General features: G+C 46.2%; 1 protein-coding gene and 1 long non-coding RNA gene across 6 annotated transcripts; one reads left to right on the top strand and one right to left on the bottom strand.

The window, feature by feature from the left end:
* Positions 1–7,034: 7,034 nt before the first annotated feature.
* LOC118143726 (uncharacterized) lies at positions 7,035–28,805 on the bottom strand. The gene is made up of 3 exons (XR_004728103.3): positions 27,618–28,805; positions 20,079–20,277; positions 7,035–19,573 (listed from the first exon to the last, which is right to left on the bottom strand). It is a non-coding gene; the product is annotated as an uncharacterized LOC118143726 (long non-coding RNA).
* On the top strand, positions 28,731–230,827 carry UBE3C (ubiquitin protein ligase E3C). 5 transcript variants are annotated; one of them, XM_078343340.1, is made up of 27 exons: positions 28,731–28,849; positions 64,560–64,684; positions 66,105–66,146; positions 97,871–97,970; positions 132,772–132,825; positions 137,211–137,285; positions 138,504–138,650; positions 143,583–143,698; positions 144,820–144,977; positions 147,378–147,531; positions 147,960–148,180; positions 149,403–149,554; positions 152,685–152,872; positions 163,812–163,898; positions 169,478–169,635; positions 169,783–170,015; positions 182,424–182,528; positions 186,510–186,597; positions 188,734–188,831; positions 191,302–191,434; positions 197,081–197,328; positions 209,754–209,966; positions 215,556–215,744; positions 215,846–215,912; positions 218,705–218,835; positions 227,048–227,223; positions 229,072–230,827. In XM_078343340.1, exons 4-26 carry the CDS (start codon positions 97,878–97,880, stop codon positions 227,213–227,215), a joined length of 3,276 nt encoding a protein of 1,091 aa, XP_078199466.1. In that variant the 5' UTR covers positions 28,731–28,849; positions 64,560–64,684; positions 66,105–66,146; positions 97,871–97,877; the 3' UTR covers positions 227,216–227,223; positions 229,072–230,827. The 5 variants fall into 5 exon arrangements, with proteins under 5 accessions (XP_078199466.1, XP_078199465.1, XP_035110153.1 ...); XM_078343339.1 differs by lacking the exon at positions 227,048–227,223; XM_035254262.3 differs by lacking the exons at positions 64,560–64,684; positions 227,048–227,223.
* The last annotated feature ends 19,793 nt before the right edge of the window (positions 230,828–250,620 follow it).

The following is a 250,620-nucleotide window of genomic DNA, read 5'->3' as shown; positions in this document are numbered from 1 at the left end:
AGGTCCATGGCTTTGCCTGTCTTGTTCCTTCTCCGGGGGCAGCCCCTGGGGGTCTCTGCAGTGAGCACGCATCTCGGGCTGCTGACTGCTGAGATCCTGGAGGGAGGCAGCTCCTGAATGTTGTCCCGTGGTCACTGCTTTTCACCCTTTCCAAATGCAGGCTTTTACTAGGCACAGAAAGTCACAGAAAGCAGGGCAGGCCCTGGCATTCCCTCAGAGGGAAGCGCTTGGAGGGGGAACTACCCAGGGCCACAGAGCTGGGGCGACAGAGCCAAGATGAGGGCTCACGTGTGTCTGACTCCAAAGCCAAGGTCCGTAGCAGTGGCGTCTGAATCTCCTGCACAGAGAGGGGCCCAGCCCAGCGACGGCCAACATCGACTGGCAGCTTACAACAACCCAAGCCTGTTTGAAATGGTGGCAGCGCCTGATCTCATTGCAGGTACAGTCAGCATTATGATTATTACCCCGACTTTTCAGATATGCAAACTGAGAAGGGGAACTTGCCCAAGGCAACAGAGTTGGCAAGTGGCAAAGCCGGGGCTCAGACCCTGGCAGTCAGGGACCCTGCTATGCTAGGCGTCCGGAGTGTGACCCCAACCAGGCAGCACCCCTGACACAGGCTGGAAAATGACAACGTGGGTGGCAGGCAAGGCCTCAGTGCTCAGTGCCTACAGGTGTCCGGGGGTGCTGGTTGGGGCAGTGGGAACTGTGCCAGGCCCCACTGGCCAGGGCGGGGCTTCCAGTGGCCTCGTTGCTGGGCTCCAGGCCTGGCCAGGGCTGAGCCTTCAGCCTAACACCCTCCCCATGGATTAACCAAACACCAGGCCCTCGTTGAGGAGGCCCTGGGTACATCTCAAGGCCCCTTTCTGTCCATCTGCATGGGGATTCTCAAGTCCTCCTCCGTCCTTGTGGAATCCGGATGAGGATGGCAGGTTTGCCATGGAAAGCCACAGCTGCCTCAATGAGTGCCTGAAAGAGCCGAGTCTGGGCTTGCAGGGTGGTGGAGACCCCTCGGTGGGACCCTGGCCCAGGACATGGGGTGGGAGGAAGGAGTGAGCTGGCTGTGGAGATCAAGAGAAAAGCAGGGATGCCCAGAGCCCCAGGCTGGAGGAAAAATTGGAGAGGAGCTGGGACTTGGGGAGCACTGCTGAGCAGGGCAGGATCTGAGGCCAGTTGTGTTGGGGGCTGGATAACTTTTCTCCTTCCACCCCAAAGCCCTGCCCATCTACAAGAGTCAGGCAGTGCTAGGTTCTGAAACAGCTGAGGAGCAAATGGGAACACTTCTGGGGTGCTGGACAGACACCCAGGGCTCTGGGCGGTTGACTGACTCAGGCTGTGCAAGGGGGGCACCTGCGGGTCCCTCTAAGAATGGCGGGGCTGTGTTTACTCTGCAGCAGCTGGAAGAAAGCGTGGGGCAGCACAGTTGTGGCCAGATGAGGGGACAGCACTGGGACCTCACAGGTGCATGTGATGTAGCCATCTCCATCTTTCCAACTACTAGACAATGTTGTGTAAATAACACTAATTTCCCAAGAGCTTTCTCCGTATTACTCTAATTGCTTTTTCCTTGACAAATTTTGTAAATTGCAATTTTACAAAAAAAAAAAAAAACAACCCGCAAATATTTCTAAATGAGAAGTATCTCAGTGGGAATAGAGCTTTCAGGAGGGTTTGTAATCCTTCCATCTGGGTTATATAGTACCCTGCTATTGACACTACTTTTTGATTAATACTGTGTATAACATTCCTTAATGCATCCACAGAATTAATTATGCAGAAACATTCAGGCACACAGACATTATATTGATGAAATGACGTTTTATTGACAAAATGACAGTTTAATACTGAGCCTCCTAAGCTGTAGATCTAATCGATCGCCTTGGTTCTGATAGTGAGGTAAATCTGTCCTGTCTCCTCTGTACTTCTGGAGATCAATCTGGGGCATGTGAGCCACCAACAGTATATTTCTGTACAATATTCTGATTTTTTAAAAAAATTTTATATTTGAGACAGGGTCTCGCTCTGTCACCCAGGCTGAAGTGCAATGGCAGGATCTTGGCTCACTTCAACCTCTGCCTCCCGGGTTCAAGTGATTCTCCTGTCTCAGCCTCCTGTGTAGCTGGGATTACAGGCATGTGCCACATTCCTGGCTAATTTTGTATTTTTAGTAGAGACGGGGTTTATCCATGTTGGTCAGGCTGGTCTTGAACTCCTGACCTCAGGTGATCTGCCCACCTCAGCCTCCCAAAGTGCTGGGATTACAGGCATGAGCGATCATACCCAGCCATCCTTGGCCCATTTTTAATGTGTTTTAAAATTATTATAAGGGTTCTTCACATATGCTGGATACAAGTCCCTTATCAGATATATGATTTGGATTGTCTCCCACGGAAAGGATTGTCTTTTTACTTTTTTAAATTTATTTTTATTGTGTCACTTATGCTTTTACTGTCATATCTAAGAAGGCTTTACCTAGCCCTGGTCATGGAGACTTGCTCCTATGTTTTCTCCTAAGAATGGTATAGTTTTGGCTATACATTTTGGCTATACACTTAGGTCTATGATCCACTTAAAGTTAATTTGTGTGGTGTGAGAAAGGGGTCCAGCTTCATTCTTTTGCATGTGCATATCCAGTTGTCACAGCACCATTTGTTGAAAAGACTGTGCTATTCCCATTGAATTGTCTTGATATCCTAATTGAACATCAATTGACCATACATGTGAGGGCTTGTTCTTAGACTCTCAGCTCTATCCCATTGATCCGTATAGCCATCCTTAGGCCCGTACCACACTGTCTTGATCACTATAGCTTTGTAATATGTTTTAAAACTAGGAAGTGTAAGTCCTCACACTATGTCCTTCTTTTCTAAGATTGTGTGGCCACTGGCAATTTTCCATACTCTTTTGACCAGCTTCATACAGTCTACTCCACCCCTTCCCTGAAATTCCTCTCATTAGGATCTTAGAGACCACCATGTTGCTAAATCCAGTGGCCAGTTCTCAATGTGCATATTACCAAAACTCTTTGCAGCAGCTGACATCGTCGATGAATTCATCTTTCTGGAAATGCTCTTTTTATTTGGGATCCAGGGTATCCCCTTTCTGGGCTTTCTCTATTCTTCACTCACTGCTCCTTAGCAGTCTTCTTTCCTGGCTCCTCCCCATTTTCCCAAGCTCAGAGCTTTGGAATATATCCAGTCTCCATCCTCAAGTCTCTTTTCTTCCCTCCTGGAGGCCTTCACCAAGTGTCATGGCTTTGGATATCTTCTACTTAGTGATAACACCTAGCTTTATATCTGCCCTGGAGTTCTCCTTTGGACTGTGACTCGTGTGTCTAACTGACACTGACCTCTCCAGATAGGTACCCCATGGGCATTTCAAACTCAGAATGCCCAAAAACCCAGGCCTCATCCTCCCCTCTCATCAAGACACGCCCTTTCTCTTCCTCAGAGAATGGCAGCTCCATCCTTCCCATCACTCAGGCTGAATCCTTGGCGTTACTCTTGACACCACCCCTTCTTACCTGCTCTTATCCAATGTGTCCAAGGATTCTCTCAGCTCTATTTTCCCACTAGATCTGGAATCCAGCAAGGGCAGCAATAGCACTCACCTCCCTGGTCCAAGCCCCTCCTTCCTTACTGGAGCAGAGTAAAGCCATCCTGCCCCCCGATCCCGGTGCAGCCTCTCATCTGGGGCACAGAGAGGCAGTCACAGCCTTTCCTGCTCAAAGCCATCCAGGGAGCAGAAGCCAGAGCCCCATAGAGGATCCCCCCCCAACCTCCAGGGCACAGAGGACCTGCCTCTCCTCTCTTCCATTCCTGAGCACCTCGTCCTCAGCCCTCATGCACATGCTACCCTCTACAGTGCTTGGCTCCAGAATATTCCAGGCATGCCCACTTCAGGACCTGTGCACCTGCTGCTCCCTCTGCTTGGAAGCAGCTTCGCCCAGTTCCCTGGAAGGCTTGGTCCCCCTCCTTCAGAACTCATCAGATTTCACCCTCTCTATGCAGCTCATCTGAACACATAATCCACCCCCACTACGCAGCACTGGCTGTCATTACTACCCTGCTTCACTTCTGAGCCCTCAACCCGATATGACATACTCAAGTTTACCTTGTTTCTTTTAAAGTCATTTATTTATTTATCTATTTATTTTTGAGACAGGGTCTCACTCTCTTTTTTTTTTTTGAGACAGAGTTTTGCTCTTGTTACCCAGGCTGGAGTGCAATGGCGCGACTCGGCTCACCGCAACCTCCGCCTCCTGGGTTCAGGCAATTCTCCTGCCTCAGCCTCCTGAGTAGCTGGGATTACAGGCGTGCACCACCATGCCCAGCTAATTTTTTGTATCTTTAGTAGAGACGGGGTTTCACCATGTTGACCAGGATGGTCTCGATCTCTTGACCTCGTGATCCACCCGCCTCGGCCTCCCAAAGTGCTGGGATTATAGGCTTGAGCCACCGAGCCCGGCCGGTCTCATTCTCTTATCCAAGCTGTAGTGCAGTGGTGCAATCATGGCTCACTGCAGTCTCAACCTCCCGGGCTCAATCAATCCTCCTGCCTCAGCCCCATGAGTAGCTGGGACTACAGGTGCACACCACCAGGCCAGGCAAATTTTTAAAAATTTTCTGTAGAGAGCGAGTCTGCTATGCTGCCTGGCTAGTCTTGAAGTCCTGGCCTCAAGGACTCTCTCAAAGTGCTGGGATTATAGGCATGAGTCACCACACCCGGTCATCTTCTTTTTTAAAAAAATTTATTTATTTTACTTTAAGTGCATACTATATCTGGCATTTCTCCCCACGTTATCCCTCCCCACCCTCCTCTCCCTCCCCACCCCCCACTGTCTTTCCCCTCCCTCCCCGCAACTGCCCCCAGTGTGCGATGCTCCTCTCCCTGGTCCGTATGTTCTTCTTTGTCTTGTTTTTGTCCATTCCTTGGAATGTGTGCTCCCTGAGATCAAGAATCGGATCTGCATTGTTCTCTGCTGTGGTCCTCGGCATCTGGAAGAGTGCCTGGGGTGTGGTAAAGGCAAAAAAAAAGGTTTGATAAATGTATAAATGTTTCATTTGAATAAATGAATGTGTCAGCACAGTGACGACCTCTTCCCCCATCCCAAGGTGTCCATCTCATTTGAACCTGTGACTGTGTTAGGTTACATGGCAGAGGGGATTTAGGATGGAATTGAAAGTGCTGCTTGGTTCACCTTCAATAGGGAGGGAGGGTGTCCTGCATCATCAAGGTGGTCCCAGTAACATCACAGAGGGGAAGAGGGAGGCAGTTCGGCTGTTGACAGGTGGGACCACGGTGCATGGGCACCTCTCAAGCTGCAGAAGGCAGGAAGTGGGTTCTTCTTCTCTGCAGTCCCTGAAAGACCACAGCCCACGACGTGCTGATGTAACCCTGGGAGACCATGCAGGACTTCTAACCCGTGGAACCGGAGGAGACGACATTCACAATATTGAAGCCACTGAGTCTGTGGCGATTTGTGACAGAGGCATGGGGCATCCATGCGGGGACAACGGAAGCGAGTCCTTAATTCTGCTGCTTCCCTGTGGTCTTGCAGGCTTCCGCCCCAGAAACGTGTGGCCGGCCAGTGAAACATGCTAGCGGGTCCCTTTCTACTCGCCCAGACGTCTGTGGATTATTATTTTTAAGGACAGGCAAATTATGACTATGAAATCTTTTCACCACCAGGTGTGGTGGCTCACGCCTGTAATCCCAGCACTTTGGGAGGCCGAAGTGAGTGGGTCACCTGAAGTCACACGTTCAAGACCAGCCTGGCCAACATGGTGAAACACTGTCTCTACTAAAATTACAAAAATTAGCTGGGCATGGTGGCAGGTATCTGTAATCCCACCTACTCGGGAGGCTGAGGTAGAAGAATTGCTTGAACTCAGGAGGCAGAGCTTGCAATTAGCCAAGATGGCGCCACTATACTCCAGCCTGGGTAACAGAGACTCCAACTCCAAAAAACTTTTTTCTAAATAAAAAGATTTAAAAACAAAGTGAAGCTACATCCACCTGAGTGCTGGTCTCCAGGATGTTCTTCTCATGACCATGACATATGTGTGTATGTAGTCCACCACACCTGACACACGGGTATTGAGGCCACCATGCATGACACACATGTGTATAGAGCCTACTGTGCATGACATGTGTGTATTGACCCACCATGAATGACACGTGTGTTTTGAGTCCACCATGCATGACACATGTGTGTATTGACCCACTGTGAATGACACATGTATATTGACCCACTGTGAATGACATGCGTGTGTATTGAGTCCACAGTGCATGACACAATGTGTATATAGTCTACCATGCATGACACGCATGTGTATTAAGTCCACCATGCATGACGTGGGTGTGTATTGACCCACCGTGCATGACACACATGTGTATTGAGTCCACCGTGCATGACATGCGTGTGTATTGAATCCACCATGCAGGCCTCCTAAGGCCCTTCTGGGCTTGCTTGCCTTGATACATGTGACCTTGTGACTTTCTAGCCCCAGTTCACCCTTGACCCAACACAGTGTCTCAACCCAGCTTCATCACCCGTCTCTGGTGCTTCCAAAAATCTGTTTCCCCTCAGAGAATCAAGTTTTATTACCATTGAGGAAAAATTTTTTAAAGGTGCCATGAACTCTGGAGGTGGTTCTGGAGCGGGTTGGAGAGCACCTGAGTCAGTGCTGCTGAGATGGCCTCCTCCAGGTCTTCTGCACAGCTGGACGTCTGCATTTAAGAGTCAGCTAAGCGGAGCACAGTGGCTCACACCTGTCATCCTAGCACTTTGGGAGGCTGAGGCAGGCAGATCACCTGCACTTAGGAGTTCGAGACCAGCCTGGGCAACATGGTGAAACGCATGCCTATAATTCCAGCTACTCAGGAGGCCGAGGCACAGGAATTGCTTGAACTCGGGTGGCAGAGGTTGCAGTGAACCGAGATCACTTTACTGCACTCCAGCCTGGGCGACAGAGCGAGACTCCATGTAAAACAAAAAACAAAAACAACAAAAGAATGTCAGCAAATAAGGGTCACACTCCCCACGCGAGTGTGCTCAGCCAGCCAGGACCAAGTGCCCAGACAGCCTTGAAACAACAGAAATCTGTTCTCACCATCTGGAGCTGCGAGTCAGAGATCCAGCTGTGGGTCGGGCCGCCCCCTCCAGAGGATCTTGGGGACAGTCCCTCCTCCCCTCCCAGCTCCCAGGGCCTCTTGGAATTCCTGATGTTTCTTGATGGCAGCTGCCTGGCTCCAATTTCTACCTTTGGTGTCACAGACATTCCACCCACCGTGTCTGTGCTGCCAGACCATCTTCTCAGAAGGACAGAGTCGCATGGAACTGGGGACCCATCCTTCTCCAGCACAGCCTCATCGCCTGCTAACCAGGCCTGCAGAACCCTGTCCCCAAGTAAAGTCTCATTCTGAGACTCTGGAGCAGGGACTTCACCTGTCTCTTGGGGGACACAATTCAACCACAGCACCACCTCTGAGACTTACATGTGCTGAACACGCAAACCTCGCACACAGGAGGCAGGAGCCGCTTGAGGCAGCTCACGGCAAATGCCAGACTCTGTGGCTCAGACCTGGCACAGCCTCGGCAACGGGAGCTCTTGTGGGCTGCATGGGGACAGGGACAGGTGGCATCTGGGAGATGGGAAATCCTTCCCGGGATGGAGACCATGACAGATGCGTGGAAGGGGCTGTGAGCCGGTGTGCACTGGGCTGAACATGCACTGCCGGGCCGGGCCAGGAGCTCCAGTGTTGCATGTTGGCTGCTAGAACAGGGGCCCGAGGCCTGCCCCCTACCCTCAGAGCACAGCTTCCCTGTTCAGCCAAGGCCGCCTTACCTGAGCCCTCGCCCTGCCTGCTCCATGCCTCCTTCTGCAAGGCCCCCTTGAGAGCACATCAGGAAAACTTGCAGGCATCTGACTCAAGGTTGCTGCGAGGGAAGCCGCCCTTCCATGGGTGCCTGGTCCAAGGGCACATGTGCTGTTAGGCTGTCGAGGAACAGCCCATTTGGTGACTGACCAGGAGCCTCCAGCTGTTTTTCTACCTTTAAATTCCATGGAGATGGCCGGGTGCAGCGGCTCACGTACATTGAGAGGCTGAGCTGGGAGGATCACCTGAGGTCAGGAGTTTGAGACCAGCCTGGACAACACAATGAAACCCCTATCTAACACAATACAAAAGTTAGCTGGGCGTGGTAGTGCGTCTGTAATCCCAGGTACTCAGGAGGCTGAAGCAGGTGAACTGCTTGAACCCGGGAGGTGGAGGTTGCGGTGAGCCGAGACTGCGCCACTGCACTCCAGCCTGGGTGACAGAGTGAGACTCCGTCTCAAAATAAACAAACAAATTCCATGGACAGGGTTGATGGGGGCCGTAGGACATGGAGGTGTAAGATCATCGGGTCGAGATTGAAAACCAGCCAGAAACACATTCCCAGATGTGAGTTTACGTTGTCACTCTTTGTACTTTGGCCATTGATGTGAGCAGTTATGACTGCAGTGTGGAGCAGTAGCTGGTGAAGGACCCCACGAGGCGCGGCGTGGCCTCTGAAGCTGCGTGACAGATCTCGGGATGCCGGCACGGTTAGAAGGTCACCATGGCAGGCACATGCTTTACTCTGGCCCATTAGTCCTCGTCTGCATCTGCAAATGCGGGAGGCAGCTGCCTGGGAAGATCAGCTGCTTGTAAATGTTGCATCCGTGCAAGCGTCTGACTCCTGGACGGACCCGGCACTGGAGCTCTGAGTGTGATTAGCATAATGTAGTGAGGGAGAATATTGACGTTTTGTGTATCTGTAGCCTGATAATGCTGTATGAAAAGGGATATCTACGATGCTAATGGAAATGTAATTGATGTAAAACTGCAATTCCTACAATGAACTCAGAAGGCAAAGAGCTTACTTGTAAAACAGATAAGCTGAGAGGGAGCATCAGGAATCCCGGGACATTAATCCTGACTGTATTTCTGGTGCCAAGCGCTAATAAGTAAGTGATTGTTTTAATTCACACAGGTATCACGATATTTATTGTATGCTCCAGATCAAGTTTGCCTGAGGATGGATAAATCAGTAAGTGTCTCATCACTTTATTCCTTCTCCCTCAGCAGTGTCTGTGGCACAAGCACGCCCGCTGTTATGGATGAGACAAGCAGAGGCAGGTGGCTGCAGGAGCCCAGGAGCGGGCGTTCCAGATGCATAAATAACACGCAGAGACGCGATGCTTTCCACAGCCCGGCCGAGCCCAGGCAGCCAGAGCTGTCAGCCAGAGGCGTTGGTGCTGTGTGTGAATGGATATTGTGGGACGTGATGTTGAGACTGCGGTCGAACATCTAAATTTTGCTCTCAAACTCTATGTGTTTCTTGGGCTGAGGGCAAGTGTTTGGACTTTGGAGAAACCTAGGACACTGATGGCCACGCTTGGGCAGGCGAGCACTGCAGGCTCCCACACCCTGGCTGTTGACTGGGGCCCTGGCCTCGCCCTCCCATGCTCTGCTGGAGTCCCAGCCGGCTGACCCTGTGGCTCCGCAGACCACACTGGCTTCTGGCTGGACCCTGATAACGAAGGTAAAAGATGGGAGATGGGAAGAAGGGTGATGCCAGGCATTTTGAGTCTCGGTGACTCAGTGGGTGTCCCTGGCAGCTGAGTGGTGGGCTCCCCTGTGGCCCCAGCTGCTCTAGAGTCTGAGACTGAGTACTATAGAAAATTGTCACACAATGGTGTGGATTTGGGCATCCAAACACATCAAACATAGAAATGGTGGCTCACACTTGGAATCCCAGCACTTTGCAAGGCTGAGGTGGGCAGATCACTTGAGACCAGGAGTTCGAGACCAGCCTGGCCAATATGGTGAAACCCCGTCTCTACTAAAAATACAAAAATTAGCCAGATGTGGTGGCGGGCGCCTGTGATCCCAGCTACTCAGGCGGCTGAGTCAGGAGAATCACTTGAGCTTGGGAGGTGGAAGTTGCAGTGAGCCGAGATTGTGCCACTGGACTCCAGCCTGGCCGACTGAGTGAGACTCCATTTCCAAAAAAAAAAAAAAAAAAAAGATTCTTACAGGACATCTGTTGTCTACACAGTGTCAAGGTGACCGCAGTTCGGTGGCGCGTGACTGCACGCACAGTGCCTTCTGCTCTCCTGACTGGAACCTGACTCTAGGCCTCGTCCTAGGTCAGGAGCTCCTGAGGTGCCCTCCATTGCAGGGCTGTTTGGTAGAACCCAGGGTAGCTTCTCAGAAGAACGCGTTTCAGTGAATAATGCAAAATACTTAGGCTTAAGAAGGAGAACGCGGACACTGAAATATACTCCTCGGAACATTCGAACAAACGTGTGAAAGAGCTCTGTCAATGCACAAAATGACCAGGTCTCTCGGAGGAAGGAAGGACGTGCGTACAACGTTCGAATACCTCTGTAAAAATGCGAGGCATATGGAGATGTCTGCACCGTGTGAGAGTAGAAATATCTGTGCTTCTGCTGGTGACAGAGCCACAAGGCTAATACAACCTGAGGCGCTTTGCAGCTCAGGTTCATCACTAAAGGGCGGGTCAGATTTTAGTCGGAAGTTAGTGAAAATAAAGATATAATTATTTCTCACTCAAGTTCATGGACTTCTGCGTTTTATGCACAGACCTCTTGGGGGTCTCTAAAATCTAGATCTTATCTTGCTGGAGATAATTTAAATGTTCCTTGGATTTTCAGGCTGAGATCTACACTGTTCTTCTCATGTCAGCTGGGTTTTCTTTTTTTTCTTTGAGATGGAGTCTCACTCTTGTTGCCCAGGCTGGAGTACAATGGTGCGATCTTGCCTCACCACAACCTCCGCCTCCTGGGTTCAATTGATTCTCCTGCCTCAGCCTCCTGAGTAGCTGGGACTACAGGCATGTGCCACCACGCCCGGCTAATTTGTATATTTAGCAGAGACAGGGTTTCACCATGTTGGTCAGGCTGGTCTCGAACTCCGGACCTTGAGTGATTGGCTGGCCTCGGCCTCCCAAAATGCTGGGATTACAGGCATGAGCCACGGCCCCCAGCCTCAGCTGGGTTTTAAGTGATCATTGCTCTGTCTCCCGACCACACAACCGCCTTCCCTGTGGTGTCTAACCCCTTGCGGAGTTAAAGTTCTTGGTCTTTGAGACTGAATGTTCTCAGCTGAATATTCACAGAAGAGCTGAATATTCTCTTCTGTGCTCAAGAGAAGTCTGCATTTTCCCAAGACAGCCCTTAGGAGGTGAAGGCCCTGGTGGAACTTCCAAAGCCCTTCAGGCCTGTCCTCCCCAGGACGCTGTCAGTCAGTGCGGGCTGGTCCTCCCAAAGCAGAACTCCACTTTTAATATTTTAGGGAAATTGTAGAATAATATATTTCCTCCCAGGAGACAGCTTCCTGGCCCTGAAAGCAGCATTAGTCAGCCGTGGTGCAGGCAGCTTTCTCTCCTAATGGAGCCCTGTGCACGCATCTCAGGCCCCGCCCGAGTTCTGAATTAGGTCGCAGAGGTGGACATTGGCTCGCAGTGGCTGCCGAGCTCAGACCCAGCGCGATGGTGATGGGTGTCTGCCCACAGCTCCCCTCGGTCACCAGAACCACAGAACCAGGGGGCACAGCAGGCCAACTGCTGATGGAAAAGAGAAAGAAGACCCGCAAAAGCAGTCGTGCAATGAACCTGTCTTCTTTTCCCTTGAATTAAATGGATGGGTCAGGTGAAAATTCTCCATGTGACTTGTGAATATGGACGCTGCGCTGATGGCGTGACCCATGGGGTCATGGAGTCCGCTGCATAGTGAGTGGCTGCACACGGTGTGTCACTACTTTCCCAGGACTGCCAGAACCAAGGAGCACAAACCCCGAGGCCTGAACGACGGGAATGTCAGCTCACGGCTCACAGACTGGACAGCCGAGGTCGAGCCCCGGGCAGGGCTGGATCTTTCTGTGGCCGAGGGGGAGTCTGTCCCAGGCCACGCTCCAGCTTCTGGAGGTTGCTGGCAATCTCTGGTGGTCCCGGCTCCTGGAAGCATCACCCCACCTCTTCCTGCGTGCCCACCCCTCGCTGTGCCCGTGTGCCGTCTCTCTCTGTGTCTGAATCTCCCTCATTCATGAGGGCACAGGCACACTGGATTAGGGGCCTAGTGACCTCATCCCACCTTGATGACATCTGCAAAGACCCCATTTCCCCATGAGGTCACCTTCACAGGCACTGGGGTTAGGCTCTGATGTGTGAATTTTAGGGGATGTAATTCCACCCATAACACACATGATCTCTTTGGAAAGTGGAAGCTTCTCAACGCAGGAGCAGGGTCTCCAAGGCCTTCTTGCCTCTCAGACACAGGGTCAAATTTAGGAAGTTCCAGCTGAGCCAGATTCTCCAGCACATTTCCTGCCTGACACTCCATGTGCAGGTGGGTTGGCCCAGGCCTGGAATGGCCGACGCCAATGGAAATCAATGCTTTCTCTGTGAAATGCTCACACCGCTCCTTCTCTCCTGGTCTTAGAAACCCCCTTCCATCGTGGCCTTGGTGGCGAGCTGTAAACCAGCGGTGCTGGCGCGGATGCCTGTCAGACAGGGCCCTTTATCACCACACTCAGCTGATTAATACCCATCAGCGGGGGTTCAGACGTGCTGCAGCGCTGCCTGGGAGTCACAGAGGTGTCTGTGTACGCAGGAAGTGGCAACAAAGGACTCCCCGTCTCCCTCTCTGCTGGGCAGACCTTGAGGTGGCCCTTGGGTGGAGAGCGGAGGTGCTTCAGGCAGAGGGCATTCCTCGTAGCCTCGGTGCCTCAGTATCCGCCTCTCACCAGCAGGCGTGGGCAGAGCCCTGCCCAGGTGGAGGGCTGGCAAGGCAGAAGGGACACGGGGACCTGGGGACCTGCCTCCAGGCTTTCCACAGGCACGACTGCAGCGTGACTCCAGGCATGTGGTTCACTCTGATGTGTTGCCAACAGTTTTTGTTTTTTGCCTAAATTAATCAGTTTCTTTTTTTGTAGTCAAGAACCTCAACTAACTGGATTTAGTAGTAGAATTTTAAGTAAATGAGTGCAGGAATGCTGGCCATGGATGGCCGAAGAGGCACAGATGACCCTCGGTGGTCTGTCCTGTGAGGCACCTGTCGAAAGCCAGGGCGGGGCACCAGCAACCTGGAGGCCTGGCCACCTTGTTAGATGAGGCGGGGCTTGCCATGGCTGGCCTTGGGAAGGAGGTGGCCGCTGCCTCAGCGCCCTGCACACCCTCTGCTGTTTCTTTGATGCTGCCTGTCTGCTGCAGTCAATGTTTAAGCTCCGTGACTTAAGTATTTATTCAGTGCACGCCTTACACTGAGCCAAGACGAGGAGCCCTTGGCCTGAGGTGCTGCTAAAAACAGCTATGCTGAATGTCCTTATAAAGGTATTTTTGGCCAGGCACAGTAGCTTATGCCTGTAATTCCAGCATTTGGGGAGGCTGAGGTGGGAGGACTGCTTGAGGCCAGGAGTTACAGACCAGGCTGGGCCACATGGTGAGACCAGGGGAAAAAAACATAGCCAGATGTGGTGGCGAACACTTGTGATGCCAGCTACCTGGAAGGCTGAGGTGGGTGGGAGAATTTTCTGAGCCCAGTAAGCTGTAGTCACAACACTGCACTGCAGCCTGGGCGACAGAATGAGACTCCATCTCAAAAAAGAGAAAAAAAAATATATAATGTCTTTATATATGTGTGTGTATATATATAAAGATCTGTTTCCAAGGATATTACAGAGAACTTCTGGAGGCAGAGGATATTCATTTAAAGTTTTTATAGATAATACCAAATTGCCCACCAAAGAGACTGAGCTTGTTTCTCCACCTCCTTACCCCAAACTTTATCATGTTTTCCAGTCTGGTAGGTGAGAAATAGTATTTCAAGTTAGTCTTTCTTGTTTTGTTTTTTCTTTTTTTAAGACAGAGTCTCGCTCTGTTGCCCAGGGTAGAGTGTGGTGGCACGATCTCGGCTCACGGCAACCTGTTTCCCAGGCTCAAGTGATCCTCCTGTTTCAGCCTCCTGAGTAGCTGCGATTACAGGCATGCACCCCCAGATCCGGTTAACTTTTGGGTTTTTGTTGTTGTTGAGACAGAGTCTTGCTCTGTTGCCCAGGCTGGAGTACAGTGGCGCAATCTCAGCTCACCACAACCTCCGCTTCCTGGGTTCAGGCATTCTCCTGCCTCAGCCTCCTGAGTAGCTGGGATTACAGGCACCAGCCTCCCGAGTAGCTGGGATTACAGGCACCAGCCACCATGCCCAGCTAATTTTTGTATTTTTAGTAGAGAAAGGGTTTCTCCATGTTGGCCAGGATGGTCTCCAACTCCTGACCTCAAGTGATCCACATGCCTCAGCCTCCCGAGCTGGGATTACCAGGTGTGAACCACCAAGCCCGGCCTAAATGTAGTCTTAACTTGCATTTATCTTTTCCTATGAGTGATGATGGGGGTGTTTTCGTAGGCATCAAATCATTTGTGTTTCTTTTCCTAAGAATCACCTCTCACTTTCTGTCCTGTGACCATGTTTTTCTTTTGGATGTCTGGTCTTTTTCATGCTGAGCTGGAGGAGCTCTTTGTAAATTGACGAGATTAGTTCTCAGTGTATTGTATGTGTTATAAATATTTATTCTCAGTTTGTCTCTATAATGGTTTGATTTATGCATTTTTCTTTCAAAAAAACAGTGACATTTTTATTTAGTCAAATTTATCAATATTTTCCTTTATGGTTTCTGGGTTTCATGATGCCTTAGAGATGCGGTTCCCACCATGAGATTGTTAAAAGCACTCGGTTTACTCCGCGCCTGAGTGTGGAGCCGCACACGCAGAACAGCCTCCTGCTTCGTGACTGGTGGCCACTCCCTGTGGCTCTCCCCACGACCCGCGCCCAGGCCACACCAGCTCTGGAACATTCTGAACACCGCCGCTGTTTGATTGCTGCTGTGTTTTCTTTAAAGACAATGAAGATTTTTAGAGTGGGGAATGGACATGGTCAGATTCACATCTAGCAAAAGCTGGAAGATGATTCCGGAAGACACCGGGCAATCCGGCCATGAGGTTCCAGAGACGGTGGTCTCTAGGGGAGCAGCAGGGGCAAAAGGACCAGGATGAATTTTTCTCTTTTTTCTAGGAAAGGCATTTTTAAGGATGTAGAACTTATTTTCTGATAGAAAGTAAACAAAATATTTGAGTACTGTCCCTACCTACAATTCAGTGGAGATCTGAACACCCCTCGCACCCCCAGTTCACGCCGCATCGCTGAGGATGTGCTGCGGACTCTCCTGGGTTCCTTCACGGTGTGCACACACACGGCTCTGCTTCTGTGCACGCACAGGTTAGCACGTGTACATAGTTATTGAGTACGGGTTAGTAAATACGCATGCATCTTAATTGCAATAAAAATTAAATGCCTCATTTCCCCCTTCAAATCCACTCCTTCACAGTTGATGATGATAAGTTGATGTAAAATATATGCCATTTGTGACATCACGTAAATAGTAACTGTCTGTAAGTAACATAAACTAACAAACGTGCCTGGCTATGCGAGCTGCAGAAGGCCGGGTCCCCGTCCCACCTTTTCTCTTCATTTACTTCTGCCAACATATTTCGTTCCAGTTCTCGCCTCCCCGCGATGGAAGAGGAGGATGTTAACGCGCTGCCCTTCTTCCTGCTTTTCTTCGCTGGTCTCCCCCAGTCTGTATTTGTTCTCATTTGCACACTCCCAAGTTCTGTGCTTGCGTTCTGTTTTGTAATTATCGTCCAGTCTTCCACACTTGGTGGTTCTGTGGCTGGAAAATGCAGTAAAAGGCATTTGCCTTATTGGAGAACTAGTCAAAGCCACAATGAGACCCCACTTCACACCTGCCAGGATGGCGGTCATCAAAATCGTGGCTAAGAACAAGTGCTGGAAAGACATGGGAAAATCGGACCCTCATACACTGCTGGCGGGAATGTAAGACGGTGCCGCCACTTTGGACACAGTCTGGCAATTTCTCAAAAAGTTAAACATAGGCCAGGCTGGTGGCTCATGCCTGTAATCCTAGAACACTGGGAGGCCAAGGCAGAAGGATCACTTGAGCCCAGGAGTTTAAGACAAAGTGTGGGCAACATAAAGAGACTAACTCTACAAAAAAGTTATTTATTTATTTATTTATTTTTATTAGAAAAAGAAAGAGACATTAGACCTCCCCCTCTCCACAGGAGGACAAACAAGAGGCCATGTGAGCACATGCAGAAATGGTGGCTGCCTACCAGCCAAGATGAGAGGCCTCAGGATGAAACCTGCCATAGATGGGCTGACTTAAACAGTGAAAGTTTTTTTTTTTTTTTTGGAAAGAAGAAAAGAAAGAGAAAAGGAGTGAAGGAGAGGAAGAAAGAGGAAGAAAAAGAGGGAGAGAGGATGGGAACATTGCTTTATTCTAAAAATGGGTATTAATAATGGCCGATCAATATTTTGTGTATTTAAAATGGAGAGCTCTATAGATATTTATTAAGTTTACTTGTTCCGCATCTGAGTTCAAGTCCTGATTGTCCTCATCAATTTTCTGTCTCGTTGAGTCTAAATCTCTTTATGGGTCTTTAGGATCGTTAACTCTTATTGTTGCATTGATTCTTTTAATTTTTAAATTTTCTAAAAATTTAAAAATTAGCCCGACGTGGTGGTGCACACCTGTAGTCCTAGCTAACTAGTTAGGCTAGTCCTAGCTAGATGTGAGGACCTCTTGAGTCCAGGACGTTGAGGTTGCATCAAGCCATTATTGTGCCACCGCACTCCAGCCTGGGTAATAGAGTGAGACCTTGTCTTAAAAAATGTTGTTGTTTTAATTAAAAAAAAAAAAAGGTAAACGGGGCCAGCCATGGTGGTTCACTCCTATAATCCCAGCATTTTGTGAGGCCAAGGTGGGTGGATCACTTGAGGTCAGGAGTTTGAAACCAGTGTGGCCAACATAGCAAAACCCCATCTCTACTAAAAATACAAAAATTAGCCGGGCCTGGTTGTGCATACCTGTAGTCCCAGCTATCAGGAGGCCGAGGCACGAGAATAGCTTGAACCTGGGAGGTGGAGGTTGTAGTGAGCTGAGATTGTGTCACTGCACTGCAGCCTGGGTGACAGAATGAAAAAAGTTGCACATAAAGTTGCCATATGGGCTACTCCTAGGTATATACCCAGGAAGAATGAAAACACGTTCACCCAAAATCTTGTTCACGAATGTTCACGGAAGCATAGTTTTTGCTATAGCCAAAAAGTGGAGACGACCCAAATATCCAGGAACTGAGGAACTGGATGAAGAAAACGTGAAATGTCCATGCAGTAGAATGTTATTCAGCAATGAAAAGGAGTGAAGTGTTGACACACCCTACGACGTAGATAAGCCTTGAAAACTTTCTGCCAAGCACAGGCAGCCAGTCGCTAAAGACCACCTATTACATGATTCCATTTACATGAAACGTTCCTAGCTGGCGAATCCTCAGAGGCAATGAATAGATGAGTGGTTGCCTGGGACTGGAGGGGGGAGACGTATCAGGGAGAAATGGAGGATGACTGCAGCGGGCAGAGGGTTTCTTTCTTTTTGGTGTGATACAAAAGTTCTCAAACTGCTCGTGGTGATGGTTGGCCAACTCTGAATATACTAAAAACCACTGAATCCTACAGTCTCAATTGATGGTGTGTGAATTACATCTCAATAAAATTGTTTAAAAATCCACTTGTGATTTTATGATGATGTGATTCCCTTTGGAGCCAGACGGTATGACTGGACCTATAAAAAGAAACATAATCCTTGGCTTCCAAAGCTCTGCCGCTCAAAGTGGACTCTTCCAGGCAGAAGGTCTAGGTGACTGTCTCTTAATTAATTTTTTCCAGCTTTGCACTTACTGTCGAATAGACTTGTGCTTTGCTTTGCTTATATTTTTGTTTTTATAATTTTACTATGATGTGTGTGTGTGTGTACATTCTCCTTGTAAAATTTAAAATATTACTGAAAGGTCTAAAGTCACTTCGATCACTCCGTCTTCTCCCAACCCCAACTTCCTCCCACCACACCTGTGCATACTCCAGACCTTCACATTTGAATTTCCCTAAATCTTCACATATCCATAAAAGTGTATATTTTGCACCTGCGTATGTGTGTGTTTAGCATAAGTAGTGCCCCCATCATGCTACAATGTGTCCTGCTGCTTTTCAGCTGCTCAGTTTTCCGTCATGTGTCAACGCCGTAGTTCCTCCAGTCACCCACTGTGGTAGATCTGTAGGTGCCCCCGAGTCCTGTATTTCACTTTGCTGGAGTACCAACTTGAGTAATTTTTTCAGGTCTTGTGTGGCATATGGATATCCGTTTTTTGACCTCGCAGGTGGCTAATTGTTCATGTGCTCTGGAATTCTAGGTTCAGCAACTTTTCCCTCTGAGTTTTGGACACTTCACTTCATTGTATTATCACATATTATTGCCAAAAAGAAATCTGAGGAGCCTTGTTGCGGTAGAGCTGCCTTCTCTCCTCCCAGAAGCTCTTAGGATTTTATTTATATTCTACAATTTCATCAGAGTGTGTCTTGGTGTGAGACCGTGTTTTAAATTCATTCTGCTGCTATTCTCTAGGTCTTTGTCATCCAATAATATGACTTTCTTCTGCTCAGAGAATTGTCTTCTATGATTTCTTCCCTGTTTTATTTCTTTGAAATTCTCTTTCCTTCTGTAGTTACTTTTCTGTAACTCCTATTAGATAGATGTCAAATCTCTGTGGCGTTTTCTGTTTTGTTTGGTTTTTGGGTTGGAGTCTTGCTCTGTCACCCAGGCTGGAGTGCAGTGGTGCAGTCGTGGCTCATTGCAACCTCCGCCTCCCGGGTTCAAGCAATTCTCCTGCCTCAGCCTCCCGAGTAGACTAGCTGAGACTACAGGTGTGTGCCACCACGTCTGGCTAATTTTTGTACTTTTAGTAGAGATGAGGTTTCACTATATTGGACATGCTGGTCTCAAACTCCTGACCTGAGGTATTCTGCCTGCCTTGACCTCCCAAAGCGCTGGGGTGACACGTGGGAGCCACCGTGCCCCACCCTCTGTTTCTTGGTGTTTCTCTGATAGTTTCCATCTCTTTGTTGCTTTGCTCTATGTGAAGGGAAGATTCCTTCCCATTTATCCTTCATTGTATCAGTGTAAGCTTTTCATCTCAGCAGTTCTATGCTTCTTCCTGAACATAGTTTTGATTTCTCCTTTTCTTAAGAACTTACTCTTCTTTTATGAAGCCAGCCACTCTGCTGAACGTGTGTGAGGATGCTAAGACTTTTTCAGAAGTTCAATTCTACCCTCTCGGTTATCAGCCATTCTGCTGTTTCCTCTTAGGTCCTCTTTTACATACTGGGTTTTCAGGAACGCCTGGTGGGTTGTGTGTTCCATGTGTTTATGAGACAGGGGCCGTGTGGGTCAGTGTCGGTCTCTGGAGCTGAGTTTGGTTTAGTTCTAGCGTTTCGTTCAAGAAAAGGACTTAGTTCTAGCAAAGCCTGGCTTTCTGTCTCTTCAGATGTCCTTCGACTTATCTCAGATGTCCTCAGCCTCAGCCTCAGCTCTGCACAGAACTTCCCTTCCCCAGGCCCTGCAACAGAGGATGCAAAGGTTTCTAGGAGTGGGACTGTTGTGTGGTGTAAACATACTCCATAAAACCCCAATGAAGAGATGGGTCTAAACTCCAGGTCAGAGGAGCTGCCCCCAGATATTTCACTTCACTTCCAGATAAAAGAGCTACTATCATGAAATCCCAAGGAATGCACGCTGGCCAGGGCTGGCTCTGTGCCAGGTGTCCATGTGCATTACTCAGTGAGGGGCACAGACACCACAGTTGCCACCCTGTTGTGCAGGTGGGAGGTAGGTACCCTCATCGTTCCCAGCGCAGAGCACGGTAGGCGGCTGCATGGAGAGACTGGGGGTCTGAGGCTTCGGGGAGCCGCAGACGGGGCTCGGGGCTCGAACTCCAGGCCTGAGCTCCAGTCTCTAGAGTGGACGGCTGTGGAGCTGCTTCCCTTCCACATGCAGGGGGAGGCCCGCTGTGCCCATCCTGAAGGGGCACAGGCAGAAATGGAAACTCGGGGCTGCTCTCTTACCAGTCGTGTGACCGCAGACACGTGGCAGAACCTCTCCACAGCCCGCTTCTTCAGCAAGACGATGGTAATGTCCTGGAATACGGAGCAGCTGCTGGGTGCTTGTGAGAATTCAGCCGGGGGTGGTGTATGCAGCAGCTGCTACATACGTGTTCATTAACCGATGGTCTCACTGGAGGCATAAGACCAGGGGCCTGTGAAACTATCACAGAAAAAAGCAAGAAAATATCACATTTTGCTAAAGATACTCTATCCCATGCTATATTAAAAATGAAACAGCTCTTGGTTAAATGAACTCTGATTCCCTATAGGCTCTCTGGACACCAAGGTGGCTGGCACATTACATGGCGGTTGACTGGCCGGGCACAGTGGTTCATGCCTGAAATCCCAGCACGTTGGGAGGCTGAGGCGGGCAGATCACCTTAGGTCAGGAGTTCAACCTACCAACCTGGCAAAACCCTGTCTTTACTAAAAATACAAAAATTAGCCAGGCATGGTGGACACTCCAATCTGGGTGCCAGAGTGAGACTCCGTCTCAAAAAAAAAAAAAAAAAACAAAGGCAGGGGCAGTTGGCCAAGAGATCCACTGGCGTGTGGACGAAGAGCCCTCGGCCATCCGGGGTCCATTTACTTCCCATGGTGGTTCACGCCTGGGCACAGGTGAATGATCTGCCCTCGCAAGGGACCCGACCCCACTCCCTGCCTCTGCTGGAATGCAGGGGACTCCTGGGGAGGAGCGTAGAAACTCCTGGGTGGTCTCTGCTTCCTCCAGAGCGACTTCCTGAAAGTTACCCTCCCTCTGTTCTGCGCCTGGCGCTCCTCCAACCCCTTTCTGGAAACTTCTTCCTTTCTTCATTGGAGCCCTGGCCTGTCTAGCTGGAGCCTCCAGTTGACACCCGTGTGGTTTTACATGAAACAAAGGAGCTGTGGAAAGAACAGAGTGCCGGCGCCTCCCCTCACGCCTCTCAACGTGTGTCTACCCTCCCGTGTTCATGCCTCCTGCCCTTCTGGGAGAACCTGTCCGATTGTCCCAGTTGTCAGCAGGGACTTGGTTTAGGTTGAAATGATGGCCTTGTACTTGGACAAGGTACTAAAGCCATTCTTCACGTACTATAAACAATCCCACAAAGGTTGTTTCTGAATAAATGGGAGGATCTTTGTGCACTGAGTAACACAGACTGGTCCTGTCCGAGGATGCCTCGAACAGGGTTCAGGCCCTGCTCTCTTGTCCCTCAGTCTCCGAAGGCCTCCTCTTGGAAATGCCGTCGAGATGCCCTGACAAGAAGGCCAGCTGGGGTGCCCATCCCCTCTGTGGTCCTGCTCAGCTCTGCTGGGGTTCCTGACCCTCCTCCTCCCTGTGGTCTGGCTCAGTTCTGCTGGGCTTACAGGGGAAGAGTGCTCTACAGAATCAGCAGAGAGGACTCACTTCCCGCCAGGGAGCACTCGCTTCCTGCCAGGGGGCACTCACTTCCCACCAGGGGGCACTCACTTCCCGCCAGGGGGCACTCACTTCCCGCCAGGGGGGCACTCACTTCCCGCCAGGGGGCATTCACTTCCCACCAGGGGGCACTCGCTTCCCACCAGGGGGCACTCACTTCCCGCCAGGGGGGCACTCACTTCCCGCCAGGGGGCATTCACTTCCCACCAGGGGGCACTCGCTTCCCACCAGGGGGCACTCACTTCCCACCAGGGGGCACTCACTTCCCGCCAGGGGCACTCGCTTCCCGCCAGGGAGCACTCTGGCAGTCCCTTACCCCTGGTAAGGCACTTCCCACTTGAGTTGCTGGAGTGGTTGTGGGGTAACTTGAGCCTTAGATCCAAGGTTGTTTACCTCCTCAGGGACACCGGTAGCTTTCCTGAACAATGGCACCCCTCCAGAGTTATCCTGGACCCAAGACTAGTTCCAGAACAATCAACTCTAAGTTGTTTAAGAAGGCTGTGTACATTAAAACAGCCATAAATCATGGTAATGAATCCCGCAGCATGGAGAGAAATCCATTACACATCTGATACAGGGGGCTATTGCTTCAGGACTTGATGCACGCGCCTTTGGGGGCATAAAATGTGGTATTAACAAACTGCCCATGAACAGAAAACATTGCACTTTCGGGGGTGGAGGGGAGAGAACCCACTCGACATGGAAATGCTTTATTATTATAAAACTTCTTGAGGCCAACAGGTCAGCAAGGAGGATTTATAAACACATCACTTCGCCTGTTGGAAGGATTTCAGCATAATTAGCTGCGCCCCTTCAGCAAGGTGAAGTGCATCCCGAGTCTCGGCAGAGCCATAAAAAAGCAGGAAGTGGCACTGGCGTGTGCACATGAATTCGCAGCATCTGAAAATGCTCCCTACTTTTCAGACTAAATGGGTCTGCCTTTGAGACGGGCAGGGATGGCAGGGAACGTCCTGAGCCTTACCAAAAAGCACAGGCGCTCTGAGCAGAAGTATCGGCGCCAGGCCCGTGCCTGCCAGGCAGCCCAAGGTCAGCTGTCTTCTGAAATCCTTGCAGTTGGAAGTGAAAATGCTGATGCATTTCGGCACAGTCCTCATTTGATTTCCATTTGCAAATGAACAGGGATGATTTCTTCCACTTACCCTTGGTGATTAACTGTTGGCCATGAACATCACACAAACAAATGAGTTTGCCCCAGTTTTCAACTTCATAAATTGGACGCTTCAGAAAAGCCACATCTCAGGTTTCTGGGTCAAGTGTGAACAAGCCCAGGGTAAGTCTACAAGTCCTTAACCTTGTGTTGGGTCTGGCGTGTTCCCATCTTGAGCCTCTTGCTTTCCATTCTCAGTCCTGCTTTGGGTTCTTTCCAGTGGGTGGTCACCAGGGACAATCACCTAGTGACCTTCACGAAGGGCACTGTGACGTGTGGGTTAGGACACGGTGGGGCTATTTGGCACTGCTCCTTCCAGGATCGAGACGCCCACAGGATCGTTCCAGAGGGTCAACTCAGTTTGGTGATTTGGGAATTCTGGTTCCCCACTAACCCTGGAAGTTTTCAGAGCAGTGTCCCCATGGTGGTCCCTGGGTGGACGCCTTCTCCTTGAGGTGCCTGTGGGGAGGGCGTGGGGCAGATGTGGAGCTGCTCCTTGACACTCCCTGTGAGCTTCCTCAGCACGGAGGAGATATCCCAGGCCCACCTGGGCCACAGCCAGGGAGGCAGCTACTGAGACACTAAAGGGCCTGTGTCTGTGAAGGAGGAACAAAATCCACATCTGCAAGAGAAAACTTCCGGGTCCACACGTTTCTCTTACTAAATGAATGTGACCACAGAAAGTCTATTCACAGTATTTGGGCTGGAACAAGCATTCCATCATCGCCTGGGTCCCCCAGTGGGGAAAGGAGCTAACTTAGGACAGAAATGTGATGGATGCAAGGTCGTCAGAAGAAGAAAGGATATGTGTCCCCACCCAAATCTCATCTTGAATTGTAGCTCCCATAATCCCCTCGTGTCATGGGAGGGACCCTGTGGGAGGTAATTGAATCGCAGGGAGGGTTTTTTCTGTGCTGTTCTCAAGATAGTGAATAAGTCTCATGACGAGATCTCATGTTTTTTTTTTTCTTTACTTGTTATCCAGTAAGAGATCTGATGGTTTTATAAAGGCTGTTCCTCTGCACACGTTCTCTTGCCTGTCACCATGTAAGACGTGCCTTTGTTCCTCCTTCACCTTCCGCCATCACTGTGAGGCCTCCCAGCTATGTGGAACTGGGGGTTCATTAAACCTCTTTTTCACTATAAATTAACCAGTCTCGGGTATTTCTTCATAGCAGGATGAAGACAGTCTCATACAGGAAGTCATTTAGCAATGGCAATTCTAAGACCTAGAGTTTTTACAGAAGAGGACAGTTTTATTCCTGAGTGTCTCCTGGTTTTCCCCCTTTCTCTCTGGTGGCTCCTGCTCCCCACTATCCTGAAAACCCAGCAGGCCCTCCCTCAGTCTGCATGCCCCACCCATCACCCACATGCACAGAACCTTCCCCTGAATAGTTTCTGAACCTGTTGCTCTCTGTCCCTCCCTGGTCTCAGCCCTCATCCACACCTGCCTGCCTGAGCTTTTACAATAGTCTGCGGGTCTCCCTGCACTTATTAAACGTGGATTTTTCTCAAGGTTCAGGCCTTGGTCTCTTCACATTCTAAGATCTTCCTGTGCAACTAATGTAGTTTCATGGTTCTGACTCCCAAATCTACATCTGTACCCATAACTTCTTTTTAGAGCTCTGGATGAAAATGTTCAGCTACCTATTTGATGTCTCCACATGGATGTCTCACAGGCCGCTCGAATTCAGCATGTCCCCAATGGGGTGCCTCCTTACTCCTGTTCCTCCTCTGGTGTGGTGTCGGGGTGCCATCCTCCAGCCGGCTAAGAGGCCAGATACCCCGGAGTCACACTGGTGTTCTCCCTCACAGTCAACCTCCTCACCCAACTCACCAGCGGGATTCGTGGAGTCCTCCATCCCAATGGCTCCTGAATCTATTTCTCTTCCCCCTACCATGGTCTCTGGCTTCCTCAATAACTTCTAAGCTTTGGCAATTTCTTTCTGGGGTCCCAGTATTGAGTTTAGCTTTCTCCAACCCATTTCCCAAACTTTTCAACAACAACAACAAAGTCTTCTGATAGTTTCCTGTGCACGTGCAGTCAAATCTGACACTTACAACGTGGGAGACAAAGTTCTGCGTGATTTGGCAACAGCAGAATGGACCAATAAATCACGATGTTGTAATTCAGTGAAACATCGTACAACGAAGAGAGCGAACCAGCCATGGCTAAACACAACAATGTGGACAGAGGTTGCAAACATACTTCGAAACATTTCCCTTAAAAATGGATTGTGTCAGGCTGGGCGCGGTGGCTCACGCCTATAATCCCAGCACTTTGGGAGGCCAAGGCAGGTGGATGACCTGAGGTCAGGGGTTTGAGACCAGCCTGGCCAGCATGGCGAAACCCTGTCTCTACTAAAACATAAAAATTAACCAGGTGTGGTGGGTGCCTGTAATCCCAGCTACTCAGGAGGCTGAAGCAGGAGAATCGCTTGAACCTGGGAGGCGGAGGTTGCAGTGAGCCGAGATTGTACCACTGCACTCCAGCCTGGGCAACAAAATCAAGACATCATCTTTAAAAAAAAGGTTGTGTCTACTGAAGCCTAGCAAATAAAAAAATAACAAAAATATATGAAAAACACAAAGGAAGAAGAAAAAAGTAGGAAAAAAGAGAATATGAAAAAAATAAAAAAGAAGAAATGGATTGTAGACTGAGCAATATGATGAGATTCCATGTCTGTGAAAATTTCTTTTAAAATTAGCCAGACACGGTGGTGTGTGCCTATAGTCCCAGCTACTCGGGAGGCTGAGGCAAGAGGATCGCTTGAGCTCAAGAGGTTGGGGCTGCAGTGAACCAAGATCATGCCACTGAACTCCAGCCTGAGTGACAGTGCGAGACCCTGTCTATCCCCTGCAAAAAAAGAAAAAAAAATTGTGTTTGATAGGGGAAGAGGCCATGCAGAGGTGGGAATGCAGTTTTATAAGAAATCTCTCTACCTTCTGCTGCATAAGAAATCTCTCTACCTTCTGCTGCATAAGAAATCTCTCTACCTTCTGCTGCATAAGAAATCTCTCTACCTTCTGCTGCATTTTGCTTCGAACCTATTTCCTCACTGCCGGCGTGCAGTGGTGCAATCTTGGCTCACTGCAATCTCCCCCTCTGGGTCCAAGAGGTTCTCTTGCCTCAGCTTCCCAAGTAGCTCAGATTACTGGCACCCACCATCACGCCTGGCTAACTTTTGTATTTTTAGTAGAAACTAAAAGTCTCTTTAGTAGGGATTCACCATGTTGGCCAGGCTTGTCTTGAACTCCTGACCTCAAGCGATCCTCCCACTTTAGCCTCCCAAAGTGCTGGGATTACAGGTGTGAGACACACGCCTGGTCCTACCCCCTCTAATATCTTTTTTTTTTTTTTTTTACAGTTTCCTCTATTCTTTTTGTCTCTTTATTCTTTCTTTTTATCTCTGTCTTCATATTAGAGGGTTTCATCAAATGTCTTGTGATCCTTAGCTATCCGTTCGCATTTGAGAATGAGTTACTAAAAAACTCTTGAAAGCTTCATGTGTCTGGTAGATTAAGAGAGCCACAAGTTCTTTCTTCAGCTCTTGGCCTCAAGCGATCTGCCCGCCTCAGCCTCCCAGAGTGCTGGGATTACAGGCATGGGCCACTGCGCCCATTCTGCCACGAATTTTTCCTACTTGTCTTATTGAGAGGTGGACCCGCTCTCCCTTCCCTTGAACTTGGGCTCACCTTAGTGACTTCCTTGACCAATGGAATATAGTAAAAGTGACTTCCAAGGCTTCCAAGGCTAGATCACAGAAAGTCTTGTGGCTTCTGCCCAGGCTTCTTGGCATTCTGGCTCATAGAGATCAGCTACAACGCTGTAAGGAAGCCCGAGTGGTGCCCTGGAGGGGCCCATGCAGAGAGGCACCCATGCTACTGGTCGACTTCCTGGATTGTACTGCCAGCCTGCAGCCAGGTGACGGAGCCATTCTGGAGGCAGATCCTCCAGCCCCAGCCAAACCACTCCAGATGACATTGTGTGAAGGGAAAACGAGCTGTCCTCACTGAGACCTGCCCAAATTCTCAATTTCTATGGAAAGTAAGTGATTGCTGTTTTAAACCACTACATTTTGAGGTGGCTCGTGACACAGAAAAATGCAATCATCCATCTCCTGCCTGGGTGCCAGGGGGAAGATGGCAAAGCACGTTGCCACCTCTGGCCTGAGACTCATCTGCTCTTCCCACCTCCCCCTGCACTCGGTGTCCTCACATAAGAAGCCCCTTTAGTTCAGTTTCTCCAGAGATCTCCAGTTGCCTGCAGAGGGCATCGCAGGTCTCACATCGATGCATCCAAATTTCCAAACCAGCCTGTGTTTGAGGTACAGGTGACAAGCACATGAGGAGTTGTTCAACATTGTCCTCCCTCAGAGACATGCAGGTGACAACCACCACGAGGCATCACGGCACATCTGTCAGAACAGCCAGAATCAAAACCAGTAACACAAATGCTGGCAAGCATGCTGAGAAACCGGTCCACTTGCACATTGCTTATGAGCTGTAGGGACAGCTGCTGCGGACTATAGGTTGGCAGTTCTTTTTAAAACTAGAAGTGGACTTACCATGTGACCCAGCTGCTGCGCTCCTGAGAAAGGAAAACTGGTAGAAACTTGTGCATGAATGTTAATAGCAGCTATATTTGTTAAAGCCCCTAACTGGAAACTACCCACAAGTCCTTCAATGGATGAACAGCTAAACAAATAGTGGGTCATCCCTACAAGGGAACGGTAGCCAACAACGAAAAGTAACGAGCTATTGATATGTTCAACATGGGTGACCCTCAAAGAAATCGGGTGGCATGAAAAAGCAAATCTCAAAGGGACACAGACTGCATTCAGTGTTAACGTAAACAATTATCGGGTTAGTGGTTGCCAAGCACAAGGGATGGGGCAGCGAGGGTGGGTATCTGGGGAGCACAGGGGACTCTTACCATGATAGTCCAGTTGAATACCTGATTGTGGTGGTTCCATGGAGTTACATGTGTTGTAAAGTCTTAGAGCTACACACATGCACACACACACAAGTACATGTCTAGGTGATGAAATCTGAAAAAGATCCGTGGATCGTACCAGTTTCCTGATTTTGATATTATACTATAACTGGGTAAAAATTTAACACGGGGGGAGGCTGAGTGGAGAGCGTGTGGAAACTTTCTATACATTCATTCACAACTTCTTGTGAATCTGTAATTATCACAAAAGTAAAAGCTATAGCCAGGTGCGGTGGCTCACACCTGTAATCCCAGCACTTTGGGAGGCTGTGGTGGGCGGACCACTTGCATCCAGGAATTTGAGACCAGCCTGGACAGCAATAGTGAGGTCCCATCTCTTAAAAAAAAAGTAAAAGTTATTTAAGAAATAGTCTTGGCTTATGGACAATGATAAATAAATAGTAACTTTGAAGAAACACGTGGACAACCCTCCTCGTAAAATCAGTCTCTCCTGTGAATCTTTATGCTCCTCACCCAACACTCTCCAGTTCCCTGGAAAGAGCCGTGCCCCTAATCCTCCGCGTCAGAGGTGGCTGCGTCTCCCCAGCAGCTGATTCCTTTCCCTTCTTTAGTAATAGAACCTCTGATTCTTAGCTAGGTGTTTTCCCACCCAGAATAAAGGTGACCTTTCAGCCTCTCTGGGACCTACGTGGGTTCGTAAGGAGGGCTATCTGCAGTCTCTGGGACAGACACTTGATGGGAGGGAACGTGTCCTTTGCCTCTTTCCTTTTTCTGGAAGGGAGGCGATGGCTGGGGCTCAAGCATCCTCTTGAATCAAGGAGGTAGGAGCCGCTGTTATTCTGAATTTTCCATCCTCAGTAAATTCCACACTTCACTTACGCACCATCTCAGGCCTCTAAACATGACCAGCCTCAGCCCAGAACTCTTCTCTCTTGACACGGTTTGGCTGTGTCCCACCCAAATGTCAACATAAATCGGATCTCCCGGAATTCCCACGTGTTGTGGGAGGGGCCCAGCGGGAGTTAACTGAATTACCGGGCTGGTCTTTCCCATGCGATTCTCATGGTAGTGAATAATCTCACGAGATCTGGTGGGCTTATCAGGGGTTTCCAGTTTGGCTTCCTCTCATTTTCTCTTGCTGCTGCCGCGTAAGAAGTGTCTTTTGCCTCCCGCCGTGATTCTGAGGCCTCCCTCCCCAGCCATGTGGAACAGTAAGTCCAATTAAACCTCTTTTTCTTCCCAGCCTCAAACACGTCTCTATCAGCAGCATGAAAACAGACTAACACATCTCTTCCATCTTTCCGCTCAGATAACGCCTCTTCGCTTTTAAGGTCTTAGATTCTGCTTCCCCCAGTAAGCCTTCCCTGAGCTGAAACTCAGATGAGTCATAAGCCCCTGTTGGGGTGACTTCCCTTTTTTTAAAGTTTTTGTTTTTTTTTTTTTTTTTTTTTTTTTTTGAGACGGAGTTTCGTTCTTGTTACCCAGGCTGGAGTGCAATGGCGCAATCTCGGCTCACCACAACCTCCACCTCCTGGGTTCAGGCAATTCTCCTGCCTCAGCCTCCTGAGTAGCTGGGACTACAGGTGCGCGCCCAGCTAATTTTTTTTTTTTTTTTTGTATTTTTAGTAGAGACGGGGTTTCACCATGTTGGCCAGGATGGTCTCGATCTCTTGACCTCGTGATCCACCCGCCTCGGCCTCCCAAACTGCTGGGATTACAGGCTTGAGCCACCGCGCCCGGCCCTCTTTTTTCTTTTATTGTGGTAAAATCCACATCACAGCATTTATCATCCTAATCATTTGTAAGCGTACAATTCAGTGGTGGTAGATGCACTTGACACGCTAGGTAGCCGTCCCCACTAGCTACACCGCAGACTTTTTCATCACCTCCGCACAAACTCTGCATCCATTAAAGCATGACTTTCCCTGCCCCTAAACCAAGCCCCTGGTCATCTCCATTTATGAATCTGCCAATTCCAGATAGGATTTTTTTTTTCTTTTTTTGAGACATAGTCTGGCTCTATCACTCAGGCTGGAGCGCAGTGATGCAATCACAACTCACTGCAGACTCGACTTCCCAGGCTCCAGCAACCTTCCTGCCTCAGCCTCCAGATCAGCTGGGAATACAGACGCAGGCCTCCTCTCCCAGCTAATTTTTTTGTATTTTTTGTAGAGATGAGGTTTTGCTGTGTTGTTCAGGCTAGTCTCAAACTCCTGAGCTCAGGTGATCCACCCGCCTCAGCCTCCCGAAGTGCTGGGATTACAGGCGCGAGCCACCACGCCCGGCCGGTGACTTCCCTTTTTATGGGAATTTCCCTACACTGAGAACTTCCAGCTCTCTGAAAACAGACAGAATTACAGGGAGGACCCCAGGAGCCATGTCTGCCTGTCATGGCTCAGGAGGGATGGATGGACCTTGACCCAGCCTGGGCCACGCAGACTCTGCTCTGAGAGCTTGGCTTTGTGACCCAGCCCCCTCACTGGGTCAGGCCTGTGAGCCTCGACTAACTGGGGTGCTGTGGATGGCCACGCTGTGCTACACAACCCGAGGGCCAGGAAAAGCTTGTCTGCAGAGAGAAGAGAGTGAAGCCGACCCAGAGGCAGAACAGAAACGATCTGTGAAGAGCGGGTGTTTCCACTCCCTGGTTCCATCTCACCAAGATGGGTCTCTGGATGTCTCCTTGGTTCACTCAAACAACACTGTCACCTTATTGTCATGGTACTGTGTGCTACCCTGCTTTTTCTCTCCTCCACACCCAAATTGGGGTCAAGTACACATAGCATAATATTTACCATCTTACTGGTTGCTAAGGTCCGGTTTGGAGGCGTTGGGTACATTCACATTGCTGTGCCATGCCCACTCCTGTGCATCCACAGAACGCTCATCGTCTTGCAAAGCTGGCATTCTACTACCCTGCTTAAATAAAACGCTGGCTTCAGGTGGTTTCCATGACTTGCAGATAAGAGTCCTAATGTAGGCCGGGCGCGGTGGCTCATGCCTGTAATCCAAGCACTTTGGGAAGCCAAGGCAGGTGGATCACGAGGTCAAGAGATCGAGACCATCCTGGTCAACATGGTGAAACCCCGACTTTAGTAAAAATACAAAAAAATAGCTGGGCATGGTGGCACGTGCCTGTAATCCCAGCTACTCAGGAGGCTGAGGCAGGAGAATTGCCTGAACCCAGGAGGCGGAGGTTGCGGTGAGCCGAGATCGCGCAGCCTGGGTAACAAGAGTGAAACTCCGTCTCAAAAAAAAAAAAAAAAAAGTTCTAAGGTGTGTGGGATTCTGCAAGATGTGTTGAAGCCATGAAGGTCATGAAGAGTTCCGCAGTGTTTCTGAGAGAAGCTGTGGGTGAAAGGCGGGTTTGGATGGGACTGAGGTGGCTTGAAAGTCAGACTAAGTTAGCATGTTACTTCCTTAATGATAAAACGGTGCGGAGTGTTTCTGAACAGGGGCAGCAAGTGTAAAACTGTGTCTTGGAAAGTCGGACTCAGCACTTATACTCAGTAGTACAGATTAAAGAGGAATATCTAAAAATGTTTTAATTGATATGTAATAATTGTACATGTCAATTAATGTATGGGGTACAGACTGATTTTTTTTTTTTTGAGATGGAATCTTGCTTTGTCACCCAGTCTGGAGGCAGTGGTGTGATCTCCGCTTACTGTAACCTCCACCTCCCAGGTTCAAGTGACTGCTGTGCCTCAGCCTCCCAAGTAGCTGGAATTACAGGTGTGCACCACCACATCCAGCTAATCTTTGTATTTTTAGTAGAGATGGGGTTTTGCCATGTTGGCAAGGCTGGTCTTTAACTCCTGGACTCAAGTGATCCCCCCACATTGGGCCCCCGAAGTGCTGGGATTACAGGTGTGAGCCACCATGCCCAGTCTATTTTGATATATGTATACAATGTGTAATTATAAAATCACAGTAATTAGCATGTCCATCACCTCAAACCTTTATCATTTTTTTTATGTTGGGAGCATTCAAAATCATCTCTTCTAGCTATTTGAAAATAGACAATGAATTATTGTTAGCCATGATCACCCACAGTGCTATAGGGCACTGTGCCTTAGTCTTCCTCTCTAGCTGTAACTTTCTATCCATTAACCTAGCCCCCCTGTTCTTTCTATTTCTGTGAAGAATGCCACTGGGGATTCATGGGGATTGCATTGAATCAGAAGATTGTTTTGGGTAATACAGTCACTTAAAAAATATCAATTCTTTCAATTCGTAAACATGGAAGATCCTTCTCTTTTTTTTTTTTTTTGTATCTCCTTCAATTCTTTTCACCAATGTTTTACAGTTTTTGTTATAGAAATCTTTCCTCTCCTTGGTTAAATTTATTTCTAGGTTGGTTTCTTTCTCTCTTTTTTTTGTAGCTATTGTAAATGGGATTGCTTTCTTGAGTTCTTTTCAGCTAATTCATTATTTGCGTACAGAAGCACTACTGATTTTGTATGTTGATTTTGTGTCCTACAACTTTACTGAATTCATTTATCAGTTCTAAGAGTTTATTAGTGGAGTCTTTAGGATTTTCTGTATGGAAGATCATATCATCTGCAAACAGGGACAATCTGGCTTTCTCTTTTCCAATTTAGATGCCTTTTATTTCTTTCTCTTGCCTCATTGCTCTGACTAGTATTTCCAGTACAATGTTGAATAAAAGTGGTGAAAGCAGACATCCTCGTCTTGTTTCAGTTCAGGGATAGAAGGATCTCGGTTTTTCCCTGTTCGGTATTATGTTAGTTGTGGGTTTTGTTATTTATGGCCTTTCCTGTCTTTAGGTCCTTTCGTTTATACCTGCCGTGTTGATTTATCATAAAGGAACACTGAATTTTATCAAATGCTTTTTCTGCGTCTACGCAGGGGACCAAAGCCATCTAGTCCTAGGGTTTTTGTTGTTGCTGTCGTTGTGAGACTTTTCAATACTGACGCAATCATGATACTCACTATTTATCTGTTCAGGCTTTCTATTTCTTCCTGGTTCAATCTAGGTAGGTTACATGTGTCCAGGAGTTTATCCATCTCCTCTAGGATTTCCCATTTGTTGGCATACAGTTATTTATAATAGTCTCTAATAATTCTTTGCGTTTGTGTAATACCCTCTTTTTTTGATTCTGATTTTCTTTGAGTCTTCTCTTTTTTCTTAGTTCGTCTAGCTAATAGCTTGTCAACTTTGTTTACCTTTTCAAAAAACCAACTTTTCACTTCATTGATATTTGGTATGTTTTGTTTAGTTCTATTCTGATTTTTTTTTTTTTTTTTTTTTGAAACAGAGTCTCACTCTGTCACCCAGGCTTGAGTGCAATGGCGCTGTCTCAGCTCACTGCAGCTCCACCCCAGTCTCCCAAGTAGCTGGGATTACAGACATCCACTACCATGTCTGGCTAATTTTTGTGTTTTTAGTAGAGATGGGGTTTCTCTGTGTTGCCCAGGCTGGTCTTGAACTCCTGACCTTCAGATGATCCACCCACCTTGGCCTCCCAAAGTGCTGGGATTACAGGTGTGAGCCACTGTGTCTGGACTATTCTCATCTTAATTGTTTCTTTCCTTCTACTAATTTGGGGCTTCATTTGTTCTTGTTTTTCTAGTTCCTTAAGGTGAATTAATTACTAGTTTGTTGATTTGAAACCTTTCTCCATTTTTGATGTAAACACTTATTGCTGCAAACTTCGCTCTTAGTATTGCTTTTTCTGTCTCCCGTAGGTCTTGGCGTGCTGCATATTTATCTTGGTTGTTTGAAGAAACTTTTTCATTTTCTTCTTAATTTCATTGCAGATTCATTGGTCATTGAGGAGCAGGTTAATTTCCATCTGTTTGTATCATTTCCAAAATTCCTTTTGTTATTGATGTCTAGTGGTTTTCCATTGTAGTCCGAAGATACACTTGATATCAATTTGATTTTTAAAAATTTGTTGAGACTTGTTTCGTGGCCTATCGTGTAATCTATGCTGGAGAATGTTCCATGTGCTGATTAGAAGAATGTGTATTCTGCAGCTACTGGATGAAACGTTCTGTAAATGTCTGTTAGATCCAGTTGATCTAAATCAGTTTAACTCTCATGCTTCTTTGTTGAGTTTCTGTGTACGCAGTCTGACCAGCGGTGATGTAGGGTGTTAGAGTCCCCAGCTATTATTATATTGGGGTCTGTTTCTTCCTTCAGCTCTAATAATATTTCCTTTATATATCCGGGTGTGCTGGTATTAGATGTAAATATGTATTTGTGATTGTTATATCCTTTTACTGAATTAATCCCTTTATCATTGCGTAATGGCCTTTCTTGTCTCTTCTTACATTTTTTACTTAAAGACTATTTTATCCAACATAAGTGTAGCGATTCATGCTAGCTTTTAGTTTTTGTTTGCATGGAATAAATGTTTTCGCCCTTTCGCCTTCAGTCCATGTGTGTCCTTAAGGTGAAATGAGTTTCTGGTGGGCAGCTGTAGTTGAATCTTATTTTTCTATCCATTCACCTAATCTACATCGTTTACTTGGGAGATTTAAACTGTTTATATTTAAAGTTCTTATTGATAGACGGGGACTTACTCCTGTCATTTTAATGGTTTTTCTGGTTGTTTTGTATACCTTCGCTTCCTTTTTTCCTCTTTCGGTGTTTATCTTTGTGATTTGATGATTTTCTACAGTGATGTTATTTGATTCCTTTCTCTTGCTCACGTGTGTATCTGCTTTACTTGTGAGTTTTATATTTTTGCGTATTTTCATGATGGTAGATATTGTCCTTTTGTTTCCCGATGTAGGACTCTCTTAAGCATTTACTGTAGGATCAGTCTAGTGGTGATGAACTCCCTCAGCTTTTGCTTATCTGGGGGAGACTTTCTCTTTCATTTTTGAAAGATAAGATTTGTTAGGTATAGTATTTGTAACGGACAATTTCAATGATCGTCATTAAAACTGACATATCTATCATCCATCCATCTATCCATCTATCTATCTATCTATCTGTCTATCTATCTTTATTTGTTTATTTATTTATTGAGACAGAGTCTCACTCTGTTGCCCTAGCTGGAGTGCAGTGGCCCAATCTCAGCTCACTGCAACCTCTGCTTCCCAGGTTCAAGCAATTCTCTGGCCTCAGCTTCCCTGGTAGCTGGGACTACAGGCACATGCCACCACCCCCAGCTAATTTCTTGTATTTTTAGTAGAGAGGGGGTTTCACCATGTTGGCCAGGGTGGTCTTAAATTCCTGACTTCAGGTCATCTGCCCTCTTCAGCCTCCAAAAATTACAGGCATGAGCCGCTGCACCCAGCCTGTCAATATATCTTAACAATGTATACGCAGCGCTTTGAATAAATCATCCCATTCTCACCTGGCCTGTAAGGTTGCTATGGAGAAATCCACTGTTAGTCTGATGGAGATTTCCTCAAATTTGACATAATGCTTTTGTCCTTGCATCATCTTTTCTCTCTTTGTCTTTGACTTTTGACAGTTTGACAATAATGAGCCTTGGAGAAGGTATTTTTGGGTTGAACCTGTATGGAAAACTTTGAGTTTCCTTTATTTGGATGTCCATATCTCTCCTATGATTTGGGAGATTTTCAGTTATTATTTAATTTGTTTTTCCTATCACTTCTCCTGTGGAACTCCCATAATGGAAACACTTTTTCACTTAATGGTGTCCTGTATGTCCCACAGGGTTTTTCTCATTTTTTTTCTTATTTAACTGTATTATTTCAAAAGCTTTGTCTTGAAGTTCAGAAATTATTTCTTCTTGATCTGGTCTATTGTTAAAACCCTCAGTTGTATTTTTTCTTTCAGTGCCAGTATTTCTGTTTCATTCTTTTTTATGATAACTTTTTGTTAAATTTCTCATTCAGATTATGAATTGCTTTCCTGCTTTTGTTGAATTATCTATGTTCTCTTAAATCTCATTGAGTTTCCTTAAGATAATTGCTTTGAATTCCTTTTCAGGCATTTTACAGATTTCTTTTTATTTGAGGTCAGTTACTTCAGTTACTGGAGAAATAATGTGTTTCTTTAAAGATATTCTGTGTTTGTTTGTTTTTTGCTTTTTCAGGTTTCTTGTGTCCCTACGTTGATATATGCACATCATCTGGCAGAACAGTCACTCCTTCCAATTTTATGAAGTAGTTTTTGTAGGGAAAGAATTTTCCTGTAGCTGTGTCCAGTGGTGTCAGTTGGGTAAGGTACTTTGCCTTTGGTTCCAGGTAGCCACGGCAGTATCGTTTTCATTTGATTTCTTCAACCATAGTCAGTATCAGGTGTCTGTGAGTGCCTTGGTGGCCTAGACTGCAGTTGTTTGTGAAAGCTTTAGCATGGCTGAGTTGGGAGCAGAAATGCTGGGCAGGCCAGTCCTCAGGCCCTGCAGTGGGTGTGTGCAGGTGTCTGGTGATTCCACCTCTGGAGGGGGCAGAGTCACTGGTGGGAGCAGCAGTGGGCTCCAGTCAAGCAGTTCCAGGGAGCAGGCACATCAGCTTTAACTGTCCTGGGGGCAATCTGTGTTGGACTGTCTGTGCCTTGGAATGCAAAATGGTGCGTGGGCTCAGGTGCCAGAGTCATGGCTGCACTGCTGGGTCCAGCTGGTATGGTAATGCTGCAGTATTCTGTGTAGATGTGGGGGACTGTAAGTGGGGTCCCAGAGATGTGGTAATCCAGGGGCTATTGGGACTCATGGCAAGGTGCACTCAGGTGGTGTCTCTGCTCTCACAGTGATGACATGCTGTGGTGTCCCAGGGGTCAGGGACCCCGTCTGAATATCCTACAGAGGAATATTAAAAGAAAGGAGATGAGATCATTAATTCAACAAGTATTTATTGAGCTCCTGCTATATAGTGAGCCCTGAAAATACAACAAAGAATATAATAGACAAAGTGATTGCCATGAGGGAGATCTGTGGGGATCGCTCCCGTGTGAGGCCCCTAGGAAATGGGCCTCACCATACAGTGAGCTTGAGCCCGGACACAGATCCCCGGTTGGGGGAGTCGAGCTGAGGGAAAGCAGGAACCGAGAGAGGGACTATGTTATTCAAAATAATTAACAGACATTACTTTATGGATATGAGGACTTGGGAGGCATTGTGTCCACTTTCGGTTCCTTATGGTTTATTGCTTCATTGTGTTCATTTTGGATGCTTGCTACATTTGTTGTAGAATATTAACTTCAGTATTTACAATCGTTACTGGGCGTAACTTATTTACTGGGTGTAACTTACTTACCTTGTGACTTAAGTATTTACACTTGTTAAGTATTTACTGGGCGTAACTTACTTAGTGGGCATAACTTACTTACCTTGTGACTTAAGTATTTTGATCTGATGTAAACAACATTAAGCAGAAAATTATATAATAGAACGTATTGCAAAAATAAAATTGCTGCATGGGCATAGTGCATGTAGTCCTCCAGACCTCGCTCTTTTTCTTTCTCCTTTCTTTCCACACATGCTCTCTTCCAGGTTTGGGACCCTCTCGCTGGACAAGATTCCCGGGCTCGCGTTCAGGTCACAACATTGCCATCATTAAATTGACATTCTGGAAAGACACATAATTTACAGGTCAGGCTGGACATGGTAGTTCACACCTATAATTTCAGCATTTTGGAGGCTAAGGCAGGCAGATCACCTGCCTGAGGTCAGGAGTTTGACCCTAGCCTGGCCAGCATGGTAAAACCACATACATTTCTACTGAAAATACAAAAATTAGCCAGGTGAGGTGACACATGCCTGCAGTTAATTCCAGCTACTCGAGAGGCTTGAATCCAAGAGGATCACTTGAACCCAAGAAGCAGAGGTTGCAATGAGTCAGGATTGTGCCAGTGCACTCCAGCCTGGATGACAGAGTGAGAGTCCATCTCTAAAACAAATAAATTTTTAAAAGTTTTAATAAAAGAAGAAAACAGTTAGGGCCAGGAACAGTGGTATTTGTGCCTGGGATTCACACCTATAATCCCAGCACTTTGGGAGACTGAGGCAGGCAGATTTCTTAAGCTCAGGAGTTCAAGACCAGCCTGGACAACATAGCAAAATCCTGCCTTTACCAAAAAAAAAAAAAATTAGCTGGGTGTGCTGGCATGAACCTGTAGTCCCAGCAACTCAGAAGGCTGAGATGGGAGGATTGCTTGAGCCTAGGAGGCAGAGGTTGCAGTGAGCTGAGACCGTGCCACTGCATTCCAACCTGGGTGACAGAGTAAGACTGTCTAAAAAAAAAAAAAAAAAAGGAAAAGACATGTAATGTACAAGTCAACAAATGCACAAGATAATTTCAGATAGCAAAAATCATTTTTAAAGCAACGAAATGAGATGTCGTCTTAGTCTGTTTTGTGCTGCTGTGAAGGAATGCCTAAGTCTGGGTAATTTACGACTAGAGGAGGTTTCTTTGGCTCCTGGTTCCGCAGGCTGCACAGGAAGCATGGGTGCTAACATCTGGTCAGCTTCTCATAAGAGTTTTGTGTTGCATCAAAACGTGGCAGAGAAATTCCAGTGGGAAGCAGTCATGTGCAGAGTGGAGCCAAATCTAAGGGATGTCCGGGCTTACAACCCACCTTCACAAGAACTAATCCATCCCCTCAAGAACCAGCCCAGTTTCTTGACAGCAAGGACTCAGTCACTACCATGAGAACAGCAGCAACCATTCATGAAGGATCCACCCCATGACCCAACGTCTCCCACTAGGCCCCACCTCCCAACACCACCACACCAGGGATGAATTTCAGCATGAGATCTGGTGGAGATAGACAAACCACATCCAAACTAAGGGAGACCTGTGGGGATCGCTCCTGTGTGAGGCCTGTAGGACATGGGCCTCACCAAATGGTGCGCTTGAGCCCGGACACAGATCCCGGGTTGGGGGAGTTGAGCTGAGGGAAAGCAGGAACCAAGAGAGGGACTATGTTATTCTAAATAATTAACAGACATTACTTTATGGATATGAGGACTTAGGAGGCATTGTGTCCACTTTTGGCTCCTTATGGTTTATTGCTTGATTGTGTTCATTTTGGACCCTTGTTACCTTCATTGTAAAATATTAACTTAAGTATTTACACTTGGTAACTTACCGTAACTTACTGGGTGTAACTGTAACTTACTTACCATGGCTTACAGGGCATGACTCTAACTTACTTACCTTGACCTATTGGGCGTAACCTACTTACTGGAAGTAACCTATTTACTGGGCTTAACTTACTTACTGGGCGTAACTTAGTGGGCGTAACTTGCTTACTGTAACTTAAGTACGTTGATCTGGTGTAAACAACTTTAACTTCAGAAAAGTATATAATGAAACATTGCAAAAATAAAATTGCTGCATGAGCATAGCGCATGTAGCCCTCCAGACCTCGCCTTTTCTATCTCCTTTTTTCCGGCGCATGCTCTCTTCCAGGTTTGGGACCCTCTCGCTGGATGAGATTCCTGGGCTCGCGTTCAGTTCACAACACCAAACCATGGCAGATGGTGCCTGGTGAGGGTCTGTTTTAGGTGGGTGACCAAGCAAGGCTGGAATTATGGTGGGGAATGGAATTGGTAAACAGAAAACATTTCAGCCAAGAAAGTGTGATTCATTCCAGTTAAACCCATTATGGTTCATCGACTTGCCTTACGGCTTAATGGTGTTGGGCATTAAACCGGCTTATAGTCCAGTAGACAGAGACAGATTGAGTAGGAGGCGGGGGTTTGGCAGTGCTGTAGTGCAGGCGGCATTACAGATGGCCGAATGAGAAAGCTAGTGGAATCAACGTCTGAAGGAGAATCCATGTCGGAGGGAGTTGATTCGCTCTGTTTGAACTTGGTGGTTTTGGTGTATTCATGGGATAGCCAAGTGGAAATGTCCAGCAGGTCCCAAGCTCAAGCCTGGAAACCTGAGATCCAGGAGCATCCTCAGCTCCTTCTCCCTGTCCCTCCTCACCCACATGGTCACCCAGTGCTGTGGCATCCCCCTCTTCTCAAGCCAACTTGTATCTGAACCTCCATCCCATTGCCACAGCCCAGAAACCGGACTGGGAGCCACACTGCTGCCTTCTCTGACGTCTCTGGGGCTGTGAGGCGCACAGTAGGTACTTTATAAATGTTGGCTTTGCATGCAAGGAAATCAGTAAAGTATGAAAAGAGGGGAGTGTCAAGGTGCCGAGGTAGGAGTTGGAAGCATTTTTTTATTTATTTTTAACTTTGTTATTAAGAAAGCAAAAGAGACAAGATGGCAGAAGAAGGAAGCTCCTGCCCCTCCTAAAGCTGAAGCCAGAGCGAAGACTCTAAAGGCCAAGAAGGCAGCATTGAGAGGTGTCCACAGCCACAAAAACCAGAAGATCCGCACGTCACCCACCTTCCGGCGGCCCAAGACACTGCGACTCCGGAGGCAGCCCAAATATCCAGGAAGGGCACCCCAGGAGAAACGAGCTTGACCACAATGCTGTCATCGAGTGTCCGCTGACCACTGAGTCTGCCATGAAGAAAGCAGAAGACAGCAGCACACTGGTGTCCGCTGTGGATGTTGGAAGCCAACAAGAGCAGCTCAAACCGGCTGTGAGGAAGCTCTGTGACACTGATGTGGCCCAGGGCAGCCCCCTGATTCGGCCTGATGGAGACGAGAAGGCACATGTTCCACTGGCTCCTGATTACGGTTCTTTGGATGCTGCCAACAGAATTGGGATCATCTACACTGAGTCCAGCTGGCTAATTCTAAACATATGTATATCTTTTCACCATAAAAAAAAAAAGCAAGCAAAAGAATAAAAGAATGGCTACTCCCTTGGTAGAGCAGCCAGCATTTTTATTTTTATTTTTCTAGGCTGGTAAAGAGAGGAAGCCAATGGGTTACCAAATGCCAGCACAGCAGGGGCATCTTAGCACCTAGGGTCCCTAAGGCCACGGCGTTCTGCTGTCTACGGAGAGGTATGGAGAACGTGGTGAGGATAAAGGGCGGCTGGGGGCTGTAAGGAGAGGAGTGCAGCAGGTCCCGAGCAGCCCACAGCCATGTTCTGCGGCCGTGTTCGGGTTGAGGTTTGGACCCCGGTCTCCTCTCCAGCCTCACCACCCTCCTCATTATTTAACAATAATCTGCTGACCCTTAAATCACTAAGCAATTAACGTGGTGTCAGGGAAAGTCATCGCTGAGTGAGTGAGCTGCGGCAGGGGAGGCGACTGAGGCTCAGAGACTGAAAGTCACTTGTCCGAGGTCACACGGTGAGTTAGGAATGGCGGGTGACAGGCTGGGGTGGGTAATCACATCGTCATGCTTCAGAATTTGTAACGGTCGGTTTGACAGCTCTGGGGGTGTCTAAGCACTTGCAGTGCTAGCCCATCCCAGGGTGAACCCCCTCCTTCCCTCCCTGTACCCCCTTCAGATAAGATTTACTGAAGTCAAGTGAACCTTGGTTCAACCTTGTTCGTAGGTTCTAAGTGGTCGTTTCATTTAAGACATTTAACTAAAAGCCCTTTCCATAGAACCAGCTCCTGCAGGCATGCTGCCAGCAATTAATGAAAGATGATAAAATAATAAAAGAAGTAATACATTAACTATATTATCCTTGCACATTTGGGCAGTCCTTTTCATTATATCCTCTTTATGGACGCTCTCCAGCAGCATTTGAAGAGCTCCTTTATTGCTGTTCTGTGACTGTTCGGGTACCCAGACATTAACAGGCTCCTTAAATGCTAATGCTCTGCTGGCTCCCCGTCCCTGCTGGGTGGGTTGGATGCAAACCCTCGGTGGGGGCATTACGTCTGTACCTTCCCCTCTCTGCTTGGAGAGGGAGCTGGAAGAGAACTTGGAATGACAGATTTCATTTTTGGACTCTCAGCCTCTGAAAGAAATTGGTTTGTTAATTAAGAGAAATGATACAATTGGCCTCTGTGTGTAATTTGCTTAAAGAACAATTTGATCTAGGAGCTGAGCGTCCCCGTGGGGACTTCCGATTTCCAGGTCGCGGTCTGTCATGGGCATGACTGAGATCTTTCCTGCCCTGAGCAGCAAAGCCCCTGGGAGCCTGCGTGTCCACCCCTCTCTTCCATCTAATCGGCCCTCCCCACCTTCCACCCCAGCTTTGACCAGATTCCCCAGCACCAGCGGCTGAAATTATAGTCTTGTATGTTGCACCTGAGGCCTAAGCGCTTCCTTATTAAAGGAAGTCTGATTTTGGAGGAGGGGAAGTGTGCCTGGCTAAACACCATCCTGCCAAAGACTCAGCTGCGGAGGCCACGTCTCACCGTTCTGACCGGTGGGATGGGAGGTGAGGTATGGGCACGATGCCAAAGACTCAGCTGCGGAGGCCACGTCTCACCGTTCTGACCGGTGGGATGGGAGGTGAGGTATGGGCACGATGCCAAAGACAGCTGCGGAGGCCACGTCTCACCGTTCTGACCGGTGGGATGGGAGGTGAGGTATGGGCACGATGCCAAAGACTCAGCTGCGGAGGCCACGTCTCACCGTTCTGATCGGTGGGATGGGAGGTGAGGTATGGGCACGATGCCAAAGACAGCTGCGGAGGCCACGTCTCACCGTTCTGACCGGTGGGATGGGAGGTGAGGTATGGGCACGATGCCAAAGACTCAGCTGCGGAGGCCACGTCTCACCGTTCTGACCGGTGGGATGGGAGGTGAGGTATGGGCACGATGCCAAAGACTCAGCTGCGGAGGCCACGTCTCACCGTTCTGACCGGTGGGATGGGAGGTGAGGTATGGGCACGATGCCAAAGACTCAGCTGCGGAGGCCACGTCTCACCGTTCTGACCGGTGGGATGGGAGGTGAGGTATGGGCACGATGCCAAAGACAGCTGCGGAGGCCACGTCTCACCGTTCTGACCGGTGGGATGGGAGGTGAGGTATGGGCACGATGCCAAAGACAGCTGCGGAGGCCACGTCTCACCGTTCTGACCAGTGGGATGGGAGGTGAGGTATGGGCACGATGCCAAAGACTCAGCTGCGGAGGCCACGTCTCACCGTTCTGACCGGTGGGATGGGAGGTGAGGTATGGGCGTGATGCCAAAGACTCAGCTGCGGAGGCCACGTCTCACCGTTCTGACCGGTGGGATGGGAGGTGAGGTATGGGCACGATGCCAAAGACTCAGCTGCGGAGGCCACGTCTCACCGTTCTGACCGGTGGGATGGGAGGTGAGATATGGGCACGATGCCAAAGACTCAGCTGCGGAGGCCACGTCTCACCGTTCTGACCGGTGGGATGGGAGGTGAGGTATGGGCACGATGCCAAAGACTCAGCTGCGGAGGCCACGTCTCACCGTTCTGACCGGTGGGATGGGAGGTGAGGTATGGGCACGATGCCAAAGACTTAGCTGCGGAGGCCACGTCTCACCGTTCTGACCGGTGGGATGGGAGGTGAGGTATGGGCACAATGCCAAAGACTCAGCTGCGGAGGCCACGTCTCACCGTTCTGACCGGTGGGATGGGAGGTGAGGTATGGGCGTGATGCCAAAGACTCAGCTGCGGAGGCCACGTCTCACCATTCTGACCGGTGGGATGGGAGGTGAGGTATGGGCATGATGTCTGGGACAGTTCGGGTGACCATGTAACAGCTGTGACCAATGGGACGTGAATAGAAAGAAGTAGAGGTGCGATGTCTGGGACGCTTCTGCTCACCTGACACAGGAAGCACTCCTTCCTCCCCTTCCTTCCCTTCCCTTCTTTTCCCTGTCTGGAACCAGGACCCATGGAACTCCTGGATAGGCAGCCTGTATCTTTTTTTTGAGACAGAGTCTCACTCTGTTGCCCAGTCTGGAGTGCAGTGGCACAATCCCAGTTTACTGCAGCCTCCATCTCCCATGCTCAAGCAATCCTCTCATCTCAGCCTCCCGAGTAGCTGGGACTACAGGCTCGCACCAACATGCCTGGCTAAATTTAAAAATTTTTTGTGGAGATGGGAGCTTGCTATGTTGCCTAGGCTGGTCTTGAACTCCTGGGCTCAGGCAGTCTTCCTGCCTCAGCCTCCCAAAGTGCTGCGGTTACAGCTGTGAGCCACCAAGCCCAGCCAGCCTGCTCCTTGGAACCACCAAGTGATATCCATGAGGGTGGAAGCTCCTTCACCAGAGGATGGGGCAGAGACACAGGGCCTCAGTTCCCGGCTGCATTTTTGAGCTGCTGCACCTGCCATGGGTCACCAATAACGGACCTTCCTGTAACGTGATGCAAAGGAGCTGCAGGTGTTGAAGCCACTGTCGGAAAAGCTTTCTATTACTTTCAAGGAGTTGGATTCCTCATGGATACAGGATCTCCTGAGCGAGCATGGGCTGGACCAGTGCAGTCACCCCTCTGTAAGCCTGCAGAGGACCGAGTATTGACCATGGTCCACTCTGTCCAGAGCCCGCCTCCTCTGCACTTCTGCTGGCTACACTTGACTCTCATGCCTCCTCAACTCATGTCCTGTCCCCCTCGTGCTAAACTGTTCGGGCAATGACTCTGACCTCTGCACCCCTGGCCTTGACCGGCACGGGGACTCTTTCTCCTTCTCATTCCTGTGTTCCCACCGCGGCCGTGGCTTCCAGTCCTGACTGTTGATAAGGCGGTCCCAGCCCTCACTTCTGCCTGCAGCAGACGATGGGTCATCAGAGGCAGAGCCTGTGACCTGAGTGAACCAAGGGTAAGACAGCAGTCCCAGACAGCAGCGGTGCGTGTTCTGATGCCCGCAGTGGGGCCACCTAACACGGAGCACACTCGGCAATTGTCCTGTGCCTCCCTTCCTTCTCCAAATCCGCAACACAGGAACTTGACCTGCTTTTTTCTGAGCTAAGCAAAGGAAATGAGTGAGCCTGAAAAAAAGAATACCTTGGGAAGAAGAGAGGGTGTTGGACTCACACAGCGGGACTCACTGGCGGTCTCACAGGAGTGCTGTAAGAATAGGAGAGTCCCTAGGAACCCCTATGCACGATTTATTAATTATTTATTTATTTATTTTTGAGACAGAGTCTTGCTCTGTCACCAGGGTGGAGTGCAGTTGTGCGATCCTAGCTCACTGCAATGTGCCTCCCTGGTTCAAGTGATTCTCCTGCCTCAGCCTCCCAAGTAGCTGGGATTACAGGCACACGCCACCACACCCAACTAATTTATGTATCTTTAGTACAGATGGGGTTTCATCATGTTGGCCAGGGTGGTCTTGATCTCCTGACCTCGTGATCTGCCCACCCCAGCCTCCCAAAGTACTGGGATTACAGGCGTGAGCCACCGCGCCCAGCCTATTTTATTATTTTATTGAGAGACAGGGTCTTACCCGGTCGTCCAGTCTGGAATGTAGTGTAAAAATGGCTCACTGAAGCCTTGAACTCCTGGACTCAAGTGATCTTCCTGCCTCAGTCTCCCAAGTAGCTGGGACTACAGGCATGCATCACCATCCCTGGCTAATTTTTAAAATTTCTGTAGAGATGGGTTCTCACTACATTGCCCAGGCAGGTCTGGAACTCCTGGGCTCAAGCAATCCTCCCACCACAGCCTCCCAAACTCTGGGATTACACTGCACCTGGCCTCCCACCCGTTTTGGGATTGTCTTTTGTCATTGTATTTTTGAGTTATTTTTGGGGGGGGTGGGGAGGAGATGGAGTCTCACTCTGTCTCCCAGGCTGGAGTACAGTGGCGTGATCTTGGCTCACTGCAACCTCTGCCACCCGGGATCAAGTGATTCTCCTGCCTCAGCCTCCCAAGTAGCTGGAATTACAGGTGCACGCCACCATGCCTGGCTAATTTTTTGTATCTTTAGTAGAAATGTGGTTTCACCATCTTGGCCAAGCTGGTCTTGAACTTCTGACCTCATGATCCACCTGCCTCGGCCTCCCAAAATGCTTACAGGCGTGAGCCACTGCACCTGGCCATTTTCCAGCTATTTTTTTTTTAATGTTATTTTATTTTACTTTTTTATTGCATCTTAGGTTTTGGGATACATGTGAAGAACATGCAAGATTATTGCATAGGTACACACATGGCAGCGTGATTTGCTGCCTTCCTCCCCATCACCTATATCTGGCATTTCTCCCCATGCTATCTCTCTCCAACTCCCCACCCCCCACTGTCCCTTCCCTATTTCTTCCCAACAGACCCCAGTGTGTGATGCTCCCCTCCCTGTGTCCATGTGTTCTCATTGTTCAACACCTGCCTATGAGTGAGAACATGTGGTGTTTGATTTTCTGTTCTTGTGTCAGTTTGCTGAGAATGATGGTTTCCAGGTTCATCCATGTCCCTACAAAGGACACAAACTCATCGTTTTTGATGACTGCATAATATTCCATGGTATATATGTGCCACATTTTCCCTGTCCAGTCTATCATCGATGGGCATTTGGGTTGGTTCCAGGTCTTTGCTACTGTAAACTGTGCTGCAATGAACATTCATGTGCATATGTCCTTATAGTAGAATGATTTATAATCCTTTGGATATATACCCAGTAATGGGATTGCTGGGTCAAATGGAATTTCTATGTCTAGGTTCTTGAGAAATCGCCACACTGTCTTCCACAATGGTTGAACTAATTTACACTCCCACCAGCAGTGTAAAAGTGTTCCTATTTCTCCACATCCTCTCCAGCATCTGTTGTCTCCAGATTTTTTAATGATTGCCATTCTAACTGGCATGAGATGGTATCTCAGTGTAGTTTTGATTTGCATCTCTCTGATGACCAGTGATGATGAGCATTTTTTCATGTTTGTTGGCCTCATGTATGTCTTCTTTTGTAAAGTGTCTGTTCATATCCTTTGCCCACTTTTGAATGGGCTTGTTTGTTTTTTTCTTGTAAATCTGCTTTAGTTCTTTGTAGATTCTGGATATCAGCCCTTTGTCAGATGGGTAGATTGCAAAAATTTTTTCCCATTCTGTTGGTTGCCGATTCACTCTAATGACTGTTTCTTTCACTGTGCAAACGATAAAGGGGAAATCACCACCGACTCCACAGAAATTCAAACCATCATCAGAGATTATTACAAACAACTCTATGCACATAAACCAGTAAACCTGGAAGAAATGGATAAATTCCTGGACACTTGCCTCCTACCAAGCCTAAACCAGGAAGAAGTCGAAACCCTGAACAGACCAATAACAAGATCTGAAGTTGAGGCAGCAATTAAGAGCCTACCACACACAAAAAGCCCAGGTCCAGATGGGTTCACAGCTGAATTCTACCAGACATACAAAGAGGAGCTGGTACCATGCCTTCCGAAACTATTCCAAATAATCCAAAAAGAGTGAGTCCTTCCCAAAGCATTTTATGAGACCAACATCATCCTGATACCAAAACCCAGCAGAGACTCAGCAAGAAAAGAAAACTTCAGGCCAATATCCATGATGAACACAGAAGCAAAAATCTTCAATAAAATACTGGCAAACTGATTGCAACAGTGCATCAAAAAGCTTATCCATCATGATCAAGTAGGATTCACCCCAGGGATGCAAGGCTGGTTCAACATATGCAAGTCTATAAACGTAATTCACCACATAAACAGAACCAAAGACAAAAACCACATGATTATCTCAATTGATGCAGAGAAGGCCTTTGACAAAATTCAACAGCATTTTATGCTAAAAACCCTCAATAAACTAGGTATTGACAGAATGTATCTCAAAATAATAAAAGCTATTTACGACAAACCAACAGCCAATATCATACTTAATGGGCAAAAACTGGAAGCATTCCCTTTGAAATCTGGCACTAGACAAGGATGCCCTCTCTCACCACTCCTATTCAATATAGTACTGGAAGCTCTAGCCAGAGCAATCAGGCAAGAAAAAGAAATAAAGGGTATTCACATAGGAAAGGAGGAAGTCAAATTGTCTCTATTTGCAGACAACATGATAGTATACCTAGAAGACCCCATTATCTCAGCCCAAAATCTCCTGAAACTGATAAGCAACTTCAGCAAAGTCTCAGGACATAAAACCAATGTGCAAAAATCACAAGCATTCCTCTACACCAATAACAGACTTAAAGAAAGCCAAATCAAGAACGAACTGCCATTCACAATTGCTATAAAGAAAATAAAATACCTAGGAATACAACTAACAAGGAACGTAAGGGACCTCTTCAAGGAAAACTACAAACCACTGCTCAACGAAATAAGAGAGGACACATACAGATGGAGAAACATTCCATGTTCATGGTTAGGAAGAATCAGTATCATGAAAATGGCCATACTGCCCAAAGAAATTTACAGATTGAACGCTATCCCCATCAAGCTACCAATGACCTTCCCGGAACTGGAAAAGACCACTTTAAACTTCATATGGAACCAAAAGAGAACCCGCATAGCCAAGTCAATTCTAAGCAAAAAGAACAAAGTGGGAGGCATCACACTACTGGACTTCAAACTATACTGCAAGGCTACAGTAATCAAAACAGCATGATACTGGTACCAAAACAGAGATGTAGACCAATGGAACAGAACCAAGGCCTGGGAGGCAACACCACACATCTACAACCATCTGATCTTTGACAAACCTACCAAAAAAAAGCAATGGGGAAAGGAGTCCCTGTTTAATAAATGGTGTTGGGAAAACTGGCTCGCCAGGTGTAGAAAGCAGAAACTGGACCCCTTCCTGACACCTTACACTAAAACTAACTCCAGATGGATTAAAGACTTAAACATAAGACCTAACACCATTTTCCAGCTATTTTATCAAGAACCCACTGCTTCCCTCCACTGAACTGCAGGTCCCTTTCCCTGGGTGCGCGTCATTGGGATCCTGGAAGCTCAATCCCATCACCAGTGCTGTTGGGGTCCGGCACGTCTGCCTGGGGACTACCAACCTGCGGGAGTCCCTGAGACCGCCAACATAGATGTCTCATTCAACCTGAGGGAGAGAGTGCGCGGAAGTGAAAGAAAAAAGAAAAGCGGAGTCTGGAGGGCTGGCTTAGGCTATGTCCAAGCAGCAATTTTATTTTTGCAATATGTTTCATTATATACTTTTCTGAAGTTAATGTTGTTTACGCCAGATCAACGTACTTAAGTTACAGTAAGCAAGTTACGCCCACTAAGTTACGCCCAGTAAGTTAAGCCCAGCAAGTCAGTTACCTCAGTAAGTACTTAACAATTGTAAGTAAGTTACAGTTACGCCCAGTAAGTTATGGTAAGTTACAGTTACACCCAGTAAGTTATGGTAAGTTACCAAGTGTAAATACTTAATATTTTACAATGAAGGTAACAAGGGTCCAAAATGAACACAATCAAGCAATAAACCATAAGGAGCCAAAAGTGGACACATTGCCTCCCAAGTCCTCATATCCATAAAGTAATGTCTGGTAATTATTTAGAATAACATAGTCCCTCTCTCGGTTCCTGCTTTCCCTCAGCTCGACTCCCCCAACCAGGGATCTGTGTCTGGGCTCAAGCTCACCGTATGGTGAGGCCCATTTCCTAGGAGCCTCACACGGGAGCGACCCCCACAGATCCCTCACAATGCGGTTCCAGTATCACAGTTTCCGGGCAAAAGCCCAGCTGGTTTCGCTCCTGCCCTTGGGAGGGAGATGAGAGCGCACCGCCCCCGCCCCGGCCCTCTTCAGGGTTGTCCTTCCTCCCGGTAGAACCAGAGCAGGAGACGCTGGGGAGGGAGAGGCGCAGTGCACGCTGAGGTCGGGACTCCAGGTCGGAGCCGCGTCAGGCAAGCTCGGGAGCTCGGGGCAGGGGCGGGAAGCCAGCCCAGGAGCTGGAGAGGGCAGGGGGCACCCCAAATCCGAAGCTATCCCCTCCTTCCTTCCTCCCGCGGCTGTCCCGACGCAGCTGCCCATCTGCGGGGTCTCCAGGCTCTGCCCCCTCGTGTGGCCTGGCGGGGCGCTCGGGCTTCCTCCTCCAAGGCCCGGGGCGGCTTCCCCTCCCCGCAGGGCGACCTCACCTCGGCCGGCCGGACAGCGAGGACTTGGCCCTGACTCCGTGAACAGCCCGAGCGCCAGAGGCAGGGGTTCTCGACAGCGGCCTGGAGCCCCTGAGAACAGCCCGCTTTGCAGGGGGCTTTGAAGGCTGCGGAGATCTCATCTTCAAAGCTCTTGGCCATAAGGTGTTTAAAATTCCTGACCCCTGCGGAGAGAACCGACTGGAGAATGGAGCGGGGCAAACACCCAAACATTGGCAATGAGAAAAGGTCCAAACTTACAGAAGCTTCAGCTCTACCGAGCAGTGAGATTGATTTGCTCGCCACTGAAAAAAAAAAAACTGGGCCTGTATTTCCCATATCCATATTTTGTGAGTGTTTTTTCTTAGTATCTTTAAAAATTCTTTTTCATTGTGAGCTTGGAAGAAAACCCTCATAACCTTTCAATGTTGAGATTTCCTATTATTCACTGTGGGAATCAAACAGCTTTGCCAGATTGGAACCGAAATGTCAATTAATTGTCAATTCTTCACATCGAGTAATTGATTAATTGGCACAACGTTCATCTCTAAATCAGTGGTAATAAATTCCTTGGTTTTTAAGCTTGACCTTCAGAGTGCTAACGCGCTTCAGATTGCTGCTTCCCGCGGGAGATGACTGATGAAGCTGCACTCCTCTTCGTTCCTGTCGCTCCTAAACTTTCTGCCTAATTGCGAGTCGCAGGAGTGCCTGGAAGCCGGCCTTGCCCGGACGCCAGGGGAAACCGGGCCACTGCCCCAGCTGCAGTGACTTTCGGCTGACGATTTTTTTTTTCCTGCAAACCTAATCACTTTACCATCACACAGAGTTAATTTAATGGGTGTCCTATTTATCACAAAATTTATGGCTGAACACTGGGAAAGTGTTCTTTTCCCCTTTGTTCATTGGCCAGGCAGAACACGGAGTGAGTGGCGACTGTTTCCTGCCGTTTCTGACGCCTGGTTTCCTAGTGCTGCGCGGTCCCATTTCCGGAGCCCGTGTTCTCCTGGAGCGGTGGCTGCGTTTCCTTAGGTACATGCCGTCAGCCTGACCCCAGAGGGCTTAACGGGGTAACATTTTTATAGGGAAGCTTTGGAAATCACTCTGGTATTCCCTCCTAAACAGGCTTGGCTGGGAACAGTAGCTCACACCTGTAAACCCAGCACTTTGGGAGGCTGAGGTGGGTGGATCATTTGAGCTGAGGAGTTCGAGACAAGCCTGGACAACGTGGCAAAATCCCGTCTCTACTAAAATACAAAAATTATCCAGGCGTGGTGGCATGTGCCTGTAATCCCAGCCACTCGGGAGGCTGAGGCAGGAGAATCGCTTGAACCAGGGAGGCGGAGGTTGCAGTGAGCTGAGATCTCAACACTGCACTCCAGCCTGGGCGACAGAGGGAGACTCTGTCTCAAAAATAAAAAACGATTTTAAAAAATAAACATAGTCTTGTTCAGGAATACGCCTGCTTTTGGTAAAAAATAAATAAGGTAGGCTTGGATGTTTGCTTTTGCAGGACGGGCTCGGGGAAAACTGAGGCGAATCTGCTCCCATGCCTTCAGCCTCTACTGCACCCTCCCGTCCCGGGCCCTCTGTCTTTCCTGATGAGGTATCACATAGCTAAACTGTGCACAGTGCCAGGTCAGGGCTGCTTGTGAATCAGCAAGTCCTCTTGAAGTCCCACAGGTGTCGCCCTGATGCACAGGAGCCTCTGATGGGCAGCCCTGGCCCCTTGCCCACTGCTGTGGCCTCTCGTGTCACACTGCTCCACGGGCACCGTCCACAGGCTGCCTTGGGACTGGAACAGGAGCCCCTCCAGGCAGGAGCAGTTCCATTGTCAGCTTACACCCACCAGGGCTAACCATGAAGAAGCTGCATCATTCAACCAGACTCAGTCATTTAGAATTTCTCTATTTGATTCCTTTTCAATTAGTTGACATAAGCTGGGAACAGTGACTCACGGCTATAATCCCAGCACCTTGGGAGGCTGAGGCAGGAGAATTGCTTCACTCAGGAGTTCAAGACCAGCCTGGACAACACGGCAAAACCCCCATCTCTATTACAAAATACAAAATATTAGCTGGGGCCAGACGCAGTGGCTCATGCCTGTAATCCCAACACTTTGGGAGGCTGAGGTGAGTGGATCACCTGAGGTCAGGAGTCCAAGACCAGCCTGGCCAACATGGTAAAAATCCATCCCTACTAAAATACAAAAAAATTAGCCAGGCAGCCGGGTACGGTGGCTCACGCCTGTAATCCCAGCACTTTGGGAGGCCGAGGCGGGTGGATCATGAGGTCAAGAGATCGAGACCATCCTGGTCAACAAGGTGAAACCCCGTCTCTTCTAAAAATATAAAAATTAGCTGGGCATGGTGGTGTGCGCCTGTAATCCCAGCTACTCAGGAGGCTGAGGCAGGAGAATTGTTTGAACTCAGAAGGCAGAGGTTGCAATGAGCCGAGATCATGCCATTCATTGCACTCCAGCCTGGGTAACAAGAGCGAAACTCCGTCTCAAAAAAACAAAAAAAAAATTAGCCAGGCATGGTGGCTTGTGCCTGTAGTCTCAGCTACTCAGGAGGCTGAGGCAGGAGAATCACTTGAGCCTGGGAGGCAGAGGTTGCAGTGAGCCGAGACTGTGCCACTGTACTCCAGCCTGGGCAACAAAGCTAGACGTCATCTAAAAACACAAAACAAATTAGGTATGGTGGTGCATGCCTATAGTCCCAGCTACTCTGGAGGCTGAGGTGGGAGGATCACCTGAGCCAGGGAGGTCGAGGCTGCAGTGAGCCATAATTGCACCACTGCACTTCAGCCTGGATAATAGAGTGAGACCCTGTCTAAAAAAACAAATTATTTGACATATTTCGATGAACTTTGAATAAGTGTCAAGATAAGCGTAAACACATCAGTAGGTCCACCTGCCTTGCTAACACAAAGCAATGGCCGAGTAACACTTGTGAAGGTGCCCATCATCTAGAAACCCCAGCGGTCTCCTAGGAGCCTGGTGCACTGTCAACGTTAATGAGATCTGTTTCCACTGAGGGAGAGCTCTGCTCTGCTCTGCTCTATGAGCAGCCGCCACCCTTGCCAAGCAGACACTTACACCGTCCGATCTAAAGCTGACAGACAGAGCTAGAACCACCTTCCTCCTGCTGCATCTGGGCAGTCTCAGGAGGTTGTTGAGTGAACATTGTCCGACGTCCAAATACCCAGGTTCTCACCACCCGAGTGCTGGTCACTGTCTGTTTCTGAAAAGTCACACTCACCTCCTGAGCGTGTCCCATTAGCAAAATGAGGACAATGTAGCTTACCTCAGAGGGCTGTTTTTGAAAATTAGATAGTATATGCAGACATGTTGATAAAATGTTGTATTATGAACGTGTTAGGTAGAGTTGCACTATTATGATGTTTCTGGGAGTTCTGGTGGAATTCATGGCTTTATTTTCCGAGAACCTGCAAGTGTGGGGCTGGAAGGCCTGGAGCGCCTGAAACTACCTTGCAGCTCCCTAGAGGGTCAGCTTGGTGGAATGGGCTTGGCCAGGTCACTGCATGATGAGGGTCACCGCCAGGCCCCTAAGGCACTGCTTCCCAGGCCTTATGACTTGTGTGTGGAGTCCAGCCCTCCCTGAATTCGATTCCAGGGGTCCAGGCAGAGAATGTGAAGAGGGAAGTGGGCTGGCTCCAAGAGAGTGGGGTGGGAGGGAGAGAGAGTACGTCTGCCCCTTGTGCCTGCAGAAAGATGATCTTCAGTGTCCATGTCACCTCTGTGGCACCTGTCGCAGGCATCCCATGGGAGGTGGCTGGAGGCAGAGCCTGAACTCCCAACACACTGGCCCTCTGACCTGTAAGAGACGCCAACAGGACCCCAAGTGCAAAGTTCGAATCATGAGTGGATCTTGACATACTAAAAAGTCAACCTTAAATCACATGTAGGGGGCAATTGGGAAAATGTGAGTGTGGGTAGTGACACACTGTGTGATGTTGTTGAACTGCCTGTTGTCTTTGCCGGGACAGTGTGATTGAAGGGATGCAGGACAATGTCCTTGTTTTAGGAGACACCTGCTGGCCAAGGGTTACAGGTGAACAGTCTTGGTGTTGGGCATTGAGTTTCAAATGGTTCAGCAGAAGAAAAAGGGCAGACACACAGCCATACCTACAAATACATGCGTCTGTACCACCACACCTGAACCTACACGTATGTACAAATCCACATACCCATACCTACACATAACAAACCCACTGATATGATTGGATCTGTGTCCCTCCCCAAAAGTCATGTCAAACTGTAATCCCTGATGTTGGAGGAGGGGCCAGTTGGGAGGTGACTGGATCGTGGGAGCAGATTTCTCCCTTGCTGCTGTCTCGATAATGAGTGAGCACTCATGAGATCTGGTTAAGAGTGTGTAGTGCCTCTTCCTTTCCTCTCTCCCTTCTTCTCTTGCCAGGGAAGATATGCCTCCTTCCCCTTCCACCATGATTGTAAATTTCCTGAGGCCTCTCCAGCTGTGCTTCCTGTACAGCCTGTGGAACTGTGAGTCAATTACACCTCTTTTCTTTATAAATTGCCCGGTCTCAGGTAGTTCTTTATAGCAATGCTAGAATGGACTGATACAGAAAATTGGTGCCAGGAAGTGGGCATTGCTATAAAGATACCTGAAAATGTGGAAGTGACCTTGGAACTGGGTACGGGCAGAGGTTGGAACAGTTTGGAGGACTTAGAAGAAGGAAGCTGAGGGAAAGTTTGGGACTTCTTAGAGACTTAAATGCTGACAGTAATATGGAGAATGAAGTCCAAGCTGAGGTCTCAGATGGAGATGGGGAACTTACTAGGAACTAAAGTAAAGGTCACTCCTGCTATGCTTTAGCAAAGAGTCTGGAGGCATTGTGTCCTGCTTGAGCAATCTGTGGAACTTTGAAATTGAGAGTGATGATTTAGAGTATCGGGCAAAATAAATTTCTAAGTAGCCGGCTGGGCACGGTGGCTCACTCCTGTAATCCCAGCACTTTGGGAGTCCAGGGCGGGTGGATCACCTGAGGTCAGGAGCTTATAACCAGGTCAACATGGTAAAACCCCATATCTACTAAAAATACAAAAATTAGCCAGGTGTGGTGGTAGGCACCTGTAATCCCAACTATCTGGGAGACAGAAGCACAAGAATCGCTTGAACCTGGGAGGTGGAGGTTGTAGTGAGCCGAGATTGCACCATTGCACTCCAGCCTGGGTGACAAAGAAAGAAAGAAAAGAAAAGAAATTTCTAAGCAGCAAAGCATTTAAGATGTGGCCTGTCTCCTTCTAACAGCATATGGTCATATCTATGAGCAATATGACCTGAAACTAAAATTTACGTATATTTGTTTATTTTTTGACTCAGAGTTTCATTCTGTCTCCCAGGCTGGAGTGCAGTGGTGCAACCTCAGCTCACTGAAGCCTCTGCCTCCTGGGTTCAAACAATTCTCCTGTCTCAGCCTCCCAAGTAGCTGGGACTATAGGTGTGTGTCACCACACCCGGCTGATTTTCGTATTTGTAGTAGAGACAGGGTTTTGCCATGTTAGCGAAGTTGGTCTCAAACTCCTGACCTCAAGTGATCCACTGGCCTTGGCCTCTCAAAGTGCTGGGATTACAGGTATGAGCCACTACTCCCTCCCTGGAACTTATATTTAAAAGGGAAGCAGAGCTTGACAATTTAGAAAATTTTCAGCCTGACCATGTGGTAGAAAGGAAAAGCCCATTTTCTGGGGAAGAATTCAAGCCAGTTACATAAATTTGCATAATTACAGGGAAGTCAAATGTTAATAGCCAAGACAATAGGGAAAATTCCCTGAAGGCATTTCAGAGACCTCAGCAGCCCCTCCCATCACAGGCTTGGAGTCCTAGGAGGGGAGAATATTTTTGCAGGCCAGGCCCAGAGCCCCACTGCTCTGCTCAACCTTGGAACACTGCTTCCTGTGTCCCAGCCACTCCAGTTCCCCGAGGGGCTAAAAGAACTCCACATATGTCTCAGGATAATGCTCAGAGGGTGCAAGCCACAACGCACAGTGGCTTCCACATGGTGTTAAGCCAGTCGGTTTCCAGAGGACAAGAGTTAAGGCTTGGGAGCCCCTGCCTAGGTTTCATAGGCTGTATGGAAAGCCCTGGATGTCCAAGCAGAAGTCTGCTGCAGGGGTAGAGCCCTCATGGAGAACCTCTACTAGGGCAGTGTGGAAGTGAGGGAATGTATTCTCTTCCTGGGTCCACAACGGGGCATAGTTTCAAAAGCAGGAACTTCCCAGCACCATACCCCCACCCCTCCATCTGGGGTCTTAAAGGTCTTTTTTTAAACTTTGGCGCATGCGGGAAAAATCAAAGATCAATCACTCCATTGGAAGTTTAAAGGAACTCCTTTCATAGGCCCAGAAAACTTAAAGGGGGACGGAATTCCTCCCAGGTTAAAAGTCCCCTTCTTCCACACCTCTTTGTACTCCATGTCTGGATCCCCTTCCATGAACTTCATGGAAGCTGCTCTTTCTCTTTTCTGTTTCTTTCACCTTTTTCTTTCTCTCTGTCTAAATAAATCACTTTCTGCAAAACTCTTTGGGGCCCAATATTTACTTGCAAGCAGACTGTACCTGGCAGGGTCCTCCTTCCTATTCTTGGGTGAGTGAGAGAACAAGGTCCTGGAAGAACATCCTCTTGGGGGAGCTGAGACTCCCCCGCTCCCTGAAATTCATTCACAGAAGAGAAACATGGGGTTGGAGCTCCTATACAGAGTCTCCACTGAGGCACTGCTCAATGGAGCTGTGAGAAGAGGACCACCATCCTACAGACTCCAGAGTGGTAGATCCACTGACAGCTTGTACCATGTACCTGGGCGCTCAACACCAGCTTGTGAGAGCAGCCGTGGGGGCTGTACCCTGCAGAGCCAGAGAGGCAGAGTTGCCCAAGGCCTTGGAAGCTCACCCTTTGAGTCAATGTTGCCTGGATGTGAGACATGGAGGCAAAGGACATTTTTTAGAGCTTTGAAATTTAATGACTGCCCTGCTGGTTTTTGGACTTTCATTGGGCCTACAGCCCCTTTGTTTTGAGCAATTCCTCCCTCTTGGAATGGGAGTATTTAGCCAGTGCCTATACCTCCACTGTTTCTTGGAACTAACTGGTTTTGATTTCACAGGATTGTCGGTAGAAGGAACTTGCCTTGTCTCAGACGAAACTTTGGACTTCTGAGTTAATGCTGGAATGAGTTAAGACTTTGGAGGATGATTGGGAAGGCATGATTGTATTTTGAAATGTGAGAGGGACATGAGATTTGGGAGAGGCCAGTGGCAGAATGATATGGTCTGGATCTGTGTCTCTACCCGAATCTCATGTTGAATCATAATCCGCAATGTTAGAGGTGGGGCCTGGTGGAAGGTGACTGGATCATGGGGATGGATTTCCCCCTTGCTCTTCTCATGAAAGTGAGTGAGTTCTCATGAGATCTGGTTGTTTAAAAGTGTATAGCAGATAAAGTAAAATTAAAAAAAAAGAAAAGTGTGTAGCACTGGCCAGGTGTGTTGGCTCATGCCTGTAATCCCAGCACTTTGGGAAGCCAACGCAGGTGGATAATCTGAGGTCAAGAGTTCGAGACTAGCCTGGCCAACATGGTTAAATCTTGTCTCTACTAAAAATACACAAATTAGCAGGATAGGGTGGCAAGTGCCTGTAATCTCAGCTACTCAGGAGGCTAAGGCATGAGAATTGCTTGAAACCAGGAGGTGGAGGTTGCAGCAAACCAAGATCTTGCCCTGTACTCCAGCCTGGGCAGCAGAGCAAAACTCCACCTCAAAAAACAAACAAAAAGCAGTGTGTAGCACCTCCCACTTTCCTCTCTTCCTCCTGCACTGGCCATGTAAGATGTGCATGCTTCCCCTTCACAGTCCACTGTGATTGTAAGTTTCCTGAGGCCTTCCTGCCATGTGTCCTGTGCAGCCTGCAGAACTGTGAGTCAATTAAACCTTTTTCTTTGTAAATTGCCCAGTCTCAGGTAGGTTTTTTTTTTGAGACAGAGTTTTGCTCTTGTTGCTCAGGCTGGAGTACAATGGCACAATCTTGGCTCACTGCAACCTCCACCTCCCAGGTTCAAGCAACTCCCGTGCCTCAGCCTCCTGAGTAGCTGGGATTACAGGCACGCACCACCACACTCAACTAATTTTGTATTTTTAGTAGAGACGGTTTCATTATGTTGTTCAAGCTGGCCTCAAACTCCTGACCCCAGGTGATCTGTCCACCTTGGCATCCCAAAGTGCTGGGATTATGAGTGTGAGCCACTGTGCCTGGCCTCAGGTGGTTCTTTACAGCAATGCGAGAGTGGACTAAATACCCCCACCCCTATATACAAACATGTCCACACACACACCCCTACATACATACACAGCACACAACCATACCTATGAATATGCATGCCCCCACACACCTACATATATACATACGTGTCCACACACACCCCTACATACATACACGGCACACAAGCATACCTACATATATGCACGCCCACACACACCTACATCTATACATACGTGTTCACACCCCTACATACATGCATGGCACACAACCATACCTATGTATATGTACACCCACACACACCTACATACATATGTGTCCACACCCCTACATACATGCATGGCACACAACCATACCTACGAATATGCACGCCCACACACCTACATATATACATACGTGTTCACACACCCCTACATACATACATGGCACACAACCATACCTATGAATATGCACGCCCACACACACCTACATATATACATACGTGTCCACACACACACCCCTACATACATACACGGCACACAACCATACCTATGAATATGCACACCCACACACCTATATATATACATACGTGTCCACATACACACCCCTACATACACGGCACACAACCATACCTACAGATATGCATGCCCTCACACACCTACATATATACATATGTGTCCACACACACCCCTACATACATACACAGCACACAACCATACCTATGTATATGCAGGCCCACACACCTATATATATACATACGTGTCCACACACACACCTACATACATACACGGCACACAACCATGCCTACATATATGCACGCCCACACACACCTACATATATACATACGTGTCCACACACACCCCTACATACATACACGGCACACAACCATACCTACGAATATGCATGCCCACACACACCTACATATATACATACGTGTCCACACACACACCCCTACATACACGGCACACAACCATACCTACGAATATGCACGCCCACACACACCTACATATATACATACGTGTCCACACACACCCCTACATACATACACGGCACACAACCATACCTACGAATATGCACGCCCACACAAACCTACATATATACATACGTGTCCACACACACCCCTACATACATACACGGCACACAACCATACCTATGTATATGCACGCCCACATGCCTATATATATACATACATGTCCACACACACACCTACATACACGGCACACAACCATGCCTACATGTATGCACGCCCACACACACCTACATATATACATACGTGTCCACACACACCCCTACATACATACACGGCACACAACCATACCTACAGATATGCATGCCCACACACACCTACATATATACACACGTGTTCACACACACACCCCTACATACATACACAGCACACAACCATACCTATGTATATGCACGCCCACACAAACCTACATATATACATATGTGTCCACACACACACCCCTACATACATACATGGCATACAACCATACCTACGAACATGCACGCCCACACACACCTACATATATACATATGTGTCCACACACACACCCCTACATACATACACAGCACACAACCATACCTATGTATATGCATGCCCACACACACCTACATATATACATACGTGTCCACACACACCCCTACATACATACACAGCACACAACCATACCTATGTATATGCACTCCCACACACACCTACATATATACATATGTGTCCACACAAACCCCTACATACATACACGGCACACAACCATGCCTACATATATGCACGCCCACACACACCTACATATATGCACAGCACACACCCACAGCCATATATACACATCCACATGTGCACATCTACATATATACACACATGCCCACAGCTCCATACAGCCACACACCCGCAGCCACACCTACATATGTACACACATCCCCTGTATGCCTCTCTCTATACCCTGCCCCCAGGACTACATACATTTAGCTACATACGACTAGATAGAGGAGAGCCAATGTGGCATCACGTTAACGAGCAGTGGATTCAGGGGCAGCATGTATGGATGATCATTGTACTGTTCTTTAAATTTGCTAGAGATCTGAACATTTTGAAAATAAAAACGAGGTGAATAAAACCCTGTCCGGATATAAGCAAAACACATTTGCGGGTTGCATTTCACCTGCTGCTTACCTAGAGTCAGTTTTGGAACTGGAAGATTCTTTGAAGTTTGATTGAAGCTTTCTTTTTGAGTCTTTCCAGTTGCCTTGACTTTTTAAAAAATATGTATTTGAAAATCAGTAGAGAAATAGTATTTTCTCTAGCTCTTTGCTTTCTTTTTTGTTTGTGGAAGAAAAACTCTGCTTTGACAAAAAGTATCCATATGAAATAGAAATCGATTTTGATGACATGAGTAGAGAATACGGGGGAGAGGCCAACACCTAGTGAGCGAACAGCCTCCTCTGTGGGGAATTTTGGGTGACACGTGGAGAAATGTTACACTCTGCACAAACCAAGTTAGATTGTTTTCAGAAGTCGAGCTTCCACGTAGCATGGGGCTTTTCTCATGTGCTCTCTGCTGTCTCAGCTGGAGTGGCAGAAATACCTAAACACAGAGGAACCTGCATGTGCGCCCCTCACTCTGGCCGGTCACAGGGCATGCTATTGACGGCGAGCACTGCTGGGTCTCCCGAAACTACAAGGCGGTGCTCTCGGTGGGTGTGACGTCGGAGGGCAGCCGGCACCTTCCTGTGTTCTTGCTTTGCATTTTCCTTCATTTCTCTCAGCCGACTTCGCTTTTGTAGCTTCTGCTTAGCAAACCTGGTAATCATGAGGTTGTGATTAATCACTGAATACAGCACTCTGGCAAACAAGACGCTGAAAGGCTGATTTTTCTGGGACGACGAAAGACCATGTGGCATTCAGAAATCTAATTACACACAGGACGGTCACAGATTTTCCTGGCTGAAGATCTGCTAAATTTTTCTGCTCAGGCCACCCACAAGAGGTCTGGCTTGAATGTGCTTCAAAGCTAACGTGAGAACGTTCTAGTCCCGGAGTGACGTGAACAATCCCATGGCTTCCGCCCGACTTCTTTCCATTCGCTGTACCCCCAGAAGGGCTGCCCAGTGAGTCCCCAGTGGCAGGATCTGGTGCCAGGTGGAGAGTGCCACGCTCAAGCTATAGCCTCGCTCACATACAACTGGTCCGTAACTGCTGGTCACGCTGCCGCATAGGGATGGCCAGGGTTTGCTCTGGCTGGCTGATCAGTGGCCCTGGGAAATCTGGGGTAGACAAGTGCAAGCGGTCTGTCCTCCCATGGGAAATTGGAGTCGCGCCCTCGGAGGCCACTTCTGGACTGAAACCACTGTCCTTGGATTTGGTAGGGGAATTTCCACGCGGGCCATGGAAAGGAGCAACAGGGAAGACCGCCTCTGTTTGAAAGGGAGCAGGTCGCAAATCAGTACTGGGGGGAGTGAGGAAGAGGGGAGCAAAGGTCAGAGGCGGGAATGAGGGAAAGATCGGGGAGGCTACGGCCTGCGGATAGGACGGGAAGCATTTAAAACAAAATCCCGCTTTTTACACCTGCAAATATAAAGCTGTCAATTTTCATTAAGCATGAAGCAAATGAAATCTAGATGGTGCCAAATAATTAACGACTTTTAATGACCCTAATAAATTTGGATTTCATCAAAACCATGTTGCTGATCATTGGCACCGGCTAGCTACAGGAATGGGGAGCTGGGAGGGGCCTCGCACCTGTGTAAAACTGGACGCGGCTGACATCTCTCCCAGGTACATCAATTATCATTAAAGAGTAATAAGAATGCCAAGATGGACTGTTTTAGCACTCGGGACGCAGGCCCTTGCATTTAAAATTAAATCCATTAATTGTAACTACTCTACTTTTGTGATCTGCAGGCGGTGCCCAACCTAATTCACTGCTTTGGCAATCACGCGGGTCTTTGTTCATTAAGGATCTTGATTTATTTCTCGAAGGGAAGTCCGCACGTGTGTGCCCAAAATCACACTGATAAAGGGTCATTCGATCATTTTCTTCCAGACAGTTTTAGAAACTGACCGTGAAATAAGTCTCTGGGAGCTGGAGCGGGTTGACTTGCGGAAGGTGTGGGAACAGGGCTTCCAGTGCTCTAGGCAGCCGGGCTCGGGAAAGCCCTAGGAAAGGGCAGCGCTCCCTCTTCCCTGTGTGGCAACAACTTATTTTAAAATAAAAGTTTCTTTTTTTTGAGACGGAGTTTCACTCTTGTTTACCCAGGCTGGAGTGCAATGGCGCGATCTCGGCTCACCGCAACCTCCGCCTCCTGGGCTCAGGCAATTCTCCTGCCTCAGCCTCCTGAGTAGCTGGGATTACAGGCACGCGCCACCATGCCCAGCTAATTTTTTTTGTATTTTTAGTAAAGACGGGGTTTCACCATGTTGACCAGGATGGTCTCAATCTCTTGACCTCGTGATCCACCCGCCTCGGCCTCCCAAAGTGCTGGGATTACAGGCTTGAGCCACCGCGCCCAGCAAAATAAAAGTTTCTTAATGGCACTTGATATTTTTTCTGGCTGTTCCAGGTGGCAGCCTCTTAGATTCATCAGTTTCCATGCTGGCGGGGGCTGGAGGGAGAGAGGAGGAGCTAGCCTCCGATGCCTGCAGGACCCTGGCTGGAGGAGGAGAAGGATTTGAGTAACAGCCCCCAAGGCTGCGCTAGCCCAGAGGCACCTGGGGCAGTCTCGAGGCACCTGTGCTCCCGTGTGGCAGTGGAGACTTGCCCAGGGAGCCTGCCTGGCTGACCAACCCTGCCTCACCCTCCCCCAGGACCACATGGTCAGGGGCGCCTGGCCTGGGCCCCAGACATCACTCTGAGGACTCAGTGCCAACCTCGCAGCCAGCAGGGGCAGGACCAGCCGACTGGGTTTTGGGGACATGGGTGGCCTGGAGAACAATATCTCAGGGGATGCAGGCTGAGACAGGACAGGGGCTGTGCAAGGTGAGACACCCCAGGTAAGGGCGGGGACAGCCTGGGAAGAGCTGCCTCCAGGCTGACACTGTGCTTTCGGGTGGGATCAGTGGACAGCAGCAGAAAGCAGACACAGAGATTCATACAGCTGGACAGGGCAGCTCTATCACCCGTGACCAAGAGAGCGAGCCACCTGCTCTCTGCATTGGGTGTGCTGCCCCCTGATTTTGCCAACTGTGGGCTCACGTGAGTGTTCTCAGGTGAGTGCAGTGAAGGTAGGCGAAGCTGAACACGCTGTTCCGTAGGGTGGGCGTGGTAAATGCAGCTTTGACTTTCCACATTTTAACCTACCGGGGGCTTCCTGGGACCTCGCCTCGGTTGAGGAGCATCTGTAGTTGCCATCTCTTGTCCAGGGTTTTAGGCATCCTAAGGAAGCTTCTGTAAATGGCATATGAGCAGATAATTCTCAGTTCTAGCTCCTGCAGTCCCTCAAAAACATTCTTTTCTTTCCTTCTCTATTTTTGTATTATTTCATCCACTCAAGCACCTATGTGCTCCTACTTCGATCTGGCAGTCTCTAAAGTATTTTAAATAAAAGATATGTGGGCTGGGTGTGGTGGTCCCACCTGGAATCCCAGCACTTTGGGAGGCTGAGGCAGGTGGATCACTCGAGGTCAGGAGTTGGGGGTTGCAGTGAGCCAAGATTGCACCACTGCAACTCCAGCCTGAGCAACAGAGAAAGACTCCATCTCTAAGTACATAAAATAAATAAATAAAAGATATGCTTGTGATAGGCAGAAAATTCCCATGAAGGATGCCACATCCGAACCCCTGCACTCTGGGACTGCATTACCTTAAACAGTAAAAGGGACCTTGCAGATATTATGAAGTCAAGGATTTTGCCAGGGGAGATGATCCTGGGTTACGTGGCGGACCCAATGCCAACCCAGGGTGCCTATGATGGGGAAGCAGGAGGGTCAGCAGAGAAGGTGACTGAAGACAGAGCAGTGGTTGGCCTGCAGTGGTTGCTGGAAGGGGCCACAAGCCAGGGAATGCCGGGCAGGGCAAGAACAGCGCCTCCCTCGATGTCTGCAGAAGGACCTAGCCCTGTGATGCCCAGGGAACCTGCCAGGCCCGCTCAGGCTCAGGTGTGGCTTCAGCCCAGGGAGGCCCATGAGGACTTCTGAGCTCCAGAGCTGTAGAGCATTCGTGTTCTGTTAAGCAATTGAACGGTTGGTCACGTATCACCACAGCCCCAGGGAGCTCACCCATGTAGAGGTTCACCTCCTTCCACTGAATGTGCACTCCAATTAGCAGAATTAGCTGAATGTGTCCAAGTACCCTGAATGTGCACTCCGATTAGCAGTTACAAGCAAGTCATAAAAAGAAGCAGAAGGAGAAAGGGCAGAAGAGGAAGCAGAGGAAGGGAAGAAAGATGGCCCGTGTGGTGGCTCCGCTCACAATGCCAGCACTTTGGGAGGCTGAGGGGGGGATTCCTTGAGGCCAGGAGTTTGAGACCAGCCTGGGCTACTATAGATACTGAGACCCCATCTCTACAAAAAATAATTTAAAAATATTAGCCAGGTGTGGTGGTACCTGTCTGTAGCACCCGGTTCTCAGGAGGCTGAGGTGGGAGGACTGCGTGAGCCCAAGAGGCTAAGACTGCAGTGAGCTATGATGGTGCCACTTCACTCCAGCACCCTGGGTTACACAGCAAGACCCCTCAAAAAGAGCTCCTAAGTTGTTTACCAATAAGTTACATTAAAGTAACATACACTATTGATTGGCTGTACATTGTTCTTTGTGTCACAAACTCCAGGAGCATGAAGACCACGGGCAATGTTGCTGGTCAGTATCAAAATGCCTTTAAACACTTGCCCCCAGGCGTGGGTCCCTGACTGCTCTGAGCCATTTTTCTTTTCCGCTCAGCTATTTTCAGCCAGTAAGTGGATCTCCCACCAGCCCTGTAGGAGGGGATGAGGGGAACCGCCTGCGCAAGATGATGACGGAGAGAGAAGGCTGGCATGCTGACCCCGTCTCACCTGTCCTCACAGGTGGGCTGTCCTCATTAGCTCCTGGGCGTGACCACACCAGCCATGGGAGGGGTTAGTTTATAGTTTAACTTGAAAGCAAGGATGATATAGTCCCTCCCTAAAACTGCTCCCCTTCTTGTGCGGGACTGAAACTGCCTTTGTGAGACTAATGAAAGGCTGCTGGGAGGAGCCTGGGCTCTGCTAACGTGCAGGTGTGCTACACAACAACTTTCTGTAATCTCCTAACACTCGAGTCATGTGGCCAGAGGTCACAAGATTTGTGACTTCCTCAATTGCTCCTAGAGAGAACATCACTCTCCTAAGACCTAAGCTTGGTCCTTTGAGATGTTTTGCAGACTTTTGCATGCTGGCGATGGACTGACCCTGCCCAGACCCGTGACTCATTAACTCAGCTGTGGCCCCACCCAGAGGTGGGCTCAGTGACAAGGACCATTTCCATGCTCCGATGATTTCATCCCAACCAGTCAGCAGCACCCACTCCCTAGCCCTTCTGCCCACCAGATGGCCCATAAAAATTCTAGCCTCTGTGGCCAGGCTCATGCCTGTAATCCCAGCACTTTGGGAGGCTGAGGTGGGAGGATTGCTTGAGCCCAGTAGTTTAAGACCAGCCCTGGTAACATAGCAAGACCATATCTCTTAAAAAAAAAACACCTGGGTCTGGTGGCATGCACCTGTAATCTCAGCTACTCAGGAGGCTGAGGCAGGAGAATCACTTGAACCGGGGAGGTGGAGCTTGCAGTGAGCCGAGATTATTACACTGCACTCCCAACCTGGGTGACGGTCTAAAAAAAAAAAAAAAAAAATCCAGCCTCTGAGTTGTTAGTAAGGATAAGCTCCTTTCCTCCTGCTTGGCACTCCTTCTCTGCTGCTGTAACACTGTCTCAGTGAATTGGTACATGAGGATCTGCAAAGCCTCCCCTGCTGGCCGCCTCTTGGGTTTGTCAAGCCCCCTCATGGCAGCCTCATGGCCATCTGGTGTCAGCACATTCTGAAGAAGCCCCTCCCTGTCTGGCCTCTGTGGGTTGTTTGTCTGTTTGTTTTTTGAGACAGAGTCTTGCTCCATTGCCCAGCTGGTGTGCAGTGGTGCGATCTCAGCTCACTGAAACCTCCACCTCCCAGGTTCAAGCAATTCTCCTGTCTCAGCCTCCCAAGTACCTGGGACTACGGGCACCTGCCGCCATGCCTGGCTAATTTTTGTGTTTTTAGTAGAGATGGGGTTTCACCTTGTTGGTCAGGCTAGCCTCTAACTCCTGACCTCAGGTGATCCACCCACCTAGGCCTCCCAAAGTGCTGGGGTTACAGGCGTGAGCCGCCGTGCCCGACCTATTTTATTGAAAGAAGTGTTGCCTGATTCTAGAATAGCAAAAAAAGCCAATTAAGATCTTCACACTAACTCTGTTGTAATCTTGTCTTTTCACAGGGTTATTCAATTCTTACCCTAGGACTCGAGAGCAACGAACAAGTGAGTCTGAGATTGCCTAGTCGGTTAGTACCCGATCACTTAATCCAAACGATCACAGTGTAGGTGGGCGCCCTCCGTGTGGGTTCCATCATTCTAGACTTTCCACTGTTTTCATTTGAACCCGCCTTTGCAGGGTACTCAGTGTCCTCAGCCGCATCCTCCAATGCTGGTACTTTCAAGTCCAAGAGAGTGAACATTAAATCTTGAAAGTTATTTCAGCCTGTTGTTTGAAGGCTCTGACATCCCTGGGCTGCACCAGCTGCGGGCCAGGGTGCTGGCAGATGCAGGAGATGCTGTGGTGGGCACAGGGAGGGCAGCCGTCACCTGGGGCTTGTTTATGGGCTGCGACACGCCGCTGGTTCTGAGCAGGAAAGCACCACCCGTCTCCGGCTGCTCTACTGCTCAGGACTGTGTGAAAAGCCTCTCAAAGCCATGCTGCTTCGTGGCAGAAGGCTACTCGCATTGCTGTAAGGTGGGTCTGAACAAAGCCCTCGCCGCGTGGGAGAAGCGGGTGGAACTTCCTGGGGCAGCGGCAGCCCCACGGCCTGGAAGCGGCGCACAGGAGGGTAGGGAGCCGGCCATTTGCAGAGCAGAAAACGGCGTGCAATGCTTGTTTTGGTTTATGAATTTCCTCTCCGGGAGCAGGGAACCCTGCTGGGGCCTCTGCCTGGGACTGTGAACGGCGCTGGCCCCTACGAAGATTAGCTTGTCTCGATTTCATTTCGTCTCACAGGCTGAGTATATTTTATGGGTTTTTGTGAAAGGCGTGATTTATGCTTTGAGACTCCTGGAAAAGCTCCTGGCTTTTAAAAATAATCTCTGAAAATGAATTTCTTCTGGGGGTCAGTGACATTGCCTTGTGGCCCAGGAGGGCTCAGGCCTCAACAGCATCACGGTTTGGGTATTTCCCTCTGCCGTCAAAATTCACTGCTTCTTTCAAAATTCGCTTAAAAGAATCAGCTACATCAAATACGTTCGCCTACTTCTCTCTCCCATGCCTGTGGCCCATCCCCCACCCCCGCCCCACCCCCTGCCCAGCACTTACCTGCTTCTCCTCCTAGCAGGCCAGCCATTTGTCGATTGAATTTTCAGGGAGTGTACAAACATCACTCAGGTGGAAGCAGGGGCAGGGCTGTGCTTTGGAACTGAGACCCCTGCTGCTGGCCCCTGGTGACCCGCCACGCGCTCCCTACTCAGGGCTTCTGAGGATGTCTTGGGAGGGGCTGTGCTGTGCTTTGGAACTGAGACCCCTGCTGCTGGCCCCTGGTGACCCACCACGCGCTCCCTACTCAGGGCTTCTGAGGATGTCTTGGGAGAGGCTGGGCTGTGTTTCACTTTGTTCTGCTTCTCATTGAAATGACTCTTCCCCGCTAGCAGTCGCTTAAAAAGATTAAAGATCAATTCACCTCTGGCCAGCCACAGTCTGGGAGGGAAAAGCAAAATCAGTGAGGAGGCCAGCAAGGTGGCTCACCCCTGTAATCCCAGCACTTTGGGAGGCCAAGGTGGGCGGAGAGATTGAGACCAGCCTGGCCAACATGATAAAACCCTGTCTCTATTAAAAATACAAAAATTAGCCGGGCATGATGGCACACCTGGGAAGGCTGGGGCAGGAGAATGGCTTAAACCCGTGAGAAGGAGGTTGCAGTGAGCCGAGGTTGTGCCACTGTATTCCAGCCTGGGCGACAGGGCAAGACTCCCTCTCATGAAAAGGGAACTCGGTGACGTAATAAGAAAGGAGGAGGGCAGGCAGAAGAGCCCTGTGAGCTCTGGCCGCAGGCAGGTGGCGGGTGCTGGGAGGCCCTGTGTGACCCTCCCCGGTCCTGAGGGGAATTGGAGGTAGGGCGGGAAGGAAGGGCTGGGCACTGTGATGAGATGCCTGATGGGAGGCTGCAGGCACGGTGGCCACCAATCTGCTCTTCGGCCTCCTCTCCAATTACTCTCCACATTCCCTCAGGTCCCTTGAGTTTAAAAGTTAATTTTATTGCAATTTTAAGACAGGGTCTCCCTCTGTCGCCCAGGCTGGAGTGCAGTGGCACAATTACAGCTCCCTCCAGCCTCGACCTCCTGGGCTCAGATGATCCTTCCACCTCAGCCTCCTTCATGGGACCACTGGCACTCACCACCACACCAGAGTAATTATTGTATTTTTAGTAGAAACAGCGTTTTGCTATGTTGCCCAGGTTGGTCTCGAACTCCTGGGCTCAAGTGATCTGCCTGCCTCAGCCTCTCAAAGTGCTGGGATTACAGGCATGAGCCACCTCGCCTGACCTAAGAAAATTTTTAAACTTATTTTTATTTTTAATAATGGTGAAATAAACATAACGTAAAATTGACCGTTTTCACGTCTCTAAGTGTCAGGGGCATTAAGCTCATTCATATTGTGCTTTTCTCATTCTCCCCAGCTATGACAAAGCTCTGTCCCCATTCAGCACAGACTCCCACCCCTTCCCCTCAGCCCTTGGCAGCCACCATTCTACATTCTCTGTTAAATTCTTCTTTTTAAAAAAACAAAAAAACAGAGTTTTGCTCTATCGCCCAGGCTGGAGTACAGTGGTACGATCTTGGCTCGCTAAAACCTCCCATCCCAGGTTCAAGCAATTTTTCTGCCCCAGCCTCCTGAGAAACTGGGATTGCAGGTGCCACCACACTGGGCTAATTTTTGTATTTTTATTTAAGACAAGGTTTTGCCATGTTGGCCAGGCAGGTCTCGAACTCCTGACCTCAAGTAATCCACCTGCCTCGGCCTTTCAAAGTGCTGGGATTACAGGAGCCTCTGCGCCCGGCCTGTATTAATTTTACATATATCTTTTTTTCCTTTTTTAACTCCCCATCACCTTCCTGGCAGCAGTTCAGATATTTCACATAAGTAGAATTACACAGTATTGGTCCTTGTGTGACTGGCTCAGTCCTTTTCTGACTTGACGGCATAATTGAAACTGCCCTCACAGGGTTAACCAGAATCGCATGCTGGGTTCTGGGTGGCAACAGAGGTGTCATGAAGCGTTCATCAGGCTGCACCGGGGCTCACTTCGTTGGTGCTGAAATCCCGTAGCCCACGCCCCGGACCACCTGCAGCCGCAGTATTCCCACATAGAGGATGGCAGACGTTGGCGTGATGAGGCCTTTGTTTAAGAATTGCCAAGTTGTTCCTCAGCTCCTGGATTCCAGCAGATGAGCGGACGCCGACCAGTGTGAAGACCCCACGGAGGAACGGAGCCCGCCTGAGAACCCCACAGAGGAACCAAGGAGTCCGCCCGAGAACCCCACAGAGGAACCGAGGAGTCCGCCCGAGAACCCCGCAGAGGAGCGGAGTCCGCCTGAGAATGCAGGTTCTTCCTGTCCCCGTCCTGTGACTTCTCCCCACGCTCCTCCTCCCATCTGGTCTGGTCCCACCTCGGACCACTCCAACCCCCTGAAATCCCTACTGGCCCCCTAAACTCGCCAGGGGCGGATTTGAGGAGTTCTCCCTTCTGCTTGTTCGAAGGCCTTGGGATTAAAACTCCATTGGCTGCAACTCTGGGGGTGGGTGTCTGAGTACTCACTGGCCGTGCCCCGGGCTGGGGGCCAATTACAGTCGCAGAGTGTCCTCAGGGCTCATCCATCATTGCCAGCTGTGTCGGGAGTCCCTTCCTCAGATTGAATAATATTCCAAACTTCTTTGACTTTTTCAACCCACAATTTGTTGGGGTTTTTTTGAGTCTTGCTCTGCAGCCCAGGCTGGAGTGCAGTGGCGCTATGTTGGCTCACGGCAACCTGGGCCTTCTGGGTTCAAGTGATTCTCCTGCCTCACCCCCATCCCAAGTAGCTGGGATTACAAGCATCTGCTATGATGCCTGGCTAATTTCTGTATTTTTAGTTGAGACAAGGTTTTGCCATGTTGGCTAGGCTGGTCTGAAACTCCTGAGCGCAGGTGATCTGCCCACCTTGTCCTCCCAAAGTGCTGGGATTACAGGCCTGAGCCACCACGACCAGCCTCATAATTTGTTCACTTGCTTTTGATTGGAAGAAGACAGGTGAAGCTCTTCTCAGATTGTGAGTCAGGCCAGGCACAGTGGCTCACACCTATAATCCCAGCACTTTGGGAGGCCGAGGCAGGTGCATCACGAGTTCAAGACCAACCTGGCCAAGATGGTGAAACCCCGTCTCTACTAAAAGTACAAAAATTAGCCAGGCGTGGTGGTAGGCGCCTGTAATCCCAGCTACTTGGGAGGCTGAGGCAGGAGAACTGCCTGAACCCGGGAGGTGGAGGCTACAGTGAGCCGAGATCGTGCCACTGCACTCCAGCCTGGACGACAGAGCAAGACTCTGTCTCAAAAAAAAACAAAAAACAAAAACAAAAAAACACAGGTTGTGAGTCAAATCTTGCCCCATGCTGCTTAAACCCTCCTGTGGCTTCCTTGTGAAGGTAGGATAGGCCCAAGCCCCAGCCCATCTTCCTGGCTGCCTCTCTCTAGGCAGCCCCAGGCGGGTGCTGGGATCCCGGCTCTTCACCCGGTGCCTTGAAGGGGCCGAGGCTGCTTTGCCGCTGGCCGTCCCGCCTGGCTGTTCCTGGGCCCTAAATACTTTCTTCAAACTCTCGTCATTTGGGTCTTATGGAAGAAAAGAGGGAAACTGTAAAACAGTTGAAATTTACGTTGAGTCAAATAAGCGTGACCATGGCCTGAGGGAGGCTCTCAGGAGCTCCTGAGAACACGTGGGCGAGGTGGTCGGGCTACAGCTGGGTTTTATGTTTTAGGGAGACATAGGCCATCCATCGGTGCATGTGAGATGTGCATTGGTTCAGTCCGGAAAGGCGGGACAGCCGGTAGTGGTGGGTGGGGGCTCCGGGTCACAGGTCATAGATGGATTCAAAGATTTTCTGATTGGTGATCAGTTGACAGAGTTAAGTCTTATCTAAAGACCTGAATGACTAGAAAGGAATGTCTGGGTGAAGATAAGGGGTTGATAAGGTTTTGGCTGTGTCCCCGTTCAAATGTCAGCTTCAATTGTGTCTCCCAGAACTCCCACCTGTTGTGGGAGGGACCTGGGGAGGTAATTGAATCGTGGCACCTGGCCTTTCCTGTGCTGTTCCTGTGATGGAGAATAAGTTTCAAGAGACCTGCTGCGTTTCTCAGGATTTTCCCTTTTGCTTCTTCCTCATTCTCTCTTGCTGCTGCCATGTAAGAAGCACCTTTCACCCTCCGCCATGAGTAAGGTCTCCCCAGCCATGTGGAACTGTAAATCCAATTAAACCTCCTTTTCTTTTCTTTTTTTATTTTTATTTTTATGAGATGGAGTCTCCCACCGTCATCTGGGCTGGAGTGCAGTGGCACAATCTCAGCTAATTGCAACCTCCACCTTCCGGGTTTAAGCAATTCTCCTGCCTCAGCCTCCCAAGTAGCTGGAATTATAGACATGTACCACCAGGCCCATCTAATTTTTTTTTGTTTAATAGAGACAAGGTTTTACCATGTTGGCCAGGCTGGTCTTGAACTCCTGACCTCAAGTGATCTACCCGCCTCAGCCTCCCAAAGTACTGGGATTACAGGCTTGAGCCACCGTGCCTGCCTGCCTTTTTTTTTTTTTTTTTCTTAGAGTCAGGATTTTGCTGTGTCATCCAGGCTGTGATGTGAAACCACCTTTGCAAAATTATGACAGTAGGAGAAGCCTGCCACAGCTGACTCCATCTTGCATCTAAGCTCTAAGCTGTCTTCACTCATTCCTGGGTATAGGCCAAGCTGGCCTTGGGAGGAATTAGTTATAGTTTAACTGGAAAGTGAGGATAATAACACCCCTCCCTAAAGCTAAATCCCTCCTTGCCCAGGGACCCAAAACTGCATTTGTAAGACTAAGGAAAGCCGGTGAGATTAGGGTTGTGGAAGGGACCTGAATTCTGCCAAAATGTACATATACTTTCTATAATCTCTTCCTGTTCGAGTCATGTGGCCAGAGGTGACAGGATCTGTGACATGCTGAAGTGCTCCTAGAGATAACATCACTCTTATAGAACCTAAGATTGGCTTTTTGAGATTTTTTTTTTTAGATTTTTGGCAATGGACTGATCCCATCCAGACTCGTGACTCAGTCCGTCCTGGGGCCCCCCAAGGGGACTTGCATGAAGAGTGTTTTCCACACACCTATGATTTCATCCACAACCAATCCGCAGCACCACTCCCTAGGCCCCTGCCCACCAAATTGTCCCTAAAACCCTCAGCTTTGAGTTCTTGGGGAGACCGAGTTGAGAAGTAACTCTGTCTCCCCCATGGGCAGCCTCCCAACAATTCTTTCTTACTGCAATGCTGTGGTCCGGTGAGTTGGTTTGGTTTATGCAGCAGGTGGGAAGAACCCGTCAGACAAGGACAACGGTCTTCTCTTCCTCTGGAGGGAAGCTGGTGCTACGTGAATAAGGACCTAGTTTTTCTAGTCTGCAGTTTGGGAGGGCATGGTGCAGGTGCACTGGAGACCCACTGTTACCCTCGCACCTGAGGGTGGATGGGCCCCGGAGCAGAAGGTGGAGAGTGAAGGGTTGAGCAGGGAGGGTCAAGAGGCGAACACCCCAGTGTACCAAATGCCTCTTCTCACCACTTAGGAAGGAATTTGGGAAGCGGAACCAGAGGCTGTGGGCGTGAATGAAGTCTCGCTTGCCTCCCTACATTTCGGGAACTTTCCCATGTGCATGAGTCCTCTGGCTTTATCAGTGAGCAGGAGGAGCTGCAGAGAGGCAGGGCAGGAGAGGGGTTCGCACTGGACCGAGAGGCCCGGGACTGCAGCGGACCAGGGACCCTTTGTGCCGTGCTGTCTTGTGTGAGTCCCGCTGAACAAGTGAAGTCTGGCGTTCCTCCTCCTAATCAAAGCGCCTGGCTCTCTGCCCCGTCAATGCACTACTCAGTGTTTCTCCAGACCCCTGCTGACTCCATCAGGGAGGCACTGTGTCCCAAGGTACCCTGACTTTTGTATCGTTTGAGTAGAGATGGGGTTTTACCATGCCCAGCATGGGGGGTCACCGAAAACTCACACACTGTCTGCTCTTCAGCACTGAGGCTGAAGAATAGACTCGGAGCCAGTGAGTGCGGCATGGGGGTCACCGAAAACTCACACACCAGGCAGGCCAGGAGCGGCGGGCTGGACTGGAAAACTGCTGCTATGTGTAAAAAGCAGTTTATACGGCATTTCCCCACCTCCAGCCCCTGTTCAGCCTGTGTTCCAAGGAGTGGGCCAGGGTTCGGAGGTCCCGCAGAGGTGAAGAGAACCTCCTGGTTGGACACCCCCAGATTCCTTCGCTCAGGACTCTGAACACACACCCTTTGTAGGCCACGGCGTGGTTCTCGGGCTGTGTGCAAGTCACCGCTGTCAGGGCGTCCGCGTCAGCTAGCCTGTAATGCTTGGCAGCCACGACCTTGACTGTCAGCAATGACAATGTGTATTGTCTAGATTTGGTTTCTGGAGTAAGTTCAGTCATTCAGAAAGGGCAAGTTAGTTGTCACTCAGGGAACTTACAAGTGGTTTGTTAGAGAAGGATATCGTGACTCCCGAACTCTCCTGAGAACTCCTGAGGGGTGGTTTGCCCTAGAGGAAGCAAGTGTGGGCGGAAAATAGACAGTTTGGAAGGCTGAGGTTGCAGTGAGCTGAGATCGTGCCATTGCACTCTGGTGTGGGTGACAAGAGCAAAACTCTGTCTCAAAAAAAACACAAAAATTAGCAAGGTGTGGTAGTGCGTGCCTGCAATCCCAGCTACCCGGGAAGCTAAGGCAGGAGAAATGCTTAAACTGGGAGGTGGTGGTTGCAGTGAGCTGAAATCGTGCCATTGCACTCCAGCCTAGGCAATAAGAGCAAAACTCCATCTCAAAAAAATATATATAAATACAAAAATTAGTGAGATGATAGTGCAGCTGTCTGGGAAGCTAAGTCAGGAGAAACGCTTCAACCGGGACGTGGAGGTTGCAGTGAGCCGAAATCGTGCCATTGCACTCCAGCCTGGGCAACAACAACGAAACTCCATCTTAAAAAAAAAAACTGGAAAGGAGAGAACCGTTCTAGTTACCCTGCTCACGTGGCCATCACAGCCTTCCTTGGATCTTGCCAACGTGAGGAAAATAAAAGTGGCTCCCACGTGTGGAGCACCTACTGTACCTTAGGCAAGCGCTTTCTGTGTATTAACTCGGGTTGCACCACAACCCTGTAAGTCATGAGTCCTGGACAATTAAAGTGATTCAAATATGAGTTTTGTTAGCCGTGTACCCAGTGTTACACAGCTAATGTACCACAGGTGCGATTCAAATCTAAGTCTGTGTGGCTCCCAGGTCAGTCCCTTAAGTAGAAATACCACCCTCACTTAGCAATACAATTTTAGGGTTATCGAAAGACCTCTAACTGAAGGTATGGTCTGAGATCAAGGGTGCAACTCCCTCCCTTAGAAAGTTTGGGGGAAAAAGCACATTCTAAATAATATATATTAGCAAGATATCATCTATCCTACTAGATTTTTAATTAAAAAAATCTTAACTAAAACTATAATTTGATTAAAACTATGATTTTAGATAGTTAAAAGCATTTTTAAAATACCAAAACTTAGTTTCTTTATTTTTTATTTTTTTATTTTTTGAGATGGAGTCTCGCTCTGTCTCCCAGGCTGGAGTGTAGTGGTGCAATCTTGGCTCACTGCAACCTCAGCCGCCCGAGTAGCCGGGATTACAGGTGTGAGCCACCACACCTGGCCCTACAGTTTCAAGATGACGGGATGACAGGATTTCTACCTTACCCTCTGTCTGAAGCAAAATTAGAAGGCAAAGTCACAGAAACAGAAGTCTTGCTTGTGGTAAGACAAGACGCCTGGAAGCCTGAACCACAGTGTCGAAGAACAGCAGCCGACAGTGGACCTGAAAATGATGCCCCAGAGGGGAGGATGGTCTGGAGCCGCCTGTGATTCCTCCACATGACCCGTGTGAAAGGAAAGTAAAACCTCGAGACCAAACTCGCCACGCCCAAGGGAATGGGGTCACGCAATGCCTGCCTTCCATTTCCAAACAGCTGTAATTCCCATGCCTATATGATCTCATGTCAAACCTACTGAGTGTGAGACGAATGTGTGACTGGCTTTCCCCCAACTAAGTTCTTTTTTTTTTTTTTTTTTGAGATGGAGTCTCGCTCTGTTTCCCAGGCTGGAGTGCAATGGTGCGATCTTAGCTCATTGCAACCTCTGCCTCCTGGGTTCAAACGATCCTCCTGCCTCAGCCTCCCAAGTAGCTGGGATCATAGGCGTGTGCCACCATGCTAATTTTTTTTGTGTTTTAGTAGATATGGGGTCTTGCCATGTTGGCCAGTCTGGTCTGGAACTCCTGACCTCAAGTGATCGGCCCACTTCAGCCTCCCAAAGTGCTGGGATGACAGGCATGAGCCCCTGTGCCCAGCCCGCTCCATTCTTTACACAGGTGAAGTGTAGATTTGCTGAGCGCTAATCAGAGCCTCTTGAGAATGTGTCCACTCACCTGTTTTCCTACCTCCTTTGCTTCCCTTTTCTCCTTTCTCTTGAAATACTGAAGTCCTCAAACCCCTCTTTGGAAAAAGCACAGGACACAGATTCCATGGCGGCTTGTGTTTCTTTCTCCTGGGCACGTGCTGAACCTCAGCAAAGTGAATCTCTAAACCAACTGGAATCTGCCTCTGTCACTTTTCCTTTTGTTTTTAATCGGCCAGTTTAAGGGCTTCATTGGTCACCGTTTGCTTTACATCCATTAAGGACAGGGGAAGAAGCACAGCTGCTGGACCCCTCGCAGGGTCGGGCCAGGCAGGAGGGTGAACGGCTGTGGTTCAACGTCTGGATAGGGACTAGTTAGACGCCCAGTTCCTAGCCCCTAGGGTTAGGCCATCACTCTTTCCCCTTCGTTTAGGGTTTAGAGTTTTACTTTATAAAAACAGAACTGGAGAGATTCCAGTTTGGGAACCAGGCCTATGGGAGGAAGGATATTGAAGCAGGATGTTTCCTGACCTCTTTGCAGGCGGGAACTGAAGTGTATGGGCACCAGCAGGGGCGAACTCCACTCACTTGCTGCTCCACCCCTCGTGGGAGGGGGACACAGGTGAGCATGTGCAGGAGTCAGGGTGAGCGCTTTTGGGTGCTGGCAAGAGCAATCTCCATACCTGCCCCACAGCAGCATCTAAAGGAGGGTGCCTGCAACCCCTGAAGCCCCAGAGGAACTGTTACAGTGCACTTTTAGCTTTGCCATCTGTGGCTTAAGTACTGACACTCAGCACACGGCCAACGTGACAGCCTTTTGCAGCCACACTTGTAGCACATGAGTTCTTGTCTGACGCCCAGGAGGAATGAGGTTGCATGAATGAATTGAAGGTGGTCAATGCAGGAGATTTTGCTGCTGATGAAAGTGGCTCTCAGCAGTAAGAGGAGCTGAAAAGGGGATGAAGTGGGAAGGTAATTTCTCCGAAGCTACGCCCTCAAGCTGTTCCTCTGAAGTCAAGTCACTTCTCTCTGATGTCCAACCATAGTCTGTAACGTCCAGCTGTTTCTCCTCTCCCTGCCAGCTGAACCTGGGGTTTTTATGAGCACAGGACTGGGGGCAAGGCAGGCCATGGGTGGTTTTGGAAAACGCAGCATTTGAGCCAGAAAACAGGGATGTCTGTTCTCACTTTGGGCCACAGTACCAGTGTTTAAGTGCTTTCCTGCCCCCTGTCCTTATCAATATTTGATGAGTTAAGTATTGGGTGTGATAATGGAATGGTAGTTATGGTTTACCAGAAACCCAGTCCTTACCTTTTATCCTGAAATGTTTATGGGTGAAATGGTACAATGTGTGGTGCTGACTTCAAAATAAGCTGGGTGGGAAAAGGGTGCAGGTGCAGGGAGAAGGTGGCTGTAGAGGAGACGAGCTGAGGGGTACACTGGGGGCTGCTTGGCTGTGAGAATTTATTAGGCCCATCTCTCTACTTCTGTAGATGTTTAGAATTTTATCCAATAAGATACTTTAAAAAATTAAAAGTGATGGCCCCGTATGGTGGCTCATCCTGTAATCCCAGTACTTTCGGAGGCTGAGGCAGGCAGATTGCTTGAACCCAGGAGTTTGAGACCAGCCTGGGCAACATGGTGAAACCCCGCCTCTACAAAAAATACAAAAATTACCCAGGCATGCGACCACATGCCTGTAGTTCAAGCTACTCAAGAGGCTGAGGTGGGAATATCAATAGAGCCTGGGTGGTTGAGGCTGAAGTGAGCTGAGATTGCGCCACCGCACTCCAGCCTGAGTGACAGAGTGAGATCCTGGAAAAAAAAAAATTAAATGATGTCACCTGGGTAGAACAAAACAGTAACCCCCAGAGCAATCGTGGAGGTGAGGGACCTGGGGAAGCGGAATCCAGGCTGGAACCTTCGACAGAGAGGCCTTACCCAGTGTTACCTGAGGAGGAGTGGACATCGCCGGGGGCAGGGCTGGCCCAGGACCTGTGCAGCAGCAGGGAATTCCACAAAGGAAGGAAGATATTCTGTAAGGGAGGGAGGAGGGGGCAGGACACGGCAAACAGATGGCCAACATGGCCCCACGTGGGTGTGCTTTGCTCAACGTCCTCCTCATCTTGAAAAGGAAGGAAAAGGGCTCTTTTCGAAACATGACTGAAATAATTTTAGGACAATAACAAGGCATCATGATATTAATATAAAGAAAGAGAACTGGAAATTGTATCCACCTGGGTAATTTTCTATCCTCTCTGAGATCAAATTTTCTAATTTGTAAAATGAGGGGGTTGGACAAGGTCCATGGCTATCAATCTTCCTCCTACTTCATACTGAGCTATTTACTATCTGTATGTCAGTGTTTGCACCTCAAAAATACATAAAATATCTTAAAGTAATCATATTTCCTCAGGAAACATATAATCAAAAACCTACTTAGCAAATTTAATTTGAAAGATGGTGAGGCAGGAGAATCACTTGAGGCTGGGAGTTTGAGGCCTTCCTGGGCAACATAGTGAGATCCCTCTGTACAAAAAAAATTTAAAAATTAGCTGGGCATAGTGATACATGCCTGTAGTCCCAGGTACTTGGGAGGGTAGGGCTGGAGGATTGCTTGAGCCCAGGAATCCAAGGCTGCAGTGACCTATTGTCATGCTACTGAGTTCCAACCTGAGCGAGAGAGTGAGACACTGTCCTCACCCACATCTCATGTTGAATTGTAGGAAGGACCTGGTGGGAGGTGGTTGATACATGGGGCAGCTTCTCCCATGTTGTTTTTGTGGCAGTGAGTAAGTTCTCAGGAGATCCGATGGTTTTATAAGGGGCTTCCCCCTTCACTCGGCTCTCATTCTTCTCCCTCCTGCCGACGTGTGAAGAAGGACATGTTTGCTTCCCCTTCCACCATGATAGGTAAGTGTCCTGAGGCCTCTCCAGCCATGCTGAACTGTGAGTCAATTAAACCTCTTTTCTTTATAAACTACCCAGTCTCTGATATGTCCTTGTAGCAGGGTGAGAACAGACTAATACAATGAGCCACAGATGGAGGAGGGAGGCTTGTGTCTAGGGTGGTATTTGACACCTGTGTGTGCGTTCATGGCTCTGCGTTCAGTTTATTACCGTTCTCTGTTTTCCATGCAGAAGTGACTGTAAAACCCAGACTTCAGGATATCACTAGGTTGTCATTAAAAATGTTTAAGTTTAAATCTCTGTTTAAAAAATTATTCTACAATTTTTTAAATGACCAAGTCAGGGCTTATGATGTAGAACAGACTGTGAATCCCATCACAATTTTCCATTTCACGGGGAAACCTCCGTGTGTGTGGAGCCTCACGCTGCACTTCGCTGCCCATTGGGCTTGTGATTTTCCTTTGAAAATGTCAGGGGTGGAGAAGAAATAAGAAATGAAATCAACCTTTGTTTGTTCATCCTTACAAGATCTGAAGTTTTCTTTTCTGGTGGCTATGATTTTGCCACAACAGAGAAGAAGTTTTGCCTTAAAAATGTAGGTTTCTTCAACTCCTAGGTATATGTCCAAAAGAATTGAAAGCCGGGACTCAATCAAATACTTGTATACCAATACTTTTTTTCTTTTTTAAGAGACCGGGTCTTGCTTGTTGTCCAGGCTGGAGGGCAGCGGCATGATCATAGCTCACTACAGCCTCAAACTCCTGGGCTCAAGGGATCCTCTTACCTCAGCCTCCTGAGTAGCTGGAACTACAGGCATGCCCCACCATGCCTGACTAATTTTTGTTTTTTAGAGACAGGATTTTACTTTTTGCCCAGGTTGGTCATGAACTGCTGGCCTGAAACCATCCTCCCACCTCAGCCTCAAGAGCCATTAGAATTATAGGCGTGAACACCTGGCCTGTACGATATCAATACTCGTATAGCAGCGTTATTCACAGCCGCCAAAAGGGAAAGCAGCCCAGGTGTCCATCAACAGATAAATGGATGAACAAACTGCAGTCTGTGTCGGGGTCCGGCACGTCTGCCGGGGGACTACCGACCTGCAGGAGTCCCCAAGACCACCAACGTAGATGTCTCGTTCAACCTGAGGGAGAGAGTGCGCGGAAGTGAAAGAAAATAGAAAAGCGGAGTCTGGAGGGCTGACTTAGGCTATGTCCAAGAAGCAGCTTTATTTTTGCAATGTTTCATTATATACTTTTCTGAAGTCAAAGTTGTTTACACCAGATCAACGTACTTAAGTTACAGTAAGCAAGTTACGCCCACTAAGTTATGCCCAGTAAGTAAGTTAATCCCATTAAGTAGGTTACACCCAGTAAGTAGGTTACTTTCAGTAAGTAGGTTACGCCCAATAGGTCAAGGTAAGTAAGTTACAGTCACGCCCTGTAAGACATGGTAAGTAAGTTACTGTTACACCCAGTAAGTTACGGTAAGTAAGTTACCAAGTGTAAATACTTATGTTAATATTTTACAATGAAGGTAACAAGGGTCCAAAATGAACACAATCAAGCAATAAACCATAAGGAGCCGAAAGTGGACACATTGACTCCCAAGTCCTCATATTCATAAAGTAATGTCTGTTAACTATTTAGAATAACATAGTCCCTCTCTCAGTTCCTGCTTTCCCTCAGCTCGACTCCCCCAACCAGGGATCTGTGTCCGGGCTCAAGCTCACCGTATGGCAAGGCCCATTTCCCAGGGGCCTCACACGGGAGCGATCCCCACAGATTCCCTCAGGTCTGTCCATAGAATCTAATGTGATTGAGTCTTACAAAGGAAGGAAATGACGACACAGCTCACAACACGATGAGCCTTGGAAACATGCTACGTGAAATAAGCCAGACACAGGGAGCACGTGCTCCAGGATCCCACTTTCATAAGGCGCCTTCATAGTCAAATTCCAGGGCTTGGGACAGAGGGAACGGGGAGTGTTTCACAGGGACAGAATATCAGTTTGGGAAGATGGGAAAGTTCTGGAAATGGATGGTGGTAATTGTTGCACAGCAGTGTGAATGTCCTTAATGTCACCGAACTGTATGTTTAAAAATGGCTACATGAGGCCAGTTATGGTGGCCGACACCTAGAATCCTAGCGTTTTTGGGAGGCCAAGGCAGAAGGATTGCTTGAGCCCAGGAGTTTAAGACCAGCCTTGGCAACATAGTGAGACCTTATCTAGAATAAATTTAAAAATTAGCCAAGTGTGGTGGCATGCCCCTGTAGTCCGAGCTGCTCGGGAGGCTGAGGCAGGAGGATCACTTGAGCATGAGAGATCAAGGCTGCAGTGAGCTATGATCATGTTACTGTACTCCGGCCTGAACAACAGAGCGAGACCCTGTCTCAACAAACAAAAAAAGGTTAAATGATTGATATTATGTTATGTATATTTTACCACAATAACAAAGTCACACAGAAAAATTTTAGGTTTACACTTTGGGTGGCCGAGTTGGGTGTGTCATATGAGCCCAGGAGTTTGAGACTGGCCTAGTCAACATGGCAATACCCTGTCTATACTAAACATACAAAAATTAGCTGGGTGATGGCTGCGTGTAGTCCCAGCTACTCGAGACACTGAGGCGGGAATCGCTTGACCTGGGGAGGCGGAAGTTGCAGGGATCTGAGATGGTGCCACTGATCTCCAGCCTGGGTGGCAAAGCAAGATTATCTCAAAAAATAAAAAATTAGGGTTAGCTCATTCTTGTTAAAAAGTGGTGACTCTGATGGGTGAAACTGCACAGCGTCACTATTTTCTGTTCGGCGGGTAACGGACACACCAAATGCAAAGAACATACAAAGGGCCCATGATGAGTGCTGCCGGATTTTACGTGCGGTCCGCTTCGGTCAGCCCGCTCCCCCTCAGCACTTCGCTTTGATTCAGTAGCTCTGCATCGTGGAGTCTCACATCTTTGCGAATTATACGCAATGCTTGGCTTTCTGGGGCACAGGCATTTCTGTGTTTTTTTTTTTTCCTTGAGACAGAGTCTCTTTGTCGTCCAGGCTGGAGTGCAGTGGCCCAATCTCGGCCCACTGCAACCTCCATTTCCCTGGTTCAAGTGATTCTCCTGCCTCAGCCTCCTGAGCAGCTGGGATTACAGGCGCACGCCACTACACACAGCTAATTTTTGTATTTTCAGTAGAGACAGGATTTCACCATGTTGGCCAAGATGGTCTCAATCTCTTGACCTCGTGATCCGCCTGCCTCGGCCTCCCGAAGTGCTGAGATTATAGGCGTGAGCCACTGTGCCGGGCCCGGGGCCCAGGTTTGACACGATTCCCTGTGTGGATTGCGCTCTCTAGTCCATCCCGTTAACACTGTGACAGTCTTCTATATTGTGGATGGCCAATAGCGACGAACAGAGTGAACTACTGCACGGTGAATGTCCCAGCTTTCTTCAAGGACCCACCAGGAGAACACAGCAGTGATTTCCAAAGGCGTGTGGGCATGAGTTTTTTATTTTATTTTATTATTTATTTATGTTTTGAGATGGAGTTTTGCTCTTGTCGCCCAGGCTAGAGTGCAGTGGTGTGATCTCACCTCACTACAACCTCCGCCTCCCAGGTTCAAGCTATTCTCCTGCCTCAGCCTCGAGAGTAGCTGGGATTACAGGTGTGCGCCACCACGCCCAGCTAATTTTTTGTATTTTTAGTAGAGATGGGGTTTCACCATGTTGGCCAGGCTGGTCTCAAACCCCTGACCTCAGGTGATCCGCCCGTCTCAGCCTCCCAAGCTGCTGGGATTACAGGCGTGACTCACTGCACTTGGCCTGCATGAGTATTTTAAGCAACAACCACACAACTGTGATTTTGAAGCAGTGATGTGTTCCTCCCACTCCTAGTCATCCTGCCCCAAGCTAAGGATGTGTGAGCTACGATACACTCAGGGAAGCAGCAGGGCATAATTACTAACTGCTGGTCTGCAGACCTGCTGCAAGCCTGGGCCTGGTAACGTCACCAGCTAAGACAGCTTGGGTGAGTCACTCAGCCTTTCCGGGCTGGCTTTGGTTTTGTTACCTGTAGGATATCCATGACAATGACACTTCCTCACTGTGCTATCTCTCAGGGATTCCTGGAGGGCTCAATGAGCTAAAGCAGGCACTGGTTTGTAAACTAATTTTTTTTTTCTTGAGACGGAGTTTTGCTCTTGTTACCCAGGCTGGAGTGCAATGGTGTGATCTCGGCTCACCGCAACCTCCACCTCCTGGGTTCAGGCAATTCTCCTGCCTCAGCCTCCACCTGGAGGCCTCCTCCAGGATTACAGGCACGCGCCACCACGCCCAGCTAAATTTTTGTATTTTTAGTAGAGACAGGGTTTCACCATGTTGACCAGGACGGTCTCGATCTGTTGACCTCATGATCCACCCGCCTCAGCCTCCCAAAGTGCTGGGATTACAGGCTTGAGCCACCGCGCCCGGCCCCATAAACTAATTTTTTTTTGGAGATGGGGTCTCACTATGTTGCCCAGACTGATCTCGAACTCCCGGCCTCAAGCGATCCTCCCACTGTGCCTCCCAAAGTGCTGGGATTACAGGCATGAGCCACTGTGCCTGGCCTTGGTTTATAAGCCGTAAAATAAACATCATCTTTGGCTTTTAATGGAGAATCGCTGGGATGTCCAATCGACCCCTTTAGGCCTTATTTTCATGTTGGACTCAAATTTTCTCAAGGTCTTACCCAGTTCCAACACTTGGGCTGGGTTGATTATGGACAGCTTCATGGAGGAATCAGCACTTCAGCCCCTTTGAGTCTCACAACAGACTGCACTTAGCCATTTAAAAACTAAAGAAAAGACTGAAACAGAAGGAAGAAACGCTCACCAAAGGCACAGAGCCAGCTGCAGGCGAGCAGAGCACTTAACTCCAGAGAAGCTGCCCATGGGTGGGGAGCACACAGTCACTGTGAGAGGGCCACCTGCATCAGCCAAGCCAGCACGCCGAGTCACATCAGTACTGTTAATTTGAATGTTAATGGTTTGGTAGTTTGGTTTATTTTAATTTGTGAATTATTTTACTTCTATGGCTGCATGATGGCCTAAAGCATCAGAAGCTTATAAAGAGTTTTACATTTCTACATGTTTAAGTAAAATTGTACTCAGAATAACTTAAGTCAACACGGAGGGTACATGAGAAATGTTTCTGTTTGGAAAACTCTGCCTCTACCTTGAAAGCTCTCTCTCTCTCTTTCCCTCCCCCCACAAAGAGGCTCTCCTATTTTTACATACTGCCCTGGCCTTCTCGCCGCCGCAGCCACCTCCCGCCGCTTCTGCCTTATCAGCACTCCCCAGCTCCCCTCCCGCCGCTTCTGCCTCATCAGCACTCCCCAGTTTCCCGCCGCCCGCCTGGTTTCTGCCTCATCAGCTCTCCCCGGCTTCCCGCCGCCCGGCTTCCCGCCTAGCGGTTCAAACTGGCCAACAGTTGCCCACCACCTAGCCCCCAACTTTTCCACTCCTCCAGCCCTTCTACCCTTATAAGACAACCCTGCCCCTCTGGGCGGGGCGGCCATTTTTCCTTTTCGTCCCGGCTGGCACACCCGGAGGCTCTTTCCTCTCAATAAAGCCTGAACTTAAGAACTTTCTTCTTGCCTGCGGTCCGGTTTTTTCCGAACGAGCTCAGTCCTCCCGCAGAGGGTAGGTCGCACAGTTTCCTTTAGATGTAATCTACTGGACTGTGCAATCGTGTTCCCCCAAATTCCTTTTCTCCCTGCTTAATCGTGCAGTTGCAGAAGGGATTGAGCCATCCTCAACTGCCAGAACCACCCTGATTTCTTTAATTCCCCCTGTCTGCCACTGATTGGTTAAGTTCTAGCCCGTCAGCACATGGCATTCCCCTAGCCAATTGGACTGACTCCAAATGAGCACATGACCCGATGGGGAGAGCAGACATGCCAGTGGAGGCTGTGGGGCTCTCTCTAAAGATAGTTCCACTTCTGGAGTTCTTTGAAGAGCTACTTAGGGCTGCCACTTTCTCCCTTTCTGGTATATGTCCATGCAACCTGGAACCGCTGCTGCTGTGTTTTGCAGATGTGTAGAAGACCAGTGCTAGGAGGAGGCAGGGCAGTAGCACAGGAAAGCACATTCTTACCTGTCTGGGCAACTGAGTCATACCCCTCCCGAAGCCCACTCATCTCCCGGACATTCTAGTGTGTGAGTTTATAAGTCCCCGTTTAGTTTAAACTGTTGTAAGAGATAGCCCCACAACTTCATGCCATAAAACAATTACAATATTTTTTATTTATATTTATTCATTTATTTACTTTAAACAAGGTCTTACTCTGTTGCCCAGGCTGGAGGATAGTGGCGCAATCTCGGTGCACTGTAACCTCTGCTTCCCAGGTTCAAGCGATGCTTGTGCCTCATCCTCCTGAGTAGCCGGGACCACAGACATGTGCCAGCTACGCGCCTGGCTAATCTTCATATTTTTAGTAGAGACAGGGTTTCGTCATGTTGGCCAGGCTGGTCTCAAACTTCTGGACTGAAGTGATCTGCCTGTCTCAGCCTCCCAAAGTGCTGGGATTACAGGTGTGAGCCACCACCCCCATCCAACAATGTTTACTTTGCCATTAATCTGTAATCTGGGCGGGGCTCGTCAGGGCCAGTTTGTCTCTGCTCTGTCGGCTGAAGCTGGAGCTCCTGAAAAGTGGCCTGGATCACTGAGAGCCCATCCACTCCAAGGCCAGGTGCCCAGGACCGCCCTGGAGCACCTGCAGTAGTCTCTGCCTGCAGGTGGGGCTGCCACACTGCAGGTGACTGAGTTCCCAGGGACAGAGGAAGGGAGAGAAGGAAAGCAAGAGAGTCAGTGCTGGCACACACCAGGTAGAAGCCATATTGCTACTGTGACCTGACCTTGGGATGACCTTGGAAATGACCTGCATCTTCCCCTGAGTCCTGTCCACAGATGCAGTTTCAAGGGAGGGAAATAGACTGCATTTCCTTTTTTTTTCTTTTTTTTTTTTTTTTTTTTTTTTGAGACAGTCTCCCTGTTGCCTAGGCTGGAGTGTCGTGGCATGGTCTCAGCTCACTCTAGCCTTTATCTCCTGAGCTCGAGCAAACCTCCAGCCTCAGTCTTCTGAGTAACTGGGACTACAGGTGGGCACCACCACACCCAGCTAATTTTCATGTTTTTTGTAGAGATGGGGTCTCACCATGTTCCCCAGGCTGGTCTTTAACTCCTGGGCTCAAGCCATCCACCTTCCCCAGCCTCCCCAAGGGCTGTGATTAAATATTTGCTTGCTTGTTTGTTTTTTGAGACGGAGTTTCACTCTTGTTACCCAGGCTGGAGTGCAATGACGCGATCTCGGCTCACCGCAACCTCTGCCTCCTGGGTTCAGGCAATTCTCCTGCCTCAGCCTCCTGAGTAGCTGGGATTACAGGCATGCGCCACCATGCCCAGCTAATTTTTGTATTTTTAGTAGAGACGGGGTTTCACCATGTTGACCGGGATGGTCTCGATCTCTTGACCTCGTGATCCACCCGCCTCGGCCTCCCAAAGTGCTGGGATTACAGGCGTGAGCCACCACACCCAACCTAAGTATTTGCTAGACTGGGCATGGTGGCTCACACCTGTAATCTCAGCACTTTGGGAGGCTGAGGTGGAAGACTGCTTGAGCTTAGGAGTTGCAGACCAGCCTGGGAAACATAGGGAGATCTATCTCTACAAAATAAAATTTTAAAATGAAAAATAGATATTAGTTAATTTTCTTACTATAGCACAGAGTTGATAATACCTGCTTGATAGATGATTATGCAGATTAATGAGAAAATTAAGTAAAATTATTTTGTAAGCTGTAAAGCTCTTTACAAATGTAAATGATTGTTTTAATTCAGTATTTTAAAATTCAGAATGGTACAACTGGTTAAGTCCCGTCAGTAACTCCTTCCCTCTTGCTTCTAATGCCTGGGAATGAGGAATGGAACTGGGGTTGAGGATGCTCTCCAGGGAGGAAGGCGGGTGCATCAGGGAAGGTCACGTTTTTATTTGTAAACTGGGCAGTGGGTCCCTGGAACTTGGTGTTTTATCCTTTTAGTCATTTTGCATGTCCAAAATATTCTGTCATAAATTTAAATCAGTCCCTTTCCCTTGCTTTCCAATTCATACGTGAGGCACTGGTCTGGGAGAAGTCAGATAGGGTCCCTTCCTGTCAGCTAGGGAGTTTCTGTGGTGACTCCTCCACTGGGTAAGATTTTAGCATCGTCAGTCGGCCGTCTACACCTCCTGAATGCGAGGCGGTGCAGACGGGACCAGGTGCAGTGGACGGCCACTTGGACATGAGCATCACATAGAAAGGGGCCTCGTCCCTGCTGCTGTGTCTCCAGCTCCTGGTGCACAGCCCACATGTGCCTGCTGAGGGTGGCAGCCCCTGGAGTGGGGTCTTTGCCTTCCCCTCCCCTCTGCTTCTCCTGTTCTTCTAGGCCCGCAGATGACCCCACATCTTCATGTCCCGGCAGTTGGGTGGCTCTAGGGACCGTGGGACAAGATCCTACCAACAGGCATGTGTGGGGGGGACCATGTGCCCTTCTTGTCAGCCTGATATGGTCGTGTTCTCATCCCCACCGTGGAGCTCAAGGCACAAGAGCCATGTGGCCTGACCTGCCGAGTGACCGTGGCGGACCCTGTCCTGGAGAGCCATCCAGACTCCCAGCAGACCTTGCATTAGCACCAGGTGAACCTAGGAATTGCTTGTACCTGAGCATGACGTAGCCCACCCTGACAGTCTCACCCTCCTGTCAAGAAACCCAAGCGGCTGCGTCCACGCACGGCGGTGCATGAGGAAAAGCTTCACAGGCATGGCAAGAGGGGAGAGGAAGGCACATTTTAATAACAAACTATCGAGGCTTTAAGTGAAACGGAAGATTTTTATGTGGAAAATGGCTGAGACCTAGTGATAACTTGAAGGTAAAATCCATGGTCCTTGATTCTGTACTCTGCAGTTTCCAGAGGCCGCATGTTCATGACGGTGGTGCTGACCTTCCTGGTGAAGGTGTTAGAGACTAGCACTAACGCTGCTGTGGCGTACAAGAGGTTTTCAGAACTAAACTGTGGTTTGAATGCGTGTCATCAAGCACCCATGTGGTTTCCAAGACAATAATGCAGGACACGGGGTAAGCGTGGAGGCAAAAGTGCGTCTTACCCAGACCCAGCAGTCGAGGGGGCTCTGTGGCCACCTCCACCCACTTCTTAGCCACCGGCCACTTCAAACCAGGTGAGCACAGCAATGACAGGCAGGATTCCAACCCCCCCCCACCTTCCTGCACCTCTGTCCAGAAATCTCTGGAACTGACTAGAAAGTGGTTCTGGAAACTTCTCCAGAGATTGTCTGTCCAGGGCTGAGTGCTGCAAATGGTGCTGCCCGATCCCAGCTTGGAGGGTTTCCTGAGGGCAGATCCTCCAGCCCTGCTGCACCACAAACTACCCAACACTTGGTGGCTCACAAGCAACACACATTTGGGACCCAGCTGCCGTGGCCGGGGTTTGGGGATGGCTTCGCTGGGTGCTTCTCCCTCAGGGTCTCTGGCTGTGGCTGCATTAGCCAAAGGCTTCACGGAGGCAGGGGGGACCCACATCAGGACGGCCCCATGGTGGGGTGCTAGAGGCCTCAGCTCTGCACCACGTGGGGCCCTCTGCACAGCCTGAGTGTCGTCAGTGTGGCGTCCGCCTTCTCCAGTGTGTGTGACCCAAGAGAGGCAGCACACAGGACACCGAGTGCCCCACAGAACCAGATCTCCAAGTCCGAGGCCCACAGTGCCACATCCAGGCTCCTTCCACTCAGCAGAAAGGAGCAGCTAAATCCAACCTGTGTTGCCGGGAGGGGCATAGGTGCTCCTTTTTTCTTTTTCTTTTTTTTTTTTTTTTTTTTGAGAGGGGGTCTGGCCATGTTGTCCAAGCTGATCTTGAGCTTCTGGAGCCTCCCGCACAGTTGGGTCTACAGGCGTAAGCCGTGGCCCTGGCTCAGGACCCATCTTTTGTTTGTTTGTTTTTGAGACTGAGTCTCGCTCTGTTGCCAGGCTGGAGTGCAGTGGTTCAATCTCGGCTCACCGCAACCTCCACCTCCCAGGTTCAAGTGATTCTCCTGCCTCTGCCTCCCAAGTAGCTGGGATTACGGGCACCTGCCACCACACATGGCTAATTCTCGTATTTTTATTACAGATGGGGTTTCACCATGTTGGCAGGGCTGGTCTCAAACTTCGGACCTTAGGTGATCCGCCCCTTGGCCTCCCAAAGTACTGGGATTGCAGGTGTGAGCCACTGTGCCGGGCCCAGGCTGCATCTTTTGAAGAGAATGCCAGAAAAGCTGTCCACATACAGGTTGAGCATCCCTAATCTGAAAATCCCAACACGAAAAGCTCCGAAATTCAGAACGTTTTGAGCACCATCATGACGCCACAGTGGAAAATCCCATGCATGCCCTCATGTGATGGGTCACAGTCAAAACGCAAACTTCGTTTTGCACGAAATTATTTTTAAGTATTGCATACAGTTACCTTCAGCTGTGTGTGTAAGTGTATACGAAACATACATGAATTTCGTGTTCAGATTTGGGTCCCAACCCCAAGATATCACATTATTACAAATATTCCAAATTACAAAAGAAAAAAAATCAAAATCTGAAACACTTCTGGTCTAAAGTATGTTGGATTAGAGATTACAACTAGTGGCCCGGCGCGGTGGCTCAAGACTGTAATCCCAGCACTTTGGGAGGCTGAGGCGGGTGGATCACGAGGTCAAGAGTTTGAGACCAGCCTGGCCAATACGGTGAAACCCTGGCTCTACTAAAAATACAAAGCAATTAGCCAGGAGTGGTGGCGCACACCTGTAGTCCCAGCTACTTGGGAGGCTGAGGCAGAAGAATCGCTTGAACCTGGGAGGTGGAGGTTGTAGTGAGCCGAGATTGCACCACTGTACTCTAGCCTGAGCGATGGAGCAAAATTCCGTTTAAAAAAAAGAGAGAGAAAGATTATAACTACTACTTGAATGCTGTAAGATTTAATTCGCTAATATTTAACAATACGTATAATGTGCCAAGTACTAAGCTACATTTAAAAAAATGAATTTCTAATCAAATGGTCCATGTTGTCATCCCTGGGTTACACGACAGACAGAGCTCAGAGGCAGCCTGACTTGCTCATACGGGTGGTACCTAAGATTTGAAGCCCAGCCCTTTGATGCTGTAGTAACCATGTTGTTTATTTTCTGTATCTGATACTCTGATACTGGGGGCCTGCTGACCCCGGGGGGCTGCCCCTCCCACAAACAGCCATTCCTGGATAGTGAACACCCGCCTTCCACGTGCAAACCCTGCAATGCAGAGCCCACGCCCGCCACCTCTGTGGGCTCACACCCCAGGCTGCTGTCCACTCACACCTGTCACCTCAGGGCAGGGACCAGACGTGGGGCAACCCCTGGGCCCAGAAGGCTGGTGTTATTCAAGCTGGACAGTCCTGGGCCTGCTGACCCTGCCTCAGTACCCCTATTGTGGAAAGGACGATAGAGGCTCCTGCTCAGTTCCCCACCCTGCAGCCTCCCAGACAACCCTGGCGCATCCCCACGTGTCCCCTGTGGTGCAGCCTGCGCCTCCTCTCGGGATCTGTGAGTAATAAGTCATCTTTGCAATGGCAGCCATCCCGGATCTGCTGTCCTCGCCATGCTGAACTGTAATCAAGCCTGCTGAAGACAGATGCCTGGTCTGATCCTCCCCCCACAACTTGCTGCTCGGGTGTGGGCAGTGGTGAGGGCACCGGAGGCCCCACCTGCGCAGATCGCCTGATGGCTCCGGAGTTCTGCTGAGGCCTCGGGTGCCTCTGGATTCCTTGCAGCCGCTGCGTATTCCAGGCTCGCTGCCGCCTCTGGCCTTGGCTCCTCCATGAGCTCCCTGTATCGGAAGAGATTTACTACTCTAACTAGATCTGTATCTCGATTTAATGAAAATGTTAAGGATACTTTGATGGTCTTGCGCCAGGGTAATTTTAAATGAAATGTCTTCACTCTTTGGCAGCCTGTGCTGCTCTGATGTTTAACCATCAGAAAGTGCTTAAGTGAAGTGCTCTTTGCAATACTGTCTTTAGATCAGCTTGTTTTACAGCATTTCCCCCCCAGAGTCAACAAAATACGTTTTATGGGTATCTTTGAGGCAAAGCCTCGTCTGTGCTGCTAGAAATTAAACCCTCACCACCAGACATTACAAAGCAGTGTGTCTCAGGGGAGCACCAGGCCAGGTGTTTCTAAGCTTCAGTTTCCATGTTTGTAAAACGTGGGTAATAACATTTCCCTCATAGGACTGCTCTACATACATAAATTAGAAAGTCTGTATGTGGCTGCGCGCAGTGGCTCACACCTGTAATCTCAGCACTTTGGGAGGCTGAGGCGGGCGGATCACTTGAGGTCAGCAGTTCGAGACCAGGCTGGGCAACATGGTGAAACCCTGTCTCTACTAAAAACATTAAAATTAGCTTCTAGCTATCCAAGGCGACAATTTGGCTGGGCATGTTGGCACATACCTGTACTCCCAGCAACTCGGGAGGCTGAGGCAGGAGAATCGTTTGGACCCGGGAGGCAGAGGTTGCACTGAGCAGAGATCATGCCACTGCACTCCAGCCTGGCCAACAAAGAGAGAAACTCCATCTCAAACAGACAAAAAGTCAGCATGGCATGTAGTGTCGTCCCTGAAAAAATATGAGTCCACAGTAAAGAGGAGCTTTTATCCTCCGCTGCCTTTCCATTCCGGCACTTGATTACTCACAGGTGACTTTGAGCAGCAGTGTGAGTGGATCTTCCCAAAACACAGGGCGCGCCGCGCTTTGGGAGGAGGAACTCTCCTTGACTATCCTGGCAGCTTCCAGCTGTCCAAGGCAACAAGGAACACTTGCGATTTGGCCTCCCACTTCCCACACATTGAAGGGTTGCCAAACGCACGCTTAATCGTGTAAGCTTTTTAAATGATTGAAGTGATGATGATGGTAATGCGGAACAGAGCGGAATGTTCACAGCAGCGTAGTGTCAGTCCTTGGCGTTTTGATACCGTTTCTCATCACAGTGTTCTCAGCCTATGAACTTAGTGCAATGCCCTGTGAGTACAGAGGCTGAGTGTTGATAATGCTGTTCTGAATCCACGGGGCTCAGATGGTCACCACTCAAATGTAGCTCTTGAGAATGCAGCCTGGCCAGGCCCATGCCTTCAACGCCGTGGGGCATTCTGCCCACTTGGCAGAGGAAGTTGATGAAGTTCGGTGACTCACCAAAGTCATGTAGTTAGGAAGAGTCAGCGAAGGGCTGGAACCCACGTCTGACCGATGCTTTACTCCTGGGAACATCTCAAGCTTTAGGAAGCTGAAAGCAGGCGTGGAGATCTGAACATCGCTCAGCCTGCAATTGACAGCGTGAACACAGCTTCACGGAAGAACCCTTGGCCACCTGCACCAGGTAGCTGTGAAGTCACAGCCGTGTGGGCCGATGGACACTGGACACTGTTCCGATCTTAGCAAAAAACCCCACAATCCTTAACCTTAAAGAGCTTTATGAGAAAAAGAAGAAAATGGCAATGCCTAGGCTCGGGTGCTGCCTGCCTCCTCCCCGGGAACGAAGAAGCCTCCGGGTCCCCACACCTCTGCACAGTCAGGCCCTGCCCTTCTCGATTTGCCCCAGACACGCTGTCTCTCTTCTGTTTCCAGCGGGGCCTTCACCTGCCCTCCCTCACCCTCACCACTCCCCCCAAGGCTCTTGTTCTGCCAAACTCCTCCCACGCACCCAGCCCCTCCCTGCCCTCCACACTGGCATTGTAGGTTCTTTGCTGAGAACTGGGAGCCAGGAGCACAGACTGTGGGGAATAATTTCATGCCTAGAGGAGCCGCTGGCAGTGCTTCAGCCGGTGCCCCGGGCCTCAGAGCTGAGCGCAGGCCCCAAGGAGGAGCGCGCCTGCTGTTCACGGCTGCAGCTTGAGGCGAGGATGGACGGCAGGGGCCTTATTGGGTGACTGCAGCTGGCAGGGGAGGAGCCCAGGTGCAGAGGACACCTGTGTCTGGAGTGGGCTGGGCCTTATGCAGCAAGGCCTGAAGCAAGGGTGTGGGCCAGGGACCTCAGAGCAGGCCAGGGCCAGGCTGGGGGAGCCTGAGAGGCTTCTCAGCTGCACACTGAGGCCCCTTGGGACAGCTGCTGATGGGTGGCCCGACCTCTCCTAGGGAAATTTCACTCAAGGAGGAGAGCCAGTCGGGTGGGGGCAGACAGCCTGGGGGAGCATGGGTGGGGTCCAGCCTCCCAGTGACCCCACAGGCAGCCCGACAGAGGCTTTGGGGCAGCAGTCATGGCCTTGGGACAGGAGTCACTGTGAGGTGAGGACAGAACCGTCCCAGAGTCGCCTCCCACAGTAGATGCGGTTCCACAGGGTGAGACAGGTCAAGGCATGTCCAAGCACTGACTTGAAACTGTCCCTAAGCCACTGGAGCTGGCGTCACCGGCAGAGAGGTCACACAGGCAGAGCTCTCAGTGCCAGAGACATGGGACTCATCAGGAAAAGGAAAGTAGCGTTTCAAAAATGTGGGATCAGCTGGAAAAGCGCCCAAAGGAAGGCCTGGCAGGGCTTGCCCCAGCATCGTGAAGACCACCTTCTACACACAGGCCACACCTCTGACCCTCCTTGGGAGTGAGTCGGTGCTGTCAGGGACCTGCCATGGGAACTGAGAATTCTTATATTTTTCTTGAGAAGGAGTCTGTCACCTAGGCTGGAGTGCAATAGTGCAATCTTGGCTCACCGCAACCTCCACCTCCTGGGTTCAAGCGATGCCCCTGCCTCAGCCTCCTGAGTAGCTGGGACTACAGGCGCAAATGATCGTCCCACCTCAGCCTCCTGAGTAGCTGGGACTACAGGTGCAAATGATCGTCCCACCTCAGCCTCCTGAGTAGCTGGGACTACAGGTGCAAATGATCATCCCACCTCAGCCTCCTGAGTAGCTGGGACTACAGGCGTGCACCACCACATCCAGCTGATTTTTATATTTTTAGTAGAGACAGAGTCTCACCATGTTGGCCAAGCTGGTCTTGAACTCCTGACCTCAAATGATCCACCCGCCTCACCCTCCCAAAGTGCTGGCATTACAGGCATGAGCCACCGCGCCTGGCCAGCAACTGAGAATTCTTGGCTTGGATTCTGGCTAAGCTGCACAGAGGATTTGCATTTTGCTGAGTGGAAAATCGTATCTGCTGTCCTGTTAAATTCCATGGCCCCTGCTGTGATCTCTGATATGTTGTGTCTTGATTCTTATTCATCTAAAAGTCTTTTCTGGTTTCGGTTTTTCTTGGACTCATTGGCTATTTAGGAGTGTGTTCTATAATTTGCACATATCTGTGAGTTTCCCAAATTGTCTCCGCAAAGTCCCACTCTGCCGCCCAGGCTGGAGTGCAGTGGTGCAGTCATGCCTTACTGCAGTCTCCACCTTCTGGGCTCAAGTGATCCTCCCATCTCAGCTTCCCAGGTAGCTGGGACTGCAGGCATATGCCACGACACCCAACTAATTTATGAATTTTTTTTAGAGATGGGTCTTGCTGGGTAGCCCAGACAGGCATCGAGCTGCTGGCCTCAAGCGATCCTCCCAGGCCGGCCTGTCAAAGTGCTGCGATTGCAGGTGTGAGCACTGTCCCCGACTCTCATCATCCATTTCTAATGTCACTCCCTCGTGCTTGGAGAGTGTGCTCTGAACTGCCTGTTCCCTGGTGGGTGTGCTGAAGTTTGCTTTACGGCCTTGCACCTGGTCTATCCTTGGGAATCTTCCCTGTGTCCTGGAGAAGCACGTGTTCTGTTGGTGCTGGGCAGAGTGTCCACAGGTGTTATGTCTAGTTGGTTTGTATTGTTATTTAAATGTTCTCTTCTTTTTTCTGTCTAGTTTCTATGCATTATTAAAACTGAGGTCGTGGGCTGGGCACAGTGGCTCACACCTGTAATCCCAGCACTTTGGGAGGCCTAGGTGGGCCGATCACATGGTTAGGAGTTTGAGACCATCCTGGCCAACATGGTGAAACCCCATCCCTACTAAAACTACAAAAATTAGCTGGGCGTGGTGGCACACACCTGTAGTTCCAGCCACTCAGGAGGCTTTGACAGGGGAATTGCTTGAATCTGGGAGGCGGAGGTTGTGGTGAGCTGAGATGGCGCCATCTGAGCCAAGCGATGCTGAGGTTGAGCCAGAAGAATCGCTTGAACCCAGGAGGTGGAGGTTGCAGTGAGCCAAGATCGTGCCACTGCACTCCAGCCTGGCGACAGAGCAAGACTCTGTCTCAAAAAAAAAAAAAAAAAAAAATTGAGGCAGTGAAGTCTCTAGTTCCTCATTTCTGTCCATTTTAATTATTTTGGACTTCAATGTTTTGAGACTTTAATCTTGCAAAACAATTTAAATTGTTTACTTAATGAGAATACATCCAAACACAGAACATCTTATCGTGGGCATTTTATTAATGACATTTATTTTTCTAAAAAGATGTTACTATTAATGTTATTATACCTACCAAAAGTGTATTAAATATGTATTTAAATTTTGAAGAGTAAGATCGAAGCACAGGCCTCGAGGAAGACCACCCAGCTTGAGAAACTGTGTCGGCAGTGACACAGTGCCCTTCCTGCTCAGTGACCACCCCCCCCACTTTTCTGAATGTTTCTTTGTATTTCTTTACAATTGTGTTGATTGGAATGTCTTTTTATATTTTATTTATTTATTTTTATTTTTATTTTTTTAGACAGAGTCTCACTCTGTCACCCAGGCTGGAGTGCAGTGGCACGATATTGGCTCACTGCAACCTCCACCTCCTGGGTTCAAGCGATTCTTCTGGCTCAACCTCCCGAGTAGCTGGAATTACAGGTGCCCACCACCATGCCCGGCTAATTTTTGTATTTTTATAGAGACAAGCGTTTCACCATGTTGCCCAGGCTGGTCTTTAACTCCTGGCCTCAAGTGATCTGCCTGCCTTGGCCTCCCAAATTGCTGGGATTACAGGCTTGAGTCACTGTGCCCAGCCAATTATCAGAGAATCTTAATGTGATCACTTAATCTCACTGATAACTTCTGATGAGCTCTGTTGGACGGGGTGGCTGGACATAATTTGGTAGAGTAAATGCAGGAAGGAGTGAAAGTTCAGCCTCAGGTGTACCACGGCCCTGGCGTTAATTTAATGAATGTTTTCTTTGGATCCACTTCAGGGCCTCTGGGGTCCAAATCTATATAGCTCGCTGGCGGTCCCAGGATGATATGTGAGGAGAGGTGGGTCCTCACAGGATGATATGTGAGGAGAGGATATGTGTCCTTTGAACAGAACCTGTTGAAATTTACAGCTGAATACCCTCAGCTCAGTCATGCCATGGTTTTATTTCCTCTGGGTATAGAGCCTGGAGTGGGATTGCTGGATCATAGTTTGACTTTCAATTTTCTGAGGAACCTCTGTACGGTTTTCCATACTGGCTGTACCAATTCACATTCCTGCAGTGTACAGGGTTTGCTTTTCTCCTGGTCCTTACCCACACTTGTTGCCTCCTGTCTTTGGAGGGCAGCCACGCTCACAGGGGTGAGGTGCTGTCTCAGCGTGACTTTGATGCGCACTGGCCTGGGACTGAGTGATGGCGAGTGCCTTTCCATGCAGCGACGGAGCCGTTTCAAGGGTCCATCCTGCGGAAAGGGCTCCCACCTATGTGCAAGAATGTTCTTGCAGCGTAAACTAAAATAGGAAAAAAAAAAAAAAAAGACATCCACCTAGGTGTGAAACAATATGGAAATGGTAAAATAATAAATTCTGGAGCCTCCATACAAGAAGGTTCTAAGCATCCAATTAATGCAGCAAAATTAGTTACTTTTAAAATTAATATCCTAAATTTCTAAACTCTGTTATAGAAGACTTATGATATATTTTGGTTCCCAAAGAAAGAAAGAGTTCTGGGAGAAATGAGGAAAATGATCTCATATAAAAACAAAAAGCAATTGTAGATGGCTAATACCACACATAGAATAGTAATGGCTCCCTGAATATGTCCCTGTCCTAATCCTGTGAACATGTGGATATCACCTCACACAGCACAAAAGGCCTTGTGGATGGTATGAAGTTAAGGGTTTTGCCAGAGTAGATGATCCTGGGTTACGTGGTGGAGCCGACGCCATCCCAGGGTGCCCCTATGGGTAGGGAGGAGGGACGATTAGAGAAGGGAACTGAGGACACAGCAGTCGTTGACCTGAAGTGATTGCTGGAAGGGGCCGTGAGCCAGGGAATGCTGGGCAGGGCAAGAACAGCGCCTCCCCCGGTGTCTGCAGAAGGACCCAGTCTTCTGATACCTTGGTTTCAGCCCAGGGAGACCTGTGAGGACTTCTGACCTCCAGAGCTGTCGAGAAATGCATTCATGTTGTAAGCCTCTAAGCTTGTGGTAATTTGTTACAAGAGTGGTAAGAAACTAAAAGGGATTAGAGAGGGAGAGACAGAGAGAGAGAGAGAGAGAGAGAGAGAGAGAGAGAGAGAGGATATATCAGTAATCTCAAAGATATGATGAGGAGGTAGGGCTTTTTTCCCTTATTACTTTGGGTATGTTGGAATTGTTTGATTTTTTAAATAACAAACATGTATTACTATTCTAAATAATAATTTTTTAAAATAAAAATATAACCAATTTTATAATATTTGAATTGTGAAGTAACTAAGACAAGATAGTGTGTAAGACGGAAGAAATTTGATAAATGACTTTCTTTGTGAAAGCAGTTCTTCCATTTCTCTCCTTCTGCAGTCTGCAAAATAACTTCTGAAACAATGTGTGGTTTTCAGCCAGAATCTTCAGATATGCTGGGAAGCTCTTACAAGTGTCCATAACAATAACTTAAAAACATATTGCTATTTTATATTAGATTGTTTTGGAGCAAAGGGCTAGAAAGAAAGAAGCAGAGCTTGGAGGAGTATAAATGTTTCCTAGCAGAGTGCCATGAGATATTTGGGGCTTTTTCAAACACTGGAAAACTTGAGCCATAGGGGAGAATTAGGGTCCCCAGAGAAACAGAAGCAATATGATGTCTGTATCTATAGTTATGTCTACATCTATAATTGAGAGAGATTTATAATGAGGAATTGGCTCAGGTGATCGTGGCGCTGGGAACTTCCACCATCTGCTGTCTGCAATCCCGAGACACAGGAGAGCTGGTGGCGTGGGACGGGGTGAAGAGCCAGTGAAGCCCCAGGGTCTGAAGCAAGAGCCAGGAGCTCTGCTGCCAACAGACAGAAGAAGATGGATGTCCCAGCTCGAGAACAAAGAGCGAGAGGCTTCCCTCCCTCCATTTATTTTCTCCATATAATCTTGCTCCTCCTAAACATCCATTTATTCTGTTCAGGCTCTGAATGACTTGGAGGCTGCCTGCTCACATTGGTGAGGGCCCAGAACGATGTTTCACCAGCTATCCAGGCATCCCTTTGGCCCCTCAAGTTAACACAGTAAGTAACCATCACAGCCGGGCGTGATGGCTCATGCCCGTAATTCCAGTACTTTGGGAGGCCAAGGCAGGCAACCAGCCTGGGCAACATGGCAAAACCCCATTCCTACAAAACATACAGTTAGCCTGGCATGGTGGCATGTGCCTATAGTCCCAGTGAATCAGGAAGCTGAGGTGGGAGGATGGCTTGAGCCTGGGAGGCAGAGGTTTCAGTGAGACCAGGTCACACCACTGCACTCCAGACTGGGTGGCAGAACAAGACCTCAGAAAAAGAAAAATTAACCATCACAATATCCTGTTACATAATATATACAATTATATTTGGCATTCAACGTTTCTATTATTGTTGTTGTTTTAGGTTGCATTTAAAAATTCTTATTTTGGGGTGGGCACGGTGTAATTTTAGCACTTTGGGAGGCCGAGTTGGGGGAATCATGAGGTCAGGAGATCGAGACCATCCTGGCTAACACAGTGAAACCTTGTCTCTACTAAAAATACAAAATATCAGCTGGGAGAGGTGGTACGTGCTTGTAGTCCCAGCTACTCAGGAGGCTGAGGCTAGAGAATCACTTGAACCCGGGAGTTGCAGTGAGCTGAGATTGTGCCACTGCACTCCAGCCTGGGCAACAGAGCAAGACTCTGTCTCAAAAAAAAAAGTCTCGTTTTGAGTCCCTGTAGACCCAGCTACTCCAGAGGCTGACATGGGAGGACTGCTGGAGTCCAGGAGCTCAAGGCTACAGTGAGTGAGCTATGATCACACCCCCGCACTCTAGCCTGAGTGACAGAGTGAGATCGGTCTCTAGAGAACAGCAACAAACCACTTGTTAAAATTCTCTGAGATGGTTATAGATTCACAGGAAGCTGCGAGGACAGTACAGAGATGGACCCTTCGTCCAGTTTTCCAGCTACGGTTGTGTTGCATGGAACGACAGCACCACATCTAAAGCCGGGCCTCAACCCCGGCATGTGTTTCTGGAGCTCCAGGTCCCCTGACGGGACAGTGTTACTGAGGGGTAGCAGATACACAAAGAGCTGCACACACTTCACGTGCGTGAGTCTGGACAAATGCAAACATCCGTGATACCATCCCCACCAGGGCCATAGGCGCACCCGAGACCTCCCAAAGTGGTGCTGTGCCATTTTCTCACATGTGTGTTCACATAACTGTCACAATCAAGTCACAAAATTGCTCCATCACCACAACGACCTCCCCTCGTAGCCACCCTCTGCCCCTTCCTCCCTGTCCGTGTCGTGTGAATGGATGGACAGTGCTCATGCGACCTGCTGGGACCGGCTTTTCCTGCCAGCCTGCTGCCCTGGAGCCTGTCTGTGGGCATCAGTGCTCAGTGCTTTGCTCTCTGTGAAAACGGCTGAGTCGTGTTCATGGCATGAACCTGCTGAGGTTTGTGTAACTATCATCCTTTGGAGGCCGTTTTGGTTGTTTCGAAATTTTGCCTATTGCAAATAAAGCTGCTGTGGACATCTGTGTCAAATGTTGTATAGACACAAGTTTTTATTAGTCGGGGGCAAATAAAGGCACGGGAGTTCGGCTGCTGGGTCCTGCGGTAAGTGTATGTTTAGTTTACAAATTAAATTTAATTAATTACATTTTGCCTCTTTGAGACAGGATCTCATTCTGTTGCCCAGGCTTGAGTACAGTGGCGCGATCTCGGCTCACCGCAACCTCCGCCTCCTGGGTTCAGGCAATTCTCCTGCCTCCGCCTCTCGAGTAGCTGGGATTACAGGCACACACCACCACACCCAGCTAATTTTTTGTATTTTTAGTAGAGACGGGGTTTCACCATGTTGACCAGGATGGTCTCGATCTCTTGACCTATGATCCACCCACCTCAGCCTCCCAAAGTGCTGGGATTACAGGCGTGAGCCACCGTGCCCAGCCCCATCTAAAAGTTTTTAAATTAAAATCACTGCCAAACTATTTTCCAGACTGGTTGTGCCAGGTGACTTTCCCATAGTGACATATGAGAGGTCCAGTTTCTTCACCTCCTTGCCAGCATATGCTGTTATTAGTATTTATTTTAGCTGCTCTGATAGGAGGGTAGTAGCTACTGGGTTTTGACCTACTCTTTCCACTACCTTCTTTCAGTAATCAATCTGTTGGATCCAACACATATTTGAGGCCTGCAGTTGGTACAAAAGTGAGCTAGACAGTTCCTCGCCCTTTAGGAGTTTGCTATCTACGAGAGGAAGTAGACCAGGTATACAGTGCTGTGCGCCGGGGTCAGAATGCACAGTCATTAGCTTCTAGGTCAGCACCTATGGTCAGAATTTTTTTTTTTTTTTAGACAGGGTCTGTCTCTGTCCCCCAGGTTGGTGTGTGCAGTGGTGCAATCTCTGCTCACTGCAATCTCCACCTCCCAGGCTCAAGAGATCCTCCCACCTCAGCCTCCTGAGTAGCTGTAACTTCAGCCACCACGCTTGGCTAATTTTTTTTTATTTTTGTACAGATGGGGGCTTGCTATGTTACCCAGGCTGGTCTTGAATTCCTGAGCTGAAGCGATCCACCCACCTTGGCCTCCCAAAGTGCTAGGATTGCAGAAAATTACCCTTGAAAATTATTAATCTTCATAGAGTAATAAGATCATAATCTTGTTTTACAAACATTCCACTTTTTAAGAAATATAGAAATAATTACAGACAAAACGATGTCTGGCATTTGCTTCAAAGGGATGGAGGGGAGTGGTTACTGGTTGCAGTCTAAATCACACAAGATTGGCCCCGGGTGGGCGGTCTCTGGCACTGGGTGATAGCTGATGGAAACTGATTGATTATATGAGTCTCTCTGGGTTGTTGAGTTTGAAACTTTCTATAAAAAGGTACTTTTCAAATCCTCACTAGGAGTCATGTTAAAGGCAATGAAATGATGTTGGTAAGTCAGCTTTTCTGTAGCATCACTCGTTCTCCAGGAGAGACCAGGGGAAGAAGTGGCTCACGGAGCAGGGCCACCCAACAGATGCACTGGCCTCAGCACAGAGATGTGCCCACCCCAGGGCTAAGTGTGGAAATGGGCCAGATGCCAGGCAGCGGTGTTGAGGTGGGCAGAGGTCCAGTCAGGAGCACTTCTTCCCTCCCCACGTGAGCAAGTCAGAACATTTGAAAGAGACCCAGCAGATAAGTGGGACAGCACCCCCCACTTAACCAGCAATGGTGAGGTTGGTGTGAGATTCACATGGACATGCTTGCTCTTCTTCCTAGTCCAGACCTTGGAAGGGTTTATTCGAAGCAGAATCTGAGACTTCAGGCGGGGTGAGGTGGCTCACACCTGTAATCCCAGCACTTTGGGAGGCTGAGGCAGATGGACCACCTGAGGTCAGGAGTTGGAGACCAGCCTGGCCAACATGGTGAAATCCCTGTCTTTACTAAAAACACAAAAATTAACCGGGCGTGGTGATGGGTACCTGTAATTTGAGCTACTCGGGAGACTGAGGCAGGAGAATTGCTTGAACCCAGGATGCGGGAGGCAGAGGTTGTAGTGAGCTGAGATCATGCCACTGCACTCCAGCCTGGGTAACAACAGCAAGTCTGTCTCAAAAAAAAAGAATCTGAGACTTCAGAGCAGACTTCAGAGGTCACGAATATTGATAGTACCAATTTTAAGTCTTTGCTAACCTGACAGGTAAAAACAAAAGGTCTTTTTTTTTTTTTTTGAGACGGAGTTTTGCTCTTGTTACCCAGGCTGGAGTGCAATGGCACGATCTCGGCTCACTGCAACCTCCGCCTCCTGGGTTCAGGCAATTCTCCTGCCTCAGCCTCCTGAGTAGCTGGGATTACAGGCACGCACCACCATGCCCAGCTAATTTTTTGTACTTTTAGTAGAGACGGGGTTTCACCATGTTGACCAGGATAGTCTCGATCTCTTGACCTCGTGATCCACCCGCCTCAGCCTCCCAAAGTGCTGGGATTACAGGCGTGAGCCACTGTGCCCGGCCCAGGTTATGTCTTTTTTAACTAAATAAAATATGTAAACTTTCAAAATAGTAAAATTGGGACATTTTGTAATTAAAAATACATTCTATACTGTAACAGTTTATATACATACATGAACTGTGACCTTGTTCATATATATATTTACACACACACATTTGTGCCTGGGTGTGGGTCCCTTAGTCTATTTGAGTTGCTATAACAGATGCCTTCGCCTGGGTAATTTTTGGACAACAGAAATGTATTTCTCATAGCTCTGGAATCTGGGAAGTCCAAGATCAAGGCGCCCCCACATTCTGTGTCTGGCGAGGACTCTGCTTCATAGATGGTGCCTTCTTGCTGTGTCTCCACATGGCAGAAGGGACAAGCAGGCTGCCTGGGACACTCATTTCCTTCGGGGCGGTGGGGCCTCATGCTTTAAGACCTCCTTATGGCCCCTCCTTTAGTACGATCACATTGGGGATTAAGTTTCAAGCTATGATTTTGGGGACATTCAGACAACAGTAGTGTGTTTGTGTATCTTTCTAACCATCCATCTATCTATATTTAATTTATATGGCAGAATTTTTCAAACTACGAGCTGAGACCTGTTAGTAGGTTGTGAAACGTATTTAGTGCTTTGTGACTAGCATTAAAAAGAAGAAGAGGACAGCCGGGCGCAGTGGTTCATGCCTATAATCCCAGCACTTTGGGAGGCTGAGGCAGGAGGATCCCTTGAGCCCAGGAATCCAGGACAACACAGTGAGACCCATCTCTACAAGAAGTGAAAAAAAAAAAAAAAAAAAAAGGCCAGGCATAGTGGCACACCTGCAGTCCCAGCCATTTGGGAGGCTGAGGTGGGAGAATTGTTTGAGCACCTCATTTGAGAGGTTGGGGCTGCACCGAGCTGTGATACCACCACAGGGCTTCAGCCCGGGCAGCAAACTGAGACCCCATCTCAAAAAATAATGAAACTGAAAGACAGACTTTTACGAGTGCATTCCACATAGTAATGACAAACATTAGTAAAAAACTTGGTTTTCCCAATTAAAAAATGAGCAAAGGGCCTGAATTTTTCCAAATAGACATAGAAGTGGACAAGAGGTATAGGAAAAGGTGCTCAACATCAGTAACCATTGAGGAAATGCAAATCAAAACCACAACGAAACATCAACTCACGGTATTAGCATGGCGATTATCCAAAAGACAAGTGTCAGTGAGGGTGTGGGAAAAGGAAACCTTTGCACATCGTCGGAGGTACCGCCATTACGAAGAACAGTATGGAGGTGCCTCAAAAAGACAAAACTAGAACTACCGCGTGCCTCAGCCATCCCTCTGCTCCTTATGTACCTACAGGAAATGAAATTGTCTCTTTGGAGCTCCCTCAGTTCATTGCAACATTATTCATAACAGCGAAGATACAGGAGGAACTGCTGTCATTTGCTGCATGTATGAACCTGGAGGACAGTATGCCAAGTGAAATAAGCTGGACACAGAAAGATACTGTATGAGCTCACTGTTACCTGGAATCCAACAGTCAAATCTTGTCTAGAAAGAGTAGACGCCTAGTTTCCTGAGCTGGGGGAAACGGGGCAGGGGCGAGGGTGGGGTGGATGGGTGGGAGTAAAAGGACACAAACTTGCAGTTGTGTAGCATAAATATGCCCACAGGACATAATGTTCACAGGAGGGCTTTTTTTTTTTTTTTTTTTTGAGATGGAGTCTTGTTCTGTCGCACAGGATGGAGTGTAGTGGGCGCAATCTCAGCTCATTGCAACCTCTGCCTCCCAGGGTCAAGCAATTCTCCCGCCTCAGCCTCCTGAGTAGCTGGGACTACAGGTGCCTGCCACCATGCCCAGCTAATTTTTATATTTTTATTAGAGACGGAGCTTTGTCACATCGGCGAGGCTAGTCTTGAACTCCTGACCTTAATTTGCCCACCTGAGTCTCCCAAAGTGCTGGGATTACAGACGTGAGCCACCGCATATGGCCGTGGGAGGAGGACGTAGATGACATCGTATTGTGTGTTGAAATTTTGCTAAAAGTAGATTTTAGGTACTCTTACCACACACACACAAAGAAGGTAATCATTTCACAATGTATGTGTCTATGAAATCATTGTGTTGCACACTTTATATACAACCCAAATCAATTTTAAAGATTGGCTTCAATCGTGTATGATATATATGTATATACATGAGAGATGTTTTTATGTATTCGTATGTGTGGATATAAGACACGTTTATGTATAGGTGGTCCCCAACTTAAAATACATCAACATACAATTTTCTGAGTTTGTTTTGGGTTTATTGTACTATTAAACACATTTGCAACTTACAATATTTTCATCGTACGATGGTTTATTAGGACATAGCCCCATGGTAAGTCCAGGAGCGTATTTACGCAAACACAGGTATGTGTCCACATGATAGAGATATGTGTTTATGCCGTGTGTATATTTATGCATGTGTGTGCTGTGTATGTAGGAGGCAAATCTGCGCACGTCTGCGTCCACGGTGACTATTCACGTCCGTCTGCGCGTGTGACAGACACAGAACAGGTGGGATGTAAACAGACGGCCCGCGCCAAGCTGCTCCTTTCCCGCCTCACTCACTCGAGTCTGGCACGCCACTGGCCGCTCCGGGTGCCGGCCCCTGCACTGCACCCCGCCCTGCACCCCGCGCCCGGTCCTACACCTGCTCTGCACCCAACCCCGCGCCTTGCATTCCACCTTTCCCGCCCCCCCGCGCGCAGTGCCCTCCGCACGCACCAGGCCCCGCGCACGCCGCCGCGCACCCCTCCCTTGTCACTGCGCTCCTCCCCCGGCTCCAACGCGCCTTGCGGGGCCGCGCACGCTGGCGGTGTTGCCAGGCGGAGAGCCGCACCGTCGATGGCGGGGGCGCGCACGCTGGCGGAGCCGCCGGGAAGAGCGTCGCGCGGTCGATAGCGGAAGCGCGCGCGTCCGCGGGGTCGAGGACGCAGCGACGGCTAGCCGCCATCTTCCCTCCGGAGGCGGCAGCTCCAGGTGCAAGAGCCGAGTCCGCGACCCGCCGGGCGCCTCTGCCGCGGCCGGAGCAGTGACTGGCGTGGATGAGGGGCAGGCGAGGCAGGGCCGCCCCTCCAGTGTCGCCGCCTCTCCCGCCGCAGGGCAGGGCTGGGAGGGTACAGCCCGGGGGCGGGCTCGGGTCGCCTCCCGGCTTCCGCGTCCTCACTGCCCCGGGCCGGGCGGGCGGGCGCCGTGAGCCTCCCAGCCTGCCCCGCGCCCCGCCCGCCCGGCTGCTCCCGCGGCGGCGCCGCCCGCACATGGGCTAAGCTGCCAGGATGTTCAGCTTCGAAGGCGACTTCAAGACGCGGCCCAAGGTGTCCCTGGGCGGCGCGAGCAGGAAGGTGAGGGCTGGGCTGGCGCGGCGCCCGCGGCTCTGGCCTGCGCGGCCGGGGCTCGGGGCTGGACTCAGGGCCTCCCCGGCCGGGCTTCGGGACTTCAGCTCGCCGGGACTCGGGGCTGGATTCGGGGCCGGGACTTGGGGCTGGTTTAGGGGCCTCCCTCGCTGGAACTGGAGGCCGCGCCTGTGGGAGCCTTGCCTGCCCGCTGCGCTTCGGGACCCCGGCGCGCTGGCGGTGGCTGCCCTTCCAAGCAGGCGGCCGGTGAACCCTGGCGCGCTCTGTGCTTCCCAAGGTGAACTTAGCCTTTCTGGATGTTTCCTTTCAGAAATGCGCTTTCCCTGCTTGCTCGCTCCCGCCTGGCATCAGGGAGTGGCTGCTTTTCGAATGCCACCTGAAGGGCGTTTTCTGTTGTAGAAGGTGAACGGCACATAGATGGAACTTCGTGGTAATCGATAATCTTTGGAGGCAGAACGCCCGATGAATAGCCACGTGTTTGAATCCAAACCAGGGCAGTTATTGTTTTCCAGCCTTGCAGAAACTGTGGGGAGACTCCTGACTTGTAGCTGTCGTGATCAGTCATAAGCTGTTCGCATGGTAATTGTTCAGGATCAGGGTTGGCAAACCACGCCGCCTGTGTCGTTCCTAGTGTACCATTTCCAGCTGTCAGTCCCTGATGACCGGCATCTGTTGGTTCAATGGAACCACTACATCCTTGAATACTGTGTGGCCTTGCTCCCGCCCCTCTTTTTCCACCCCTTCCCGTCATTTCTGAAATGTTCTTTAAAATGCTTCACCTAGTTTTTCTTGTCTATCAGTATATTCTGTATATCACAACTACCAGGTAGGCACACAACGCTGAGTGGATGCTGGCAGGCTGAGGAGGAACGTGTTTTTAAAATGGTGCTGTGGAGCTGTGTATGGTGGTTAGCGGGGGTAGAACGGAACCTGAATAGGGAGTTGGGAGAGAAGCGTGCTGATAATTTTTAAGCTTTGAGGTTTGTGTGATGGTGATTGGTTGGAGGTCACTTGTGCTCCAGAACTAAGTAACTGCAGTTACAGGGCGGGCGTGGTAGCGCTTAGGGGCTTCCATGTTAATGAAGATTCCTTATGAGAGCAAAGGGTTTCTACAGTTAGGAGAGACTTCGGATAATCTCAGGCCCAGTGCCCTGGCTTACAGGTTTGGAAGGTGAGCTGCAGAGCGTTTCATTGAGTGCACAATCACACAGCAAGCTAGTGGCAGACCACCTGAGACTCCACACCGTTTACACAGGGCAGTGGCCGCTGTTGCAGGTAGGAACACCCCACAGGGTATGGATGTTGGTCTTTTTTCACCAAGTAGTGCATCTCTGCTCTGAGGGAGTGAGATTCTTGTCTGTTGATCAGAATCTCGAGGGAAAACCAGAAAGTTTTTGTTGAGGTATAACTTAAGTCACAAACATTAAGTGTCCTCTAGAAGAGCCTTCGGAGATCTTTGTGTAAGTGAAATTGAGGGGATGAGGAAGCTGGGTAGGGCAGGAAAAGGCATCTTCTCAGCTGGAGGCTAGCTTTAGCCTCATCTCACCGGGAACATGCCGTAGTTGTCCCTTATTGAGGCAGAGGGAAGGTGGCTGCAGGCTGCCCCCAGGATGAGGGTGGGAGTGTGGCACTGCTCACCCCGAGGCCAGGGCCATACTTCTGGGAGAGAGTGGCAGTAAAGAGCCTTCAGCAGGACCTGGCAGCAGCTGGGGCATGGGTGCCCTGGCTTGGTAAGGGAATCTGGATGGGGAGCCAGCTGTATGTTCAGCTTGAAGGATTTGGGCATCTGGACACACTCCTGTAGGTGAAACACCACACATCAGAGAAAGACCATTCCCAGTATTCCAGAGGTTCCCTTGCACTCCCACCCAGTCATGTGTCACTTAAAGAGGGAGACACTGTCACTAGACCGTTTGAGTGTTGTGGGACCATCCTAGAGTGCACTTAACACAAACCTAGCTGGTGTCGCTCACTACACACCTAGCTGCTGGGCACACCTGGACAGCGTGTCTCTGTACTGAATATGGTAGGCAACTCTCAACACAGTGGTAAATATTTGTGCATCCAAACGTAGGTCCAGTAAAAATACAAATCATAATCTTATGGGACCACAGTCTATACGTGGTCTGTGGTCGATAGACTGAAAGGTCATTATGCCGTGTATGCCTATATTCCTCCCCCATGAGGGTGACTGCCCTTCTGACCTCTGTCACTGTAGATTAGCTTTACCTGTTGAACTTCATGGACGTGGAGCCACAAGCCGCTTGTTCTTTGTACCTGGCTTCTCTGGCTCAGCTTCTGTCTCAGAGGTGGATGGACTCCACCTGGGTGCAAGGCACTGCCCTTTGTGTGAACGCACTGTGGTTTATTCTGTTTTTTATTTATTTATTTATTTTTAATGGGTATTTGCTGTGTGTTCCTTTTGGTGCACATACTACTCATGTGCTGGGTCCTAGGTTGTGTATGTGTTCTGTTGTGTACACCACGGCCACAGTTTCCCCACGAAGCATGCCCATAGCATCTGAAGACGTCCAGGTTTCTACATGCTTACCACCACCTGATATTGCAGGTCCTAGGTTGTGTATGTGTTCTCCTGTTGTGCACACCACGGCCACAGTTTCCCCACGAAGCATGCCCATAGCATCTGAAGACGTCCAGGTTTCTTCCTGCTTACCACCACCTGATATTGCAGGTCCTAGGTTGTGTATGTGTTCTGCTGTTGTGCACACCACGGCCACAGTTTCCCCACGAAGCATGCCCATAGCATCTGAAGACGTCCAGGTTTCTTCCTGCTTTTACCACCACCTGATATTGCAGGTCCTAGGTTGTGTATGTGTTCTGCTGTTGTGCACACCACGGCCACGGTTTCTCCACGAAGCATGCCCATAGCATCTGAAGACGTCCAGGTTTCTACATGCTTACCACCACCTGATATTGCAGGTCCTAGGTTGTGTATGTGTTCTGCTGTTGTGCACACCACGGCCACAGTTTCCCCATGAAGCATGCCCATAGCATCTGAAGACGTCCAGGTTTCTACATGCTTACCACCACCTGATATTGCAGGTCCTAGGTTGTGTATGTGTTCTGCTGTTGTGCACACCACGGCCACGGTTTCCCCACGAAGCATGCCCATAGCATCTGAAGATGTCCAGGTTTCTACATGCTTACCACCACCTGATATTGCAGGTCCTTTAATTTTAGTGAGACCGTAGTTTCTTTGTGGTTTTAATTTTGTTTGCTGATACTAATTATGTGAGCACCTACATATTGCTTGTTTTCCTGAATTTTCTTTGGCTGCCACAGAAGTCCCTTCATTTGTTGGAAAAATGAAAAGTTATGATATTTTTTGAGATCTTCCTTTCTGGAGCTTAGTGGGAAATGGAGTAGTTACCACCTTTTGAATGATAGATCTTTTTGTTTTTTCTTATCAAATACTTTAGTGTTTATTATTTGTGTAGGTCTGTGTACGAAAAGTCTGGCTTGAAGACATTTATAATCTTGTGGGGAGGTCAGACTTAAGCAATTAAAAATTAAATCACAGTTGGGAGTAATTGCTACATTCTAAACTTCCCTTGGGCCTGATTCAGAAAAAGTAGAGTAGGTCGGAGTTTAGTCCTAAAAGTTGGGTAGAATTAGGATGGATGGAAGACAAGAAGGCATTCCGGGTGTGTGGAAGGGCATGTAGATGTGTACTGATCTCCATTAATTCAAAGTCACTCTAGGGAGTTAAACATTGATTACACATGGACATAAAGATGGGGACAATAGACACCGGGACGCTGCTAGAGGGGAAAAGAGGGACGGGGACAAGGGCTAAAAAACTACCTTTTGGGTACTGTGCTCACTGCCTAGGTATGGATCCTTCATACCCCAAACCTCAGCGCCGTGCAGAATATCCATGTAACAAACTTGCATAGGTACCCCCCGAATCTAAAGTAAAAGTTGAAATTATTTGTTTAAAGTCCCACTGATTTCTACCTTTAAATATTTCTTACGTCAGGGTACGTACTGATAGCATGATACAGTTTAACTGGTGGTAGTGTATAGAAGAATATCGTGGGGTCATTTGATTCCAAGTATGAAAATTGGCTAAAACTGGCTTAGTAGGCAAAACAGAAAGAAACAAAACCAAAGGATAAGCTGCCTCTCACGGAAGAGAAAGGGCAGAAACAGCCAGATAGCAGGTGTCACACTGCAGGAGTCTTTCTTTCTCCTGGAGCTGTGTGCACTCCCTCCTTTCTGTCTCCTTCATTTCTGGCTCTGCAGACTGGCTTTCTCCATTTCACACACATGGTTTCCTAGCTTATGTGTTGAGAAAGTTAGATCATAATTACCACTTTTCAGGAAGGTCTGATTGGCCGGGGTTGTGTTTCCACCTGATGAGCTCGGTCTGAGGAGGGTTTGGAGGCTTGGTTCAAATGGAGCAGTCTAGCTGCGCCTGAGGGCTGGCGTAGATTCTTCAAGAAGCGGGGAGTGGTTGTTGATTGAAGGCCTAGGTTCCTGTGGGATGTACACAGGGAGGAATCTGAGCTAGAGATGCAGATTTGGGGGTTCTTAATAGACTGGGGCCTAGAACACAGTTCTCTAAGAGGGCGTGGAGTTTGGGACAGGGTGGGATTTGTGAGGTACTATGTGTGGGGGTTGGGGTCTTACAAAAGAGTCACACTGCTGGGAGTAGAGGAGAGTGGTGTCCAGGGAGTAAATCTCAAGGAGGGAGGAGTGACTGGCAGTGCCGGGTGCTGCACAGACACAGCAAGCCCACTGACTGTGGAGCTGGGAAGAAGAGCACATTCTGTAGGGTAGTCAGAGTTGGAAGTCAAGAGCATAGCACATTGAAGAGTGAATGGGAAGTCAGGAACACGGCAGACCAAGGCCGGATGCTGTGGCACTCTCCGGTAATCCACTACGGCGAAAGCCGAGGCGGAAGGATCGTTGGAGCCTGGGAGTTAAGGCTGTCACGAGCTGTGATCATGCCACAGCACTCCAGCCTAGGCCACACAGCGTGACCCCATCTCTTAAAAAAGGCAGGGGCAGTGGGGAGGGGACAGGGTTGACCTTTTTTGAAAAGGACCGGAAGATTGGATGATAGAGGGAAATTGGGGGTCTCAGATAGAGTTGTTTTTTTTTTTTTTGAGGGCATGGGGGAAGCTTAAGTTTATAGACTGGGAAGGAAGGGGCTAAAAATGTAGGGAAGACAGGACCGGTTTTGCTATCAGAGTCTTTGACAATACAGGAAAGTGGACAGAACTGAGTGTGAGCAGGCAATTAGAAATATTTTGAGACTTAAAATAGGGGTGAATATGGGTATAGAAAAGTTTGTAGATCAGAGGAACTGAAACTTTGTGAGTTTTCATAGATCTGATAATAGTGGGAGTAGAATTAAGATCACTTTAATGTTTGATCGGTGCCTTTTTTTTTTTAATAGACTTTATGTTTTAGAGCAGTTTCAGGTTTACAGTCAAGGAAAGGGTAGGGTTTCCATATGCCTCATCTCCCTGACCTCACTTTTCTCTGTTATTAGCATCTGGCATTAATGTGAATCATTGGTCACAATTGATAAACCAATATTGATGTGTTGTTATTAACTGAAGTCCATAGCGTATATTTGGGTTCACGCTGTGTGTTGTGCATTGTCTGGGTTTTGACGAATGTGTGATGGCGTGTGTCTACCCTCACAGCATTATACAGAATAGTTTCATTGTCGTAGAACTCCTTCGTGCTGGCCAGGCACAGTGGTTCACACCTGTAATCCCAGCATTTTAGGAGGACGAGGCGGGTGGATCACTGGAGGGAGGTCAGGAGTTTGAGACCAGCCTGGCCAGCATGGTGAAACCCCACCTCTAAAAATACTGAAAATGAGCTGGGCGTGGTGGTGCTCTCCTGTAATCCCAGCTGCTCAGGAGGCTGAGGCCGGAGGACGGACTGAGTAAGCCTGGAGGTGGAGGTTGCAGTGAGCCTGTGTTGTGCCACTGCGCTCAAGCCTGGGCATCAGAGCAAGTCTCTTGTCTCCAAAAAAAAAAAAAGGCGGGGGAAGAGGCCAGGCGTGGTGGCTCATGCCTGTAATCCCAGCACTTTGGGAGGCCGAGGTGGGTGGATCACCTGAGGTCAGGAATTCGAAACCAGCCTGGCCAACATGGTGAAACTCTGTCTCTACTAAAAATACAAAAATTAGTCAGGCATGGTGGCAGGTACCTGTAATCCCAGCTATGTGGGAGGCTGAGGCAGGAGAATTACTTGAATCTTGGAGGCGGAAGTGGCACCACTGCACTCCGGCCTGGGTGACAAGAGTGAGACTCTGTCTCTAAAAAGAGAGAGAGAGAGAGAAAATAAATCCTCAGTGTTGTGCATATTCATCCATCCCTCCCATCCCCACAACACCTGGCAGCCAGTGATCTTTTCATTGTTTCTACTTTAGCCTTTTTTAGAATGTCATATGGTTGGAATCATACCCAATGTAATCTTTTCAGAGTGACTTCTGTCACTTAGTAATATGCCTCTAAGGTGCCTCCATGTCTTTTCAGAGTGACTTCTGTCACTTAGTAATATGCCTCTAAGGTGCCTCCATGTCTTTTCATGGCTTGACAGCTTATTTCCTTTTACTTTATTTTTTTATCAGTTAATAGGCTAATTTTTTAAAGAGCACTTTAAGGTTTACAGAAAAATTGAGAGGTAGCTATAGTCCTCAGAACCGCCTCTCCCCGGCATGCTGTTTCCTTTGTTATTTACATCTTGGATCTGTGTGGTACATTTGTGACATTCGATAACTACTGAATTTTAATGAAGTCCAACTTAGCAGTGTTGTTTTTCATGGATCATGCTTCTGGTGTTGTATCTAAAAAGTTGTTACCAAACCCAAGGTAACCTAGATGTTCTTGTACGTTCTAGTAATTTTATGATCCTGTATTTTACATTTAGATCTGATCTATTTTGAGTTAATTTTTGTGGCGAGTATAAAATCTGTGTCTAGATTTTTAATCTTTGAGGTTTTTTTGTTTCTGGATGTCCAGTTAGCACAGTTTCTGAAAAGACATTCCCTAACTGCATGGAATGCCTTTGCTCCTTTGTCAAAGATGAGTTGGCTACATTTTTATGGACCTATTTCTAAGCTCTGTTATGGGTCTACTCTCTCCTCCGTTGATCTCTATCTCTTTTTTGTTAATACCATACCATGTTAATTACTGTAGGTTTATAGTAAACTATACTACTTACTATGTATATATTGTAGTAACTTTTTTTTTTTTTTGAGACCGAGTCTCTTGTTGCCCCTGGAGTGCAGTGGCTAGTGGTATGATCTCGGCTCACTGCAGCATCTGCCTTCTGGGTTCAAGTGATTCTTCTGCCTCAGCATCCTGAGTAGCTGAGATTACAGGCATGTGCCACCATACCTGGCTAATTTTTGTGTTTTTAGTAGAAACAGGATTTCACCATGTTGGCCAGGCTGGTTTCGAACTCCTGACCTCAAGTGATCCGCCTGCCTCCGCCTCCCAAAGTGCTAGGATTACAGGTGTGAGTCACTGCACCCGATCATAGTAAGCCTTGAAGTCTGGTAGGGTCAGTCCTTTGACTTTATTCTTTAGTGTTGTGTTGGCTATTCTGGATATTTTGTCTCTCCTTAAGAGTCACTTTGTTGATATTCACACACACAAAAAAAAAACCTGTTGGAATTTTTATTGGGATTGCATTGAATCAGTAATCAAGTGGGAAAGAACTAAAATATTGACAGTGTTGAGCCTTCCTATCCATGAATATGGAATATCTCTTAATTTGTTTAGTTCTTTTAGTTCTTTCATCAGTTATGTAATTTTCCACTTACAGACTTTATACATTTTTTGTTAGATTTATACCTAAGTATTTTTGGAGGGTGCTAATGTGAATGGTCTTGTGTTTCAATTTCAAATTCCAGTTCATCGTTTATTTGTAGAGAAGCAATTGACTTTCCTGTATTAACTCTGTGTCCTGAAATCTTGTTATAGTCACTTCTTAGTTCCAGGAAGGGATTTTTTGGTTGATATTTGGAATTTTCCACACAGATAATCATTTTATTTGCAACCAAAGACTGTTTTCTTTCTTTCTTTCTGATCTGTATGCCTTTTTTTCTAAGACCATCAGAAAGCAGTGCCTTTTATTTTCTTGTCTTACTGCATTAGCTAGGATTATAGTTCAAAAGTAGCGGTGAGAACTTGCCTTGTTCTTGGTCTTAGTGGGAAAGCTTTGAGTTTCTCATTATTAAGTATGCTGGGTTTTTTGTTCTTTATCAAATTGCGGAAATTCCCCTCTATTCCTAGTTTGCAGACGTCTGCCTGCCCGCCCGCCCACCCTCCCTTCCTTTTTTATATCATCAGTGAGTGTTGGGTTTTGTCAGATGCTTTTTCTGCGCCTGTTAATGTTATGTGGTTTTCTTTCTGCAGTCTGTGGATATGATGGATCATCTTAGAAAGTCATTTCAGAATATTGAACCAGTCTTGCATATCTGGGATAAGTCCCACTTGATTGTGATGCAGAATCCTTTGTATACATTGTTAGATTGAGGTTGTTGATACTTTGTTCGGGATTTTTGCATCTCTTTTGATAAGGGGCATCAGTGTGTGGTTTTTTTGTGATGTCTTTGGTTTTGGTATTGGGCGATACTGACCTTAGACAATGAGGATGCTCTAGGCCTGCCAAAACCAATTACTGTAGTTCTGCTGTTGTCGTTATTGTTGTCTTGTTTTTTGATTTGAGACAGAGGTTCCCTCTGTTGCCTAGTAGGCTGGAGGGCCTGGAGTACAGTGGTGGGATCTCACTGCCACTTCCATCTTCTGGATTGTCCTGTCTCAGCCTCCCAAGTAGCTGGGACTACAGATGCCTACCACCACGCCTGACTAATTTTTTTTTGGTGTTTTTAGTAGAGATGGGGTTTTGCCATGTTGACCATGCTGGCCTCGAACTCCTGACCTCAAATGATCTGCACACCTCAGCCTCCCAAAGGGCTGGGATTACAGGTGTGAGGTACCCTGCCCAGCCTCAATTACTATAGTTTTAATTCTTCCCCTTTGATAGGTCTAGACTTTTAAGATTATGAGAACTTGATTGCTTAGCTTCGTAAAACTGCCCTCTATTGGTTAATTGAAGGGCTTACCTAGAATATTTTCACTTAAAATATTTTGTGCTATTTTGTTTTTAAAAACAGGCATGTAATGTATGTCATGGTATAATGCTCCATATACATTGCAGTGGAACATAAAAACTTTTTCTTACAGATTTGGTTTCAAATAAAGTCAAAATATTTTCTAAGATCAAATCAGTTCTTTTTTTTTTAACCTCTTTAAGGACAGATTCTCACTGTCTCCCAGGCTGGAGAATAGTAGCTATTCACAGGCATTACCAAAGGGGTGGCGTGACCTTGGCTCACTGCAACCTTTGCCTCCCCGGTTCAGGCGATTCTCCTGCCTCAGTCTCCGAGTAGCTGTGATGACAGGCACCTGCCACCACACCCAGCTAATTTTTGTATTTTTAGTAGAGATGGGGTTTCACCATGTTGGCCAGGCTGGGCTCGAACTCCTGACCTCAAGTGACCCATCCTCCTTGGCCTCCCAAAGTGCTGGGATTACAGGAATGAGCTACCGTGTCTGGCCAGGAATTGTTAGGTCTGAGTTTTTACAATAGAAACCAAGCAGAATTGAAGGACTGAAACTTGAGACTAATTGTCTAATTTCTTTGGACATTAAATCTGGGCCTACAAGGAGGTGAGTAAAACACCATATAGAATGTAAAGAGATACTGACTCTCGGGTTCATGCACAGACTGACCTTGCACTGGCACATGCCTCTGAGTGAGTGCCTCCTTGAATTTGTGCCTCAGGCATCTGGCTTGCCTCGTCGTAGCCCCTACCTGGTTTTGACCACTTGCATGTGTGCTGATTTTCTTGAGTTACAATGTGAATTGCCAACTAGGATTCTTAAAAGGTTAAAAAATAGGTGGTCTCATATACCATAGAAGAGCCTCAAAAGGCACGGTGGCTCACACGCCTGTAATCCCAGCACTTTGGGAGGCCGAGGTGGGTGGATCACGAGGTCAAGAGATTGAGACTGTCCTGGTCAACATGGTGAAACCCCGTCTCTACTACAAATACAAAAAATTAGCTGGGCATGATGGCACGTGCCTGTAATCCCAACCACTCAGGAGGCTGAGGCAGGAGAATTGCCTGAACCCAGGAGGCGGAGGTTGTGGTGAGCCGAGATCGCACCATTACACTCCAGCCTGGGTAACAAGAGCGAAATTCCGATTCGGGGGGAAAAAAAAAGCAGTTCTTGCAAAGCTGTAAGGAGTTTCCCTCTGTGACTTTTCTTTTATTCTTGTATTGTAGAATGTAGGCACCTAGGAATTTGGAAGTTGGGCATCTTGTTCTTTGACTGCGACCCTTTTAAACTGCCTTTAAAGCAGCTGCCTTCTGCTCCTTCTGCATGCTCCTGTTCTCCTGTCTCAGCGTGGTGGCTCGTGCCTGTAATCCCAGCATTTTGGGATTACACTTGGCAGATCACTTGAGGTCAGGAGTTTGAGACCAGCCTGGCCAACATAGTGAAACCCCATCTCTACTAAAAATACAAAAACTAGCTGGGCATAGTGGCAGACACCTGTAATCTCAGCTACTCAGGAGGCAGAAGTGGGAGAATTGCTTGAACCCGGGAGGCGGAGGTTGCAGTGAGCCGAGATCGTGCCATTGCACTCATGCCTGGGTGACATAGTGAGGCTCTGTATCCAAAAAAAAAAGGCTTAAAAAGAGTCTACAAAATATGGCCACTCTAATCTAGTAGAACAAATTTCTAAGTTTAGAAACATAACCATTTACTCTAGTGAACTAATATGCATGGGAGAAGATACATGGGAAAGGTGATTTATGGCATTACTTATAATATTGAAAAATGTTGAAACAGCTTCAGTGTCTAATTACCGGACATTCGTTAAATAATTGTTAATATAACAATGCAGTGGAATACTGTGCGGCCATTTAAAGTGGTCACAATATACATTAGTATTGTTCATCAAGTTACTTACATTTATGAACATGATTTACTGTTAATGGAAAGAAGTAGATTATGAAACAGTATTGCAGTCTACATTTAAATTATGTTAATCTGAACAGTTAAGGTAGCTAAGATAGTGGCTTTCCCGATTTCTTAATTTCCAGTGAATAAAAGAAAGATACTGGTTTTGTGTTGCGTGTGTAATAGAGCTTAAAGCAAGACATTTTTGTTACCTTGCTCAGTTCTGTGGAGCACACATCTGGGTCTCTGAGGCTCAGGCAGCCGAGGCCTTGACTGGGCTGGAGGATCCACTTCTGGGCTGACTTGTTCACAAGCCTGGAAGTTAGTGCTGGCCGTTGGCAGGAGAGTCAGTTCTCTGCCTCTTGTGGGGCTCCTTAGGGATAACCTGTCCTCCTGGCTGCCGGCTTCCAGCCAAGCTGATGACCAGAGAGAGCAGGGAGGAAGGGCAAAAGCCTGTGGTGACAGGCCATCTCAGAGCCACACACTGACTTTGGTCGTAGTGTATTTGCCCAGCCCACTCTCAGGGTGAGGGGAATCAGGCTCCACCTCCTGAAGGGAAGTGAGAGCAAAGCATTTGTGGAAATAATCCTAAAGCCACCATGGAAGGGAATATCAGCTTTAGCTATGTCATAAATGCTAGTACTGCAAGACAGATATGCTACGTTTTGTCTAGCCTGTTAGGAGTTAAAAACTGTGGTTTTCCTTCTTAGCTGTTTCCTTCCATATCTGCAGTTATCAGCTACTTACGTAATAACAGTGAGTTGAAGAGCAAGCAGTGTCAACGTACGTTTTGGTGAATATGAGTTCACTCGGAGAAAATCGTGTAGCTCTTTGGAAATGTAACAAAGAAATTGGCAAACTAGGAGCAGCTTAAAAAACAAGTAAAATAGAGAACTGACTTTAAATGCCATTTTTTTGGATGATGCCTCCTGGTCATGTACTGGCTTTTCTTGTGAACTGTTATGTTTTTCCTTATGCTGCTTGGAAACATTTAGATTCCTGCACTAACCTGCATGAAATACTATCTATTAGGCAGTTCAAGCATCTTCCTCAAAAAAGCCTTGTAGAACCCATAAGGAGTTATTTATTTGTAACAGTGTAAATTCACTTATTGAGATCAGTTAGCTTTTTAATCCATTTGCCCTTGGAGAGAAGAGGGGGCTGTTCAGTTGGTCCAAGGGGAGTCAGTGATTTTGGAGTGAGTCAGTCCTTGGCTTGTCACTGTGACGTCAGCATGGCAGGATGGGGAGGAGAGGCGAGTGAAATGACAAGCAGTAGAGTATTCAAGTGGCTGTGTGAGAACGCTTCTGGACAGTCTTGTACCCAGAAGTTTGTTGGCCTTGTGTTCTAGTACCATGTATATATCCTATTATTAGAGCACTAAGCAAATATCAGTTTTTATGTGCTGGACTAGGTGGGATTCTTAGGACTATTTACATATTAACATGACTGTCACCAGTAGAGGGACAGCATGGGCAAAGGTGTCCAGCCATGGAGACGTGGTGGTCAGCTCCAGGTGGTGGCCAGAATGGGGGTGTGCAAAGGGGATGGAGAAAGTAGAAGAGAAGGCTGGGAGAGGTAGTCAGGTACAGAGCTTGGGGGTATTGTAGGCCACGCTAAGGCATATTCAGGGAGGATTGGAAAGCCGTTAAAGGGTTTTCAGTGCATTAATGAGACTTAGGTTTAGAGATGCGTCGGGGGTGGTTTGGGTGTTTGGTTCCAGGGAGGCGAGCCTGAAGGCAGGGGAGCCAAGGGAGAAGCACCAGCACTTGTGCCTGAGGAGCAGTGAGGGCCTAAAACCTAGGTGGAGGGGAGGGGCTCGGGAGATGAGATGTGGAGGACTTAGAATTGATGAGATCTGCTGGTGATGGGACAGAGAACAAAAAGGGTAGACTCACAGGTATCTGACTGGAGTCAATAGTGGCTCATTCACTGAGACGAAATGGCAGGTTTGGGAGGGGAAGCAGTGCTGAATTCCAAGAGGCATGTTGGAGGTGCTTGTGGGAATGTGTAGGAGGCATTTGCACCTGCTGGTCTGCAGCTTGGGTGGGTTGGGAGTGCATGAGTGGCCATTGAACTTGCGAGATGAGAGGATGTCAGCAGGGGAAGTTTTCTGCCTCTGTGCTCAGTGCCAAACTAAAGGACAACAGTATTTACATAAAAAAACAGAGAATGGGCCAGGCATTGTAGCTCACACCTGTAATCCAAGCACTTTGGGAGGCGGAGGTGGGTGGATCACCTGAGGTCAGGAATTTGAGACAAGCCTGTCCAACATGGAGAAACCCCATCTCCACTAAAAATACAAACATTAGCAGGGCAGGGTGGCTCGTGCCTGTAGTCCCAGCTACTCAGGAGGCTGAGGCAGGAGAATTGCTTGAACCCTGGAGGCAGAGGTTTCAATGAGCCAGGATTGCGCCACTGCAGTCCAGCTTGGGTGACTCCATCTCAAAAAAAAAAAAGCAGAGAATGGAGGAGCATGTAGGAGATTCATGTGGATGGAAGCATCTTCAGACAACAGGTTTATGAGGGGAATGAGCAAAACAGCATGTCAGAAAGTAGGTCTTGTCGGCAGAGCGTCCGGACCTGATGCACTGCAGCCATGAGTCTGTCCTGTGGATTGACCGTTACACATTCGTGCTCTTGATTGTGGCAAAGTTGAGGGCTGAATTGTTTTTTTCTTTTCTTTCTGTTTCTCTCTCTCCCTCTCTTCTCTTTCTTCTTTTTCGAGACAGGATCTTACTCTTGTCACCCAAGCTGTGGAGTGCAGTGGTTCCTTCTCAGCTCACTGTAACCTCAAACTCCTGGGCACAAGTGATTCCCCCTGCCTCATCCTCCCAAGAAGCTGCGACCCAGCTAATTTTTTATTATTTGTAGAGATGGAGTGTTGATTTTTTGCCCAGGCTGGTCTCAGATTCCTGGGGTCAGGCAGTTCTCCTGCCTTGGCCTCTCATCGTGCTGGGTTTTACAGGTGTGAGCTACCATGCCTGGCCAGTTGTTTTGTTGTCTGACATCAGACTTCTAGTTTTAAAAACTAGTATACGTGTTCTTGGTATGAACTATATACATGTTTGTCCTTTAGTTTTAGACATTCAGTTTGCTTGTTTTATTGTGAAACAATGTGTGATGGCCTAGAATTTATAATCATTTTTTAGGAAAAATTGCAGAAGTTGAATTGCTTGGTCAGCGTGCACATTATATTAAGGCTTTTGATACTTCGTTCCCTAGGAAAATAGCACTGATTTCTGTTTCCTAGTCTAAGCAGCGATTAAAGGTGATGTTGGCATCTTTCTTTGATTGTAGAGACTTAAGTTGCATTGAGCTTCGGAGGGTCTGTCCATCTTCCCTCCCCTCCTTTCCCCCCTCTCCCTTCCCCTCCTCCCCTCCCTCCCTCCCCTTCTCCCTCCCTCCCCTTTCTCATTCCCCTCTCCCTCCTCCCCTCCCCTCCCCTCCCACTAGGTCTCACCCTGTCTCCCATGCCAGAGTGCACTGGTGCGACCTTGGCTTATGGCAGCCTTCACCTCCCAGGTTCAAGTGATTCTCCCTTCTCAGCCTCCCAAGTAGCTGGGATTATAAGTGCACACCACCGCACCTGGCTAATTTTTTGTACTTTTAGTAGAAACAGGGTTTCACTATGTTGGCAAGGCTGGCCTCCAACTCCTGACCTCAGGTGATCCACCAGATTCAGCTTCCCAAAGTGCTGGGATTACAGGTGTGAGCCACTGCACCTGCAGAGGGCATTATCGTTCAAGGATGTTTGTTTCTCTCCTTATTGGTCACATTTAGATCTCTGCGGTGCCCATTATTTGTTCTGCAGGGCACTTTTCTTGTATGCTTTCATTGATCTTGACTTCTGTTCTGTGAGGCAGAGGTGTTAGTGTCCTGGGGAGGAAGAAATCAAGGCTCAGAGTCCACATAATTTAGCAAAACCACAGCGCTGCCCTGTGGATTATCTGGATGCCGTGCGGCCTCTCCCTCGTTTCTGGGCAGGTTTTCTTGCCTGCATGTCTTGCTTCTGTCGCCTGCTTTACTTGTACATTCTTCTAACTGCTTGGGAAGTTGAGGACCCTGTCCTGCAGGCACTGAGAAGGTGGCTTCAGCAGTCTTTTGGAACTAATTTTTTTTTTTACAATGCAGCTTTAACATAATTTTTTTTTGCCTGTGGTGGCTCATGCCTATAATCCTAGCACTTTGGAAGGCCGAGGGAGGTGGATCACCTGAGGTCAGGAGTTCTAGACCAGCACAGCCAACATGGTGAAATCCTATCTATATTAAAAATACTAAAATTAGCCAGGCATGGTGGCGGGCATCTGTAATCCCAGCTACTCAGGAGGCTGAGGCAGTAGAACCGCTTGAACCTTGTGGGGCGGAGGTTGCAGTGAGCCGAGATCATACGACTTCACTCCAGCCTGGGTGAAGAGTGAGATTCCCTCTCAAAGACAAAACAAGTAAAATAAACAAACAAAATTGCTTGATTCGTAAAATACTATTTCAAAGATGAAATACAGACACTAGTTTGTTCATAGTTAGTGTGGTTCATGTCACATCTTTCTACTATGAAACCCCTTTACTGCAGAAGATAAAATCATAGAAAGTGTAATGGGAACTTGAAAAAAAAATGGCTAACTCTGGAACTCACTCTCTGTGACTTAGCTGTTCATCTTTTCTGGGCTTCTCTTTATTATATCATGTAATATGACAATCATAATTCTCTTTTTAATTTTTTTTTAACAGAGTCAAGATCTCATAATGTTGCTCAGGCTGATCTCAAACTCCTGAGCTCAATTCATCCTCTACCTTGGCTTCCCAAAGTGTTGGGATTACAGGTGTAAGCCACCACACCGGGCCAGAAAGTCACAATTCTTGATAATGAGAAAGTCAAACTAGATTATTACAAATCTTCCTTGCTCTAAGAATGATTATGTTTGTACTCTGCAGTCAGTGGCCTTTTTAAAAAGTGAGTTTTCCTCCTAGCACTCTGGGAGGCTGAGGTGGCCAGATGCCTTGAGCCCAGGAGTTCCAGATCGGCCTAGACAACACGGCGAGATCCCGTCTATACCAAAAATACCAAAAAAAAAAAAAAAGAAAGAAAAAAGACACGATGGTGTGCACCTTGTGGTCTCAGCTACTTGGGGGACTGAGGTGGGAGGATTGCTTAAGGGCAGGAGCAGGGTAGGGGACAGAGGTTGCAGTGAGCCAAGATGCGCCACTGCACTCCAGCTTGGGTGACAGAGAGACGCCCTGTCTCAAAAATAATAATAATAATGAAAGGAGTTAACTTTTTCTATTAAAAAAAAAAAAGATTAAAGGTCAGACCTTCTAAAGAGCATCCATGAAATCATCTTCTCACTGAACCCCCTAACTTCCCACTGTTACCATTTTCTCAGGATCCTTTCAGAATGTCTAAACATAAACATACTTCCCTTCTCATTCTCAGTTAAAGTGAGAGATCATATTGCTTTTCACCTCAACAAATGTCTTAGTGATTCCGTATCAGCATCTTTATATTTGTTATTTGTTATGGTATATAATATAGCAAAGTTTCTATCATATTTAATATAACCACTGTTATAAGTAGAATTTTGGATGCTGCAGAAGTAGCACTTGGGTTAAATTTCCTCATTAAGGCAGGTTACTTCTATGGAAGGGTGCGGCTCACAGAACAATGGTGAGTACACATTTGGACAAGGGAGGAAAAGGAGTAGGTATGCCTGATGGGGGTCACTCCTACTGCTGTGTCGTTCCCTGTTGTCTAGGATTAGACACAAGCTAGACTAATCCCAATTGGCTATTTTAAAGAGAGCAGGGGTACAAGCTGGAGTGGCAGTGTGGGTGGTTTGGCGGGAAGGACAGTTACGGGCAGGTCACAGCAGGTAGCCAGGGGTGATCTAGGTCAAAGAAGGTGACCAGAGCAGGTGACTGGAGCAGATCACAAGGATGAGTGAGGACAGAGCTGGGAGGCCGGGGACAGGATGTGAACTGCTGATAAGAACCAGTGGAGAAGGTTGTTACTGGAATTACAAGGAAGTTAAACTTTAAAATACAGAATTAAAGAAAAAGAGAGCCAAACATACTGACATACTGACTCTCTGAAGAGAAATGGATACATATAAATTGTCTTTAGCGTTTGCTATTAAAATAGTGCCATATTTACGACACAATTTTGAGGTAAAAAAAAGTTTCTTGATATATATTGTGACTTTTTTTTTTTTTTTCTTTTTAAGACGGGATTTCACCATGTTGGTCAGGCTGGTCTTGAACTCCTGACCTCAGGTGATCTGCCCGCCTTGGCCTCCAAAGTGCTTGGATTACAGGCGTGAGCCACCTCACCCGGCCATTGTGACATTTAAATTATTGCTTTTTATGTTGGATACTTTATTTTTTCTCTAATAAGTGAAGCAGAGAGAGTGGAGAAGGAACAAAGAAATCTCTGACCGGTTATAGTCAGTTAGACTTTATTTTTAAAAATGAGCTTAGGCCGGGCACCGTGGCTCACCCCTGTAATCCCAGCACTTTGGGAGGCCGAGGCGAGTGGATCACGAGGTCAAGAGATCGAGACCATCCTGGTATCAAGATGAAACCCCGTCTCTACTAAAAATACAAAAAATTAGCTGGGCATGGTGGCGCGTGCCTGTAGTCCCAGCTACTCAGGAGGCTGAGGCCGGAGAATTGCCTGAACCCAGGAGGCAGAGGTTGCGGTGAGCAGAGATCGCGCCATTGCACTCCAGCCTGGGTAACAACAGCGAAACTCCATCTCAAAAAAAAAGAAAGAAAGAAAGAAAGAAAAATGAGCTTTTACAATTATAAAATAATATTTATACTAGGAAATGTAGGGCATGCTGAAATGTATTTAATAACTACCTATTTGGAACCCCCTCCATCCCTTAGAAAGGAAATGCAGTTAAAGCACAGTCAGTTTTTCCCATCTTTATTATGGTAAATGGTCAAATATTCTCCTAGCATTTTAAAAAATTTGTTTTGAATTGGGTGCTGTGGCTCACGCCTATAATCCCAGCACTTTGGGAGACTAAGGTGGGAGGATCATGAGGTCAGCAGTTCGAGACCAGCCCCACCAACATGGTGAAACCCTGTCTCCACTAAAAGTACAAAAAATTAGCCAGACGTGGTGGTGCCTGTGATCCCAGCTACTGTGAGCAGAGATCGTACCATTGCACTCCAGCCTGGGTGACAGAGCGAGACTGTGTCTCAGAAAAAAAAAAAATGTGTTTTGAATTTGCATCATGTTGTACACTCCACCTTATAAATAGGTTTTAGTTACTTATGCTGCGTCTTTAAGGATGTTTGGCACAGGTGAAATTGGTGGTTCTCATATTTTCATAGGTTCTCTTATTTCATGTAGATCTGCTAAAAAAAGAACCCCCCCAGACACAAGTTGTAGCTTATGCATTGTTCACAAGTGTTAACTTTTTACCATTTTCATTTCCTCAAAGGCAATATTCTTTGAAGTGTATAAAATGGCTGGTATTATGTTAGTGCATGAGAGCCAGAAAATTCTGACCTGAAACAGATGTGATGTTGATAATTCTGTGTAAATGGAGTCAATTGTTAAGGGAAGATAAGCCAAATGGATGAAACAAACCTCACGGTTGTTTATTTATTTATTTTTTAAATCACGATATTTACAAGCATTCTAACAGTTGTTCTGTAAATGGTTAGCAGTTAATTTGGGCATGTTGCCTTTTGAAATTTACTTTGACATACTGTTTAGTTTTTTAACATAAAATTTTTATTCTGAGGGTTTAATGAAATCTGATTTAAACTATGTATGCTTTAGTATTTCAAATAAAGAATAAACTTTGTTACCACTAAATTTATTTAGTGAAGAAAGCACTTCCCTCCATTTAAAATCATCTTGATAAGACAAAAAGAAAAGAAAATCATCTTGGTGTAAAAGACGTTTATAAGGTGTGGCCATTTTAATGTTCAGAGACAATAAGACAGTACTTAAGCTCCAAAACTTGCTAATGCGTAGGAAGTTTCGTCCTTTTTCATAGCTCACTTGCCCTTTTCCTCCCAGCCACTTAGTGGTGAACTTATTCCTCAGTATACTGAGCTGCTTTTAGACCTTGTTCTCATATTGCTTTGTTATTACTTTGTTACTCTAAAAAAGTGAGAAAATATTACATGTACATGGGTATTCATTCAAATGGGGGAATATAAAAATTCAAATAAAATACTAGTTTTCTTGCCTTTCACCTTCACTCCTCACACCCCCAGTTCTTTTTTTTTTTTTTGAGATAGAGGCTTGCTTTTTTGCCAGGCTGGAGTGCAGTGGCTCTATCTTGGCTCACTACAACCTCCACCTCCCAGTTCAAGCGATTCTCATGCCTCGGCCTCCCGACTACCTGGGACTACAGGCGCATGCCACCATCCCTGACTAATTTTTGTATATTTTTTTGTAGAAACGGGGTTTCACTATGTTGCTGGGCTGATGTCCTGACCTCAAGTGATCAACCTGCCTTGGCCTCCCAAAGTGCCAGCATTATAGGCACGAGCCACCGTGTCCGCCCCAACGCTTTAATCCTTAGACTCACGCTCTACTTGGGGATTTTTACACATCCTATCAGAGCTGTTCTCTCTATATATAATCTCATGGGTGTGTAAATTTTCTTCTTTTTGAAAAAATGCAAGCTAGAGCATATTAAACAGATACTTACACTTCTCCTGTCCCCGTAATAATATATCTCAGAGACCATTCCTGATCAGTACAGATAGAGCTACCATATTCCTTTAAAGGCTATGTGATATTCCACATATGGAGTATCATAGTGAATGCCTTATAACTTACTCAGCAGCCAAAAAATAAAGCGGACTCCAGTGACATTAATTCGGCCCTTATTATACGTGAAGACAGCCCTATTTATAGGTAGTCCTCAATTATAAGACAGTCTTCATATTTAGACTTTAAAAATGACCCTTTTAAAAACTCATGTCAGGCCCAGTCAGGAGGAGGAAAAAATTAAGGCGTAGGAATGATCCGAGTTCACAATTATGAATATTTACATGTGACTCACACTAGTAAATAAATGTCAGCTTCTGAAGTGAAATTTCAGTATGCTATTAAAATAAGCCTGCTGGACGTGGCGGCTCATGCCTTTAATCCCAGCACTTTGTAAGGCTGAGGCAGGCAGCTCACAAGGCCAAGAGATCATGACCATGCTGGTCAAAATGGTGAAACCCCTTTTCTACTAAAAAAAATGACAAAAAATGAGCTGGGCATGGTGGTGCACGCCTATAGTCCCAGCTGCTGGGGAGGCCGAGGCAGGAGAATCTCTTGCACCTGGGAGATGAAGGTTGCAGTGAGCCAAGATCAGGCCACTGCACTCCAGCCTGGTGACAGAGTGAGACTCCGTCTCAAACAAAATAAAAATGAAAATAAGCTGACAGCAATGCATTAAAAAATTCACTGTACAGAAATCCATGCTAGTGATGTGGGTGATGCATAGTCCATGCTGTGTGTATATTCCTAAGCTGCAGCTGCCGAAGTTTTAAGTAAGAAAATGGACTGCGTTGAAAGTTTAAACTGTACATAGAAAACATCGTAACCAAGGATAAAGACAATGACAAAGGGAATATTTGTAACACGAAAATGATTTTTTGTGAAATATTCAATACAAAAATATAATCAAATGGAAAAATTATTAAATGGGTCAAACAGTGCATAGAGAAATAAAAATACCTTTAAACATAAGAACTTTAGCCTTACTTATTTTAGAAAAAATACAATTAGAACTACAGTGAAATAAGGCTTTGTGCCTGTCTACTTGGAAAACGTAGGAAGTTCACTGCTGCGTTGTGCAGGGGAGGGGCCAGCAGTCACTTTCGTACACTGGTATGATCTCCTTGGAGGGCAATTTGGAAATACTAAAATTCAAAATGCACAAAGCCTTTGACCTAGCAGTTTTGTTTCTAGAAATTTAACCTACAGATACTGACACATTTACAAGGATATCCACTACGGTTTTATTTGAATTAACAAAAACTGAAAACAACCTAAATGACCATTAAAATATAACATGGTGGCCAGGTGTGGTGGCTGTAATCCCAGCACTTGGGAGGCTGAGGTAGGTGGGTGGATCACCTAAGTTCAAGAGTTCAAGACTAGCCTGGCCAATACAGTGAAAACTCGTCTCTACCAAAAAAAAAAAACCAGGCATGGTGGCAGGTGCCTGTAATCCCAGCTACTGGAGAGGCTGAGGCAGGAGAATTGCTTGAACCCAGGAGGTGGAGGTTGTGCTGAGCTGAGATTGTACCACAGCACTCCAGCCTGGGTGACGAGTGAGACTCTGTTTCAAAAACAGACAGACATATGTAGATAGATAGATATATATAAACATGGTGAGACCCAATCTCTATGAATATATATTTTTTTCTTTTTCTTTTTTTTTTTTTAAGAGATGGAGTCTTGTTTCATGGCCCAGGCTGGTCTTGAACTCTTGGTTTCCAGTGATCCTTCTGCCTCAGCCTCCCACAGTGCTGCAATTACAAGTGTGAGCCACTGTGCCCAGCCCTGGAGTGAGCTTTAACTTGCTGGCTGCAAAGAAAATCAGAGGAAACAAATGTAATGAAGGTTTTTGAAAGCCAGTTTTTCATGGAGTGGCTCAGAGAGGGAACCTATTTATTCTGTTACACGGCAAATCCCAGTGTGACACTGTGCACCCATACTTTATTTCGAAACCATAAGCCATAGCACCCAAAACCTGTGTTAAGCTTTTGGGAACAATCATGTCGAAAGTAGATGTGCAGAGTGGCAGGACTGACCTAGAGAACACTGCATCTGTGCATTGTATTTAATCACAAAGGCTCGAGCTGCTCATTGGCCGAATGGGGAGCTGCTGCCAAAGCCCTGATTGAAAGTGATGATTGGTGACAAAGTAAATAAAATAATGGACACGATTTCCTTTGTCTAGTGATTTAGCTCATTGTCCGTGTTTAGATTGGGACAAATACATTGAGCAGCTGTTATTTTCCCGGGGAAGACAAACTTAGTTCTGTTCACTACAGACCGATGAGCCCACTAATACTCTGAACTCAAGAATCCTTCGCTCTTTTGCTCTTTGTCAGGCACGAGCTAAATAGACAAGTCCATGGAGACATTTTTTTTTCTAACTCATAAATTAGAAGAAATGCCTTCAAATCTATTGTTGATTTTTATGACAAACGATAACATACACTCCAAGTGTGTTGAATTGGAAAAGCAGAGATGGTGTCTGGGGTTAATGTGAAAATTGGGTCCAGTGTGCTCCAGCACCAGAAAATTTACCAGAACTAAAATCGGCTCCCTTTTTGTACTGAAAAGGCAGTCCTACTAGTCCCGTATGCAGGAATATTAACTTAGTAATCAAGAGTGTGAAATCATCACTCTTGTGAAAGGCAGAGACTTAATTTCTAGCCTGGTGAAGTCATGGGCAGTAACTGCCAGCACCCACTTCTCCCTCATCCTGAAAGCTAGTTGCATAGTCTCTCCTCGACTGTCACCTCAAGAAGAATGTCAAATCTTTGTGGAGTAAAACTTTCTCTATGGGATATACACCTTGATCGTGGAGGAGAGAACTGTGAAAAACTTTAAAAAAGGATTTTGAATATGGCATTTACAAAGTTAGGAGTATTTGACCCAGCAGGCATGTGGGAGAAAATAGGAAAAAAAAGAATTAGGATTAAAGGTCTCCATGAGTGTTTTCCTAAACCACCTGGCAGTGGTGAATGGAGAAAGACAGTCTCCCCTACCCTGTTTTATTAACATATGACTCATATGACTGTTACCAAGTAAAAGGATACATTCAAAAGATCAGACTGTGGATGGTTTTTGGAAGCAAAAGTTTTTAAAAGCAAATGACATTTTAGTTAGGAATCCCTTTTCAGAATCCAGTTCTATCAGAGAATATGATTAAATACGATTTGCAGCTAAGTGTGGTGGTTCATGCCTGTAATCCAAGCACTTTGAGAGGCCGAGGCGGGCAGATCACTTGAGGTCAGGAGTTTGAGACCAGCCTGATAAACATGGTGAAATCGCGTAGAGACGCGATGTAAAAATACAAAAATTTAGCCAAGCGCACCTGTAATCCCAGCTGCTCGGAGGCTGAGGCAGGGCTTGAGCCCTGGAGGCGGAGGTGGCAATAAGCCAAGATTGCACCACTGCACTCCACCCTGGGCCAGAGTGAGACCCTGTCTCCAAAAAAATAAATACCATTTGCCTAACTGTGATCTAATTATAAACATGTAAATTGGAATTCTTTAATATCAAAATTAAAAAATAAAACTGTCGGCTGAGCGCGGTGGCTCACGCCTGTAATCCCAGCACTTTGGGAGGCCGAGGCAGGTGGATCACCTGAGCTCGAGAGTTTGAGACCAGCTTGGCCAATGTGGTGAAACCTTCTCTCTACTAAACATGCAAAAATTAGCCGGGTGTGGTGGCAGGCACCTGTAATTCCAGCTCCTCGGGAGGCTGAGGCAGGAGAACGGCTTGAACCCTGGAGGTGGAGGTTGCAGTGAGCCGAGATCACGCCACTGCACTCCAGCCTAGAGGACAAGAGCGAGACTTTGTCTCAAAAAAATAAATATAAATAAAACTGTCTAATAGAGCCTAATCTTCCTCTTAAACTGTGCAGCATAGCTTCTCATATTCTTTTATTGTGATTATGAAGTTTCTTTTATTTTGAGAAATCTCATTTCAGATGGGGCTTTTCATAAATTAACTTGTTAGTGTGTTGTGTTTGTTTGCTTGCTTGTTTGTTTTTGAGATGGAGTCTTGCTCTCTCACCCAGGCTGGAGTGCAATGGGCAGATTTGGGCTCACTGCAACCTCTCCCTCCTGGGTTTAAGAGATTCTCCTGCCTTAGTCTTTTGAGTAGCTGGGACTACAGGTGCGTGCCACCACAGCCGGCTGATTTTTGTATTTTTAGTAGAGACGGAGTTTTACCATGTTGGTCAGGCTGGTGTCGAACTCCTGATCTCAGGTGATCTGCCGGCCTCTGCTTCTCAAAGTATTGGGATTACAGGCATGAGCCACCTCACCAGCCACTTTCAAATTAGTTTAAAATGTAAAAATGCAGTTTTCATTGTATTTAATTTGGGAGGATGCCTTCTGTTTGTGACCAGAGATACTGTTTTTCCATTTAGTGGTAAAAGATTTCCTCTTAAGATAAATACATTTGGGTTAAAAAGAGTCTTTGTGGCAAGACTAACACGGTAGTTTATTGTATCCTTTGTGTTGTATCAAGTAGTAGTTCATTATGTCCATATGTTTTATTACTGAACCAGTTGATGTCGTAGTTGGTGTCTGCAAAATTTCTCCCTGTCTTTCCCTTGTTACTTGATCTGTATCTTGAGAGCTACTTTGACACTGGCCAAATCCTGTTTCTCCTCACTTGCCTGCTAATTTTAGCATACATTAGTAGAATTTGTCTGTAGTGTTAATTACTGTAGTGTTTGGTGATTCTTTTTTGCTTTTTCTTTCTACATTTTTAAACTGGATCCTGTGAGGAAAAGATTTTCTTTTCCCTTGTTTATTTATTTGATTATTTATATAAGTATTGAGTCCACTGAGTGGATGTGCATATAATCTTGTGGATTAAAATCTAATGCTATCATCATTGCATAACCTTACTATAATCCTGAGAGTATTGGAAAAATCCAAATTGAGGGACAGCATCCAGGGCATGAAAAGTGAAGATAAGAATGCTATAAGAAGAGATGGTAGCTCAATACAGTGTGGAGTCCTAGATAGGACTCTAGAACAGATAAACAGCAGTAGTGGGAAAATTGGTGGATTTCTAATTAAGTTTGTAGATTAGTTAATGTTACTGTATCAGTGTTAATTTCCTGTTGATAATTGTACCTGCTTATGTAGAAGTGAGTAAGATATGGGATAAGGGAGCTTGTACCACTTTCGCAGCTTTTCTTTGTCTAAAATTGGTTTTAAAAAGTTTAAATAATCTAAAGAATATTAAGTAAACAATCACGAATCATTTTAATTAAGTTTAAAACAATATTTTTTTGCTATTGGGCATGTGATAAAGGTTTTTTTAAAATGTGAAATTTTCTTTTTTTTCCCCCCAAAGAAGGAGTTTCATTCTTGCTGCCCAGGCTGGAGTGCAGTGGTGCAATCTTGGCTCACTACAACCTCTGCCTCCCAGGTTCAAGCGATTCTCCTGTCTCAGCCTCCTGTGTAGCTGGGATTACAGGCACATGAGCCACCACACCTGGCGAATTTGGATTTTTACTGAGACAGGGTTTCACCACCTTGGTCAGGCTGGTCTTGAACTCCTGACTTTGGGTGATCCACCTACCTCAGTCTCCCAAAGTACTGGGATTATAGGCGTGAGCCACTGTGCCCAGCTGTGAAATTTTCTATGATGGAAAATATCTGGAGGATTAATTTCTTTGACTTGACTTTTTTTTTTTTTGAGACAGGGTCTCACTTTGTCACCCAGGCAGGAGTGCAGTAGCACGATCTCGGCTCACGGCAGCCTCAGCCTCCCCAGTTCAAGTGATCTTTCTGCCTTAACCCCCAGGTAGCTGGGACTACAGGTATGCGCCACCATGCCCTGCTAATTTGTTTTGTATTTTTTATAGAGAAGGGGTTTCACCATGTGGCCCAGGCTGGTCTCATATTCCTGAGCTCAAGCGACCTGGCCACCTCGGCTTTCCAAAGTGCTGGGGTTATAGGCCTGAGCCACTGCACCAAGCCTGGCTTTACACTTTTAAAGTTCGAAACTTGATTCTAGGCTGAGCACAGTGGCTCACACCTGTAATTCTAGAAATTCGGGAGGCCAAAATGGGCATATCACTTGAGGCCAGGAGTTCGAGAACAGCCTGGCCAGTATGGTGAAACCCCATCTCTACTGAAAATACAAAAATTCGCCAGGTGTGGTGGTGTGCCCCTGTAGTCCTACCTACTCGGGAGGGTGAGGCATGAGAATTGCTTGAATTCGGGAGATAGAGGTTGCAGTAAGCACAGACTGTGCCTCTGAACTCCAGCCTGGGTGACAGAGCAAGACTCTGTCTTAATTTAAAAACAAAAAAAAAGGGATAGAAACTTTATTCTACACGGTGTTAGTTCACATATCAGTGTATTTGGCTTAACTGCTCTCTGACACTGTTCTGATTAAGTGTATCTCTTAAGACATATAAATGTATTATTACTAATTTTTTTTTTTTTGAGACGGAGTTTCACTCTTGTTACCCAGGCTGGAGTGCAATGGCGCGATCTCGGCTCACTGCAACCTCCGCCTCCTGGGTTCAAGCAATTCTCCTACCTCAGCCTCCCGAGTAGCTGGGACTATAGGCTGTGCCACCATGCCCAGCTAATTTTTGTATTTTTAGTAGAGATGGGTTTTCACCATGTTGACCAGGATGGTCTTGATCTCTTGACCTCATGAGCCACCTGCCTCGGCCTCCCAAAGTGCTGGGATTACAGGCGTGAGCCACCGCGCCTGGCCCAAATGTACTGTTTTTTTCTGATGATTCATATGTAGTGCCTCAGACCTTTAACTTTTTTTTTTTTTTTTTTTGAGACAGGATCTTGCTTTGTCTTTTAGGCTGGAGAGTAGTGGCTGGATCCCAGCTCACTGCAGCCTTGACCTCCTGGGTCTAAGTGATTCTTTCACCTTAGTCCCCTCAGTAGCTGGGGTTACAGGCACATGCTGCTGTTTTTTTTTAAAGTCTTTGTAGAGGCAGGATTTCACTGTATTGCCTAAGCTGGTCTCAAACTCCTGGGCTCAAGTGATTCTCCTGCCTTGGCCTCCGAAATTACAGGCATGAGCCGCCTCACCCAGCCTGGACCTTCAGTTTTATTTTGGGTGAACTTTACAAAAATAAAATATCCATACACTGAAGACTGGAACAATTTGGAGGGAGAAGAGGGTTATTTTTATGTATTTTTTCATTTATTTGATGTTAACTTTTTCTTTTGTTTTTTCACTTTGTTCTACAAACCAAGTGATTTTGTTTAAAACTTAGTTTTACTTATGAAAAAAATTTTCATCAAAAAAATGGATTTCTTCGTTGAAATTTTTACTGAGATAATTGTAGAGTTGTATCCAGCTGTTAGAAATGATACAGGAGACCCTTCTTCACATGACCCAGTTTCCCCTGGGGTGATCGTTTACAAAGTCAGTAAGATGTTGCAGTCAGAACTCTGACGTTGGTACAGGGCACCACTGTTACTCACATTTCCCCCCTTTGACCTGTACTCATTTGTGTATGTGAGGAAATCAGATTTTATTCTTCAAAAACTACTGAAGTACTAACTTGTAGTAGATCTAGTGACCTCTGGAAAGCCATTTACCTTGTGCCTCAGATTTTGGTTAAGTCAGACAGCTTGATTGGATAAGCTTTAGAATCATTTTTGGGTGAAAACATTCTATAATTTTTGTATGAGAGTTTTAAAATTGAAATTGTAACCTTCCTTACCTCCTTTTTTCTCTGTTTGCATTTAGGAGGAAAAGGCTTCTCTTTTACATCGTACTCAGGAAGAAAGAAGAAAGCGAGAGGTAAAAACAGTTTTGGTGATACTCTGTAGATAAGCATTTTTCTATAGCATTTAAATATGCCTTGGTTTTACTGTGTGTGTGTGTGTGTGTGTCTGTGTCGGTGTGTGTGTGTCGGTGTGTGTGTTTGTGTCTGTTTTTGTGTGTGTGTGTGTGTGTCTGTGTCGGTGTGGGTGTGTCTGTGGGTGTGTGTCTGTATGTGTGTTTCTGTGTTTTTGTATTGGTTATATACAACAGAATGTATGTGTATTTAGCTTTAGAAACATTTTTTTATTTCACTGTAAGTTACTTATTCTGGAACCAGTGTAGAAGAAGATAGATGAAAAGGCAGTTTCCAGACTGGAGAAGGAATATGGACTTTGGATGACTTACATAATGGTACAGTTTCCAGAAGAACTAGGAAGCCTTATTTATATAATGTTCATTTTTCTTTTTCTTTTTCTTTTTTTTTAAGAGATTGAGTCTTGGTCTGTGATGCAGGCTAGAGTGCAGTGGCAAGATCATAGCTCATTGTAGCCTTGACCTCCTGGGCACAGGTGTCTTCCTGCTCTAGCCTCCTGTAGCTGGGACTACAGGTGTGTGTTGCCACGCCCAGCTAGTTTTAAAAATTTTTACATAGATGTGGTCTTGTGTTGCTGAGGCCATTTCAAACTCATAGCCTCATGCAGTTTTCCTTCGTCCGTTTCCCAAAGTGTTGGGGTTACAGGCGTGAACTTCCTCGCCTGGCTTATGATGCTGATGTTTCATGAAGCAAGAGGAGAAAACTGACTGTTAAGACGTGTGTCTTAACTATTTGTAAAGAAGGTAAAATACACTAAGGACATTTATTGTTTATTGTTTATTCTACATTTCATCTTGTGATAATTTCTTAAAATAGCTTTATTTTGTTGATTAATCAGCAGTTGTACTTACGGTCTTCTTTTTTAGATAGAGTTTTTTGTTTTGTTATTTTAACATTTCCTTCAGGCCTCTAACATATTTATTGAGTGCTTATGATGTATGTACCAGGTACTGCTCTGCCTGCTGGGTATACAGATAGCATATAAGACAGACAAGGTTCCTGCTCAGTGGCAGAACAGAGCCATGAACCAGGATGCCGAGATGGTGACAAGGCCTGTGAGGGAAACAGAGTAATGTGATCACACCTGGAAGGGCCTGTGTTAGGGATTGGTGTTTAGGGGAAGGGCTCTCAGAGGAGGTTAGGGTGAAAAGTTTTAGGCAGACGTTTCCAATCTGAGCACTGACATTTTTGACCAGATAATCCTTTGTTGGGGAAACTGTTCGGTACATTGGAGGATGTCTAGCAACATCCATGCCTCTACCCACTAAATGTCAGTAGCACTCCGTTTCCCCAGTTGTGACAACCAAAAACGTCACCATAAATTACCAAATGTCCCCGGGTAGGATTATTGGCCTCGTTTGAGGGTCCTGCTTGACCAAGAAAGATATTTGTTGGTGGGTGTTTTTAATCTTCTTTTATGGAAAGTACTCAGTCATTATCTCTTCCAATAGTGCTTTTGCTTCATTCTCCCTCTCCTCTCCTGCTTGAACTCTACAAACTGTAAATCCGTTTGACCTTCGCATTGTGTCTCAACATTTCCCTCATGTGCTTTTTTGGATGTTTATCCTTTTGAATAGCTCTGCTTCAGTTTAGATACTTTCACCTGACCTGACTTCTCAGATGATCTCTTTAACATTGATCAGTTGTTTTTCGTGGTTTTTTTTTTTTTTATTCTGAGACGGAGTCCTGCTCTGTCACCCAGGCTGGAGTGCAGTGCGTGATCTTGGCTCACTACAGCTGTGGCCTCCTGGATTCAAGTGATTGTCCTGCCTCAGCCTCCTGAGTAGCTGGGACTACAGGCGCACGTCACCATGCCCAGCTAAGTGTTTGTATTTTTAGTAGAGACAGGGTTTTGCCTTATTGGCCAGGCTGGTTTTGAACTTCTGACCTAAAGTGCTCCTCCTGTCTTGGTCTCCCGAAGTGCTGGGATTACAGGTCTAAGCCACCATGCCTGGCCTGATGGTTAAAAAATCCGTTGACTTCCTTAATTTCAGTTTTTGTTATTTTAGTTCTAGAACTTTCTTTCATTATTTTATATAGTCTTTAGTTCTCGTTTAATTTCTTGAACATAATTCTACAATTAAGAAATTAATTTCTTAGGACAATGTTTAAACTCCAGTAATTGGGTCTTCTGTGGGTTTGTTTCTATTGTTTATCATCTTGATTTTTCATCTGATGGGGTTTCTTTTATAGATGACTACTTGCTTTTCTTTTGATGCTTCTAGAATTCAGTCTTTATCTTCGATCTTAAGTAGTGTGATTATTTGCTTGGAGATCGTTGAGCTTGCTGTATCTGAGTGTCTAAATCTCTTGTGAGACAGGAATTTTTCATATATTACTTCATTAAACAGGTTTTCGAATCCTTTCTCTGACTCTGACCTTACTGATACCAACACTTGGAATATTTTATTGCTTTATGTTATCCTAAATGTCATGAATGCTTCGCTCATTCTTTTTTCTTTATTTTTGTATGGCTGGATTATTTCAAAAGACCTCTCTTCAAGTTCTGAAATTCTTTTTTTTTTTTTTTTTTTTTTTGCCTGATTAGTCTGTCTTGAAGCTTTCAGATGTATTTTGTATTTCTTTCTATGAATTCTTCACTTCCAGAATTTCTAGTTGATTCTTTCTAAAAATATCTGCCCCTTTGGTAAATTGCTCACTCACATTCTCAATTGTTTTTCTGAATTCTTGGTATTTTTCAGAATTCCCTTGTATCTCACTGAGCTTTAAAAATCAATATTTTGAATTACTTATCTGGGATTTTCAAAAATTCTATTTGATACATTTTTTTTTTTTTAATAAAAAAAATTCTATTTGATTAAAAATGCTGCTAGAGAATGTTCCTTTGAAGATGTTGTATTTCCTTTTTTTTTTTTCTTGGCAGAGTCTTGCTCTGTCACCCAAGTTGGAGTGCAGTAACATGATCACAGCTCACTGCAGCCTCTACCTCCCAGGTTCAAGTGATTCTCCTGCCTCACTCTTCCAAGTAGCTGGGATTACAGGCATGCACCACCACGCCCAGCTAATTTTTTGTATTTTTATTGGAGACAGGGTTTCACCATGTTGGCCAGGCTGGTCTGGAACTCCTGACCTCAAGTGATCTGCCCGCCTTGGCCTCCCAAAGTGCTGGGATTACAGGTGTGAGCCATCGTGCCCGGCCTTGCAGGAAGCCCAGGAAGTACATCTGCGTGACTTAATGATGTCCTCTAATCCCACAGTTGTGTGTGTTAGTCTCAGCTTTGTAGATGGCATTCATAGAAGATATGAGGCAATGTAGTGGGATGAGATGGAGTACAGGCTTTGTTATCACACCTTAGTTTGAATTCTGTCTTACATCTTTAATCTTTATAGTACACTCGGTTTCTGATCTTTAAACTGGAAGCCATGCTCAGCTGTAAGATTACTGTGCATTTGGATGGGAAGTGCCTCTTACAGGGCTGCCACATAGTTGTAGGCTTTTCTGCTATTGGTTGTAACAATGGTGAAGGACAGATATTTTTGCCAGGTTGTTGAATGTTTTAAAGATATTCTCAAGTCAGTGAAAATCGGAATTTTCTCTTGAAACAAAAAAAGTGACCTTTAAAATATGATGTTGTCTGTGTTATTTTAATATTTAAAAGTAAAACTTTAAAAGTCCTACTATGCTGGTGGGGTTGTAAAATGGTGTTGCCATTTTGGAAAACAGTGGCAGTTCCTCAGTCATTTCTCTTGAGTATAAACCTACTTCTAGGTTTATACTCAAGAGAAATGACTACCTGTATCCACAAGGAAACTTGTATATGAATGTTGATAGCAGCCTTAATTCGTAATAGCTCTAAGTGGGAGCAGCCACGATGTCCATCAGTAGATGAATGGATGAATTCACTTCACTGCGGTCCGTCCATACAATTGAACATTGCTCTCAACCTTAGAAAGCAATGAAGTTCTCACATATGCTGTAACATAGGTGAATTTTGAAAACATCATGGGAAGAGAGAAAGCCAGACACAACATATTGTATGATTCCATTATCTGAACTGCCCAGAATAAGCAGATCCATAGGGTAGAAGTAGATTAGTGATCTGGACAAGGGAAGGATGGCAGGAAACTGAAGGGACTGTGAATCCAGACAGGGCTTCTGGTTGTGGGTGATGAAGGTATTGTAAAATCAGTGCTGATGGTTGTGTAGCTCTTAATATATTAAATGTATATTTAGTGGGTGTCTTCTAAAGAATTTTATGGTATGTGAATTACATAGCTTTTAGTGTTTTTAAAGTCTTTACTAGCAAAATGTCATATTCATTGGATTCTGATCAATTGCTCCCTCACTTCTCCTTTCATTATTCAGGAAGAAAGGCGAAGGTTGAAAAATGCAATAATTATCCAGTCATTTATTCGAGGCTATAGAGACAGAAAACAGCAAGTAAGTTTGTTTACTTTTAAAATAAGAATTAGTAGGGCATGGGAGAGCTTATTTTAAATATGGTATGTATCTTTGTATACCTCATTAATGGAGATTAAAGTTGACAGTAGTATTCTTCCCAATAAATTATTTTATTTGTTTTAATATTCGCAAAGATGTATAACTAGGTGAGTTTTAGGTAAATAATAAAATAGAAACATGGGCCCAACCACAGTTGAAGATCAATATATGAAGAGACGGTGGGAGATTCTTTCAGTGGGTGCTAAGCAGCTTTCATTGCATTTCAGGCTGGGTTTTTGTTTTTTTTTGTTTTTGTCTGTTTTTTAAGTTCAGTAACAGTGTTTCTTCTTCTTTTTTTTCTTTTTGAGACAGAGTCTTACTCCGTCTCCCGGACTGGAGTGCAGTGGCATGATCTCGGCTCACTGCAACCTCCACCTCCCAGTCTCAAACAGTTCTCCTGCCTCAGCCTCCCAAGTAGCTTGGATTACAGGCATGCGCCACCATGTCTGGCTAATATTTGTATTTTTAGTAGAGATAGAGTTTCACCGTGTTGACCAGACTGGTCTCGAACTCCTGACCTCAAATGATCCACCCGCCTCAGCCTCCCAAAGTGGGAGGATTACAAGTGTGAGCCGCTGCACCTGGCCTGGTTTTTTGTTTGTTTGTTTGTTTTAGATTGTCTTGCTCTGTCGCCCAGACTGAAGTGCAGTTGCACGATCTTGGCTCACTACCAGCTCCGCCTCCCAGGTTCGAGGGATTCTCATGCCTCAGCGTCCTGAGTAGCTGGGATACAGGTGTATGCCACCACAGCTGGCTAACATTTTTTGTATTTTTAGTAGAGGTAGGGTTTCACCATGTTAGCAGGCTGGTCTTAAACTCCTGACCTCAAGTGATCTGCCCATCTTGGCCTCCTAAAGTGCTGGGATTATAGGCATGAGCCACCATGTTGGCCAGGCTGTTGTCAAACTCCTGACCTCAGGTGATCCATTTGTCTTGGCCTTCCAAAGTGCTGAGGTTAAAGGTGTGAGCCACCATGCCTGGTTTCTTTTTTTTTTTAACATTTTTTTCTATAACTCAGCTGTGAGCAAGGACCAGTAAACAGCCTTTTCATTGTCAATTTCCCCCATTCCTGTAAACACATCAAAGTATATTTAGATCATAAGAATTGTGTGTCCAGATAATATATTTATGTGTCATTTTGTTTTGTTTTTCTTCCAGTATTCCATCCAAAGAAGTGCATTTGATCGCTGTGCTACCTTATCACAGTCTGGGGGCGCTTTTCCCATTGCTAGTGGCCCCAACCTTACCCTTTTGGTAAGGCAGCTTCTGTTTTTTTACAAACAAAATGAAGACTCAAAACGTTTGGTGAGTGTTAGCTACGTTTTCACTTGTCCTCGTTTACATATGTCTGCTTCTTGTTCAAAGTGGAAATGGTATCTCATCAGAAAGTTAGCCTCTGTGTCCAGGCTTTGTGAATTTCTCAGCTAGCTGTGAGAGGTTACCTTTGTGGTGATGTGTTTTACCTCTTCAAATTTGATACACATAAAAATATGTATCAAAAAATAGGCTTTTTCGTATTTTTTGTGGTGGAAAACTTGAAACAAGTAGAATATCTTGCCCACCTGTAAGGTACCCTGACACAGCCTCAGCAGTCATTGAGGCGGTCACTGACCTTCCCGCCTAGGTCAGTGGGAAGTGCCTCCTCTATACCACATCATGGTTACCCGCAAACTCTAAGACACAGGGTCTCAGTGTTTACATACTGTTATTAGCTTAGAGATTCAGTCTTGCTCTGTCGCCTTGAATTCCAGGCTTAAGCAATCCTCCCACCTCAGCCTCCCAAGTAGCTAGAACTACAGATATACACCTTGTTAATGTTAAGGCTGATTTTTAAAATTTTTATTTATTTATTTTTGGCAGAAATTAGGTCTTGCTATGTTGCCCAGACTGGTTGACTTCTAGTCTCAAGTGATCCTCCCTCCTTGGCCTCTCAGAGTGCTGCAAATGGAGCATGAGCCACTGAACATGATTTAGGGGCTCTTTTTGCAGGGGTTTGGGGGAGCAGAGCCTTGCTCTGTCACCTAGGCTGGAGTGCAGTGGTGAGTTCTTGGCTGACTGCAACCTTCGCCTCCTGGGCTCAAGCAATTCTTGTGTCTCAGCCACCTGAGTAGCTGGGATTACAGGCATGCACCAACATTCCTAGCTAATTTTTGTATTTTTAGTAGAGAGATGGAGTTTCACCCTGTTGTCTGGGCTAGCAGTGAACTTCTCAAGTGATCTTCCCACCTCAGCCTCCCAAAGTGCTGGGGTTATAGGTGTAAGCCATCATGCCCAGCCTTAGGGTCTCATTTTTTTAAATCTGAAATATAATCGTAGTTCTCTCAAATTTTGTAGGCATTTGATCTTATCAATACTGAGTAACAGTGTGTATTAATGTTGGAAAATACATTCAGATGCATAGAAGAGTAATTTCTTTTTTAAATGGAACTTGTTACTATTCATTTTCTGAGGGAATATTAAGAGATTTGTATATAATTGTTAGGTTAAACACACACACTCACACATTCTTTTTTTGAGACAGAGTCTTGCTCTGTTACCCAGGCTGGAGTGCCGTGGCGTGATTTGGCTTGCTGCAACCTCCGCTTTCTGGGTTCAAGCAATTCTGCCTCAGCCTCCCATGTAGCTGGGATTACAGACATGTGTCACCACACCCAGCTAACTTTTGTATTTTTAGTAGAGAAGGGATTTTGCCATGTTGGCCAGACTGATCTTGAACTCCTGGCCTCAGGTGATCCACCCACCTCGGCCTCCCAGTATTGGGATTACACATGTGAGCCACCACACCTGGCCTAGGTTAAATATATTATTTATCTTTTTTTTCCCTTTTGGGAAGGAGTCTCACTTACTCTGTCACCCAGGCTGGAGTGCAGTGGTGCGGTCTTGGCTCACTGCAACCTCTGCCTCCTGGATTCAAGTCATTCTCCTACCTTAGCCCCCTGACTAGCTGGGATTACAAGCGTATGCCACCACGCCTGGCTAGTGTGTGTGTGTGTGTTTAGTAGAGATGGGTTTCACCATGTTGGTCAGGCTGGTCTTGAACTCTTGACCTCATGTAATCCACCTGCCTCGGCATCCCAAAGTGCTGGGGTTACAGGCATGAACCACCACACCCATCCAGGTTAAATGTATTATTCATTTTTGGAAATTTTTTTAATCTGCATGAAAAGGGGAGTATACAGTGAAAAATAATTTTTTTGCTACAAACCATCCCTTCTAGAATGATCCCTACATGAATTAATTACAGTGAACAAAGGACTACAGTAATACTCATCTAGTGTTTGGCTTTAAAACCCAGCATTGCCTCCGGAGTTGAGCTAAGCTGGAATACGAGCAGACTTTCTGTAAACCGAGAAAGTGCAGAGAAAGAACTGAGAGCCCATCTGGAGAGGCAGTGAGCAGTTTAATCTACCCATTCTCGACTTCCATTAAGTGCAGGCTCTTTCCAGGCTTGCCTTCTGAAGTTCATGAAAAAAAGAATCAGAATAGTACAACTGCAGATAATTGGGCTTGCTTTCTGGAACAGGCTGTTCCTGTCCTCCGGTACTCTAATCTTGCAGATTGCAAGATTACCAAGGAGCACAGACAGGCAAGTGCTGTGAGATGTTGATGGCTGTCTCTCCAGAACACCTGTTGCCTTTGAGTGAGGTCCTCAGTCTTAGTCGTCAATCACTGCATGGTTTACAAACATGGTGTAGCCACACGGTCCTGCTTCAGAAGCCATCTATGAAAAGCTTGGATGTAAATGAACATGTTTGGCTGTAGGCCTCGATCAAATACAAAGCAGATTGCTCATGTGTAGATTCTGAAACCCTGAATGTATTAAATGTCATCAGACCTATCCAGGAAAAGGATAAAAGTGGGCTGGACACAGTGGCTCACACCTGTAATACCAACACTTTGGGAGGCTGAGGTGTGGAAGGATTTCTTCAGGCCAGGAGTTTGAGACCAGCCTGGGCAAAATACCAGACCCCACCTATAAAACAAAACAGAGCAGAAATCAAATTATCTGGGTGTGGTGGCATGCCGCTGTAGTCCAGCTACTGAGGAGGTTGAGGGAGGAGGACCGTTTGGGCCCAGGCATTCAAGGCTGCAGTGAGCTGTGATCCTGCCACTGCACTCCAGCCAGTGCAACTGATTGTCGATTCAGTTCTCAAGCATAGATGTGAGAGCAATAAATTAATCACATGGGTAAATGTCTCCTGCCCCAGTCTTCACGTTGTTAGCTTTCTACTCTAGGAGTAAGCGTAGTGCCACTTTTGATAGGTTTCCAAAGCTATTCTATGCAAAACCAGGCATATATGGCTATTTCTTCCTCACCTCCTCCCTTTAAAAAAATTACTACTGTGACTTTAAGTCAAATACGGTACTAAGATTGTATTTCATATACAGTTTAATTATTCTGGAATTAATAATTGCCTTACTTTTTAGTTTCTTTTCTTTGAATCTTTTGCTAAAGTCTTCCTCCACCTTCCATCAGTCCTACAATTATATCATGTATAGTTATTTTACATCTTGTTAACTGATAATAGAAATTTTAGGATGAACTGCATTCTAAAATACTTCTTCATTATCTGACGTGGTATGTAACCCTACCACTTCAGAAGGAAGTGTTCATATCTTATTGTGAAGAAGTATTCATATCTTACAGGTTCCTGAGAAAATGTGGGCAAGGTAGCTCCAGACATCTCAAGAGAAAGCCTGTGTGTATTAACTAATATTCAAAGAGAGTCAGTTACTTGTCCCAGCTTAAGCCATGAGCTAATTTGTTGTGCAGAGTGCTTTTGTATTGGTAACTCCATTGTTTAATAGCATTTTGTGGCAAAGAAATGTTAATGTCAAAGGAAAAAACACTCAAAAATAATCGGCAAAGAAAAGGTTATACGACATATTTATAACTGGCTACATTTAAAAGGCTGTCTTTGCCGGGCACAGTGGCTCACGCCTGTAATCTCAGTGCTTTGGGAGGCTGAGGTTGGTGGATCACTTGAGGCCAGAAGTTTGAGACCAGCCTGGCCAACATGGCAAAACCCCATCCCTACTAAAAATATAAAAATTAGCTGGGCATGTTGGTGGTGGGTGCCTATAATCCCAGCTACTTGGCAGGCTGAGGCAGGAGACTCCATTGAACCCAGGAGAGGTTGCGAGCCAAGATGGCGCCACTGCACTCCAGCCTGGGCAACAGAGTGAGACTGTCTCCAAAAAAAAAAAAAAAAGGCTATCTTTTCATTCTAGATGATTCTAAGTGGGTCTTATGAAAGGAAAAAATAAAATACCAGTCTATTACACCAAGGCACAGTAGAGAAAGTAGAAGAGATTCCTTCTTAAGTATTGAGTATCCAAGTGTAATTGATGGTAGCTTCATACATGCTGTCTAGTCAGGCCTCTTGATGGCAGGTGACAAAAATCTGCATGTGCTGTTAGTGAACTCTCTGACTAATCCTTGTATCCAGGAGAATGGGCAGTTCTGACCAGCCCGGTCAGTGGGGCATTAGGATTGCCTTCCCTATCAAAAAGTGGTGGGGTTAGGGAAGGGAAATATCCAGAAGGAACAGATGCTAGAGGCACACAGGCATACCCATCCACAGAACAAAAAGGTGAAAAGAAACAGGTATCCCATATAACTTGGGATTAATATCCTATTTCTAATATATTTTTATTATGGATTTCTGATGTTTGCAAATGAACTATTTGTTTCAGATTGACATGAGCTTTGAGTGTACTTTGTTTTAGTTACTAATTCAGTAATTTAATACCGATGTGTTTTTTTAAGGTTGAAAATGCAGATGCTTTTCATTTTTGGAGACAGGGTTTCTCACTTTGTCACCCAGGCTGGAGTGCCGTGACTTGATGTTGGCTCACTGCAACTTCTACCCACAACCCCCCAGTTCAAGCGATCCTTCCAGATAGCTGGGACCACAGGCATGTGCCACAGCACCCAGCTAATTTTTGTATATTTTGGTAAAGACGAGGTTTCACCATGTTGGACGGGCTGGTCTAGAGCTCCACCTCAAGTGATCTGCCCGCCACGGTCTCCCAAAGTTGTGGGCGTGAGCCACTGAGACTGGCTGGAAAATGCACATACCTCTAAATAAAACCTGACTTAGAAGAGTTACTTCTTACCGTGTTTTGGTTAGGTTTGATTAAATGTGTGTTGCCACTTAAGGAAATTTGGGGCATTATGTAAATTAAACTTGAATTTTCATTGAGAGTTGTATACTGTATGTTTTGCTGTTTCAGATATGGCTGTATCAGAACTTAATTAAACACAGCTCTCTGTTTGTCAAGCAGTTGGATGGATCTGAAAGACTTACATGCTTATTTCAAATAAAAAGATTGATGAGCCTCTGTTGCAGGTAAAATTCTATTGTAAGTCAATAGCGTATATAATTACTGATCACCTCTTCTAGAGGAATACCTTTTGACTTTTATTTTCAGAGACAGTGGCTTTTCCATACTTCTTTTTTGTTTTTTAAGAGATCATAGACTTCCATATATTGTAATTTTCATTCTAGGTGATTTTGGCCAGCAGGAGGTATAAACGAAGACACAGACATCAGTATCTTTCAGATGACTTTCTCTTGCAAGGCTGTCCTGGAATTATTTTCTGAATGTTGGCCGTCCTGGTTACCAGAGAATGGAGGGTCAGCCAAAAGAGGACTCCTGATATGAGAAAGATTCCATTCCATAGGGATCTCCACCAAAATGTAGTTTGAAAGCTACGTCTTTAGAATATAGCTTTCCTTAGACATTTATAATTTGTGTATGAACTTAAGTCACTGCCATGACTTTCTTGGATTCAGTCTACAAAAGAACATGTTTAAAACTTAACATTTACATTTTGTTAAAATTCCATTTCTCATTAAAAAGAATCACTGCTCCTTAGAGAAAACCCTGTCTAGACTTACTGTACTGCCCTCTTTAAATGGGGATAAGATTTATTTTTGTGATAGCCAAGCTTTCCCTTCTGCTTACAGTTCTTCTCATATTAGGAAGGGAAGCCTTAGTCAAAATTAGAGATCACTTAGGAGCAGAAGTAAATCATTGTTCCATTTGGAGGATATTGCAGGCATGGAAAGTCTCAAAAGCATCTTTAAGGAGACGATGTGCACTGTTGAAGAGATTCGTATCTGAGTTTAATTAAATGCAGCTTCTTGGAACAGTTCGTGGATTATTATACTTCTTACAGTGTTTTGTAATCTTGAATATTTTGTGTTCATTTCGCCACTGTCCATTTTTCATATCTGTGAACTTAGTGTCAGCATACCGTTTGGCACATAACAAGAATTCTTTGAAAAACCGTCTGAGTGACTGAATGTTGGTTGGATGATTTCCCTGCCTATCTCTAAGATGTCCCTATTTTCAGAGATCATCTTGTACTGGAATAGTTTCTTTCCATTGTCACAAAGTCACTTGGGGAAGCTTGGTGACATTTTGCCATCCAGTAAGTGTGCAAATACTTTTTTCATTTTTACAGGTTGCTGCAAAACTGTAATGATGACAGTTTGAATGTTGCACTTCCAATGAGAATGCTTGAAGTATTTTCCTCTGAGAATACTTACTTGCCTGTTTTACAAGATGCTAGCTATGTGGTGTCAGTGATTGAACAGATTTTGCACTACATGATTCACAATGGTAAGTAGTCGACAGGGTCAGAACTGTGGCTCAGCATCCCGACGGGGAGTGAGCAGAGGCCAGCCAGCTGCTGCAAGCCTGTGCACTCAGTCTCAACATCAGAGTGGGACTGGTGTCCTAGACGAGTTGTGCTCCACCCATGGTGCCCACAGAGTCCCAGATGCCAGCATCTGTCCTTGATTCCACCCACTCTGAAAATTCAGAAACATGCCACTTTCTTTGCCTTTTTCCTTTGCTTGGAAATGAAATTAATGTGTGCTTTCATAAATTGTCCCAGTGCCGTAATCCAAGATTTGTATCTGCAGTGCAGCTGTCGGTCCTTCACCGGAGCAGGAAGGGCTCTTAACACCTCATGCTCATTCGGAGTGAGTGGGAAGGATAGTGCCACCAGTGTGTGAGTTTAACGTCACTCCAAGAGCCCCATTATAAAGTAAATTTGGTTACGTTATTTTTCTTAATGGTGTCCTCACGTTAGTTCAGTAGAAGCGAATAGGATATTTAGTTTGAATTTTCTAACTCATTGCTAAAATTTTAATACATTGATAATGCTCCCAGAATGACTACATTATGTAAGCTGCAGTGAACTATATCTGAAACTCTTAAGGACACATTAGTAACACTTTCTGGAGAAAAAATATGAACTAAACATGATTTTTAAAGCTTTTATGAAGTGAACCGTATATATCCTAAAACAAAAAAGCCTTCGATCCCAGCATCCTCTTAGGTAGAAACCCAGGCACTTCAGGACTCCTGGACTTCAGAAATGTTTGTCAGCATTACAGATGTATGTGAGAGGTCTGGAAAGGGTGTTGCAGAGGGAGGTCTGCAAAGCCATGGTAACACATAAAATTATAAGTAACTAAGGTTTTGTGCTTTTGTTCACTTGAAGTGATAGTCTACCTTACATCTAGATGATTTGGTCCTCTGAATTAAAACTACAGAAATTAAACTCATATTCATTTCAGCCTTACTGCTTGGCATATTTCTATTTTTTAGACTCCTTAGTTTGTTGAAAACTTAGGGAAACTGTATTCCAGCTTAAGTAAAAGCAAACTGAAAGTTGTACAATTTGTTCTTTTTAAAAACTAATAATTAAAAGTGGCTCATTGTATTAATTGATACACACACACTGTTTTAAGACTAAGCATTTGAGGAGAATTTGTACTGTTTTCTAAAATTGTAAGGAAAATGGCTAAGAAATACACATTATTTGAAATGTGTCCCAATACCGGAAATGCTTTAAAGAAAAGTCTTGATGTATTTTTTTTATCTTTTTAGTTTTCTAGTGAAAAAGCTTTCAAGCTTTCTTCGTGAGCTTCACTCATCAGCATACACTAGGTTAGACTTGGGGTAGTTACAAAGTATGTGTAATGACAAAGTACTGAGCATATACTGTTCAGTGATTTTCACTGAGATATGAAGCTGTGGAGGTTGGTTTCAAAAACTGGCCCATGCAGATGGATTGTTTTTAATACGCACTTGTATACTGATGAGATACTTACGAATCACACCTGAACATTGTTGTTTTCCTATAAAAAAGGGTAAATGATTCTAAAAGAATATATGAATTGGATCATTCTTGATACCCAGAGTTCCTATTAAAAACATAGGCTGGAAATTTTAAGAGTTCTCAAAGTTGTTTCAGTTTACGTCTAAGTTGCCTTTAAATCAGCTAACTTCAGTGCCCAGATTGTGGTCTCCAGATATATCATTTCTTCTAAAAGGAGCTTAAGAGTTCCTGGGAAAAAGGCTGATTACATGACAGGACGCAGGAGGTGAGACTGGGGCATGTTGTTCCATCAAAGAGCAGAGGAATACCAGTGACCCTGAGGCTTAGGAGCCTCCTAAAGCCCTCCTCAGGGCCCCAGGTGGAGCAGTATGAGACCAGGACTACAGTGTAATGAAACTCTATGAGTTCAACACGATCTTCAAAAAACACACAAATCAGAGACAAATTATCAGATCACAGTATTTGGGCCTTATTGGGCTCCTGATAAAAGCAAACTAGTTAAATAGAATTTCTAACATGAGACAATTGGAGACTTGAACACTGACTAGATATTTGTGATGTTAAGGAACTGCTCTTCATTTATTTTAGCTGTGATAATGTTTTTAAAAATAGTCTCCTAATGATACACTAAAATAATCATATCTTAGACTTGCTTCCAAGTGGTGTATAGGTGAAACGAGACGTTGGCTCTAGGTGACAGTTGTTGGTACACAGAGTTTATATACCATTCAGCTGTCTGTATATTTGTTTAATTTTCTTTATTAACATGTTAAAGAACTAATTTAAGTTTGGACCTGTAGAGATTATAAAAATGATTTAAAAATCGACGAGTTTTTTCCCCTTATTATAGGAAAAGGCACTAAATTTTAAATGTGTGTTTTTCCTTTTAGGGTATTATAGGTCTCTCTATTTGTTGATTAACAGCAAGCTTCCATCAAGTATTGAATATTCTGATTTATCTCGGGTTCCTATAGCAAAAATTTTACTAGAGAATGTTCTAAAACCATTGCACTTTACTTACAACTCCTGTCCGGAAGGTGCGAGGTGAGGCTGGAATGGATTTATTGATTTTGTCATTTCTCAAGATCTATATCTGACAGTAACTTTAACATAGGATGTGATTTTAAATATAGACTTGAAAGTCAGATTTTTACTTTATTAGTGTTGATGTAGTTAATAGAAGAGTGTACTTTTTCTTTCTGGCCTGTAGCCTAATACAGATTTGAGATTCTGGTGATGTTATTTTCCTACTTTTTAGTAACTGTCGAAAGTTAACGAAAACATGGCAGTTATCTTAATAGAGCAGACATTACATTTATTTAGGTTGATTGAGTTGATATTAAATGATTAATTTGGCCAATTTAGAAGAGTAGATTATCTTTTTGAAGGATATTTTGAAAGGTTATTTTAATCAGTGATTGGATGGACAGTATGTTTTGACATTATAAAAAGCTTCTATTTTTCTTTTTCAGGCAACAAGTTTTTACAGCCTTCACAGAGGAGTTTCTGGCAGCACCTTTTACAGATCAGATTTTTCATTTCATCATTCCGGCGTTAGCAGATGCACAGACCGTTTTCCCTTACGAGCCCTTTCTGAATGCACTGTTGTTAATAGAGGGTAGATGTTCAAAAAAGAGTGGTGGAGCACCCTGGCTTTTCTATTTTGTTTTAACTGTTGGCGAAAATTATTTGGGTATGAAATACAAGACTTTTTTACCTGAACATGTATATGGGTAGCATTAGCAGATGAGTCAAGAGAAGGCCGTGAAGTGGCAGGTGTCATGGAAAGGTGGGCCTCTCTTGGAAGAGTGTATTTGCTGAAGGGCTGTGGTCTGGGCAGTGTTGCTGGGGAGAGTTTCCAGATACAATGGGAAAGACTGACTTATATACATGTCTTATAAGGCCGCACAGATTATTTTAATAGAGTGAACGGAATTAAATGGGAAAGCTCTTCTGTGAGTCAGGCCTGTTTCCCTACTTTTCGTAAACTTAGAGTGTGCCTATTCTAGAATGATAACATCTTCCTGACGTATTGTTGAAAACATACATACATGCACACATGAATTATTAATGAAAGAAATACAGGAAAAAACAAACTTTTTCTTGTTCTCACACTCAACATTGAAAAATTCTGTGACCAGAAATGAGGGTGTGTTTTTTTTCCCACACACCAAGCGGTTTTGCGGTGGACACCACCTAGGTATTATACAATTAAGTTCAATTCTGATGCTGTCCAGCTGGAAATGATGTCAGATCCCATAATCTGAAGGCTTAGTCCTGCAAGACTACACCCACTTCACAGGCCAATTACAAGTAGTAGGTTGTCACCTATACTTCTGGCCAACCTGCCAAAATGGGGATTCCTACAACCCTGCCTTGGGTTTGGTAATTTACTAGGACAACTCCCAGAACTCGGGGAAGCCAAGGTAGGCGGGTTTGCAGTGCTCCCATGCCTTCTCTCGGCACTCCACGCCCTCAGCACCTCCGTGTCTTCAGCTCACTGTGTCCTCCTGTTGAGTTTTGTGGTGCTGCATCTCCAGTGTCCCTCCAGCAGCCCCTTGGAGGTTGGTGGGTGGGGCCGAAAGTTCCAGCCCTCTGATCACTTGGTTTCTCTGGTGAAAAGCCCCATCCCAAGGCCCCTAAATGGTCACCTCGGTGCATAAACTCAGGTGTGATCACAGAGGGCTAGCTTTGAATAACAAGACTCTTCTCTTTCGGGAAATGCCAAGAGTTGTAGGTGCTTTCTGACATGAATGGGGACTAAATCTAAATATGTTTCCTATTATAACACAGAATTTTAAAATAAGATCTGGTCAGAAATGCCTCTTTGAGTATTAGGGAAAATGGCATCTTAGTTTTCCATTTTTAAAAATAACATTTAACTAAAATACATTTTAACTGATTGTTTTACAAAGGGGCCCTCTCTGAGGAAGGGCTGCTGGTGTATTTGCGGGTGCTGCAGACCTCCCTCTCTCAGTTACCAGTCTCTCCTGCCAGCGCCAGCTGTCACGACTCAGCCAGTGACTCGGAGGAGGAGGGTGAAGAGGCCGACAAGCCCTCGAGCCCGGTGAGCCCGAGATACTGGCAGCCCTGCCTGTTCCTCTATCTTTCTGTCCACCCCTCCTTTCAGTTACACAGTCAGAACCTCAAGCAGCCTCCACAGAGAAGCCCCTTCAGCCCCCTCTACCAGTTTCCCTGATTAGAAACAGTTTCTTCCACCGCTTTCTTAGTACGCTTATGGAAGTGTAAGTGGAGGCACATAGTTTCGTGTTTGTTTTTTTAGGCAAAATAGGATTATACTGTATGTTATCTTAGTTATTAGGATATATTTTCTAGCAATGAAATTGTTGGGTCAAAAGTTCCTTTTTACCCAATCCTGTGAATACCAAGTAATGTCTTCCATTAATTTCTGCTGATTTTATGGAGGATATGTGTTAGGATTTATTTTAAAATTACTTTCAAGTTCTTACCTCTTTTATTCCTTACTGATGAGTTTACAGTAAATTTTCAAGGAGTAAAAAACTTTAAAATTATATATACATGCATACTTAATTTGTGTTTTACTTAATATACCTGCCAGTGGCTTTTCTTTGGTCTTAAACACTTGAAATGGCTTGAGATATGGCTAACGTAAGTCATGATTTTTGATTAAGGAGTTGTATATTGATCGCTAAGTGTAATCACAGAATATACTATAGAGGGTCTCCAGGCTTCCAGGTCTGTTTTTGCAGTATTGTGAAGTGGGTGTGTCAGTGCATTGCTGCAGCTTCCTAGACAAAGCTTCACTAGCATCAAATAAAAGAGATCACAGCAGTAAGAAGATTGAGAAGTAAGCACAGGGCTTTATTTAAAAAATAAAAATAAGAGAAGATGAAGAAAGGAACAGATTATACTGCCAGGGCTTATGGCTGAGAGGCGGACTGATTACCAAGGGTGGAGTCGTTTTTGTAGTGGATAGTGGGTGCTGGAACTGTTGGGTCTGTTCAAACTGTACACCAAGAAGTCTTCATTTTTGTGTGTGGTTATAAAAAAGAGTGGGTTCTGTAATGGAATGTAGATAAAATTTTTGGTTTTAGAAGGAAGTTTTAAAATAGTTACCTTCCATAGAATCTGTGAAATAAAACCTGTATTTATACACAGCGTATTTTGTATTCATGTGAAGATGGGGCTGTGGGCTTTTTCAGCGAGAGAGAGGACAGAGCTTTTCCTAGCTGTGGGTGTGCAAACACGAGGACAGAGCTTTTCCTCGCTGTGGGTGTGCAAACACGACGAAAGCGGAGCACAAGGACCCATGAACCAGGAAGGAGGCTGCAGGCTCTCTTGCTTCTGCTTACACTTTGAACATTTAAGAAGTGGGATCAGTTGCTTGATTTTTAAAATTCTTTATAACCGTAAAAAATATTACTACACTTTAATTCTTTTTTAATACATAAGAGTTTCAAGGTCTGCATATTATATAACTTCATAAATTTGTACTTTATACTTCAGTTTCCTTTTTTCATTTATTCTCTTCATTCTTCCTTTGCCTTGGGTAGTGTCACATTTGGGCTGAGAACTACAGACCCAGTTTTGAACCAGGCACTTGTAGGTTTCACTCCAAGTCATTCTCTCCTTGCCAGGTCTCTTACGTGTATGTTTCTGTGTTGCCTTTTCTTTCCCACAGCACTCAATCATACAGAACCTAATGTGATTGTATGAGATTTTTCCAGGGTCAAAGTTCACCGTTGATAAGCTCTTTTGCCTTTATGTTTCTGTATAATCTGTTCACTTATAACCCATGTATAATTTATTTTAAAATTGTACACCGCAGCTGGGCACGGTGGCTCATGCCTGTAATCCCAGCACTTTGGGAGGCTAAGGCGGGTGGATCATGAGGTCAGGAGATTGAGACCATCCTGGCCAATATGGTGAAACCCCGCCTCTACTAAAAAAATACAAAACTAGCTGGTCGTGGTGGCACGCGCCTGTAGTCCCAAGCTACTTGGGAGGCTGAGGCAGGAGAATTGCCTGAACCTGGGAGGCGGAGGTTGCAGTGAGCCAAGATCGCACCACTGCACTCCAGCCTGGCGCCTGGCGACAGAGCAAGACTCTGTCTCAAAAAAGAAAAAAAAAATTGTACACTACAAAAATAATAATGCTAGGATTCTTCTCTCATTCTCACACTCCTTTTATTAGCTTTGTGTTAAAGATTCAAGTTTGGCAGATGGATTTACTGCTTTTATGTATAAAGCAATGTTTTGTTTGGTAGATTATTTATAAATTACATAAATTGTATTCATCCAAGTTTCCTAACAGGACAGTCAAAATACCTAGTTATATATATTCATATATGCGCATATAGATGAAAAAAGTGTGCATCTTTGCTTACTGCCCCAAATGAGTAAATTGCATATATTGGCTTGAGTTTTACTCAGTGAATCAGATCTTCCGGAGAGATTAAGGTATAAAATAGATTTCTTATGTATAGTCTTTAATTTTAAAAAAATTATTCAGTAGGCTGGGAGCAGTCGCTCATGCCTGTTATCCCAACACTTTGGAAGGCTGACACAGGTGGATCACTTGAGGTCAGGAGTTCAAGACCAGCCTGACCAATATGGTGAAACCCTGTCTCTACTAAAATACAAAAATCAACCATGTGTAGAGGCAGGTAACTGTGGTCCCAGCTACTTGGGAAGCTGAGGCAGGAGAATTGCTTGAACCCAGGAGGTGGAGGTTGCAGTGAGCTGAGATTGTGCCACTGTAGCCCAGCCTGGGCAACAGAGTGAGACTCTGTCTCAAAAAAGAAAAAAAAAAATTGTTTAATATTCTCACTTAATTTGCTTAAACTTGGATCCCAAATTAAAATGAAAATGCCGTCAGATGATAATAGTTTCACTATGTATGCTTGTGTTAGTACAACTTGTTTTTAAAAAAATATAGGAGATGAGGTTTTTTTCAAAATGTAAATACTGAAAATACTGTTATGTCATAAGCAAAAACTGAGTATTCACAGTTTGTTACTGTGCTGGGCAAAATGGATGCCTGCTGGTGACTGGATCCCTAGACGATTTCACACTAGGTTCATTTGATGTGGATAATTTGGAGATGATGCCTGTCTTTCTTTACCTGAAGAAAAATGTGATTTTGTGTATGTTTGTAGTATAGAAGACGTTCAGTTAAGCAAGTGTATGGAGATTGATTGTTCTGGTGTGTTCTAGGAGGATGGCAGACTGTCAGTACAATATATAACAGAGGAATGTCTGAAGAAGCTGGACACGAAGCAGCAGACCAACACTCTGCTCAACCTGGTGTGGAGGGACTCTGCGAGTGAGGAGGTCTTCACCACCATGGCCTCTGTCTGCCACACGCTGATGGTGCAGCACCGCATGATGGTACCCAAAGTCAGGCGAGTCTGTGGGCATCTGTGCCAGGTGGCGCCAGCTGGAGAACATACCTTCCTCCCTGGGAATGGCTCTCTTTTATCTGCTCTTTTCTGGTAGAATATGATGTAGGATATTACACTGTTGAGGCGTTTCATAAAAAATAGTTGGTGTGGCCAGGCATGGTGGTTCACGCCTGTAATGCCAGCACTTTGGGAGGCCGAGACAGGTGGATCACCTGAGGTCAGGAGTTGGAGACCAGCCTGGCCAACATGGCGAAACCCTGTCTCTACTAAATAATACAAAAATTAGCTGGGCATGGTGGGGTACGTCTGTAATCCCAGCTATTCGGGAAGCTGAGATAGGAGAATCGCTTGATCTTGGGAGGCAGAGGTTGCAGTGAGCTGAGATTGCACCATTGCACTATAGCCTGGATGACAGACCAAGACTCCGTTTCCAAAAAAAAAAAGTTTATGTTTTTCTTTTCTAAACCAACAAATACTGAGATTTTTTCCTGGCCTGTGAGCCTCTGAAGTACCCGGTGTGTAATATTTCCCGTACTACCTTAGGTATACGAGTTTATTCACCCATTTGAAAGGTTGGACTCATACCTGCATTAGTGAACCACTGTGTTACATATCTTCTTAGGCTTTTTTCCTAGTACCCTCTTTTATGGGGTTTTGTTTTGCTTTTCAGACATCATCTCACTCTATTTCCCAGAGTGCAGTAGTATGAGCATAGCTCACTGCAGCCTTCACTTCTTGGGCTCAGGCCATCCTCCCACCGCAGCCTCCTGAGTAGCTGGGACCATAGGTGTGCACCACCACACCTGGTCAATTTTTTTTGTAGAGACAGGGTCTCACTGTGTTGCCCAGACTGTCTCGAACTCCAGGGCTCAAGTGATCCTCTTGCCTCAGCCTCCCAAAGTACTGGGATCATAGCGGTGAGCACTACACTGGGCCTTCGTAGTATCCTTTAATTAGATTGTCCCTCATAATTTATTACTAAAAGTGAATTTTTGTTTTTTGGCCTTTGAAATAAACTTTTGGTTCAGACAAAACTTGCAAGTTAAAGATATGGCCAAGTTGTGCTTAATTGTGATAGTAATCTTGAACTATTTTATTGCCCTCCATTTTGAGTGATACATTAGTGGTTTCTTGAGAATTGAACAGAAAAATACTCAATTGGATACAGCGCAAAATCTATGTAGTAGTTCTACTGGGACCTGAGGGACTGATGTCACACAGGCAAGCTGTCAGTAAGTAAGCAGGTCTGACACTGACTCATGTTACCCCACAGAATTCTCTGTGTTTATAAAATGCCACCCATTACATGAAAAGAGTGATCTCTGTTGGTTAGGAAAGCATTCTTTGAAATGAGCTGTAAGTCAGGAGCCCATAGGTTGAAATGGCCTTGTAAACACTAATGTAGCCAACTAACGAGGTGCTGTCTTCACTCACTGGTGTTTATTACTGTTGGAGGAAGCAGATGTCAGTGAAACAGTGGCTCCTAGATGAGGTCATTAGCTCTTTGCTGGCTAATTGCATGAGAGCAGGATGTGAGATCTGAGGATCGGAGTGGCTGAACCAGGATTCTTGCTTTTATTGTGGCACACAGCCCATTGCTGTGGATAGTAATTGCTGGATTTAAATGTATCACTGCCCTGGTCTGAGGTTTACTAGAGAACTGCTTCCAAAAGGTGTTTAATGGGTGAAGGAACTTTCTGTGTAGGCTTGATTTTATGAGTACAACACCTATTTCCTCTAAGAAACTACTCTAGGAATTTTATTTATGGCTTAAACATATTAGGTTCTAATATTTAGAAAAAGCAAGTAGGCTTACTTTAACTGTTAGAGATTTTAGCTGCTTTCAATTTTGATTTTTTTAATCAGTATTTAAAAGATGATTAGTATATTCTCAGGTTGATAACTCATTCTCAAGCCCTCACTGATTAATACTAGTCCCTCTTATTTTCAAGGTTAGGATTTGCCATTTAATTTCTGCTTGACGTTGATTGTCAGGTGTTCAAATGAATGTGGAGGCCTTTGTACCCTGACGTGGAGAGATTTCCAAGATGTATACAAGAAAACAAGGAAGAGCCAGGACAGTGTCAATGAGAACCTGCTGCTTCTGTCAGAACGATAGAAAAAAAATGTATATTCATACTGCATAAAGAAACTCATAAAACTGAACTGCTGAGGAAGCTGAGGCTGGAGCACAAGTGGTCTTCTGAGTACACTGTTTCATATCACTGAGTTCTGGGTTGGGTGAATGACTTACTCTTTTTAAGCTGGTTAAATATTAAATGATTTGGCAGCTCCTTTTTTGAGAGGAAATTTTATATTAATATTGCACTTGGAAATTTGGATTTAACATTTTTAATATCCATTATTTTTAAATGCGAGTAAATATTCTTTGGCTATATTAGAAGAGGGGAAAAATGAAGTCTCTCCTCCAGTATCAGACAAATAAGAAAGGGTACCAAAGACAGCCTCTTAGAAAGTGTTCCGCTTTCATCCTGGTGTACTTGGGGTTTCGGTGTTGTACTGACTGCCCGGCTCAGCACCATGACGTTCCTGGCCTTTGTGTGTATTTGATGTTCCTCGTCCTTCTTTTTCCTGAACGTCTTTGACCCGCTTCTTTCACAGGCACCGTATTTGCTTGATTTTTCTTCTATTTGGGCTTCTCAGTTCCCTTTGTGGGTTTTTCTTCCCCGCCCCACCCCCTTCAGTGTTTCCTAAACTTCTTTTTGTATTTTTTAGTTGTTTTTTATAGACAGAGTCTTGCTTTGTTGCCCAGACTGGAGTGGAATGGCCTGGTTTTGGCTCACTGCAGCCTCCACCTCCCGGATTCAAGTGATTCTCGTGCCTCAGCCTCTCGAGTAGCTGGGATTACAGGCACCTGCCACCATACCCTGCTAATTTTTGTATTTTTAGCATTGACAGGGTTTCACCATGTTGGCCAGGCTGGTATCGAACTCCTGACCTCAGGTGATCTGCCTGCCTCAGCCTCCCAAAGTGCTGGGATTATAGGCATGAGCCACTGCACCTGGCTCAGCTTTTTAGGTCTTTCTTTGGTTCTCTGGGTGATCTCTCTCATACAAGTGGCTTCAGCTATGTTCTAGTGACTCAACATTTGTGTCTTCAGTTTAAATAACTTTCTGGAGCTCCAGATGCAAGTACACCTGCTTAATAGGAGATGTCCCCAGGACGTCTCCTCTGTCCCCTTCCAGGGACTGAAGTTCACTCCAACATCTCTCCCTCGTAAGTGCCTCCTTTCTGTCCCTATTTTGGTGAACAGCCCCGTCATCCACTTGGTTGTCTATACCTGCAACCTGAAGCTGCAGTGTCCTGCATGGTAGCCACCAGTGATGTGTGTTTCACATTGAATTAAATACAAACACAGACTCAGGTCCTCAGCTACCCAAGCCACATGTGGACAGTGCTGCCCAGGGTTTCGGCTCGGTCACTCCCCCAGTGGTGCTTGAGAGCTGTGTTCTTTATGTCATGGTTTGCCAGCCTGAGTGTGGAAAATAGAACCCTGCTTGTTGCGTTCTGTTGAACAGTGTAGACGCCCTTTGCGTTTAGGAACAAATTCACATTCCCTAGATGACTGATTTGTGCAGTATCCCCTTCTCATCAAGCATTTGTTTACCTCTCACCTTTATTTTTAGCACAAAATACCTTTTCTCCAACCATAAACGAGGCAAAAAGGCATCGCTGGCATTTCCTGGTCGCGCTCGTTTCTGCCCGCACGGTGTTCCCGCCCTTTCCTTTTGCATGTGCCAGTCGCTTCCAGTTCATGTCTAGGCTGGCCTGTTCTTGAGGCCTTGGCTCTTTTAACCCACTGATGGACGGAAAGGTTTGGAAGCAGAATCTTGAAGATAGTGTTTCGGGGTCAAGGAGGTTGATGTTATAATTTGCCTGTAGTCTTCACATAAACCATAAGGCACCACCAGTTTTATTTCAACACATGCTTGATTTTTCCACCAAAATCTAGTACAGTGAGGCAGCTCAATTATGTCTTCTGTTATTAATCACTGTGACTTAAGCAGTGATATGCCCACCCTCGATGTGCAGTGCTGCTTCTGTGTGTGTGACTGTGTGTGTGGTGTTTGTTTTGCCTTTATTTTTGTTTTTGTTTTGAGACAAGGTCTTACTTTGTCACCCAAGCTAGAGTGCTGTGGCATGATCTCAACTCATTGAAACCTCTGCTGCCCGGGCTCAGGTGGTCCTCCTACCTCAGCGCCCTTGAGTAACTGGGACTATGGGCGTGCCACCCCACCTGGATCATTCTTTGTATTTTTTGTAGAAAGTGGGTTTTGCTGTATTGCCCAAGCTGCTCTCAACACCTCGGCCCAAGCCATCTGCTTGTCTCAGAGTGCTGGGATTGCAGGTGCGAGCCACTGTGCCCGGCCCCCCGTGTGCTTTCTAAGCAGTTCTTTGCCATGTGTTTTCCAAGAACTGTGATGTATTTGGTGATGATGAATGCTGTGTAGCTTTGAGAGATTTATAACTTCATATCTCATAATTCGGGATTAATGATGACACAGATGACTTCATTGGAGAAAAATACAGATTTATTTTTCATTATATGCAGAATTCGAGAGAGAAGTATATATACTATTTATGTGTTTGTAAACAAGTTTTTGTAATATTTTAGAAAAAATATTGAGGATGTACCTGGTGAGATATAAATGAATTTTGCCTGTGATTTCATGGTTGCTCTCATTATCAGTGATATTTTCAGTATAATCAATAAAATTAATCAGCTATTGATTCATGTTAAAATTTGCATTCCGTTTCATGAAGTTCAAATAACGTTGATGAGCTTTTAAACATTTCAACACATAGTTATAAACTAATTTTCATTAGTTATTGTTAGACATATCAAATTAATAAAGTAGACTTGTTTTAGTCAGTGTGAGCAATACAATTTGTAGTGAGTTCTGAATCTTTTTTTTTCACCATTTCATATTTAATGATGCTTTCTGTATGGTTTTTTTTTTTTTTTTTTTGTAGGAAGGGAGGAAGGCAGGAAGGGAGGAAAGGTGGAAGGGAGGGAGGAAGGGAAGAAGGGAGAGAAGGGAAGGAAGGAAATCAGGCAGTGAGAGAGACATTGCTGACCTGGATCTAGAGGTCTACAAGTTGATTTCTTTTTTTTTTTTTTTTTTTTTTGAGAGAAGGAAAGAAAAAAAGGAGTTAAGGAGAGGAAGAAAGAGGAAGAAAAAGAGGGAGAGAGAACGGAAACGTTGCCTTATTTTTAAAAAAAATGGGTATTAATAATGGCCAATCAATATTTCATTTAAACCTATGAGTAGGTGTGATGTGGTATTGACAAGAATGTATATTTTGTGTATTTAAAGTGGAGAGCTCTATAAATATTTATTAAGTTTATTTGTTCCGGATCTGAGTTCGAGTCCTTGATATCCTTATTAATTTTCTGTCTCATTGAGTCTAAGTCTCTATGTATCTGGGTGTTAGGATCGTTAGCTCTTGTTGTTGCATTGATCCTTTTACCACTATATCTTTGTTGCTTTAAAATCTATTTTATCTGATACGAGAATTGCAACTCCTGCTTTTTATTTATTTATTTATTTTTGCTCTCCATTTGGTTGGTAAATCTTTCTCCATCCCTTTGTTTTGAGTCTTTGTGTATCCTTGCATGTGTTTCTGCTTGTAGAGTTTCTGCTGAGAGATCTGCTGTAAGTCTGATAGGCTTGCCTTTGTGGGTAACATGACCTTTCTCTCTGGCTACCCTTAGTATTTTCTCCTTCGTTTCAACCCTGATGAATCTGACGATTATGTGCCTTGGGGTTGCTCTTCTTGAGGAATATCTTTGTGGTGTTCTCTGTATTACCTGGGGTTGAATGTTGACCTGCTTTGCTAGTTCAGGAAAATTTTCCTGAATAATATCCTGAAGAATATTTTCCAGCTTGGATTCATTCTCTCCGTCGCATTCAGGTACACCTATCAAATGTAAATTTGGTCTTTTCACATAGTTTCACATTTCTTGGAGACTTTGCTCATTCCTTTTTATCCTTTTTTCTCTAATCTTGTCTTCTCGTTTTATTTCATTAAGTTGGACTTCGACCTCTGATATCCTTTCTTCTGCTTGAACAATTCGAGTGTTTAAACCTGTGCATACTTCTCGGAGTTCCCGTATTGTATTCTTCAGTTCCATTAATTCACTTATATTCCTCTCTAAGTTGTCTATTCTCATTAGGATTTCCTCAAACCTTTTTTCAAAGTTCTTAGTGTCTTTACATTGGGCTACAATATGTACTTTTAACTCACAGAAGTTTCTTATTATCCAACTTCTGAAGCCTGATTCTGTTAATGGGATGCGCTCGTTCTCCGTCAAGCCTTGTTCCCTTGTTGATGAGGAACTGTGATCCTCTTTAGAGGGAGAGGCATTCTGATTTTGAGTATTCTCAGCCTTTTTACACTGGTTTCTTCCCATCATTGTAAATTTATTCACCTGTCGTCTTTGTAATTACCAACTTTCAAATTAGGTCTCTTGAGTGGACGTCCAAGTTGTTAATTCCCAGGGCTGAAAACGAGCAACCCACTGCGTCGGCCAAAACAGCAGCGTTAAGACTGATGGTGCTTTTCTGCCCGGGAATCTCCAGTCTGGCTTCCTTCTTGAGTCTGTAATAGGCGACTCTGCCTTCCCGGAGCCCCAAACGTCGGTCAGAAGGGGAACCAGTCCTGTTTACTCTGCACCAAGAGCTGCGGCGCTGAGGTGCCAGCAAAACCGCTGCGCCGGCCACAAGAGTTTGTGCTGGCGACCTGTGCGGCTCCTCCACTGGGAATCTTCTGCTCTGTGAGTGACAAAAATTTGTCTGAAAGTGTGGCGTCCTCTCGTTCTCTGCGCTTTCACTGGGCGCTGCAATCCTGAGATGTTAGCAATCAGCCATCTTGGATCGTTCCCTTCATTGCTGGGCTTCAAGAATGTCCTGGAGTCTATGAATCTTCAAACACCATCAAGTCACAGAGCGATGGAGGCTGAGACTGTGGCAGAATCACCGAGACCTCTGAAACGAGGACACAGGGCGGTAAAGAACCAGCCCCGAGTTCTGACTGGAGCGAGACACAAAGGCCGAGTTCTGAATCTGTAAAGAAGTTTCAAAACATTTGTGAATAATTTCTTCACGGGAAATACGAGTAAACCTGGAAGAAGCATATACCGCCAAAGTGATTCTAAATCCCTCCTACATTTTTAAAGTTTTCTTTTAAGATAGTGTTACGAAATAGTAAGAGAAGGGGCTTCTTTTTCGATCCACCATCTGTGGTGGGACCTCCACCAAAATGCAGATTTTTGTAAAAACCCTATGGGGAAGACCGTTAACCTCAAGGTTGAATCCTCAGATACCATAGAAAATGTAAAGGCCAAGATCCAGGATAAGGAAGGATTTCCTCCTGATCATCAAAGACTGATCTCTGCTGGCACGCAACTGGAAGATGGACATACTTTGTCTAACTACAGCATTCAGAAGCAGTCTGTTCTTCATCCTGTGTTGAGATACATGGTGGTGCTAAGAAAAGGAAGAAGTTTTACACCACTCCCAAGAAGAATAAGCACAAGAGAAAGAAGGTGAAGCTGGCTGTCCTGAAATATTGTAAGGTGGATGAGAATGGCTGAATTAGTCACCTTCGTTGAGAGTGCCCTTCTGATAACTGTGGTGCTGGAGTGTTTATGGTGAGCCACTTTGACAGATATTATTGTGGCCAATATTGTCTGACTTACTGCTTCAGCAAACCAGAAGACAAGTGACTATGTGTGAGTTAACAAAAGACACGAACTTAAAAAAAAGTAAGAGAAGGGATTATTAAAGAAGACATTTTCGGTAATGAATGCCACTTTCCCCATTTTAATTTAAACAGTATGAGGGAAAGTATATTTTCTGAATCTGTAAATCTTTGAATAAAGAAAATCAATTACCAGTAAAAGGGGGCTGCCTGTTTAAATTGGTTGTGGTTTTAATACTGGAATTGAACACATCTGAGTATCTAAAGCTCGTCTTCTGTTCTTAGCTACTCGTTTGTGAAGAACAATTTTTAGCAGCTTGTCTCAAGATTAAACGTACCTTAAAATTTTTATTACTAAGGACATTTGGAATTTATTTTGAATCTTGCATTATCTGATATGAATTATATATCTGTTTTATTGCTTTTTGTGGTATTAGAAGTCTCCAGTAATATTTTTTTAAAAAGAAAAATGTTAGCAGAAAAACAAAAATGATTGCATTTGTACTTGTGCACTAGAAGAGTTAGGTAAATCATTGGGTGTCTCCTTGTATTTCTTTTACCATGACACCTTGACTGAGAGAGGAATTCTCAGAGGATGCCTTGCGGTAGCAGTCTCACTCTTTGTGTGTGAGCCAGTGTCTTCCATTGTGTTCTCTTTTGTAATTCAGAGTCCCCTTGGAAAACTGGCCTGAATTTATGACCCGGATTGGAAATTGCTCTTTACTGATTAACTCATAGGATTGTTACAGCTAAATAAAGCCTAATCAGCAATTTTTAATCCATCCTGCTGTGGGAAAAGAATGTCACTTTTTTACCTTTTAGAAGTAGAGCCCCAAACCTTCAGAGATTTTTTCTTTTATTATTTTTCGAGAGGGAGTCTTGCTCTGTCACCCAGGCTGCAGTGCAGTGGTGCAGTCTCAGCTCACTGCAATGTCCACCTCCTGGGTTCAAGCAAATCTCCTGCCTCAGCCTTCTGAGCAGCTGGGATACTGGTGTGCCACCACGCCTGGCTAATTTTTGTATTTTTAGTAGAGACATGGTTTCACCATGTTGACCAGGCTGGTCTCGAACTCCTGACTGCAAATGATCTACCCGCCTCAGCCTTCCAAAGTACTGGGATTACAGGTGTGTGCCACCACCCTGGCCATATTTGAGAGTGAATTTTGAGTGGAAATTTGTTTGAACACTAATGACAGCATACTTAATTACATGTCTTAATTGGTCTCCTTTAACTGGTATTATTACCATTATTCATTTTTCCAATAATTTTTTTTAAAAATAATACTTGTTGGAGACTCCATTTGAGTTTCTGCTCTTGCTGGAATGAATGCAGTGTGTCCCCACTTTGTCATGTTGTGTGACTGACAAACATCAGGTATGTTTTCATAAAACCGTAATACTTGTGAGCTGAAAGGACCTTAGAGCAGATGTATCGCTGCCCCTTCATTTTCTTATGGAAACATTGCTTTTAGCCAACATGACGTTGGAAAGATGGCTAGGCTAAATGATCTGGTAGATTCTTTCTAGCCTAACGTTTCTGATTGTAGGGAAATTTCCCATCCTCTTCTCATGTCTCCACTGTTTTTTCAGTGTTGTACCCTTATTGCCATCTGGATATCTCAAAATGTGTTACATTAAAATAAGAACGGAGTTATTGTTTTTTAAACAGTGCTCCATAATTCCTATGGTGTACCCAGAAGTGCCAATATGGAACAGTGCATTTGATGTCGAACAGCCAAATATGAGATGTCGAATTGGATTTTGAAAGACCTCTTAAAAAAATGTTAGTGCTAGCTGATGACGCCATTGTGGCTAAAATGTTTTCTGTCGTGGACATGCAGTATGCAGCACAGAGCTGAACACTCAGGACATTCTTCACAAAGTTCATCTTTTTAATCTAATATTATAGAGGAGTTGTTTTAATTTTAATTTTCTTTATTTGAGATAGGATCTCACTGTCACACAGGCTGGAGTGCTGCGGTACAATCTCAGCCTCGACCTACCAGGCTCTATCAATCCTCCTAACTCAACCTAATTTGTAGCTGGGACTGCAGGCGCATGCCACCACACTCAGCTTACTTTTCATAGAGACGAGGTCTTACCACATTGCCCAGGCTGGTCTTAAACTCCTGGGCTTAAGCAATGTGCCTGGCCTAAAAATCTTCAAGGTACATTTTTTAGGTGTTTTTTTTTTTAGGTGAAATCTTGCTCTGTCACCAGACTGGAGTGCAGTGGCACAATCTTGGCTCACTGCAGTCTCCACCTCCCAGAGTCAAGTGATTTTCCTGCCTCAGCCTCTCAAGTAGCTGAGATTACAGGCGCATGCCACCTTGCACAGCTAGTTTTTGTATTTTTAGTAGAGATGGGGTTACACCATGTTGCCCAGGGTGGTCTTGATCTCCTGACCTCATGATCTGCCTGCCTCAGTCTTCCAAAGTGCTAGGATTACAGGAGTGAGCCACCACACCCGGCCTAGATTTTTTATGAGATGTTGACAGCACATTTTTTTATATTTCAAGAAAAGTGACTTGAGTCAGTCACTAAACATTTTACAAATTTTAAACATAAGTAGGCCAGCTACAGTGGCTCATGCCTGTAATCCCAGCACTTTGGGATGCTGAGGTGGGTGGATCACATGAGGCCAGGAGTTCAAGGCCAGTCTGGCCAGCATGATGAAACCCCTTCTCTACTAAAAATATAAAAATTAACCAGGCACGATGGCAGGCACCTGTAATCCCAGCTACATAGGAGGCTGAGGTAGGAGAATTGCCTGAACCCAGGAGGTGGAGGTTGCAGTGAGCCAAGATTGCACCCCTGCAGTCCAGCCTGGGCAACAGAGCAAAACCCTGTCTCAAAAAGTATAAGCAGTAATAACACTAGTAATACATAGTAGTATGATATAGTAATACGCTATGTAGCAGATGGGGAGCAGACTCCAATTGTGAATGAAAACAGTTATCTTTATCTTTTGGAGTAGGTCTCACAGCCACAGGGAAGGGCTTTCCTAGCTTGGTAACAGTGCAGATTGACACCTTTGGGAACTGTGTCTCAGTGTCCTCATCAAATGGCTGGTTGTCTGAGGCAGCTTTTTATGGTATTAGGACAGAGATTTGCTAAATTGTACATTTATCTTCAATGTATACCTTTTTTTTAAGGAAATGTTTTGAGTCACTGTTTGCTTACTGTTGTGTGTTTTTCCCCTGTTCCTTTTTAGGCTTCTCTACAGTTTAGCCTTTAACGCCAGGTTTCTGAGACATCTTTGGTTTCTAATATCTTCCATGACAACACGGATGATCACAGGGTATGTATTACAGGGACGCACAGATTGAGCTCAAGGGCGCAGGAAGCGATCACAGGGTATGTATTACAGGGACGCACAGATTGAGCTCAAGGGCGCAGGAAGTGATCACAGGGTATGTATTACAGGGACGCACAGATTGAGCTCAAGGGCACAGGAAGTGGCAGCCTCATCAAAAATGTTGCCAGAATCTGTTTTCAGTCCTGCTTATACTGGGCTTACTTCAAATTAGAAGAAAAATTCCAGGTGGTCTCAGTTGCACAAGAAGAAAAATCAGTGTCGAATCTTACAGTTACTCATCTGTATATTTACTGAGAGTATGGTTTTATCTGAGGGCATGTTTGCTTTCAATATCGTAGTCATTTTTTAAAAAAGGAGACATTTGGAAATTTCTTTGCTCTACATGACTTTACTATCCGTTTGACAGTGACAGTAGAGATTTGAGGTAAATTTAAGACTGCCACAAGCATTAGAACAATTAGATGTTGCTTTCTAAACATTTGTTGAAATAATTCGATTTTCCGTATTTGAATCATGTAATTTAAAAAGTAGTGTCTTTGACATATTTTTTGATTGTTTGTTTGTTACAGTGTCTTGCTCTGTTGCCCTGGCATGAGTGCAGTGGCACAATTTTGGCTCACTGCAACCTCTGCCTCTCAGGTTCAAGTGATTCTCCTGCCACAGCCTCCCAAGTAACTAGGATTACAAGCACCGCAACCATGCCTAGCGCATATATATATATGGGTAGGAATTTCATACTTAAAATCTTTCATGGTAAACTGACTTAGCCCATTACTCTGTTGAGTTTTTCCTCTGTCAGAAGTCCAAGCCACCTGGGCGTGGTGGCTTACACCTGTAATTCCAGCACTTTGGGAGGCCAAGGCTGATGGATCACCTGAGATCAGGAGTTCAAAACCAGCCTGGCCAATATGGTGAAACCCTGTCTCTACTAAAAATTCAAAAATTAGCTGGACGTGGTGGGGCGTGCCTGTAATCCCAGGTACTCAGGAAGCTGAGGCAGGGTAATCACTTGAACCTGGGAGGCAGAGGTTGCACTGAGCCAAGACCATGCCACTGTACTTCAGCCTGGGCGAGAACAAGACTGTCTTTCAAAAAAAAAAAAATTCTAAGCCAATTTTCCGTGTACTGGAATAGGAAAAGATGAAGTGTAATTGAGTGAATTGGAGAGCTGCAGCTGCATGTCCTGCTATGATAGTGGCAGTGATAGCAGCGCCATTACTGTCTACATGCCGTGAACCAGCTCCTTCTGTGCTTGGAAGACACATCGCAGTTGTAGGGCAAGAGTGTAGAAAATGGTCTGTTTGCCTTTTTAGGAGCAAGAAGTTAGCACAAATAATTTTTGATGGTTGGGGTGAGATATCCAGAATATAAACACACACTCATCTGCAATCTGACTTGCTCTGTGCAGTGCTAATGAAAACTCTTGTGTTGAGATTTCTGGATTCCGAGCTTTTTCGTGCAATATGTAGAGCCAAAGATACTCATATGTTAGTGCCTTTCAGCCAAGCGCAGTCAGCCCCTTTATGATGGAACTGGTGTTCAAATCATCTGGACAAAGCAGTCATACTACGAAAGGGGAACGTCAGTTTATCAATAGTACTGCATATTACTTTCATGGTTCTGCGTTGAGTCTTAAGTGAGGAAAGGGAGTTTTAACGCTGCCACTGTGGCTGGTGAGACTCATAAAGGTGAAGTGCGTTATCCTGTGTCAACGGTGAGTGGCTAAGCAGAGATGAAAGACGCCTAGCATGATTTACTGTCTTGAAAAATTCTTTTCTTTCATTTCCAAACCAAAATACAAGGTTTTAGCTGTGTTTTTTTGGTGCATTTCAGCCGCTCCTGACTATGCCAGCCTTGGCTTTCATTAGTGACGGGTTTGTTTTGGGTAGAAGGAGATTGAGAATCATTAGGACAGGAAATTATCATTTACCCATAAGTGCCCCAGCTTAGCAACAGAGACATTGTCCTGGTTCTGCCTGATAATTGCTTATTTGTTTATGGCATTTGTCTCTTGCTAAGGAAATGGAGTCATAGTGTGTGAAAGAAAAGTGGGATATTGTTAATTAAATTATTAGTACTATTTTATGTTTGGTAGTTTGAGAATTTGAATGTCTCTTTACTTGTTTAATTTATTAAAAGGAAGTCCCTCAGAAAACTGACAGTGTATTAATACATTCTCAATACAAATGCTCCTTAAGGTACAATGGGGCTGTGTCCTAATAAACCCATTGTAAGTTGAAAATATCACAAGTTGAAATGCATATAAGACACCTTGCCCGCTGAGGCCTCATAGCTTAGCCTAGCCTAGCTAAAACGTGCTCAAAACATGTACATTAGCCTTAGCCTACAGCTAGGCAAAATCATCAGACTCAAGGCCAGTTTTATAAAGTGTTGACTGTCTCGTGTAATTTATTGAATATTGTTCTGAAAGTGACAAAACAGAGTAGTTCACGGTTTCTGCAGAATGGGAGTCGCCTTTGATTATCATAAAGTTGCAGAATCCTAAGTTGAACCATTGTGAGTCAGGACCATCTGTATATGTCTCACATTTCCTACTGGGAATAAAATTTAAAGTGAAATGACCGATTTTCTGAAACTGGCACGCAATTTACGTCAAAATAGTTTCGCAGTAAGACTTGCATTGCAAGAACTTTCCCTTTAGTGGGCAGAAGTATCATCAGGGGAGCTGTTAAAATGCAGATTCTCTGCCCTAAGAAACCCTGGATACTGTGACCTCACAGGCTCATCAGGTGATTGAGGTGCAGATGGTTTGGGGGCCAACCAAGAACCACTATTCTTCAGGCTAATCAAGCAGACCGCATTTAAACAATCTCCAGATGGTTAGGGATTGACTCTTGGCACATCAGACATTTTGTAGATAACATCTTTATTCATGTACCTCATTTTCAGTATTCGCTATTGAAATCAGCCAGTTTAGTTTCTTTCTTACTGAAGATGAAGGAACTCATAGCCAGCTGGTTACTGTTTTCTGTTAGGCATCCCTTGACCAAGACATAGCGTAAGGATGCTTTGCCCACAACAGTCTATAGTAGTACCTTGAAACCCTAACAAGAATTCGTTCTTAACAGAAGACTAATGGTTCTTTGCGAAGGTGGAGGACTTTGGAGGGGGAGGGAGAGTGGTTCCCACAGGCACATGATGTGAAATCCTTTGTTCTCAGAATAGAGACACAGGTTAGGGATTGCCTCAGGTCTCACTGATGGTCAGTAATCCACCTAGCTCCCCTGAGTTAGGTATGAATCAATGTCTTTTCCATTACAGTAAGTTACAGACTATTTACACGTAAGTCTTTGAGATTGACCTGTTTTAGGAGGAATATTTGAGTGAATGTTTATAGCAGCAAGAGTGGTCGGCAGAGAACTAAGAGACCTATGTCTCATTCGTGCCCTGGCTGCAGGGCAGCACTGGTACATCGCTAATCTATCTCACCAATCCCAGTTGTCATTGAAGTAAAAATGATACATTCCTTTTGCTTGGTTCACGGGGTTTAAAGAGGACAAAGAAGTTTTTGTTGGTTAATTGCCCTGTCCCCCTTTCTTTGGACCCAGTATAAGAATTTTCTGCATCATGCCGTATGTATGCATAGCTGATGTGGTGGTGGTAATGACTGTAAGTACAAGGATTCTTGACAGGGATAACAGCAGAAAGCAGGCTCAAGACATAGCCGTCTGCTGCAGCTCTCATAGGCAGGGCTATGGAAGGAGCCACCTCTGTGCAGTTAAAGCCACACCGTGCCTTTTTTATCCTCCGTATAAACAACCTGTTTATGTCTTCTTGGCTGTGGCAATGAGGTAGGACAATTATACTTTGTCCCTTTTTGAATGTCCCTACAATGTTTAAATTTTGTATAGATGGCCACATTCATCAATTCATGAGTCCATTCAGCATAGTGCTAAGTGTGGAGTGTCACAACAACAAATATGAATCATGTATGCTCAAGTTGTGTAGCGTGTGCACGTAGTGTATCTTCTCCGTGGGAACAGTTTCAGGTGCGTGTAAGGGTCCCTGTTCTCAAAGCAGTTGATGATGACAGTGCCCTGCCCTGCCCTGACCCATGCACCATGGAGACTCAGAAGCTCCAGGTGGCTCAGCCAAGCTCCTTATGGCCCCACTGATTATAACAAGTGGCCTTACCTTCTGCTTTGCTTTCATACGTAATTTGTAGACCCTGACTCCTGATTATGTCTCATCTAATATGTACCTGTAGTTTTATGGAAATGGATATTTGGGGAGATAAGAGAGTGATCTTGCTCACAATGTCTATTAACCTGTGACTGATTTGACTTGCTAGAGGGGACCAGGGACTTTATAGAAAGAGCATGCAGGTGAGCCTCTGTTGGCTAAATGTTCCATAAGACAAGAAACCAGACTTAAAAATGAGAGAAAAAGAGGACATTCTAGGTGAAAGAAGTGAATATATCATAGCTTTTTTCTTTTTTAACATTTTAAACTTTTTTGAAACAGAGTCTGGCTGTGTTGCCCTGGTTGGAGTGCAGTGGCGCAGTCTCAGCTCACTGCAATCTCTACCTCCTGGGCTCAAGCCATTTTCCCACCTCAGCCTCCTAAGTACCTGGGACTACAGGCACTTATCACCACACCTGGCTAATTAATTAATTTAATATATCATGGCTCATGATGGGTGAAAGAGGCTGCTGAGTGAAGCCCCCCTCACTGTAGAGCTACTCAGGTCGCTGTGAAGCAGGAGCAGGATGGGAGCTGGTGAAGAAACTGGACAGTGGGAGCAAGGCCACTGGAGAGAACGGGAAACTGTTTCTTAAGGTTCCAGTTTGGCTTCAATATTGAATAGCTTTCGGTGTTACCAAAAGTAAGTTGCTGGATAAATTTTTCCTGAAACCAGAATGATTTGCTTTTATTTTTTTTTTGAGACGGAGTTTCGCTCTTGTGACCCAGGCTGGGGTGCAATGGCTCAATCTTGGCTCACCGCAACCTCCACCTCCTGGATTCAGGCAATTCTCCTGCCTCAGCCTCCTGAGTAGCTGGGATTACAGGCACACGCCACCATGCCCAGCTAATTTTTTTTTTTGTATTTTTAGTAGAGACGGGGTCTCACCATGTTGACCAAGATGGTCTCGATCTCTTGGCCTCCCAAAGTGCTGGGATTACAGGCTTGAGCCACCGTGCCCGGCCATTTTGCCTTTATTAAATAGATTGAGTAGAAGGAAAAGGGGGTGGCTTCCTCATAAGAGTACAGTATTGTACAGTGTGTGTTTTGAACAGTGGCCTTATTGGAGGCTGGGAACCACTGGCTCACTCTTAGGAACTTCACTGTGCAGTTGCTAGAGGTAGCAGGAACCTTAGTGAAGGTTCATGGGTTGGTGTGCTATTTTTTGTATTAACCTATGCTGTTTATTAACCTGCATTGCCATGGTAACTTTACCTTGCCTTTAAATAGTTCAATTCCTAATGCAAATGTTACTTTCCCTGATTCTGTTTGTTTGATGTTATGTTTTAATTAGTTCCCAAACTAAGACTAATTTTTAAATGACGGTTTTTTTTCTTTTTCTTTCCTTTAATTCAAGGTCTATGGTACCATTGCTTCAGGTGATATCCAGGGGTTCACCTATGTCTTTTGAAGACTCCAGTCGAATCATCCCACTCTTTTACCTTTTTAGCTCCTTGTTTAGTCACTCACTAATTTCCATACATGATAACGAATTCTTCGGTGATCCCATAGAAGGTAAGGATTTTGAGAAACCAGTTTGCTGCTGGCCACATGGCCCATCAGTTTTCATAGACAGTAGAAAAGTTTTAAGCATTTAAAGTCTTTCGGTGTGTGTGTTAAAAGACGAAAAAACATGATAGAAAACTGGATTATGTTTTTTAGTTGTAGGTCAAAGACAATCATCAATGATGCCTTTCACTTTGGAAGAGCTGATAATGTTGTCTCGATGTCTTCGAGATGCATGCCTGGGGATCATCAAGTTGGCTTATCCAGAAACCAAGCCAGAAGTTCGAGAAGAATATATTACAGCATTTCAAAGTATTGGAGTTACTACAAGTTCTGAAATGCAACAATGCATACAGATGGAACAGAAACGATGGATTCAGTTATTTAAGGTATAGAGTATCTGTATTGTTTTGTTTATTGATGTGGAATAATATACAAATTTTTATCTTGACTCATTGCAGAGGAATAGAAATGTAGGTTTGTTTCAGACATGCCTTAATTTGCAAAACTTTTTTTTTTTTTTTTTTTTTTTTTTTTTTGCGCTGAGAGACATTGCACTCCTGTCTCTCAGGCTGGAGTGCAATGGCACTATCGTAGCTCATGCAGCCTTGAACTCCTGGGATCAAGCAGTCTTCCCACCTCAGCCTCCTGAGTAGCTGGGACTACAGGCACATGCTGCCAGGCCCAGCTAATTGATTAGTTATTTGTAGAGCCAGGGTCTCACTGTGTTACCCATGTTGGTCTCAAAACTCCTGGCCTCATGGGTTCCTCCTGCTTCTGCCTCCCAAAGTGCTGGGATTATAGGCCTGAGCCACTGCAGCTGGCCTACACAACTTTTTAATTAAGAAAAGTCATTTTAGTAGTTACTTTTGATTAATTAAGGTAATTCAATTAACTAAATGACTTTCATTTTAGTTTACATTCGCCTCGTTTCAGACCTTGTTTTTAAACCTTGTTACATGCATCTTTTCTGTGGCCCTACGTGCTTAACTGTGACATGATTAAACATAAATAGTTTTTTAAATGTTTTTATTTTCTGCTAATTATTTCTTAGATTTTATTTTTTCAGACCTTTCAAAAATTGATTAACAAGGTAAAATAGGTCAGCAATTTTTTTTTCTTTTTTCCTTTTTAGTTTATATTTTCTTCTTAGGTCATTAATTTTTAATGCTAGTTTTATATAAATTATTTTACCACATCTTCATTTTTAACCAGAAAGTGAAGTTTTGAGTTACTGTGGCAGGAATGTTGGCAGGAAACCACCACCAGCAAGAATATAACTGTTGGGATGGAAAAAAAGAAAAGTAAAGGGTGCTTGACTTCCCGTGAAATCTCTACTGCAAACACATCTCGTCAGCTAAAACTGCTCGTTAAAGGAGTGAGAGCAGAAGAAATGCATTTTCCAAATTGAATGCTAGATTTACAGTCCCTTTAATACCAGCGACCTCTCGCACGCTAATGTTCACTTCGAGTCATCAGCTGTCCCTTTGGGTCTTTTATCACTGCTTTTGTCAAGCTATCTATTTAATTGAAAGAAGTTAATTGAATGAAAATGATCAACTAAGCTTGTATTAATATTGCTAATGGAACTTTCTTCTTGGCCATGTTTGGAGAAAGATGTCAAGCTAGACTTTAGGAAGGGCCCATTAATGCTTGCACTTAACCTGATGGGCTAATTAAGGAATGCTTATTCATCCTCCAAGTCCACGAGAGTCTCTTTCCAGCCCGTTCTTCCTGGTTTTACAACACATTTCTCTTAGGAGCATGAGCATTAGCAGCAGCGGCAGTAACTGATAATGTTTTGATTGCACTCAATACAGTACTAATGCATCATTGAATTTATAATTTGGGCAGATTGATATAATATATGTTTGCACAATTTATTTTAATTACCTATCTCTGTATTTGTAAGTAAACTTTAAAGTCGCATGTTAAGCCTTTACTATATCCTTTCTTAAAAATGGACAAGTTTGCAACTTTGGTAAGTTAAAGAATAAGCAATCTCACCTATTTAAAACTTATAATTCTTATGCAAGCTTTTCCTGGATGTGGGTGTTATGGTAGCATATTTGTTTTCCTTTCAGTATTTGATTAAACCCTGGGGTCTTTGTTAATAAAGCTTTCCATGATGTGAAATATCAGGTGTTGTGTACGTTATCAGATAATGTCACTGTTTTATAGTACCTGTTGAGAGTTTCATAATTTCTATATGGCAGGCTTATCTTTAGTATGTAGAAACCTCTGAACTTAATAATGCTATGTAAGATATTTTCCACTCTGGTCTTATTTTGTTTTGGTTAGTGTTAAATGAAAAGTTTATACAGAATTTTTTTATGCCTCAAAATAACTCCCTGCCACTTTATTAATCATTGAAGATTTTAAGAATTAGTGTGAAAGTTCACCTTGTTTTTCTTGTTGGTGGTGATTGCTTTAGATTTGAAATTAAATTGTTACAAAGACCTTTCGAGTTCAGAATTGTTTAATTAAAGACTTTTTTTTTTAAAGCATTTGTTATTTGGCCACCTGTCCACCAAATCGTTTTATGCTACCTGCTTTTGAGCTGAGCCCCCCAAAATAAAAAGGCGTAGTTTTCGAGTAATCAGCTGCTGTTAGCTTTTCTATTAAGAAAATACTATCTTTATTATGAAATTATATGAACTTACATCTGTGTAGTTAACTGTTTTGGGCAGTATTCTTAGAGCTCTGCATATATTCATTTAATACAGTAGTCCTGTGAGAAAGATACTGTAATTGTTTTACATGAGATCATGTATATGATGGTAGAACCAGCTGCTATTCTACATTCCCCTTCTGAAAAGAATAAAAATCTTAGCGTTTTTCATATTATTGTAGTGCCAGATTTGAGTTGAAGAATTTGAGGTAGAATCATCCAGAGAAGGCAAAAGCATTTTGCCCAGGATCTCCTGCCTTCCACTGAATTTGACAGAATTGCAAATGATGAGACCTGACTGCTTCAGCAGCGACCATTTTCATTTCTCAGTCTTATCATGGTCCTCCCAAAGTCACTTGTGTGAGAGGCTGTGTTGGCTGGTCACAGAACATAGAATTTTAAGTGGATAGAGTCATCTTTCTTTGTCATTATAAGAATTGAGGTTACTTTCTAAGCCCTGCACTGACACTGCTAAAACAGTTTATGCATTTATCAAATTTATAAACTCCTCTTGCAGAGTAATTTATAGCTATAATTACCTTAGCTTGATGAGATAGGAAATCCTGTTTTGACATGTCTGTTTGCATCTACCAGACTTAACAGGAATTACCTCCAGTGATAGGGAAACAGGAGGAGGGTTCTCATGCCTTCCTTTTCCATATATCTGTACAGAGAAAGAAAAGATCCGTGCTGTGAGTGATTTTCACTTCCTTAGTAGTTAATTTGTATTTTTTCAGTTCCAAAAAGCTATTTCTAAAAAGTGATAAAGCAACAGCAGTGCCCTGTTAATATAATTCTGACATGCAGCCATTTAAGTGCCCATGTTATAACCGAAAGACCCAAAGCAATATATACCCAAATCTTGTAGCACTGTGCCATATTCTTTTCTGTTATTGATTTGATTGGTTTTGGTTTTTATTTATTTACATGTGTATTTTATTGCACTTTAGGTTCTGGGGTACATGTGCAGAACATGCAGGATTGTTGCATAGGTACCTACATGGCAATGTGGTTTGCTGCCTCCATCCCCCGGTCACCTATATATGGCATTTCTCCCCATGTTATCCCTCCCCAACCTCCCTAGCCCCCACTGTCCCTCCCCTGTTTCCCCCGAACAGACCCCAGTGTGTGATGCTCCTCTCCCTGTGTCCATGTGTTCCCATTGTTCAACGCCTACCTATGAGTGAGAACATGCGGTGTTGGATTTTCTGTTCTTGTGTCAGTTTGCTGAGAATGCTGGTTTCCAGATTCATCCATGTCCCTACAAAGGATATGAACTCACCATTTTTATTTTATTTTTATTTTATCTTATTTTGAGTTGGAGTTTCACTCTTGTTACCCAGGCTGGAGTGCAATGGTGCAATCTCGGCTCACCGCAACCTCCGCCTCCTGGGTTCAGGCAATTCTCCTGCCTCAGCCTCCTGAGTAGCTGGGATTACAGGCACGCGCCACCATGCCCAGCTAATTTTTTGTATTTTTAGTAGAGACGCGGTTTCACCATGTTGACCAGGGTGGTCTCGATCTCTTGACCTTGTGAGCCACCTGCCTTGGCCTCCCAAAGTGCTGGGATTACAGGCTTGAGCCACCGCGTCCGGCTGAACTCATCATTTTTTATGGCTGCATAGTATTCCATGGTGTATATGTGCCACATTTTCCTAGTCTAGTATATCATCGATGGGTGTTTGGGTTGGTTCCAGGTCTTTGCTATTGTAAATGGCGCCACAGTGAACATACATGTGCATGTATCTTTATAATGGAACTATTTATAATCCTTTGGATATATACCCAGTAATGGGATTGCTGGATCAAATGGAATTTCTATTTCTAGGTCCTTGAGAAATCACCACACTGTCTTACACAATGGTTGAACTAATTTACACTCCCACCAACAGTGTAAAAGTGTTCCTATTTCTCCACATCGTCTCCAGCATCTCTCCAGATTTTTTAATGATCCCCATTCTAACTGGTGTGAGATGGTATCTCAGTTTGGTTTTGATTTGCATTTCTCTAATGACCAATAATGATGAGCATTTTTTCATATGTTTGTTGGCCTCATATATGTCTTCTTTTGAAAAGTATCTGTTCATATTCGTCGCCACTTTTGAATGGGTTTGTTTTTTTCTTGTAAATCTGTTTTAGTTCTTTGTAGATTCCGGATACTAGCCCTTTGTCAGATGGGTAGATTGCAAAAAATTTTTCTCATTCCATTTGTTGCTGGTTCACTCTAATGACTGTTTCTTTTGCTGTACAGAAGCTCTGGGGTTTGATTAGATTCCATTTGTCTATTTTGACTTTTGTTGCCAATGCTTTTGGTGTTTTAATCACTAAGTCCTTGCCTATGTCCTGAATGGTTTTGTGTTGGTTTTCTTCTAGGGTTTTTATGGTGTTAGATCTTATGTTTAAGTCTTTAATCCATCCGGAGTTAATTTTAGTGTAAAGTGTGAGGAAGGGGTTCATTTTCTGCTTTCTGCACATGGCTAGCCAGTTTTCCCAATGCCATTTATTAAACAGGGACTCCTTTCCCCATTGCTTGTTTTTGTGAGGTTTGTCAAAGATCAGATGGTTGTAGATTTGTGGCGTTGCCTCCGATGCCTCTGTTCTGTTCCATTGATCTATATCCCTGTTTTGGTACCAACACCATGCTGTTTTGAATACTGTATCCTTGTAGTATAGTTTGAAGTCAGGTAGTATGATGCCTCCAGCTTTGATCTTTTTGCTTAGAATTGGCTTGGCTGTGCAGGCTCTCTTCTGGTTCCATATGAAGTTTAAGGTGGTTTTTTTCCAGTTCTGTGAAGAGGGTCATTGGTGGCTTGGTGGGGATAGCATTGAAACTATAAATTACTTTGGGCAGTATGGCCATTTTTACAGTATTGATTCTTTCTAACCATGAGCGTGGAATGTTTCTCCATCTATTTGTGTCCTCTCATTTCCTTGAGCAGTGGTTTGTAGTTCTCCTTGAGGTCCTTTACATTTTTTGTCAGTTGTATTCCTAGGTATTCTCTTTGTAGTGATTGTGAATGGAAGTTCATTGATTTGGGTCTCTTTGAGTCTTTTATTGGTGTATAGGAATGCTTGTGATTTCTGCACGTTGATTTTGTATCCTGAGACTTTGCTGAAGTTGCTTATCAGTTTCAGGAGTTTTGGGGCTGAGATGATGGAGTCTTGTAAATATACAATCATGTTGTCTGCAAATACAGACAATTTGGCTTCCTCCTTTCCTATTTAAATACCCTTTATTTCTTTTTCTTGCCCAATTGCTCTGGCTAGAACTTCCAGTACTATATTGAATAGGAGTGGTGAGAGAGGGCATCCTTGTTTAGTGCCAGATTTCAAAGGGAATGCTTCCAGGTTTTGCCCATTCAGTATGATATTGGCTGTTCGTTTGTCATAAATAGCTTTTTTTATTTTGAGATACGTTCCATTGATTCCTAGTTTATTGAGAGCTTTTAGCATAAAGGGCTGTTGAATTTTGTCAAAGGCCTTCTCTGTATCCCCGAGATAATCACGTGGTTTTTGTCTTTGGTTTCTGTTTATGTGGTGAATTATGTTTATAGACTTGTGTATGTTGAACCAGCCTTGCATCCCCGGGATGAAGCCTACTTCATCGTGACGGATAAGCTTTTTGATGTGCTATTGCAATCGGTTTGCCGGTATTTTATTGAAGATTTTTGCATCTATGTTGTCTACAGTTTTTTTGTTATTGTTGAGTCTGCCAGGTTTTGGTATCAGGATGATGTTGGTCTCATAAAATGATTTGGGAAGGATTCCCTCTTTTTGGATTATTTGGAATAGTTTCGGAAGGCGTGGTACTAGCTCCTCTTTGTATGTCTGGTAGAATTCGGCTGTGAACCCATCTGGACCTGGGCTTTTTGTGTGTGGTAGGCTCTTAATTGCTGCCTCAACTTCAGACCTTGTTATTGGTCTGTTCAGGGTTTCGACTTCTTCCTGGTTTAGGCTTGGGAGGAGGCAAGTGTCCAGGAATATATCCATTTCTTCCAGGTTTACTGGTTTATGTGCATAGAGTTGTTTGTAGTAATCTCTGATGGTAGTTTGTATTTCTGTGGAGTTGGTGGTGATATCCCCTTTATCATTTTTTATTGCATCTATTTGATTCTTCTGTCTTTTTTATTAACCTGGCTAGTGGTCTGTTTTGTTGGTCTTTTCAAAAAATTAGCTCCTGGATATATTGATTTCTTCGAAGGGTTTTCTGTGTCTCTTGATTTTTTTTTTTTTGACTACTAAAGTGTACTACAATGGATACTGTATAAAGTAATTTTATATTGCTTTAATTATGTCCTGAAGAATACTGTTTTTCAAAATATACCAGTTTTTAAACCATTTATGCTGGAAGTAGCAAAAATTTTTTGTGAAAAATCAGGCCTTGGCAGTGAACTTGCGCAATAGAATATAAATAACTTTGATAAGCCTAGCTTTCCAGTAATGGAACACCAAGCATAAATGGGTTAACAGGTGATAACTGGGGGCAATAGAAAACTTGCTTTTGACAGCAGCAGCCCATACCGGATATTTTATGGTGAGGATATTTTTCTCAGTTATTTCAACACTCACAATATTCATCGCACCCATAGTGCCACGGCTCTATGCCAGGGGATCCTGAATGAATTCACACTGTGTGCCTGTTCCTGCAGTATCACCGTGTAGTGAAGGAGACATGCATTCAGCTAGGTACAGGGAGAAATCGCAAGCCCGAGAGGGCAGCCTCTGGACGCACCAGCTGCTGCATCATCTTACGCTTAACTCATTTGAGGAAAATGGTCGTTTTCCAGCAAGGTCATATTCTTAGAGCTTTTTCTGATATGTTACTTTTGTATATTCTTCCTTATTAAGTCAAATTGTAGAAATACATTCTGACTTGATGTGTTTCCCACATTACACGTTTACTGCACTTCAGAACCTGCAATTGTGTGCTGAAGTATCCTTTGTATTTTTCCTTTATTTTTCCCTTGAGACGGAGTCTTGCTCTTGTCCAAGCTGGAGTGCAGTGGTACAGTGGGCTCACTGCAACCTCCGCCTCGTAGGTTCAAGCAGTTCTCCTGCCTCAGCCTCCCGAGTAGCTGAGGGCGTGTCACCATGCCCAGCTAATTTTTTTGGTATTTTTAGTAGAGATGGGGTTTCACCATGTTGGCCAGGCTGGTCTCGAATTCCTGACCTCATGATCTGCCAGCCTTGGTCTCCCAAAGTGCTGGGATTACAGGTGTGAGCCAGTGCACCAGGCTGTTTGTTGCTTTTTAAAGAATTAACTCATCTGGATTCAGGACTAGATCTACTCTAGAAAGAAAAAAAAGAAATGAAAAAGAATTAACTCAGCTGTTTGGTTTTCGTTACCAGAATTTACAGATCAGATTTAAGATAAAAGTGTGTTTTTATTTTATATTATGATGCAGTTTAGGCTTTTCAGTTATCCTTCAAAACTTGAACTGTATGTACTTCACTTTTTTTTGGTTGCAAAAGTCATCTCCATACAGAAATGTCACAATTTAGTATTAATAGCCTTCTCACCTAATTTATAAATACATCTGTGATAATATAGCTAGTGCTTAAGACTATTTCCCCACAGCCAAGTAAGCAAGAGTTTCTTATGATCATCATTGTCATGAACTCTCAAACATCGTGATCGTGTAAAAACAGTGCCTGGTAATTTATAGTGTTTAACCTGGACGGTTGTCAAGTATGATTTTTATAAGAAGTTAATATGTTTCTAAGCCGTTATCTACTTGATCTTTTTCATATTGGGGTTAAGCGAAATCTGCTTATAGCATCACCTGTTCTTCATTCAAGTAGCACGTAATGGAGCGTGTGTAACACTTGTGCGTCTTTGTCTTTTGTCCTTTTTTTGGGAGACGGGGTCTCGGACCTCGTTCTGTTGCCCAGGCTGGAGTGCAGGGGCTTGATCTCACTGTGATCCCCATCCCCCACACTCAAGCAATTCTCCCACCTTGGCCTCCTGAGTAGCTGGGATTACAGGCATGTGCCACCACACCTGGCTAATTTTTGTATTTTTTGTAAGATTGGGATTTCACCATGTTGCCCAGGCTGGTCTTGAACTCCTAGGCTCAAGTAGTCTGCCTACCTCGGCCTCCTGAAGTGCTAGGATTACAGGTGTGAGCCACCATGCCTGACAGTTGTGTACATTTCTGAATAAACTTACTAGTACTCGAATATTAGTTTCTGCATTTATTTAATGTAACATTTTGATCTAGGAGGGAAGAACATGAGGGGGGGACAAGAGTTACATCAAATATATGTAACGCTATTGTATTTCACAGCTTAAAATCCACTAAAACTGTGTGTATTCAGCTAGATACAGCTAGTTGTTGCAGTGTTTGCGGTCTTATTTCATATAACTTAGCACACTCGTTCTCAAGTTGTAACTACTTATCCGAGTCACCTGGGGGAGCCCTTGAACACCCGACTGGCTCCACCTCAGCCTAATTGAATTCGAGTCACTGATGGCGGCAAGCCCGTGGTGCACTTTCTCCATACTCCAGGTGACTCCATTTCACAGCAAAGGTTCGGAGCCACAGGCCTAACTGCAGATAACTCACCTGGACAGATTTAGTCCTTTAAGTGATGTTGGCCTGGTTACTTCCACAGGCTTTACCCTTTTGGTACTAGATGCTCATAGAGCAGTTGAGTGAATGTGGAAAAAAGGAATGTGTTACAGGTGTTTTGAGATCATAAAATGGATCCAGTCAAATTTTCATGTTTATATTTTTTGTTAAAACTTAGGAGAAAAATAGTTGTTATGAAGGAGGAAAAATGGTCTTAGTTGAATTTTAAGGTTTGGTATTTGTCATTTCTAAGTAAGTATTTTGGGAATTGGTCCAGGACTAGTCATGCCATATTTAGCAAATAAAAAGACAGATCACCTAGTTAAATTTGAATTATGAATAAATCACAATTGCTTTAAAAAATATAATTATGTCCCATGCAATATTTTGTACACACTTATACTAAAAATACATTATTTGATGTTTATTGAACCATGCATTACCACACGGTGCCTTCTATCTTGATATCCCATCCTTAACATAGCTCCCTTGGCTGGGCTCACTTTTTTGCCTTCTCCTTTCTTCCTCCTTTCTCCCCATCTCCCGCCACCTCCTTTTCCCCTTCCCCTTCCCCTTCCCCTTCCCCTTCCCCTTCCCCTTCCCCTTCCCCTTCTTCTTTTTTGATTCACCAAGAATCAGTGGTACTGGCACGTTATGTTGGTAACGTGATTACTTCTTTTTTCATATTTAGGATAGGAAATACGAAAGAAGATAACCTACAGTGAAATTTTTTAACATTTAATTTTATAATTTAGTAGAAGAATGTACATAAGAACATTAGTTGCCTCATATAATTTGATAATGTTTGTAATCTATAGAAGATATATGTTCTTATGAACAGAGATTGAATCGAGATAGATAATAGATATTAGAATTAGGCAGACCTCATCTTCCCCTTGCCTGACCTGGAGCAAGTTACTCCCTCAGTAAAGCTAAGTTTACTTGGGGATGATAAATTCATGGGGACCCCGGGATTCTGTGGGATGATGCAGTTAAATTTGTAAATATGTCTGAAAGCAGGACTTTTGCTAACAGTTGGGGTGTCTGTGAAAGGGCCAGTTTCAGCATGGTAACTGTTAAATCTGGATTTAAAGGATCAACTGGGCATAAAAATGGAAAGAACAGACGTGATTGTCTTCATACGAAAAGACTGTACTTCTTTCCGTCACTGTTGGAAGAGTGTGTGATCTGTAGGAACTAACTGAATTCATCCCATACAAGTAATTAGCACAGCTCATTGAAATTTCATCTTTTACTTTTCAAGAGTGAAATGAATGACTTTCAAGAATTAGTGTATTAGGTCAATGACAGTACTTTGTTTCAGCCGCACAGTTAACCAGATAGAAGCAGTAATAAGGCTGTTCCCGGCCTGCCTGGGCTGCACAGGAAATCACTCATTGTAAGATGTTGTGTGTGCAGCTGACCGTCTCAGCAGCACCAGGGGAGTCGGGTCAAGGAATAACAGACTCCAGTTTAGCCTGATTACCTAACTAAACATTTCCACTCATTTCAGAAGGGTGATATTTCCATAGCATGTGATGGGTTTTTAAATGCCACAAGATGAATGCTGATTCTAAATTGGTAAGAAATAGCTATCACTTTTAAAGGTTCATCCTTGATCTTGAGTGAAAACTATGCGGTTTCTCTGTTCGTGGGTAGGTCATTCAAGGGGTGTTCATATCGTAGTGGCCTGAGATACCAGCCCAGGTACCCTTCCCCTTGTTCCTTCGGCACACAGAATTTCTGGTATTTCTGTATACCTTGGATTTGCATTTCATAAAATAAGCATTTGTATTTCCATCATATGTTAAATCCTAAATTACAGAATTTTAAAGGGAAATCTCAACAACTGATTGTGTGATCTTTATGATATATCGAATAAATCCTGTATGTATTAGATATATAATAAATGTATAATATCCTAGTTGTTAATATATTTATATTACATAAATTAGTATATATAGTGACATAATATTTCTCATCTCTCCAGTGGGTGTATTATAAATCCAGTTGTCCTGATTTTGTTTTTCTGTGATTATTTCCATTGTCCCTCATTAGAGGCAGCATGCATCCAGGCCTGGCCAACCTTCTTAGAAAGCACCATCTTTAGCTTTGTGGTAGTTGTATGATACAGTTGTGGTTGTAAACGTTTAGAATGTTGGATTTACAATGTTGGTTTTTGTTTATTACAAAATGTGTTTCTATTGGGTAGAGAACTTCAGGGTCTCTTTAAAATAGTGCTCTTGGCCGGGTGCGGTGGCTCACGCCTGTAATCCCAGCACTTTGGGAGGCCGAGGTGGGTGGATCACGAGGTCAGGAGATCAAGACCATCCTGGTCAACATGGTGAAACCCCGTCTCTACTAAAAATACAAAAAAAATTAGCTGGGCATGGTGGCACGTGCCTGTAATCCCAGCTACTCAGGAGGCTGAGGCAGGAGAATTGCCTGAACCCAGGAGGCGGAGGTTGCGGTGAGCCGAGATCATGCTGTTGCACTCCAGCCTGGGTAACAAGAGCGAAACTCCGTCTCAAAAAAAAAAAAAATTGCTCTTGAATGATGTATTACAAAATTTACAATAACTGATCCCAAATCAGTTGTTTAGTACCTGCTAGGTTCCGAGGTGGCTCATTGGATTCTGTTTGTGAGGAGCTCACTGCACACCCAGAGAGGAGCTGTTCCGAAAGAATATTGTAATTTTTAAAAACTGTAATAAAAGACTAAGCCATGATGATACAGTGAAGTATGTCCAGGCCAGACTGTTTAGAAACGTTATCAAGGAGATCAAACTTGATTTTTCTGGAGTTATGATCAGAAATAAACCTAACTTCATTTGTTTCCGTGAGGCAAATGTTGGATTGTTTTTCTCTTTTGGGGGATGTGACAGTGATACCTGGGGTGCTGCTGTTTTCCCTAGTGCCCTTAGTAATTATTTCTCAGAAAACTAAGAAATGCTATTTCAGGAAAAGGTTTTACAGAATTGCACCATTCAGAGACATCTTTCATGATAACTTAGGTGAGCCAAGACATTTCCAAATTTGTGGTGGTGTTTGTTTTTCAATTTTTTATTTTAAATTTGGGGGTACATATGAAGGTTTGTGACGGAGATAAACATATGTCACAGGCGTTTTTGTACATATTATTAGATCACCCAGGTGTTGAGCTCAGTCCCCAGTAGTCATCTTTTCTGCTCCTCTGCCTCCTCTCCTCTCCTTTTGAATAGACCCCAGTGTCTGTTCTTTCCTTCCTTGTGTTGATGAGTTCTTATATTTAGCTGCCACCAAATTTGTGTTTCACAGCTTTGTTGCCACCTCCCTTGTAACTTAAAGAATTACCGTCTACATGTATTTGTGTTTGTTGTTCTGCACGTATCTGTTGGCAGATAACTGCTTTGTACACATTTTCGTGATGGCGGAAAGAAGCCCTTTTCTGTGAGCGGATTTCGTGTCCGGCTGGACCTGGGTTCCTGCACCACCGCTGTCTGGGCCTCCTTGAAGTGAATGGATTGCTCACTGCCGAGCGCACATGCGTGACATGGACCTGTTCTTTCTTTCCAGGTTATCACCAATCTAGTGAAAATGTTGAAGTCCAGAGACACAAGGAGAAATTTTTGTCCTCCAAACCACTGGCTGTCAGAACAAGAAGATATTAAAGCAGATAAGGTGTTATTCAAGAATCTTTTTAATATTTATTATTTAAAATACATGTTCAGCTTATGTCTTTCTGGGGAGAAGAATTAAGTTCTGTAAAATTATTTTATGACATACGACTAATACTATGATAAACCTTCTTACTAACTCTTAGGCCAAATACTTAATGGGTCCAGATAGCAATACCATTGACTTAAAATGATATTCTGAGTTTGTTACTGATCCTCAGTTTTCATTGTTAACCTGAGATTATATTAAAGCCTAATGATTCTTTGCTGAGGTTGAAAAATATTTTGCTTTCATTAGTCTTAATAAATCTATGTTCAGTACTTAAAAGACATAGATCTTATACCTAATTTTTCTTTTTTGTTGTTGTTGTTTGGTTTTTTTGTTTTTGTTTAGAGACAGTCTTGCCATGTTGCCCATGGTGGTCTCAAACTCCTGGCCTCAAGTGATCCTCCTCCTACCTTGGCCTCCCAAAGTGCTATGCTTATAGATGTGAGCCACCATGCCAGTCCTTTATTCTTAATTTTCTAAAAGAACAGAGACAAATTTGAAAATTACACCTACATCCAAAGCAAATTCAGTAGTATGACACATTAGTAAAAAATGTAAGTGCCTGGGTGCAGTGGTTCATGCCTGTAACCTTAGCTCTTTGGGAGGCGGAGGTGGGTGGATCACCTGAGGTCAGGAGTTCGAGACCAGCCTGGCAATCATGGAAAAACCCCGTCTCTTGTGAAAATACAAAAATTAGCCGGGTGTGGTAGCAGGCACCTGTAATTTTAGCTACTCGGGATGCTGAAGCAGGAGAATCACTTGAGTCCTAGAGGTGGGGGTTGCAGTAAGCTTGGATTGTGTCTGGGCAACAGAGCAAGACTGTCTCTCCAAAAAGAAAAAAGCAAATACAAAAATTAACCGGGCATGATAAGTGCCCCTCTATCGTCCCAGCTTTTCTGGAGGCTAAATTATCAGAATCCCTTGGGCCCAGGAGGGGGAGGTTGCAATGAGCCAAGATTGCGCCACTGCACTCCAGCCTGGGCAACAGAGCAAGACTCTGTCTCAAGAAAAGAACTAAAAAATTTAAGTGACATGGAGGACACTGCATTAACAGAGGAAAATAGGTATTTTCAGTTTTGTTCTTAAGAAAAAGTCCTAGGGTCGGGCACGGTGGCTCACGCCTATAATCCCAGCATTTTGAGAGGCCAAGGCAGGTGGATCACGAGGTCAAGAGATCGAGACCATCCTGGTCAACATGGTGAAACCCCATCTCTACTAAAAATACAAAAAATTAGCTGGGCACGGTGGCGCGTGCCTGTAATCCCAGCTACTCAGGAGGCTGAGGCAGGAGAATTGCCTGAACCCAGGAGGCGGAGGTTGCGGTGAGCTGAGATCGCGCCATTGCACTCCAGCCTGGGTAACAAGAGCGAAACTCCATCTCAAAAAAGAAAGAAAAAGTCGTAACTGGATTTGTTTCAGAATCTTGAGAGTAGGAGATAGAGTGGTGGAGGGTATAAAAGAAGTCATGTCACAGAAATATTAGAGGACAGAAAACAGGAGTGTTTCAGAACTTCTTAAGCCTGACTGTGTCCTCACGAGATATTTGTAAGTTAAGCCTGTGGCTTCCAACTCTGCCTACTGACAAGGTGTAGCGAGATCCTGCAGCAGTGAGCATCTCCAGGGCCCAGGCTGCAGTCACTACATGTTTCTCAGCAAAAGAAGCAGTCCTGGGCATAGTGCTTGGCTCCAGGTCTGGGGAAGACCCTACAAGATGGGTGTGGAGTGTTCTGTCACGCTGGAGAGCGCAGAAGCCATTGGAGGCTGGCTGGGGTTGTGAGACAGGGTTGGGAGCCTGTCTCCAGCTGGTCACGGGCAGAAACTTGAGGCATTCATAAAAGCAGCTAAGTCTTGAGTTTGTAAGGATGCTAACAAAACCCTTAGTTGTCATGTTTGCAGGATGCAAAGGAACCATCTCATTGTTTTGAATACTATTTTGAAAAAAAAGAAGTACTCAAACATTTACTCTACCTTTTATTTATAAACTATACCTTCGGTAAACCAGATAATTGATGATGTGTGATCTTGTGCATAAAAGTATATAGCCAATACTATGTGAAAAGGGTTTTGCAAACAGAAATCAGCCTGCCCTGCGGGCTCTGGTGAAGGAGATGAGCAGGGCAGTGCAACTCCAGGTGTAGCGCGTGCCCAGGGCCTGCTGGTCTGACGGTGTGTTAGCCTCCCGGGAGAGGAGGGTATGCTGCCAGAATGTAAATGACTGCACCTCTTCCTTACTCCAGAAAGTTGTGCTGTGGGAGTATGTCAGCTGAACCCAGCAGTATGTTTAGTGATCTAATCGATTTATATTTTGGCACAAGTCCCTTCTCATCACCAACTGGTAGTACAGTGCACACACCCACACTTGAAGTAGCTTTCACCTCTGCAGTGATAAACAGACATGGCCTCTCGATAAACGAGCATCCCACCACTTAGGAAACATTCTCACCAGAACGTTAAATGTAAATGTGGTGGCACCTCTACATCTAACTACAGAATTACGGGAAACGGGTTAGAAGTGCGTGTTTAACAACACTATGAGGATGCAACTAGCGGAGTCCAGATGATAGGAGATGCCACAGGGTAAAAGTTTTTTCATTAAAATTGGCAAGGGTGGGCCGGGTGTGATGGCTTACGCCTGTAATCCCAGCACTTTGAGAGGCCAAGGTGGGCAGATCACCTGAGGTCAGGAGTTTGAGACCAGCCTGACAAACTTGGAGAAACGCCGTCTGTACCAAAAATACAAAATTAGCCAGACGTGGTGACGCGTGCCTGTACTCCCAGCTACTTGGGAGGCTGAGGCAGGAGAATTGCTTGAACCTGGGAGGCGGAGGTTGCAGTGAGCTGAGATCATGCCATTGCACTCCAGCCTGGGCAACAAGAGCGAAACTGCATCTCAAAAAAAATAATAATAATAATAATTTGCAAGGGTGGACGGTGTGGTGGCTCACAGCTGTAATCCCAGCACTTTGGGAGGCCAAGGTGAGTGAATCACCTGAGGTTAGGAGTTCAAGACAAGCCTGGCCAACATGGTGAAATGCCATCTCTACTAAAAAATACGAAAGTTAGATGAGCATGGTGGCATGCACTTGTAATCCCAGCTACTTGGGAGGCTGAGGCAGAGGTTGCAGTGAGCCACGATCAGGCCAGTACACTCCATCCTGGGTCACAGAGTAAATGAGACTCCATCTAAAAAAAGAAAAAATTGCAAGGGCCAGCCAGGAGTGGCAGCTCATACCTGTGACCCAAGCACTTTGGGAGGCTGGGGCAGCAGATTGCTTAAGCTCGGGAGTTCAAGACCAGTCTTTGTGCATGATAGCAAAATCCCGTCTCTACAAAAAATACAAAATTAACCAGGTGTGATGGTATCTGCCTATAGTCCCAGTTACTCGGGAGGCTGAGGTGGGAGGATTGCTTGAAACCAGTGAGCTGAAGTCACACCACTGCATTCCAGCCTAGGCAACAGAGCAAGATCCTGGATCAAAAATGAAAAAAAAAAAAAAAAAAAAAAAAGGCAGGGACCCAAATTAAGGGATGACAGGAACTGACAGATGAAAAATAAGAGAAAATATGCTGTATCTATTTTATTTGAATACTACCTCAAGCAAATTGAAAAAGTTAGAAAGTGAATCTTTGATGATAATCATTTTTGAAGTGATAAGACTTTGCTTCATAAAGCCATTATATTTGCTATGTTTAGATATTATGCATTATTGGATAAGACAGTTAGAGATTTCTTTGGGGTGTATTAGGAAACATAGTTAACTATAGAAGTATGAAAGGGCGGCCAGCGTGAGAGAGGACGGGAAAAGGGAGACCAAAAGGACGTGAAGGATGAGGTCAGAGAGAGGCCCAGCCTAGGCTAGAGAAACGTCTAGCCCCAATTCTGTTCAAGTGTGTGCTGGAGCAAAGGTGAGTTCTGAACCGGGATTGCCCCCACAGGTCACGCAGCTCTATGTGCCAGCATCCAGACATGTGTGGAGGTTCCGGCGGATGGGGAGGATAGGCCCGCTGCAGTCCACCCTGGATGGTGAGTTCTCTGGGACACGGGGTGATTGAGGTATGAATGACACCTTGTAAAATTCACTCCTTCAGTCTACAGCTCTGTTATATACAGCCATGTCACCCCCACCAGGAGCCACCGTGTTGAATAGTTTCGTCACCCCAAAAATTGCCTCTAGCTCCATTGCGGCCACCTCCTTGGCAGCCACCAATTGTGTTTTGTCCCTTCCAAGGGAAACCGTGCTGTGTAGTCTGCTCCGGGCTCTTCTGGTCAGCACGGTGCCTTTGAGGGTGCTGTGCGGGTTGGTTGGTCCCTTGTTGCTCAGCAGTATTCCAGTGTGAGGATGCACCACAGTTTGAATCCATTCATTGGTTGAAAGACGTTTGGTTATATTTTCAGTCTCTGGGAATTATGAGTACAGCTGCCATAAACATCTGTGTACAGGTTTTTCTGCTCACATGCATTTTGTTTGACATGGAATAGGTTTCAGTGGGGGGAGAATCTTGTGACATTTGGCAGGTTTACGTTTAACTTTATGAGAAACTGCAGAACAGTTTTCCAAGGTGGCTGCCCCACTTTGCATTCAGACCAGCAATGAGTGAGAGCCCCTGTTGCTCCCAATCCTCACCAGCACTTATAGTTGTCACTTTTTTTAAATTTTATTTTGGCCATTATAAAAAGTGGAAAATGGTATCTCATTGTGGTTTTAATTTGTATCTACCAGCCACCTAATGGTATGCAGCATCTTTTTCATGAATTTGGTTTTTTCTTTTGTTTTCTTGGGGTGTTTGTTTTGTTTTGTTTTTGGAGACTGGTTCTCTGTGTTGCCCAGGCTGGAATGCAGTGGTGCAATCACAGCTCCCTGCAGCCTTGAGTTCCTGGGCTTCAGCGATCTTCTCACCTCAGCCTCCAAAGTAGCTCTGACCACCCAGCTGATTTTTTTAATTTTTTTGTAGATATGGAGTCTCCATTATGTTGTCCAGGCTGGCCTTGAACTCCTGGGCTTAAGGGATCTTCCCACCTTGGCCTCCCAAAGTACTATGATTACAGGTGTGAGCCACCATACACTCCCAGTGAACATGTTTCTTAGTTACTGAATTTTGAGAGTTTTAAAGCTATTCTGGATGTAGTTTATCAGATAAGTGATTTGCAGATATTTTATCCCAGTCTGGCTTGTCTTTTTCTTTTCTTAGCATTGTCTTTCAAGGAACAGAAGTTTTAAATTTTGGTAGAATCCCATTTACCATTTTTTTCTTTAATGAAATAGTGCTTTTAAATATGATGTCTAAGATACCTCACCTAACAACACCTTACTTATTCCTTTTTTTTGAGACAAGATCATACTCTGTCACCCAGGCTGGAGTGCAGTGGTGCCATCACAGCTCACTGCAGCCTTGAACTCCCCAGACTCAGGCAGTCCTCCCATCTCAGCCTCCTGAGTAGCTGGGACTATAAGCATGTGCCACCATGCCCAGCTAATTAAAAAAAAAAAAATGTAGAGGCAGGATCTTGCTGTGTTGCTCAGTTTCTCAAACCTCGAGCTCAAGGGATACTCTCACCTCAGCCTGGGATTACAGGCATAAGCCGCCATGCCCAGCTCCTTGAAATGAGTTTTAAAAGGCCGAGTTACGGATTGTTGGAAAGGAATGGGATACGTGTTTATTCATGAAATACTGCCTGGGGCCCACTGTGTGCACAGCCTTCTCCCAGGCACCATCTCATGCACACACATCTTGCCTGGGAGGAACTTTGTTGTGCCATCGTGGGAGGAAAGGTGCATGGAGGTGGCCAAGGGCACATTCACTGCCAGATCTGGCTGCGTTGGGCTTCCTCGCCAGTTCTAGGGCCAGCTGTGCCCTTGAGACCTGCCAGCTGGAATGGAAGTGCAGTTCTTGATGAGGACATCTTCAGCGTTAGGTCAAGGTATGCATTGAGGGAAGCACGGAAGACTTCGGTGCTGACCCGACACTGTGCATGGCTCACGGGTGTGTGATGACCTGAAAGGTTCTGCACTGGGCCTGAGGAGGGGGGTGTGTTCATGGAACCTGATTTACATACACGAATTAATAAGGATAATTATCTGAATCCTGACCTTAACAATTGTCGGTAGGAATGCATGCGAAAGTACAAGTGAACTAATTCAGGTTTTCAAATGTGTTACAGTGGGTTTGGAGTCCCCACCGCTGTCTGTGTCTGAGGAAAGACAACTCGCCGTCCTGACAGAGTTGCCTTTCGTGGTTCCGTTTGAGGAGCGAGTGAAGGTATGAAATTCAGTTTCTTTATTGTCACTACTTACCGTATTAGTGTTAAAAAAGTAACACACCCACCAAAGAAATCTCTAAAGGTGCCTAGTGCCTAGCTGATTATGTAACATATTTTTCTCATTACATTGGAAATGAGAAAAAGAATGATTTATAAAACCCAACCAGAGTAGCCAGCCGCGGTGGCTCACGCCTGTAATCTCAGCACTTTCGGAGGCCGAGGTGGGTGGATCACAAGGGCGGGAGATTGAGGCCATCCTGGCTAACACAGTAAAACCTCTTTCCACTAAAATACAAAAAATTAGCCAGACGTGGTGGCATGTGCCTGTAGTCCCAGCTACTAGGAGGCCAAGACAGGGGAATTGCTTGAACCTGGGAGGTAGAGGTCACAGTGAGCCGAGATCATGCCACTGCCTTCCAGCTTGGCAACAGAGCAAGACTCCATCTCACAAAAAAGAAAGAAAAACCCCAACCATATACCTCTTTTTACAAACCGAAAGTATTTCCTTAGTTAAAACTGGTTGAAAGACCTTTTACACTATATATTTCTTATAATGAGGGTCTAACTTCCTTCTTCTCTAGTAAACTTTGCATTGTTTGGCTGGGTATGCTGGCTCTTGCATGTAATCCCAGCACTTTGGGATTACGAGCCCGAGGCAGGCGGATTGAGCCCATGAGTTTGAGACCGGCCTGGGCAACAACCCTGTATCCACAAAAAATACAAAAGTTAGTTGGGCGTGGTGGCACACATCTGTAGTCCCAGCTACTCGGGAGGCTGAGGTTGGAGGATCCCTTGAGGCTGGGAGGCAGAGGTTGCAGTGAGCCAAGATCACACCACTGCACTCCAGCCTGGGGAACAAAGCAAGATCCTGTCTCAAAGGGGGAAGATTTTTTGCATTGTTTTTGAAAATGCAAATTTTTTGTGAAGATGCATTTCTGTACATTCATGTTTGTTTATCAGAAATGCTGTTTTATTTTTATTTCTCTGGATCTCACTCTGTCACCTGAGCTAGAAAGCAGTGCTGTAATCATAGCTCAGTGCAGCCTCAAGCTCCTGAGCTCAAGCCATCCTCTCACCTGGGCCTCATGAAGTGCTGAGATTAGAGGCATGAGCCACTGCACCCGGCCCAGAAACACTATTTTTATTAAAAATGATACATGGGACCAGGCGCGGTGGCTGAAGCCTGTAATCCCAGCACTTTGGGAGGCCGAGGCGGGTAGATCAGTAGATCACGAGGTCAAGAGATGGAGACCATCCTGGTCAACAAGGTGAAACCCCGTCTCTACTAAAAATACAAAAATTAGCTGGGCACAGTGGTGCGTGCCTGTAATCCCAGCTACTCAGGAGGCTGAGGCAGGAGAATTGCCTGAACCCAGGGGGCGGAGGTTACGGTGAGCCGAGATCGCGCCATTGCACTCCAGCCTGGGTAACAAGAGTGAGACTCCGTCTCAAAAAATATATATATATATGTGAACAAATATCTTAATTCCATTTCTGGTGTCTTTATATACAAAACGTTGTTTACATATATCTGTTTCCAAATTTTAAAATGTTTTTATTTGTCAACTATTTTTAGCAAATTTCTAAAGATTACTTGGTTCTCTTCTCTAGTAATGGCTTCATGAGTGTATTTTTTAGTCCTGTACACTCTGTTTATTAGTTGAACAAAAGAGTTTCTTTTGAAACTGTTCATGTCTCTTCACTAAACCCTCCCTGCGTGTGCTCACACACACATGCACAAGCACACACTTACATAATTCCTGAGCTCCCTCTGCTGGATTTTTAACATAAAAAAAATTATTCAGATTTTATCAGAGATATTTCTGCTAGTGTTAGTATATAGCTTTTACAAAGCTGTTCTTTCCTAAGTTGTTATAAAAGAAAATATTCTGTAACACGGGATTTCAATTTTTTTAAAAATTTTTTATTATCTATTTATTTATTTTTAAGATGCGGTTTCACCATGTTGATCAGGCTGGTCTTGAACTCCCGACCTCAGGTGATCTGCCCGCTTTGGCCTCCAAAGTGCTTGGATTACAGGCGTGAGCTACCACGCCTGGCTGGGGTTTTAATTTTAATTTTATTTTATTTTTGAGACGGAGTCTCACCCTGTCACCCAGGCTGGAGTAAAATGGCACAGTCTTGGTGGCTCCCTGCAACCTCTGCCTCCCAGATTCTCTGCCTCAGCCTCCTGAGTAGCTGAGATTACAGGCATGAGCCACTGTGCCTGGCCAAATTTTTAAAATTTATTTTAAACTGGACAAAGGAGCAACATTAGAAATATTTAAATATGACATATATTATGTATTATCTATACATTTATGAAAAATCAAGATTTAATACCTTGACTATTAGCATTGATTTCAGATTTACGAAGATATAAAAAATAAGATTTAGCACTTTTTTCTTTGGTAGCTTGTAACAGGCCTCTTGTTTCTAATAACCTTACAAGCTCTCCTTGTTTGTTAGATTTTTCAGAGACTGATTTATGCAGATAAGCAGGAAGTTCAAGGGGATGGTCCATTTCTGGATGGAATTAATGTCACAATAAGAAGAAATTACATTTATGAAGATGCTTATGACAAACTTTCTCCAGAAAATGGTATATATAATTCTCTCTGCGTATTATTTCGCGGGTGGAGGCTGGGGAATTGTTTTGGAAAATGATGGTTCTTTAAAAATTAGTCTCCATTATCTTGTTTCATAATGACTTTTAAAAACTGAAATGTGAGGCTGGGCATTGTGGCCCACACCTACCTATAATCCCAGCTCTTCGGAAGACTGAGGCAAGAGGATTGCTTGAGCTCAGGAGTTAGGGACCAGCCTGGGCGTCAGACTGAGACCCTGCCTCAACAGAAATAGAAACAGTGAGCTTCTCAAGGCATGTTAGTGTGCCCCTGTTGTCCCTGGTGTGCAAAAGGCTGAGGCAGGAGGATGGCTTGAGCCTGGGAGGTCAAGGCTACAGTTGGATCTGGTTATGCCACTGCTCCAGCCTTGGCAATAGAGCCAGGCCCTGTCTCCAAAAAACAGTATTGCAAGTCAGATTTGGGAGACATACGTTGTCAAATAATATTTCTAAAATTGACAGTTACTATAATAGAAGCCTTTAAAAAGTATTAATTATTTTTAAAGGGGGGGAACTAACCAGTTCCCAACCTCCCATTTTCTGCTCCTAAAATTTAGTGTGCAAGCTATAATTCTAAAAATATTGTGGGAGCCGTTTACATTGTATATTTTTTGTATAAATACATATTTATATAAAATCATAAATTGTGTTCATCAGGATATTCCCAGATGTCTCCATTTAAAAATAAATAAATAAATTGTAAGCCAAATTGAGTATAGTAAAATAAGTGCCATTACAATCCAAGTTACTTTATAAAAAGGTAAGTGTGCTTCGGTGACAGTACCGTTAGTAGAGGAGGATTACACTGTAACAGTAATTTGGATAGCATTTGGAGATCACCGGCACATTTTGTCTTATGTTAATATTTGATACTTAGTCTTTAAAGTTTGTGTGTTGTCACCTTTAGTATCTTAGCAGTTTTAACTTCCAAAGATTGTGCTTATGATACTAGATTAATTCAGTGCAGGTCAGTTCAGAGGGGAGTAAACGAAAGCTTAGGCTGGGTCTAAAATTAAAAATGAAATCATCTTACCCGATTTTTGGAATGTGATAGGTTGTCAGATGTGAAATGACAATTGCCCTTTCTTCTAAAAAATTTTAATTTTCTTCTAAGGAAACGAAACCTCTGATTTCTAATACTTTTTTATTGCTTACGTGAAGAGTTAATTTTTTCATGTTGGAACAGTGGAGGAAAGCTGACACCAGTTATTTCCTTGCTCTATTCCAAGCTGGTTTTTTTTTTTTTTGAGACGGAGTTTCGCTCTTGTTACCCAGGCTGGAGTGCAATGGCGCAATCTTGGCTCACTGCAACCTCCGCCTCCTGGGTTCAAGCAGTTTTCCTGCCTCAGCCTCCTGAGTAGCTGGGACTACAGGCGCGTACCACCATGCCCAGCTAATTTTTGTATTTTTAGTAGAAACGGGCTTTCACCATGTTGACCAGGATGGTCTCGATCTCTTGACCTCGGCCTCCCAAAGTGCTGAGACTACAGGCATGAGCCACCGCGCCCGGCCCCAAGCTGTTATTTTTTTATGTGATTTACTGTTGTCTTTGAATCCTTGCCACAGCCTCTGATGCCAAGTGTCATGAGCTGAGACCGAGTGAACTGAGGTATGAGTACAGGCTGTGACCTCTCCACAAGGCCAGGATTCCCTTGCCTAGCCGATCAAATTTTCCGAATATTTTGCGTGAACGAGATGGGACTAGGTACTTGACTCCTAATCTAATCATCTAATTGAGAGGTGTGGATGAACATACTTTTGAGAACAGTAGTACTCTCTTCTTTGGGATCCCACAATACATTATAAATCAGTTCTAGTAGTTTTATGTTGCATTTTTATTAGCAGATTTCATGTTCATCTAAAGGAAGAACTGAGTCTGCGGGTGAGGGAGCTCTCAGGGCACAGGTGCTGGGGGGGCACTTGTAAGAAGCGGGAGCTAGATTTTCAGCCAAAGTAGAATGTGTTTCTTATTTACCAGCAATTTAAAATTAATTTAAAACCACTCCCTGTAGATGATTTTTTGATGTTACTATTCAGTAATAACAAGCCTCAGATTTCCTACTGAATCCGTAAGCTTTAAAAAGTGTTCAAAGAGTAATCACACCCCACCTCCCTAAGTGCACACTAATAATTGCATTGAAGTGAAAAGATCTGGGATTTGGAAGAAGCTTCTCATAATGTTTATGCTGTAATGCTTAAAGTCTTTATAAATGTTTTCTTAAGTACTGTAAGAATGATTAAGCCACGTGTTAAAATGTGGAATTTTGCTAGACAAATTAGTAAAGTCAAATACCATCTCAGAATAATTAATTTACTTGCAAGAGAATAGGTTAACGTGCGTTTTTGACTGATACTTTACATATAATCAACGAATGTGATGATTGCACGTATCGTCCAGTCACCGAAGTGAATCCATGCTTCACAGATGTTGTCTCTCTCATCTCAGAACTGTTCTCTGAAGTGTGCATGTTAGCCCCTGTTACACACATGCTGACTGAGTGGAGTATACAGAGGTCGATGGCTGCTCCTACGGTCAGTGCTCAGAGAGCAGAGACGGGCTAGGTCTCACGGGGATTCCCATGCACTCTCCGCCTGCACTGCACTGTCTTGTTGCAGTGTGGAATAGCGAGAGAAATCATTGCATTCCCTTGTGAGATTGCTTTAAGAATTATAAAGGGGGTCGCACAGCTCACATGGGGCCTGGAGCTCAGGCTGCCATCTTGGGTGAGAATGAGGCAGAGCTGGCTCTGTACTCTGCTGTCATGAGTTCTGGAGAGCCTCACTTGCCTGCTTTTGTGGGTTGGTTGGTTTTATTTTGTTTCATTTAATGGGCAGAAATACCATGTCTTCCGGAAGCAAAGGAAATTTATTTTGAAAGCAGGAAAGCAAGCTGAAACCAAATGGCTTAGATGTGTTTACCTGATTCCCAAGGGTGACATGGGCACTGATCCAGAGGTGGCAGGCACAGCAGGGCAGCACTACGCCCCTACTGCCGTGCAGAGTGGCCCCATCTCTCCCATTAAGTCAGTGACCCCTACTCAGTGGATGGGAATTTGGTATTCCTGTGAGCATGCAGCCTCAGTCAGTCCAGTAATGTATTTGTCCTACTTGAAACATATCGTAGAATATTTACACTCTGGGTACTGTAACTTCAAAGTTACTGACACCTGTACATAGCAATATAGGGATAAACAGGGTTTTGAGGAGATTGCCTGGAGGTTCTATCAAACATTCTGCTAAACCTCTGTTCCAAAATGCTTCTAGAGGTTCATGTTGCTTGAGATGCTCCAGGGCAGATAGGTTTAGATGACTGCACCTCAGCTGACAGGGCAGTGGCGCGTGTGGCCTTTGAAGGTGTCCAGTGCATGCTACGTGCTGTTGCTTTTCCACCTCCCCTAACTTCATGCAGCAGCCTGTCCCCACCTCTTCCCCCTCCTTCCCCCGTCAGAAAAGGTAAAGGACATTGCACTTACTTTCCCAAGGTGGTTCTCCGATTCAGCCTGTTCATCAGAGCACATCTTAACGGTCTACCTTGGTTGTTTTGTTTTATGTTTTGAGATGGAATTTTGCTCTCGTTGCCCAGGCCGGAGGGCAATGATGCGATCTTGGCTCATTGCAACCTCCTCTGCCTTCTGGGTTCAAGCGATTCTCCTGCCTCAGCCTCCCGAGTAGCTGGGACTACAGGCATGCGTCACCACGCCCAGCTAGTTTTTTTGTATTTTTAGTAGAGGTGGTTTCAGCTTGTTAGCCAGGACAGTCTTGATCTCCTGACCTCGTGATCTGCCCACTTTGGCATCCCCAAATGCTGGAATTACAGGCTTGCACCACCTCACCCAGCCTGTTTTTGAGGTTTTTAAAATTTTTATTTTAGAGATGGGGGTCTCACTTTCACCCAGGCTGGAGTGCAGTGACACAATCATAGCTCACTGCAGCCTCAAACTCCTCAAGAGATCCTCCTGAGTAGCTGGGATTACAGGCGCACACCACCATACCCAGCTTTTCTTATATTCTGTAGAGATGAGATCTTGCTAGTGTTGCCCACGCTTGTCTCAGACTTCTGACCTCCGGTCATCCTTTTGCCTTGGCTTCCCAAAGTGCTGGGATTACAGATGTGAGCCACTGTGCCCAGACAAAAACAATCTTTTAATTTACTTTTTTTTATTTTTTGATGCTCTGTACCCTAGGCTGGGGTGTAGTGTTGCGATCTCGGGTCACTGCAACCTCTGCCTCCCGGGTTCAAACGATTCTTCTGCCTCAGCCTCCCAAGTAGATGGGATTACAGACGTGTGCCACCATGTCCAACTAAATTTTGTATATTCAGTAGAGATGGAGGTTTCACCACATAGGCCAGGCAGGCCTCGAACTCCTGACCTCAGATGGATCACAGCGATCTGCCTGCCTCAGCCTCCCAAAGTGCTAGGATTACAAGCGTGAGCCACCGCGCCCAGCCTTAAACTGCACAGTTCCCTTTTAGAAGCTCTGGGAGAATCCATTCTTAACTTCTGGTCTTGCCAGCAGCCCTTGATCTTCCTTGGCTTGTAGATTCATCATTTGATCTCTGCCTCTTTGTAGCAAATTATATAATCAGTAATTTTCCCTCCTTTTCAGCCAAATACAGCTTTTAAAAGATGATGTAGATCAGAGGTATCCAATCCTTTGGCTTCCCTGAGCCACACTGGAAGAATAATTGTCTTGGGCCACGTGTACACTAACACTAACGATAGCTGATGAATTTAAAAAAAAAATTGCAAAAACAATCTCATAACGTTTTAAGAATGTTTGAATTTGTGTTGGGCCTCGTTCAATGCCATCCTGGGCCACATCGGCCCGTGGACCACAGGTTGAGGACAAGCTTGCTGTAGGTACTGGAGGACCAACTTCCTGAGAGCTTGTGGATCATGCACCTCACTCAGAGGGTCTGTTTCTTGTTAGCCTCACTGACAGCCATTAATTTTTCTTGGTATGATGATCTGTTCCACTAACAGTCTATGTCCTTAATTCTGCTCTCCTCCTCTGCAGGCATTTTCATTCAGCTGTGTCCTTTAGAATGTGGGGGATAATTTTATTATATCCTATAAACATTCTTCTTTTCTCCCCATTCCATGCCTTCCCTCTTTTTTTCCATTTTAGACTCTGGGGAAAATCTTGGTTAGTCTATCTTATGGTCTCTCTAATATCATTGCTGGGCCCGCTGCGATGGCTCACGCCTGTAATCCCAGCACTTTGGGAGGCCAGGGTGGATGGATCACTTGAGGTCCGAAGTTCTAGACCAGGCTGGCCAACATGGTGAAACCCTGTCTCTACTAAAAGTTAGAAAAATTAGCCGGGCGTAGTGAAGGGCGCCTATAGTCCGAGCTACTCGGGAGGCTGAAGCAGGAGAATTGCTTGAACCCGGGGGGTGGAGGTTGCAGTGAGCTGAGATCCCGCCACTGCAGTCCAGTCTGGGTGACAGAACAAGACTCTGTCTCAAAAAATAATGATAATAATATCATTGCTGTTTCGAGTCCTACGTTAAAATGTCCCAAAGATTCCCGCCGCCTCCCCAAGCCTTCCTGCAAGGCTTGCTTATGTGACTGCTTTCTTGTAACGTGTTTCCTCCTCACCTCCCGTCTCTCTGAACAGAGCCTGATTTGAAAAAGCGGATCCGTGTACACTTGCTCAATGCCCATGGCCTGGATGAAGCTGGCATTGACGGTGGTGGTATTTTCAGAGAGTTTTTAAATGAACTACTGAAGTCAGGATTTAACCCCAACCAGGGGTTCTTTAAGACTACTAATGAAGGGCTTCTGTACCCCAACCCGGCTGCTCAGATGCTTGTGGGAGACTCTTTTGCCAGACATTACTACTTCCTAGGCAGAATGCTTGGAAAGGTAAAGTAACTTCATGTGAAAACGGACCTCAGACCCAGAGGTGTTGCTTTTATGTTTATGTGTGGTTGTTACCCAGATTTCCCAGAAAAATAGTGTTCGTTTTCAATTTGGATGCTAAATGTTGGAAAAGCAGTGCACTGAACAAGTTTGTATGGGTGTAAGTAGGTGCTGTGGTTTCAATGGCCCATCCAAACTCATGTTTTCCCTTTATCCCCAGTGTGCCAGTATTGACAGGTGGGACCTTTAAGAGGTGATTGGATCATGCAAGCTCGGCCTTCAAGAATGGATGAGTGGTTTATTGTGGGAGGGGCCCTGGTGACTTTACAGGAGGGAGCCCCGAGCCTCAGCCCCTATCCTTGTGATGCCCCGCACCGCCTACGGACTCTGAAGAGTCCTCACCAATGAAAAGGCCTCATCAGGGGCTGTCCCTGGACCATGGGCTTCCTGGCCTCCACAGCTATAAGAAATGGATTTTAGTTTTTATTAATTACTCAGTTTCAGGTATTCTGTTTACAAGCAGTGGAAAACGGACCGAGACAGTTACTGCATAGTGACTGTTCGTGTTCTAGGACTGCTGCAACAGGTTACCACACGCTTGACGGGAGGCGGGTGCTTAGGAAGACCTAAATGTATATTTGACAGTTCTGGAAGCCAGAAATGCAGACTCAGGGTGTCAGCAGCAGCACAGTTTCCTTTTTTCAATAAGGACACCTGTTATTATATTGGGTTCTGCCCTGACCCAGTGTGACTTCATTCACAAAAGATCTTATTTCCAAAGAAGGTTATATTCACAGATTAGGATTTGAATTTGTCTATCTCTTAGAGTGACATTTATAAAGTTCAGTATTCAGGGAATGTTATTAACTGTTTGTTTGTTTTGAGACAGAGTCTCTTTGCTCTGTCACCCAAGTGGGAGTGCTGTGGCGCCATCTCTGCTCACAACAACCTCTGCCTCCCAGGTTCAAGTGATTCTCCTTGCCTCAGCCTCCTGAGTAGCTGGGAGTACAGGTGTGCACCACCACGCCCAGCTAATTTTTATATTTTTAGTAGAGACATGGGTTTCACCATATTGGCCAGGATAGTCTTAAACTCCTGACCTCAAGTGGTCCACCTACCTTGGCCTCCTAAAGTGCTGGGATTACAAGCATGAGCCACTGCACCTGGCCTGTTACTAGCATTCTTAAATAAATTAGAAATTAATGTTGCTATTGTGATTAATTTCTGTAAGAATTAATCAGAGCTATAACCATTTGCAAATTTGTAATAAAATTTATCTATCTCATTGGCGGTTCTGTTCTCTGAGAAGCATAGTGCATGGAGTTGCCTATTTGAGAAGCAGCTTAATTAAAAATCAGTGCCTGCAAAACAGATAGTGCTTTTATGACTTCTTTTACTTAACAGTTTTATTAGAATATAACTCACATTATGGAAAATTCAACCTTCTAAAGTGTACAGTTCAGTGGTTTTTAATACATTCATGGTGTTCTGTGACCATCACCAATATCTAATTTCAAAGCAGTGTCATCATCCCAAAAAGGAAACCCTACGAAGTCACTCCCTGTCCTGCCTTTCCTCCCCCAGCCCTAGCCAACCAGTAATCTGTCTCTGGAATTTTTTTTCCTGGACGTTTCATGTAAGTGGAATCATTTGTATGGAATCATTTATGTCAGCTATAAATGTGTGACCTTACTGGCTTGTTTTAACATGTTTTCAGGTTTCTTTCATGTCGTAGTATGCCAGAGCTTCACTCCTATCAAGGGCTGTACCACGCTTGGGGGCTGGTTTTGTTGTTCCTTTTGAAATAGGTCTTATTCTGCCACCTCGGCTGGAGTGCACTGGCGCAAACACGGCTCACTCCTGTGCTCTAACAGTCCTCCTGCTTTCAGCCTCCCAAATAGCTGGGACCGCAGGTGCTTGCCACCACACCTGGCTAATTATTTCATTTTGTGTTTGTAGAGGCAGGGACTTAGAGTGTTGTCCAGGCTGTTCATGAACTCCTGGCCTCAATCAGTCCTCCTCCCTCAACCTCCCAAAGGGCTAGGTTACAGGTGTGAGCCGCCACATCCACTCACCGTGTTTTGTTTGTTTATTCATCTGTTGATGGACATTTGCATTGTTTCCCCTTTCTGGCTGTTATGAATAATGCTGCTGCACACAGGTATACAAGCTGTTAGAAGAGGCCTTTCATTTTCCTTGGGTATATACCTAGACATGGAAGTGCTAGGTCATAGTGTTCCGCTCAAAGTGTCTGCAACCTTTTACAGTCCCACTAGCAATTTGGGGAAGGTTTCAGTTACTCCACATCCTTGTCAGCCCTTACCTATTGTTGTCTTTTGCCTGTTTGTTTATTGATTTATTTATTTTGAGGCGGAGTCTCACTCTCTTGCCAAGCTGGAGTACAGTGGCGTGATCTCAGCTCTCTGCAACCTCTGCCTCCTGGGTTCAAGTGACTCTCCTGCCTCAGTCTCCCAAGTTGCTGGAACTATAGGAATGTGCCACTACGCCCAGCCACTTTTCGTATTTTTAGTAAAGACGGGGTTCTACCATGTTGGCCAGGGTGGTCTCAATCTCTTTACCTCCACCCACCTTGGCCTCCCAAAGTGCTGGGATTCCAGGCATGAGCCCACGTGCCCCTGTGCCTGGCTGGGATTCCAGGCGTGAGCCCACGTGCCCTGTGCCTGGCCTGTTGTCTTTTTCATTACAGCCATTCTAGTGGGTGGGAACTGGTATCTCATTGCGGTTTTAATTTCCCTGGTGACCGATAATGTTGAGCATCTTTTCATGTGCTTCGTGACTTCTGTTGAGAAATGTCTGTTCAAGTTCATTGCCTGTTTTTTTATTGGATTGTCTTTTTTTTTTTTTTTTTTTGGATTGTCTTTTATTATTAAGTTCCTGCAATGCAATGAGTTAGGAAATTTATATCCTCCAGAGGAAGGTGAAATATTGTCAAATAAATGATTTGCAAGTATTTGCCTCATTCTGTGGATTGTCTCTTCACTTTCATGGTGATTTCCTTTGAAGAATGAAAATTTTACATTTTGAAGTCTAATTTTTTTTCTTTTATTGCTTGTTTTTGGTGTCTTGTCCATTCCCTGACCCGAAATCACAAAGATTTACACCTGTGTATGTTCTTCTGCAGTTTTATAGTTTTAGCTCCTACACTTTGGCCTTTGTCCTCTTTGAGTTAATTTTTGTAGATTGAGTGAGTTAGGCATTCTCATGTTCTTGGCACTCTTGTTGAAAATTAGTTGACTACACACGTATCACTCTGGGTCTGCCCTCAGGCAATACAGTCTTGATTATTACAGCTTTGCAGTAAGGGGTGTTTATTAATAGCAAATGGGAATAGAACCCCAGCCTTGGGAAGCAAGGATAGTGGGAAGGAATCAGTGGTTTTCACGCAATGCAGGTACAGAAGATAGCACATGAATCCTGGGCATAGAATAATTGCCCTTTATTTGTGTCTCTTTGGAATGCATTGTCGTAGTCCCAGTTATTTATTTGTTGAGACTCCCAGTGATTGTAAGTGCTCTTCAGGTTTGAGAAGGGGCTCCAACATGACTTCACCACTGTAGCAGTATGTGTTATATCCTTATCTTCAGGCTCACCGTACTTGAGGTGGCAGATTTCAGGTGTTGATTTGTGTGTGGCTTTGCTGCGAGCTCTCAGATTGCATCTCTCTCTGTTGATAGTCACACAGTCTACTTGCAACTCAGTTTCAGCTTCCTCTGGAGGATGTGCATTTCATAGCTCATTGCATGAAATCTTTACAATGAAATCCCGTAGTTCTTTCTGTTAAAGTGAGCCTAAGAACCTTCTAATTTAATAACGCGTATGTGAAAATAAAGGTGAGTGTTTTGCTAGACTAACCTGAAATACTCTAAACTTGGTGGTTTTCACACAATGCAGGTACAGAAGATAGCACATGAATTTTACCTGCATGAATTAAATCTTAAGATTATATATTACTTTTTCTTCCTGAATGTATAAATCATCTGGTCTTGATTAATGTAGAGGCTAATCGTCGTGTAAGTCTATTGAGGATAAACTCATTTTCTCCTGTATTTATTGACATCTGCTCATGATTGAAATTATTCTGAAGATGATGTCTTGTACAGTACTCTACTTTGAACTGTGTATATATTTATACAAGGTCCAGAGAGAATTTGTGTTTTTAAACCTTTCTCCCACAAATGAAGTTTATATAAATTGTATCTTATTAAGGCTCTTTAAAATAATGCAGTTTAGACCAATAACGAAACTATAGTTATTTAAGGGTGGTAGTTAACTTAGTATCACATGGGTAAGACTTTGCTCACATTATTTTCTGCATGGAAATTCTTAAGGAGTTACTAACTTCCAAGATGTATCTCATAACCATCAAATTACAAAGCTAAACTTTGTACCAACATGTTAAAAATCGCTCAGATCTAAGTAAGTGTAATAGTGCAGCAGCTAATAGTGTGGTACCTGAACATTACATCTTTAAGAGAAGAAAATTGTATATTGACTGATTATGATATTTATTGAGTCATAATGTATTTAAATTTTCTTTAATGCATATGTTAGTGATTGTTTACTGTGATAAAGTGCGAAGAGGTCTTCAAGAGTGATCTGCAGAGGAAGAATTACCTCATGTCACTGGTCACTTCACAATTAAAAGTTCCATTAGCAAATGATTCTTGCTTCTGGTGTGGGTCATGATTGCATTTTATCGCCTGTAAATCAGGCTCCAGACAGGGAATAAATAAACAGCCCAAGGATGTGGTAATGTCATCTTGAACTTTTTTTTACAGATAGAAGCACCTAGGTCCATTTAAGCCAATTAAGTTCAGAATATTTATTGAAGCTAATCCTTTATCATATTTGAATTCTATTTGAAAATGGCTTTTTTTCTTGGTTCAGAATATTGATTTAATTGGAATGGCATGCCTATAAATCAGATTATTTGATATTATCTTGGTTATGTATTAGAAAATTTTAATTAGGTTGTGTAACTTCAGCATGGTTTGTAATTTTTATTGCAGTAGAATTCAGTGTGCATTTAATGTATTAATAGTGTAATATTGGCACTTAACGATTTATCTTGAGATTTTCAAAAGTTGGGAAAGTTTCTTTTTCTCTGTCATTAGCATCCTTTTGTAAAATGCTCACTGAATTTGCTGAGACTTTAAATTCTGAAATGAGGTGAAGACTAGTCATTTTGGTTGCCTTAGTCCCTAAAGGGCAGAGCTTCTCTTCTATAATACCTTGTTTTGAACCCTAAACTCTTGTTTTGGTGTTGTTGGGACGAGTCTTGCTGTCTCTCCCAGGGTGGAGTGCAGTGGTGTGATTTCGGCTCACTGCAACCTCTGCCTCCTGTTCAACCCTAAGCTCTTTGAGACGGAGGCTGGCGTGCAGTGCTGCAGTCTCTGCTTACTGCATCCTCCGCCTCCTGGGTTCAAATGATTCTCCTGTCTCAGCCTCTTGAGTAGCTGGGATTACAGACGTGCATCACCACACCCAGGGAACTTTTGTATTTTTAGTAGAGACAGGGTTTTAACATGTTGGCCAGGCCGATCTCCAGTTCCCGACCTCAGGTAATCCACCATCTCAGGCTCCCAAAGTGCTGGGATTACAGTTGTGAGCCACCATGCCCAGTCACCCCAAACTCTTTACAGGAGCGTGATTGAGCTGCTTTTGCACCTGGCTGCCATCAGACTGTGTGCTCTGATCTCAGAAGCTGAAATCTCTTTTCACTTAGAAGTAAACATCTAACATTCAGCAGATACAGTAGGTCATGCTATGCTCAGCACAAGTCTTCCATTTGATGTGAAGACTTCTTCCTACTTAGCTATATGCAGATTTCAGAAGCAGACTTTTCTCTGATTCTCCCTGTTAGGCAATTCTGAATTTTCTCTTGTGGACCTTATGCTTCTTTTAGAAGCAGAAAAATAAAAGATAATATTTTATAAATCATTGCTTTATTTGAAAGTACCTTCTGAGAATTGGACTTGCTTTTCTAGTGTACATTTTAATAATCATGGTTTACATTCTTTTTCATTCAGTGCAGACTGTTCACAGATCTGAAGGTTATCCTTCTTACACATTAAGACAGTTTTCTTATTTTTATTTTTATATTTTGAGACGGAGTTTTGCTCTTGTTGCCCAGGCTGGAGTGCAGTGGTGTGATCTTGGCTTACTGCAACCTCCGCCTCCTGGGTTCAAGCAATTCTCCTGCCTCAGCCTCCTGAGTAGCTGGGACCATAGGCACGCATCACCACACCCAGCTAATTTTTGTATTTTTAGTAGAAACGCGGTTTCACCGTGTTGGCCACTCTGGTCTCTAACTCCTGACCTCAGGTGATCCACCTGCCTTGGCCTCCCGAGCCGCCACTCCTGCCAAGACAGTTTTCTATGTAAGTCTGTTTCTTTGAAATTAACCATGAAATACAGATGGCTTAGATTGTACAGTAAAAATGAGAGATGTATTCCTGAATTGTTGCAGCTAAAGCACCTCAGGGTACTCATGTAAAGTCTTTCTGCCCTTGGGTTAAGTAGGTCTTGCTTACTATTGAGTTTTTCCTTCCTTTTTATTTTTCAAATCACTCCCAAGCAGTAGTTAAAATTCATGAGGGGAATGGATCCTATGAGACCAAGACCATCCTCCTCTTTCTGTTCATGAGGGGATTGGATCGTATGAGACCAAGACCATTCTCCTTTTTCTGGGCCATGTTACTTTGTCACCATGAAGATTAGAAGCACATATTCTTGCTGGCCCCACCTAAAGTCTGCTGTTTATCTTTGGCTCTTATTTGTGCAATAAAGACAACAAATATAAAAAATAGGGTTGGGTGCAGTAACTCATGCCTGTGATCCCAGCACTTTGGGAGGCCAAGGTGGGAAGATCACTTAGGCCCAGAAATTCAAGACCAGCCTGGGCATACATAGGGAGACCTTGTCTTTACTTTTTTAAAACAAAAAAAAGGTAGCCAGGCGTGGTGGCATGTGTCTGTAGTCCCAGCTACTTGGGAGGCTGAGAGGGGAGGATTGCTTGGGCCTGGGCTGAGAGGCTGTAGTGAGCTGTGATGGCCCCACCTGAGTAACTCAGACCTTGTCTCAAAATAATAGTAGAATAGGGCCCATGTAAATCCTTTTTAATATTTAAATACTCATTTGGATTTAACACATGTAACTTTATGGAATTAAAGCCAGATTAAGGTATATAATTATTCTGTTTCTAAACTTAAAACCAGCACGCTCAGGAATAAGACAGGCCAGTGGGAATTCCTGGCCTCACCAACAGAGGGCTGGCAGAATCTGGCCTGTGTTGTCATGGGCCTCCTTGGCTTTGGTGTAAGTAGCCTGCATTGGAGCAAGCACTCAAGCTGTGAGACTAGATAGAGTGTGTCACGGTCATTCAGGTTGGATGAGGATGCTATCTACAGCCTGATGGTAGTGGTGGTGAGAAGTCATCATATTCAAGGAGATTTGCTGATGAATCACATGTTGGGATGTGCAAGGATGAGAGAAGGTAAGGGGACCACCTGGGTTCTGTTCTGAGAACTAGGATAGGGGTCATGTTGACTAAGCTGGGAAGGCCTGGGCAGGAGCAGGTGTGGGAGGGAGACATTCCTCTGGAAGCGTGGAGGTTGTGGTGAGCCGAGATCGCGCCATTGCACTCCGGCCTGGGCAACAAGAGGGAAACTCTGTCTCAAAAAAACACAAAACAAAAAAAAATAAACGTTTGTTACATGATTGGGCACCATATACTGAATTTGGACTCATGCATTAAAGATGAAGTATGTCTCCTGCCCTCTAGGAGCTTGGCCCCTAGTGGTCCCAGTGACTGTGAAAGGACTGTGTTTTTTCAATTCCAGTTTACCAATTCTGAAGCATAATTATTAAGTAACATGTTACTATTAGTATACACATTCTTATTTTACGTTTCTTTTTTGTCTTTTAAATTATGTGGTTAATATGATTTGAAATAATTAAAATTATCTGCTTGCTCAATTAGGATGCCTTTAAAGTAAGACATCATCTCTTATATAGTTTTTAGATTAAGTTATAAATGTTCACTTTAGAGCTGCCTGAAGATTGATAGAGATGCATTGGAAAAGCATTATTTTTTTTATTGATTCTTAATGTAGTAAATTACTGAAGTTATTTGGCGGCAAACAGAAATGGCCTGTGATGTGGTTCACATTCATTCTCCTGATAGAGCCACAATTTGCATTAATTGCATTGCGACTGCACTCACTTATATTAAAAGGCTTCTAGTATAATTAATCCTTTTTATTTCACATCATTTTGGCACAATTTCTTCTATAAACATTCATAAAAGACAGACAGTTGAGAAATTCGTTACAGCTTTTTTCCATATACCTATTGCTGTTTTGTTCATGACAAGTAGTTATTGATACGCTTCTAGGAACAAGTGTGGTACAGCTGGCTGAGAATTAAGGCCAGTGTGAAAAATGCTAAGTGGATTATTTTGCATAAAAAATAGGCAGTTTTTGAAGTTGTATAATTAACCTCTGTTTAGAAAATACCTTGATTTATGCTTACATTTGTATCAGTTGCATACATTATGGAAATTTAATTTATAATCCATTTAGCTGATGCAATCACAGTTTTTAGTGCCATCATTTATTAGTGCTTGTATATTAAATGCTCCGAAGGTTTAAACCTGCCTTATGTAAAAATTATACCTATGCATTTACATTTTATGAGTCACTGTGGGATTTCTGTTTAAAATTCAGGTAGTTCTGATATATTTAACTAGTTCATTGGCTTATTGTTACTAATGCAGAAGTGGCAAACAGCGACCTTTATATTGAACATGAAATGATTTACACTTCGAGTTTACTTTTAAAGTCCGCTGTACAAATGAGGGCTTTTCTTCAGCACCTGGAATCAATCATGGAGTTTTATGCAGAATGTTCTCCTTGGCTTTGAACTCGTCATTCATTTAGAAGCGATGGCATTTATAAGTGCTGCAGGTTAATAGTATTACCCATCCTTAACTGTAAGCAAACTGTGGCTTTTCAACACAACTTTCTTTACGTTATCAGGAGATGACGACTGTGTGCCTTACTATTCATTCTCTCATTAAGAAGCCCTTTTTTGCCATCTTTTCAAAATTAATTGGGTAATTACTAGTCCTCAAATCAGAAATAAAAACACAAGAGCATAATACCTCTCTGATACTGTGGTTTACCTGGCAGAGGCCAGCTGCATCTTCCTGGAGGGGATGTTATGCTGGCTGTAGTGATCAGACGCGCGCTTGCGCTCCTCCAAAACACCATTCTTTCTTCACAGTGTGTGTCATTTTCTGAAACAAGAAGCCAGTGGCATTCTAGATGTTTGCTTTCGGGAAAACGTCAACAGTGTTTTTTAGTTTCCTCCAGTCATAGTAGTGGATGAATCCTTAAAACGTGACTCTCAAGGGGTGTCTGCGCATGCCCTGTTGGAGTGTGGAAGCTCTAGAGTGCTTGTTTAAGGGACGTATTTTACAGACTACACATACAAAATAGATTACTGAATACGGTAACTACGCTGGGAGCTATGACCAAGCAAAGGACTCAGTCCCCAGAGAAGCAGTGGCTTACAGATGAAGTGTCTTCATTGCTGAAGCCTGCAGAAACACAGTCCCAGCCCCCTGGAAGCCGCTTGCTCCCACATCATTAATTCGCAGAGATCCCCCTGATACTTGCAGTGCATGATGTGGTTAGGCGATGGCCTCTAGGTTGGAAGAGTGACTTCTGAGTTGACTGTCTCATGGATGAATGACTACCCCATAAAGTTTTGTTTATATTTTGGTACTCCCTGGGTAGCACAGTAGAATACCTCTCTGAAGACTAGGTATATTCTTTTTTTATTTTTTATTTTTTTGAGACAGAATGTGTGTTCTTGCCCAGGCTGGAGTGCAGTGGTGCAGTCTTGGCTCACTGCAGCCTCCTCCTCCCAGGTTGAAGCGATTCTCCTGCCTCAGCCTCCCAAGTAGCTGGGATTACAGGCATGTGCTACCACACCCAACTAGTTTTTTGTGTTTAGTAGAGACAAGGTTTCACCGTGCAGGTTGGACTGATCTTGAACTCCTGACCTCAGGTGATCCACTCTCCGTGGTCTCCCAAAAGGCTGGGGCGCAGGGGTGAGCCATCGCACCAGGCCTGACTGGATGTATTCTAACACAAACGGCTTTTGTAGAGGAAACCAGATACGTTGTTTGCTTCTATTCCTTTACCTTAACAAATTGTCCACAGAGACCACATGGAAACGAGATACATAATGTCCAGCTGCATGCCTAGCACAGTGCCTGGCACCTAGTGCCTATTAAGTGCTCAAGGAATGGTAACTCCTGTCTGTATTAGAAAACTTGGCCCACAACACTGGGAGACTGAGGCAGGAGGATCACCTGAGCTCAGGAGTTTGTGACCAGCCTGGCCAACATGGCAAAACCCCATCTCTACTAAAAATAAAAAATTAGCCGGGTGTGGTGGCACACGCCTCTGACCCCAGCTACTGGGGAGGCTGAGGAGATAGGGCTTGCAGTGAGCCGAGATCATACCACTGCACTCCAGCCTGGGCAGCAGAGCAAGACTCCGCCTCAAAAGCTATTATGACAAGACAGATTTGTGTGGCTCCAAGTCAGTTGTTTGTTGGAATAAAATACTAGGACTGTTACTAAAGTGTTAACAGCTTATTTCCAATTCCTTGTGGCATTTTACAACCTTAGGCCATTGGAATATTTGTCATGCCAATGAAAACCTGACTTCATGTTGGAAAACTTACATTTTTCCTTCCCACCGTTTTTTGCTATGGAATTTTTAGAAATTAATATAGTAACTAATCTAGTAATACTCACCAATACTTGATTCAATCCAGTACCATTAGTTATCAGGAAAATGCAAATTAAAACTATAATGAGATGCCCCATTGCACCAACCAGGATGACTAAAATTTAAAAGACTGACAAAATGATCGGCGAGGATAGTTTGCTGGTGGTGATGAAAAACGTCATTGCATTTTGGAAAACAGCTCAGGCAGTGGAAGATCTAATGTTTCTGTATCTTGATCTCTGCGGTCGCTACACAGGTGTAATCAAATGTAAAAGTTTATCAGGCTGTACAGGAGGATGTTTACATTTTACTACACATAAATTATACTTTGATATAAACAAATACAAGAAATTACGCAGCAAATTATTTGATTGAAAAGGTATGCAGTAACTTACAGTAAAAACATAAGTAGGCTGGGCACGGTGGCTCCCACCTATAATCCCAGCCCTTTGGGAGGCTGATACAGGTGGATCATGTGAGCTCAGGAGTTCAAGACCAGCCTGGCCAACATGCTGAAACCCGGCCTCTACTAAAAGCACAAAAATTAGGTGGGCGTACTATCAGGTGCCTGTAATCCCAGCTACTCGGGAAGCTGAGGCAGGAGAATTGCTTGAACCTGGGATGTGGAGGTTGCAGTGAACCGAGATCACGCCACTGCCAGCCTGGACAACAGAGCAAGACTTGGTCTCAAGAGATAAATAAATAAATAATATGTGATATTTCTTGACATGTGAAAAATTACAGGACACCTGAATTTGGAACATGGCAACCCTCACTCTTTGACACATTGTGGCTGCTTTTGTGCTGCAGGGTAGAGTGGCATGTGGTTAGGAACAGGGATTCCAGAAACTGCTCAAGTCCTAATAGTCTGTCCTTGAACGTGGCCTTGTTTGGAAATAGGGTCTGTGCAAAGTTTAGGTAAGGTCATCTCATCTTAATCGTCCTCAGGTTAAGATGACGCCATACTAAATGAGAGTGGGTCCTGAAATCTAATGACTGGCGTCCTGACACGAGAAAGAAGAGATTCAGACCCAGAGAAAGCACACACAGGGAAGGCAGCTGTGAGAAGAGAAAGGGGTGCGGGAGCCACAAGCCGGGCCCGCCGAGGGTTGCCCAGAACCCCAGGAGCTGGGGGAACGGGGGGCTCTCTCCTGCAGGGCAGGAGGCCTATGGAGCTGCAAGGCCGTGACTTTGTGTTGCTTTCAGTCTTGCAGTGTGTGGCCATTTGCTGTGGCCACCTCAGGAGAGTGACGTGCCTGCAGTTCCTGGAGGATTCGCCATCCTTCCCTTGACCAGAAGCAGTTGTTGGCTTCTGTCTCACAGTAGGGATCTGGCTCTTCAGAATTGCACGATTTCGGCCCTAGGTGGTCTGTTCCAGAGTTTGCCCCAGCGGAATGCATGCATTGAATGCCTGAATGGAAGCCTGGGGCACGGTACTTGCCAGTGAATATCAGCTTCCGCCTTTGGTACTATGAGGAGAAAATACCTGCTCTTTTAGGATTTGGTTTAATATCAAATTGAGCATATGGTTTCTTTATTTGTAGGAAGCATGCAGGAGGCCTGTATCTTAAATGCTAACATTGTCGCTGTCCTCGTTTGAAGGCTCTCTATGAAAATATGCTGGTGGAGCTGCCCTTTGCCGGCTTCTTTCTCTCCAAGTTGCTTGGAACCAGTGCAGATGTGGACATTCACCACCTTGCCTCGTTAGACCCGGAGGTGTACAAGAATCTGCTCTTTCTCAAGAGCTACGAAGATGACGTGGAGGACCTTGGGCTGAACTTCACGGTGGTCAACAACGACTTGGGAGAGGCGCAGGTGAGGGGTCAGTGAGGAGGATGATCACCCACCTCTGTAGCAAGTAGCAGTATCTCCTTTTGTGTGGAAGTCCATTTGCTTTCCATCGTTTGACTTACGCGTGTTTTAGTTAGAATGACTGTGAGTTAGCACCTTAGTCCTGGCCTCCGAGCTGAGTGCATTTCCTGCTGCCACACAGGAGGCCTGTTCTGCCCGGCAGCCCAGTCCACACACTTCTTGCCCAAGTATTTCATTCAGGGGATCCACTCCCAAGGCTGCAGCCCAGCCTTGTAGCTCACCTCGCTCTTGCGGTGCTGCGGTGGCCGTTCAGCAGCTTCCCGGCAGGACCCTTGCAGTTAGTCCTCATTCCTTGCCCACGCGGAGCCACCTCAGCTGCTCCAGTACTGTCTGGGGTGTGTGTTCATTACCTAGCTGGTTGTTTTTGTTATTTATATCAGTTTTTAAAAGGAAAAAGAAAGGTCTATATTGGAGATTCAGACTGATTTCCTAACAGCTTTATCCACATGGAACTCACATGCCATAAAATCCGCCCTTTTTAGAGTGTGTGGTTCAGTGGTTTTTGGTATGTTCATAGAGTTGTGCAGCCATCATCACCCCAGCTAATGTTAGCACGTTTTCCTTGCTCTACAGAGCAACTGTGCACGCATTAGCAGGCTCCCCCACCCCATGGAGGCAGCCAGCAGTCTACTGTGTCTCTGCATGGGCCTGCTGCAGACGGTCCACATCCGTGGAGTCTTCTTGGCTTGCAGTTGCATGGATCAGGACTTCATTCCTTTTCCTGGCCAAATGATACTCCATTATATGGATATACCACAAGGTCTTTACTGGTTGAAGGACGTTGGGTTGTTGTATGAGGATGATGCTGTTAGAAGGACCCATGTACAGCATGTTCTGTGTTTGGGCTGTTAGAAGGACCCATGTAGAGCATGCTAAAAAGCGATTACTAGTGAGTTGGTAACATCTGGGATTTGCTTCAGATATACTTTGAGCATCCCTAATCTGAAAATCCAGAATGCTTCAAAATCCAGAACTTTCTGAGTTTTGACATGAAGCTGAAAGGAAATGCTCATTGGACCATTTCAGGTTTTCTATTAAGGAAAATTATAACTGAAATTATGCCTGATAAGTATAATGCAAGTGTTCCAAAATTGGGGGGAAAATCCAAACACTTCAGGGATACTCACCTTGTGTGATGAGAAGAAGGGAAGTAGTGGGGTATCAGTGCCAGAGACTGGCCAGGAGGCGGGATGCCTGGTGAACTGGCTGTGAGGGGTTGAGAGCACACACTGTTCTGTCTACTTTAGCCTATGGGGTTTTTTGTTGTTCTGTGGTGTGGAGGCAGGGTCTCACTCTGTCACCCAAGCTGGAGTCTACATAGTGATGTCGCCTTGGCTCTCTGCGGTAGCTGGGATTACAGGCAGGTATGCACCACCACGCCTGGCTCATTTTTGTGTTTTTTCGTAGAGACAGTGTCTCCCTCTGTTACCTAAACTGGGTTCACATGATCCTCCTGTGTTGGCCTCCCAAAGTGCTGGAATTACAGGCATGAGCCACCATGTCTGGCTAATTTTTTGTAGACATAGGTGTCTCCCTGTCTTGTCTAGCCTGGTGGTAAACTCCTGGGGTCCTCTGCCTCAGCCTCCTAAAGTGCTGGGATTACAGACACAAGCCACCGTGACTGTCCAAGAGCTGTGCTGTATCTGGCCACAGCTAACTTCATTGCTTTTGTTTCTACGCATCCTTCCGTATTATAGAGCTGAATCTTCAACAGTGCAAAATATACATGATTTTGGTTGCTGTCATTAGGAACCATGTTCCACAGCCAGTGATGCTGCTTGCTGCTGTGGCTTGGCACCGCCTAGTGGTGTCATGTGGCATAAAAGCCTTGGCACGGTGAGTGCTGTAGTGACCTGCCTGAGGCCTTTGCTAATGCGAGGATTTCCCATTTTCCTTCGGAAGTAGATGGTAATAGTGAAATGTCACATATGCAAGAATTCCATTAAAGCTTTGCTGATAATACTGGAGTCTGTTAAAAGCAGAAGTGTGAAGTTAAGATGTTCCAATTATTCATAGAAAGTCCCCGAGTTAAAAAGTTACAGATAATGTATGAGAATAATTATACTAAAGAGCCTAATTAGAAAAATTAAGAAATTCACTAGTGAAGCACCTAATTTAGAGGGAGAGCTTAAGGACTTCTCTAGAAATAAATAGGTAGTCCTCTATATTAAAGTTTTTAGGTTATAAATGTGATTTAAAGACTTGTAATATACAGATACTTGATGTGTCAGCACATTATGTTAATCATCCCTTTTTAAATAATGGTGCTGTTCTCAGATTTGCCTTCTACAGTGTAATCAATTTGGCTGTTTGTTGATCTGTTTCATAGTCAACATGAATTTTAGGCTACTCATTTATATAGAACTCTTTCCAGCGGAAAATGCTAAGGACCCACAAATAAGGAGCTGTTAGGTAGAGAAGATTGGACTTGAGTCGCGACACCTTGGTTCAGGTCCTAGCCGGGCAGCTTCTCTGTGAGGCTTAAGAAAGTCACAAGACCCATTCCTCATCTCAGATGTTGGTATGAGCACCAGAGGATTAAATGAGCTAATGAAAGTAGGTCATGGATGGTGGTGTCTTGTGGGGCCTTCTGGATTCCAAGTGAAGACAGACCTTCTGGAAGAGCAGAGGACAGCTCTTGGTTTCTTGCTGACCTGAGGACTTGCTGTCCTGAGAACTCAGTTAAATATATTTGTATTTAAAGGAAATTTTGAATATGTCCCTCAGATCAGAAGTTTAGCATTTATTTTACATTTTTTTTTTTTTTTTGAGACGGAGTTTCACTCTTGTTACCCAGGCTGGAGTGCAATGGCACGATCTCGGCTCACCGCAACCTCCGCCTCCTCGGTTCAGGCAATTCTCCTGCCTCAGTCTCGAGTAGCTGGTATTACAGGCACGCGCCACCGTGCCCAGCTAATTTTTTGTATTTTTAGTAGAGACGGGGTTTCACCTTGTTGACCAGGATGGTCTCGATCTCTTGACCTTGTGATCCACCCGCCTCGGTGTCCCAAAGTGCTGGGATTACAGGCTTGAGCCACCACGCCCAGCCATTTTACCTGATTTTTAAGTTCACAAAGTTGTTTAGGCTTAGCCTGAGAGAGTATTTTAAATTAACTGTAGTGTAACCATTTAAAAGGTATTAGAGGTCAGGCACAGCACTCACGCCTGTAATCCCAATACTTTGGGAGGCCAAGGTGGGCGGATCATTTGAGATCCGGAGTTCAAGACCGGCCTGGCCAACATGGTGAAACCCTCTCTCTGCTAAAAATATTTGAAAATGAGCTGGGCATGGTGGCATGCACCTGTAATCCAAGCTACTCCGGAGGCTGAGGCACAAGAATCGCTTGAACCCAGGAGGCTGAGGCTGCAGTGAGCCATGATCGCGCCATGATCACTCTGGGTGACAGAGTGAGACCCTGTCTCAAAAAAAAAAAAAAGGTATTAGAAATGTTCATTTTTTCTGATCAGGCAAGGTAATTGGGAGCCTTGGAAGTTCCTCTAACTGATAACTTCACTGGTCCTTTGTCTTCCAAATCATACAAGTACATCATCATTTATTACCTGCCTCTAATCCATTTAAAGGAAGGGATGGTGTTTTATATATTGAAATATAATAGCTAGCCTCCTGAGGCTTGGTTAACAGATGGACTGTCAGCTGAGTACAAGCAAAGGAATTAAGGTAATGAACACAATCTTTAATCACAATGAAGACAATGGAATTGAAAGCCCATTCTTAGAGTTGATGGTTCCAAAACTTAGAAAGTGAATTAGTAAGAATAATTGAATCATCATTTAAAATGTGAAATGTTAAAAGAAGCAAATCTGGTAAATTGAACATTCAGGTTCAATTTGAACGTTCTATATAAAATGAGAAGCGGCAAACGACTGTCCTGTAACCATCAGCTGTAGGATGACTTAAGTCAAGCTCTCCAGCAGATTTGTGAAGCAGCCTTTATGTAAATGGTGAGAGACTGGGGCATCAGTGCCATTGCCCAGAGGCAGCAGTCTCGTCTGTCACTCTGGGGATGTTAAAGTTACCAGGAAAACTGAAGGCTGTGAAAAGAAAGAATGGAAAGGTAGGGAAGTGGGGGTGTCTTTGTTCCTTTCTTTGGGTCTTACTTGTGTTTTCTGTATCCACGGTATAGACTACCCTTATCTGGCACGAGAAATGCAGTTGGGTGGTTTTGTTGTTTTTGTTTCGTTTCAGAAATATAGATGGGGAAGCCAGGCATGGTGACTCATGCCTTCAATCCCAGCACTTTGGGAGGCCGAGGTGGGCGGATCACCTGAGATCAGGAGTTCCAGACCAGCCTGGCCAACATGGCGAAACCCCATCTCTACTAAAAATACGAAAATTAGCCAGGTGTGGTGGTGGATGCCTGTAATCCCAGCTGCTCGGGAGGCTGAGGCAGGAGAATCATTTGAACCTGGGAGGTGGAGGTTGCAGTGAGCCGAGATCACGCCATTGCACCCTAGCCTGGGCAGCAGGGCAAGACTCCATTTCAAAAAAAAAGGAATAAAAAAGAAATATAGATGGGGGTCTTGTTTCATCTCAGACTCCTCCTGCCTCAGCCTCCCACAGTGCTGGGATTACAATTAGAGGTGTGAGCCACTACACCCAGCCTGTGTTTTGGTTTTCCTAATAAACACTTTTTTTAAATTTCTTTATTTAAAGTATACTCTTTATAAATTATGGCTTCATGTTTATATTATGGTATTTTGCCCATGTGCTGGTTTTGTATTTTATGAATTCATATCATCACAAAAATTCCAAGTCAGACAAAACAAATGTCACAGTTTTATTAATGGTCAAAAATGTCAAGGTATAAAGTGACTTGTCTGTCACAGAAGTGGGGGACAGTAAGGTCCAGGTCTGGGTGTTTTCCACTGTGTTGCTTTTGTCATGAGCATGCTTGTGGTGCTTATGGGAGCCCCACACTACACCTGCAAATCTGTGAGTTTGGCCATGTACTAATAAAAAGTGCTCTTACTCACTCTGTTTATGTACATAAGAAATCGGCTGGTCTGTTACCACTAATCGTTACCACCGTCCTTTGCATCAGTGCTTGAGAGCAGCGACATTGTGTAGGCACACAGGTAAATGTGTGCTGCTTCTGTGGATGAATAGGAGGAATCACTTTGCTGCGGCCTTCCTGTTTCCTCCAGAAGAAGTCGCTTTTTCTCTTTTGACTTAAGTTGATTGTTTGGTTCAAGTCTTTGCCCTTTGTGATTTCTCATTTTTGTTTAAATAAAATTGCCTCAGTGACCTTGCTTCACAGTTCGCTCGTGCTTTGGAGAAAACACGGATGGTTAGTGATCGTAAAGATAGAATGAGATGCTGGGCTTTGGAGGATCTTCTCGGAGTACGTCTGACTCTGCACAGTGGTGCGCATGCTCGTGTACTGTTCCGTATTTAGATTCTTGTTCACAAAACAACTCCTGTTTTCTGAACACATTTGTGTTCTGTCTTTTTTAACCTATTATCACCACCATACTTTGAGAATGCTGAGACCCTTATGTTTGTATTCACAGGTAGTTGAACTGAAATCGGGGGGCAAAGACATCCCTGTCACCAGCGCCAACCGGATCGCGTACATCCACTTGGTGGCGGACTACAGGCTCAACAGGCAGATCCGCCAGCACTGCCTGGCTTTCCGGCAGGGCCTCGCCAATGTCGTCAGCCTCGAGTGGCTCCGAATGTTTGATCAGCAAGAAATTCAGGTGCCCTGCCTGCTGACTTTCTGGGATACGTTTGTCACAGGAAATGAAAAGTCTTTCTTAAAATTCATCTTAAATTTTATCACTTGGACTTTTTTCCTTAGGTATTAATTTCTGGTGCACAAGTTCCCATAAGTCTGGAGGACCTAAAATCCTTTACAAACTATTCAGGTATGTTATCACTACTAGTTATTTTTTCTGAAAATGTTGCAGGTGATCATATTTCCAAAGTAATTTTTATTTTATTTTTATTATTTATTTAGGTTTTTTTTCCAAACAGAGTTTTCACTCTTGTTGCCCAGGCTGGTGTGCAGTGGCTATTTCAGCTCACTGAGACCTCCGCCTCCCAGGTTCAAGCAGTTCTCCTGCCTCAGCCTCCCAAATAGCTGAGATTACAGGCACCTGCCACCAGACCCAACTAATTTTTGTATTTTTAGTAGAGACAAGGTTTCATCATGTTGTTGCCCAGGCTGGTTTCAAACTCCTGAACTCAAATGATCCACCCATCTTAGCCTCCCAAAATGCTGGGATTATGGGTGTGAGCTGCTGTGCCCAGCTCCAAAGTAATTTTTAATGTAGTCTTTTGTATGGGTAATTTACACGGTTCAGAAACCAGATGGCTGAGTGCAGTGGCTCGTGCCTGTAATCCCAGTCTTTGGGAGGCCAAGGCAGGCAGATCACTTGAGCTCAAGAGTTTGAAACCAGCCTGGGCAACATGGCGAAATCCCATCTTTACAAAAAATACAAAAATTAGCTGGGCACGGTGCTGCATACATGTAGTCCCAGCTACTTGGGATGCTGAGGCAGGAGAATCACTTGAGCTGGGAGACAGAGGTCATGAGATCTCAGCCGAGATGGCGCTGCTGCCCTCCAGCCTGGGCAACAGGAGTGAAAGCCTGTCTCTAAATGCATGCATACATGCATGCATACATACATACATGCATACATACATAGGCAAAAAAAATCAAACAGATGTTTAACATAAGAAGATAGATTACTTCAAGAATGTTAAATTGCTGGCCTGAAAAAAAAGGAAGAAAAAAATAAGGTAGATAAATGGCCAGGAAGCCAATAAGCACATGATGCGATGTTCAGCACCATTAGTCACTATAGAGAAATGCCACGTAAGCCCAGTTGAGGTAACCCCACATTCCCACTAGTTGTCTACTGGGTGCAGGTGGGATCTTTTTGAGGAAATGGAAACATTCTGAAGCTGGATTCTGCTGATGGTTGCAAAACTCTCAATTTACTAAGAATCGTGTTTATATATACGTGTGTGTATCTGTGTTTCCGTGTGTATGTGTCTCTTACCTGTAGTTAGTTTGTACTGCTCTGAATTTTAAGTCTAATCTTTACGTAATAAAGCAAATAATGCCTCAGGTCATACTGTCCGGGTGATCGAGTCCTAAGTTTCAGGAAATGAAATCAGTCTGACCTTCCCTTTGCCAAGAGATCGCCTTCGGTTGTTGGCATTACCCATCTGCGCCGAGGGCTGGCACCTCTGATCGTCTCAGCTACACCAGTAAATACGTTTAAAATATTATAATCATTTTGGTGCCAATTAATGCACTTAAGACATTTTATTGGTGTTATTTCTGTAGCATATTAACAATGAGGGAACAATATATAGCAATTATTTTAGGTTTAGGAAGCACTTTACGAGATTAAAAGCTGTAAGTAGCAGATTACATTTTAGAATAGTGGTCTCATCATGTAGTGAGATTGGTTGTTAGTCATGGTATTCCTGTCTGAATAATAAGTTATTATCAGAAGGAGAGATGATAAAATTAGACACCATATCATGCTGGGAAACACCCAGCCAGTACTAGGCACTGTTAGTACTAGGCACCCACTGTGTGTCGTTGCAGGTCTGTGGCCACACGCAGACCCTTCTCTACTGTCTGCTCAGCGGCGGCTTTGAGCTGCCTGCACAGTTCTTCAAAATAAGGCTTCTTGGCAGTAGCTTTTGGTGCCCATATTCATCTTATAGCTACAGGGCAACCCTTATTCTAGCCTTTGTCAGCTTCGCGTGTGTGTGTGTGTGTGTGTCTCGCCCTGTGTCACCGTGTGTGTCTGTCTTCAGGTGTGTGTGTGTCGCCATGTGTGTAACTCTCAGCCTGTGTCACCATGTGTATGTTTGTGTCTGTCTTTGGGTGTGTGTCTGTGTGTGTGTATGTGTGTCGCCATGTATGTGTATGTGTCTTCGGGTGTGTGTGTCTCTCCCTGTCACCCAGGCTGGAGTGAAGTAATGTGATCTCACCTCACTGCAACCTCTGCCTCCTGGGTTCAAGCGATTCTCCCACCTCAGCATCCAGAGAAGCTAGGATTGTTGGTGCATGCCACGACGTTTAGCTAATTTTTGTATTTTTGGTAGACGGGGTTTCACCACATTGGCCAGGCTGGTCTTGAACTCCCGGCCTCAAGTGGTCTGTGAGCCTGGGCCTCTCCAAGTGCTGCGCGTATTACAGGTGTGAGCCACTGTGCCCAGCCCTGCTTTGATCCTCCTTAAGTTGGTCTCCCCCCTTGTACTTTGCCCTTCACCTCCACATAAGTGGCAAGCAGCCGGGGTGGGGGAGGGGTTGGGGGCAGAGAATTCCACTTTTGCATTTGCAGTTGGTCCTTCATGTCTGAGTTCTATCCACATCCATGGCTTCAACCAGTTGCATATTTTAAATATTTGAGGAGAAATCCAGGGGTCGTGTCTGCACCGAATATGTGCTAAACAGTATAGCATCACAGCCATTTACATAGCCTCTGCATTGGAATGGAGGGTACAAGGGCTCTAGCGCCTGTGGAAATGCACAGAAGGATGTACGCGGGTGATACACAGACGGCCGCGCCGTTCTGTAGAAGGGACTTGAGGGTCCGTGGATGTCAGTGTCTGGAGGGACTAGACCAAGCCCTGTGGATACTGAGGGGTGGGTGTGCTTTACGTTTCATTAAACGTGTTCATTTGGCCACAGGAGGCTACTCTGCCGACCATCCTGTCATTAAGGTCTTCTGGAGAGTCGTGGAGGGTTTCACCGACGACGAAAAGCGCAAGCTGCTGAAGTTTGTGACCAGCTGCTCTCGACCCCCTCTCCTGGGGTTTAAGGTACACAGCTTTCCTGGCGTTTGCTCTAAAGACCAGGTTGTAAGAAGAAAGGCAGCAGAACATGCAGTGCCGAGTGAAGTCCTGTTACATACACTCTTGCTCTTACCTCCAGCTGCATTTTCATTAAGTACTGGTCATGGTGTATCTGTTTCGGTGCTGGTTTTATGGGGGTTGCAGCCTGTTCATGTGGTAGTTGTACATTGTGGTTCTGATTGCCTGTGAACACACCCTGCTTTTGGAGGGACCGTTTGCAGGATGAATAATCAGTCTCATAAATCTGTAACACATCTTGGGCTTTTTGCTGCTGAACTGAAGCAGGTACAACCTAGAGATCTTGATGGAGAGAATATGAGCAGAAGCACCTTTTCCTCCTGGTCAGTCACTGTTACTCTCTTACCCAGCCTTATTCTACCACTTCTGGAAATTAATGCTGAGCTTACGTCATTTGACTTATTTTTAGCAATTAAAATTGCCTCAGGCAGAAGTCAGGAGTTGGAGACCAGCCTGGCCACGTGGTAAAACTCTGTCTCTACTAAAAGTCCAGGCCGGACGCAGTGGCTCACGCCTATAATCCCAGCACTTTGGGAGGCCGAGGCGGGTGGATCATGAGGTCAAGAGATCGAGACCATCCTGGTCAACAAGGTGAAACCCCGTCTCTACTAAAAATACAAAAATTAGCTGGGCATGGTGGTATGTGCCTGTAGTCCCAGCTACTCGGGATGCCAAGGCAGGAGAATTGCTCGAACCCAGAAGGTGGAGGTTGCAGTGAGCCGAGATGGTGCCATTGCACTCCAGTCTGAGAACAACAGCGAAACTCCGTCTCAAAAAAAAAAAAAAAAAAGTCCAGAAAATGAGCTGGGCATGGTGGCGGGCACCTGTAATCCCACCTACTCAGGAGGCTGAGGCACAAGAATTGCTTGAACCCAGGAGGTGGAGGTTGCAGTGAGCCAAGATCGTGCCACTGCACTCCAGCCTGGGTGACAGAGTGAGACCCTGTCTCAAAAAAGAAAAAAAAAGTTTGCCTCAGGAATATCAAATAATAATTCCTGTTTTCATTGTAAGTTAAAATAAAAGCATATTAACATTTAAAAATACAGTGAAATATGTTATACAGTAATATATGATTAGATAAATATTATATGTAGCGTGTGCTTACGAAACTTAAAAAATAGGCATTCACTTTCTTTTTTCCTCTTTTTTTTTCAATAGAGGTGGGCATTTGCTGTATCCAGGCTGTAGTGCAGTGGCATGCTCACAGCTCACTGCAGCCTCAGCCACCCAGGCTCAAGCCTCCCAAGTTCCCACCTCAGCCTCCCAAGTAGCTATGGCTACAGGCGTGTACCACCATGCCTGACTAATATTTCGATTTTTTTCTTTTTATTTAGACAGAGTCTCACTCTGTCGCCAGGCTGGAGTGCAGTGGTGCGATCTCACCTCACTGCAACCTCCACCTCCTGGGTTCAAGCAGTTCTCCTGCCTCAGCCTCCTGAGTAGCTGAGACTGCAGGCGTGCACCACCACGCTCAGCTAATTTTTGTATTTTTAATAGAGACAGGGTTTCAACATGTTGGCCAGGATGGTCTTGAACTCCTGACCTTGTGATCTCCCTGCCTGAACCTCCCAAAGTGGGATTACCCCTTTGTGTGATGGGGTGAGCCACCACGCTGGGTATTTTGATTTTTCATAGAGAGGGGTTTCACTATATTACCCAGACTGGTCTCCCAACTCCTGGGCTCAAGCAGTCCTCTCAGGTCAGCCCCCGAAAGTGCTGGGATTGCAGGTGTCAGCCACCACACCATGCCCAGCTGGCATTCACTCTCAAATAACCTTCTGTCAGAAAGTTACATGAAGAGTTCCTACACACTCCTGTAGTCCCAGCTACTCTTGAGGCTTAGGTAGGAGGATTAGTTAAGCCCAGGAGCTGAAGACCAAGCTGGGCAATGGAGTACTGAGATCATGTCTCAAGGGGAAAAAGTAATATTAAGTATTTTATTATATTTCTGAGTGAAGCTATTCTTTAAGTTTTTACTTTGAAACTATTTTAAATGTATAGAAAAGTTGTGAGAATTGACCAAAGAACTTCTGAATCCACAGTGACCAGTTGTTACCATTGCGGCGTTTACTTTATCTTTCTTTTCAAGCATTTCTTTGCTGAGTCATCTGAGAGTGGGTTGAAGACATCAGGTCTTCCCTCAATATTTCAGTGCATACTTCCTTTTTTTTTTTTTTTTTAAATAAAGATGGGGTTTCACCATGATGGTCAGGCTGGTCTTGAACTCCTGACCTCAGGTGATCCACCCACCTCGGCCTCCCAAAGTGCTAGGATTACAGGTGTGAGCTACTGCGCCCGGCCTAAGAATAGAGACTTCTCTTATTGCCCGGGCTGGAGTGCAATGGTGAGATCTCGGCTCACCATAGCCTCCACCTCCCGGGTTCAAGTGATTTTCCTGCCTCAGCCTCCCAAGTAGCTGGGATTACAGGCCCACGCTGCCATGCGTAGCTAATTTTTGTATTTTTAGTAGAGATGAGGTTTCTCCTTGTTGGTCAGGCTGGTCTCAAACCTCCCAAACTCAGGTGATCCACCCACCTCGGCCTCCCAAAGTGCTGGGGTTACAGGTGTGAGCCATAAAGACATTTTTAAATGGCCACAATTAAGTGATCACAAGTCAGGAAATTGCACTTATGCAGACTGTTGCTCTGAACATTCATATATGCTCCATGTGAACATACACTGTCATCTGTACACTACCTCAGAGTGGCAGTGCAACGCCACATTGACGATCATTCTTTTTTTTTAAGAGATGGGGTTTCACCATTTTTGCCAGGCTGGTCTTGAACTCCTGACCTTGTGATCCACCCACCTCAGCCTCCCAAAGTGCTGGGATTACAGGCGTGAGCCACCGTGCCCGGCCGGACGATCTTTTTTTTTTTTGAGATGGAGTCTCACTCTTGTTACCCAGGCTGGAGTGCAAAGGCGCGATCTCGGCTCACTGCAGCCTCCGCCTCCTGGGTTCAGGTAATTCTCCTGCCTCAGCCTCCTGAGTAGCTGGGATTACAGGCACGCACCGCCATGCCCAGCTAATTTTTTGTATTTTCAGTAGAGACGGGGTTTCACCATGTTGACCAGGATGGTCTCGATCTCTTGACCTCGTGATCCACCTCCCTGCACCCCTTGAAAATGGGATACAGAAGAAGGAAACTGAGAGCATGCCAATGAAGGGCAGGGTGTGGTCCTGGATTGGATCCTCTGAAGGACATGAAGGGACAACTGACCTAACATGGAAGAGCCGGTCACAGCAGGACTGCTGTGCTCCACCTCCACTGATTACTGGTTCAGATCTGAGTGGGGCCTGAAAATGTTCATTTTTGGCTGGGCATGGTGGCTCGCACCTGGAATCCCAGCTACTGCAGAGGCTGACACAGGAAAATCCTTTGAACTCAGGAGGCGGAGGTTGCATTGAGCCAAGATTGTACCACTGTACTCCATCCTGGGTGACAGAGCGAGAGTCTGTGTCAGAAAGAAAAAACTGTCCTGAGTGAAAGAAGCAAGACACAAGACTATGTATTATTATACATAATTCCACTTGGATAAAATGTCCTTTGAGACTGGGCATGGTGGCTAACACCTGTGATCCCAGCACTTTGGGAGACTGGGGCAGGCAGATTATTTAAGCCTGGGCAACATGGTGAAAACCCATCTCTGTTTAAAATACAAAAATTAGCCAGGTATGGTGGCTGGTGCCTGTAATCGCAGCTCCTGAGGAGCCTAAAGCAGGAGAATCGCTTGAACCCAGGAGGTGGAGCTTACACTGGAAGAGAGATCACTCCACTGCACTCCAGCCTGGCGACAGAGCGAGACTTCTTCTGAAAAAAAAAAAAAATGTCCTTTGAAAGGCACGTTTACAGAGACAGAGCGGGATTAGTGGCTGCACAGGGCTGGAGGTGGCAGCGGGAGCTTTGGAGAAGTGGTGCAATGAGAAACCGGATAGTGGGGATGGCTGCAGAACTCTGTACGTTCACTAAAACCTTTGAGTTGTACATTTAAATGGATAATCTTACAGTATGCCAAGTACACCTCAGTTAAGCTGTTCTTAAAAATTGACGTCTCTAAACTGATACAGCAGCTCAGTAAGTGCCCTGAGAACTGGAGCTGGGATACAGTAGACAGGTGGGAAGAAGTGAGGCCTACCTGCAGTGGCTTTGTTTGAAATAGGTCGGCTGTCCACGCTGTTACATTTCGGAAGCAGTGAATAATAAAGATGTGTGAACTTAAACGTGTTAGTGAAGACCATTACTCAGTGATATTAGTGGAAATTGTAATCTTTCAAATTGTTGGAGAGAAAAAATAACTCTATTTACCAGACACGGGGAAAATAGGTAGCATTCAGAATCATAAACTAGAAGACATAAGTGAGAGAAGCCTGAATGTTACGGGTCTACTTCAGAGTTTGAAGCACTGACTCAGGTAGTCTCAAACTCAGTGGCAACTGGGCACCACCTGTGCTGGAAGGGAGTCTGGAGGGCTTGTTGTGTCGGGGTCTGAAGAGCAGAAGGACTGCGGGTGAGGCCTGCAGACAGCCTGAGTGAATGGAGGCAGCATTTTGTCAAGAAAGATTCTCATGCCATTTGGTAATTTTGTCATTAACATTTTTTATGATAGACGAGGCTTCTTGTATCTTTGTTTCAAAACTAGTTTGTTCCAAAGCAAGAAAATTACGCTTCTCATCTAGTTTCATACAAGGAAGTGTGGAGGACCTGCTCTCATCAAAACACTGGGAGACGCAGATTTTTGTCAGCTCCTGGCTGATTAGATAATGCTAATCACATGAGTAGCAATCAGAATTAGAAGTCCTGCTGGACAGAGTAGGGTCTAGACATTCCCACAGCCAACTAAAGAGCCAGCGATGATGTGAGCCTTATCTCCGTGAGACCGCCGGGTTCATGCATCGCCATCATAGGTTAGGGGAACACAGGTAGAGGGATGTACCTTAATTAGCTTTTAAAATCCCAAATAGACTAGAAGGGAGAATCCTCCTACCCAGTGATACTGTACCATCATTAGGTTATACCGTGGAAAACAGTTTTAGCACCCATGAGACAGTCTATTTTTTTTTATTTTTCTTGATGTTCTGATATGTAAAACTGAATTGATTTTTCCGTGATAAGTGTTTCTGAAGTTGTTATATGTTAGACACCCATTTTAGAAAAATCATCTCAATATTTAGGCTTTCCGGTTAGCTTAGTATGCTTGGATTTGCAAGGGCTGCCAGAATTAATTCAGACTTAAAGGAAGAGAATGTCTTTCAGTTGAAGTACTATAAATAGCAAAGGCAGGCAGGCATAATTTTAAAGTTATGAAACTCCTTAGTGCCACATTATTGGAGAAGAGTAACATCTGCTAAAGCTAATTAAAGTTTAATATGTTTAATAAATGCGATTGTTACAGACAAAAAATCATTAAAGTGCTGTAGAAAATTGTTAAGTTACCATCAGGCCACAGAATAAATTGATGATTTTTCTCACTCTGAATTAATGCAAATTCCCGTTGTACTGTATTTAATTATGCACAAAATAGTGCCCTTGACTCAGATTTCAATGAAGAACTTCATTTTTTTTTTTACTTTTAAGACTCCAAGTAGGAAATTCAATTAGCACTATGAAAGAAGCACTAAAATGTGACATTTAACTGCAAAATATATTTTAAGCTTTTCATTTATCCAGTGGCATTGCCAGCACTCACTGACCCCTTCATTCAGAGATCCTCTTCTGTTTCAAAAACGTGATGCTTCCATTTTAGTATATTCAAGCATTTGTGAAAATTACTGCCCTCACGTACTCAGAACGCTAAATAATAAGTATAATAAATGTTCTTTCTGGTTCTCCTTTGGTTCTTGTTCTAACATTTTTATGAGAGATTTAAAGTAGCAAATATTTTGCCTGTGTTGCAGGTTAGAGAGAGGAAAAAAAAATTTTTAAGTAGCAAATAAACTATAATTTTGGGGAAAAAAAGACAATGGGTTTTAGCACATATTATATGCCACATACATATTTTTTAATGAAATTTATATTTAACAATAGAGAGACCTCCAAAGGTCAATAGTAAGAATTATATATATAAGTTTGGCCAGGCTCAGTGACTCACACCTGTAATCCCAGCACTTTGTGAGGCTGAGGTGGGTGGATCACCTGAGGTTGGGAGTTCGAGACCAGCCTGACCAATATGGAGAAACCCCGTCTCTACTAAAAATACAAAATTAGCCAGGTATGGTGTCACATGCATGTAATCCCAGCTACTCAGGAGGCTGAGGCAGGAGAATTGCTGGAACCAGGAAGATGCTTGCGTGTCTTTATAGCCAGCATTCTCTTAGCTCTGCACCTATGCTTAACATACTCAAGCCTCAGCACAAGCTTCCTCATAGTTCTAGCCTTTTCCCGGAAAATCAGCTTCGCCTGCCCACCGTAGCCACTCTGCTTCCTGTCCTAATGCTGCTTTCCCTGGGCATACAGAGAATCATGCCCTTTGTACTGTGTCGCTTTGAGGGATTGCCACACTTCTTACAGAAACTCCAGCGGGCCGGCACAGTGGCTCACGCCTGTAATCTCAGCACTTTGCGGGGCTGAGGCAGACAGATGAGGTCAGTAGTTCAAGACCACCCTGACCAACATGGTGAAACCCTGTCTCTACTAAAACTACAAAAATTAGCTGGCTGTGGTGGTGCACACCTGTAATCCCAGCCACTGAGGAGGCTGAGGCAGGAGAATCGCTTGAACCTGGGAGGCAGAGGTTGCAGTGAGCTGAGATGGCGCCACTGCAGTCCAGCCTGGGTGACAGAGCAAGACTCCGTCTCAGGAAAAAAAAAAAAAAAGTCTATCAGGTTTTAGGAACATTCACCAGGTTTGTGGGAGCACTGTTGGCACAGAAAGCACATTTTTAAAATATTGTTGGATTTTTTTTAACCTTTCAATGAAAGTAATGTTTTCATTATAGAAAATTAGAATTTATGATAAAATGTAAGAAATCTATATTCTCTCCCATTCTAACCATTCTTTTTTTATGTTTCTTCCTTTTGTTAATGTGTTTTATCTACACACATGAGTGTGTGTTAATATAGATATATATAATTTTTGTTCATTTTTGGTAGAGATAGGGTCCTGCTCTGTTGCCCAGGCTGTCTCATACTCCTGGCCTTGAGTGACCCTCCCACCGCAGCCTCCCAAAGTACTGGGATTACAGGTATGAGCCAACATGCCCAGCCTGTTAGACTTTTTTTTTTTTTTTTTGAGACGGTGTGTCACTCTGTCACTTAGGCTGAAAGGCATTGGTGCGATCTTGGCTCACTGCAACCTCTGCCTCCCAGGTTCAAGTGATTCTCCTGCCTTAGCCTCCCAAGTAGCTGGGATTACAGGCGCCTGCCACTACCTGTGGCTAAATATTTGTATTTTTAGTAGAGTCGGAGTTTCACCATGATCTCCAGGCTAGTCTTGAACTCCTGACCTCAAGTGATCCACCCACCCGCTCAGCCTCTCAAAGTGCTGGGATTACAGGCGTGAGCCACCATGCCTAGCTTTCTTTTTTTTTTTTTTTTTAAAGGACAGAGTTTCACCCTCATTGCCTAGGCTGGAGTGCAGTGGCGCCATCTCAGCTCACTGCAGCCTCTGCCTCCCAGGTTCAAGAGATTCTCCTGCCTCAGCCTCTTGAGTAGCTGGGATTATTACAGGCATGCGCCACCACACCTGGCTAATTTTGTGTTTTTATTAAAGATGCAGTTTTACCATGTTGCTCAGACCGGTCTCAGAACTCCTGACCTCAGATGATCCACCTGTCTTGGCATCCCAGAGTGCTGGGATTACAGGCCTGAGCCACAATGCCCAGCCACATAATTTTTAAATATAATTTTAGCTGTATCCTGTGTGCAATTTTATAGGGTACCTTTTTTTTTCTTTTTAAGAATGGGGTCTCGCTATATTGCCCAGGCAGGTCTCAAACTCCTGGGCTCAAGCTATCCTCCCGCCTCTGCCTCCCTAAGAGCTGGGATGACAGGCGTGAGCCACCGCGCCCGGCCCTGAAATCTTTTTAATGACCTTTGTAGTGACCCATCATGTGGATTGACCAGTTGACTCTTTTTTATCAGTTGTTTACAGCTCTTTCTTCGTCGTGCTGCTGTGAACATCTTGTGCATGTATTATCATGTGCATCTCTAACTATTTCTTAGGGTATACTCCCAGGACATGTGAACGTGGGCAGCCCCTGCTCCTGCTGCCTGGCCGCCTCTCTGCATAGAGTTTCGTCAGGTGGCACTGGCTGGGACAGTGAGCAGAATGAGGGGAGTCTGTGCTTTATTGTCTTCCTGTTGGAGAGAACAAATAAATCACCTATCTGAAATTTGAGGCAAGTAGCTAATGATGTTTGTGTGTAAAAAGAAGGTGGGGTCACTGGTTCTTTGTAGCCATCAGAGGACCTTTCCTTAGGCCTCATGCACTCAGTCTGCCTTTAGCAGTGCCTGATATTTACAGTTTTTGTCTGCAGATACACGTGCACAGTTGTGCAAACTAAGCACATACTCATTGCATGTTTGAAAAAGCCAAGGAAAGTGCCTGCCAACACATGGTGTCACACACGTCCATGGGTCACCATGCAGCCTCAGAGGTGAAGACCGCATTGGCAGGGAACGATGAGCGAGACACGTCACGTGAGCAAGCAAGGCATGGAATAGTCTGCATGATGTGCTCACAGTTTCCCATTTTATAACCAGAGGAGGGAGAACGTTTTCTCGTGCGTGCATTAAATCTCTAGGAGCACTTCAGACACTGATAGCCTTGGGCGCCCGTGGGAATGGGAACTGGGAATCTGTGATGCAGGGACAAGAATTTCCACACTATACCTGTAACACCAGCAGCCGTGTCATGAACACATCTGAAAAGCAACACTCACATTTCCCTCATCTCTTTTCGTTAAGTTAGATTCTGGCACAAGCAAGCCACATTTCGTCATTGCATTTGCCTTGTGCACGTCTCTAGTCTCTACGGCTGTTCCACCTCCCTCCGTTTTGCCTTGTAACTTAATTAACAGGGGAACTGGGTTGCTTCTTTGTGTCTCTTGAAAACTGATAGAGGTCTCATACATATTCTAAATTTGGGTTTTTCTTGTTTTGGTAATAAATCACATAGATAATGTTGTATACCTCCCATGTCCGTAGGCATTGTGGGAGATCCGCTTCTCCTGAGTCACTTCCCTGCAGTGCTGGTGTCCAGCTGTGCATTCAGAATGCCTCTTGATTTTAGTGGTCACTTATCCTCACTGCCTACATCCAGTGTTTCATGGGGTTCTAAAATAGCCATATTCTCATTACATAGTTTATCATTTATTAGCTGGAACTTTCTATTTAAAACAGCTTTGTTCCTTCTCACCAACGATTTGGTTAACCCAAGGAATAGCTTGTATAGGAAAGATAGAATAAATCTTGATCCTTTTTAAAAATCTTTATAGACAGGGTCTTGCTGTGTGGCACAGGCTGGAGTGCAGTGTTGTTATCATAGCTCAGTAACCTCAACCTCCTGGGCTGAAGCGACCTTTTCACCTGAGTTCCCAATTTTTTTTGAGATGGAGTTTCGCTCTTGTTCCCCAGGCTGGAGTGCAATGGCGCGATCCCGGCTCACCGCAACCTCCACCTCCTGGGTTCAGGCAATTCTCCTGCCTCAGCCTCCCGAGTAGCTGGGATCACAGGCACACGCAACCATGCCCAGCTAATTTTTTGTATTTTTAGTAGAGACGGGGTTTCACCATGTTGACCAGGATGGTCTCGATCTCTTGACCTCGCGATCCACCCGCCTCGGCCTCCCAAAGTGCTAGGATTACAGGGGTGAGCCACCGCGCCCGGCCACCTCCCAAATACTTTTAGTGGAAATGGTGTCTCGTTCTGTTGCCCAGGCAAACCCCTGAGCTCAAGCCATCCTCCCACCAAGGCCTCCCAAAGTGCTGGGACTACAGGTGTGGGCCATGCTCCTGGCCTGGAATGTTATTTATCCCTTTTTATTATGCCTGAAGCACAGTGCACAACCTCTTATATAATGTACAGCTAAGTCATTGATGTGACTTTTTTAAAAAGCAGATGTGGTTTCGGGAAGATCTGCAGGGTTAACTCTTTTCTGATTGGAGCAGGCACATTCGTGTGCTTTGTATTAAAGCTCGTGTCACCCCAGCTTGTTACAGCTACATGTTACACATACTGTTTTTCAGGAGCTGTATCCCGCGTTTTGTATTCACAACGGAGGCTCTGACCTTGAGCGGCTCCCCACAGCCAGCACCTGCATGAACCTGCTGAAACTCCCTGAATTCTACGACGAGACACTTTTGCGAAGTAAACTTCTATATGCTATTGAATGTGCTGCTGGCTTTGAGCTGAGCTGAGCTGAGCTGAGGCGGATGCTGGGATCTGACCCTGCAGAGAACCAGTGCCTCCTTCGTCGGCAGCGCCTCCCCAGACCACGAGGATGCTCAGACTGCACGCCCGAGGCTCTCCTAAGCTCCTTCTTTGATTCTGCATTCCTCCCTCTCCCTTTTTTAACTGGTGTTTATTACGGTGTGGTCACTTACCTAGATGGACATTGCTTTTCAAATAACATAACACGTTATGTGCCATGTGGCTAATTCAGTAATATTGCCAAGAAGAGCACAGTTTTTAGACTAGTGGCATCTCAGTGAAATTAACCAAAGATGAAGCTTTGGCTTTCTGGTGAGATCAGAGCCCTCCTGAGCAGGCAGCACGCTGCTCCAGGGCTCAGACGGGCTGTGCCTGCGGCAGAGATACAGGGTCGGAGACGCCGTGGGGCCGCTGCTTCTCACGTGGTTGGATTGTTTACAAGCCTCATGATTAAAACTGAAGGCATTTTTTTCTGCTGCCTTTCCCAACGTGGTGAGGTCTGGAAAACAGATGACGATGGTGATATTTTATTTGTGCTTTTTAAGCCATTTCCCCAAATGGGACTAGCATGCTTGTTTTCAGTTACCACGGCTGCATCGTCCTGTCTGTGGGTGTGAGTGGGGGCTCCATTCGTTGTCCTATTTCTAGCTCCACTTTGTGCCTGGAGAGCTTTCAGGGGAGGTGGCGGAGGAGGGTCTGCCCAGCTTCTGCAGCGTGTGTCACCCACTGTCCCCAGTTACTTGGGGGAGGACAGACACTGGCGTCATTGAAGTCATTTGAACCAAAGTGACGGCTGCATCTGTGTCCCGATGCCTGCCGTGCCGGGCCCTCCGTCGTCCGCTCGCCCTCCTCGCCCCTGGGCGGCAACCACTTGTCTTCCTGGATATTTTGGGTGACTTGCCATGCTCGGCACCCTCTGCTTCCTGGTGCTGCTCTGAGTCGAAGACGGGACAGTCCCTGGCGCATATCCAGGGAAGAGGAGTGTCAGGAGTTCTTGCAATAGGCACTTTATCAAGACCTGACTTGTTGCTGGAGGGTTTTAGTCTCTACGAGCAGAACATGTCTCAAAGCGTCAGCTGTGGGAGCAGAGTGACCCTCTGCTGATGCTGGGGGGAGGGGATCTAAATCCTCGTTTATCTCTTCTGTGTCTAGTATTTTACCGTCACTGGAGGCTCTGTGGGCTGTCATAGTTAATTGACCATAATTAGCAATATACTTTTAAATGTGGGAAAACTGAATGACACTTTTAAGACAATGAACATTATCAAAACAAAATGTATAATTTCTTAATTTGAATAATAAATTAAGCATTTAAATGCTATTCATAGTCTTGATATACAGAAATAATTAGGGTCGGTCTTTGGTTATTTTTTATTTTAGGTTTTATCTTGAATGTTCTATATATTAGTTAATTTGTATATTATCAGTATTTTGGAAATAGCATATCTGAGACTGAAGAGAAATTGACAGTTCACTTATTTGTGGTTTTTTTTCTCAGCTATTCTGAGCTTATTTATTTATTTGTATGTTCTGATGGCTAAACATTTACATTAAATGTTTTTTTTCCCTAGAGTGTGTTGGAGTCCTGCCCCAGATCATTGTGGCTAGGGGCATTCTGCTCTTGTAAAGCCACAGCTTCTGAATGGTTCTAGTTTCTCACAGGAATGTGTGTGTCCCAAGTGAATGGAGTGTGGTGAGGTGTCCTGCACTTACTGAGAATCAGAGGTCCTGGGAGGAGTGCCTGACATCCTCCCAAGCCAGGCCGGTGCGCTCCTGGCCACCGGGTTCCCACTGGGTGTAGCATTCGTTCTTGAGAAATTTCTGGAGGAAGATTCTTTGTTTGGTTTGCCTTTTTCTGTATTCTTGTCCTTCTTTCTGCTTTCTGGTAATTTGTACACAAAGTCAGTGCTGACTTGGGGTTATTACAACTATTTCTCATGCGGTGTTACTGGCAGAGAGTCCTTGTTTTGGTATCCTGAGCTCGTTAGGGAACCTTTATCGATTGCAGTGGTTCGCACAACAGGTGTGCTTTTGCAGAGTGTGTGAAGCCAGGTACCGCGTCCCTGCCCACCATGAGCCTGCAGTCTGCACTCCATGCATCCGAGCCATTGAAATGCAGACCTGCAGCCGTGGAACTGGGAGCACGGGAAAGGCTGTGGTGGGGCCAAGGACTCCTCCCAGGAACTTCCTGAGGAGGTGAGTGGTGAACCTGCAGTAACTGAATATGTAAGCTTTCTCATACTATAAAGAAAAATAAACAGCCAGAGGCAGATGATAACTCAAATAGAAATTCAGGGCATGCTCAGCACTTTCAGATTCACCTGCTCCGGGTCAGCAGGCTTCACAACCAGCACAGTAGGACAGGAAGTGACACTGCCTCCCTGTGCGTCCCTCAGAACAGCAAGTTCACCTAGTTTTTTCTAGTTAAAAACGACCTAGACTTGCCAGACGGCCTGAATACTGCAGTGCTGCACTTCGGCAGGCCAGGAGCAACCCAGGGGCTTTTCCTGGTGCTTGGATGGGGGCCAAAGTTGGTGACCTGAAGAGACCACTGACCAGCATGTCCAGGTGGGAAAATGCACTGACTGCACAAAGGTCTCTGCTTCCAGAAAATTCTGAGGGTAAGTGCTTTGTGCCTGGGCTGATTTATCTGAAACATGGACAGTGGAGATGCTTAGATTTCACAGGAGCATTCTGGAGATGCGATGAGAGTTACAGACAGGCTTTTGACTTGAACGTACTGTAAACACAATAGAAGCATATTTTAATTTGTCTCCTTAAGTGCTTGGTATCATAGGTTGCAAATCTCACATTCTCAGAAGTCTGCACTAACCTGCAAAGTGACAGTAGTTTTGGCCAAGGTCTTAATCATCAGCATGCTGCTGTATAAAGGTAATGTGGCTCCTACTTTTTCTTCCGCAGAGAAGTCGTCTCTTTACTGTTCTCTTTTCGTGTGCTTTTTTTTTGACAGAGTCTTGTTCTGTCTCCCGGGCTGGAGTCCAGTAGTGCCATCTGGGCTGTCTGCGACCGCTGCCTCCTGAGTTCAAGCAATTCTCCAAACAAGTGGGCTGTCCCTAGGCACCTATTCTCCCAAATAGCTGGGATTACAGGTGCACAGCACCACACCGAGCTAATTTTTGGTATTTGTAGTAGAGACGGGGTTTCACCATGTTGGCCAGCCTGGTCTCAAACTCCTGACCTTAAGTGATCTGCCTGCCTCAGCCTCCCAAAGTGCTGGGATTACCGGTGTGAGCTGCCACACCTGGCCCCACTTTTAAGAGGATGGTTCGCGTTCCAGTTACCAAGATGGACTGCTGCAGTTTGGGTTCATCGAATGCCCTCTTCCGAATCTTGACAGGGGGCAGTGTCTGTCATTAGCTTGTAACTAGTAAGCAAGGCCGGGCGCGGTGGCTCACACCTGTAATCCCAGCACTTTGGGAGGCCGAGGCAGGTGGATCATGAGGTCAAGAGATCGAGACCATCCTGGTCAACATGGTGAAACCCCGTCTCTACTAAAAATACAAAAAATTAGCTGGGCATGGTGGCGCGTGCCTGTAATCCTAGCTACTGAGGAGGCTGAGGCAGGAGAATTGCCTGAACCTAGGAGGCGGAGGTTGCGGTGGGCCAAGACCACGCCATTGCACTCCAACCTGGGCAACAAGAGTGAAACTCCGTCTCAAAATAAAAATAACTGTAGTAAACAGAGGGTCTTCATGTTCAAAATAGTGAGCTGAAGATCTCTTGACTTCACACCAATTTTGGGGTTCAGATAGGAGCTGCCACCACCAGCTTTGTCTTTCCTGATCCCCGAATGGACGAAAGCAGTGGAGCCTCCAAGGGCCTTCCAGCAGGAACCACAGCCAGCCAGCTCGTGCTGCCCAGAGTGGCAGATACATCAGAATTCACTGGGCTTTTCTTTCTGCACAATCCAGAATAATGACAAAAGACTTAGCTGTTGTGCTCATTAAGGCAATTTTACGTCAAGGGAAGCAGCCTATTGCAGTCTTGAATTTGTTATGGAGGGTGTTCACATACTGAGTCACCCAAAGAATTCATTTTCTGGGAATGTTTCTTAGATTTGTGGATAGCACAGGGTCCAGTCATCTTGAACTGCCAGGGTTTCAGACAGAAGTCCACCTCCATGACGGGAGCCCCATGGCTTCCCAGCTCAGGACCCGTGTGTGAACTGGCTGGCGCCGCTCCACGTGTGCACCATGCTAGGTAAAGGTTTGGCGCTGATGGCTGATGAGTGTGAGGTGATGACTGAATGGCCGTCGGTGCTCGAATCCACAGAAGCAGACTTGGCAGCACGGGAGCTGGCAGAGCTCATTCTGGCGGTGGGGGGTGGGCTTTCCTACACGGTACTGTATTCCTGGTCCTAGCTCCCCATGTTGGCCTAAAGCAGCAGCATTTATCTTCTCAAGGTATCTGCAGGCCTCACAGCCTCAGGGAAGGTGCTGTCTCCTCCAGCTTCTGGCATCTAGTGTCTTTCCCCATCTCCAGTGTCCCACCTTTTTCCTGTTAGGACACTCCAGTAATCCAGGATGACCTTGTCTCAGGATCCTCAATTACATCTGCAAAGACTTTTTCCAAATAGGGCCACGTACATGTGTTCTGGGGGTCGGGACGTGGACCAGTTCTGGGAAGCAGCATTCAGCTGGTTATGTTTATTATTTGAGTGGGGTAGGTAGACCCTTGGGGATTTGGAAATGTGCTTCCAGTTGTACTTGGCTGTTGCCCACGCAGACTTGAACAAGATTTTCCTTTGACTCAGTAAAATGAGGGATGTACCAGATCAGTGTCCCAAACCCTCCTGAAGGTGATCGTGTCTCTGGGGTGGGCTTAGCAGTCTGTATCTCAGAAAGTGCCCTCAATAATCCTTCCCACGTGATTTCTGGAAAACAATTAGACATTCTCAAAAAATCCTTTTCAAAAAGTGTTAAGGACTGGGTGGGGTTGCAGGGCATTGCGGCTCATTTGCTTGGAGTTTGTTCCTGGAGTCCAGTGCCTGGACAGGCCACCTCCAGTTATTCATGCCATCCGGGCTCCATGGAGGATGGGCCGTGGCACAACTGCCGACCGCACGGCTGTGGCCTGGCCTGGGTGTCTAGGTGTGGGTTCTAGAGGCTAATGGCAGCCCAGAGCCAGACCTGAGACTCTGGCCTGGACTGTGCATCCTAGGCTGTCCCTAGGCCCCTGGCCCTCCTCGGGTCAGACTGGCCTTCTCCCACTCGGCCCCTGCCACTGCATCACAGACCCTCCTGACAACACCTGAGGCCATCATGTCATGTTCTCTGCCCCTCCCTGTCCCAAGCTGTTGGCTTAGATTTGCCTCAGTCCTGCCCACTGCCAAAGTGACACTGACCTCAAGTAAGTCTGTGGCACTCTGGGAAGGTCTTCCAGTGTCCCCACCTCGGGGAGAGCTGAGACCCTGTGATTCGCCCCTGGTACCATCTGAACACGCTCCTCGCAGCTTGGGGCCCTGGGGGGTGTCTGCTGCCATGGAGCATGGCTCATCTCCTGTTCTGTGGCAGTTCACTGCCCAGAGCCACCTCCCCCACCACCCTGTTTAAAATGGCAGCCCCACCCCCCCTAACCCCAGCACATCCATCCTCCCTTACTGGTATCCTTGGCTGAGTACTGATTTTGGTCTGAAATCACGTGCTTCACTCGTCTGTTACTTCCTTTCTCCCCCACCATGTAAGTTTCATGGAGGGTGGGAGTTTAGTAAATTGAGCACCTTGCACACAGTAGGTGCTCAGTAAATGTCGATTGCATGGATGAGCTGCATCTATGGAGAACGGTCTTGCTGACCAAGGTAAATTTCAAGTTAGACCCGGACAGTTCCCGCCCTCAGTCCTTGGGCCCCCATTTTTCTCACAAGAGCTTCCCTACGGCTGCCAGCTGGCCCCAGCTCAGGGCAGAGGTCGCCCAGGCACCGCCCCTCTGGTGGTCCCTCTGTGGTCGGCTGCCCGTGTGTCCGGCAGGTGCCTGCCTTGCCTGCTCCTGACCCGGGGTGGGCTGCGTGGTCCTGGACAGCGCACGGGCTCCATCTGGTGGTCAGGAGCGGGCACTGCATGTGCATGGGCCCCGAGCACTCTGGAAGGTGGTCTTCCCCCGTCCCCGCACCCGCAGCCAGGGTCAGCAGGATTGCACTGCTTGTACCTCCTCATCAGGAGGTGGCTATTAAACAGCAATATAAAGCTAACCTTTTCACTGAGATGTTAAGGGTTTTGAGATGGAGTTTTGCTTGTCGCCCAGGCTGGAGTACAGTGGCAACCTCTACCTCCTGGGTTCAAGCGATCTCCTACCTCAGCCTCCCACGTAGCTGGGACTACAGGCACACGCTCCCACACCACACTCGGCTAATTTTTGTATTTTTAGTAGAGACGGAGTTTTGCCATGTTGGCCAGGCTGGTCTCAAACTCCTGACCTCTGGCGATCTGCCCTCCTTGGCCTCCCAAAATGCTATGATTACAGGTGTGAGCCACCGCGCCCAGCAGAAATGTTAAAGTTTAAATGCCATTGTCTTAATTCCTCAAATGTTAGAGTTAGCAGCAAGCCAGAGGTTTCTCTCCTAGGTTAATACCAAAGAGAAGGGAAACCCAGCCAGGCACCAGGGTGTGCCCTGCACTTTGGGAGGCCAAGGCAGGTAGATCGCTTGAGGCCAGGAGTTTGAAACCAGCTTGGGCAACATAGCAAAATCCCCATCTCTACAAAAAAAAAGATTAGCAGGGCATAGTGGTGCATGCCTGTGGTCCCAGCTACTCTGGAGGCAGAGGGAGGAGGATTGCTTGAATCCAGGAGGTCGAGGCTGCAGTGAGCTATGAGTGGCACCACTGCACTCCACCTGGCAACAGTGTGAAACCCTGTCTCAAAAGTGAAAGCCTGTGTCAACACAGACGTGTGCACAAATGTTCAAAGGATAGAACCCGTCAGTGTTCAGCTGATGAGGAATAAACATGCGGGTCTCCGTGCAGTGGAATAGGACTTGGCTGTAAAAAGAAGCGTGACAACACCGCAGCATGGGTGCGCCTCCGGGCGCTACACTATGGGCAGGACGCAGACTGGGGGTGGTTAGGGCTTAGGGGGAAAGAGGGACTGGAGCTGATGGGTACGGGGCTTCTTTGGGAACTGATGAAAATGTTCTGGAATTCGTGGTGGTGGCTGCACAATCTTGTGAATATGCTAAGAAATAGGACACTGTATACAGTTGACCCTTGAGTAACACAAGTCTGAGCTGTGCAGGTCCACTGAAGTGTGGGGTGTTTTCCATGAAAGTTGCCTTCTGGGCCAGGTGCAGTGACACACACCTGTAACCCCAACCCTGGAAGGCCGAGGCAGGTGGATCACCTGAGGTCAGGAGTTCGAGACCAGCCTGACCAACGTGGAGAAACCCCATCTCTAGTACAAATACAAAATTAGCCAGGCGTGGTGGCGCGTGCATGTAATCCCAGCTACTGGAGAGGCTGAGGCAGGAGAATCACTTGAACCCTGGAGGCGGAGGTTGCAGTGAGCTGAGATCACGACATTGCACTCCAGCCTGGGCAACAAGAGTGAAACTGTCAAAAACAAAAAAAGTTGCCTTCTGTTGAGTGTGCAGCCTCTCACCGCCCCTTCTGCCTGCTCCTCTGGCCCACTTTTCTGTGAGAATACAGCATATGACACACAACAGAAACCGCGTGCTGACCACTGTCTGTGCCACCGGTTAGGCTTCTGGTCACCCGCAGGCTGAGTTACAGTTTTGGGGAACACTGCCTAGTTCAGAGGAAAGATGAGTTGGAAATTCTCTCAAACCCATTTGAAGAAGCTTAGAATTATCTAATTTGGGGACATATTTATCTTACATCAGTCTTAACTTATCTTTGCTGAGACTTCCAGTTGAGAAAGAACGGGCCTAGAGCGGCTTTGTCCCACCTGGACCCCCTAGTTGAAGGATCCCGCCTTTGAGGTGGGGCCCACTTTCATCTGCAGCACCCTCTCCCCCTCCCCTACTCAGGGGCCCCTGGGACCAGAGAGCCCTGCCCTAGGGACACCCCGGTGGGACACTGCTGGCAGCAGTGCCCCTCTCCTCTCTGCTCCTGCCCTTGGGGGTGACTGCTGTGGCGGGAACAGCCTTGCCAGGGTCTGCAGGTGCGGGGGGCAGTTTCCTGCTGTGCAGCAGAAGTCGCCCTGGCACAGACCCGTGCCGCACTGGCACGTGTGTGAGCACCAGCCCTGTTCCACTGCGGGGCAGGCAGGGGGAGCCAGCACCCAGTGTGGGACCTGTTTGCTGACCCCCCGCATCTGGGGCTCTCCCCTGCAGCTCAGACTGTGGTGGCTGCGGCCAGGCAAGGTTCACACAGCGTGTTCACATTGCAGACCCCATAGATGTCCTGTGCCAAATACGGGATGAGCAGACAGGTGCAGGTCCAGGGCCTCCTGCCCCTCTCTACTGCCCCAGCCTGGTCTCACTGAGGCTCCTAAACGGGGTGACAAGGGCAAGGCCAGGACTCCCAGCGGCCCTTACTGCCCTGTGCCCTGAAGCCTAGCCTGCCCCTCAGAACTAAGACCTACCCAACGCCTCGGACTGATTCAAGGAGGAAAGGCACCTTAGTCCATCCTCAGTGCCCTGACGTCACTAAGCCACCTAAGACACCACGGAAGGAAGGCTGGTGATGACAAGGACTGATGAGGCAGGAAGTGCCTGATAAACTCACAGAATGTGGCCGTTGCTTCCTGGATCCGATGAAGTCGACACTGAACACTCAGAGGAGAAAAGTCCCCTGGAAAATGCCTCCCCTGTCTGCTGGGGGGGACTGTCTCAGTGAGTAGTGTGGGGCCGTCCACTCCCTGTCTGCTGGGGGGACTGTCTCAGTGAGTAGTGCGGGGCCAGCCACTCCATCTGCTGGGGGGACTGTCTCAGTGAGTAGTGTGGGGCCATCCACTCCCTGTCTGCTGGGGGGACTGTCTCAGTGAGTAGTGCGGGGCCGGCCACTCCCCTGTCTGCTGGGGGGACTGTCTCAGTGAGTAGTGTGGGGCCGTCCACTCCCTGTCTGCTGGGGGGACTGTCTCAGTGAGTAGTGCGGGGCTGTCCACTCCCCTGTCTGCTGGGGGGACTGTCTCAGTGAGTAGTGTGGGGCCGTCCACTCCCCTGTCTGCTGGGGGGACTGTCTCAGTGAGTAGTGTGGGGCCGTCCACTCCCTGTCTGCTGGGGGGACTGTCTCAGTGAGTAGTGCGGGGCCGGCCACTCCCTGTCTGCTGGGGGGACTGTCTCAGTGAGTAGTGCGGAGCCGTCCACTCCCTGTCTCAGTGAATAGTGTGGGGCCGTCCACTCCCTGTCTGCTGGGGGGACTGTCTCAGTGAGTAGTGCGGGGCCAGCCACTCCGTCTGCTGGGGGGACTGTCTCAGTGAGTAGTGCGGGGCCGGCCACTCCGTCTGCTGGGGGGACTGTCTCAGTGAGTAGTGCGGGCCATCCACTCCCTGTCTGCTGGGGGGACTGTCTCAGTCAGTAGTGCAGGCCATCCACTCCCTGTCTGCTGGGGGGGGTCATCACCAACTGCGTCTGGGGGACTCCTAGTCTGGGGCAAGCAGGGGAGAACCGGGCAGAGTCTGTTGACTTTGGATGGTCCTAATGGCCTCCATTTCTGAGCAACTCCTTTCTGCATCTCCCCTACTGGCACTCCTGGTCCTCCAGCAGGTCACCAGAGTGTACCCGGAGTGCCTGTCCTCCTTCTGGGGGTGGGCTCCTTCGCGGGTGCCGCTGGCTCTGGACTCTGGATTCCCAGGAGGTACATACATTGAGGAAGAGGCTGTGTCTTCCTCCTCTCCCCTCCCCTGCGGGGATGCTGGGGATAGTCCTCAGCCTGGTGCACCTGTGTGCCATCATCTACACAGAATGGAAAGTGAGCATCTGTCGTGCTCCGTAATTCCATGTCTGTCAAATCTAGTACCAGGATCTGGTATCAGGATCATGAGGTCAGGAGTTCAAGACCAGCCTGGCCAATATGGTGAAACCCCAACTCTACTAAAAATAGAAAAAATTATCTGGATGTGGTGCTGTGCACCTGTAGTCCCAGCAACTCTGGAGGCTGAGGCAGGAGAATCACTTGAACCCAGGAGGCAGAGGCTGCAGTGAGCCGAGATGCCACTGTACACCAGCCTGGGCGACAGAACGAGACTCAAATAGCAAAAACAAAAATTAGGCCTAGGAGTTCGAGACCAGCATGACCAACATGGAGAAACCCCTTCTCTACTAAATATACAAAAAAGCCAGGCACGGTGGCTCACACCTGTAATCCCAGCACTTTGGGAGACCGAGGCGGGTGGATCACGAGGTCAAGAGATCGAGACCATCCTGGTTAACATGGCGAAACCCTGTCTCTACTAAAAATACAAAAATTAGCTGGGCACAGTGGCGCGTGCCTGTAGTCCCAGCTACTCGGGAGGCTGAGGCAGGGGAATTGCCTGAACCCAGGAGGCGGAGATTGCGGTGAGCCGAGATTGCGCCATTGCACTTCAGCCTGGGTAACAAGAGCGAAACTCCGTCTCAAAAATAATAAATAAATAAATATACAAAAAATTAGCCAGGTGTGGTGGTGCATGCCTGTAATCCCAGCTTCTCGGGAAGCTGATGCAGGAGAATTGCTGGAACCTGGGAGGTGGAGGTTGCAGTGAGCCCACAAGCCATTGCACTCCTGCCTGGGCAACAAGAGCCAAACTCCATCGCAAAAAAAAAAAAAATGCCGGTGTGGCGGTGGGTCGTGCAGCCTCACCCGGCCTCTGAAGAACTGCAGAGATGCAGGGCAGGCGGGAGAGGTGCGGGCCGGGGTTGGCTCACCTGCCAGCGGCTCCAGGCCCAGCCTCCCTGGCAGCCTCTGCCTCGCCTGCTCATGCAGCCCTCAGGGGCCTGGGCTGTGGGCACCAAGGGGTCCTTCCTGCTTAGGTGGCAGAGGCCTCTGGGTCCTGAGTGTGGCAGGGCTGAGATCCTGTGTGCGCCCGAGGAACCTGCGGGAGGCAGAGGAGGACGGGAAGGGGTGGAAACTGCTCCCTGCACCTGCTCCTGCCTGAGGCTCAGCGGCAAGTCTCCAAAACAGCAAAAGGCCCAGCTGGGGCTCGGGGGCAACGCTGGGGTGCGGACAAAGGCCGGGATGGAAAAGCCCTGCGGTTCTAGAACATTCCTAGCTGGGCCTCCATCCATGGCACTGTCCGGGGTGCAGCCCCCTCAAGAGGTGAGCTGTGCAGTCAGGAACCGACAGGCCCCTCTGGACCAAAGGCCAAAGGTCTATCAGCCTCTAGCCACAGGGCTGGGCCTTGGCCCCGGGTCCCACCCCCAGCAAGAGGGTTCAGGGAAGAATGGCAGAAACACATCGCTGGGAACCAGGAGGCCTGGGCTCATCACTCCCTGATCTTTGGCTGGCTGCCTTCAGCCCTCCCTGTGCCTCAGTTTCCCCTCTGTAACATGGAGATGGGAGGTTTGTTGTGCGGATTTGTGATGGTGAATCTGGTCCAAAGCCTGAGGACCCCACTCACCAGGAGAAGCTGACCACCCCGCATTTGCCAGGCTAGGGCTATGGCTGGGCCCGGGCTGGCGGCTGCTTTCCCTGAAGCCCCCTCCCGGCACCTGCCCCTCCTGAATCAGGGCTGCAGCCCGGCCTGGGCCTCGGGTTCTGTGACCTAATGGCACTGTCTCTAGTATTTTCTACAGCCTCTGCAGAAAATGGTGCTGCACAGACTCAGCCCACAGGGAGGCGGCCTCGCTACGCAGAGGCTGTTTGTGGAACGATGCCAGGCGACCCTCCCCCAGGCGCACCCTCCCCCAGGTGCACCCTCCCCAAGGCACGCCCTGCCCTAGGCGACCCTCCCACAGGCGAGAGTCTCTGCTCTGGCCTCATCCCTGCCCCACCCCATGCTCGGGGAACACCCTCCCCATCTTTAAGGCTGGTTTTCTCTGTGCGTCCCGAGGCTACCCAGGCCACAGTGGATAACCCACCTGACCCTGTCCACACAGCTATTAGTATCCATCTGTCACATTGGCCTGTCCACCTGTGGCACCTGCCCACCTGCGTGTCCTTTTGGAAGGCAGGGCTGGAGTCTCACTCTGCAAGCCAGGGCCTCACCCAGCAGCAGAGTTTGTTGAACAATAAACCTTTGTTGAATGAACAAGAGGCCTGATAAAGCTGGGGTGGGCCGGGCGGGTGATCAGCAGGAAACAATGACCAGCCTCAGAAGGAGCTGGGGTTGCTCACGGCAGGCGAGAGGGGGCGCTGCAGTCATCTCGGACCCTCCTGGCTCCACACTCAGGACTGCGGAAGGAGAAATCAGAATTCCAGAGAATTGTCAGAAATTCCCAAAATTCTAAGTTGGTCTGTATTCTTCCTATAACATGTTCTTTTCATGTTTAAGTTAATATTGACTGACCAGAATAAGAGCAAATCATTTTTTGTGATGGAATTATACTAAATGTTCCGGGGCTTTTCTATTTTAAAACAGTTTAATAATAAATGCATGGCCAAGTGTGATTTAAAACAGATCTGGAGGCTGGGCATGTGGCTCAGAGTTCAAGACCAGCCTGGCCAACATGGTGAAATCCCATCTCTACTAAAAATACAGAAGTTGGCAGGGTGTGGTGGCTCACGCCTATAATCCCAGCACTTTGGGAGGCTGAGGCAGGTGGATCACGAGGTCAAGAGATCGAGACCATCCTGGTCAACAAGGTGAAAGCCCGTCTCTACTAAGAATACAAAAATTAGCTGGGCATGGTGGTGCGTGCCTGTAGTCCCAGCTACTTGGGAGGCTGAGGCAGGAGAATTGCTTGAACCCAGAAGGCGGAGGTTACGGTGAGCCGAGATCGTGCCATTGCACTCCAGTCTGGGTAACGAGCGAAACTCCGTCTCAAAAAAAAAAAAAAAAAATTAGCCAGGTGTGGTGTCAGGCACCTGTAATTCCAGCTACTCAGGAGGCTGAGGCAGGAGAATCACTTGAACCTGGGAGGCGGAGGTTGCAGTGAGCAAAGATTGTGCCACTGCACTCCAGCCTGGGTGACAGAGGGAGACTCTGCTCAAAAAAAAAAAAAAAAACCAAAACAACAGATCTGTACCATGTGCAGGTTTCTTCTAGGTAATAAAAATGAAATAAAAATAATAAAATAGATCCAGCCAGGAGCCACTGGATTGCCTTTATCTTCCCTAAAACACTCCCAACGTTTATCAAACTCTTTATTCATCATTAAGGAGATCTAAGACGTTTTGCTTAATAAGGACGTTCAGCCCTGTCAGCATTTCCAAGGACAGGCAGCATGTGGCAAGCACTCGAGAGCGTGAGAACGCAGCGTATGGGCTCCGGGGGAAGGTGCAGTACCGTGGCACTCACCCCTGCGGGCAAGGCTGGCACCAGGGGCTGGAAGCACCCACCCGAGGGCTCCGAGCTGGCAGCCTTGGAACTCAGGGCGAGGACAGTGTGGGAGGCGTGCCGGCTCCCTGGTGGCAGTGGCATTTGGTCTCATCATTAGCACCAGACACAGGACACCCCAACACCAGCCTGCAGCCGGGCTGACAGACTGCCACAGTATCTCTTTCCATCCCCAAAATGTTGACTGACTTGCCTCATTTCCTGCTCCAGCTTTTGACTGGACACCCTGGGGTACCCCAACCGCAGTATATGTTGTGCTGGTTATTACAGGGATTTTTCCCTTTGAGTCAGGGTCTCACTCTGTCACCCAGGCTGGAGTGCAGTGGCACAATCTCTGCTCATTGCAACCTCCGCCTCCCAGGGTCAAGAGGTCCTCCCACCTCAGCCTCCTGGGCAGCTGGCACTACAGGCAGGCTGGAGCCACCCTGCCATGCCTGGCTAATCTCTCAAATCTCTCTAGAGATGGGTCTTGCTCTGTTACCAGGGTTGGTCTTGAACCCCAGGCTGAAATGGTCCTCCCACCTCAGCCTCTCCCAGTGCTGGGATCACAGGTGTGAGCCACTGCGGCTGGCAGCTGTTAGGTTCTAATTCTTGCGCAATTATACTCCTTTTTCCATTTTACCAATTTCTCAACTGATTTTTCTCGGCGCAGAAAATTATATCTACTTCCTAGGAAAGGCTGGGAAGGAAGTTCTGCCAGAAAGCATCTGGGGGAGCGGCCGGGCCCGTGAGGTGGGCAGGCCTGGGTGATAAGCAGGCTGTGGGGTCGCCCACATGTGCCTGCATTCACACAAACAGCAGAGACCAGACACACTGAGTGCCCGGTTTCCCCCAGCCCAGAGACCTCTTTAATCAATATTTACTATATGGCCTGACCATAGTATAAATTTGTGTATAAATCTGGGTTTTTATTAGCACATTAATTCCCAATTTGGGGGCAATACTTTCTGCTGACATTTTGGAATCACTGTGCTTAGTAAGTGCCTTGCCATGGCTGAGGTTTTGCACACATGGCGTGTAAGCATTGTTATTAAGCTGCTAAAACAGGGTGTCTGGGCCAGGGGCAGTGGCTCATATCTTTAATCACAGCACTTTGGGAGGCTGAGGTGGGCGGATCACCTGCGGTCAGGAGTTCAAGACCAGCCTGGCCCACATGGCAAAACCTCATCTCCTCTAAAAATACAAAAATTAGCCAAGCATGGTGGCAGGCACCTGTAGCTCCAGCTACTTGGGAGGCTGAGGCAGAAGAGTCACTTGAACCTAGAGGGTGGACGTTGCAGTGAGCTGAGATTGCGCCACTGCACTCCAGCCTGGGCAACAAGTGGAAACTCCGTCTCAAATAAGTAAATAAATAAATAAATGGGAGTGTCTGTTACAAGACGCCTGGAGACTGCTGGTCTGCAGGCTCTGCATCTGGTGTCTCTGGGTTCTCTGTAGGTCCCACCAAGGCAGGGCTGGAGGGATGGGCTGATGAGAGGGAAGAACGATTCTTCTCCAAAGATGTAGCTGTGGGCCCAGTGTGGTGGCTCGTGCCTATAATCCCAGCACTTTCGGAGGCTGAGGTGGGAGGATTGCTTGAGCCCAGGAATTTGAGACCAGCCTGGGCAACATCGTGAGACCCCATCTCTACTAAAAATTATAAAAGTTAGCCGGGCTTGGTGGCATGTGCCTGTGGTCCCAGCTAACTCAGAAGCTGAGATGGGAAGATTGCTTGAGCCCAGGAGTTCGAGGCTGCAGTGAGCTCTCATCGCACCGCTGCATGGCAGCCTGGGCCACACAGCAAGACCCTGTCTCAAAACCAGTCAGACAAGCGAAACAAAGACGCATGTGTCCACACCGGAAGAGACATGAAGTGACCTTTTGTTTTACTGAGACGCTTTGCTTGCCAGGCGCTGCAGGAACAGCTCACCTCCCCAGCGGGCCGGGCAGAGCTCTTTCCAGGCCTGCTGCGAAGACAAAGGGTTCCTTGAACACGCTGGGTGTTCCCTTCGGGTGATCAGCCGGGAACAATGACGACCAGCCTCGGAAGGAGCTGCGGTTGCTCACGGCAGGCGGGAGGGGGCGCTGCAGTCAGCTCGGATCCTCCGGGCTCCACCTGGGGACTGCGGAAGGAGGTCAGAAGTCCAGGGAATTGTCAGAAATTCCCAAAATCGTGTTAGTCCGTATTCTTCCTGTAACAAGCTCTTTTCATGTTTTAAGTCATGTTGACTGACCAGAATCATAGGAGCAAGTCACTTTCTGTGATAGAATCATACTAAACATTTCGGACTGGCCGGGCGCGGTGGCTCAAGCCTGTAATCCCAGCACTTTGGGAGGCCGAGGCGGGTGGATCACGAGGTCAGGAGATCGAGACCATCCTGGTCAACAAGGTGAAACCCCGTCTCTACTAAAAATACAAAAAATTAGCTGGGCATGGTGGCGCGTGCCTGTAATCCCAGCTACTCAGGAAGCTGAGGCAGGAGAATTGCCTGAACCCAGGAGGCGAGGTTGCGGTGAGCCGAGATCGCACCATTGCACTCCAGCCTGAGTAACAAGAGTGAAACTCCATCTCAAAAAAAAAAGAAAAAACATTTCGGACTTTTCTATTTAAAAACAATTTAATAGTAAATGCATGGCTCAATTTACTTAAAACAATCTATACATGTACCAGTTTCTTCTCGGTAATGAAAATAAAATAGTAGAAATGCAGAATTTCAAATCTTATCCTAGAAATAAATAAGTAAATTAAAATAAGCCCAGGCGCAATGGCTCACACCTGTAATCCCAGCACTTTGGGAGGCCCAGGCGGGTGGACCACGAGGTCAGGAGATCGAGACCATCCTGGTCAACTCGGTGAAACCTCGTCTCTCCTAAAAATACAAAAAATTAGCTGGGTGTGGTGGCGCATGCCTGTAACCCCAGTTACTCCAGAGGTTGAGGCAGGAGAATCGCTTCAGCCAGGGACTCAGAGATTGCAGGGAGCTGAGATCATGCCACTACACTCCAGCCTAGGTGACAGAGTGACACTCCATCTCAAAATAAATAAATAAAATAATTAAAAAAAATAAATAATGTGTAAAACAGATCAGGCCATGAGCTGGTAGATTGCCTTTATCTTTCATCTCTCTTTTTTTTTTTTTTTTTTTTCCTGAGACGGAGTTTCGCTCTTGTTACCCAGGCTGGAGTGCAATGGCGCGATCTCGGCTCACCGCAACCTCCGCCCCCTGGGTTCAGGCAATTCTCCTGCCTCAGCCTCCTGAGTAGCTGGGATTACAGGCACGTGCCACCATGCCCAGCTAATTTTTTGTATTTTTAGTAGAGATGGAGTTTCACCATGTTGACCAGGATGGTCTTGATCTCTTGACCTCGTGATCCACCCGCCTCGGCCTCCCAAAGTGCTGGGATTACAGGCTTGAGCCACTGCACCCGTGCAAAATACTTCTCTTTATATTCATCATTACGGAGATCTAAGAAGTTTTGCCTAATAACGACATTCAGTTTTAGCAGCATTTCCAAGGACAGGTAGCTTGTGGCAAACACTTGAGCATCAGAAAGTGGCGGCGTAGGGGCTCCTGGGTAACGTCCAGTACCACGGCGCTCACCCCTACAGGCAAGGCTGGCACCAGGGGCTGCACCCATCTCAGGGCTCCAAACCACAGTGCCCTCCTACTGGGGCCCAGGAGGCTTCCTGTATTTTTGTATGTATTTGTTTTGAGATGAAGTCTTGCTCTTGTCACCTAGGCTGGAGTGCAATGGCACCACCTTGGTTCACTGCCACCTCCGCCTCTCAAGTGATTCTCCTGCCTCCACCTCTGAAGTAGCTGGGACTACAGGCACCTGCCACCACGCCTGGCTAATGTTTGTATTTTAAGCAGAGACAGGGTTTCACCATGTTGGCCAGGATGGTCTCGGTCTCCTGACCTTGTGATCCGCCCGCCTCGGCCTCCCAAAGTGCTGGGATTACAGGCGTGAGCCCCTGGCCGTTCTTTTTGTCTTCATGAAGGGTCGTGGCGAGGGGTCCCCTGATGTCAGTGAGACTGTGAAGTGGCAGTTGTCTCCCTGGTGCCCTGGACTCCACGTCCTCTTCTGGTACCCCGACCCTTTCCCACACGGACACCCAGCACTCAGCTCTTGGCCAGCGGCTCAGGAGACAAACCTCACTGGCACCTTGGAATGAAGGGTGCATGAGACACTCCTGTACATGCCCACGTGCTAACGAGAAGTCCCGTGTGAGGACAAGGCTCACCCCACGGGTGTCGAGTCTTGGGAAAGGCCTGAGTTTCTGCAGTCCATGAACCCAAAAGTATCTGAGCTAAGTCTCAATCAATTTAGAAAGCGTGTTTTGCCAAGGTGAAGGATGTGCCTGTGACCCGGCCTCAGGAGGTCCTGATGTCATGTGCCCATAGTAGGCAGGGCACAGCTGCTTTTCCTGTGTTTCAGAGGTAAGACATACCACTAATACATGTCAGCCAGCCAGGCGGGGGCTCACACCTGCAACCCCAGCACTCTGGGAGGCTGAGACAGGCGGATCACCTGAGGTCAGGAGTTTGAGACCAGCCTGGCCAACATGGCAAAACCCCGTCTCCACTAAAAATACAAAAACCAGCTGGGCGTGGTGGCAGGTGCCTGTAGTCCCAGCTCTTCAGGAAGCTGAGGCAGGAGAATCACTTAAACCCGGGAGGCAGAGGTTGCAGTGAGCCGAGACCGCACCACTGCACTCCAGCCTGGGCGACAGGGTGAGACCCCATGTACCTATGTAAGATGTACACTGGTTTGGTCTAGATAGGCAGGGAGGGGACACGCTTCTGGGGGTGACCCTGACCCTCTCTAGTGAAGAGGCAGGGGGTGGGTGAAACTGGGCCAGGCTCGGGGACAGAGCTCTCACCCTGTCAGGTGGGGTGGGGCGGGCAGGGGAGCCCTAGACAGCCCGGTCCTGGAGCCCTTCCCGGACCTGACTCAGCATGAAGTGGCAGACAGGGCGCGGCCACCCACAGGGATTCCCATTTCCAGCCCGAACCCCGCCTTGTGCTGGCTGCAGGCCCAGGGCTCCAGAGGTAGAGCCCAGCCCCTCCCAGCGCTGGGCGAGGCTCCAGGTGAGACTTGAAGACCCGTGGCAGGGACAGAGGATGCAGGTGCCTTCCGAGGCAGGGGCGCTGCTGGTGGCAGAAGGGGCTCCGCCCTCCCTTCCCTCCCAGGTGCTGAACCAGGCAGTGCTGGGCATGGCTCTTAACCTGCCTCGCCTGAGAAAAGACGTGAAAAGTGCACACAGGGCTCTGGGGTCTTCAGGGCTCCTGGCCCCTCGAGGGCAGAGCCTCTGCTCCCACGCCTCAGACTCCCCCCCACCACCCTGATGGGCCACGTGGTCTGGAGGGACCTTCAGCCCAGCTGCCAGGAACCGTCTCACAGAGACTCCTCCTTGGAGGACAAGCTCTCTGCACCTCCAGAGGTTTAGGCTGGAAGTGCCGAGACTGAGGAGTTGGACAGAGGAGTCTGCGAGCCTCTCCAGGCACGCTTCGCTCACGGGAACCGCATCACCTGAGTCGCGTTTGATGAAATTCACAGGAGGCCACTGGTGCGGCCTGAGCTCCGGCACTTGGCCCGGCAGACCAGCCCAAAACGCAGCCACTCGAGCTAGAGTTCCACGTCACCAAGCCAAGACGAACTTGTTCATCTCACCTTCCAGGAAACCAGGAGCGAGAAGAGCTCCAGACAGACCAGGTCGAGCGGCGTGTGAGGAAGTCACCTCTGCTGAACCTTCCAAGGAGCCACTTGGAAACGACCAATCTGCTTTTTGTTCTGTGTCTGCTTCCTCAGCCCCTTTCTGTCTACACAGCCAACCTCCTCTGCCCAGCACGCCGGAGCCCTCGTTCTGTTTTACAGATGATCTGTGCCTGGTTCTAGCATTGCAAAAAGAGCCTTTACGATCTTTCCTTTGGAGCCAGGCACGGTGGCTCACACCCGTGATCCCAACACCCTGGGAGGCCACGGCGGGACACTAACACTGTGAGAGGAGAGACATGCTGTGTGAAGCTGCATGCGGTGATCTTACAGCCTCCCCGGGAAACGCAGAGGTGGCCGTGCAGTCTCTGCCTTTTCCTGACCGAATCCGCTGTGGCGGTGAGAAAGCCACAGAGCCCTCTGCCCAGGCCCCTTATGTTTCCTTCCTGGGCTGAACAGCGGATCTTTTTTTTTTTTTTGAGACGGAATTTCGCTCCTGTTACTCAGGCTGAAGTGCAATGGCGCGATCTCGGCTCACCGCAACCTCCGCCTCCTGGGTTCCATCAATTCTCCTGCCTCAGCCTCCTGAGTAGCTGGGATTACAGGCACGCACCACCATGCCCAGCTAATTTTTTGTATTTTAGTAGAGATGGGGTTTCACCATGTTGACCAGGATGGTCTCGATCTCTTGACCTCGCGATCCACCCGCTTCGGCCTCCCAAAGTGCTGGGATTACAGGCTTGAGCCACCGCGCCCAGCCTGGATCTTCTTTTTTTTTTTTTTTGAGATGGAGTCTCACTCTGTCACCCAGGCTGGAGTGCAGGGGCGAGGTCTCAGCTGGCTGCAACAGCTCCCTCCCGTGCTCAGGTGATGATCCTCCTGCCTCAGCCTCCTGGGTAGCTGGCACTACAGGTGCCTGCTGCTACGTCCGGCTAATTGCTTGTATTTTTGGTAGAGACGATGTTTCACCTTTTTGGCCAGGCTGGTCTTGAACTCCCGACCCCAGGCGGTCCACTGCCTCCGACTCCCAAAGTGCAGGGGTTACAGGCGTGAGCCAGCACACCCAGCAGGAACAGCGGATCTTTAATTTCCATTCAGTTCTTTCTTTATTTTATGTATTTATTTTTTATGGGACGTAGTCTTACTCTGTCACCCAGGCTGGAGTGCAGTGCCACAATCTAGGCTCACTGCAACCTCTGCCTCCAGGTTCAAGCGATTCCCCTGCCTCAGCCTCCTGAGTAGCTGGGACTACAGGTGCCCGCCACCAAGCCTGGCTAATTTTTGTATTTTTAGGTAGAGATGGGATTTCAGCATGTCAGCCAGGATGGTCTCCATCTCCTGACCTGGTGATCCGCCTGCCTCGGCCTCCCAAGGTGCTGGGATTAGAGGTGTGAGCCCCTGTGCCCCGCCCCATTTACTTCTTTCACTGATTCAGGTTATTCATGACCGTGCTGCTCTCGGGAGGGATAACTCAATCTGGGGAGTTCCCTAGGTGGGCACTGTCTCCACGTCCTTGCCTGGGCTCTGAATTCCCCAGCGATTTCAGAGGAAGTTTCTGACAAGCCAAAATCTAGGCCGCGTGATCCGACGGAAAGTCCCCGACGGCTCTGACTGTCAAGAGTACCCAGGCAATTTGGACACACGCTCCTCTTCCTGGCTGTGTATCTGATTAAGGAAGAAACTCCCCGAGTCATCTGACCCATCAGGGTTTGCTGTCCAGGTGCTCGGCTGAAGAGGTACCACCGGTCCGAGGTCACTGCCTGGCACGCGAAGGCTGTGATGGCGGGATGGAGGGGTTACAGGTCACAGTCACGTGGGCTCCAGGCCCTCAGACCCCACCTCCAAATGCCCATCATCCTGCTAAGGCATTTAGAGCATAAACGATATTTCACCTTTAAGGTTGTTTGTTAGACACAGTCAACATGGTTCTTCCATATTTTGAGTACAAGAACTGTGTTTAACATCAAGAGATTATCGTGTCCTCTGAGTGGTCGTGAATATAATTTCATTATTTATTGAACGAGAAAATTCTGAGGGACTCCTAATCACCGTAAATTTAGTAACATTGACACGAGCTTGTGTCTCATTCATTCAAACAGCCCGTACATTTCATTTCGTACCTTTGCCGGACACGTGTGATTCATGCACAAGGCTTGCTGCATTCGGGAACTTCCAAATCTTAGAGTAAGGCGGCCGCTTCCTTCCGGAGGCTGAGGTCCGATGTGAGGACCCCACGGCTGCAGGTTCCTGGGTGGGGCCGTGGGCCCCCCTGGGGGCAG

Source organism: Callithrix jacchus, chromosome 11, assembly GCF_049354715.1.
Source record: "Callithrix jacchus isolate 240 chromosome 11, calJac240_pri, whole genome shotgun sequence".
Taxonomy (NCBI): domain Eukaryota; kingdom Metazoa; phylum Chordata; class Mammalia; order Primates; family Cebidae; genus Callithrix; species Callithrix jacchus.
Note: the sequence above shows the minus strand (reverse complement) of the source record. Positions and strands in the feature narration are given on the sequence as shown.

Bases quoted from the DNA above. Each gene is read 5' to 3' on its own strand.
- UBE3C (XM_035254262.3), top strand. From the start codon at position 97,878: ATGACTTGGAGGCTGCCTGCTCACATTGGTGAGGGCCCAGAACGATGT. The intron at 132,826-137,210 runs GTAAAAACAGTT...TTCATTATTCAG, and splicing joins AAGAAAGAAGAAAGCGAGAG to GAAGAAAGGCGAAGGTTGAA. The intron at 148,181-149,402 runs GTATGAAATACA...TGTTTTACAAAG, and splicing joins TGTTGGCGAAAATTATTTGG to GGGCCCTCTCTGAGGAAGGG.